The 288,358-nt window shown below is 45.6% G+C and overlaps 3 protein-coding genes across 5 annotated transcripts; all 3 read left to right on the forward strand.

The window, feature by feature from the left end:
- Positions 1 to 52,550: 52,550 nt before the first annotated feature.
- On the forward strand, positions 52,551 to 210,044 carry LOC139060989 (laminin subunit alpha-1-like). Of its 2 annotated transcripts, none has more exons than XM_070540359.1 (63): positions 52,551 to 52,894; positions 107,837 to 107,963; positions 109,706 to 109,865; positions 110,759 to 111,001; positions 111,298 to 111,357; positions 112,590 to 112,712; positions 113,698 to 113,790; positions 115,433 to 115,547; positions 116,734 to 116,852; positions 119,484 to 119,645; positions 121,316 to 121,471; positions 122,415 to 122,585; positions 123,185 to 123,337; positions 124,523 to 124,624; positions 126,144 to 126,358; positions 127,185 to 127,296; positions 127,840 to 127,953; positions 129,648 to 129,874; positions 130,517 to 130,725; positions 132,918 to 133,024; positions 133,530 to 133,713; positions 134,370 to 134,476; positions 135,807 to 135,990; positions 139,986 to 140,125; positions 141,206 to 141,433; positions 142,233 to 142,373; positions 143,082 to 143,255; positions 144,604 to 144,783; positions 149,818 to 149,942; positions 150,381 to 150,501; positions 151,900 to 152,040; positions 152,805 to 152,917; positions 153,409 to 153,492; positions 160,923 to 161,116; positions 163,628 to 163,770; positions 163,877 to 163,984; positions 164,397 to 164,508; positions 165,588 to 165,738; positions 166,466 to 166,664; positions 167,757 to 167,873; positions 168,706 to 168,866; positions 170,488 to 170,626; positions 172,582 to 172,690; positions 173,533 to 173,823; positions 175,615 to 175,769; positions 177,438 to 177,596; positions 178,162 to 178,316; positions 179,806 to 179,962; positions 180,571 to 180,692; positions 182,066 to 182,228; positions 183,424 to 183,571; positions 186,253 to 186,376; positions 188,712 to 188,832; positions 189,894 to 190,058; positions 190,530 to 190,669; positions 192,115 to 192,303; positions 194,104 to 194,334; positions 196,379 to 196,565; positions 197,410 to 197,556; positions 201,750 to 201,900; positions 204,431 to 204,529; positions 205,116 to 205,385; positions 207,905 to 210,044. In XM_070540359.1, exons 1-63 carry the CDS (start codon positions 52,762 to 52,764, stop codon positions 208,045 to 208,047), a joined length of 9,573 nt encoding a protein of 3,190 aa, XP_070396460.1. In that variant the 5' UTR covers positions 52,551 to 52,761; the 3' UTR covers positions 208,048 to 210,044. The 2 variants fall into 2 exon arrangements, with proteins under 2 accessions (XP_070396460.1, XP_070396459.1); XM_070540358.1 differs by lacking the exon at positions 52,551 to 52,894 and adding an exon at positions 73,509 to 73,988.
- An 8,866-nt stretch (positions 210,045 to 218,910) lies between these two features.
- LOC139047006 (uncharacterized) lies at positions 218,911 to 227,797 on the forward strand. The gene is made up of 3 exons (XM_070520939.1): positions 218,911 to 219,054; positions 221,048 to 221,341; positions 227,582 to 227,797. The coding sequence occupies exons 2-3, from the start codon at positions 221,117 to 221,119 to the stop codon at positions 227,795 to 227,797; spliced, it is 441 nt and encodes a 146-aa protein (XP_070377040.1). The 5' UTR covers positions 218,911 to 219,054; positions 221,048 to 221,116.
- Positions 227,798 to 239,642: 11,845 nt separating this feature from the next.
- LOC139060990 (laminin subunit alpha-1-like) lies at positions 239,643 to 263,508 on the forward strand. 2 transcript variants are annotated; one of them, XM_070540360.1, is made up of 11 exons: positions 239,643 to 239,776; positions 240,857 to 240,997; positions 242,074 to 242,220; positions 245,592 to 245,780; positions 249,372 to 249,602; positions 251,643 to 251,829; positions 252,671 to 252,817; positions 255,216 to 255,366; positions 257,899 to 257,997; positions 258,584 to 258,853; positions 261,373 to 263,508. In XM_070540360.1, exons 5-11 carry the CDS (start codon positions 249,445 to 249,447, stop codon positions 261,513 to 261,515), a joined length of 1,155 nt encoding a protein of 384 aa, XP_070396461.1. In that variant the 5' UTR covers positions 239,643 to 239,776; positions 240,857 to 240,997; positions 242,074 to 242,220; positions 245,592 to 245,780; positions 249,372 to 249,444; the 3' UTR covers positions 261,516 to 263,508. The 2 variants fall into 2 exon arrangements, with proteins under 2 accessions (XP_070396461.1, XP_070396462.1); XM_070540361.1 differs by having other exon boundaries at positions 239,649 to 239,776; positions 240,894 to 240,997.
- Positions 263,509 to 288,358: the final 24,850 nt, after the last annotated feature.

Here is a 288,358-nt window from a genome sequence, read left to right on the forward strand (position 1 = left end):
CATTCATTTAATGGCCAATTTTTACCAGGCCACGCCTGGCTCCGCCATGCGGGTGTTCGAGGCATTACTGTGGTCACGGCCCTCCGCGACGCCGCTGATGCATCCAACCGGAAACCCCCATCAATGTAAAGAAGAAAAACAAAACTCCTTTGGTGTCCGGCTAAACACTGCGTTGAAACGTGACCATAAGTAAAAGAAGAAAAAAACGAGATATAAATTATAAGTGAGAGCAAACGGACGAAGTCCCCCCTAATATTTAAACGCTCTCTACACTGTAGCAGTTAGTGCTAACGAAAAGTTCGAAAACTCTTTGGGCGTCCACAGTTATACGAAGAAAAAAAAACGAAAGGGAAAGAACTTCAAGAAAACATCGAGAGATAAAAAGAAAACGCTTCCAGAAAGCCCGATAATTAATCTCAAACTGCCCATTGATCAACGACGCGTATCAAGAGTACCGGCGAAGAACCATCACCATCGCGTCTTCTCACGCTTCCTTCAACCGCTCAAGTAAGAAAAAAAAAATAGCAGCAAATAAAACGAAGATAAAGAGGGTCTCGTATCATTAAAGATTGCCCCGTGAGACACCCCGCGCGTACGCGCACGCATATTATGGTATATATAGACCTGCGCGGCAAACTTCCGCTCTGCACTCCCCAAGCTGCTGATGGCGCTGAAATGGCGGGGGCCGGAGACGGAGGTAGTAGCCCCGGAGGAGGTAGTGGGATGCCAGGGAAGGGCGCCCGTGTACAGGGAGGGCGCTAATAAGCGACGACCCAGCGTCGTGTCGCAGCGCCAGGCAGCGCTACGGCGAACGTCTCCCCCTCCGCCATCTGCATCCCAAACTGCATGCCACTCACTCTCTCCCCCGCCGCTAGAGGCGCTGCCTGCCGCTTCGCGCGCACCCGCACGCTGCCGGCTTAAAGTGGCGGCGCGGCGCTCGCGCGTTTTTCTATGCGACCGGCGGCCGCGGCGACAGATAATCGCTCACGCCGAGGCGCAGCCTGGCAGCGAACGGCAGCAGTTAAAGCAGGGGGTCCGGCGAGAGGCTGTTTGGTGCGTCGCTAAATGGATGCACTGTGGCGTAAGCTGCGAAGCGCGCACGCGTGCAGTAGCGTCGCTCTCGGGTAGAAAATGTGGAGAGAACGAAGAAGGCCGGGTGTCGCGGCGAAGGAGCACTGACGCGACGTTTCGGACTCTCTTTTGCCTCTTCCGTGGGGCTTGGCGTTCGCCGTCGTTTCATCGCCGGATATATTTGTAGATATGTATGGGAAAAATTTGGCCACTGGACATGTACTGGCTGCTACGTTGCCGAGTGGACCATGTTGGGTCACTTGCTGCTACGTGCCCGAATGGACAACTCGCTGCTGAGTGTCCTATAGTACCCAACTTGGGTCACCAGACCTCAGCATGCTTGCAGCGGACATGTTTTGAAGTGTCGCTAGCTTAATTACGCAATTGTTGAACTTGCGCTGAAGTTAGTGATCAAAAAGTGTCTTGCTGAATGAAAACGGCTTAACACGTTGATCAGTATATTAAGAGACAGTTCCCGATGTCCATCGGCGAGGCTGCGTCGCAGTTCTGTTTGTTGTGCACAGTGGATGTGCCACTAGCTAGAGGTGCGGAGCCTTAAGTGTATTTAGATATGTGTCGTGAATCTCTACGCATGCGCCTTTCACCAACGTTTCTTCCGTCGACGAAATGTCCCACATCACCTTCGTCCACGGGACGCAGTCAGCGAACAGCTACAGGCGACAAGGCTGTGCTTGTGTCACGTGCTACTGCTGCTTCCTCGTCAACTCAAACAGGCCTCGTGTCATTTAGATTCCAACATTGTGCTGCGAACTCTGATTTTTACCGCGATAGCGTAAAGGGCGCCATGTCTCAGAAAATCCGGTGTCGGCCCCGGCCGCGAAGTACGCAGCAGAAAAATTATCCGGAACCACGCATCCCGATCCACGCTGACCCTCCGCGTGGCGCACAGGCGTTACTGAACAAATTGAATTTCTCACATTAAAATGCGTCAGAAAATTCCTAAAGTGCAACTTACACACAACCTACGGACATGATAGCATTGGATTGTAATCTGAACACACGAGAAAACATAATTATGTTACGCGGAAACTCAAACACAAATTTTTCCAGCTGCCGTTAGAGCTCTGTTTCAGTAGAAGTGGGGCGCCCCGCTCGGTTCCTTGCATTGCCATCCAGATATGTCGTTCACCTCCGCGGCAGCGGTGGCGCCCGCCGTGGGGGTGAAGCAAAAAATGAACCAGATAGTTTGCCTTCACGTATATATTATTCGCCGCCAGCGTTTCTAAAAACCATTGCGGTTACACAGTGGTGAAACAGTCGTTTCGCGTTTCGGCACAGATCCTGGCGCAGGCAAAAAGCCGATTTGGGGCAGCAGCAAGCACTTTTGGCACAGGTTCCAAGGCACGTGTGCTTACCATGTACTAGCAAATTTTAATTGATAGTGTCTACATGTTGCGGAGGCCGGTTTGCGCGTATCTTGCAAGCGCGGCCAGGAAAGGACGCGATGTTCCTCTACACCGCGACGCACAGAGCGCACAGCCGGGTTCCTCAATATAAAACCCCTTAAACTTCGTAAAGTAGCGACACTCTCCTCCTCCACCTTCACTCCTCGTTCCTCCTCTCTTTCACGCTCCCTCCTCGACCGTGTCGCCGCCTACACTGCTCGAGCGTAGCAACGGCGCCGACATGCGTTCCTCACCAGTCCGTAAACGCTTCTCGAGCAAAAATGGCGCTGATGCACGGCGCGGGGGCCCACGTGATGCTATTAGGCCAATAGCGACGCGGCGACGGCCAGAGCGCGCGAGGAGGAGGCGGCATTCTTCAAATAGTGGCAGTACTTTACGAAGTTTAAGGGGTTCTACGTCAATACGGCGCAGAGAAGGCACCGCCGTCGGGTCGTCAACAGACGGGTGTTTATTAGCCCAGGATGCAACACAGCGCGACAGCCACGGCTTGTGGGCAGATGCTCACCGCGAGACCCATAGAGCACGCGCCCCTGCGCTGAAGGTGACATCCTGCATGCAATATACTCATGTCATGAAATGTACTTTAGGGACATTACTACATGTAGTCATTAGATGTACTACATGTACTACATGACTACTAATGTACTACATGTAGTACATTAGTAGTCAAATAGGGGCCGCGAGGGTTATGCATTCGAAAAAAAAAAGTTGCGTCAGCGCCACTGCGGGTGCGCGAGACGCAAATAAAGGTTTTGCTTTTGCACCAGGGACGTTATTCCTGCGAATTAGCGCAGTGACCCGAACTCAACGCAAATGTTTTGCGTCACCGAACGCGGCGGAACCTATCGAAGAGGCCGCGCTCGCAGTGTATACCACAATCGACCTCATTCGCTAATGCCATTTTTTAACTACGCACCGTGTGCGATTCTGATCGCAGCGACTCTTTCCCAAATTCCTGCTGTCACCCATAAACATAGAAGAAGCCTACCTTCAACCCTAGAATGTGACATCCTCCTTCGGCGAACTCTGCAGTATACGCTGCATACTTGTTTGCAAGCATCAGCCTGAATTTGTCTGCTTTTACCCTTACTGCCTCTAGGTTGAGCTGTTTCTTCTGGACCAATTTTACTCCTTCTCTCTTCAAATTGAGGTGAATGCTAGCCCTCACTAACCTATGATCACTGCACTTTACCCTACCTATCACTTCTACATCCTGCCCTGTTCTGGGATCGGCAGAAAGTATGAAATCAATTTCATTTCTTGTTTCACCACTAGGGCTTTTCCAGGTCCACTTTCTCTTGCTACGCTTCTTGAAAAATGTGTTCATTATTCTCAGCTTATTCCTTTCTGCGAGTTCTAGCAGCATCTCTCAATCCTCTAGCGTTCCTAGAATCGACGCCGTAGTTTCCAATTGCTTGTTCACCAGTCTGCTTTTTCCCCACTTTCGCATTGAAGTCGCCCATTACTACAGTATATTGAGTTTGCACTTTTCTCGTCGCTAATTCGACATCTTCTTAAAACTGAACTACTTTATCATCACCGTGACTGGATGTTGGAAAGTATAGGCTTGTACTACTTTAATCTATACCTCTTATTAAGTTTGATTACTGCTACTAGTACCCTCTTATGAATGCTATAGAATTCGTCGATGTTGCCCGCTATGTCCTTATGGATTAGGAATCCTGCCTCGTATTGCTTATCTGGGAGACCTCTATAGCACATGAGTCAGTACTGTATAAGTCAGCACTTCTTCTAATCACCAGTTCATCAGTTCTTTTAATCTAGCTAAGGCCAATGATATCCCAAACAATATGTGATAGTTCCTCAAAGAGTCCTGCTAAGCTAGCCTCACTCGACAGAGTTCGGCTGTTAAAGGTTGCCAGGGTCAGTTTTCATTGGCGGCCTGTGCGGGTCCAGAGAATCTTAGCACCCTCTGCTGCGTTACAAGATATGACTGCCGCCTTGGTCAGGTGCTCCGCAGCTGCTGGGGACTGAGGGCCATGGGTTAATTGTAGGAATAATGTGGGATGGGGTGGGATGTGGTGGCCGAATACTGCACCAGATAGGCGAATTCCTGTTCTGGTGAGGGAGTGTCTTTGTTGAAGCTTAGCGGGCCTTCCTAATTTTGATTGTGCCTGGACTAGTGCAGCCTCACTCACTCTCGGCATCTTTTGCCGGCGTCAGGCGTCACTCCAAGCCTGCAGATCTAGTGCACTGGAGGAGGTCGAAGTGAGGCACACCATCTTTAGATGTTAAAAAAAAAAGAATTGATTCGAACTTTCGACTATCGCAGGCGAGCATTCGACATAGCTCAGTCAGATAATCCCGCACCCTTCCAGGCTACCTTATCGCCGAAAAGTAGAGCCCAGAGGGCCTTACATGCCTAAGAGATCCGTCGATTTGTCCGCCCTCTGCAGTTGCGTAGGTTGCACGGTATAGTGTGAGTTCTCGAGACAAGGTTGAGAGCATTCTGTCGCAGCGCCGAACGTGTCTGGTATTCCGGTAACCACAGGCGAGCTGGGCGTTTCGGCGGAACGGTGGAGGCGTAAACCCCAGCTGATGAAGGAACTTTCGCGTAGACGTACGTGAGCTGCCTGATCGGTCTCCACGGTCTAGCCACCCGCTGGCGCACAGCTTAACCAACCAAACGAAGAGCTAATATTGCTCTAACCATGTGTAAAACATTTTAAACATTTACAAAAACAACGTGTTAACGATTACACTCCTGCGAAAAAATTGCACCAGCAGAAAGAAGAATACATTTCGTTACTGCTATACTGTGTGCGGTTGAGCTCGGTGGCACCAGGTGGCTGCACCGTGCAGACCATTCACATTAGCGCTTCTGCGCATCCCGTGACACGACACAATCAAACGACCAGGCCCTGTCCCTTTGCGCTTGCGTTTACCCCAATACCGAACTCGCGAAACGCTATTGCGTTAGTAATCTTCCGGTGTAAAGTGACGGCCGCAAACGCGCAAATCCTGGCGGCGATCGAATAGCGGCAGTCCGATGCGCTACAGCCATGGAGTCCGCTCGTCTGCTGCCTTGCAGAGGGACGCGATGTCGCAGCTTCGCATATTTCCTGTCGCTACGTTTGCAGTCCACACACAACGCAACAAAGTCGAATCATAGTGCTCGCGAAAAGTCTGAGACCGACTCTGACCGCGGAGCTCTCGTCAAAATGGAGTACGTCGTAGCACAAGCAGACGACGCCTGCTGTCTGCCGGAAGTGCTTAAGTGTAGTGAGAAATTGTTCTTGTGCACTCTCTTTCTGTTACTTTCTATTTGTAGAAACAAATTACCTAACATTCCAGCTATTACGAACATCATTTGTTCACCATAAAGGTGCAAAAATTATCCATGGCGCGCCCTGGGCAGCCAATCGGATGGCTCACCCTACTGACGTCAATCGGGTCATTTACGTCATACTGGTAGGGGCGGCTTAAAATTCCGCCGAGCAGTGTGCTGCGATCGGCAGGGATGTAAAGTTTTTAAAACCTTATAATAAATTACACGCTTCACGCGGAGCACTTGCATGCGTCAATTAATGATCAGAAAGACCTACTCTGACGACTCAGTGCTTTCGTACAAAATCGTCAAAATCGTTTCAGGGTCCCTTTAACAACAACGCACCGCAACATGTGTGGCAGATTTTTTTTACTGACCACCGTCCACGTGGCCTTTTCCTTTAATTATGCGTCGATCGAACCCTTCCGCTCATGCACTGGGGCGCCCTCTAGGAGCGTTCGCGATCGCCACTGGAATGCACTCTGTCATCCAACGCACGCGTAATCTCCACCACGCGCGGCTGGCTTTACGTGGCCGGAATGCCAGCGCGGCCCCGGTCTAAGCTGCATCTGGGATGCACGAAGATCCCAGCTCCAGATACGTACTCTTTTTTTTCTTTTCTTCACTGGCGGCGGTATAGCGTCGCCGTCTCCTCGCTCTGTGCTTACTCCCCGTCGACACACAACGTCACCGAGTGCGAGCGACCCGAGAAAGAGAAGCAGAAAATTTGGAAGATAAGGAGGAGCCACCAAAATACGCGAAGAGAAACAAAACAACCCCCCCGCTTACGAAGGGAGAAGTTATTCACCGACGGCCGCAGATATGGACCGAGACGGCAGTCAGCATTGGCTATGTGCCTGCGCTCTTGGGGACATTGCAAGGAGCCGGGAAATATGACGATGAAAATAACAAAACAGGAGAGAAAGAAAAAAATGGAAAACAGAAGAATTTTCGGAGGAAAAGGTCACGAGGAGAGAGGAGACACCTGCGGCTGTGCGATTATAGTTCTTCGCCTTCTCTTCACTAGAGGTCGCTAGCTCGGTTTGGCTTCTTTTACGAATGTGTGCGGCGGGAAAAAAATTTTGCGGTTCGATCATATATAGATATATATGCCTCCAGAATCGTACGTGTGTGATGCACGTGTGCGCCCGATGCGGACACATATGATGGCGGCGGGAGGAAGAAAGGGCTGATAAGGATGACTGCTGTGCGAGGTTTGCGAGAGTACGGCCGTATGAGCGTCCATTTTGATGCACAGCATAGTAAGCTGCAAGAGGTACACTTTGAGCCTGACTCGTGTTTTTGTATTCAAGTCTGTCTGTCTGTCTGTCTGTCTGTCTGTCTGTCTGTCTGTCTGTCTGTCTGTCTGTCTGTCTGTCTGTCTGTCTGTCTGTCTGTCTGTCTGTCTGTCTGTCTGTCTGTGTCTGTCTGTATGTCTGTCTGTCTGTCTCTGTCTGTCTATCTGTATGCCTGTCTGTCTGTCTCTGCCTGTCTGTGTCTGTCTATCTGTGTCTGTCTATCTGTATGTCTGTCTGTGTCTGTCTGTATGTGTCTGTCTGTATGTGTCTGTCTGTATGTCTGTCTGTATGTCCGTATGTCTGTCTGTCTGTCTGCCTGTCTGTCTCGTCTCAGTCTTGTCTGTGGTGCATATGCCACGCGGCACACTACAAAAGCAAATGCACATGCAACCTGTCATTGTCCGTCGTTTCTCCATCCGCAGTCGTTTACGTATCTGGCGCGGTCAGTATACAAATGCACGTGCAGCGCTTACGGCGAGTTAGCGAAACAAGGAACACGTGAGAGCACGTGACTGTTCATTGGCTCCAGCATAACTAACCAATGAGAAGACGAGCACGTCACATGAAGGAAAACATGCCGAAAGCTGTGTGGCGGAGGGTAGTTTTGATGGTAGGACGACTTATGTGGCATCTGGCGACGCAGAACTCGAGCTTGGTATTGATGTGCCTTCCAGTTTGGATAACTGCCACCACTGGCCTGCGGCAGGGCAGTCGTATTTTCAATGACGTTATGAGACGTCAGCATTTGTAGCTAAACAGCTGCGGTGCTGTCGGTAGTAATTTCTCCCGTGTCCATTTTTTCACTTCATTAAGAAATTAAACGCCAAATTACTACTAGTACTACTGCGCGTTGTCCACCGAGAGTGTGTTCGTAACGTTGTCTGGCCACACAAGAGAGCGGAGTTTTTTTTTTTTTTACATGCGACAGCAAGTTATGCGTGGTGTTTGAAATGGTTTGTGAAACTTATTGTCTGAAGCTTTTCGTGTGTCATGTGTGCCTCCGAGATCACTGACAAAGTGAGTTGTGGTAGCAAGCGACTGCACAAGTTCGTGTCATCTTGTCTAAAGTATCAACCAGAAAGTCAACGTGAAATGTTCTGTGAAGTTGTGCTTCGGAGTGAAAAGGGCTCGTCTACGAGAATATATAGTTTGACACAATTAGTAATCATTGTGACATGTGGCAATCGACATATCTTCTGCCAATTGAATGAAATGTTGGACCTCTGAGGGAATTATTTTCCAACGTAAGCTGATTTAGTATTGCTTTTTTAGCGTCGCGTTAACGACACCCACATGTCTGATCTCTGTAGCTCAGTAGCCGCGGAAAAGTCGAACATCCCGCCTCTCTATATTTTTGGAAACGCGCTACACAGCCCATCAACGACAACATTCAGTGAGCCGACGCGCTCTTATCTCGGTCGAATCTCGATCACGTGATCGAACACTCTTCTGGGCGTATAAGAGAAACGCAGAGGAGGAAAAATAGCGCACACAAAAACAAAGCTCAACCTCGGTGTGCAGCGCTCTGAGTAGCTCGCGCGTCAACCCACCAAACAGACATTAAACCCTTTTTTCTCTCTTTCTCTCTCTCTCTCTCTTTGAGGCATTAAGCACAGTGGTCACATAATTTACGACGATCTTTCACTCTTTCCCTCTTTTCTGTCTAGGACGCTTGCGTTTCTGCTGCAATGAATCGGGCAGACGTCCACAAATGCTGAGCTGCACTATTTTTTTTTTTTTTACCTCGGATCATTTGTATCGTTCGACTGCGTTCCGGCGCAGCGGCATTCGAGCACTAAACTTTACAACGAAAAAGAAAAAAAGAGCAAGGACGTTTTTTTTTCTTCTCTTCTTTTTTCAAATCTTTCTTTCTCGAAGAACGCCGTCTGTTTAAAAGGCGTAGAGTGGGCGACGGAGCTGAGCATTTATCCGAGATTTCGCCGAACGCTTTCCCGACCCCTACCACAGCCACACACACTTCTGCGGGAAGGAGGTTAAGAAAGAGAATGAGAGAGAGAGAGAGAGAGATGGAAGTCTCGTTTCATATTAAAGAGAGGCTTTAGCGCTCTTCATTAAGGTTGATCACCTGCATACGAACGAGGGGATATGAGAGACCACGAGAAAGCACGAAAGAGAGAGGGGGGGGGCAGAAGAGCGGCGCGGGTAAGAGGGGTGGGAGAGAGGGAGCACGTACCCATAGGCGGACGCTCAATAAGCCCGCAGGGGGCGGCTTCGTCGGTGAAATGATGCGTGTCGCGTTATATACTTTATATATCGTCCGCGTATATATTAAGCGAGGAAGCCGCCGGCCAGAATACGTCCGTCCGTTTGACCGTGTAAGCCTAACATGCTCCCGCTGTTGCTGCTGCCTCCGGTAGCGTCGGCGGACGGCAAAGCGCGTCGGTTTCAGATTGGCTCTTGCCTTCATCCGGGAGGCGCTCTCCCGATCGCTCCCTGCTATCTTCAACCGTGGCTCTCGAACGACCGAGCCTGGCCGTGCGATCGGAGTGTGCGCCGAGGGTGAGTGGGGGAGGAAGGGCCAATGAGAAGACGGCGAAGAAGGACCCCATGACTGCACCGCCGGATATATAGATACGGCGACGAGGAGGAAACGGTGGCCAGGAGGGAAAGAGTCTCTATGGCGCAGTTGCGTTTCATAGTGTGGGGTGTGGGGAAGGGGGAGGACGGACGCCAAGCGGCGATCGTTCTAGCCGATTTGAGGGTGGAGGGGATGCTAGGTGAGAGGGTTGGGAGAGAGAGACGGCTTGTTGGGGCGGCAATGACGGGAGCGAGGTTGGAAGGATGGAGGGAGTAACACGCGCGCAGGAAGAAGCAGAAGAAGGAGCGAAAGGAGAGGAGGTTCGATGTCGAAGTATCGCGGCGTTGGAAGACGGAGCAGTGGCTCACGCTATCGAGGCGCATCTGCATGGGGCTCACGTCTCTCGCGAAGAAGCGAAGGGAGGATCGTCGTCTCCGCGCTATGGTGGCGGCGGAGCTGAGAGTCGAAGCACTGCCTGCTTGCTCGGTTGCATGCATGCAGGAGATAGCCCCCGAGGAGCCCTTCGGCCAGACGAATATCTGCTAACTGCTACTATCCATCTATTGCTCTTCTGTTTTCTTTCTTCTGTTCTTCCGTTCATCTTGTCGAACGCCGCGGGGCTCGGCGTGCTCCTGTGTAGAGAGCTTCGTCTCTGTGCCTCATGCTGGCGGGGATCTCTCGTGCATGGCGCTGGTGGTGGAAAGTTGCCAGACGTCCGAGTGATGCCCCGCCTAGCGCGCGGCTCCCGTGTAATACTAGCTGGCAGCGTTGTGACAAGTCATGAGCGTCGTCATTATCATTGTCGTCAACACTACAATTATTATTAGCACACCCTCTGCATTTGTGTCCAGCTGCGAAATGAAGCCCTCTTTCCAGCGAGCCACGATCCTATACCCTGTGTACAAGCTTTCTCATTTCCATCGGTTCATCAAATCATATACCGCCGTCGGCTGCTTTTCGTTTCGCTGGCATGGCGAAGAAGCAGCGTGAAGACGGGAAAGTTGCTGCATACCGCATCGCGCCAAGACGGGACAACAGCTGTATGCGCCCCCGCATATAGCGAAGGTTGGAGAGTGGTTGCGTCTCGTATTGCGAAGACGGGAAAATAGCTGCGCACCGTGTTTCTCACGTCTTCGCGCTGTTTCTTCGTTGTAACTCAGCAACTGGCTCCCGTGTGCACACTGCCACGGTTCATTCCTTTCCGTAGTGCCAGTTCTGTTGCTCTGATAAGACCAGTTCTGTCAACCTCGGAAGTCCATACACGAACAACCAATGGGCTGATACTCTGCTGTACCATGCGCATCATTTTTTTTTTCTTTTTAGCAACATATGCCTTGCGGTGAATCCTCCTAATGCAACAAAAATCACCTTCTCAGTCCTCGTAACCTGCTCGGAAGTATACGAGGATGGCGGCGTTCTCTTGCATGCAACAGTCGAAACAGTTCACATTTGAAAAAGCGGAAAAACGTTAAGTTGCGTGCAGTATGCTAAATCTCAGCGGGCCTTCTTTTCACGGAGAAGCTCTCATTTCTGTCTTGGTCAGTTTTACCACGTGACCCCAATACTTCTTGCGCCTATTACGCTACCGGGCAAGCCGGGCTGCAGCTATTCGAATGTATTTGACACTCGGCCGTTTCAACGCGCCGTCAGAGGGGTGCCTGTTCTTTTTGGGGTTGGGGGGGGGGGGGGACTAAAGCGGTCGCGGTTCGGAGGCCTAATTTTGTGAAGCTTTTTGTGGCGTCCGTAGGTGTATAGATGCTGTGGCGTGTGGGTACTGTAATGTAGCATTCAGGCACATACATACCCAGGGGGGGGGGGGCGAAATTAAGCGGCATACTCACTCCTCCTCCACCCGACCACGCCACCACTCCTAAAGCGTCGCCAAGTCAATCTTGACACTCGACAGCTATTCGGCCGTCAACACTGGGGCGCTGTTACAGTATCATTATGGCCGAGGCGCAGAAGCGGTCGCTGATCTGGTCAAGGGAAAGGACACTGAACTGAGAGCGTGAAACAGATTGATATTCTCCCAGCTGAAGAATGGCGGAATGTTTTCGCCTTTCTCATTATTTCGACGCTTCTTTCGAAATCTGAAGATGCTGCCGCTAGAAAGGCTCCACTGATGTATTTTCAACGATCTACGTTTCATAATCATCCCCGAAAATTTCGAAATTTCAATAAAACCCTGCAATAGCCGTCGAACCCGTAAGCAATATGAATGCCACCCGTTATACCACGTCTGGTTCTTTCCCTATTCGTAGAGTACTTTTCGTGGAAAAGTGGAAAAGGGAAACAAGACTAGTAAGAAATTGAAAAAAATTAAGCGACCTACTATGGGAGAGAGCCGAGGCAAGAGCCAAACAGGAATGAAAAGCAAAAATTAACAAATTTAGCCGTTCGCGAAAATATTTATGGATGAAAATCTTTTTATTTAAAAAGGAAGCATAGAAAACGCCGCTGGAAGTGGAGAATGATTCCGTATGCTTCGAAGGTGTCTTCAAGAATACGGTGTGTTTATACATGGCTTCAATGCTGATCACATTAATGGCAAAAGTCATGAGGAAATGGGTTCGGCCGCAATGTTATACTTACGTTCGTTCATATAACTAAGAACAAGAGCCTAATAATGAGCAGTCATTTCTTCTCGCTGCGCATGTTATCATCTCTCTCTTCAACGCACAGTCGTAGTTCTACGGCGACATTTTACCTTCGATCATGTATAGAAGCCCGGCTGAGGAACTGTAAGAAAGACAGGAAAGAGACCGACGTACGAGAAAGACCGCAGTGCCACTTAGAAAAGGTTTCTTTGCCCGAGCCGTTTAACGAGAGTGCTTGATGCGGGTTTACAGGTGGTACTCGTTCACAAGAACCAATAGGCTATGTGGCATATCGCGTTGCATGCTTTTTCGTTATCCCGCGGAATGCAGTGCTTGCTCGTTTCATCAGGGGTGAATGCCTTTCATCTGGGGTGATGGCGACCAAGAAAAAAAAAAAACACAGTAACAGAATTCACCGTGAAACGAGCAGTGGCTCCACCTGACATTGCAAAGTGAAGCTCACGGCCCGAAGATGAGGGTGTGCGGAGAAAAGTTTCGCCTTCTTGGCGACAGAAGGCGCCACTTTTCCTTCTTACCGGAAAATGCCTTTTCGCTCCCTTCTTTTTTTTCTTTTGTCCGGAGTCGTTTATGTATACTTTATTATTTTCCTATCTTGATCTTATCTTTATCCTACCTTCGCTAGCTTCTTCATAATTGAGAGGAAACATAGATGTCCGTTGTCCGCTTCGCTTCCAATTTAGAGGCGAGTGTTGGAACGCACCCCTATTTCTCAAAGCACGCTAAGACAGCGGGCAGGCTGACCATGCTAGCCTGTCCTACATTCTTGACGTCTCGCGACTACACATGTAGCAAAGCAAAGACGCTTGAAAAAGAAATTACATTGGCCCCGGAAGGAGCGATGGAACGAAAAAAAAAGAATTACCAACCCTTCTCATGCCGGTGAAATGGGGGTAAGCGAAGCTTGTCCTGCGTGTACCTGACCTTCGTCACGGCTAAGTAACCCACAGGTAATGGTGCCGGGTCGCTTCGGCCATCTGGTCTCTCAGTTCGGGACATACTTCTCGTTGCTGTCGGATTACCTGTGCTCGGGCGGCTCCGGCTGGATCGGTGCGCCGACGGCGAGATCTTTCACGGGCGAGTTCTCGGCTCCGCTCGTCGAAGGCTGCCAGTTCCTTGGGGGAACGCACAACGAATGTCTATCCCATCCCGTTTCGAGCATGAACTGAACGGAAATGAAGCTGGCGCAGCGCGCACGAAAGCCCTTCCGGCCCTTTCATTCCCCGGCGGAAGCGAAACGGATCTGATTCGTAGCGCGCGCGGCGAGAGCGCGCGCCTATGCAGCTGGAATCCTTGCTAATGACTCACGCTGCGGCTCCGGCACTTTTGTCAACTCATCAAATCGATCTTTCCCGCAGCTGCTCTGCTCTGGGAACGACTGGGATTTTTTTGCGTGACCACGTCGCCACCGAAGCTTGTGAGCCAGCACAAGCTTCGCTTGTAAGTGTGGTTGGCGTAACGACAGGAAGAGAGCGGTGTGGATTATAGACAGTTCAAACGCGGTAGCTGATATTCCAGCTGGAGTTAACTCCATATCTCTATGTAGCAAACGCGAGAACGACACAAATGCGTGTAATCGTTTTCTCTCCTGTTACATAGATATGCAGAACCAACCGGCCAAATTTTCAATCATAACTCCATATCTCCTCCTGAAGCTAAAGGCAGCACGGATCCTGTTCCTCAAGCAAGGCACACCCTCCAAGCTCGGCACCCACGGTCAACTTTCCCACACTCCCTAACCGCATGCTTTCCTGGATCTCTAACCCGTGTATTCAGAAGAGCATCTTAACTTGAACTTCGTGCTTGATTTGACCTAATTGACACCTGCGTAGCAATAACGTGCCTAGGGCGCTCATTACATTTTTTTCCCTTAGACATGTTCACGACAGGCCTCGTTTAGATCGTGTCACTCGCGGGCTTCAATTTAAGATACATTTCTGAACACGGTGGTAAATATTGAAATCCATCTTGGAAGGCATGGATTCCATATAGTAGCTAGATGTTATGTACTTCTTCTGCGTTCACAAGTGCGTCAAGATGTCAAGGAATGGTTTTTTAGAGAACTCTTTCGTTTGGTTAACCACGTAAGACAGTTTGGATGCGGGTAGAAGGATAAAACCTCGACTACATGTCTTTTTTCACCCGCATGTCATAAATGATCACTGACAATGGCACAACCATCCGAAATGCATGGGAACGTGCTATGGTAGTGCCACTATATATCTGACTGCACTCCAACGCTGGCTCGCCGTGCAATGGACGGAGAATGCCAATATTGGCCATGGAAGAAAGAACCAATCTAGCCCTCACTCAACTTTGGTATATAGAACCAGCAGTGACCTACGTTGGTCCAGAAATGTCTGTCATTATTTGGCCAGTCCCGCGTCATGGATAACGCTTTCGAGAAGGCTTTTTAATTTAGCACCCATGCGTATACGGACGACCGCCACGCCACCATTGGGCCATGATTGTAGACCCAATACTGGTGTGCTCCTTGGGCGGGGGTTTTCTTATCGAGACACAATGGGTGCCGAAGGTAATACACGTATATATGCGTGTATGTGTATATAGCTGGCTACCGCGGTGGATTAGGACGGGGCGATGAGATTAGGAATTAAGGTTGCGTGCGACGTCTAGGAAGTTAGTATACGAGCTGACGCAAGATCCGCCGCGGTGCTCGCTATGACATTCCGCTGTTGAGCTCGATTACCTGCGGAGCTCGATTACCCGGGCTCGATTACCAGCTACGGCATCCGGATTCTTATGTGGGTGGAATGCAAAAAAAAAATTGCTCATCTAAACCGTGCTTTTGGCTGCGCGTGAAAGAAACCCAGACGGTGAAAAAAAATTAATTCGCCGAAAACCTCCAGTCTACTGTGTCCTTGATAATCTACTGTGCAATTTGGAGACGTTAAACCCCACATTAAAGTTAATTACGCTTAAAGAAGACGGCGGCGAACGGAGATCGCAGGCGAGAGGCCTTCGTCCTGCAGTGGACACGAACTGGCCGCCGCTGTTGCTGCCGATGATATAACAACGACGACGATTATGATAATGATTATGTTGACGATCATGATGGACAGCTCAGTGGGTGGGGGAGTGACTACTCGCACCCTCAACCCTCCTCGCGACGAACCCCTTCTGTCGAGAACTTCCGACGGCCCCTGCACTCCTCTCTCCCGTACAAATAGCGTGCAGCACCCTGTGTGTCAGCGTCGACGGCGACGTGCTCTGGCATCGAGAGAGAGAGAGAGAGAGAGAGAGAGGGAGGGAGGGAGAAAGCGGCGCCGTGCACGCATGCAGCGACTCATCGGGCGGGAAATAATCTTCAGTCTGGCTTCGAAAGAGGGGGAGGGAGAAGAGACACATCTTCGATCAGCGGGCCGGAGGCGAGTGCGTGACCTGGATGGTCCATGAGAAACCTTCCTCTTTGCGCCTCCCCGACTTTTTTTTCTCTCTCTTTTTTTTGCGGCCTCCCCCTCGACCGCCAGTCGACATCCTTCCTTTAACCTTGGACGCGCACGAGGCGCGAGCGCGTGCATGCGAGCCTGGAACGTGCGGCGAAAGCGGCGCCCGCATCGAAAATGGCGCGCACGGCTCCGAAGTTATCACGCGGCTTGCGTGTCACCGCGCACGTCTTTCTATCTTTTTTGTTTTCTTCTCTCAACTCCATGGCTCCCACCCCCGAACACCCTGCTGCTAATGGATGCAAGTGAAGGAAGGCGTGCGTATGCATACGCACGGGTCCAACATTTCAGCTGATTTGCCGAAAGATTAACCACGTTAACCAAGAACTTTCTTTTTCTTTTTCTCGTTTTTTTTTGTGCGCGTGGCGCGAAGGAAACGGGCACAAACGAGAAGAGGCAGGACAGCGAGTCTGTAATGTAATTTACACCCTAAAGAATTAATAAAGTGTAGGGGGAGGAAGAAACGAAGAGAGAAGGCAGGGAACATAACCAGAAATGCGTCTGGTTGGGTACCCTACTCTGGGGGACAGGGGAGAGAGGGAATAGAAAGATGAGATAGAGGGAGGGGAGGGGGAGGAAAGCTGCGGTGAACTCATGCACTCACACGGAGGGCCTGAGTGAGTCAAACGCGTTCGCATAGGCCAGTCCCGATCGCCCCCAGAAAGACAAAAGTGCGCTTACAGCTCTGTGGGCCGACGAGCGATGGGGACGGTCTTCAAGCAGCACCTGCACGGACCACGGCCGATCGTCCAGTCGTCGCAATGCGACAGATAATGTTCGTCTTTCGGACTGAAATAGATGACATTGGCACAATAAATGCTCGATGTACTCTTCGACGCCGCAGGTGTCGCATGCAGCACTGTCGGTCAGTCCAATCAAAGTAGTGTACGCCTTCGTGAAAGCCACTCCCAGCCACAGCCGGTACAGAAGCGATGTCTCGCGTCGGTGAAGCCCGGGTGGAGGTCGGAGTTGGAGCGATGGGTTCAGTTCGTGCAACCTGGTGCGCCCTATATTTGGGATGCTCCATAAAGAATAAAGGTGTAAACTAATTCATAACTCACACTCTTACACCCTCGCGCTTAAAAGGGTGCGAGGGTGTGAGTTATAGGCTAATTTACACCTTTATTCACTCTTAAGAGGGTAAATTATATTACAGTGAACGATGAGCTATACTTCAAGTAATTTAACTAACACCTAGAGAAAGTACGGATGCTTGGGGGAGGTAATTTGTAGCCAACCATTCCAGGCTTTGCTAAACATTGAACTGAATCTCGCTGAAGAATCCGGTGTTTTTACCCTCTGGCAACCCTTGTAACCCCATTTACACGCTCGCGCACTTTTTCAGTCTTGTTTTCCTTTTTCACTCTTGTGCGTAAAAACACTCACTTTGAGGTCAGCGCTCGTCCTGTCCTTTCTTACTTTTTTTTGTTGTTGTTGTTGCTCGTGCTGTGCGACTTAAGAGAACACTATAAAGAGCTTGGAGCTTGGAGCTGCGATTTAATCGCAAATTAACTTTCTGCAATGCCAGTAAAAAAAAAAAAAGCCATTGTTACCGTGTCAGGAGGCTTATTGGACAAGAAAAAGACGCAAAAGCAGAGGACGGCTGGCGACACCATCTTGAAAATTTTGCCTAAGCGCGATGTGACGTCATTGATCTTAAAAACGCCTGTAAATGGAAGCTCTATATCTTCATTTTGCACCCTAATAAGGAGCATATTATACTGCTAATGGACACCAATAGAGAGTTTCGAAATTTCCAGTTTTTTGAAATTTGAATACCTTATCAGCCTGAACCGGTTATCTGTTTCTCCTTAGTGTACATTTAGCTGCATTAAAAGTACCTTTGGTCGTAGCGCCAGTAAGGCAAACACAAATAACAGATGGCAGGAAACCATGGGCCCTACCTAAACTATCGTAACCGACAGTTTATTGCATTATTTAACAGCGCCATTACTCTAATCCATTGTGTTCTTTGCTACCATCCTATTTTGCGCTACCATTACTTCCCCAAGTACATTAACGAATTTTCACTAACCAGAATTTCTTTTTATATTCCTATATATATGCGTCGCACCTTATATAGAAACCCTTTCAGCAGCACAATTCTTCGCTTATAAATTTGCAAACCATTCTTTAAAAATTACATTTTAGTTCTTTTGGCAGAAAAAAGAAAAAAGCCATAACTATATTGGAGAATATGGAGCCGGAACTTCGCATTGTGGAATTTCGCTACGTCAGTGTGATGTCCTGAAATTCCACGTAATTTCTCGTGTTTCGGCCATTTCGTTCTGGCAGAAGTTGTAGAAACTTGCAAAATCGTGTATTGGATTCCTTTTGTGCACAATGGAGTCCTTCTTCACCCTTGCATAATTAACTATAGATCATATTGGATGCTGTACAAAATTCATGTCAGGGCGAGTTACAATAGGTGCTGTCCAAACTTACGCCACCCCTCCGCCCCCCCCCCCCCCCCTGCAGAGACAGTTGCTTCTGAGTAGCAGCAGCAGATCTCGAAGGCAATTCTTTTCAGACTGCATGCGCCGGAAATAATTCTGGAGCCGGAAACACATCATGGCCAACCATGTTTTAAATAGCACCTAGCAGGAACTTCTAACGAGCATTGACCTACATTTCCGACTATTCATTTGTTTGTTTTAGGTGTTTAATGAAGCGCCTTCACCTCAAAACCACAATGGAGATCCTCGGAATACAATGAAAGTTCGTTCGTGTTCAAGATGGCTTTTCGTACAGATCCTGCTGAAAGACCATCTTTGTGTCATTGATTTTAGGGGAAAACCTGATCGTCATGGAACGACTTATAGGAGATTATTGCATCGAGTCTCGTCCAAAATGGAATATTTTTAGCTAGAAACAATTAGCTCTTATTTTCTCATTATGTTACCTCCTGCATTAGCCAAACAAAAGCACTTATGCTATGAGCGGACCTTCCCATGGAGCGGCACTCCTTTAGAGGTGAAGTCGGGGCAAGCGCAGGCTTAACCTCTGCTCCTAAGAAGTTGCGAGTGCTGCCCCTCCAGAGTCTTGGGCAAATCCTCGTAGCGCCGTAAATAAGTTAACTTCAACAGCTTTCCTACGACCGCGTTTCGGTTTCGTTTTTCCAGTCTATGGGTCGTCACGTCGTGCCACAGAATGTGGTCGCGTTGGAGCAGAACATCGCGACGTAGCCTAGCAGCATAGCAGACGACCGTGCCAGCGAGAAAGAGTGCTGATCCCCGCATTCCAGAACGCTCCTCCACTCATCTAGCTCGACTCGTAGAAAGTAAGGCACCTTAAACTTCGTGAAGTAGCGCCACGCTTTGAAGAACGCCGCCTACTCCTCGACTGCTCTGGCCGAGGCCGCGTCTCTATTGGCCTAATAGCATCACGTGGGCCCTCGCGCCTTGCTTCAGCGCCATCTTTGCTCGAGAAGCGTCTACGTAGTGGCGAGGAGCGCATGTTGGCTCCGTTGCTACGCTCGAGCAGTGTAAGTGGCGCCACGGTCGAGGAGGGAGCGTGAAAGAGAGGAGAAACTAGGAGGAGTGAAGGCGGAGGAGGAGAGTGTCGCTACTTTACGAAGTTTAAGGGATTTTACTAGTGCTTTGGCTTTCACGGGAAGACTACAAATGAAGCTGTGCGGGGTGATATGGGCTGGACAAGCTCTGAAGTGAGAGAAGCTCAGAGTAAAATTTATTACGAACAGCGACTGGGGAATATAGGGCTGGGGGAGTCTTCGGGTATTTGTGCAGGAAAAAAACATTGATTCGCAGTGGAGGAAACAACTAGGAAGCTCACTAGCAGGTATGCGACCTGTATGGTGAGCAACATGGCAACAAAGAACGTCAAGCGGACAGTCAGAGAGGCTGAGACAATCTCATGGGTGGCGGCAAGGGGAAAGAAAGCTGCTGTGAGTAATTAAGAGGAAAAAACGAAATAAAAAAGAAATAGTTTATGATAACTCAAATGGAAGCTCATTACTTTTTGAAGCGAGATTAGGATGCCTTAGAACACTCACTTATAAAGCGAGATTTAAGAAGGGAGAAGAAGCATGTGCTTGCTGCGGTAAAGCTAAGGAAACGATAGAGCATGTTTTATTAGAATGTGAACATATCTGCCCAGTGGCCAACTTAGGCGTCCCTGGCCTGCCTGAACACCTTGGGTTCAGTGAGAGCAGGTGGAAAGTAAACATGTCTGCAGTAGAGATTAGTAAGCGGCGATTGGAATATTGATGGAAGAAAAGTAGGTAGACGACAAAGAACGGAGGCGTGAAAAAACAAAGTTCAGAATAGGGGTTCAGAAAGTTTATGTGAATTCATCGTGCATTTTTTTCCTTTCTTTCTTTTTAACATGGGTAGGACATTACGAAAGTTAATAACAAGAGTTTGGTGGGGCAACCCACCGCTCTGTTCCAAAGGGGACGCTCATAGCATCTGTCCATCCATCTACCCATCCAGCTTAGAGTGCCTCGATGTCCTCCTCGCCCGCCGCTCCGTACAGGGTAGAGACAACCGCGGCGTCTACTACGGCGTTTGGGCGCGCGAATGGCGGGCGTCGTAGTAGACGCCATAGAGTTTCCTACAAAATTACTAGAGGGAACTCTGGCGCTGCAGTCGTTGTCCCACCATGGGAATGATGGGAAGTACATGGATTTGTCTGATCTTCGTGCTTATGGATTCAGACGTTCTTGTGGCTTTGTATATTACGCTATATAAATCTCATTGTCGTATATTTCAGCGCAATCTATATTCTTCGAAGTGCAGAAGACGCTGGGAACGCGCACAATTGCTATTATTTGCAACGATTGAGCTTGTCTATGTGCCCAAATCGAAACGCGCCAAGCGTCTCAAAGCACTGGCATGCCCGCGATAAGTTCATAAGTGCGTTTCATTCGCTTGTCGATACATGCATCCGTGGCTTAATGGTTTCAATACCAGGCTTCTGTACTAGAGTCCCTGCGTTCGAATCCTGCCGTCGGGCAATATTAATGATGTTTATTTAATTATTTATTACGCAATAAACTGTTGAAAATGACGAGTTTACAAAGTCACAAAGCCGTTTGAAGCCAAAAGGATGAAGTTTAGGCAAATCCATGTACTTCCAATAATTCCCATGCTGCGACAACCACTCCCATTGTAGCTCACGTAGACACTAGCGCCAGAGTTCCCTCTAGTAATTTTGTAGGAAACTCTATGGTAGACGCCGTAGCGGCGCCGCTCATGTGTATCCGCCATTCGCGTGTCCAACTGGTAGTTGACGCCGCGGTTGTCTCCGCTCTGTACGGAGCAGCGGGCGAGAAGGACGTCGAGGCACTCTACTAGTGCTCAGCAGTGTAATGAGTCGCATGCACTTCCTGGGAATCGAAACCGAAACTCGTTGAAAGAAACGACACTATAGTGAATTATTAAGAGCGGTCTGACTTGCGTCGGGTAGCCTCCCATCCCTATAAGGAGGTGATTACTGCTGTTGGAGAGGCGTAATTTAGTGATAAAGCTTCAGCAAATATTTCTCTTGTCTTCACTGTAGAGCTTACCACGGCGTTAACACGAATGTCTGTACTCCTGTCTCGTCGGACACCCACTCCCCCCCACACACATTATATATATATATATATATATATATATATATATATATATATATATATATATATATATATATATATATATATATATATATGTATGTATGTATGTATGTATGTGTGTGTGTGTGTGTGTGTGTGTGTGTATAGTCCCGAATGTAGTTTTTGGGTGCAGAGAGAGGATTGCGCTCTCTTCGGTGGGCAAAGAACATCGCGTATCCAACGCGCTATAGACGCATTCGACAATCGCCCTTCACAGAAACCGCAATCCTTGAACGCCGCTCCCATTCGGCGTCAGCTCGAGACAGGGCTAGTGTTTATTTTACGAACGCATCGAGACTGCGTAGAAGAGTATAATGTCGTTGTCGGTTGCCTCATCACGTTTGCGCTGAGTGATTTTTTTGTCTTCAGAACATTGTTTTGTTCGGTCTTTGCCTTTTTCCACTCTTCCCCACCCCCTCCAGGACGTAGTATATAGCCAACCGAACAGCCATTCCGGTTAACCTTCCCTTGGATTAACCTATTAGTTTAGCCAGGTTTCTCGCGTATTTCTCTTTTCTCTCTCCCTCTCTCTTTGTTTTGTCTGTGTGTTTGCCCTCGAAGTACACACTCGGATGCTTTCAACAACCAATCGCCAGATCTCACCATCCTTCGCGTGCCTTCCAAGTGCTGTCGCCTTGAAAATTGAAATTCCAGCGGCGAGCTCCCTGGAGTTCGAAAAACTTCCGACGAGAGCTGTCGGGAAGAAGCCCAGGAAATGGCCTCCACAAATGGGCGCCAACAAAGCCGGACACGCCGCCGTGGAGTCTGACCGGACGTCCGACGGGGGGCGGCACCGTCGCCGACGTTATTAACCGGAAGTTGCGAAAGCTTCCGTGCGGGTGCCGCTTGACGCGTCTTTCCGCTGCGCAGACGGGAAATGCCTTCCGGTCGCTTTGAGCGTCCGCGATTGCGCAGGAATATAACATTCCCAGTAAAGGCGATTTGAATGGTTGCTTCGGGCAGGAAGCCCCTCGGGAACGCTCATAGATGCTCGGCAAATAATAAAATCGGCCGCCCCGAAAAGAGTTTGTAAAATGTCAATGGACGTTTTTTTGTGTGTGTGGGAAGTATAAAGATTTGCCTAGGCTATAGATTGTGAGCTTACAGCTGTAAAGCAGGGATTTGGGCTTGTTATAAGACATCGTGAGGCTTATGGCGCGTGAAAAGGACAAGGACGAAAGGGAGACGTGACACACACAGGCGCTCGATATAAAAATTGTTGCAAGAAAATAGCGCCTGTGTGTGTGTCACGTCTCCCTTTCGTCCTTGTCTTTTTCACGCGCCATAAGCCTCACGAGGGCTTACAGCATTATGTTTGTCGAACTATGTCTAATAGACGCTTTTCTGTGCAGTCTATATAGCCTACCAGTAGAGAACTCGCGCACATATGAGCTCACGCTATTGTCGACCTATGCCTGTAGACGTTTTCTTTCTGTACAGGTCGTGTGTATATATATATATATATATATATATATATATATATATATATATATATATATATATATATATATATATATATATATATATATATATATATATATATATATATATATATATATATATATATATATAATATTTCTACAGAGAGCTTGTAGACGTGCCACCTTAAATCGCGTTTCTCGTAAGTCTTGAGGTATCCTATGAAAAGCTTGTGAAAGGACTTATATGACCTTATGGGTTTGTCAACTTATGCTAATAAACATTTCTCTATCCAGTCTATAACCTGTCTATATAGACAGGTTTTAGACTTACGGCGTTAACTTTCTTTCTGGAAAAATGCATAAATACGTTCTTCTTCTTTTTCTTTTCTTGAAGTCTGAAGGTTGCTTATGCAGACAATTTGCGGGCTCATGACATTACGCTTTGCTATTACTTTTGTCTGTAGACGTTTCTCAGTCGTCTATGTAGACTATCTATATACACCTTGTAAACTAACAGCCTTCGACTTACAACCAGTTAGCAACGGTAGAATGGCATGACTGTGCACTTATTCGAGGACAGCGGTGAGACTCTGGTCATGACATCGAATTGCCTGCTGTTTGCCCTTCAACCTATTTTTTTTTTCTTCCTCTTCTGGAAATACTCTCCAAATGATCAGGGTCGCCCATGTGCACTATAAGCGATACCGATAATTGTGTTCTAGCACAGCTCCTAGACAGGCTTGTTGTATACCAATCATGCTTATTTCATGAGATGTCATTTCAAGAAGACGTGCGCATTTCGCACTATATCGGCACGCTCCGCATGCTCGTGACCTTTTCTTTTTTTTTCTTTTTTCACGTTCACCTCGCCTCGACTCCTTCCGCACTTGCAATCCTTCCGTATCACTGCGCATACAGAGCATCTCTTGACTCCTTTTCTCGAGAAGGTCACGTTCTCCACCTTGTCCCATACGTGAAATCGGCATTCCAGTTTTATCCTGCCCTTCCTTTCCTTCCTCCCTTCTCTCTCTTCCCTCTCTCTCTCCTCCAGTTCTGTCCTGCGTATATAGAATTACGAGGATATAGCGCGAGTCCGTGCTCCGTTGCCTGCTTTAGAAAAGTCCCGCATATCTCCCCCGGCTCGCTGTATTCGTTCACTCATCCTTCGGGGGATTTACCTGCCTCCTTCCGCGTGACATTATATAACGGCTCCGTTGGCGTCGTTCCATCGGAGCCATTGAAAACGGCATACGTATTTACGAGCGCGTTTTCGAGGAAGCGCACCGCTTGCGTCTCCCGGCGTGGAAGAGAGATAACGACAGATCGAGGGGGAAAAAAAGAAAGAAAGAAAGAAAGAAGAAAAGAAAGGAAGAAAGAAGGAAAGAGAGTGCGGCTAAAACGCGATTCAGTTATACATGCCCCCGGTTGGTGGCCTTTAGGGCAGAGATCACCCACCGCCTGCATATGCAGCATACATATGGGCTCCGTCAGCGCGGCATTGCGGGCTTTCACTGTATATCTTACAGCATCCGGCTGCGCAAGAGAAGCTACGAGTGTTGCTCTGTACGGTGTGGAGACGCGGTGGGGACTGTGTGCGCGTATCAGCGCGATCTCCCTGGCGGAAGTGATTATGGGCTTTGCAGCCCGGGGCAGTTCTGTAAAAATTCTCGCCAAGACGAATAACGGTCGTGCGAAGAAAGAAAGTGGTGCGCGTGCTGTATGGGATTGCCAATGATCGTCGTATATCGCGGCCGCCTTGGGGCCTGGACCCTATCTGTATGCCGGCTTATATGCAGCCACGAACGTATGCACGTCCTGTGCATGTACACCCCTGCGTATACTACATATGGGCTCGCAGAAGCTTTTCACAGGGTACGACCTTGCATAAGCTGTGCGCGTACCCTCTCTTGGAGGTGCGCCAGGGGGCGTTGTGTGCATGGTTTGCAACTGGAATTCGATATAGCCACTGCAGTGCGACCAGCCGCCAAACGCGAAAGTGACATATACGGACATATATATAGTTAGCGTGTGTATTAGGGCCGGCGATGATACTTCGTTTTGCGCAAGCTGATCCCGCTTACGTAGCCTCTGAGGCCAGACCCTGATTCGCGTCTCTTCTTGTCACATCGTTACGACTTGAGATTTCATTTAATGCGGTTACCATTCTTAGCCTACGTACTTCAGCCACTTTGTGTCTGCGTGTCTAGCCTCCTCCTTATGCTGTTCTTTAGTCTAAAGAAAAAGAAACATATTTTTTTTAAAATTCTGCGCTGCTGAGCGGAATGGAGCCCGCGTCATACGGGTTCCTGAAGCACATCAGCCCGGCGCTTTACAGTGCTGCGCGGGCTTTGTCACTAATGCGCGCGGCTAGCGGAGGAAAAGATTCTCAGTGTTAGCAGCATTAACCGGCGCCGGTACCGCCGTACGGTACGATCTCGGAGGCCACGCAAGAAGGAGGGAGGATCTCGTGCGCGCGCCGCTAGGTGACGCGGCGTGTCCAGAGGGAAGCGCGGGCGTGGAGCCCGGCTGCAGTATGGACGGCTCATACATGACGCGTTTCAGCAGTGGCGACGGCGTGTCGCTACCTTGCTTAAATCCTATAGTCGCACCAACGTCGACATACAGTCATCGTGAGATGGGTACTGTTTGGTCTTTTTTTCCTTCCCGTCGCTTCAACACTGTGGTATAAGACTCTGGCTTGTGTCTATAAAACAGTTCCTGAAACATTCGTCAATTTCAGTTTTTTGGACTTGTGGCAGTGTGACCCATGTTTGCGTAATGTTGAATTTAGTAAACATGGAGAACTCTAAATGTGCAGGCAAGAGTGTCTCAACACTGTGGCTCTCATTTACAAAAAGGGGGTAATGTAAAAACGCATTAATAATAAAATACGAGTAACTGGTAATCGTAATCATCTTCATTATTGACTTATTTTATGTTTACTGCAACACGAAGGCCCCTCCCAGCGATCTCAGTACAGTTATCCCTGGCCTCCGCTTGACGGATCGATGAGTGACGCCGAGTTGACACTGATCGCATTTATGAGTGCGGGTGTTTGCCTATACGCAGGGGCCAGTCAGACGAAATTTCGGGGCATCCTGCAAAGTTTCTCATTTTGATAACCTGAAACTTTCCACTGGCTCATGTACAGCTGCGTAGACTGATATACTGCAAGTTGCAGGCCAGCAGAGACTATGATCCTTTCTGCGGTCCGATACCAACGTAGACTGATATCTTTGAAGGTTCTGCAGACTGATACCCGCAAAGGCTGACGTGCTGTGAATTTCTGCAGACTGACATCGTGCAACTGTGAGGAGACAATCGAACTCGTGTTGTGCTTTTGTGATCGTGACATAACACAAACGTGACGTTCTTGGGAGTGTGTTACACCGGCTAAATGCCATTTCCAATGGCAAAGATTCTTGGACCATGGCCCCGCGCCTCGCAGGGTTACAAAGCGACGCGGGCATTGCTACAGTTCTTGAAATCGGCTGGCCTCAGTGACCGGTTGTATAGGCGAGATGGGCACAACCACGCATTCACACTGCTAATGCCTACCCCCCTCTCCTTCATTTCTTCCTCTTCATCCCTCAACACCCTTCCCTTGAGTAGGGTAGCAAACCGGGCGCGCGTCTATTTTTCCTCCTCTTCGCTTCATCATCTCCTCTTTTACTCATGCAGACTGATAGCCGCGTAGACTGGTTGATATTCTGTAACTTTATGCTCTCCGATGCATCAATAAGCACGTCTTGACTCGAGAAGTTGTTCTTGTGGGGAAAGGAGGAAAGGCTAGCGCTATTTTCTGCAACCCATGCGGGAGCACGGCTCAGCGCCAGCAGGGTGGAGGAGGTGGGGTTCAAAGAGAGTTGACTCGACATTCTTCTGAGTGGTCTCCCACCATGGTCTCCCTCTCCCCAATACAGTACTCACTGTCTCGTAGCATGTTCCACCATAACCTGGCTGATTATTATTATTATTATTATTATTATTATTATTATTATTATTATTATTATTATTATTATGACGACGACGACGATGATGATGATGATGATGGAGCTCCACCTAAAGTTGTCATGAAACCGAGGTTGACGTACACCATGGGCCCGACGAAAAAAATTAAAAACATTTAAACTCTATAGGATATCACCGTTATTTTTGTAAACAGAGCATTAGCTTGTCCGTCAACGTATGAGCGTTTGCTGAATACCGGGTCACAGTCGAGGTGTTACGGCAGCAACAACGCTGGTAGCGACACCTTGTGACACAAGTTTAACCAGCGAACGCACAATGCTAACATTGCAGCTACCGACCATATCCTACCTAACTGCTGGTGTAAAGCGTGTATATGTTGGCTAATCCTCAACTTGGAGTCTTTTTATGACTGTCCTTCGGTGAGAACACTCGGGCGACCCAGAATTTCAAACAAATAGTTGGGGAAAGTGTCGCAAGGTGTCGCCGCGAGTTTTTGTTATACTGCCGTCCAAGGCTCCGGTAATCCGTAAAAGCGTAAGAAGTTTACGGACAACCTAAAAATATCTCTAATAACAAAAAACAAAACGCAGGTTAATTACTAAATCGAAATTCGCGCCTCTGTATAAAAGTTACCATGCTTAGACTGCACGCAGAAGCCCGCTTTGAACTTGGCTCGATCACACAGGCAGTGTATCTACCACGGCATATAGATGACCAAGGGTGCGCCTACAAGAAAGTGGCATGAGCTTATGGAGAAAGAAAGTGGGGGGGGGGGGGGGAGGCAAGGCCCTGGTAGGCAAACAGATGCGGCGTTTGCGTTCCTCAACGAAACGCGGATGCATGAGTCATGCGACCGCAACGGGGAACAGACGTCCTTGACACTGATCTGCTGCCCGGATGCGTCAGTGCAGGCAGTGAGTGCACGCGTGGTGCAAAACCCGAAATTATTCAGCTCCACTAAGGCTTCTCGGAGCAGGCGCGCAAAAAAAAATTTCTCGCAGAGTATACAGCACCGATCGCCCAGCACGCGTGAAGCTATATCCTCCGAAAAGAAAGAAAAGACGGAATGAAAAGTGAAAGAAAAAGGATAAAAAATGGGAAAGAAAAGAGTAATGACGCGAGACGGATGAGAGACCGAAGGCTCTTGCTTGTGCAGCTTTTTTTTTTCTTCGGGGAGAACGGTGCGCAACTTCTGCTCTCGTGCCCGTAGACTTTTTCTTAGTCTGCACGTGCTTTCTTCCCCTCTCATTGGCCGCTTCTTTCTTTCTTCTCTTTCTTTCTGTCTTTCTTTCTCTCGTTAAAGTAAGTGCTACAGAGCGGGGCAAGGCGTCAGCCGCTGACTGCAAAAGGCACAGAAATGGCGTTGCGAAAGATCGCGACGCTTTCGGAACGCCTCTGTCCCTGCACTATGCCGATAAAACCTTGCAGCCATCGAGGGAGCTGTGCCTATGCACAAAATACACGGCGAGGGGCGCGGCCACGACTGTGCCCCGATGAGTGGCAAACTACATGGCGCTCATTTCCTGCGTATTTGCGGCGTGGCACGCCGCTTGGCGCGCTTCGACGCGTCTCGGCGCGCGTGGTATAATGTACCATGTGTTTCTACGATTATTAAAACAGGGGATTCGAGAAAGAGAGAGAAATATTTTCAGTTTACACACCAATTTGTATAACAACGGCGAACGTCGTTCGGATTGAAACAACAAAATAATTGATAACAATAACTGCACAATTATGACGTAAGCTTTTCAAATAAAATATGTTTGTATTCATGGTGTGATCGATGGAGAAAAAGAAAGCATTCAGCTTTCTGTGAAGCTAAGAATCCCTCTTGAAACTTTACCAACTTATCATGAATTACTGGTACCACTTGGTCAGCCATATTTTGCTTACACATGTAGCAATCGACTTTGTGATGTCGTGAATGCTGGGTGTGTCATTGAAGATAATTATCATATTGTGTTCACGCATGTGCAAGCGCCTCCAAAAGAAGTTTCAACTATATCCGGGTCATAGAACTGTTAAGACCCGTCTAGGTTTCTTTTTTTTCCTTTTTTTCCTGTTGGCTCCAACAAGTTCAACTCAGAGACCAATTGGGTCCAACTGTATTCAAAGACTAATTGGGCCAATTCTATCACCACCACCACCACCACCACCACCATCATCATCATCATCGTCGTCGTCATCATCATCATCCTATTTTATGTCCACTGCAGGACGAAGGCCTCTCCCTGCAATCTCCAATTACCCCTGTCGTGCGCCAACCGATTCCAACTAGCGCCTGTAAACTTCGTATTTTGATCACCCTAGTCTTCTGCCGTCCTCAACTGCGCTTCCCTTCTCTTGGCACCCATTCTGTAACTCTAATGGTCCACCGGTTATCTAACCTACGCATTACATGGCCTTCCCAGCTCCATCGTTTTTTTTTTTCGCTTAATGTCAGTTGTATACCTGTTGGATTTTCCCAATGAATGTCCTAACAGACAACTCAAAATATTCAATTCGTTCCAGTTGGAAATTTCCAACTGGTCGGAGCAACTTTTTTTTTTTTTTTTACTGGGATGGTAAACGTGGACGGCAGTTACATAGAGCTTCTCACTATACTCACTAGAGGGAAATCTGGCGCTGCTGCGCTGTGGTATGCCGGTATATTGTGACTTCGGATTGGCACCGTTCTCGCAGAGTCAGGCAAGTACCGTGCCGTCTGTCACAATAATTAATTTTCAACTAAAACAGCACGTAAAAAGCTGTGTTAGCTTTATTATTACACAAAACGTGTTTTGTTTAACTATGAGAACTTGTTATGGCATGTACAATTACATGGAACGTAAAAAGTATCAGCGGGCCGCTAAAGTTAGAGGAGAGACGACAAGACTGGGGCTCGCTTTGGAACAGTTTGTCGTCTGTTCTTGCTTTTCTTCGCTTGGTTATGCATTGCAGGTGAGTAAACTTCACTGGAAGATGTAATACGCGTGAATGGAAACATATTATGAAGGTTTTATTTTAAGAACGCGTTATTTGTGTAGCCATATCCAGGTTTTAGACGAAGCCTCTTACAACACCAGCCAACACTAGCCTCGCAGACACATACACCGTCATTTCCATGACGGCACGGCACCCCTTAGGAAACTCCCATAGACGGTGGCGCCAGATTTCCCTCTAGGTATTATTGTATGAAACTCTATGGGCAGTTACAACGCTGGGTGCGACATCTTGTGACTCTTTATACAACAACGCGTGAAACGTTCCTTTTTTAATGCTTTAGCATTAAGAGTGTCCAAGTTGGGGGAAAAAGGCGTGCGCTCGAAATGAGGTAATACTTGAGTAAAAGAAAAAGATAATTAGGGAAAAGAATGAAATCAAAGCAGGTAATAGAGGGTGCTGGGACCCGTAATCATGTAAGATCGAACATACCATATCAGTTTCACACAACAAAACAACGCTTTAAGCACCGCAAAGCTGCCACATACCTGGCATACCCGGCACTTTTGATACACTGCGAAGCGGGTTTTCAATTGCCGCGCCAACTCAGCAAGCCAAGCGCTAATTCATAAATTACTCTAGTAATGATCTTATCGCTAAAACAATGTCATTGTATATTTCTTTTTCTAGACATGTACTCTCCGTGGCCAGAAATTAGAGTGAAGAAGTTTTCTATAGTTCTTCCTTGACGTGTCTTTCGACATTGCAGGTTTAAGTATGCTTCAGAACCAAAGGCCGGCACACAAACACTCGAAGAAGCGCCTCCTTCGGACCGTTATGGGTCCCGCGGCTCGCTTAATTTATTGACGCACTCCAGCTATGGCCTCCACAGTACTGCACAGCATTAGCGAGATGGCGGACATGCACGCTACAGGCGGCGTATAATATACGGACCCGGGAGGTCTTTCCGTGGCTCGGGGCCTTGTGACGTCACTGATCGATGCGCGCATGGTCTGTGGATATAAAATATGAAACAGAAGTACAGAGGTGGGGGAAGGGTGGGGGAGGGCGGGGGAGGGCAAGGAAGCACGGAGAGGCCCGGGTAATCAGAAGCATCTCCTTATACATGAGACAGTTTTCGAAGGCGATGTCGTAACGCCCATCGCGCCTGCGCGTAGAGTCCCGTACGTCGTCGCGAAAGTTGCACGCCATACTGGCGTGCTGCGGCGGCGACGCAGCAGATATACATTTGACGGCTGGCTCGACGGGGACGTGACCTGCTTGTTCGATGTTAACAACGCCAGCTCCAGCGTCGAACGCTGAAAGATTGTGAGGGCGGGAAAAGAAAGAAAGAAAGAAAGAAAGAAAGAAAGAAAGAAAGAAAGAAAGAAAGAAAGAAAGAAAGAAAGAAAGAAAGAGATCCGGCGTCTTCGGGCGTCTGCACGCAGTCACGAAGGAGCAGACGAAACGAAGCAGACGACAAAAACAAAGAAAACAGATTGGCGGAGGTGATTGGTGTTGCAATCATGGTCATATGCGAGTACGGCAATCCACGGCTTTCCCGACGCAGCGCTTTAGCGTTACATCGTTACATCTGTGTACGAAATTGTGGTTGGTGGAATCGCGCTGTCTTAGAGTGAGCGTTGTGCACGCCTTCTTGTTTCTTTTTTTTCTTTTCGCTTTGATCCCCACGCTGTTTTTCGATTCTGCTCGCGTTCTTCGGCGATCGTCTGCAGCGGGGCGCTTCTGTATGGGGCTTCCTGGTGGTCAATTTCTAGGAAACGTAGGAATGGGAGGCCGAGATTGGGGGACGGGGAAAAAAGTTGTTCACTCTGCAGCTACGACTGCAGCTTGCAGTACATGACGCCGTAGGGTGTACACGCTGGAAAGGAATAGCTGTTGCAAGTTGAAATAGGTACTGATAAGCGAAATTAAAACGCAGGATCAAGGGGTCCAAGGTTAGTTCATGCGGTGCAAGGTTGTTGGATAGGTGCGTTCCGTATTATCCGCTTTTCTTTCTTGCTTCGAACATGTTTTTTTTATTACCTGACGGATAGCGCTGTTCCGCCTTTTTATGGAAATTGGTGGAAGAGTGGAGATGCAATAAAAGTTGCGATGTCAAGAAAGATAACTTAGAATATTCACTACTTATGCAACTATTGTATAATAAATTTCGGCGCATCTTCGAAATGTGAAACCAGCTGTAAGTTATGTATACTTTGCCAAAATTCCAAGCTTAAAGCGCTATTATCAAAATATCCGCCCCCAAAAATCTGGTAGAAGCTTGCACTGGCGATCTAGTTAAGATCGTCTGCCAGAGGAAGAATGTTTTGGCGACTTCGGGTGTATCTCGTAGCAAATGTTAAGGGCCAATATCTCGAAATCGGTGGCGTATTCTTGGGGTGCCTGATAAGCAGACAAGACCTCAGACCAGCTTACACTGATAAAGGATTCTTTCAAAACTCAATTTTCACTCATTTCGCGGTGATGTATGGCGATCATTAGAAAAGAAGCCAGTGGTCAAAGTCTCACTATCTTCAAGTTTCGCGCCGAAAGCAGCGCCGCGGTGCGAGTCAATGTGACGTCACCGATTTGAAGGTATCTTTTCACATTTTGTCGGTCCGGTTCATGTACGTAAAAGCTTTTGAAACTTGCTAGGTTCAGTCTTAAATATTACCGAGCTAATATTAGTAAATTACCCTGCTACAATTTAACCACTTTTAGGGGAGGCGTGTACAAGCCACGAAAGACGCCAGAGCGAAAGACTCGTGGTGATGCCACCGTAAATTTCCTCCATCAGGTCGCGGTGACGTCATAAAGTTTTACGACGTCAGCTTGAGCCTAGATAATTTTTGCTCGTTAAAGATAAATGTACGCTAAAGACAAAACACTGAGTCAGTTTACATAGACCAAGTATTCCTTTAAAGTACATCCTCCTTGATTCCGCGGTAAAAAAGCCGACTATTATAGAATAGAAAATCAAGGCCGCAACTTCCATGTTTTCCATTTAGCGACAAAAAAAAAAAAAACCAAAGCACCGGCTACGGCAGTGTGACGTCAAGAATTTCAATGTATCTTTTTCTAGTATTTTGGCCGTTGTGGCGCTGTAAGTATTTGGATAAACTTTAGAATACACGGTACAGTCTGTAACTTCAAGGTGACTCCGCGACCTTTGTTTCTGCGTCTTTTCCAGATATACATATCCTCTTTTCACGGTAAGGTTGGCTTTTCGTGCACAGTAAAAGCGTAATTTAGAAATAATATTGAATTTGCTATATTCTCTTTGTATCCCTTTAAGCCCAACGGGCACCAAACTGTGGCTATCATGGATTAAAAAAAAACTACGCACTTAATCCGCAAGTGACATCGTGGTGCTAACGGATTCAAGATCATCTTTACAACGATTGCACCGTGGCCTACCTCGCAAACAAGTTTACAAGGCAATCTCTGGCACTGATCAAAGTTCTAATGAGCGAGGGGTTTAACGTAAAATTTCAGTGGGTCCCATCCCACGTAGGAATTGAAGGAAATGAAAAAAGCTGACGCACTCTTGCACGCCATGGCACTGACATGTGTCCCAAAAGTAAGAGTGCCAAAGATTTTTCAGAACCTCAAGAACGCAATCCGCATTCACTTTAGGGTGATCCACCAGACTCCGCATCCTGCCTGTGTGACCTATATGGACTTTCTCGGGACGAAGCAACACTGTTGTACCGAATTCGAACCGATCCCGCGTAGAACCCGGTTTGATTATCGAAGACTGGACGGTGTGCTTCCCCGTTCTGTGCCTTCTGTGGTGATATCGCCGGCATCGCACATTTCGCTGGGATGTGGCCGCTGTTCGACACAGAAAGGAAAGTGATGGTCAGGTCAGGTCAGGTCAGTTTATTTCCTTAAAGGCCCCTTTATTAGGGGTGTTACATAAGGGGTAGGGTACATTTTGTAACAAGAATTCAACATGATAACAAACGAAACATTTGAAAAGTGGTAGATACTTTGTATAAACAAGTGCATACTCGTGTCAAATTGTCAATTAGAATAAAGAAGCAACAGCTAATTTGGCCGAAGAGAAGAAACAGTGGCAATGGACAAATCATTTCAGTAACTAGTGTAACATTTGAAAAAAAGGTAGATACATTGCATACAATCAAAAACGTACGGTAGATGATGAATTTGTACAAAAAGGTAAAAAGGTAACAGCCTACATAGGAATGCTCTTTTACACAGGACTTTTGAAGACGTCGTTTTCCTCGAAGGGCCATGACGCAATCGGGAAGAAGGCGCCACGACTGCCGAAATGCCTTCATGCGGGACACGGGGCTATTCGACACTTGGGGAGGTATTCTGTAACAGTCCACCTAGTGGACATGTCCATTTCGTCTGCTGCTCAACTGCTGATTGGCTGGGCTGGGCTGTGCGTGCGCAGCAGCGAGGCGTCACAGCCAATCAACGCCTCAGCAGCAGACGAAATGGACATGTCCACTAGGTGGACTCCTACAGAGTACCTCCCCAGGTAACGCACACAGTGACACTCATAGGAGGCTCAGGCGGAACAATTGCCGTCTATACATGCCAGGTGAACCCTACCTGCTGCAACACCACCACCACCACCACCACCACCACCACCAATCGTCTATCGACCCCAGCCTTCTCAGCGGGGTTCATTCTGACTTGAGAGCTTCCATAAACCTTCCTTCACACCACGGAAAGCAGTGACAGTGTTAACGCTCGCCGTCTGCTCACTTTCATACATAAGAACGACGAGCAGAATCGGACTGCAAGTGGTTCACGAGTCCTCGCATGCGATGCGTTTATCGCCACTCTTAGTCCCGTTGGCGGGGTGGTCCAACATGGCGGAAGCCACATTCTTCGGCGTCGCAACCGTTGTCTGCGTTCCAACAGCGTACGCGGTCACGAGCTTTGTGTGAATCACGGAAGCGTGTGCCACTCGGTACAGTCAAAGCACTCTGGCGCGGTGGCTAGCGCACTGTCATAGTTCGTCGGGTCAACGGATGCATGGATCTATGGCCCTACGCTACAGACTTCGAACATAGTCAGTGCGCATGCGCACGAGACCTCGCGTTCCATAATTAACAGGTTCCATGCGGAAGTGACCACAGACAAAAGAACAAGAGGTTTCTCCCTTGAAATAGCAATAGCAGACGACGCCCGAGCGCAATCAGCGAGTGCATCTGCCGAAACCTCTGCAACTATATCATGGGCTCCGAGATCACCCCAGCGCGCGGGTGTGATCTCGGAGGCCATGTATACATACATATATATATATATATATATATATATATATATATATATATATATATATATATATATATATATATATATATATATATATATATTGTAGCGTTCCTAACTAGAACGGCAACAGAAATGACATCATCTAAGTGAGACGGGTGTCGTCCGCCATTTTATTCCAACTTCTTCCTTCTCACTTCTCCCCTAGCACCTTCCTTCGTCTTCTTTCATGCGTCCAGCGCAGACCGCTTCACTCTTCCGGATTTCTTTTAATTACACCTCCTGGGGTAATACTTGAATACGTTTCCAATAGCGGCGCACTCCGTTTGGCCCGAGGCTCCGGCGTACCAGACATTCTTCAATATTCCATGCTGGCATGCAGTCTTTATAACTTGAAATGGTCCGCAATATTTTGAATTTGAGGGCACAGCTCCTTTCCTTACAAGGACATAGTCTCCAGGCTGTATGTCCGGTATCTCGCTACTGTGCTTTTTATCAAAGTTTCGCTTCATGCGGCGCTTGTAGATCTCCTGTTCTTTGACAGTTTTCCTTACTTCCGCAAGTTCGAGGTTCTCTAGGAGACCTAGCTCACGATCTGCAGGAAGTATGGGCGCTGTACCTGAAGTTACAAAATGAGGGCTGCAGCCTAAACTCGTGGTGTATGATCTGTTGTGATGCTTCACAGCGGCCTCGAGACAGCACTTCCAGCCACCGGCAAAGTCTGGATACATCTTCAGATACTGTTTGATGTCTCGTATGGCACGTTCCGCTAGGCCGTTTGCTGCCGGGTGGTATGGAGAAGAATACTTTATCATGATGCCGTGCTCCTGGGCCCACTTTGATAATTTGGCACTCCGAAAAGCCGGCCCGTTGTCGCAGACGAGCGTCTTTGTGTGTTTAAAACACTCAGCTTTGAGGAGGTCTATTACGCTGTTTGCGTCTTCTTTGCCAGCTTTAGCCGCAATCGTCCGTGTGCACTCATCTATGGAGAGCAAGAAAGCTTGCGTTCGCTTGACTCCTTCCCCCTTCTTTTTGAGCTCCGCGAAGTCCAAATGAATTACTTCGAACGGGATGCTTGAATATTCAGGGTTTGTCATAACGTCTGTCGATTGCTTGAATTTAACTTTGTTCACCTGGCAGAGGTGGCATGTGCGGATGTAATGGCTGATGTCGTTTTTCATGCCCGGCCATTTGAATCTCATGAGCAATTTCCTATAAGTGCGCCAGAAGCCATCATGTCCACCCGATTCAGGGGTGTCGTGGTATAGATGAAGAATCCTTGGAATCATAGTTGGTGGTACGTGATACCTTCCATTGATAAACTGGAGCTCTTCTGTACCTTCCCATAGCTTAATATGATTGATTGTATCTGGATTATTGCTTGATTCCTGTACAAGTAATCTTGATAGTGCGTCAGCGTCAGTGAGGAGTGGGCCAGGACGGTGCGAAATTACGAAATCAAATTGTTGCAGATAGTTCACCCATCTAGCAATGCGGCCTCTTGGCTGGGCCATGCTCAGAAGTTGAGTCAATGCTTGATGGTCCGTGAAAAGTATGAATTTGGCACCTTCCAGGTAAGTACGAAAGTACTGCACAGCTTTTAAGACGGCCAGAGCTTCCTTTTCTGTGGTACAGTAATTGATTTCGGCGGGTTTCAGGGTATAGCTGTAGTACCCCACGACGTAGTGTTTGGTTTGATCAGCTTGTTTGGATGGCTTCTGGTATAGAACTGCACCGGTAGCATAATGTGATGCGTCCGTGTTCAGCACGAAAGGCAAGGAAAAATCCGGTATTCGCAAGATGGGGTCCGACGATATTAGTTTTACGAGCTCACGATAGACAGCTTCGCACTTCTCGTCCCAATGAAAAGGCACGTCTTTCCGAGTTAAACGTGTGAGGCACCTTGTTCTCAGTGCGTAGTCTTTGATAAACGCCCGGAAGTGTCCTGCAAGGCCAAGAAAAACGCGCAGGGAGTGCACATCATAAGGCTTTACCAGCTTGGAGATTCTCTCTACCGATTCTTGCTTGGTGCTTTTAGTCTGTCCATCAAACACCCTGCCAAGAAATACTACGGTATCTTGAAAGAACGCACTTTTCTTGAAGTTGACTTTGAGTTGGGCAAGACTGAGGGCATGAAGAACTTTTGAAAGGTGATTACGGTGTTCATCCTTTGTCTTTGAGTAGATGATGATGTCGTCGATGTACACATTGCAAAATGTGCCCAGGTAAGGTTTCAGAATGTCCGTCATAATCTTCTGAAACCACGCAGGGGAGTTTTTCCAACCAAATGGTAGGCGGTTGTACTCAAACAAGTCAAATGGGGTTATGAACGCGGTGTACTTCTTCGTTTCTTCACTTAGTGGAATCTGCCAAAAGCCCTTGCAGAGATCTATTCGTGAAAACCAATGGCAACCACCGGTTTCGTCAATGATGTCGTCGATTCTCGGCATTGGATAAGGTATCAATTCAGTTTGACGATTGAGAGCCCGGTAGTCTGTGCAGAGGCGGAATGTCCCGTCTTCTTTAGGTGCAATAGTGATAGGAGAAGCAAATGGGGATACAGAAGGCCGGATGATACCTGCGTCTAACATTTCTTGCAACTCCTTTTTCAGCCACACCTTTTTATCTCTGGACATATTATAGGGGGTTCTACGAACCACTGTTTTATCTGCGAGCTCGAAAGGAACGACATGGGATTTCATTGCTGGAGGGTAGCTTCCTATGCATATAAGCTCTGGGTACTTAGTCTTGATGTCTTCGTGGTGAAAAATTAGCCTTGATACACTAGGTTCTTCACCAGGGTCTTCTGTTCTTATCGTGTCTTCGGCCATTACCTTGTCATCCCAATAGAGGTTCATCTTAAGTTTTTTCATGTCTGGACGGGACAAAAGAAAATCGTAGGTGACATTGGGAATGGCCAATACGTCACTGGTAATAGCATTTCCTTGAAATTCAATAGCCAGGGTTACCTATTCGCTATGCATGGTCACTGACCCATCGTAGGCTTGGACACGCAATGTTCTACCAGCGTGCAGACGACTGGCATCCACTCGAGTCTTGTTGATAATAGATACCGAAGCTCCACTGTCAACGAGAGCCTTCACTTCAATGCCATCTACCTTAATGGGGGCGTACAATAAGCTTGACGACACCAAATATACTGTCTCACTGAAGCTCTTTTTCTGGGGCTTGTGATGCACGGTAGACAGATTATGTGGAAGTAGGTTGCCGTGAACTGCGGTAATTGGTTCTTCACCATCCTCACAGTCATGATTTACGCTTCCCAGAGATTTGTTTATGAAGCTGTGTTCACATTCAGTTGACGGCAACGACTCTAGATTGGAATCAAGTTGCTCTGTTCTACCATCTGGCTGTCTTCTCGATGTAATTCTTGGCACTGAGGTCTGTAGAAAGTTCAGAAGGTCATCAAACGTTCTTGGACCTTTGAGCTGGACATGACAACGGATCTCGATACACAACCCTTGCGTTATCAAAGCTACAACAGCAGAAGACGACAGCTTCGGTTCTGCAGAATACAACAGGCGACGCTTCTCAAGACAGTACTCAAGCAGAGAGCCACCTGTATAACTGAACCGCAGTGCCGCATCCCATCTTTCTACTGCGTTGCCTTCGAAAGCCCCTAAAAAGTTGCTTTTCCACAGTTCCCAACATGTTGTTCCATAATCCATGAGTTGCACGTCATACCATTTTCTGGCTATACCGCCCAAATAGCGGCGCATATGCAAAATCTTTGTGTCGTCGGAGTGCCACAGATTCTTGTCACAGGCGTACCCGAAAAAACACAGCCAGTAGTGTGCATTTTGCGATTTTCCTTCAAAAACATCTGGTTCAACAATACTTCGTGCTGACTGCTCTCGACTAAGCGCTTGGACGAAAGTTCTCATTATTTCGATCTGTTGTATAATGTTCCTTTGCAGTTCCATAACACTCAAGTCTAGGCTCACCTTCCCGGCAGGCGTTTCCTCTTTGAGGGTGCCACGTCGTATGGGTTCCAGAACGAGTTCGCTCAGTGTCTGCAGTTGTAGATTCACTGTCACCGATCCTGTTTGCACGAGGGCTTGGCGGCTGATTGCAGCTTGTTGCAGTACCACGTTGATCAGCGCGGTAGAACTAACTTCAAGAGGAAGGTCCGTCGCTGGCTCACCGTGCACTTGGTATCGGGTGAACACAACAGACTCTGATGACGCCTGGTCGACGAAAAACGTCACCCGCATCGCTGGTCTTCGAAAACTGTCGGCTGCGCCAAAATGTAGCGTTCCTAACTAGAACGGCAACAGAAATGACATCATCTAAGTGAGACGGGTGTCGTCCGCCATTTTATTCCAACTTCTTCCTTCTCACTTCTCCCCTAGCACCTTCCTTCGTCTTCTTTCATGCGTCCAGCGCAGACCGCTTCATATATATATATATATATATATATATATATATATATATATATATATATATATATATATATACGAGAGCGCGCTAGCCGCTCGGCAGAGGGCTGTGCCTGCATCGAGGGGCATGCGCTCACGTGTTCACTATCACAAAGCCTGCGACCCACGTGGACCAGAAGTGTCCGCGTCGAAGGTCGAGCGGGCCAAGTTTTCCGCTTGGATGGGTTCGCCGTGCAGTGGCACTATTCCCGAACTCGAGGTATTGTATACCCATCACTTTCGCAAGATTTCGCGTTACTAGGCACCGGTATAGTCATAAAGGTGTCAGCTGGCGGCAGCCTTCCTGTCAGTGGGCGAGCGACGAACGATGTCGGCCGCAGACGCCCACGCGTCCGGTGCTGAGCCACGCAAAATCTCTCCAAAGTGATCGCATATCCTCGACAGTGGCAACGCGTCGGCTCACGCTTTGGCTCGAGATCTCGCGCGCCGAGCCTCGTCCGCGGATGCGGACGGCGTGAACGAGGAGGAGAGACACGAGGAACCCTGCGAGACTTATTATGAAATAGCCCATCGGTATCGCTTGAGGCGTCGCGCGCTCCCACCACCGGCCAAGCATGCAACTCGACAAAACGCAAGCGGTCGCGTTTCGGCGACTTCAGACAAACACATACCCACACCCAAAATACATTAACAAGATCACAGGGGGCAAGGAAAGCGACCAATGTAGGCTCTGTTCAGAAACAGGAACACTCACACACATAATGTGGGAATGCACCTCGCTCCCGTTCTCTCATCCCCCCCGTCAGCAGCGAGACTGACTGGACAGCCTGGCTCAGTTCCGGGGACGTCGACCGACAGCTTGAACTGGTGGACTGGGCGGAAAAGGCCAAGCAGGCCCAGGGCCTTACTTGAGCCCAAACCCTCAGCCACGTCCCCGTTTACCCTTCCCCCTTTCAATAAAGTTTATCACCACCACCGAAAGTGATCGCACTTGAATACTGCCTCAGGGAGCAATGGTTGTTCTTGCAACCGTCCCAGTCGTATCTACAGGGCCGGCAGGGGACGTTAAGGCATATGCAGGGCCACATGGCCGTCGCCAAGGCACGAGTCCGCAGGCGCATGCGCAGTCTGTGCGAATGAAATTAAGGCGTTAAACGAGAGGTGCATAGGCCGCCAGTCTATATAGGCCGGTGTGGTTCGTTGATTGCGGAAGGCATAGCTGGGTGTGCCGTTCATTGACCCTGGGGCAGCTCTTACGGCTTCTCACACGGGCGCAAAGTCACAGACACAAGAAACACATTTTCCGTTAAAGCGAAGCTTTCTTTATGATCCCTTCCCGACTTCCTGTGGCTGCTGCTGCCGCTGTCTTGTCGGATAGCCGTCTATAATACCTGTGCAGTCCTCCTTAACACGTAGGATGTCATCATATATACTGACACCCGAAAGCAGATCATGAGCGTAGGCTCTCTTCAAGTGGGTCCTCATCGCCCACCGAAGTGTTATGAAGGTTGGAAAGCAATTTTCTTGTTCGGATACCTCGATTAGATGCCGAGAGCAACATCTTCGTATACTAAGTTGACAAAAAAAGAAGCCATCGCGTCACGTTCGCTATATAGCAAGTCAACTATTATTTGCCTAAACACACATGAATGAAGATGGTAAGTCTTCTGGGGTTGGCGCATTGATGCTGCGTCGTGTATTTTCATGTCATCTCGCAGAATTCGAAATGCATGTCATCGCTGCTTTGTGATGGGCGATCAGCGATGACGCGACAGTCTGGGTCAAATTGGCCTAATTTCCCCCTATAAGTGTGACGGCAAGCACGCGATTTATAACTACTTCCATGCAGTTTCACAAGCTTGCGACTTCTTATACGGGATCAATGCCCTGTGCATTCGATTCCTGGTAAAATTTGTGTATAGGAATAAGTTCAACGTATCATATAATGTACACTCGGTCTCTTGAGGTTTTACCACACTCTTCCTTCCTTTCCCACTCAAGTTCACTAGAATTTATTGTGTTTATTAACCGTCTATTTTTGTACTTCTGTATACAGTAGTTGGTGATTATGTTGCTGCTCCTTTTAATCGCCTTAACTAATTTGTACATTTACTAGGTACAGCAGGTCCCAATGTACCTCGATCCGTCTGTATACAACTATGTGTAGTAAACAGTAATTGGAAAATAATAAACTTGGTTCTGACATGCTCACTTCAATTATCAATTTAATTGAACCTGTCTCGTGCTAACCGATTCAAACTTGCGCCTGCAAATTTAGTAATTTCATCACCCCAGCCGTCCTCGACTGCGCTTCCCTTCCCTTGGCACCCATTCTGCAACTCTATTGGCCCACCGGCTACCTGCCCTACGCATTACATGGCCTTCCCAGCTCGATTTTTTTTTTCTCTTAATGTCAACTAGAATATCGGCCATTGCCGTTAGCTCTCTCATATGCACCGCTCTCTTCTTGTCTCTTGTGTCGCTTGACATACTTATTTCCGTCGCTCTTTGCGCGGTCTTCAACTTTTCAAATATATAGAGGCTTAACTTCACCAGCGAGCAATATTCTATTGGTCCGCCCTCTAATCAACAAAACAGCAATTTTCTGTTACATCAGTCGTCAAGTGTTGCTTAGCCTCTTCCCAGGTTTCCTTGGATTCTCTAGGGGCAACACTATAAGAGCTAAATACAAACAATTTCCAAATTTGTAGTGCCTGCGCCTTTTTGTTTGTACAGAACGTTCTGCGGCACATGCGAGTATTTAAAACGATAGCGTGGATACCCTTTTCGTCTAAAGAATTGTTGTATTGGCTTGGAGAACCAATTGCGCCCATGGGGCAACGAGCTTAAACGTGCTGTACGATCAGCCTGTAGTTCGGCGCCTCTGAAAACTCTCTCTCTCTCGTAGCCGTCGTTCCTGGGCTACAGCCTCAACAGATGGTCTTCTGTTTATATGACGGAACAAAACGTGAGGTGTACGTCACGCATAGTTCAAACGTACAGCCTCCATACACACACGGCCCGACAGGGTTCCTCCCTGCGCGTGCTGCCAGCGCGCGAGGAGAGTCGCAATCATGCCGTGCCATTTAGTAGAGCTTCGACGCCCAGATGGCGCCACTTGATGGCTCGGCGATGCGTTCCGGCGGCTCCTGCGGTTCGGCTTTTCCGTCGCGCAGCCGAGTCGTGTGGCGAATCAGTTGGCCGCGGGACTGGCTCGTCGTGCGGGGGAGCCGAACGTTGTGCGCTCTTCGAAGGTGTTTTACTTACGTTTTCGCATTTATTTCACCCCTATCAATAGGGTGCGCGGCTGCTGTAGTCCGGAATCGAGCCCGCGTATATATGTACATCCTCCATAAAGTCCCGGACTTCTATTCAATTTTATTGAAATTTAAATTCAACTGTAGCGTTTTACGTGAACCGCGATTTGATAATAGACAGTTTTAGTTACACGTACGTAGAGGCCTCACGTACGCAAACGTGAAAAGCCTACGTACCTTACGTGCACGCCATCTGAAACTCTTTTAGCTACACGTACGCGACGCACGCCAAAAGGGACCCCGTGACTCCATCTATCGGGAAAAGTGAACACGGCGGTAGCCAATTCAATCCTGCCGCCATGTTTCGATGCGAGCCGTCTGCGCACGCGCGGCCCGCTATCGCTTGTTCGTGATCTTGCGGAACTCCCGCGCAAAGCTGTCTACGTGCGCAAGAAACGCACGCAAAGAAATGAATCTCACGTACGTCCGTGAGACCAGCGCGCGGCCGCTACGTTTTACGCATGCGCACTGCTGACACGTAGAAGCTCTACGTACGCAAAGCCTCTACGTACGTGTAACTAAAACTGTCTAATGAGGGACGCCGTAGTGAGGGACTCTGGATTAATTTCTACCACCTGGGGTTCTTTAACGTGTGCCCAATGCAAGGTACACGGGCGTTTTTGCGTTTCACTTCCATTGAAATGCGACCGCCGCGGCCCGGACGTTGGACTCGCTTGGTCGCCTGCGCGTATTTGAAGGGGCGAAAGGCATCATCGTTTCCCAGAAGACGTCCCCAAACGCGACAAATGGCCGTCGGAAGACTTGTTTGCCTGCACATGTTTCAGGGCGAAAGGTTTCCTCGTTTCCCTCAGACCGTCCCCATCCGCGACCAGTCATCCTTGAGGTGGTCCTCGGGTTGTCGGGCACACTCCCGGTTACTCGACGCCAATACTACCTCTAGAAAACGTCTATGGAGGGTGGATGTAGAGCCATTCTATTGACAGGCTGCACTAGAAGTTCTGAAAACGTTCTATAAATATTCTTCTATGGAATGGTTTATTGTCATCATATCTACAACCTCTATAGACCGCTTGTAAATGGTGAACGGAGAGTCAGTCTATATAGACAAGTCGCATTAGTAGTGTTAAAAACTTTCTACAGACTCTATTTTATTGAATTTAGTACATGTGACATCAATACACCCTCTGTAGAACACTTATAGAGGGCGAATGGGGAGCCATTCTACAGAAAGGTCGTGTTAGAAGTTTTGAAGACATTCTATAAAAATTACTTTTTGGAATTCAGTACATATGACGTAGTACACCCTCTATCGCACATCTATTGTGCGTGAAATGACTTGTTTCTATGGGCAGATTTCTTTAGACTTCTTATAGAGATTCTATGCAGACGACTCTATAGATCGCGAGTTCCTATAGAGTCCCCTTTGAATCCATATATTGGCGGCGAGGAGTTACGGAGTCGCCCTCTATCGGAAGCGCCTCGATGCCGTAGTATGAGGGATCACGTGACGCGCTCCTCATAGGTTTTGCTGTCAGCGCTCACTGAAAACACCACGCGCGAGCTCTCCCGGACATTTCTGTAAGTACTTTCGAAACGAGAGAAGTTTCTTACTGTCTAAATAATAATCTTGGGCAAGCTGAAAGCACACAATCGTTTACAGCCGCTATCTCTTTACCGAATACGTACAGTGAACGCCACTGCGCGCGGTCGCCGCGATGAAGTCTCCCGAACCGGCTTCTTGCGTGAAAGGTAGGCAAACGCCGAGAGCAAACTATGTGAAATATGTTCTTATAGTGTTTGTATAACTAAATGGAGCGTAATAGAATGAAGCCTCAATGCAGCGATCGCGCAGATTCGCAGCGACCGATTGCGCGTCTGCATGCTTGTCCGCGCACTGTTTCGCTTTCTCCGCGCGCGCGTTTTCGCACCGTGCCATGAGCTTTAGGCCGCAGAATATGAGCATTTGACAGTATACAGGCAACCATTGTTGCGTGGGCGCTATCAGAGTTGTTCAAAAATAATTTCATTGTAGAGACTTCGACGCCTACGGGGACTGTGATGTGCCGTCGCGACGATGCAATCTTTTTTTTCTTCTAAATTCTTTGACCTTTCAATACTATTTTTCGAGTTGCATCGCACTGTATGTTTATCGGCGTTCTCAGCGTGCAATTTCCCGCTGCTCCTTTTTTGTAATCCAGTGCATTAATTCATAACACAAACATGACTATATGCTATGCATTCTTTAAATGTGCTTCTCACCGCTGCCTTTCCACTCCACTGAACTTGGCAGTCTCTATAGTATCGACAAGTTCATAGACCAAACCGTCATGACATTAGTCGGGCAGCGGACTCAGGCGAGCGTCTCAGTGCGCGTTTTGAGAACATCGCAGACCGGGCGCCGTAGCAGAAATCTTCCTCGCGTCTGTGCTTGCTGCATACCCGAGTTGTAGCCGATGACTGCCGGTTTTATGTTTCGCGAGCCAAGCTTCACACAGCTTCTTGTCCTGCGGCTACGTGTGAATAAGGCCGACACCGGACTCCGTCACGTGCGTCCGGCCCTGCGGCACCGAGCAGTAGCCTACCATGTTGCGCGCCTTCAAAGGCAGCCACTACCTATTGTAGTGCTTTCAAGCGTTGTAAAGGAGACACTCGAAGCGGGAAAATTTCGCCACTAAATGAAAACCGCAGCGTACGAGGGAATTTAAACTCGTTTTCAGCTCGCTTCGGCGCGCCCGAAGCAGCCGACGCGGCCGCTATGTCCACGTGATCCCTCCTAGCACGTCACGCCGACGGTGGCGCCAGCTTTTCCAGTGGTGGAGCTCGAGGCCAATATATAGGAACTCATTAGGAGTTCTAAAGAAACCATAAATACATTTTCATAAGGGTCGTTCGCTACAGCCTTGGCGCCTGTCTGCGGCTTAAGCGGCGAGCCGCTTCTACGCAAGGTGAGGTGTTTCGGTGCATTACCCGACTTACATAACACAGACTCGATCACATACTAACCTCGGTGGGCGCGTTTGTGATGCCTACCATGTGCGCCTATTCCAATACTCCCGGAGCAGATGCAACCCAAGGCGAGCCGAATAGAATGTATCGCTTGCCTCTCACGGGACTAGGACCTATTTTTCATCTATATTTTTTTATGCCAGGCCTTCAAGATTGTCACGTGGCGGTCTTTCCCATTGATTGTATTTTCCTCCATGGTCCCAGCCTTCATCTCGCAGTCTTGCGATCGAAGGAAAGAAAAAAAATGGCAGTGGTTTAGTTCGGCTATGCCAGGATATACGTAGTGAAAGCTAAGGCATAGCATGGTTAGCCTTGGCTAATCTCGATTGCAAGTCCAGGTTAGTCGGGTTGTCTAGCTATGCTGCGGCGTTTCGCCAGTCGTTCGGCGCGCTGTTCGTCTGTTTCCTGGGCGATTCGTTTCCTCTTCATCCCGTTCCGATGTCTATTCCAGGCCTCCTCCTGCTTATCAGAATTGTCGCAGTCCATGCTACCGCCTCAACTGTGGTTGCGGCGCACGCGAGCTCTCCTTTTAAATCCTCCGACATGTTATCAGGCATGCGACGCAGCTGGCGAAGCGAGCGGAGGCGAGCGCAACGACGAGGAATGCGGTGTGACGTCATACCAAACGGCGGCGGTGGAATGGCACGGCGCTGCGCTGCGGCGGAACACCTGTGGCTCGGTTAAATGGTAGTAAAGGAGGCATTTCTCGGTGCTACTAGTGGCGCATGCGCAGTAGTGACTAGGGAACGAGAGAGAGAGAAATATCCGTGGCGACGCGCGCGTCGCGACGTAATGTGCCTCCTCGGAGCACCGCCACGGCGAAATCGCAAGTTCGCGGCCGGTAAAGCTTTCGCTGTAAAAGAAACCACGAGGAAGCACGACGTCAGGCAGCTAGCCTTGGCGAACTAGCCACTCCATTTATCGCGATAGCAATTATATGGACAATCCAGGCGCATTTCTGCCGCTGCCGTCGCCGTGAACTCCCGTGTAAAGTCCAAGGGCGATAAAATCGTCGCCGCGCGCCGTATGCTGTATGTGCGAGTGAAAGCGTAGTGCGAAGGTGACACGTTGATCGCGGCTCCATCTCCCGCACGCACGAGAGGAAAGCGGGGAGGAAGCGCGCCGTTTTCCGTCGCGCTCGAGGATCAGGAGGGAGGGGAGGGAGGGCGGACGCGTACTACTTAAAGCCCCTTAAACTTCGTAAAGTAGCGACACTCTCGTCCTCCACCTTCACTCCTCCTCGTTTCTTCTCTCTTTCACGCTCCGTCCTCGATCGTGGCGCCGCCTACACTACTCGAACCTAGCAACGGCGCCAACATGCGCTCCTCGCCACTCCGTAGACGCTTCTCGAGCAATAATGGCGCTGATGCACCGCGCGAGGGCCCACGTGATGCTATTAGGCCAATAGCGACGCGGCGTCGGCCTCGGCCAGAGCGCGCGAGGAGGAGGCGGCATTCTTCAAAGCGTGGCACTACTTTACGAAGTTTAAGGGGCTTTAGTACTACTCAGGGCGGCCCGGGCGGCCGCGCCCGCCCGCCCGGGCCGCTGTATCTTAAAGCCATCTGCGGCGGGGACAGAGTCCGCAGCGCGCTGTATTTTCGCGGCTTAGTTTGCGCAGATGTGAGACGCAGCACGAAGGTCAATTCGCTCGCTGCGGCTGCCGCGCTTCCTCACTCCAGCGTTTTGACAGCGAGCTTCCGCCGTCATCGAGTGAGCTGTGTTCATGTTTGCTTGTGCGCGCGCGACACCATATACTTGTTAATTTAGTTAGCATGCCTATGTTTAGAAGTTTATAGGGCCGATAAAACTACTACCCTTACTTCGCATAGCTGTCCACTAATACGCTATCGCAATGCCTTCCGGGCGAACCCGCGAATATTTTTATTTGAGTGGTGGCTTTTGGGAAGTAGGCCCTCCAAGGTCACGCGATATTCTTTTTTTATGGGGTTTTACGTGCCAAAACCACTTCCTGATTATGAGGCACGCCGTAGTGGAGGACTCCGGAAATTTCGACCACCCGGGGTTCTTTAACGCGCTGCTAAATCTAAGCACACGGGTGTTTTCGCAATTCGCCCCCATCGAAATGCGGTCACCGTGGCCGGGATTCGATCCCGCGACCTCGTGCTCAGCAGCCCAACACCATAGTCACTGAGCAACCACGGCGGGTGTCGCGCGATCTTTCACTGTCTTGTTTGGTTCGTGGTAGCGTTTAGTAACGCCCTCGTCGCGATCGACCCTTCCCGCCTGCTCTCCTCTTCACTGTCTCATATACAATCAGCGCACTCAGCGCCTAAAAATAACCGCTTGCATATATCGCGTGGCGAGGGCTTATTTACCATGCGTCTTTCCTTTATATTTTTTGTGACTACGCTTCAGTATTGCCATGTGACGCTCGGTACTATTGTTTTACTTTCCTCCGCGGTCTTAGGCGCGGAGAAAGGAAAAATATACAGGAGGGAGCATTACGTCACGCAGCCAGCCTTGGCAAGCGAACGCTCCGTGAAGCCACAGTGGTGGCCAAACTAGTGACCTCTTGCGTCGAGATCACAGAACAAGAATCGAGATTTGCTGAGACGATTGATTCCCAGTAGCTACGCCAGTAGCTTTTATTCGGGGGGCGCTTGTTCGGCTGCCCTGCCGCGGCTCTGCCTGAAAAGCTGGAACATTAAAACCAACCGCGCACTTTGACGCGCGATCACGTGTTTGGGCCACCACTGGCCCAGCAGATTTCGGCTTCAGTCGCGTCGCGGTATATGCTCCCTCCTCTTGTTTCTTTCCTCTATATGGTCCTAGGCAAGACTGATGGATGGGTGGATGGATATTACGAGCACGCTGACACCACCAAGCTCAGGTCATTTATAAATACACCGTAACGAAGAAAAAATTTTATCGGCAGCCAGTGCACCGAATTTGATTAGGTTGGTTGCATTTAAAAGAAAAAGTTAAAATCCAGCGACCTCGTGAAGCAGATTTCTTTATTTTATTGAGACTGTTCATTTTCTAAAAAAAAAAATTGTTGAACTTTTTTTCTATAGACCGCAACATTTGCAACTCTGAGCAATGAAAAACAAAATCTCATATTCTGTAAACTGCACCCATTAATATATCTAAAGCGGACAAAGTTGATTTATGAACACCGCTCCCAGGTGAAAATTTCCAACGGGGAATGGAACTGGTCCCAGCTCGACTGGTTTATGGAACAATTCCCAGTCGGTCGCCGTTGCAACTGGTTCCACTTGGTTCCCATTGCGTCTGGTCTCAGTCGGTCCCCTCTAGGCCAGGTTCCAGTTCGTTCCTATTGCAACTGCCATCCATTGTGCAATAGGAACAGTGAGCCATGACCAGCAGGAACCACAGGTACATGTTTGCATACGAATGGGATTCAAGCTGGCTACGGCGTGTTCTTTACCGTCACTAAACGTGGCAATATTGGGGGCTCGGAAAGGAGCACCAAACTCGCAAGCATTGTGTGTGTGCAAACATAGTGCAATACATCACTCGAGCCATTAGATAGCTTTAGTTGAGGGAGATGCAAGCGTTTGGGGCGCCCTAGCATTTGGGGTCACGGTAATGCGCATGCGCAGTACCGTGGCCCCGAGCGCTTGTGGGCCCCAACGCTCACGTCACCCTGAAACTCTCTAATGACGCTGTGCTGCAATATACATCAGCCGGAAGTTGTGATGTCTTCCGAAGATGTAAACGTCCAACACTAATAGTGCATAAATAAAGTTACGCAGGCAATGACACCACAGGTTCCTCTTGAAAAGTCATTGCGACCGCGCACTCCTCGCTTGACTGGCTAGCTGTCAATATTAGAGAGTTTTAGTTTAGGGGATGCAATCGGGCTTGCGTATGCAAGCAGCTGCGTCCGCTAATCTAAAGCTCTCTAAGTCTGCGCATGCGCAGTACCATGGCCCCTAGTTCTTGCGTACGCAAGCAGCTTGCGTCCCTTAGTCTAAATCTCTCTACTATCATGGCTGCCGAATTAGCGCGCCATCACCTTTCCACGGTTTCGTTTCCGTCAGTGGCGTAGCCAGGTCGTCTGGCACCCGGGGCCCTTAGGTCTTATGTCACCCCCCCCCCCCCCCCCCGGTTGTTGTCGAGAAAGGCGAAGATATCGACAATTTCCTGGTGTCTGCAGACGTATATATGACACCCCACCTTACCACTGGCTTCACTCCACTTCACTTTATTACCTTAAAGGCCCCCAGTATTGGGGGTATTGCATAAGGGGTGGGTAGCTAATAAAATGAATTAAATACACAAGGGAAATATCTTTAGGTACAAGTTTGCTCACTGGTAAATATGTTGATTAAACTGTTCAAAAACGTGGATGGGCAGGTGATTGCGGCGATGTCGAGTAGAAGGCCGTTCCAGTCCGAGGCTGAACGTGGGAAGAATGATGTGGCAAAAGTGGCAGTGTGCGCACGTGGACGGGCGACTTGAAAGGGATGACCAATGCGGAGTGAAATGTGTGCAGGCCCCGTGCGTGGGCCCCGTGCAGGCCCCGTGCGTGAAATGCGTGGGCCCCGTGCAGCCGGGGCCCACGCCCCCCCCCCCCCCTCCCCCCCCTTGCTACTCAACTGGTCTCCGTGATGCAGTTTCTCGTTGTCAATAGAGATTACGCCGTTTGTGTGAGGGTAAAAATTATAGTTTATATTTATTGGGCGTAATTTTAATTTATTGCAATATTATTACTGTTTGAGCGCATCGTGACAAGATACGCAACTAAAGTCTTTTTCAATATGGTGGCCATACACTCTATACTCTATAGTCGTACACTCTATAGCATAGCGCCTAGAATAACGCAGCTCCAAGCGTCGCAAAGCATTTTCTTTGTCGTGGGGAAGTAATCGCTGTGCTGCAAACACAAGCTGCTTCCGCCGCATGCCATTCGGCTCACTAGCGTTTAATTGGACAATGGGGTGCACGGAACCAAGTTGGTGTAACGTTACAGTAACGCCGCGGTGTCTTTCAGCCGCGCAGCGTAAATTCACGAGACAAAGCAATGCCTAATTGGACGACGAAAAGATAGGGACCAACTTTCACAAATTTAGCGTTCTGACGAAACTAAAGCATGCGCACGTGCTACCGCAATGTGCCGCACATTTGCGCAGCAGAATGCTGCACGATTAAATTATTCATAAAAATAAATATTGTGTCGGATAAAACCCACTTGTCGAAATGTTGCACTCGTCGTACCATTGTATCGCTTAATGTTAAACGGTTGTACGAGTGCTAGTCAAGGTCTCACTTGGATTTCAGAGAGAGAGAGAGAGAGAAAACATTTATTCGAACCACCGAGGTGGTTGCTCTTGGGGTCGAGTGGGTGGTGTCCTCATTCCAAGACTCCACTGGTCATGGCTGCTCGACGTACTTGCTGGACGAGAGCTTCTTGTCCCGCCAGGGTATCGCCGGTCAGCTTCACTTGGATTTCAACTGGTCAGAGTTCCAGATGAAACCCAAATGGAACCACTTGCTTCCAGTACAACTGGTAGTGATTCCAGTTGAATCTCAATTGAAACCAGTTGCTGTCCAGTTGGCTTGGAACTGGAAACAATTACGTCCCAGTTGGTTTCTAATTGGGACCAGTTGGCCTGCAACTGCGACCAGTGGGTCCCGGTCAATGTCAGTTGGGACCAGTTGGATTTTAGTTGAACATTTTCACTTGGGTAGCTAATATACCACTGATTTGTGAGCGCGATTTTATTGCAAAACCTTTGTAACAATTAGCCAGTTCATGTAAGCTCTTTCTTAATTCACATGTCAAATTTGTCTGCTTTAGTTGCTCCTACGGGATGCAATTTGCAGAAAGGCGGTGTCTGTTTCTTGATGCAGGGTTGGATTTGTAAACTTCAGGCTTGTATTTTTTTCGAACTTCCCGGCTTTCGTCAATTTTTGTAAAATCGTTGAGCCTCTATATTGAAATTCTGCTCGCTCAAATGGAATGAATTTCATTCAAATCGGACCGGCGGTTGTGTCACAAAAGCATTTCTGTGTTTTGCATGTGTTCGAATAGGCAGCATCGGAGTTCAGTCCCGAGACAGAGATTTCCTCTTAATGTACCATAGTCTTTGTCGACAACTCGTCGACCCTGATAGAAATTTATTCCCCGAAACACTCGTGGTCTTTTCGCTGTGCAGCTGCAGACCAGTTAAGAGCATGCCCTCCGGCTGTATTCTGCACAAGTGGCGAAAGATGGCGCGACGTGTCCAGCAGGGGGCTCAAAGCGGGCATGCGGGGTCACAGCTGGATGCCCCCTACTCTGCTCTTGTTCATTCCTTGGCCCCTCCAACCAGCTTGAACACCGGCGCCCCGGGGGCAAGCTGGGCATGCGCGCCGGCCGACTCTTCTTTAGTTTGCCGAGAGAAGCGGGGGCGTTGGGGCGAAGTGGCGTGGGGAAATGCGCGAAGGCAGAACAAATGTACAACGGACAAAAAAGCCGCAAAGAAGAAGAAGGACCGTCCGGAAAGAAAAGCTGCGTCCATCGGCGTTTGTCCAATACGTTGTTGGCCGGCGGCGTGGTGGCCTCCCGGCGACCTGTCGTCGGTGCCTGGACGACGTTTGCTTCTTCAACTGCGACGTTAAAACAACAAAATACGGACGCGTTGCCTTTCGCCAGTGGCGTGTGCTTAACGATATGCTCGGCACGGTTGTAAGACGCCTGCACAAGGCCTGCCGGTAACCGAACCGAGCGCCTTTTCGCTTCGTTCTCGAGAGACGGCCTGTGCTCTCTCTCCTCCGACCCGCCTACGCACGTTTCTGCGGAGGGGCCGGTCTTTTGGGCGTCTCTGCGCGCCCAGCTCCGAGGGTCCGGCCGCGCGTGTACCTACCTGCCGACACGGGAGTGCAGTTGTAGTAGCTGTACGGCCCGCCGGCGAGTCGAAAAAAAGCTGTCGCACCCACGCGATTTCGGAGGGCGCCTCGCGTGCCCACACAAGCCGTGGGGGTCCGGCGTTCGCGGTGCCAGCTGCGGGAGAATTCCGTCGGCCCGACAACGAAGCAGCCGCGGAGCTGAGCTGTGCTGCGCGGCAACGGCTCCTGTGGGCCGTGAACAACTGTTGCTGCGGGAAAACCGACGGAAGGAAAGCAACAGTTCGGACGGAGAGCCTACCCCCACGAAGACCGAGAGCTTGTGTGTGTGTATGTGTCCGTGATTCCGAAACCAGGAGTTGTGACTGTTCCGACGATGGGCGCCTTTCGGGGTGCCGGGACGTTGCCGGCCCGTGCTTTATCTTCGGCTTTCGTGACCGTCCTGCTTCTAGCGGCGACGCTGTGGACGGGAGCTGAGTGCAGGGGAGACATGAGACCAAAGTCGAGAAGTAAGTGAACTCACTCATTTCGTGCATGCGATGACGTTCGCGTCATAGGTTAGCGTTGGTCTGGTGTACGCCTACCGACGCAGCAAGTGGGTGTGTCCGACGAAAAGACTCCTATACACTGCTTACATTCAGTTTTTCCGGATACATGTGTCAACGTGGCCACCGTTGTATAATGGCAGCATCGGTGGGTCCGTACGTCCTCGTCAAGGCAGAACGCCCAGAGAACTTGGCTGTTACGAATAGAACTGGTGCGGTCGGGCAGCAACGTCGGAATACCGCGGTTCCATTAAAAGCAAGAAATGACTGCATCACTATGTCCCTTCAATCAGTCATGTCAATCGACACCCACGGATCGAATACTTCGGCATCGTTGACTATAGATCATCATGCGTTACGTATACTATCGCAGTCAAAACATGCGTTTCTCACCAAGAAACATTCGAAGGTATGTGAACCAGTGGCGTAGCAACAGGGGGGGCCGGGGGGCCGTGGGCCCCGGGTGCAAGGGGCCAGTCGGGGGGGGGGGGGAGGGGGTGTCATATACGTCTGAAGACATCCGGAAATTGTTGATATCCTCGCCTTCCTCGACTACAGCCGGGGGAGGGGGGGGGGGGGTGACAGAATATCTGTGGGACCCGGGTGCCAGACGACCTAGCTACGCCACTGATGTGAACTGTCAAAAATGAAAGCGCTGCACCTTATTCTGATCGCGCAAGGCTATCCATAAAGCATCGCGTGCATGATTCCATTCGCAAAGCCTTGGCCGCCTGCGGATGCACGACCTTGACTGCGTACCAGGACTATTAACCCGTGCGAGCCCGCGGTGCACATTCGTGCGTTCTCGATGGTCACGTGACGTCTCGGACGGGTCAATTCTATGTTGATTTTATGAATCACGGACGCTGACCCATCGTCGCGGAAATAATTGGCATTCGCATATCGTCGACGCCGTGCGTGTCGCGCCTAATCTGTAATCTGGCGGTGTATAATCGCAGCTGTGTGACCCTTGTGAAGTAATTAGACAGGGCCTGGGGTCCGTGTGCAAAGGCTCATTGTTTCCTCCTAATCGTTTGCTGTACCGTTCGCAACGCATACACACCAATTGGCCTTCCGTGTTCCGTCATTAGTGCAGTCGCTTCGTGTGCGATTACTGGCTGCCATCATGCGATCGCTCCGATCTATAGGAGGCAATATTGCTCTCCGTGGGTCTGCACTTGCGGTATCCCTATGTGTGATAGTGTGTGCATGCATTCTGCACGGATTGCTTATGCATGAAGGACGCGTCCGTATGCTGTTGTCAACAGTCTTTCGGCTGCATGTTGCATGCGAGCGCTCACCAGACGCCCTTATTATCCTCGTTACGTTTATTCTTGGTCATGCAGCTTCGACTTCATTCGACGTTATTAGACGTGGGCCTTGGTGCCATACATCTGCCGTACAATGGATGTGGAAGCAAGAGAATCAAAAGACATCGGTGGTATAGAGCGCGAGTTGATTTGCTCCACAGCTAAAGTTCTTGGGCGTGTAGCGAAGTTTAGGTGCGCGCCTGTTTTCAAGGTGTTTCTCTGTAAAATTACACCACGGCCGTATGCCCTCTAAGAACAATGGAGGGATGGTAACTCTTTTATGCGGGAGTGACGAGCTTGTCCAATCAAGAGTTGCCGCGCTTCCCGACAGAGTGCGCTAATTACTCTGCTCGTGTCCAATCGCGTGAATGGGTTTCGAACTTGAAAACAGCGCAGAAGGACATGGAGAAGTCAGCAGACGGCACAAACGGATGACGCAAGCTCTGCGCTTGTCACAGTTCTCGTATCGTCTGCTTCTGTTGTCACAGCATTTGTTTTTTTGTTTTCTGCTTGCATCGTCTGCTCATTCGTCCGTATCTTTTACGCTGTCCTAGAATATGAAACTCCGTCAAGGCGCTCGATAACTCGCAAATGGGGCATATCGATAGTTTGACATGGGACAAGCAATTTATTCCTTACAAAAAGGAATTTTCAGTGCTTTCGTTATTTTTTTTTTCTGACACCAATCAATAAGGTGACTCCTGAAAAAGCAGCCGCGCATCTGCTGGGAAGACACACAAACCAGAGTCTATAGAACCACAACGAAGACACAGATTGGCCCTAGAGCACCGCGTTCCTTCGACCTCTGCCGCTGAAGTCACCTTGAGGACCGTATGCCCGAACAACCCCGAACGAAGCATCCCGCAAGTCGTTAAACAGACTCGTAAAACCCGCTTCAATTTAGGGCGCTTGGAAATACAGCCTAGCTCCGCGGCGTACGGGTAGCTCACACTAACAAGCTTCCGAAAGCAGTTAGGAGCTGCAAAGAAGCCGATGGCTTGCAGAGATCCCTGTCGGAAGTATAGACGGCCGACTGCCTTCAGGCTGCCCTGCGCGCCGTTTCACAAACACCGTGCAGTGAAGGGAGAGCTATGCGGGCCGCATTAACTGATGAAAACGGACTACGTGTCCGAAAGGCTTTCTTTCAAGCATGTATACAAACATTTGCGTCGCTAATCCAACCGTTAAGTTCCCCCATTCAGCAACCGTCCTGCGGTTAGCGCTAGGCTTTTCCCTTGCTCATAGCTCCTAATTGCATGAAGTGACCCTCTCTGTACTGCACCGAATTACTCGCTTGAGATCTGTTTTTTTGCCTTCTTCTGGTTTGTACCCGGTGACCGCGCAGCCCCTCTATTCTTCCTTCCTTTCTTTTTTTGCGAGGTGTCTTTTCGTCAGGGCGAGTAAATCAGTTTTTTTTCAGGAAAACCCCTTGTACGCATGGCCATTCATGGCTCGAGAGGGCGCTACGGGAGCAGACGGTGTCGGCGGCGGCTCCTTTTTTCTTTTTTGCCGAAAGACCCACCCACCCACCCACCCCGCATGTTCGCACGTCAACACCGCTGTTAGCGGATGCGCGATGGTGTTTCTTGGTTTTTGTTGCAGTCTCTTCGAACTCGCGGTGAGGAGTGTCTTTTCTCGTTTGGCGTGTACGAAACGCTCGGCGTGTGTATGAATGGCTCTCACGAATAAGCCAACGTCAAAGACACCAACCTATGGATCTCCCGGCGTCTTCCTTGAGAATACGTGAGGAACTCGGCTTACAAATCACGGCTCGAATCAGCGTTGCAGACAGAGCACGCCAAGACAACGCAAATACCACAGACACATTATGTCTTCTTTCCTACGTGTGTTGAATATCGGCGTTTAGTGGCCGGTCAAACTTTAATTTGCAGCAATCGGTTCATACTGGTAAAGATCTTACTTTCCGGAGTTAGGGCGTGGTCTCTTTCAAAACTCAATTTTAGTTCATCGAAAAAAAAAGGTTGATAATTATTAAACGCCCAGACTTCCTTTTTTTTTTTTTGCCTGCTGAAACCCGAGCACAGCAGCGTTAGTTAAACATTGTAGTGATGTCAAAGCATTTTCTCGCGCTTTGGCCGCGCTTGGGTGCAGAAAAACTCGGAAACTTGCTAAGTTGAACGTTATATTTATTTAGAATGCAGTGTTCTTAACTGACGACGTTTACTGGACCCCAATACGCGCGTTGTCAAAAATTCATGACGTCACCAGGAACTGGTGCGGGAGCTTTAAGCTGGTGTCGCCACCTGTCACGAACCGTTTCGAAGGGATCGTCATCATCGGAATCATTTCTGGTGGCCCGTAGGGTCTTCTGCTGCTGCGAGCACGAGGTCGCCGGTTCGAATCCCGCCTGCGGCGGGCGCATTTCGATGTCAGCGCGATACAAGAACGCTTGTGCATTAACATTGGTAAGCACACGATAAGTAACGGTGCGCGTTATAAAGAACCCCTGATGGTTAAGGTCAACCCAGAGCCCTTCACTATATACGGCGTCTGTAACAGCTTCGCGGTATTGCTTTTCGACGTTATAAAGCTCATCGCTCAAATCAACTCGGCCGTGGCGTGACCACGGCCAGGTGCCCTTCCGAATCCGGTAAGACGGCATTATTATAATTTTGCAAAGCCCATCTTAACTAGTTTACATTGAGCGGAGTCGTAGGGGAGCAGTGGCTTTGTAGTTCTGAATATATTGTTGCAAATCAATGGTCATGTCTTTCCTGTCTTCTAGCACAAGCCTCATGACCCACTACAAACGGGCCCAACTGGGCTAGTGCAGAGTAAGGTATAACCCCGCGTCGACGCTTGGCCAGCGTCACGACGCGTTAAACCGTCGTTTGCCGGCACTTTATTGAAGTTATCCCTATCCTATCCTTCACTGTCCTTGTCTGGTTGCCTATTTTTAGCTATTAGCCATATATCACCCCTATGCCCTAACAGCCACATTACTTATACACATCAGTATTGCTGTAAACGTCTCCATGCGGATACGTTCAGTGGCGTTGCAGGTCACGTGATAACCGCCAAGCGCAGTGTAACCGTGTATGCTTTCGGCTGCGAACCGTACACGTATAACGGCACGCACAAGGCAGGCAGTGTACGCAGAGAGTATACAGGTCGCGGTGTGTGTGGGGCTGCAGAGGTGTGCCGGGTCCCGTTCGCCCACGCATGCGCGTGCTTCGTGTAGGACGCTGCGGCGCGTCGTGGTGCCCCAATATGGGACACGCCGCCCGTCGCGCCTACGCGAAGAGCACTCATCGCGATCGGGAGTGGCTTTGCGCGGAGAGCTCTGCACAGATGTGTCGTTCGTTCTTTTTTTTTTCTATCTTAAACCTTCAAGGGAAGCAACAATAAGTCGTCTAACACTGGCAAATGATTATGACATGAAAATGAGCTTATAAATAATAGTCAAAGAAAGTTAACGCCGAAACTCCCTTATTTGGATTTTAGTGCTAGACCCCGCCACCATTGCGACAGTGTTCACCTCACAAATTTCCAAGCGTTTTTTCTCGCATTTGGACCGTTCCGGTGGATCGCAATCGTTTCGAGACTTGCCAGCCTGAAGAGGTCATTTACGTGGTCGTCCACCTATTCTCGGTTTATTATTGTATAACCGAAAGTAGATGGGTCAATATGATACCAAAAAAATAATTAAAAAAAAATCAGGGCTCTCAGCACACATTGGAACCCGAAATTTTAATTTGAAATCTCTGCCTCTAAGCCCCTCGTACCGACGACAGCATGGACGGCAGCGACCGCCATTTTGGCGCGTTTTGTGTGACGTCATGAAGTGCGGGGGGGGGGGGGGCACTGCTTTGTCGTCTGCTTCGAAATGTATACCGAAGAGAGAGAGAGAGAGGGCTCTTTATTAGAAAAACAGAGAATTTTGCCGGCGCGCATACCGAAGACAGAAGTGCGCGCTGTGCCGAGCTCTAGCTTCTCTAGCTGTTCGCTCCGCGCGATGTGGCGCTCGAAGGCACAACTAGGGCGTCGTTGTTGTTAGAGCTTACTATTGAAGTATACATAGTATGCACGTGACGTCACATCCGCTGCTGTCGTCTGCTTCCGCCATCTTGGGGTACCTTATCAATAGGCGCGCGCATACGCCTATAGGTTCCCCAAGATGGCGCTGCTGTAAACCGGAAGTCGCGGAGTATCATTGAATGACGTACGTGTACACTATGTATGCCTCTTGTGCACTCTGTATTCGTTTCACTGCACCCGCTATTCCTTCGCTCGCGCGAGAAAATTATTTTGATCGCTCCACAGAACCTTCCGCGCGGAGGGTATAAGTACGTGCCGAGAAAATCGCTCGCTTTCTCTTATCACCCGATCGAGGTAATCGGAAAGTTTAAACGCACTTGGTGTTATATTTTCCGAGCAGATACGTCGGCACATGCATGCACATGTTACTAGAAAGCAAGCTTCTTCATTAAGGGTTGTTATAAAGCAATCCCGACACAAGTCTTTTTGACTTTTTCACGGTACGCTCACCCTGTGGCGTAATTGGCATAATTGTTTAATAAAGTTAAATAGCGGGTGCCAAGAAATTACATTAGTTGATTAGCGAACTTGCCCGTGAGTCTACACCTATAACAAGAGCCTGCCTGATTTGTTCGTAGCTTGGCAGCTGCTAGCAGGATTTTTCTCGTGTTTTACTCCCAGTTGAAAGCAAAACTAGGGATTTGTATAAGCGCGTTTCTTTCTAACGCATACCGTTTTCTTTTTACGGGGAAATCCATGTTCCTAAATTAAATTACACTTACTCGGCATCAAAATAGAATTTGTATCATGTCCAGGTATTCCTCGGGACCCTCGGTGGCAAATTATACTAAGACGTGTCTTTAGCCGGCTTGGCAAACGTTTGTGATTCGCGCTTATCTAAAGCCTTAAAAATTGAAGCGAAGTACGGTACCCATAGAGTAATAGCAGCACTTACACGTCAGGGTGAATATATCATCACTTATGCCACAAGGCGTTGCACAAACCATGGAATATACGCCACCATGTAGAACCAACTGTGGTTAGCGATGTATGTAGCGAATTCCCCTGAATCCTCAAACTACACGATCGCGGCTTGGATTTTATTTACATGTCTGAGAAGAATACCTTGAACTGTTTCTGTAAATTGTTGTGCTATAGCTAGATGTCCTGGCAATTGTCTGCACATGACCTTACTTATTTACTTCACTTTGCTTATTTAGTTACTTTCACTCACTCACTCACTCACTCACTCACTCACTCACTCACTCACTCACTCACTCACTCACTCACTCACTCACTCACTCACTCACTCACTCACTCACTCACTCAGAATACCCACACTGTCAAAATACATTACTGAGGGGAGTGCTTACGCGATCTATAGTTGTATTATCTATCTACATTATCTACAATATATTATATCTACAAAGTGTATTACAAGCGCGAAACAAAGTATCGCTACATTTTGAATAATATGTATTTTAGAAAAGAACACGAACCTAAAGATGAAGACATATACAAGCTTTTATACAAACTTACAAAAGAAAGTTTTTTTTACCGCGCAACGTTAGCGAAGTATTTCAAGTTAGTTCCACGGAATGTCGTAGTCATGCGGGAAGGCGATTCAACTCGTTGGATGTAGGTGAAAGGCTTGGATATTAAAAAAAAGAAAAAGAAGACGTCCACCTGCGACGCCAACTTCGTGAACACGATCGGTTCTAATTATCTTGTTGCTTGAGTCGAGGCAACATGCATCTGTGTACCGTAAGCAGTGCACAGATGGATCTGTGTACACAGCATGATTTCTGCTGCCTACCAAGAGCTGCCCTACAAGCCCAATCTATATGAGGCCTCGGCCGTTTTGAAACATGTGCACAAAATGTGCTAAGTAGGCCATTATTATCAAGCCTTTGTGTTACGTAGACACCACCAGCATAAATTAAAAAGCGAACAATTCCGAAATTGCTCCAACGCTTTCCGCTTCCAGGTTAACATGCATTTGTAACACTGACCTGATTCAGACTCCAAAACGTACACCTGGGACTACTTCGTGAGTTGGCACAGGCCGTGTAATTAAGCGTCCAGATAAGTTACTTCTGTTCGCGTTTCAGTTTTTGCTGGTTGTATCAGCACTGCCTCTGCTGCCTACCAGACGATGCCCTTACAAGTCCTATGAGGCTTCGGCGGGCCTAAAATAATGTGTAAAAGTTCTGGATTAACTTTGATCTCAAGTCTTTGTGGCATGTGCAAAGTGTCGGATGAATAAGTTGATCGTGCAAATGATTTGATTTGATCTGATATATTGATTTCCATTTACACACACACATGTACAGAGGAGTGGTAAATGGAGGTGGATGAGGGAAGAAAGACGCACAGACGCGGCTTGAGATAACCTCAGCCCCTTAGGTACAATATGGCCGCATGGGGTAACACATCAAGCGCCATATAAATTACATTTATATAGTGGCCATCAAACATTGCAGTTATACGATATATGAAAAAACAGTGAAAAATCGTGGTGATGACCATCCTGCCCCGGCGATTCCGCTCCCTCTGCATTCCTGTGCCCACTGGTGCCGTTTCCCCGACTGCCTCCGAACAACGGGACGTCGCTCTTTGTGCTCGCCTGACGCAGTTCCGAGAAAAACCGCCGCTCCGCACTCCTTCCACTCTCGTTATGTTCCCCCGCCCTCCTTCTACTACTTTTCTGCACGCCCGCCAGGGGTCGCGGCCTTTCGGGCCGGAGGCGACGAACCGCGAGACGCCGCGAAAGGGTCATCAGCTCGCAGAACGAGAGAAAGGGCGAAAGGGTCTGATGGACCCCACGGAACATGGAGGAAAAGAAAAGTTTTCCTTCCTCTGTGACATGGAAGAAGGAAACAAGCTTGGAGGGAGCGTTATGTAATGCACGAACTCTCCGTGAAACCATTCCTTTCGCCTGCTCCCTCGCAGGGTAGGCCCAGCACGTGACCGCTGAGACTCTGCGTACGGGCCGAGGATGTCTTTGGTTCCCGGTATTTTTTAATCAACGCATACTTGTCCGGCTGCCCTGAATTACAGGGGGCCAAATAGAGCAACTGTACCTGAATTACAGTGCACTGTACCTGACTCTAGAGAGCAGAGTCACTGAAGCTTACCGCGCGCTTTGACGTGACGATTACGTGTAGGGCCGACTCGCTTGGCTTCAATCGGGCGGCGCAGAGCTCCCTCCCTCCTAATTCTGTCCTTGCTCCATGCCGTCAACCGGCCTGCCACAAACCTCCCGCCTCGTCGTAATTGTGTGCAGTATCAAGTGTGGCGATATTCTCACCATGAGCCGCTTAGTGTGAGTGAACTGTACTTGTGGGCGACACATCAATGACCAGCCCGTGACCGATATCAGCGTTAGTGTGTGTGCGTATATTTCTTCGCTCTCGTCCGCTTTCGCGCTTCCTCTGCTACACGAACGCGTTCACAAATCGGTCGCCCAATTTTTCCCTGCACGTGCTACTGCGAGCGAGGACCCGTGTGCTGCGTCGTTGTTTCACGAGTGTAACGTTAAGTAAGGGCATTACATTAGACTGCATGCATCAAGTCGAGCCAAGAGAGGGGAGTGCGGGCGATCGCGCAAGCAAGATTGATGATAAATGTGATTTTTTCCCCCAATGGAGCGGTCAAGCAAGCCTAGGCAGAGAAATAGGTTGGTGAGACGCAAGATTAGGTTTTGTAAGCGTGCGTATAAGCTTATTCAAAGGACCCGCCGTTAAGTGTCGCCCTAGCGTTGAACGAGAGGCCTTCCATGTCTCTCCGCTTGAAAGCATAGCCTCCAATGTTGTCGACGTGCCACCACGAATCTCTGAGGTCAAATGCGAGAACTCGTGTAGTGAGACGTGCTTTCGACAGTCGGCGCGCGCGCAGCGCGAGGCTTCCAAGGAACCTGTACTGCATTTTCTCGTTTATATCTAGCACAGACGCGGGCACGCAGACTTGTGCTAGTTAATAGATTGCCACCAAACGAACACTTTTTGAGTCCTGACCTCCCTCCATGTCATTATTGCTACGCATAATCTAAAATAATCTGCAGTTTTGGTAATCACTAAGGTTTGGCGAATATTCGAAGTTTCGAATAAGTTGATATTACGCTTCATGCGATGGAAGTTTATATTTGCCCCTTGAGGTAAGCGAATGTTGACTTTTTTTTAATATTAATCGAACACGAAAACAAGTATCGAATATCGAATGAAATATCAAGTCGTCAAACGCAGACACATGCATTTAGAGCAATGATACTTCGATATAATTAGGTACCACGGTTGTACATTGCTGTTGTGTTAAAAAGACGTCAGCTAACTAGCAGGGATAAATTATCGCTTTTATAGACAGGATCACTGCCTGTCATTAAAAAAAGAACTGCACGAATAGCATCTCAACGTATTTAGAATATAGTGCCTAGAATATTACAGGCACTATATGTATTTAGAGCGTGATTGCAAATGAGATGTTCAAGAATGAATGGCTGTTGTTTCACTATGTTTGCAAAAGCGTTAAATAAATTATTGCCGAGAAAAGATCAGGAGCTGTCAGAAAAAAAAAAAGAAAGAAGCTGTCGAAGGAATTTGTGTGCCGTAAACACGTGTCACTTTGCTTCGCAGATAGTTGGCAGTTCCAAACTTCAAGGGTAAGTTTTTGCGCAACTTTGGTTAGCTTCTGGTATTTGAAAATACAGAATACTATAGTTACTTCTCGAATGCGAATAGTTCATGTGTAACGGATTCAATTCATATTCGAAACTTCGAATAGAATTGACCACCCTTACTAATTACTATTTATTCGCACATTGTGTCTCTTCGTTCAAACGCGGATTACATACGCCTGTCCAGTACAGGGTGGCAAACCGGACGTGCATCTGATTAACCTCCCCTGCCTTTCCTCTCTTCTGTTTCTTTCTTTCTTTCTTACTTTCTTTCTTTCTGTCTTTCTCAGGCAGTACAACTGAAGTGGCGAAACTGCTTTATCTGACGCAAACAATTTTAAGTTGTTACACACTGTCTAGAAAATAATGACGAACACGTGTGCACAAAGTGCTGCTCCAACACGGCATGTGCTCGCAGGAATGCGCGAGCCTACACATTCTTGCTTTAACTAGCCGCGGTAGCTTAATTTGTGGCTAGGGATTTGGTAATGAGAGCTCGAGACCACGGATTGGATCCAGGCCGCGGCGGTCGCAGGCGAAATGCCAATACGTTCGTGTACTTACTTACATAGGCAGGTTAAAGATCCCCTGGTGGTCAAAATCCATCTGGAGACTTGGAGGTTTGCTACCCTACACGGGGGGTGAGGGGAAATAGAGAGAAGAAAAGTGGAAGGAAGTGATGACTGTGTGCAGTGAAGCATCGTGACACCAAAGCCGAGTTCCATGGGTGGCGATCTGCGTTGATCACATCTGGGACGACCAAAGGGCCAGTGGTCGTTGCGCGAATAGGAGGCTGCGGGTGAGCTGTGGGGCTTGCTCGAGGAGTCGTGTCGTAAGGTAGCGTCGAAGGGCAGGCGCTAGATATGCCTTTTGCTGCCACGCGGTCCTCTTCGACATCGCCGCGTCGTCGAGCTCCTGTCGTCACACACACGTATATGCTCTGGGACTCGCGCCCACAGCTGTTCAATTTGCGCAAACACGCTGGTTCACATGGCAGCGTTTTGCAGAACCTCAAAAGGAATGCTGGATAGCCAGGTGTACTACCTGTGCTTCGCATGACATCGGTGCCGACAGTGAGTGGGATCTGCACAATTTTACTCTTGCTTTTTGTTTTGTTTTGTTGCGTTCTGAAAAGCAGTTACTTTCTGCATGCGAGCCACTGCTCGCACTCTAATCGCCAAAAATTTGCACGGAGTTTGCTCCTATATGCATATACTTTGTTTTGAACTAGCCTTTCTATGCGGTCTAGAATTCTGTTGCAGTGGGTCTACTGTATGGTTAACCGCGATTAAGAGCCTCTCTTGTAACAAGCGTATGCGGAGGACTTAAGGTGACAGAAACGCGGAGAGCGTTTCAGAGTATGTGGGTACTCCGAGAGCATCCGAGAACACGCGTGAGGTGAATAACATAGTTAAGCACGTGAAAAATGCTTATGCGTTTAGGGGCGAAAATTAGGTTGAACCTAGACTTTGCTTGTTTGTTTACGATTTCTAAAAATAAACTTCGGTGCCGGTTTAGGAATGTATAGTCACCGTGTCTAAATGTGTTGATATACTCGCATCTGAGACGGCTAGATTAGCGAAAAGTTATTGAGGAACCTTGCGCAACTTCTACCGTTGATACGCATGAGTACTGCATTGGACAACGTATGTTATCGGCTCCGAAATCACTAGGGCAGTAGTGCAGCTGTAGAGGAGGACGTCGGGATGAAAAACTTGGGAGGTTTATTTACATTATTTACGGTGAGCGTCAATTAAAAAGTCATTACGGGCCGGCAGCAACTCGGACGCTGCGGCCCGCGGCAAGAAGCTCGAAAGAAGAATCAAGGAATGCTCTAGGAATGCTCTCTCCTGCTCCCGGTCTGCGTGTTTCAAGCCCTTCGGTGTCTCGAAGGCACGTCACGTTCGGCCAATAGGCGAGCCCGCTCAGATGACGCCGTTTTCGGCCAATCGGCGGGCCCGCTCAAGTGTCGTCATTTTCGGCCAATGGTAGGCGCCCATGCGATGGTGTCATACCCGGCGAAGAGAGTCGCTTACTTCTCCCTGCGGTCTTGCGTTGCGGACTTGCAATGCGCCGTCACAATAGCCAGGTGGGGGCGACGCCGCCAGGTTTTCACGGCGCATTACAGCCGTCTTGCTTCGGGACCCACTTTACCCGCAACAGAGCCAGGCTCTCGCTTCACTTTCGGGAAGAGTCAAGCAGTGAATAGCTCCACCTGCGGCACACGAAGTTGGGGTCGCCAGCTTGTTTGCACGTGCCGCGCCTCAGGAATGTGGTAGCCGTGCTTCTGCGCTCCTTAATTAGCTGTGGTGCGATTCAATGTGGTCTGGTGAACTCGAAGTAGGCTCAGGAAACGGTCCCGTATCTAACAGTAGTGGCAGGACCTCGTATATGTTATCGTCCTGGTGGAATTGTTCCGTGATTGTGACTCAGTGCTCGTATCGTCTCTTGTCGTAATAAACTTTTTCTAAACACGCCGATTGCTAGAACATGGCTGCTCTGGAACGCTAGCACTGTGGTGGAAATAAACCTTTTCTGATCGTAGCTTCAACGACGCCGTCGTACTCTGAAGCTTTCTACGTCCTGGCGGTACTGTTACGTCATCGTGACTTGCAATGTTCGTGTCGTCGTCTGTTCGAATAAGCTTCGTAGTCGAGGCCGCACGCCGCGAGGAGGCGTGAGCGTCGCGGCGGCAGGGCTCTCTCCGATTGGCCCATTTCGAAGCAACCGCAGGCTGCCGCCATTACTCTGCGCGTATACTCTGTGAAGGCGGCACTGCGGTCCAGGGCACGGAGCGTGCATCTGCCCCTGGGCCGAACGGAATTTCTTCGTGTTTATAAGTTTCTATCTGATCTTTTGATCAGATGTGTGTCTGTCTATATATATATATATATATATATATATATATATATATATATATATATATATATATATATATATATAGAATATATCAGATAGATATAGAATATGGAAGATATCTATCTAGCATTTTCTGTCTGACCTCTTGACTTGGGCACTTTCACGCTTCGTCGTTTATTTATTAGGTTCTTTTGTAACTTCGGGGAACGTTTGTTGCCTCGGTGCCGCACCTCCCACTTCGGTTGCCGCTTCTGAAATCAGTGTGGTGTAGGGCATACCTACGGACTTACCGTCGTTCCCATGGGGGCCTAACCGCCATGCTTGCGACTCTCGGTCGAAACCAGCACCTGGTTTCCCTGTGTACAAATTTTTGTACGAAGCTCCGTGAGGTATACAGCATCCGCAGCAAGAAATGTCTGCACTCCATGCCTTAGGCTCAACGAGCAATTATCTCAGGCCGTTGAGGTGAGAGGTAAGACGGCATGACCTGGTTAATCGCTGTTATATGTTATATATACCTGTCCGTGTATATATACGCCCTTTCGTGACTAGATTCCCAGCGGAAATGGTGACTTGCGGAGTGCCTTATTCATTGCCACCGTGCACCGTCATTAGCAACGTCCGTGTAACTCCGTCGCACTGCGGTTGGCGTTAACCTTGGTGATGTGAATAACCGAGGTTAAACGCCAGCTGTACCGAAATTTCACATTATGTAAATTTGTTGCAAATTAGTAGCATATCGTATTTCCCAGGTAACGTCAGTCAAGCTGTTCTAAGACAAAAAAAGGGGAAAAATGGCTGTGGCTTAGCTAAGGTTAAGCCCAGGATGCGAAGCATACTAGCCTTTATTTTAACGCGACAGCGTTAAGGAGCTCGTGTCGCAGAAAAGCCGGTGTCGTCGGCTCAGGCGTGCGGCGCTTGCTCAGGCGCACATTTCGTTGTCGCGCCGAACGCTGCGTTGCTCGACGCTCACCGCGTCCGATGCGGGGGGCGACGGCGCGAGTTGGAGCCCCGTTTCTCCTCTGTCGTGACGTCATGGTGTCACGTGGTATTGAAGGCGACACCGCCGCGCCTGAGGAGCTGGGTTGAGCTCTCGAGCGACGGCGTGAGTTGGAGCCCCGTTTCTCCTCTGTCGTGACGTCACGGTGTCACGTGGTATTGAAGGCGACACCGCCGCGCCTGAGGAGCTGGGTTGAGCTCTCGAGCGACGGCGCGAGTTGGAGCCCCGTTTCTCCTCTGTCGTGACGTCACGGTGTCACGTGGTATTGAAGGCGACACCGCCGCGCCTGAGGAGCTGGGTTGAGCTCTAGTAATATGCTTCGCATAAAACACGCTGCAAGATACGGCTATAAGGCATGCGGTGCTAAGTCGTCATACCTGCGACAAACGCCGTAGGTTTATAATTGTACTTTTGTTGTTTTCTTCATGTTTATTGCGGAAGCATTATGTGCCCCATTACACGCGAAAATCCGTCGTCATCGGCATGATAGAAAAATAGCACCGAAAATGGCCGACGGCGCAAAGAGTAAGAACACGTCAAAAAAGCTCGTGTTCACGTCACATTTCTCGAGGAGGTTCCTGTAAACAAAGTAAATCCGCCTTTTGCGATAAAGCCCCTCAATTTTTCAACAGTAGCGCCATTCTTAGATCTTTCCGCCACCCCGCTCACCCTGGCGCTTCCTCCTCCACGCCTCCTAAAGCCCCTTAAACTTCGTAAAGTAGTGTCACGCTTTGAAGAATGCCGCCTCCTCCTCGCGCGCTCTGGCTGAGGCCGACGCCGCGTACCTATTGGCCTAAAAGCATCACGTGGGCCCTCGCGCCGTGCATCAGCGCCATTTTTGCTCGAGAAGAGTCTGCGGAGTGGCGAGGAGCGCATGTTGGCCCCGTTGCTACGCTCGAGCAGTGTAGGCGGCGCCACGGTCGAGGAAGGAGTGTGAGAGAGAGGAGAAACGAGCAGGAGTAAAGGCGGAGGAGGAGAGTGTCACTACTTTACGAAGTTTAAGGGGTTTTATTTTGCGACGCATTGTGGTGCCATCGTGCGGCGGCCACGAGAAGCGATTTGGCAGGCGCCGCTGCGCGCCGCGACAGCCTCCCCACGCGAGACTCGCGACCAAGCAAGCAGCGTGTGAGACAAGACCGAAATAAAAGTGTACGCGCAGTCATATTTTGCCATGGTCAGCTAGCGATCGAACCCGCTGGTGAATGTTTTGTACACGGAGGTTTCTTCAGCGTGACGAACGGCAAAGCAAGGAGCCCCATCCGAGCACAGTTTCAAGGGCGTTTTGATGGCGAGCGGGCTCATCGCGCCATCTCGCGGAGGCCGCGGAATCTACGGAGCGCATGTGTTTCAATTCCGAAACTTTATGGGTATGAAGTTCTCATAAACTTTTGAGGTGAAAGGTGCATTGACATTTCCAAAGTCGTGCCTTAGATTTTCAATTCCGGAACTTTGCGTCTTTAATGTTGTCATAACCATTTGACGCCAAATGCGCACTGATTTTCTAAAGTCGTACATTGGACCGTACAACGAGACAAGCCAAATCAACACACCATCAGACAAGCTGAAAAAGCACGCAGCGAGATCCGATGAGCCGAAGCGTTGTGGTGGTTCCTTTGTGCCGTCATGTCGCAGAAAAGAATATCAACATTCTTTTTCACCTGCGCCAAAGCATTCACGTCCAGACACTAAAACCACCAAAGGTAACGACGTTCTTATTTATTTTTATACTTTGACATTTATACGCGAGGACACATTGAGCCTCTTCAATTTCTTTTTCTCGCTACCCGTGGGCTGCCGGAACCAGCCAGAGAGCGTGCGTTTTTCTTGTGTTGCTCCGACCACCGCGCGGCGCACTTCGATGCGCATTCATTTTTCTCTGGCCGAGTGGATTTTCGTCTGTCAGAGTTGTTGTGTAATCGCTAGCGCCCAGTGGAGTAGCAACAGGGGGGGCCGGGGGGCCGTGGGCCCCGGGTGCAAGGGGCCAGTGAGGGAGGGGGGGGGGGGTGTCGTTTACGTCTGAAGACACCCCTCTTTCCGCCGGCTACACCCAGCGGGGGGGGGGGGGGGTGACAGAAGACCTAAGGGCCCCGGGTGCCACGTGACCTAGCTACGCCACTGCAGTAGCACCCCCTACGTTTCCCTCTGCTAGTTACGCAATAAACGCTACTCCCAACTGGCGATAGGCCAGTGCTGATGCAACCCGCTCACCACGGCGTCCGTTGTCCTTCCTCTTATCAGTTGTAATCCACAGTAATCAAGATGTGACAGATATAACAAGAGTTTTGGACGCTTTCTGGCTAGCAGACGAGAAATAGAAACAATGCATTGTCGCTCGCCGCCTTCACTGCGGGGACTTGACGGATTGCAACGCGTCCGCTCGAGCGCAACCTCTCCGAAAAATGTTGTCCCGCCGGTGTAAAATACCGAGGAGTATGGTTCTCTGTGCACCAAGCGCTTACCGTTTTCTTCGATATTCCTTCGGTAGCCACATTAGGTGCCCAAAGTAGGCATTCCGTTGTGGCCAACATGCTTTCCTTGCGTTTTTTTTCCATTTCCGTACTTCCGCCTCACAAAAGAAAAAAGAAAAGCCATTCTTGCGGCGCAGCAAATTGTCGCACGGTGGAAGTTCGTTTTTGTTACTTCTCTTGCGGAAAGTATTGGGCCACGGGACGCTTCAGCCGCCGGATACTTTTATTATATTATTGCGATAGAAGTTATGTGGACACCCCAGGCGCATTCTTGCCGTCGCCGTTACCCTCATGTTCCGTATAAAAGCTAAGGGCGATAACATCGTCACCGCGTGCCGCATGCTGTATATGCGAGTGAAAGCATAGGAGAGATGGCATGGATGACGATGGTGGTTCAGTCTTGTGTGTGCAAGCGAGAAAAGCGAGGAGAAAGCGCGCCTCCTTCTGTCGCACGCGATACTTCAGGGGGGTGGAGGGAGGGGGAGCTGTAATTTGTGGTTGCGCAACGTGTCTATTTGCCTTGTTTGACGCATTATATACCATGACTTTTTCTTACATAAGTAGATTTATTAAAGACTTATACGCATATTTAGATATACTGTTGCGAAGTTTTGTTTATACTTGCAGGTGAACTTTGTTTCCGGTGACGCTTTCTTGCCCTTTATGAAGCTGTATCTTCGCATTAGTATATTCCATTCTATCTTCGCATTTATAATGTACGAGGGCGAGTCAAATGAAAATGAGCCAGAATGGTTCGGTTCATTATCTGCGAGGCATGCGCGTAGCGAAGAGGCATCTTTCATGTACAAAAGTGACACGCAGGTGTGAAGATAAATGTTCTTTAATCCTCTCAATACAGTGGGTCGAACATGGTTGAGCGTGGTGTCGTGAGGCTTTTCACAACTGAAGATGTTTTCCAAACAGAAATTAGCAGCCGTATGGCTGCCGTGTACGTTGAACATTGCATTTCATTGGCCACCGTGAAACATTGGAGGAAACGGTTGGTTCAAAAAAGGACGTGAATGCTGCAAAGACGATCCAAGACCGGGCCGAAGCCACCGTGCAATCACCCCCCAACACAAATGCAAAGGGTAATTAGACAAGAACGGAGGATAAGCATCGATGGATTGGCAGGGCGTGTGAACAGCAGTCGCGGTTCGGGTCACACCATAATTCATAAATATCTCCGTTACCGGCTCATGTGTGCGCAATGGATGTCCAAGATTTTAAACCACCGCCATCATCTAATCCAGTATCACACTGAGGTTGTCGACTTTTTTTTCTGCAATTGTGACCGGGGACGAATCATGGTGCCGCTACTACGAGCCTAAAACACGACGGCAAAGCATACAGTGTAAACATCTGAATTCACCACCCGCAAAGTCCGTCATTTCCACCGAAAAGGTGTTGTTTACTTTTCTTTTTTGGTTGTCGGTGGCCAGGATTGATCGAATTTGCTAAACCCGAAGAAACTATCAATCGTTTCTGATATTGTAAAACGTCGGATTGGCTGCGTGTCCCAATCAAAAACAAACGACGTGGAAAATTGAGTTCAAGTGGGAAACGCTGCAACATCCGCCATACAGCCCAGACCGGTCACCTTCGGACTTCCACATTTTGGAGCATTAAAAAAAAAAAAAAACTGCTCGACGGAACCAGATTCGTGCCGAACGATGACGTGAAAGAGTCAGTTACAGACTTTTTGAAGCAGCAACCCAAGGAGTTCTATCAGACGGGAATCACGTGACTCGTTAGTCAGTGGGACAAATGTCTAAATGCTCATGTATACTACTTTTAAATAAAGTACGCCGTTAGTCATATATTCGCATTGGCTCACTTTCATTTCACTCGCCCTCGCATATATTGCAAAACCCCTGCTTTTTATACGTGCTCTCTGTTGCGGCTATAATTTTCGTGCAATTGCTCACGATACACGACCGATGACAGCTGCTCATGCGCAATGCATTGTAACAAAGGATAGCGTCATTGAGACTTTTCCCTGGTCGTGGCATATGTGCAAAAATATAAACAAGGTTCTTGAATGATAGAGAGAGAGAAATGCAAGTGAGGTAATAAAAGGCAGGGATGTTAACAAAGTTCTTTTAAAATATTTGTCCTCAACTTGCTCATTTCATGACATTTATATTTTTCATATCAGCGGCATGCATTGCTTTGCTGGTTTATAACTGATATAGTTCTAAAGTTCGTGTGATATTTTCTTTACTTATTAAATAGACAGAAAACATGGAAGCTTTGATATCAGTTATTTCGGGCACAATTTGTGAGGCATGTTAGTATATTCTTCTATAAAAAAATACATATTTTACCTGTCTTGACAGTGCGTAGCCTTCAAGAATTATTTTGCAGCATCTTTGGAATGGCAATGCACTTATTATTAATGTATTTGATCCCTCGGCAAATTCTGTAAGGAGGAGGCCGAGCTGCAACGTGAGCCTCCGCCCCCCCCCCCCCCCCGAACGAAATTTCTGGCTGCGCCACTGCTATCTATCTATCTATCTATCTATCTATCTATCTATCTATCTATCTATCTATCTATCTATCTATCTATCTATCTATCTATCTATCTATCTATCTATCTATCTATCTATCTATCTATCTATCTATCTATCTATCTATCTATCTATCTATCTATCTATCTAAATTACGCCTGAAACCGTGGCGCTGTATAAACAAGATCGAGCTTGTATCATCGGCCAGCGCCATTTTCTTTCTCGCTTCCATTCGCTCTCGTCGGACGCGACACCTGAGAGCTGAACTAAAACCGCCGTCGATGGATGTCCACGCGGAAGCACGTATTTCTCTCTCTGGATGGATTATATTCTCAGCAGGTGCAGTCAATACAGCTAGTATACGCTTGCCGCGGTGACTCAAAGGCACGGTTTTGGCGTTCTGACATTGAGGCATGTATGTTGATGGCTTTGATAACAGTTCGTTAGAGCGAGGGAGGTGGAAGGCAAAAGCTTCCCTTAGTTCAGAATTTGGTGCTGGTCAAAATACGATCTCGGATCGTCTTTTGGCCAGCACCAAAGTTTGGCCTAGCACCAAAGTTTGGCCTAGTTGGTGTTTACTGCATACCATATCATAGCCGTATGCAAAATACAATGTAGGAGTTGTGTACGAAATCCCCCTGGCGTGTGGCAAGTCCTACATAGGGCAGACAGGACGGTGCCTGAATGATAGAGCCAGAGAATATGAAGAAAAGTTAACGAAATATGAATTGGCGCACTTGCGTGTGCACTGCAATGCCTGTCACTGTGCACCTCTCTTTAAGGAGATAAAGATTCTGGGGAGAAGCCAGGACCATACTGTACGCGAACTGATGGAGGCTTGTCACATAAAAAAGAAAGGCCAAGACTGTGTTAGTGACACTTCCATTAGGTTGTTTCAATCGGAAATAGATTTGCTTGGTAATTGGTTGCCCCGCTAGGCTGATGAGTGTTCTTGGTTGCTGCGTTCTGCGCATGTTCTATTTGTCTATATATGCCCACGGGCTGCCGTGAACAAACCAGTTGAAAGTTACTGCCCGTGTTGTTTTTGTGTTCTCTTCCGCTGTCCCCGTCTTTATTTGCGGTCAGTATGATATCCCTGTACCTCTTCCGTGAGTGTAAAGCAAAGTCTCTCTATTAGCTCATTTATCAGCAGCCCGAGAGGGGGCTAAATTTAGTCTTTATTTAATGCTCCACAAATGACCCCAGGTGACGAAAATTAATCCGGAGCCCTCCACTATGGACGGTTTATCATTTCGCCCCCACCGATGTACAGCCATGGTCGCTCGGGGGTGTCGAAACCGCCTGGAGGCATCACAGAACGCCGCACGGCCACTGAGTCACAGCTGCCGGTCAAGGTGCAACTTCGCATTGCCCGTTACGTCGGCGCCCCTTCCGTGCCAGCCGTCCTTTTTTCTGTCGATAACCTCGGAGAGAGTGTTTTATGGCACGCGACTTCGAGGAGGAAGGGGGGGGGGGCTCCTCACAATCTCCCCTCCCCCCCCTTCTAATCCGAGTCATCTTCGAACAATAAAACGCACATCCGGCGCCCGCGAGCGCTCTCCTCCCTGCGTACGTAACCAAGTGAACGAGTGTCTGCTTATCGTCCTTATCAGCGCGGTCGAGGAGGAAAAAAAAAAAAAAGAGAAGCACACGCCCACGCAACCTAGGGACTCTTCTAGGGAACGGCGCCGGGTGCGAACGAGGAGTTTGGGTGGGCGGTGAGGAGGAAAAAGGGGGGAGAGAGCACCGCGGACCGCGAGAGAACTCGGAGGCTCGGTTTCGTTGCGTAAAACGCACCCCACCGTCGACGAGTGTTTGGCGGCGGCGGCGGGAGAGCCGGAACATCTCGACAGCGTCTGACAGCGTTCTGAGCGGGCTGCGACGGTGGTCGACGTCGTTTGTGCGGTGGCCGTCGGCTTGGCTTGACTCGCGCGCGGTGTGGGGGCTTCCGTCACGGCGTTGAGGAGGGCGCGCGTCCAGCGCCCCCAGCCATGTGCTTGAGGCCCCGGTCGGGGCCATGGACGCGACTGCGGCGCTCCGGTCTGCACGCCGCGGACGCTTCGACGTCGTCGGCGCCCTCGGCGGTGGCGTCTTCGCCGCGCCGACGTCGTCGCGGGGTCTGTGGTGGTGTCGTGGATGGTTGCGGTGGTGGACGCTGCTGGCGCTGCTCGTCGTAGCGGCGAGTCCCTGCGCAGAGAACGACGCCTGTCCGTGGAACAGCGATTGTCCCGACTACGCCGGTGAGCTCTGCACACCCCTTTGTCGAGATAAGGACCGCGGGTGCCCCCCCACCGTTAGATATATATAGCATATAGCCCCGGCCGTTGGGCACGCCGGGTGGTTTCGTCACTTTTGATTGCGCGGCCTCGTGAGCGCCGAGAAACACCTGGAACGGCCTGGCCGTCTGCGCCAGCAGCAGACGGCGGGAGATGGCGCGAGATCGCGTTTCAATGACTGCTTTCGGATTCGTCTTACCAGTCGGCTATAGTCGGCTCCGTGCAATCTTAGGGCCTTCATGGTCAGGGCTTGCGCACTGTATACGTCATTGCAGCGCGTCTTGAAAATTATGTTACTCGTCCCAGCTGCAGGTCCAAATTGTGAGTTGCAGACATTTCCTTTATCGTGGAATAAATCGAATGGAATCGGAGCGTCCGCGTAGGTGCACGTTCCTGCATCGACCGGCAGGCGAATATGTATTTTCTGTGCCCGTCGCGGGGGCATCAGGCTACAAATAGGTAGAAATCTAACTATTTTACACCACACCATCACCACCAGCTTCATCGCTAAGCGATGGTGCATAATACACCTGTGCTACCTTTAGCTTACGCCTCTCTTGAACTTTATTACAATCGCTGATGTCGTCTCGTTATACCGGCGTAGAACGTAGTATGACCGCTATGTCCCTGTGTGTTGCGCATCCTATACCAACTTTACTATATACCTTGTGAGGGGGACTCGCTACAGAGCGAAAATAGTTTTAAATTGGTTGAAGCACTCCTGCCTCGGGGCGGTCCACACGATACTCGGAACGACATACTGCATATTTCCAAAAGGGCGCTGGACATTCACAGGGAAATGGCCTGAATCCTTCTGAATTTATTAAATGATGTGTGCTTATTTTGTTGTAGGTAACCCTTGGCATATTCGTTTCAGGGCTCTCCATGCTTCGGGGGTAGAGGGGGGGGGGGGGTAGGCTCGCAGCATCGTGTCCGCGATGACTGGCAGGCTGCGGCGTTCACATGAATGCGACAAGGGGGCGTGTCGCGTCCCGTGTTTAGCGAATCGCGTTCGTGTAAACGGCGGAAATGCACCGGGACATGCATGAGAAGGCGAACCGCAGTGATGCGACAGGAGAGGTTATATAGTTCGAGACGGGGTAAAAGTCGCACCACGTTGCGTGCATGTAAACGCTGTCGTGTCGCATTGAGAGAGAGAGAGAGAGAGATGGCTGCCGTCGGGCGCCCTTTTCCACACACTGGCGAAACGCGAATCGCCGCAAAGAGGCCCCAGCTTGTTTCGGGACGAAGAGGCACGCGCCGCACGTGAACGCTGTCGCATCGTAATGACCGTGATGGGCTATAGTGAATGCGATCCGCTACTGTCGCATTCATGTGAACGCGGCTCTCGTTCTGTATCGTGTTCGTCGTCACGTTCGAAGACGACACTTCTGTGGCAGAGGACGTGACCGCTACTCGTTCCTGCGTATGCGGTAGTGAAAAAGCAACTACAGACACCACGCTGTGAGACTATTGCCTGTCCGTAAACGCGTATTACCATTTTCGGGACTGACGTAGGCGTGGGCAGCCGCGTTGGTGGTGCCACCTTGTGGCGCGCTATTTAACCAGAGAAGACACACAGCTATTATTGCGGTGACCAACCATATTCTGTTGTAGTAGAGTCATGCAAAGCGACCGCAGTGACGTATTCGTTTACGCGCAGTCCTTTCCTATTATCCTTCAACGTGAACTCCCACGCAACAGGAAATCGTTACTGACCCGTTGTGGTTGGAAAAAGAGTCTCAAGATGTCGCTACCAGCGTCGTTATACTGCCGTCTGCGTCTCAGGTATAGCCCAATATTCCGTAAAGGGTAACATGTGTAAGGACTGTGTAATGCGAAAATATTTCTGTGGAAAGCCGTTGCGGCAGATCACCGTATAGTCGTGCTCATGTCTGGATTCCCACAGAGATCGTATCTTCCGAAGAATCGTATCTTACCGAGAGACCGTGTTTAGACGGAAATATCCTGCGGTGATGCTGCACTGCACTGCTTGCAGCAAGGTCATATGATCACATGGTTTCCGCAAAGTCCGTGTGCACGATCATGAAGTTTCCGCTTGAAAAAAAATATACGGAATCTCCATGACTGCGTGTATAGCAGTACAGCTTTCGGACGCGTCATATATCCCATAAGGTACTCGTGCATTTCGAAAAGCGGCTTTTTGAAAGCATTTAGTGAAAACGTTTCAAAACAGCCTTCTTAAAATATTGACGAAAGATGGCTCGCCGGCTTCAGAAGTTACACAGTGTACGCAACTGCTGATTCAGTCCCCTGCTTCCTCCTTTTCCCCCAATGCTTTACGCGTACCCTCGAAGAACTTATGATTATTTTTTTTTGAACTTCCTTTCTCGCGTCGGTGTTTTTCTTTCCCGCACCAGACGGCTTGAGCTGCAAAAATAACGCTTGAAAAGTGGCGTTTACGCAAGCGCCAGCACAGCTTGCACAAACGTTAGGTGGGACGGAGTGTTGCTGCTGTCGCAGCACAACGTTTTTAGCGATGCGGATAAAGCTGGGTCGTAAAAGTAACAGAGGAAAAGGAATTGAGTATGACATAGGAAATGAGTCTAAGAAACCGATCAGCTGTTTACTCATATAACCTGAGTACTTCATTACACACACTGTATAGTCGTTCCTATTTCCATTACACGCACTAGTACTGTATGGTGCACTTATTGCGTCGATTCCAACCACCCAATTCATGGCCCATATGTCCGTGGTGGGTATGCGCGCCATGTTTAAGGCTCACAACAAAGGGGACAAGAAACCTTGCAAAACGTAATAATGTGTCTTACTGAACGTTGGATTCATATATTTGTGAGTCATTACCACATACGTTACCACATAGGCCCCTCGGTTCGCCTTCTTCTCGTTAACTGTTCTGAGTCACAAGATACAACGCAAACGAATCCAGGCTACTTATGACGAGCGAACAGACGACATGCGTGTGTGGACTTATAAAAAAATATCGCACCGAATATATTTCTTTCTTTGTTTGCCACGGTAGCACAACTCAGGAAGGACCTTTTCTCGCTTGCCCCAGTGTTGGATCTGTGACCGGTCAAACTACAGGTATACACGAGGAACAGCTTCGCAAGTGCCACTCTGAATATTGTTAGAGTCCACCATGTTGGCGTTCTGCGCACCAATCAGAGACGGCGTAGCCGCCCTGTGAGCCAATCAGAGACGACAAGTTGCCGAATTCGACAACGCGGCGGAATTCGACGATGTCCATGGCTCCGGAATATAGGTAACTTCCGGGGGAGCGTACTCGAACGCTAACTATGAAGAACGATAGTGTACTGTTCTTGGCACAAGTACCCTTTACAGTACCAGGTACAACGTGCCTCTCCGTGCGCGCATTGCAGCTTGCAGAGTACCGAAACGCTGGAGACGTGGACGGAAGATGACGATGTCGGTTATTTCTAATGACGTTCCCTTTGAAACAGGGTATCAAAAGATTCAAGAGTGTAGAGACAGATGTGGTACAGTGATCGGCGTTTTTGTCGGAGCATCACTAAAAGCTTAAAAAAAAATTTTATGGTTACGGCTGCGTTGATTGAAATATTGGCAGTTGCGAGATCACATTACTTGTCGGCATAGTTGAATGAAACACCTAGCATTGTTGACTGCCTGTTTCAACTGAAAAAAAAAAAACATTAAACACCGCCTTGAAAAGCCCACTCGCGTGTCCTTTATAATGTTCCCCAGCTTTTGCGAAGCGTCGCTTGAGTGACAAACTGGGGGAGGCAGTTCCCGGGCGTGGAGATGACAGGCTTTGTATTCATACACTTTGTGGTCGTGTGATGTAGCTCCTAGCTAACATTCCGGGTTTCTTTTTTTGTTCGTAAGAAGTGACTGTATAGACGTCAACTGACAGGACGTACTTAGTCGAGGGGGGTTGACATGATTCTCTGGCGAAGCTTTTTTGTGTGTCCGTCGGATCTCCGTTATTCCCGTCGCGAACGATTACCGCGATGCCCCAACCGGCCGGTAGGGGGGGGGGGGGGGGGCGCAGGGATAATGTGCGTCTCCTAAAGCGTCTCCCAAAGCCTGGGCGCGATGAACCGGCGATAGTTGAGAGGTTCGGAGGCTGCAGCGTCAACCGTGCCGTGATGCCGAGTGCCGGCAGCTTTCAAAGAGGTTCTTTGTATTTCGCGAGAATGCCCCCCTTTCTGTTCGTCGTCGTCGTCGTCGGGTGGTGTGTGGAAGATGACGATGACGGACACTCGAGGCGAGCACGCATGGAAGAGGAAAGCAGGAGGGGAGGGGCGGTAGGGGGCGTGGCATGTATAGCCACAATGTTGCCCGACCAGCGCGTGCCTCGTTCTGCGCTCCATCGCGCATTCTTGCCGTCACAAAAGGAGGCGTCATGTGGTCGACGAGGTAGAACGGGGTTCCGAATCCACGCATCCACTCTTTGACGGGCGGCCTATCTCGCCGTTATCGTGGGCCGATCCCGGTGATTGCCCGCAGTCTAAAATTATGTGCCACAGGGGGCGACTGGATGTGTTCCACTGGGTTTTAGTTAGCTTTCAATCTTATCTCTTGACTATATGAACGTTCTGTATCTTACCTATTAAAAACACTACAGCCTATAGTCTTTACATAAACGTTCGCTATTCAACTGTCAAATTATCCGTACAACCGTTCTCTACGAATCGTAATTCTTCAAATTTACGTAGACTCCCACTGCACATTTTGAGTCTGCCAGATTTCTTGTCGTCGTCGTTGAAACGAAACTTGCGGCGTCGACGTGAACCACTTTTTCTCTCACGATCCCGCAGTCCCGCAGAGCTTCCGCCGCGGCAGCTTCCCCGTACGTCACACCGGAAAACCGCGGTTACGTCACCACATTGCGATGCATACCAGTCGGTATATGCGCCTCTTGGCTCGTTGCGATCGACCGGGCTGACCGAGGGGTGTCGTGTTGCGATAGCGTCAGCGTTCCCACCGGCCAGCCTGCAGCTCGCCGAGTGCTTGCCTAGACGTGTTACATCACAGCGTTCAAAAAAAAAAAAAAAAGAATAGAGAACACTGAGGAACAACCGGGCGGGAGTCAAAGTGCAACTCTGTTTCTCTTTCCTGTCTCCCACATCCTGCGTCCGTCGTGGAAAAAAAAAAGAAAGAAGCAAGAAAAGGAGCGGTATGTAGCGAGTCTGCAACGTTGAGTCGACGCTCAGACGCTTATCTGGGCGATACGTCCCCAGCGGCTGTTCCCGCGGCGTGAACGTATACGCTACGGCTGTACGACACAAAGCCACGGGTCGCGCGTATCCGGTTGTGTTGCGGGCGTAGAGTACTCTCGCTCAAACCGATCGGCGTTTTTCCGAACCTTCCATTGGCGTCAGCCAGCCAGGCCAGCGAGCGATTCAGCGTTCTGCGTTATTGAAGAAGCAAACTCTGTTAAAGATACAAAACGTTGTATATAGGTAACCGGACCAGCTACGTATACGCTCCCTTCATTGGAAGTATAGTGAACGGGATACAAAGGCTCCTTCTATGTAACTAGCGATGAAGTTCCAATTGCTTTGCAAGACACTTGCCGGGGAAAAGCGGCGGGAGAAGATGGAAGAACAGCCAAATTAGTCAACGATGGAGGAAATACGCTTGAAAAGCTTGCGGTCCTTTATACTCAATTGCCTCACGACTTCAAGTGTACCAGAGAACTGAAATGATGCCGGCATTATATTAATCCATAAGAATAATTGAATAATTATAGGCCCATCAGCTTGCTTTCCGTATTGTATAAAATATACACCAAGATAATTTCCAATAGAATCAAGGCAACACTTTACTTTAATAACTCAAGGAAACAGACTGGCTTCAGGAAGGGATATTGTGCAATGGAACACATCCATGTCATCAATCACGTAATTGAGAAATCTGCGGAGCACAATAACCTCTCTGTACGGCTTTCAGAGATTATGAAAATACTTTTGATTCAATAAAGATACTAGCAGCCATGGAGCCCAGTGGCGTAGCCAGAAATTTTGTTCGGGGGGGGCTACGCCACTGGCCCCATATATATATATATATATATATATATATATATATATATATATATATATATATATATATATATATATATATATATATATATATATATATATATGGGACCAGTGGCGTAGCCAGAAATTTTGTTCGAGGAAGCTTCAGCTCGGGTCCTCCTATTTAAATACATGTAGAAAGGGAATTCGTTATACCCTGCAACCACTTCACCAAATTTGAGGAGGTTTGTTCCATTTAAAAGAAAAAGTTGAATTCGAGTGACTACTGGTTTCGAATTTTTCATTTAGATGGTCAATTATTTATTAAAGATTGGCCAAATCGAAAATTTCCAGAAAACGATACTATCAAGTTTAAAACTCCGTGACTCAACAATGAAAAACGATATCACAATTCTTTGAATTGCATCTAATAGTACATCTACAGCGGACAAAATGGATATGTTACACATGAATCTAAAAAAAATGTAGTATTGTGGAAATACGGCTTGTGCAGAACCCTTGTACACAACACAACCAATTCACGTAAGATACAAATTGACATAGCAAACTTGTACGCTTTGACTGTTATAATAGATGCCGTTTACACAACCACAATGTCTGTTCTTCATGCATAGCTATTAGTTTGTAAACGTCGTGCTACTATTTTTTCAAACTTTCGAATTTTTCAAAATATTTTAAACAAAATTCACGCCCTAAATCGAAGTTGTGTTTCCAACAGAACTAGGATTTAACTTTCTCTCTCAAATGCAACGAATTTCAATAATAGCGATTAGCAGGATTATCTAAGAAAAGCGTTTCTGCGTTTTACAAGTATTTGAATAGGCCGCGTTGGATTGGGCCCGAGCTAAAGCTTCCTCTTAAACAATTTGTCAAGGGAACAAATCCATGAATAATAACTGCATTGTCATTGCCAAAGACGCTGCAAACGAATTCTTGAACGCTACGCACAGTCAAAACAATAAAATATGTATTTTTTCATAAAAGAATGTACTCGTATGTGCCAAAAATTTTGCCCAAAATAACTGATATCAATGCTTCCATATTTTTGTCTATTTAAGTAAAGAAAATATCACACGAACTTTAGAACTATATCAGTTCGAAACCAGGAAAGCAGTGCATGCCACTGATATGAAAAATTAAAAGGCAATGAACTGAACAAGTTGAGGACAAATATGTTAATGAAACTTCGACATTCAAGAACCATGCTTACATTCTTGTATATATGCAATGGCCAGTGAAAAATCTCAATGACGCTGTAATTTGTTTTAATGTATTACGCAGAAGCAGCTGTCACTGGTCGTGTATCGTGAGTAATTGCACCGAAATCATAGTCGCAACAGAGGGCATGCATAAAAAGCAGGAATTCTGCAAGATATACGAGGGCAAGTCAAATGAACGTGATCCAACAACGGGGTACTTTATTTAAAAGTAGTCTTCATGAGAATTTAGACATTTGTCCCACTGACTAACGAGCCGCGTGATTCCCATCTTATAAAACTCCTTGGGTTGGTGTTTCAAAAAGTCTGTATCTGGTTCCCTTGAGCTGTTTTTTCGGTTGCCCCAAAATGTAGAAGTCGCAAGGTGACAGGTCTGAGCTGTATGGCGGATGCTGCAGCGTTTCCCACTTGAACTTTGCCAGTTTTGTATTGACCACATAAGCGACGTGGGGACAGGCATTGTTGTGGAACAAGATGACCCCATTCGTCAATTTTCCACGTTGTTCGTTCTTGATTGCGACACACTGCCGTTCTGGCGTTTCACAATATCGGAAACAATTGATAGCCTCTCAGGATGTAGCAAATTCTATCAGTAATGGACCCTGCTGACCGAAAGAAAAGTACACCTTTCCAGCGGAAATGATGGCCTTTGCGTTCTCTGGGCGTGGTAAATTCGAATGTTTCCACTGTAAGCATTGCCGTCGTGTTTCAGGCTCGTAGTAGTGGCACCAAGGTTCGTCCCCGATCACAATAGCAAACAAGAAGTCGTCATCCTCATTGTGATACCCGATCAGATGAGTCAAGGCAGCGCGAAACTTCTCCGTCTTCTCGCGATGGATCAAAATCTTGGGGATCCATTGCGCACCAAAGAGCCGATAACCGAGAAGCTCATGAATTATGGCGTGAACCGAACCATGACTGATGTTCAGACGGTCTGCCAGTTCATCGATGCTTATCGTCCGTTCTTGTTTCATCAGCTCATGAACCTTTGAAATTGTGTGGGGGCTGAATGCACGACGGTTTTGGCCCGGTCTTGGAATGTGTTTACAACGTCCTTTAAGCCGTTTGCTCCAACGTTTCACAGTGGTCAATGAAATGCAGTGTTCAACGTAAACGGCAGCCATACGGCGATTAATTTCTGTTTTGGAAACACCTTTAGCTGTCAAAAACTTCGCGACACCGAGCTGTTCAACTTTTGAAGTGTCCATTATGTGACGCAACCATATTCAACCCAGTTTATGAGAGCATTAAAGAACATTTATCTTCACACCTGCGTGTCACTTTTCTAAATGAGACATGTCGTTCTCCTACGCGCATGCCTCGCAGATAATGAACCGAACCGTTATTGCGCGGTTAGGGTAGGCGCACTTTCATTTGACTCGCCCTCATACATTAGAAATGCAAAGATACAATGGGATATACAAATGCGAAAATTGAAGAGTACAAAATTTAATACAAAATTGAATTGAATTGAATTGAATTGAATACAAAAAAAAATGAAGAGGCTCAATGTGTCCTCGGCGAGAAAAAGTCAAAGTAGAAAAAATAAGTAAGAACGTAGTTACTTTGGCTGGCTTTAGTGTCTTGACATGGATGTTCTGGCGTAGGTTAAAAAAGTGTTGATATTTTTTTATGTGACATGACGGCACAAATGAACCACCCCAACACATCATCTCATTGGACCTCGCTGCGTGCTTTGTCAACTCGTCTGCTAGTGTGTTGATTTGGCTTGTCTCGTTGTATGTTCCGATGTAAGACTTTAGAAAAGTCAATGGACCTTTGGCGTCAGATGTTTATAACAACATTAAACCCACAAAGTTCCGCAATTGAAAATTTAAAGCACAACTTCGGAAATGTCAATGCACGTTTCACATCAAGAGCTTATGAGATTTATACCCATAAAGTTTCGCAATTGATATCCATTTGCTCCATAGATTCCGTGGCCTCAGTGAGATGCCGCGGCGAGCCCGCCCACCATCAAAGCGCCCTTGAAACTTTGTACTCGGATGAAACTGCTTCGCGTTATGTGACTGCCGGTGTATGGGCCTTTCCACGAAATCCAGCCCGAGTTCGCAATCTTCGCGGTTAAATGTCTTTTCAAGCGTCAAAAAGACACTCTAGGCAAAATTCAGAGTGATTTCCAGCGCCGGGGGTCGCTTCGATCGGCGGTGCATGGACAGCACGAAAAAATTTCGGGGGGGGGCTGAAGCCCCATAAGCCCCCCCCCCTGGCTACGCCCCTGATGGAGCCGGCATTGCGTAATCAAGGAGTACAGGTGGCATACGTGAATATCTTGGGAAATATCTACAAAGATTCCACAGTTACCTTGACTCTCCGCAAGAAAAGTAGAAAATTACCTATCAAGAAAGGGGTCAGGCAAGGAGACACAATCTCAGCAATGCTATTCACTGCGTGCTTAGATGTATTCAAGCTAGTAGACTTGGAAGGCTTAAGAGGGAGGATGAACGGTGAATATCTCAGTAAACTTCGCTATGCAGATGACGCTGTCCTGTTCAGCAACACTGTAGATGAATTGTAAGAAATGATTGGAGATCTTCTCCGAGGAAGGGCGAGAGTATAGGGCTGAAGATTAATATGCAGAATACAAAAGTAATGTTCAATAGCCTGGCAAGAAAACAAGAATTCATGGTTGCCAGTCAGCCTGTAGGGTCTGTAGAGCAATACGTCTATCTAGGTCAATTACTCACAGGAGGTCCTGGCCATGAGAAGGAATTTACAGAAGAATAAAAAATGAATTGGAGTGCATACGGCAGGCATTACCAAATCCAGACTGGGAGCTTACCGCTGTCGCTGAAAAGAAGAGTGTACAATTATTGCATTCTACTGGCGGTAACACATGGGGCAGAAACTTGGAGGTTAACAAAGAAGCTCGAGAACAAGTTAAGGGCAGCACAAATAGCGACTAAACGAAAAAATGTCAGGCGTAATATTAAGAGACGGGTAGCGAGGGGTGTGGATCAAAGATCAAACGGGGATAGCCGATATTCTAGTTGACATTAAGAGAGAGAGAGAGAGAGAGAGAAAGCAAATGGAGCTGGGTAGACCATATAATGCGTAGGGTAGACGACCGGTGGACCATCAGAGTTGCAGAATGGTTGCAAGGGAATTGAAGCGCAGTCGAGGACGGCAGAAAATTAGGTGGGGTGGAGGGGTGGTAAAATGAGGAAACTGCAGGCGCTAGTTGGAATCAGCTAGCGCAAGACAGCGGTGATTGGGGATCGCTGGGACAGGCCTTCGTCCTACAGTGGACACAAATATAGGCTGATGCTGATGTTCCTTTTTAATTGTTGGCTTTTCTTGTGTGTGTGTACTTTTCATTGCCTCCAATGTGGCGCCGCTGCCCCTCGTAGGCATGAGCCATGATTTGAGGCGACAGCAGGAGCAGCTCCTCCTCCTCCTCATCATCATCATCATCATCACACCACCACCACCGCCATCATAGTACTACTACATTACTACTAGGGCCCCGTTGCAGTCTTTGACTTTGGGACCCTCGTCTGTATATTGTATCTTTCCAATGCATTGTATTTAAAAAATAATAAACTGAAACAATTAACAAAGCGTTTATCATGCTGATGTTTGCTTTTCTTACTATCTCTATTGTAATTCTTAATTCCTTCCAACCTAAACCATTCACTGAACCTTACATTTATTTCTTTTGGATCTAATCATCTATTAATCTGTTCCGACTTCTCAATTAAACAATCGTTGTTTGTTCCCAGTTTCATCTTTTCCAGCCCTTCATTCGTGCCCGAAATTATTATCCGGGCGTACAACCTCCCCGATTCTTTAGCTACCTTTCATTGTCGGTATACGTGTCATATTTTAAAGGCTCATTAATGATCGTCGTCGTCAACATAAAGCGCCACTCCTTCGTTCGCAAAAAAAAAATAAAAAAAAGCATGCCATCGCAATTACATTTCCACAGAAAGTTTGTTGGCAATATCGCCAAGCGCCATACGGAGTTGCAACAATGCCTGCGGTAAAGGGTGGTGGTGCCCTCTTTTACTGCACAAAAAAAAAAGAAAAAAAGAATTGCACCGCTGCTCTACTGTTGCACAACTCTCGCTGCGCGTATTCTCTTAAAAAAAATCGCGCAAGGATTTCGCACTTGCCCTTAGGTTATTGCTATAGCCCTGCCCCAGTGTAGGGTAGCAAACCGGACGTGCGTCTGGTTAACCTCCCTGCCTTTCCTCTTTTCTATTTCTCTCACTCTCTCTCTCTCTCTCTTAGGTTATTGATCCTCTGCGAGCACGTACCAAAGCACAGGCCACGCGGTGAAACTTCATTGAAAGCAGTTGCCAAAGTCGGTGGAAAGACGTTACTTTTATGATGACGCACGTGCCTAAGGAATTCCTGATAAATATATTCGTGTTCATTCGTGGGAAGGCCGGACCGAGTGTGTTGTGCACATTCGAGACTCTCAATCCAGTGCTTCCCTTGCAGCATGTTCGAGATCCTGCCCCATGGATACCGCTTTGTGGGTGCTTGTTCACGTGCTTGAGGCGTTCAGCCACTCGGGAGAGAGACGTAGGAGAGGGGGTGGACGACAGTGCCAACTTTGGCAGGCTTGACTATATTTAGCTGAAACACCTTATATATATATATATATATATATATATATATATATATATATATATATATATATATATATATATATATATATATATATATATATATATAATTCACTTGCCGTCGAATTCGATCTTTATAAAGTCGAGATGGTGTCACTATTGTTGGAGCTCGAGGTGGCGTTAGGGCAAGGAATCCACCAAGTGCATCGACGAACACGTCCAGTAGTATGAATGAAGGAAAAAGGGTTTATTTTGACATCAGTTAAACGGCTCCAGTTACGGAAGCGCGCTCCATGCAGGGGCGAGTTAAGCGTCCGAGTTCACATCAGGACACGCCGCGCCTCTCCACGAAAAAAGTATCTGCTTTTAATACCGTCGTCTTCCCTAAGGCGACTCGACTAGGGAATCTGATGACTGCATCGCAGCCAATCACAATCCTCGGATAGGTTGCGATGCCGCGCCCATGCCATCGCATCGTTCCGCAGCATCCCCACCTCCGATGGTATGGAATGTGTGACAGGATAGCAACCTGGGAATCCAAGATCGGCTCCAGTCTTCGGTAGCATTTGATTTTGGCCCCTTTTCATCATTAGGTCAGTCTGTCAGGTAGTGGTGGGGGTGGGTGCGTTTTGCGGACCCGTCAGCAGTCGGTCTCAACTCTGCGTTGACTTCTTGGTAGGCGCTGATGGATGGGTGGGGGTTGCCTCGGGGCAACCGTCTGATTAACGCCTTTGGCCGTGTTGAGACGTAACAATGTACTTGTCAACCGCCGTGGTGGCTATAGTGGCAGTGGCTATAGTGGCATCGTCACTATCACAGACCATGATGTGTTCAAGTCTGCTATCTGTGACCATGTGCTGCCTCATTAGACATTTTTTTTCTTTTTCTATTGCCACTCCTCCCTGTAATGCATGTATGGCCTTGAGAGTAAATAAATGAAATCAAATTAAATTGGCGTTGCGCTGCTAAGCGCGAGGTTGTGGGATTGAATCCCGGCCGCGGCGGCCGCATTTCGATGGACGCGAAATGCAAGAATGCCCGTGTACCATGAGGAGTCTACTGTTAAAAGTGTTTTTTTTTTTCCGAGCGTGAAAGAAGCCCGCGAATAGACGCAAAATTGCCGTGCGTGTATTCGTGGGCTTTCACGCTCGGAAAAAAACGCTTCTACGTAGCACGTATTGAGGAACAGAAAGCTGTACCGGGAGTTTTTCACGTTGCTCTGCGATTTTATCATTGACACTTTTAATCTAATTATAATGTTTGAGAAGTTCATTAATTATTTAAGACATGTAATTATGCGGAGTGAAAGAAAAATAATCTGAGTATCTCCAAGCGACGGCAAACATTACCTTGGGTCTGTCCAACTACGTGGCCCTTGGATATGTTTAAATCTTGATATGTTAAATCTGGATATGTGTATGATATAGTTGGGACACCCCGTATTCTGCTTTGAAGTGAATTACTTCTTCAGGTCATGTATTAACCGGTTTACATTCGCATATGCGACTAATTCGCTTGAAAATGGACTTATGAGCTCTTGTTTATTTATTTCCCTTCTTTTTTTTGTAAAAGCATGCAGATTTAATTGGAACCGACTTCTGTATGCGTTCACTACAGTTACATATATTCATGTGAGGTTAAGATATATGGATATCAGGATCGTCCCGAAGCGAATTATATTTTCGTCCGAGGAAGCAAACAAAACCTTTCTCTCTTACCACTATTCATGTTATATTTATTCCCGAAACGCACTGCATGGTCGTGGACTTCAGAAAAAAGCCTCTTCCTCGATCGCCATGCGTTTAGAGGAGAGCATTCCAAGTATACCGTCCTGTGACTTCGCTCTTTCTCTCTCCCAGCTCCGCTATATACTTTCTTTTTTAATCTTCAAGCTTGTTCGTGCCGGCTTCTAATACCTGGCTATATATCTACCTCTGTCGCCCTCATTTCATCTCGCGTTATCTGCTATACCTCATTCAGTTCCGCTTCAACTTTCCTTTCCCAGAGCTTATACCTGAGCAGAGCCAACATCGTGCTATCGGCTAAGGTCGACCGCCGCCGAAAGCGAAGGGTGTGGGAGATAACGAGATAAAAAAGAAGAAAAAAAAGGAAAAAAGAAAGAGGAACTCGTGTACACATACGTGTGAGGTGCCGCGACAGTTGTGATAAGTGTGTCACAGTGTAAACACACCCACTTTATCCCGGCGCGCTCGCTTACAAGATATATCTGCAATTGTGTTATCACATCCTCTTCCCCTCGCGCTTCACCTCGAGTCCTTCCCACAAGAGCTTACTTACCCAAAAGAACTCGTCCAGGTATACCACAGGAAGTTCTAGAGAAACGTTGTATGAGACGTAACAATATAGAGACGTGTCGCGGTTGCGGGCTCTAAGAACGTTGCTTCGAAACGGTACAGCGCTACAAATGACACATCAGAGTACATAGAGATGAGCAGACGGCAGTTCTGCAGGCGACAAGTAAATGTGCAGAGGAACAGACGATACTTCTACAGACGACGCATAAGGAGTATACTGTGTATGAGACGTAGCAATTTATATAACATGGCGTGGAAATGATTGTGGCCGGACATTATGGAACACGTGGAGTCGTCCGTATAAACGTTGTTCCGTGTCGTGCGCAGTCGGTCGCAAGTTGGAGTATGACGAAGCAGTGCATCGCGCAACCTCTACAAGCGTACAAGCGCACAGTCACACACACATACACACGTATGTGTATACAGGCACTCAAGTGCAAATCAACATGCACACACAAACATTCTCACGAACAATCGTGTATATACGCACTCGCACAGACGGACGGAAATGCCCACAACATGCACCCTCGTAGGAACACACGTACCAACACTCGCAAGCGCATGATCATACAAACAATAATAATAGTAATAAAAGATAGACACCCGGATGGGCCTGCTCTCGAGACAGCGATGGGACGTGGATGCCGCCTGGCGGCCAAGTCTCTTGCAAAATATCATATGACATTGAAACAAGGTCTTTGTGCGTTATGTTTTTGCCATATTATTGCTCTTAACATAGGTCCATGAAACTCTACTCTTGCCAAGTGCCCTTTTGTATTCTTATGTATATGCCTGTACTACTATGTCTACAGACCCTTCTAACCCACTCCTGTAAAAATCCCTGATGGGATTGACAGTATCACAAAATAAAATAAAAATAAATAAATAAATCACCACGGCGCGCGACCCCCCCCCCCCCCCCCCAAGATACCAAAGCGCGCACATGGACTAGAACCGCTATCTTCAGAAGCGATTGCACAACGCGAAAAAACAGACGCGCTGTGTTCACACGCAGCGCAACACATGCTCCCATATCGCGGCACATCACTCCCGCAGTTCGCTTTCCAGACGCCAGAGGCCGCGCCCTTCGGCTATGCGTTACTATACGCAATAGAGCTCTCCGCCCGCGCACCTGATGTAGGGGGAGTCGACTTTAATGGCTTCGGCGCGCGACCACCAACGTCCGCTGGCGAATGAGTGACGCATGCCAGACACCCATCCCGTCAACCCGGAGAGAGCTTGTCTTTTCTATAGTTGACTTCCTGCAGCCTGTGTCGCGGTTACGGGCTCTACGAACGTTGCTTCGAAACGGAACAGCGCTGCAGACGACACATCAGAGTACATAGAGATGAGCAGATGGCAGTTTTGTAGGCCATAAATAAATGTACAGAGTAACAGACGATACTTCTACAGACGACGCGTAAGGAGTGTACGGTGGAGAGGAGCAGACGACGCTTCCTTGTCGCCCGCGACGCCAAAGGGCGTATGACACTTGTCCTGTGTCTTGGCGCTTCCTGGTGCGGCTCTGGCTGGCTTCCTTGTGTCTCGATTCGTTTGACGTTTCCGCAGAAAAAGACGTTGCGAAGCGGGAAGCTATTGCAGTCTTGTAGGAGGGGCACCCTCTCGTTCTTTATCGCTCACGAGGTGCAGCGCTCACTTGGAGCTCTTGTTCGCGGTGACATATTGTTCATATAACCGTCACAGCAGACGCGCCGTGTGTTACTCTGTCGCCGCTTCTTTTGTCGTTGCCGCAAAAAAAAAAAACAGTATTTGACGAGAGAGAGAGAAGTGGTTCTTGTGGGGAGAGGAGGAAAGACTAGCACTATCTTCGACGAGCTACACTTTGGTTGCGTTACAGCTGGTTTCAATTAGACTGCAATGTCCTGGTTCCTTAAAGACTGACGATGTGGTAATCCAAAAGTGTAATTTACCAATCGACTTCACCGTTAAATTTCTATGCAATGTTCTAACATGAGCAAAACTGCAATAGTAAGTTAGTCTTATGATGTACAGTCACACCTCGTTATAACGAAACGGAGTATAACCGAATAATGGATATAACAAAGTAAGTGAAGTTTCCCTCGAAATCGTCGAATATATTCATATTGCAGTACATGCAATAATATATAACGAAGTAATGGATAAAACGAACTAGTTGTCTCCCCCTTCAACTTCGTTATAACGAGGTTTTACTAACACTACGACACCGCCGCTCTTGCCGTGAGAGGAGGCTCGGTGTAAAGCCAGAAAAGACGCGGAAACGAAGGACTCGTCGCGACGACGCCTTGAAGTTACCGCACAAGCACGCCGTGACGTCATCGTTTATTGACAACATACATAATGGCTTGGTTAATTGTTTTATCAGCAAAGTGGCTATCTAAAGGAACAACGGAATCAACTTAATAAGTTCCGATAACGTTTCCTGCGGCAGAACGTCCCAGGTACGAAGAAAACAAGAACCGCTTACGCACTTTTAAAAGATCTTCAAAGTTCGTGACGTCACACTGACGTTCAGAGTCTAAAGTTTCGGCGCGAAATTCAGAGATAGTTTCAGTGTCATTCAGCAGTAATCAGTCGCTTTCTTTTTGTGAGGTGAATTAAAATACCTGCTTGAAAGATCACTCTACCCGCGCAAGTTGGTTCAATGTTGCTCTGTCCCTGTTATCCGCTGCGGTGGCTGCGCAGTTACTGTGGCGCCCTCTGGTTGCCGGCCCCGGCGGCAGCAATTCTCAACAACGCTCATGCGATTTAGCTGCACTTTATATAAAGAAGTGTATAGGACTGGGTTTGTTGGTGAAACATGCTTTAGAGTTTAGACAACAGCGCTAGGACAGCAGAGGGGATAGAAGAGGGAACAGAGCGCTAACAGAACATAGCGCTGTGTTCTGTCCTCTGCTGTACTTGCGCTGTTGTTCAAACGTTAAAGCACGTTAAATAAGTTGCCGCAGAAACTCTCGCACACGCATTTCGCGCGAATAACAAGATGCTAATTAGCAAGTGCGGAGGTTGGGAAACGGTTACAAAACGTGTTTATTTGGTGCGAAAGTTGCTTTCTATGAATGCGGACGTGGCGTCATCAACATTATCGTGACGTCACGGCGCAGAACGATATTTCTTGACGCCGCGTAACGATAAGGCTATAGGCATGATGACCTTGCCCACACAAAAGAAAGAGTACCTAAACAAGAGTGCTGTGGCTGTGGTTCTGGGCTGCTGAGCACGAGGTCGCGGGATCGAATCCCGGCCACGGCGGCCGCATTTAGATGGGGGCGAAATGCGAAAACACCTGTGCACTTAGATTTAGGTGCACGTTAAAGAAGCCCAGGTGGTCGAAATTTTTGGAGTCCTCCACTACGGCGTGCCTCATAATCAGAAAGTGGTTTTGGCACGTAAAACCCCATATTTTTTTTTTTTAACAAGAGTGCTGGCCGCGTTTCTGTTGGCAGCACCCGCGTGTGACGGCCGTAGCAATTGGAGCGTCCCGGTGTATCATGACGTCACGACACCTCCTGGGTTCCGAAACCAGAACTATGGTCCGTAGAAACATAGTAAGTTATTCAGGATGCCCTGACGCTTGCTAGTATGTCTTCTGGGGTTCAGATGACTTGGACCTTGACTAAAAAAAAAAAAAAAAAAGAGAGGTCTTATTAAATGTTGTGTCACAGTGCTGCTCTAGAGAACCCCAGGTAGTCAAAATTAATTCAGGCGCCCTCCACTACAACGTACATCATGGCCAAATCGATCGATCAATCAATCAATCAATCAATCAATCAATCAATCAATCAATCAATCAATCAATCAATCAATCAATCAATCAAATTTTCACAGCATCTAATAACGAAACGTTATTCACGCTCCCGACGAGAACGTTAAAACTGCACTTAAATTCCGCGGGCTTTACGTGCGAAAGCTACAACCTTATTTTGAGGCGCGCCGTACAGTAGGGGACACCACCTGGTGTTCCTTAACGTGCACCGAAATTTAAGCACACGATCGTTTTTCTCCCTCTTTTTTTTTTCTTTTGCATTTCACCCCCGCATCGAAATGCGGCCGCCTTGACCGGCATCGAACCCACGACCTCAAGCTCATCATCATCATCAGCCTGGTTACGCCCACTGCAGGGCAAAGGCCTCTCCCATATTTCTCCAACAACCCCGGTCATCTACTAATTGTGGCCACGCCGTGCCTGCAAACTTCTTAATCTCATCCGCCCACCTAACTTTCTGCCGCACTGCTACGCTTCCCTTCCCTTGGAATCCAGTCCGTAACCCTTAATGACCATCGGTTATCTTCCCTCCTCAAGCTCGACAGCGCGGAACTCCATTTATAGCCGCTGGGCTGCCGATGCGGGCAACGCGAGCTTCACGTATGCACTGTATTCAGTGACGTGACAACGTGCGCAATCCGCGCATAAAACCAATTCGATGAAAGAATCCACAGGCACTGTATTTTCTTGCGACCTTGGCACCCGTACGTGTATCGGGTTTTGCACGCGCCAGCGTAAGCTGCAACGAGTCAGTACCTGGATGCGGCGTGCCTCGTATGCGCGGAAAATTCTGCGTTTTCGTGACTTTTTTGCTTCAACCGCGAGGTTCCCTCAGATACGGTTAGAAGATTGAAGTACGAGCATAGAGATTGTATTGCGAAGCGTGACTACGGCCTGCTTTCTAGGAGCATCGTCTCCGACACGGTATATATATATATATATATATATATATTCTAATATTCGATTACGTTCGGAAATCTTGGCAGCTACTGCACCGCTGGCTTCTCCACGTTCCAGTGATAAAACACTCCGCAAATAAGCAGACAATATGCAAAGAGAGAAAAGACAGCAACAAAACGGCTCCTTCTGCAGTTTCTGCTATTGAACATAGCCAAGCAAGTCGGTCTGATAACACAAGAGAAATAATAGGTAAACGCACAAGACGATTTTGAATGCTAACACCATGTACGCAATTTCACTTTCATTAAGCCAGGTTAAGGCTTTTCTAGCAGATCGCAGTAATGAGGCGTTACTCCATCCGTGGCCCAATCAACTCAAAAGGACGATCATTAAAGCGATTCGTTGCCGACCTCAAATCGCATCGTCTGTTAACTTTTATTTCTCTTCGCTACGCGGCACTTAAGAAATTCGGAGGGAAACGAAAGAAAGGTGGAAGGGAGGGGGGGAGGGGAGGCGCCATCTATGACAGTATGCCTCCGGAAGCAAATTTATACGCAGTGTGAACATCGCTGTTTTTAGTATGCAGATAAAGGAACGAGAACGCAGTACTGACAATGACCTTCCGTAGTGTTGGAACACGAAGATGGTAGATGGAACGGAACGAAACGAAAAAAAGAAAACAAAGGCGGGGCCCGTGACCTATGCGTCACGTGATCCTCGAGGTCCAGTATGGGAGAACGCAGGGAAGGAATTTTGCTTGCGGAGGCTAGACGGCGAACGTGGAGAGAGTGTGTCACTTGGCAGTGGAGCTGGCCTCCTGAAATCATAGGTTCGCGGCACTGAAGTATCCCTATCTCGTCTATTAATTAGCCGATTTGAAAACAGTTTTGCGGCAGAACGCTCCCTAGGGGACACGTACCAACTTCCAACGCGTAACCAAAATTTGCCGTGGGCCCTGGTGAGGGGCCCTTTAAAGGGGGGCAACTTCATTGCGTCGCGAACGTCATAAGACTGATTTTAATTTCATTAAAGCGAATTCGACAAGTGAAGCCAACTTCAGACTGGGCATAGCGAAAATAGATCCGTCGACTCATCCATTTCTTCTTTTCTTTTTTCGCTTTGGTCACGCAGCGCGGAGGCAACTCGTCGAAGACAAAACAAGCACTCTCCTAGCACCTTTCTTCTCGAAAGAACAAAAAAAAAGGAGAAGGAGCTGAACAACGCCTTTGCCCCCCCCCCCCCCCCCCCCCCGTGTGTGTTTACAACAGTGCAAAACATCGCACTCGCTCGCTCGCGCCTAGGGGTTCAAGGACCGCTTGTGGCCGCTGCTTCTGGCATGAACCGCGCTGCCCCGTGGCGTCCGCACCACGTCTGCCGGGGCGACGACGCACCCTTCCTTGACTACGGCACGTTCCCTCGCTGCCGTATACGTCAGCGGATTCCGCCACCCTTTCTTTTTTTTTTTCCTCTTGTTCTCTCCCTGCCACTCCTATTGTGTGCAGCTCGCGGGGAGGCTGTAGCAGCAGCTTTTCGTTTAACTTCTGGTTTGACTTCCTCGTCTTTTGAGTGGGACTTACCCAGTCTCGAGCGAAATACGTTAAAACGGACATTTGGGCGAGTTGGTCAGCTATTTTATTAAACAGAACAGCGCGTATTTTGACAGCGAAATAACAGTCGTCCGCAACTGTGCATCGTCGGAGCGATTGTCTTTGATCGGTTGGTTGACTGTTGACTGATGTATTGATTCATTCACGGGGTTTAAATTCCCCAAATTTAGAACAGCTCTGGGTATTTCGAGACACCGTATAAGGGGGAGGGGGGGGGGGGGTTCTACGGATTAATTTGGAGTCCCTGGGGTTCTTTATCGCGTGCACCTAAATCTAAGTGCACGAGCGTTTTTTGCATTTCGCCCCCTATGAAAATGCGGCCGCCTTGGCGGGGAATCGAACCCTGCGACCTCGAGATGAGCAGCAGGACGCATATATAGCCACTGAACTCAGCTGCTGGTCAATCGATTAATGCAAGGCATGCCGATATATGGTCTGCATCCCTGTTTCGTAAGACGTATACTAAGTACCAAACTTTGGTCCATACACAAACGTCCCAGTGACACTAAACACACTTGAAAATAACGCCGTTGCATTCGTGCTTTTTCTTTCACCGTGTCTTGAAATATGACGAGGTACATAAGGGTGCCTCAATTAACATTAGCCAAGCTCTACAACGAAAAAAAAAAAGTTAAGTAACACGTTGCAAGATACGATTTTAAGACCTATGTTATGTTTCGTCGCCAGACCTCTATAACGACCAAACACCGTAGGTCTTATAATTGTGGCTTGAACCGTGTTTTAGTAATCTTTTTTTTTTTTGCGTTGAAAAGCTTGGCTAACGTTATCTGGGACGTAGTGTTTATAAATGATGTCGACTGTACTGTCTGCAAATTGATATTTATTCTATTGCTACATAATAATTGCAATTGTGTGATTGGTGAATATGTTTAATGTTGTATTGTAATTTGCTTTTTTTTTTTGCCTTTGTCACGGTGTATCGGTTTCTATCAACGTATGCACTTGGTACAGCTGCTGTCATACAATGGTCTACATGGGTCCGCTGTGAAGCCGCTTTCACGGCTTGACGGCGCAGCGGACCGTAAATAAAACGTTGACTCTGATTAACTCATTTGGTTTACGTCTTAAAGCGAAACCCTATGAGAGCTCGCCGTATCCTCGACGACACCTGAAGTAATTTTGACTGGGGCCCGCCGGGATTCCCAAACCTCGCTGTACGACCGTCCCACTCGCATTGTCTGTCACCTTCACAATAAACCAGCCGCGCGGTTGGAAATGGAATCCGCGACCTCGTATTTATAGCAGCGTATGACGCCATTTAATTGCTCAGAATTGTAGGCCATTATGCATTGCAGCTTTAGAGAACCGACAACCTGGCATACACGTTTGGTACGCTGCGTGCATTCGCACAGCCGGATTCGATTCATTATGCGCAGTCTATCGCCAAATCTATACAGAGTGCTATACCGGAACCAGGTTTCCCGCATGCATACAGCGCCGCCACTTTCGAATCGGAACTTAGCAGCGGAGCCATATCCCCGTGAGACATGGTTCCGCTGCCAAGAAGTTATGCTAAAGCTCTTAGAGCGTTCTAGCGTAAAAAAAAAAAAAATAACACACACACGTTTCAGTGTGGCAAAGCTCTCTGTCAGCAAACTAGCAAGACCAACCCAATGTATCGAGGTTGACGCACATGTCTATAGAACGCGCTTCTGAGAGCCAAACGCAGCTGCCAAAGCTTGAGGCGACCACCAGGTCGAGAGAAATCAATGCGCACTGTAAACGTAGTCACGTAAGCTCACATCAAGCCGATCTTGCGCCACACCTTGTCTTTAGATGTCGCCAGCGCAGTCCTGAGCACGTAGTTTCCGCGTTCTAGAAAAGTGTGTTGACCTCTCTATGCCGCCCTCCTGTCAGAAGATTTTAGCACAGTTATTGTGTCTTCCGTTGAACGTTCTGGCAGAGGGAGCATGTTGCCGTCGATAAAACTGTAGGAGCGTTTTAGAACGCAGCTCCCGTTCCTGAGGCGAGCGTCTGTGTCGTACCTCGTAGCCGAGCGAACGAGCACAGCGAAAGGTGGGAGCGAACGCGGAAGCGCAGCGGGCGATGAAAGACGGCGAGAGCGAAGGTAGCGCGAGGAGGAAAGCGTAGGAGGAGGGTGCTGCGGAACCATGAGGTGGAAAGCGGAGGAGGAGGGTATGGCGAAAGTGGCGCAAGCGTGAAACGACCGTAGTGGCGCGCAAGACGGCACCATAGGGTAACGATGGCAACGAGATGGCACCAGAGTAGTTTGCGTCGTAGAGTTACTGCACATGCTGTCAAATGTACCTTTAACCCGCCGTGGTTGCTCAGTGGCTATGGTGTTGGGCTGCTGAGCACGAGGTCGCGGGATCGAATCCCGGCCATGGCGGCCGCATTTCGATGGGGGCGAAATGCGAAAACACCCGTGTGCTTAGATTTAGGTGCACGTTAAAGAACCCCAGGTGGTCAAAATTTCCGGAGTCCTCCACTACGGCGTGCCTCATAATCAGAAAGTGGTTTTGGCACGTAAAACCCCAAATATTATTATTAAGGTACCTTTAGCATATTCAGTAACTCTAGCGCGTCGTTAGTTACGGAGCCTCTACGCGCTCGCTCGCTTCCGCTCCGTTCGCGGGGGCGCGCTCATCGAGGCGTTGTTAGATATGGAGCTGGTTCCTGCGATTACTTCGAGTTCCCCAGACCACATCGGATTGCAGCACAGCTAATTGAGGAATGCAAAAGCAGGAAAGCGCATTCCAGAGAAGCGGCCGAGCAAACAAGTTTGAGGCAACAAGTTTACGTGCCAACAAGTTTGTGCGCCGCCGGGGTTAGCAGGTGGGCATCCGACAATGAAGCAGGTGCACGAGCGCCCCCCCCCCGCTCCTTCTCCAGCCTACAAGTGGATTGCCAGTATGCGTGGCAAGACCGCAGAGAGCCCCGACAGGTGTGCCACGCGACACGGGCGCCTACCATTGGTTGCAAGTGGCGTCATCGGAGTGGACTCTCCCATTGGTCAAACATGACGTGACTTGCAGTGCTCGAAGGGCTTATAAGAAGCCTTCCAGAGAGACCTGAGGATTCTGGGACATGCCCTGATTCCCTGATTCACCTCTCTCGAACTTCTTGCCGCGGGCCGCAGCGTCCGAGTTGCTGCTGGCCCGTAATGTCTGTACAACTGTTAATTGACGCTCACCTCTCTATGTACAAAATGTAGAATAAATCTCCCAGTTTTTGGGTTTCCATCCCGACGTCCAGTACTCCGACCCCTACATCTGGTTGGCAGCGGTAGGATCGCCTCCGAATGCATCAGCTGGTGGCAGCGCTACAGATCAACCTTCGTCAAGAGAGATCCTAAGGAACCGGGAAGAGCGAAGAAGAGAGAGCCTTCGTCGAAAGAGGTCCGAAGAAACTGGGAGTAGCGAAGAAGGAGCGAGCCTTCGACCCAGGGAGTCCGGAGGAACCGGAGGAGCAGCGGACAAATGAACCGGATGGCAGGGTGCTGCAACCGTAAGTGAGCGCGTGGTTTTTTTCCTTATGATTCGCCAGACTCAAAGGTTGTGTGTTCAATTTTGATAGTTCTGGGAATCGGGAGTTTGTTGCATTGTGTGTTTGCACAAATTAATTAAGGAAAACAGTTTTAACCACCTGTCGGGGCAGCTGCCATGGATCTTAGAAGGTTGACGAGGTTAGACTTGTTGTTGGTGTGCGACGATTTGGGAGTTGAGGCGGACGAACGGATGAAAACGCCAGTTATCATAAAGGCGATTGAAGATAGTGGCAATGATGATAAAAGCATTGAGCTTGCTTGGGAAGTGATACAGGAGCCACGGGAGCGTGTGCGTCGTGTACGTTTGCGAGAGCGTCGTGAGCTTAGGAGTGAGCGTCAGCGTGAAGAACGCGAGAATGAACGGAAGCATGAGCTTCAAGAACTTACTCTTAGGTGTGAGCGTCACGGACGTGAGAATGAACGCGAACTTGAGCGTGAACAAAAGTATGAGAGAGAGAAGGCAGCACTGATCAAAGAGATACAGTATTGTGATCAGTTATTGGCACAGAGAGAACGGCTGTCTGAGAATTCTGTAGGTAGTACAGAGCGAAAGAATGAGGAAGCATCAAGCAGATTTTCGCCAGAAGCCGACGAAAAGAGTAGTGCCTGTGAGATTGGCTGCCGATTCATAAGTAAAGGGAGAAGGCTAGCTGCTAACGATGCCTTAGTGGCAATAGAGGCCGTTAAAGGCCAGAGTGAGAGCGACGAGGTGCTGTGCCAACAGATGACTGTGGAGACAGCTAGGCCAGCTGCGAACAAATTGGCACAGTTACCACGTGTGTGCGTCGCTAGTAAGGTTAGCGAGGTTGCTAGCGAGGAAAAGGGTACTGCTGACCAGACAGAAGGGAGCACCCATGTAGAGCCAGATGTGCATGCAGAAATGAAGTGCGAGCTGGACGATGCAGTTGAGAATAGTTCTCGGGGTGGCGAGCTCCGTAGCTCACGAGAAAACAACTGCATTGTTCAGGGATCGGTGCGGCTCTCCGCCAGTCTAGGTAGCCTAGAGAGGGATGATTCACTTATTAATCATTCGGACTGTGCGCGTGAGACAGCGATCGATACCGACGGGCTGTGTGCCGATTCACAGCGTGAGCTGGGCAATGTAGTAGAGGGCAGTTCGCAAGAGTGCGAGTTGTCTTACTCGAGTAAAGCCTGCTGCATTGTGCCAGAGTCGGTTGAGCTGTCCGCCAGTCGAGGCAAAGAGAGTGTAGATTTAAATGTAAATCACTCAGACTGTGCGGGTAAGAGACCGATCCGGGCCGACGAAATGTGTACCGGCCAGCACGAGGCACGAGGCGACATGAAAGCGAGTGCAAAGAGAAAGCGCCGTAAAAAGAGGCGCGGTAAAGACCGAAAGTCGGTAACTTATGTTGCGCCGCCAAAGATGGCGAGAAACCCAAATGGGCAGGGCGCGAGGAAAAAGATGCGGTCGTCTCGGACGATGTTGACGCATCGAAAACGTTCAAGCCACCGGTCAAAGGGGGACCGCGAAGAATGTTCTGCGCGGACGCGGACAAAGGGCACGGGGCAGTTAAGCTCCTCGTCGTTCCGTAGTTCTTTTTATAGCTCAGCGTGCAGTTCGAAGAAACGCAAGGTGGCAGGACGAGACCAGGTGGGGATTAGCGACGCGGTCAATCGGGTTTGTGTTGAAAGCGGGGCGCGAGGACGCAAATTGGCAGGAGACCGTAACGTCTTGGGGGAGCTGATAATGAATCAGCCCTTTTGTTGTCTCTCGGCAGCCAGAGTAGCTTTCAGACCACGTCCACCCCGCGTTCGACTCAAAGTATGAGTCAGACGTAAGCGTTTGGAGAGGGAGGCCCAGAGCCCTTCCGTAGAAATGAAGTGTGTTGTTTTTATTTTTGAGCACCTGAAAGTTTTTCGCGATTGGAGACTAGGATTTCTTTCAATGTGTAAGGTATGAGCTTTGTTTATGTTTCGGTTTGAGAAAGCTCCGAGATTTGAAAGATGCGTTTTAAGTAAACATGTAGTCTCGCGAGATGCTCATTAATAAGTAGATAGGCTATTTTTTTTGTGTGTATGTGTGTGAGTAACCTGAGGGTCAAGGTTATTGTTAAGAGGCCTATCGTAACGCGCGTGTGTGTTATTTAACCTTCTTTCTTTTTTAAGTGTTCTTGAATTTTGTAAGGTTAAGCGCGTAGTTTTCAGTGAGTGCAGGATTTGCACTGAGAAGCGTTTTCAGTTCCATTAGCGCGTGTCCTGTATGGACGGAAGGAAGCAGACTTTATGACTGGGTTGCTAGTGTGTGTGGAGGGCAGCCGTATTCTGACTTCTCTGTTAAGTACGCGTGGAACGAATTATTAAAAGACGCATTATTTTAAGAGTTCTGCGGAGTGTGTAAGTCCCGCAAGTTTAATTGTTCGTTTATGTCACGTGTCCTGTAGGACCTTCAGGGAAAAAACGTGAGTAAGCGTAAATGAAAAGTTTGCCTACAACGCAAGTACGCGTTTTGTTTAGTGACCACAAGGCTAGTGCGCTTGTGATTACGTACTTGCGAGGTTGACCAGATTGTTCAGTGGCACCCTTACGTGTGATAAGTACGCCACTGCGATAGATTGGAAACATGCTGTTCGTGTAGTTAGGCCACTTATGTTATGTTCGGCTGTTTTCATTTGTTGTTTGCATCATCAACGACCCTTTTGTTTTGCAACAACAATAGTACTCTGGTCTTGTCGGCAATCGAGGAGAAATGGATAGCTGTTTGGAAGGGTGGTTGGAACTGTTTTGTCGAAATTGGGGAAATAAAAGATCAGGGTTGATTTTGACTCAGTAATAGTCTGGCGAGTCAGGGGTGAAGAGCCTGCGCTTACGCGTGGTGCAGCGCTGTGCTGTTTTGTTTGTTTGACGTTTGTTCTCCAGGGCCCAGGATCCCGAGGGTTGTCAAACGAGGCTCGACCCCAGTACCCTGCAGCTCCTTTCAGCGTTCCTCATGGCCAGCGAATTGAGTTCACCGGCCATTCAGAACAACCGGGGCGAGGACGAGCTGTTAGATATGGAGCTGGTTCCTGCGATTACTTCGAGTTCCCCAGACCACATCGGATTGCAGCACAGCTAATTGAGGAATGCAAAAGCAGGAAAGCGCATTCCAGAGAAGCGGCCGAGCAAACAAGTTTGAGGCAACAAGTTTACGTGCCAACAAGTTTGTGCGCCGCCGGGGTTAGCAGGTGGGCATCCGACAATGAAGCAGGTGCACGAGCGCCCCCCCCCGCTCCTTCTCCAGCCTACAAGTGGATTGCCAGTCTGCGTGGCAAGACCGCAGAGAGCCCCGACAGGTGTGCCACGCGACACGGGCGCCTACCATTGGTTGCAAGTGGCGTCATCGGAGTGGACTCTCCCATTGGTCAAACATGACGTGACTTGCAGTGCTCGAAGGGCTTATAAGAAGCCTTCCAGAGAGACCTGAGGATTCTGGGACATGCCCTGATTCCCTGATTCACCTCTCTCGAACTTCTTGCCGCGGGCCGCAGCGTCCGAGTTGCTGCCGGCCCGTAATGAGTGTACGTCTGATACTTGACGCTCACCTCCCTGTATAGAATGTGAGAATAAATCCTCCCAAGTTTGGGGTTTCCATCCCGAAGTCCCGTCCTCCAACCCCTACAGCGTCCTCTGTTCACGAAAGCGCTGCCTGAGTGGAGGTCTGTCTGCGGTGGCTGCTGTGAATCGCGCCCACGGGTCACCCATGCGCTGCCTCTCGTGATCTCCCGATTAGCGAGGCAGTCGCGCCGCACTTCGCCCCTTTTGGAACGTGCCGCACAAGACACATTGTCCGCGACAGCCAAATATATTGCGAAATGAAAACACCTATAGAGCTGCGCTCAAATTTCGCATTATGGAATATCGTAATCGACGGTGATCTTTCTTTTTTTTTGCACCGAGTTACAGCTATTCTCTTAGAACGTTCTATTAGAGGAACTGTCTCGCTGGTATTCAGAGCTCCCCGTTAAGATGTTTTATACCATACGTTGTCGTATGCTAGAGATTTCTGCAAAAACGCTTTAGCACAGAAACAATATGTATGCTGAAGCTCTGCCAAGGTGTTTCAGCAATGTTACCACTCTTTCAATAAAACGTTCTAGCAGAGGAACCATATTCCTTGTATACTAAAACTATATATTGTTTGCCATTGAGTTATCGCTCTGTAGTAACCATTATGGACCCTGCCAGGCGCCATTTAAGTGTGCGCGGCGCGCATTCATTAGCCAACACACCAGCAGCTTGTATACTTGGGGAAGGCTAGGTGGCGATATTTCGATAAAAGCTACATTTGATACGAATCCCGTTCAGATGCGTCGGGGAAACCGTTCGTGGTCGCACGGCAACTTTCCGGCGCGGATCATACTTGTGGGTCTCGCATGACGCTGTTCTGGAACACCGTACTAACCTGTTGCCAGCGGTTACAGCATGAGCTAGGCTAGAGCTATTACAGTATTGCCAAATGTAGTCCGTAAGATCCCTGTTGATCTTGGCCTGGCTGTTCGAAGGGTGCACGCAAGATGAAATAGTTCGTATCATTTTGGTAGTAATTAATGCATGGGAAGTTAAATGGACACGGAAATCCAGTAACGGCAACCTCTATATCGTGAACTTCGAGAAGACAGGCCGCGGTTTAGCTTTAACATCTTTCGACATATTATAAGAGACTTGCGCTGTAGTGAATTGAAGTTTTGGTTCAGTGACATACTATTTGTGGTGCCATTATATAGTTCTGAGTGGGATTGCAGTGTCGTGCATATGCAGCTGCAAGGTGCATATTGTCACGTGGTGGTGACGTGAAGAACACAGTAGCAATACTGTGATAGACAAAACTAACTTTTATTGGGCGAACCTGTGCCCACAAAACAGGCTACACTTATAGCACAACGATAGCGGCGAACACGGTCGGCGATCGTCGAAAAATCTGATCAGCGGTTCAAGCGCGTCGGCTTTTATACACAATCGTCGAATGTTCCAGACTAATCGTTGGGACCCGCGTGCCTTCCATAAAGTTCTACATCTTTCGCGTCAGGCGAATAAATCAGATAACACAAGGTTCGGCAACAACAGACTGCGGATAGAAGCATCGATAACTTTCCAGAAACTTCGGATACATGCAAGCGCGTCCCGCGCTGTGCGATAAGATTTGTTAGGCGGTGAAACCTGGTCGCCCGATAAATATAAATACACGTGTCAATATGTTGGATGCTTCTTTAAGACTGTTTTGCTCGGTGGGCCATTGATTCCAGTTTAATAATAAAGAGAATTACTGTCTGGCGTTCGCGCTAAATATCTGCTGACTGGTACATTTGACATTTCCAGAAGATAATAACAAAGAGGGATGAAATATTCACTTTTTGTCGCTACCCTGCCATGAGCTTTACGGGAAGTTAGCTATGGATTCTTTATTATTCTATATTGTCTTTTCGCAATAGTGATTTTGAGAAGTCAATTTGCACTGTCGGCAAGAAGTTTTGACTCATATTGAAAAGTGGCACGTACGTACGACACTGCAAACCAAGAGTCCAATGACTCGCATGGATTAGTTATTTTATTTGCAAGAGTCCTGCACCACGCACTAAGGGTAACTTGACGCACGCTGCTGGAAAGTCATCGGACTCGTCAACAATAGTTACCTGAATCCTTCAACAGTGGTCATGTGACCCTTATCTTGAGTCGTCTGATTCGTCTAGAGTAGTTAACGGGCTCCCCCAGCAGTAATCCCGCAACCCTCTTGAGGGGGACCAGGAGACTACCAGAACAGTCTGTGCACGACTGTTGTGTGAGGAATTAGATATCGAGCACAGATAGACCCGGAACTCTCTGCCGAAAGAGGGTTCGGGTGTCGCCCCCAAAGTGTGTCGTATACGTGACGAATCCAGACTCTTCGAAAAGAGTAAGGGATACTCTTTCTTTCCTTAGTGTGCGGGCGAGGAATTGTTTTGAAGATGAAAATTAAAAAGAGAAAGGAAAATTAATTCCGGAGACCGAAAACAAAACAAAACAGGAGAAACAACAGATGATGTTGCACCTTCAGTAATTCACCATGACTGTTTGGTCTGCGGTGCATGCCAGGGGAGCACATACCGTTATTTGCTTCGAAAAGACAATGCATTTCCCTTAATCGATCTGCATTGCGGGCACTTTTGGTGTACTCGATGCGATGCACGCTCCATGGAAGTGAACCTGTAGCACACGCAAGTGACGTGGTTCACTCACGTCGTTATCGCTTCGATCACATGTTATCCTTCTCCGCTCCTGCATTTCACGTTGCACGCTGCCGCCCTCCCTTTATTGCGCAAGCGTCGGTGGGCGAAGTTTGAATCTGTCTGCGCGCGCGGATGTTTATCCATGTTTACGTACCGCGCGTCCATCCGCCGACGGCGCCGCCTGGCGGCAGGCGGGTTGATCGACCAGCAAACCAACGTTTCATAAACGTTGCAGCAAACTGCGCTCAACGCTCGCGCGTGCGCAGTCAAAGCAGCATATTCATACGAGCCCCGGCGCAAACAACGCATCGCGCAATTCGGCGACACCGGAGACCACTTTTTTCTTTTTCGCCTGCCTCACTGCCTCGCTGAAGTTCTCGTCGCGCTGTTTGTTTTCACTGCACAGCGCGCGCCGGCATCACGGCAGCTCGTAAAAATGTTCCCGTGCTCGCTACGGAAGACGTTGCAAAAGAGGGAGGGAGAGAGAGAGAGAGAAAGAAAGAGTTGCGAGCTTGACTAGGGTTGGGCGTGTGGCATGTAATATGAACGATGTGAACGTAAACATGGGAGCTCGACGCTTTGGTGCTTTGTCTGCGGCCGGCGCCTCGGGGGCCGTCTGCCTGGTAGTGCGGGATTTGTATATAATGTTGCGTACGCATCGCGGTTATGTGGACATGTATGCCTTCTCGCGATGTCGAGATGGGCATGACATTGCTGCCAAGCGGGTGATACAGCTGCTTATTACGCATGTCAAAGTGTTTATCACTGTCGTTGTTACATTACTTATCTTCTAATTATATTATCATATTTAGTCTTGTTTAAGTTTCCTAGTAATTGTACGTGGTGGAAGTTTGCCTTACATTCCTCACATGTGGCACTATTCCCAGCGAACCTCGTCGTGCACCTCGTCCCTTGGAAACCGTTGCGAATTATTGTTATATCAGTAAGCATGTCAGCATAGTATGGCACTTGGCAACTAGTTGAAATGCAAGGAATCAAGTCATATTGTGAGCTTGTTTGAAAAGCTTTACTTTTGTGCCCTGATGGTACACAAAACGACGCGATGTGTCACCGTGAATCTTTCAAGCTAGGTATTACTGTCACATGCTGATTGCCTGCTGTGTCGACGGCGAGCCCTATATCCTTCACGTGCCACATGTGGCGCCAGGAGCTCTTATCCCTTATGTATTGCTTCGCATTGAGACCTTTGGGGCACTGTAAATAAATAAATTGGCCAAATCGCTTTAGTGCTGTCAACCCTAGGGAATCTTCCTTATATCTAGGGATTTTAGACCTTGCTGAGGAAAATTTTTCCCAAATTTAGGGGAAATTTATGCTATGGCATAGAAGAAATAAAAACTTGGAGACCTGAGAAGCCACTGCTGCAATGCTGCAATAACTGATACGCGGAACTGCTGATGTGACGGCATGTTTAGATTTCAGTCAGCCCGAATTGTGACTTGTGGTCATACTGTGTTGCAGTGAATGCCGCTCCTCAAATAAATGACAAGGTGTGGATGACTTCCACAAATATTTATCTGTCACCGGCGACACAAATGTATGCTGCTATGCCAAACAAAGCAGTACCTGCAAATCTCTGCATAAGTGGACACATCTAATTACCTAGCGCTGAGCATGATCGACTAGGCGGTCAGGGTGCTGCGTAGCCAACTATGCACTCGCATTTACCGCCCGTAGGATGAGAAACAGACTCGCATTGTAGAGTCCTAGTAATCCTGTGTGTGAATGAGAAAAAAAATGGACGCATATCTGCGTGCCTTGTAAGCATGCAAAGCATTTACAGAGTCAGAGTCAAATTTACAGAGTCATGCCAAGCATGCAAGAAAAATGTATTGCTCATACTTCATATTGGTGTCATGAAGGACACACTGTTATGACTTCGCTACATATTCCATAATCCAGTATAGTCTGGTACCAGCTTTCCTTACAATTCAAATAAGGTTCTGTGTTAATCTGGGCATTTCGCTGTTGTTCAAATTTGTTTTGCATGAGGAGCGAGTATAAACATGCTCACCTGCTGTTCTGTGAATGTATTTTCAAGCAGGAGGCTGTGCACGCTGTTAGCACGAACTGTAGTTAGGATGGATTGCACTGCAACGTCATTTAAGCTTGAGTGCAGCAACTTTATTATTTAAATGTATTAAACGAACTTGGAAATAAATTGAAATATACATTTTCAATCTATTTGCATGCCAAAAAGTATATCTTTACAAAGCCCATACTGACAAATTGAGCAAGTGTACCTTACAAAAATCTAGGGAAAGCTAGGAAATTTCTTTATCCAATTTAGGAGAAAGCTGGGTTTGGAAGCTGGCAACCCAGAATCACTGTGACGTTGCTCTCAGAGGTAGTTCACAAAGCAGAGATCAGGGGTGAATTCATGTTGATCTGAAATGAAGCTGGGACTCGCATATGACAAAAAAAAAAAAAAAATACAAACATTTACCCGTGGGAGGGGAATGGTTTGGTGCAGCTGCAGAATCTTAAGGGATGTAGTGTTATGGTGCGGAGAAAGATAGTTGCACTTAATTAATGTTTCGCAAGTGTCATCATTACTGGGATTACACTGATTACTGTTGGACATTGACTTTACGATTTAAAGATGTATGTGGTATGTTGAAATGTTTTCATAGTTCCTTCCTAGTGAACGTACTGTAAATAAAATTTTGGTTATTGCCAAGCGTGTTAAAGTCTACAGTTTTGGGACGTTCTTGAAACACAATAAAGACCTATATTAAGATTGCATCCAGATGTTTCTTTGAAGTTGTCTCTGTTAAGGCCAATAGAAGGTTGAACATTTAATTACATTGTTCTTTTGTTCATTGCTTTCAAATTTGGGTTTCATTCAGAGTTGTCACAGCCCAATTAACTTCAGCTTACCTTTGTAATGTGTGAAATTTAGCTCACTTTTTGCTCCTAAAGAGAAGCAAATTGTCATAGAAAGACTTCTTTATCTTGCTAATTTAGTCGTTCATGGTATATATAAATTTACATTTATTCTGGAGAAATCATATATCTATGAAAAGGCACTGCATGTGTAAGCTTAATAGTAAACAGCTCCCTGCTCAGTGGCATTTACTAGCTGTCATTTTTTTGGTACATTATTAATATCAATATTATTATCGCTATTTACTTGCAGGAGTGATGTGTCTTGCACATTTTGCACCTGAAGATGTAACTGTAGGTATTGTTTTTTGCTGTGTTATATGTGCATTTCAATGGGCACTCTTACACTGATTGCAAAATATCAGTGCACCATTATATGTCCAGGGACCTCACGAAGTTGAAATGAGTCCAAAGCCCTAGGTGTACCTTCAGGACTTTAAAACCAAGCCACCACAATTATCATCACCATTTATTAAGCTCATTTGTGCTATCACCGTTATGATCTCCATTGTGTCCTGAAGCTCTGGAAGAAGGTTATGCAGTCAGCACATTGTGCAGGAGACTCATTCATGTAGAAGACAGTAGACATTGACAAATTATGTATCTTATGACAACTTATGTTTTACACATGGTTGAATTTAAAAGTGAAGGAAAACTAGTGAAGGGATTACAATTATTCTTCATGCACTTGCGACATGTGTTTGTGATGTGCTGTCTGTAGCATTTGATGAAATGTTTTTTTTTTCTTTTTCTTCTCTTGTGCAGATTATGCAAAAGGCCTATTCCCATCTGTATTTAACTTGGCCAGCAATGCGGAAATCACAGTAAATGCGACGTGTGGTGAAACGGGACCTGACAACTACTGCAAGCTCGTTGAGCACACATACAATAGGTATATTACCTTGGTCTCATTCGCTCAAATCCTCTTATATGTAATCTATTTAGCTGAATTCTAAATGATTTTCCTATGGCAAGTACCTTGACTGCTACTTACTTGAAATAGCTGTTTGGCTATACTGCAGTCAGAATGACATATTTATTTACTTATTTATTTATTCATTTATTTCACCTACACTCAGTCGCTGTAGCATTATAGAGGGTAGTGAGAATACAGAATAAAAATGTGACAAGTTTACAACGAAGGCAGTTACAATACAGTTAAGCTTGGATATAACAGTGAGATTTGTGTGTATATATATATATATATATATATATATATATATATATATATATATGCGAAGTCCATATTACGCCTCAAATCGATAAGGTGCTTGCTGTGGGATCGTTGTAAATAAGTGATTAATGGAGGTAGGTACAGATCAGAAGTCTGAAGGTGACTGCATATCCTCAGCCAAACTACAGTACATGTTTTTTCATGGACAGATCTGTGTGTGTGTGTTTACATTCTATATCATACCAATGAACAGCTGTATGTGTAAATATTTTCTAAACATTGTTCTTGTTTATATTGCTCTATGTAAAAATATTAAATATTCCGACTTGTATGTATCCAGAAAATAGCTCACTTTTGTTGAAGAAAATTAAGCCATATTTCAACTTTCCAATCATCAATCTTCAATATGGGTATGAGTTCTTATGAAGCACACTTTGCTAGGAGTTAAAAACATTATGATTGAAGCAAGGTTCTTTTTCTTTCTTTATTAATTTATTTAAGACAACTTGCAAATTGCCTCAGGAGACATGGCTAAAAGCATATGAATGCCTGGCGAGGCTGCGCCGCCCTACAAATTTAGTTACCATAATACTTAGTTTCTTGTTCCAGAAAAAAAAAGCTTAACAAATGTTTTACAACCTTGCTCTTGCTTAAGTTTTGGTGTCATATTTCCAACTTGGTGAAGTTATGCAATGGGTAGCAATGGCCCCGTTAAGGGGCCAATTTTTGATCAGAAAATGTAGTTTAACCATATTTTATTGTGCCTTCACAATAATTAAAAGCATACTGCAGCAGAATGAATTAAGCATTTTCAATACTTCAGCAAGTTTTGTAAAGTTCACAAAATGTGGACTCGGTGCATGAACTTCTCTATAGGAGCATCAGGGATGAGAATCTCAACTATTGCATGTCTGGCAAACTTTGAAAGCACACATCGAGCCACTTGAACAATATGCCTGATGTAAAATATTGTTTAAAGAAAGCAATGAAAGAAGTGGAACCAGCTAGATGATGACACACTGACATCGAGGGCAAACATCCAGCCACCCATCTGCCTTCCAACTTGTTTTTCTAAAACAGTTAACACGTGTTATTTAATCTTACAGCCCAGGTCCAATCAGATGTGCTTCAGGGTGTATACGACAAATTTTAAATATTGCTGTGTCCACCACTGCTTTTGCTTTTGATGCACTATCTGGGCTGCACATAATGACTCAAGGGAATATTGTAAGTGGTGCATGTTTGAACATGCTTAGGTGCTTCACCAGTGGTAAGAGGCCTCGACAAATGCTCTGCATTTGAATGAATTAATCCATGCTCACCGTCAGATGTGACTTCACCTGCTGTTCTGTCTCCTAATATTCAATTCACTTTATTGCACGTTCAATCAACATGACGGTGTGTTGACTTAAGGCCAGTATCTTCCTCCAGTCAACGAAGAAACCTGTTTGTTGCTTCAGAGAACCGCAGTGCGGAGAGTGCGACGCCACGAGCCGCTATGCCGACAGGAGGCACCCGATCCAGTACGCCATTGACGGCAGCAACCGCTGGTGGCAGAGCCCTTCCCTGCAGCATGGGCGCAAGTACCAGTGGGTCACCATCACCCTCGACCTCAAGCAGGTTTGTCTGTGTCCCCATTTTCGAAACAACGGACGCCCTGATTTCCCAGTGATCGGGTTCTCTACGTGAAGTTTTGTGCTTGAGAGCTATGCCTGAGGGTTAAACGTCAGGTGCCGCTGAAAATGTGTGCCCGATACAGAAGACACTATGCTCAAGGTGTAATGGGGAGCCATAAAGGCAGCTGTGTAAAAGTTAGTAAGGAAAAAGCTCATTTTTATTTTCTCTCAAGCAGCTCTTGGTGTAAAGCAAGCTTTGGAGAATGGAACTTGTTGCTGTAATAAATGCTGCTTAATTCAAGCCATATACTTAGCACTCCCGTGGTTCTTTAGTAATACGTATCTTAATTGTGCAAGAAAGATGATGAACACTGCAAAAGATCATAGACATGATTTTCATGTACCTGAACTCTAATAGTTACAGGTAGCACCACCATGTGTTTGCAGTAACTCATGCTTCACTTAATTAATGGCTCCAGATTTGTTGTGGGATATGTTGATGATGCTTGGGAAGCTCATGCTTACGTGGACTTTCTGAGATGCTTAAGTGTTTTCTCACCTCAATTTTAATTCGTATTTTTCGTAGGCATTTATATCATTTATGCAGCAGAACATGCAATTGTCTTCTGTAGCTGCTGTGAGGACAGTGCATTTGAGCACTGACATAATGGTGCTTCAGTTTCCTCCTTCAGTTCACTGTCATTTTCATTACTTATAATACCGGGGTTTATAAAACCTGTCCTTACTTAGCAGTGTGGGTTTATAAAACCTGTCCTAACTTAGCAGTGTAGCTGCTTCAGCAGCTACAGAGAATTTGTTAACTTCACCATGCAGCTGTTCAAAGTTGCCTGCATGATATAAATCCAGCTGCGAAATAATTTTAACTTGGATTTGCAGGTGTTCCAAGTGGCCTATGTGATTGTCAAGGCTGCCATCTCACCAAGGCCTGGAAACTGGATTCTGGAGCGATCCATTGATGGAGTGTTTTACCGACCTTGGCAGTACTACGCCGTATCGGATGGCGAATGCTGGGAGGCCTATGGCATAGCACCCACTCCTGGGCAGCCTGTTTACAAGGCTGACGATGAAGTGATATGCACTTCGTTCTACTCACGCATTACTCCATTTGAAGATGGGGAGGTAAAAAAATGTTTGCCCTCAGATCTTTGCATGCTTGAATTCCATGCTTTCAGAATCTACTGCAAAAGTGAAGAGGCCACTGGTCTCGCTGTTGGCCCGTGACAGCTTCTGTATGTTAGAGCTGTGGTGGCCTTCAGAACTTGCCACAACAATTACAAAACTATGAAACCTAGTGCATTAAAAAGTGCGACGAATTAAATGTACCCTTGACTGACATATTTGGTTCCTGTTCTGCCGCCTTAGTTCAGCATCTAAGTGCAAGCTTGATGTATGACTTTTTCTTTTTTGTTTTTCAGATTCACACATCCCTTGTTAGTGGAAGGCCAGGCGCTGAGGAGTTCAGTGAAAAATTGATGGTATGTTGACATTGTTTCGCTGCTCATGGACATCTTTAGACTTGGATTGTTTTAAATGCTTTTGATTGCAGCCTGTTCTCAGAATAAATAATGCAGTTTAAGAAGTGCTAGTGATGTCACAAGTGGTGGTGAAGTTTGCTTGCTCATTACCATATATTTTTGATAGTCTATTGAGATGTTGTTCAGACGTACCGACACATGTCGTCTAAATGCTGAGTAAACTATGGTAATACTGATGGCTTGGCAGCAGTGATAATTGAATCACTTGCCAGTAAATTAGGAAATTTATTTTACATGACTTGAGATAAACCGTGCCATGCTTGTGTGTTATGTACTTACCCATACCATGTTATTCAACCTCAGTGGTTTGTTCTAGTCATATTGCTGTACTATATTCTCTCTGTTCTTTGTCATTGTTTTACTTTGGTCATTGTGAAATGTCATCTGGTTCTTTCTTTCCTCTTTTCTTCCTATCTTCCATTTATGTGTCTGTATCCTTCCTTCCTGAAGAGTAGGTAGGCACACTCTGCCTTTTGTATAATAATAATAATAATTATTATTATTATTTATACCGCAAGAACTTGCAAAGATTTCAAATGTATCATTGTTTAATGAGTAGTACCTGTTTATTTGCATGACTGATTGAGTCTGATATGTTCAGTCTCATTACGCAAAGAGGTTGGCTACCACAACATGCCTGCAAGAAAATATAGGAGCCATCTGTCTTTTACTTTGATATCAGTCTAAAATTAAAAAAAATGAAGTAGCAAGTCTTGCTGTATTCGAATTCAACCCCCAGGCTCCCCAAGCTGAGACACTACTATTTGACACTGACGGTAGTAACAGCACATCTCACAGACTGCGGTAGTTTGGCTATACAGTGTGAGCTAAAGAAAATTATGTAAAGATAAAGGAAAAGGAGAATAAAATAAAAGTAAGAGGAAGCATGTATGGAATAAAAATAATTATAATTAAGGTTGTAAGCTATCTTTTAGTATGGTCTCAAATTCAAGAATTTGAAACAAGAATGGGTAACTTGTAGAGTTAAGTGTACAGAACTTGTCAAGAACAACTTCATTACACTATACATGAGGAAGAGCTCATGAAATTGAATCTAAACCATACGTTATGCTTGATTAATCACAGCACTTAAGAGCAAGCTATCTTGGAGACTCCATTTTCTACCTTTCTTGCACTTTTTGAAAACATGCCGTAATTTTTGGCCCATGCAGGACTTCACCAAAGCCCGATACGTTCGACTCCGACTCCAGCGTATCCGCACCCTGAATGCTGACCTCATGAGCTTCCAGGCTAATGGCGATTCGGATAAGCTGGACAAATCTGTGGCCAGGCGGGTAAGAAAACTGCTTAAATTTACACTAATGTTGCAGTGGATGCATGTCGTTTTAGCTGGCTTAGTCTGTCTAAATATGTCAATGGCAAAGTGTGGAAATGAATGGTTCAATCAGTATTGTAACCGATGTAATTACCACTGTTCTAAACTGCGTAAAACCAACCACAGTAAAGTTACTGATGATGGTTGGGAAAGGGTTTTTGCATTATTTTATTCCTTGGTCTAGCTTCCTTTTAACAAAAGTGCATCTGACACCAAAACAGCTTCATTATATCTTATATTCATTATGAGCATAAAGTCATTACATGCTGGTGGCAGTGAGAAACATTTTAGATTTACTTTGTAGAATTTGGTGATTCGTTATATCTGTGTTCGTTATAACAAGGTTCTATGTACTGTTACTATTGATTATGGAGTGCATTTTTACATCTTGGATAAAAAGCTCTAAGACTCGTTAAAATTCTCTGCAAATTGGGCACATCTGCGGTCCACTGGCCGTACGTTGATTTATTTTGTTCATTTAGCTAACCATTCACGTTCATTTCCAATGTATTAGCAGCTTCATTTTGTAACAGTCAGCTGTGCCTGTGCTGTTGAAGCATTAGGTGTGTCACTTGTATCATGTTTGAGAATCAAAGAGCCTTATACAGACTATTGACAGTTAAGTCGAATATCATGGTCAGTGGTCAACTGCCTCATAAGGTGTCTTTATGAAAAGTAAACACTGGCAAAGCTTTTTTCTTTATATATGTATTTTAAAATGCTTTTTTGAATTGCACACTTATGGTGCTGACTTCCAAAGTGATATTTTAAGAAGTTTTTGTAATTGTGACTTCCCTTTTCTCCATTGAGAACATTTTTTTTGTCGCCTTAGAAGGCATTTGTCAAAGTGTGTTTAATGTGTGATTTGTTGTTTTACCAGAAATATGCTTATCATTTTGTAATAGCACAGCCCTCCCCCCCCTTTTTTTTTCTTGTCTTTTTAGTACTTCTATTCCATTAAGGACATATCGATCGGAGGACAGTGCGTCTGCTCAGGACATGCCCAGGAATGTCCTTCCAAGGGATCAGGTGGAGAGGTAAGGTTTAGAATTAACCATGCCCTCGGGCCCTGAAGGTATTGAAATAAATAAATAAATAAATAAATAAATAAATAAATAAATAAATAAATAAATAAATAAATAAACAAACAAACAAACAAACAAACAAACAAACAAACAAACAAACTAACTAACTAACTAACTAACTAACTAACTAACATAAGCAGCATTCTTTCAGAAGGCAATCTCTGACTAGTTGCAGAAATTTCATTACACTAGAATGAAGAAGCGCGTGTACTTGAAATTGTGGAAACCACGAAGGCATGTAAGCTACAAGAGAGTGCAAGGGACAACCAGGGCTTGCTTTCTTGCGATGTGTCTCTCTCTGTGGATTGCACAATGCTGAGATATTGACTTTGGCTTCTGTTGTCGAATACACACGTCAGAATTCAGGTGAAGTTGAGAATCCATTCATTGACAAACCAGGTGTTTGCAGCCATAGCTACTACTTTGTTGCTGCTGAAAGACTGTGACTACGATCAGTCCTTTGGTGTATGCGTGATGGTGCGTTATTGAGGCTGAAGTTGGGAATGACTCATTAAGGTGAAGCTTAATTAGCTTGGAGGCCACTCCAGTTTTGCAATTCAAATGCATTAGCAATGAAAAAATGCTCTTATTGGAAAAGTGCTGAGCCAATTTGAGGGATGTCTGTTGTACTTAAGAAGGAAGGTTCAATTCTGCCAACTGTTTGAAGCATAATTTTTTTAGGCCCTCAATTTTCTTTTCAGATATGTATTGCCTTAAATTTGTAAATTTCAGAGAATTCAACTACCAAGTTTACAAATGCATTACCCTGCACTAAAAATAGATATAGTGATTACATCGACTGGATCTATTAGAGCATTTAAAGTGGATGAATACATGTGATACATTAGTTTACTGCTTACGAAAGGTTGCATTGTTCACTTGATTTAAGCGAAATTCCTATCTGCAAATTCCTGCTATACTTTAAAGCTTCCTATGATATACAAATCATTTTTTCTTTGGACTTCCTAACTTGCACAGTTAACAGTATTGTGACGGTATCTGTTCTATTCGCAGTGTTTCAGCATAGTAAACTTGACGTTGGAAGCCAAGTTAAATGCATAATGATATGAAACACTCACAAAGATAAACATGGAGGCACACAAAATGATGTGTGTCTCCGCGTTACTGCTCCTTTTCCTTCGTGCGTACTTCATATCAGCTATGCAGCGCAGTTTGGTTTCATGTTCAAGAACCAACTAGTCTGCATGCAATAATTTATTGCATTTACTAAGCTTGATGTGTTACTTAAAAGGCATCTCCGAGTTTTGGCAGTTTCTGAATGAGTGAGTGGTAGTGAGAGAGTGAAACAACCTTATTCGGTTCACAATAGACGCGAGTAAACTCAATGTCTCCTGGCTAGGCCCACTCAGGGACCATAAAAAAAATGAAGGATCAAGTAAACAGTCTCTGTCCTTTAAGTGCAACAAACCATATCGAAATAGTTCAGTAGATACTATGCAAAACAATTTCTCCCCATTTTTAGTTATTTTATAAGTACCGTCGACGTGAAGCTCCCTCTTAAGCCAAGTTAATGATGTGCCGAATGAGCGTGCAACACAAACTGTACTGTGCTTTTGATCCCTTGCTGACGCAGCTGCAATGTCGCTGTGAACACAACACCTGTGGCCCTAGCTGCGAGCGCTGCTGCCCATTGTTCAACCAGCAGCCATGGAGGATGGGCACAGCCGGCGATGCAGCAGAGTGCGAAGGTGCAGCACCGGATTTTATTTCGTCTTTTTTTGAGTCGCCGCAAACAAGTCGATGGAAAAACAGTTTGTTGTTGGCTGTGCTGGTGGGCCGCACAAGATTAGAGAAGCTTGCAGTTTTCCATGCAGAAAACGGCACCTACAGGTATCTCCCCGACAAGCTTTAGAAGATATCTAAAGCAAATACAAAATGGTATTCGCTCACACCTCATCACAGTGAACTCGCATCCAGCCTGTAGATACCTTTGTTATGTTAATTATAAGCATAAATACATTAGTATCTCAGTAAACAGAAGCTCAAGAGACCGGATAAGCATGTTCCAATTAACAGAAGTTCTATTTGCTGAGAAATGTGTACAGAGGCTCGGCACTATATGTCATGCACTGTCTTGGCACTGTTAGATATGTTAAACATAGGAGGAGAATGTAGCAGCTAATTTGTCCTGTGGCTTGGGCGCGGTCGATGGCTATTGGACTGACTATATATTTTCTGGTTTTGGTTTCGAGAAAGCATTGGTGGTGTTTCAAAACTAAAGCATAGCTCTCGCTTCTCCAGTCGGTTGCTGAATAACATGCAGTTGTGCAGGCGGAGTCCAAATTATTGAACTGCGATCTGTAAGGCATTCGAAATTTCTGTTTTCCTTATTTTGGTCCCCTCTGGTATGAGTGACAGTGTTGCGAAGCTGTCCAAGTCTGTAGGTGCTATGTATTAAAAACCTATCAAATTTTTTCCTGTTTTGATCTTTGACACTGCTTCTTAAGGATGGTTTTTTTGGATCGAAGAAAGGTGTTGCAAAAATATATTTCAAATTCTGCATCTTTTTGAAAGAATCTCTGTATTCATTACATAGTGATATCAGTGAGAAACATTTAAGATTCACTTTGGTATATCATATGATTTGTCATATTTGTGCTTATTATGTACAGGTTTGACTGTAATAAATATATTGTATCGAAAATGACTTTTTCTGCTTCCTGTGATATGAAGGTAACATGAGCTTCCGGCTGGCACTTGGTTTTAACATGTGATAGTGCTTTGGTTTTTTCTCTGTGCTGCGTTGAAGCAAATTGTTGTTTTATGAAGGGAGACGTTTGAAAAGTTACTGCGAAATATTTTCTTTATGTTGGTACACTGAGAAGGATAGGTTTGAAGCGTAATGCTGCAAATTTTGTTTGTTTTGTTTTCCAGAATGCCAGTGCTTTGGCCATGCCACATCTTGTGCGTATGACGCTGAAGTGGCAAAGAGCGGCACCAGCTTAAACAAGTTTGGAGAGTACCATGGTGGCGGAGTCTGCCAGAACTGTTCGGTGGGCTCTAGCTTCCTTTTCTTACAAATCTTGTCATAATTTGCATCAGCCTGAACTTAACACCACATTTGACATACACCAAGGTCAATGGGACCTTGCCCCTGATTGTAGAACACCTGTTCACTTTGCTGACACAAGAACTTTCACGATGTCACGTATGAATAGATACAAATGAATGTTTTATTGGACTTAAGAGAAGTAACGTTAGATAGCTAGGTAGCTAGAAAAACCAGGTTCAAAAGACTTAAATTGCCAGGTAAGCCTTGCATTTTTAGTATATATGCCTTTTTATATGTAGTATATGCCTCTTTAGTAAGCCTTGCCTCTTTAGTATACACATTGTGTTAAAAACATGGTTTGTTATATAGCATGACATAGAGATTCAACTGCGTGACTTACTGCTTCTTCTTTTAATAGTATGATGGAATAGAAAAGTGTGCATTGACATTATTAGATGCTTTTTTGAGTAACCTGTACAGCATCCAGAGCAGCCATGCTACCTTCATTCGAAGTAGTAATAACAGGATATAAAGGCTCCTCCTATAAATAACGATAAAGTTAAAAGGGCCTTGCAAGACAAGACCCAGGAATAAGCATCAAGAGAAGATGGAATAACAGTCGATTTAATCAAAGATGGAGGAGATATCATGCTTGAAAACCTTGCGGCCCTTTATATGCAATGTCTCACAAATTCATGTGTTCCAGAGAACTGGAAGAATTCCACCATCATAATGAATTGAAAAAAATTATAGGCCCATTAGCTTACTTTCAGTATTTTATAAAATGTTCACCAAAATAATTTTCTATATAACAAGGGCAACAGTTGACTTCAGTCAACCAAGAAATAGAACAGGCTAGCTTCAGGAAGGGATACGCCACAATGGGTCACTTCCATCATCGTCAATAAGGTAATCGAGAAATCTGCATAGTACATTCAACCTCTCTATATGGCTTTCATGGATTATGAAAAGGCATTTGATTCAGTAGAAATACCAGCAGTCATAGAGCCATTACATTACCAAGAAGTACAGGAGGCGTATCTGAATATCTTGGGAAATATCTACAAAGATTCCACAGCTACTTTGGTTCTCCATAAGAAAACTAGAAAGATACCTATAAAGAAAGGGGTCAGGGGCAAGGAGACACAGTCTCTCCAATGCTATGCTTGGAAGTAGTATTCAAGCTATTAAACTGGGAAGTCTTAGGAGTGAGGATCAACGGTGAATATCCCAGCAACTTTGGTTTGCAGATGACATTGTCCTATTCAGCAACACTGTGGACGAACTACAAAAAAATGATTGAGGGCCTTAACAGAGAAAGTGCAAGAGTAGGGTTGAAGGTGGATATGCACAATAGAATGATAATGATCAATAGCCTGGCAAATGAAAAAGAGTGCAGGATCGCCAGTCAGCCTCTAGAGTCTGTGAAGAAGTATGTTTATCTAGGTCAATTACTCACAGGGGACCCTGATCAAGAGAAGAAAATTCACAAAGGAATAAAAATGTGTTGGAGTGCATACGGCAGGCATTGCTAGATCCATAACATTAAGTTAAGGTAACGTTAAGAGACAGGAAGAGAGCGGTGTAGATCAGAGAATAAATGGGTAGTGTTGATATTCTAATTAATATTAAGAGGAAAAAATGGAGCTGGGCAGGATGTGTAATGCATAGAACGAATGACCATAGGACCATTAGAGTTACAGAATGGGTGCCAAGAGAAGTGAAATGGAGGTGAGGATGGCAGGAAACTAGGTGGGGTGTTGCAATTAGGGAACTTCCAGGCGCAAGTTGGAATCAGTTGGCACAGGACAGGAGTAATTGGAGATCGCAGGGAGAGGCCTTCGTCCTGCAGTGGACATAAAGATAGGCTGCTGATGATGATGTTTTAGTGAGTTTATCACAAGAAGCTCCGTGGTCTACTCTACGTACATTTCTTTCTTTTTTTTGCATCCACAGTTTTGATATCATCACTCTCAAGGGCAATTTGTTCTTGTTTATGCAGATATGAGCTGTTACCAGTACTCAATACAGTGAAATAAAGCCAAGTCGTGTTTTTATGCAGTTTACCTGCCTCAAGGTGATTCACAAAAAAGTGTAAAGTGTCGTTAAGCTGTTATGATTGATGACAGGCCGACATATTCATTGTAAACATTCACTTTATTGCCTCACTTTGCGACTCTTTCCCCATGCTGTCCACATGCTGTTCATCTGCGCACACCACACTACACACACTTCACGCCATGAACTGTACATCTTCCTTCCCCTCTCGCGCCACCTGGTCCTCTCTCTGGCAACTACAATCAACCGTGCTTGCAGCCTCTGAGAACCTTAGCCTAGGGCTAAGGGTCCACTCGGCTTGTGCAAATTTTAGATTGCAAAAGAAGGAAATAAAGTCAGTCAATCAAATAAATTAAACCGTGCCTTGCCTCGCCTCACTTGGAGCTCTCGGTCCACTTATGCTGCCACTCTCTCCTCGCAAAGCGCAGAATTCGATTAGAAGTTGTTTCACTTCTAGACTTCTAGCAGCAGATATTGATGCTTTGTAACAGACTGAGACATAGCATAAGACAAAAATTTTTGTTGGGGGGAGGTCTCAACTGCGCTGTTTCTTTCTTGTTTTTTTTCTTGCCAGCACAACACTGCCGGTATTAACTGTGAGCATTGTGAAGATGGTTACTTCCGCCCTCGGGGTGTTCCGAGGGATCACCGCAACCCCTGCCGCAAGTGCTCCTGCTCCGGACCTGGCACCACGGGAAGCTGTATAGGGGACGACTCCCATGTTCAAGAGGGTCTGGTACGTTTGTGTCAGCATGATGGCTCATTGTAGTACTATCAGACGCTGTATATTTTTGTTGTTTATATACAATTAAAGTGCCTCCTTTAGGTACATATGTTGGGAGTGCATGGTGCAGGCACTACCAAATTCATGTCCGGGAGCTTACCATTAACCTTGAAGAAAGGAGTGCACAATCATTACATTCTACTAATAATTGCAGCCATCACAATCATTGCATTGTACAGGGCAGAAACTTGGAGGGTGTAAGAAGCTTGAGTAGAAGCCGTGGGCCACGCAAAGGGCAATGGACAAAGAATTATAGGCATAAAATTAAGAACAACAGAATGAGAGCAAAGGGAAGGGAAGCGCGCAGTTGAAGTGGGTTTAAGCTAGGTTAGATGGTGTGAGGAAGTTTGATCATTTTGCAGGCGTAGAATAGAGTCAGCTGATAAAAGATGGGAGTAATTGGAGATCGCTGGGAGAACACTTCGTCCTGCAGTGAACGTCTGATGACGTTGATGACGTAGTCTGATGAAAGTGATGTTGATGAAAGGGTCCCCAAAGAGGCTTGTTTATGGTTGAGTTTCCCATTCATGATCTTTCCTGATTACAGTGACAACCCTGTTTGTCTGTCACCCATTGACATTGGTAGGGTGTTTATGTTGTCTGCCAAGGCACTTCGCATTGGTCGCAAGAAATATTACCAAAGCTGGGGCTGAAGTTGTTGGCTCTCAGGAGTGTTGACTTGTTGCATAGCAGAAACAAAAAAAAAATAACATTTGTGACCTGAAGGCCTAATTCCCTATCATATTTCTGCAAGGTCTTACACAGACAGGGAGTGACACATGATTGTGAGGAGGAATGCAGAGACGATCATACCCTGGGGAAGGACAGATGAATATTTTATTGCTTTGTTTGAGCACTGCTTGTCTCTTGACTGCCCATGCTCTGAACCTGCTTATAGACCTGTGTGGGTGTGGCAACCAATATTATCTTGACTGTGCATGCAAGAATGTGTTCCAGTACTCACTGTAGACGGTTAAATAGATGGCTAACCAGGCAGCAGCCATATTAAGTCTTGTTCTGATTCTGACAAAGTAGGCAAAAAATGAAAAAACAACTTCACGAAGACAACATTGAAATCATAAACGATGCTAGATGCGAGCTACTCTGCTGTCTAAACAAGACAGCGGTTGAGCAGAAGGCTTCAAACCTCTAGGGAAGATTGTCAGTTCATTAGTAAATGTAACTTTATCTCGAGTGCTTTGTGTAAGTTGATTGTGTTTTTTTTTGCTTCGTATATGCAAAGTGTTCAAATAAAGTGATTATGTGCACTTTTCTTTAGCTTTTTCTTGTCTACACTAGGTGGCAGCACGTTGCAAAGATGTCTTCCAGACGGTTCCAGAAGCGTTCCATTACATTAGCTTGAAGCTGTCTTCTTAGCTCTCAACGTACTGCCTCCAATGCTGGCCAGAATTAGAACTCATTCTAAAACAGCCAACATGGTCAAAAGTGGGCAAACTAAGGGAGCATGCCTGGGAGGGTCTGTTTCTAGCCTGGCTGAACCTTAACATGATTCCAGGCTGAGGCTTTTACTTTTGCCCACTGTAGATCACTTCAAGTCTTTATTCTTCTATGGACTGTTTTTCTTGTCTGGATACCTAAGCAACGTGTCACATTTTTTTCAGTCTCCTGGAGACTGTATCTGCCGTGAGGGTTTCATGGGGCCAAAGTGTGACCAGTGCAAGCGCGGCTATCGGAACTACCCACGCTGTGAGCCGTGCCCATGCCACCACGCAGGGACCGTGAACCCAGACCAGTGTGATGGCCCTTGCCACTGCAAGGTATGTGCGGGGGCTCGGTCCTTACAAAGCAGACTTCCTTCATGATTTATTGTCCTTGAGTGATCTTTTCCTAAAGGGAAGCAGCCTGGCACAAGACTAATTTGGAGATGCTGCACCAGAAGGCATGTTGGAGTGTTCATACACATATACTTGTGCTTCTGTTTCCAAAAACAAAAAAATGCTTTTGTGTCTACCACTTCCTTGTTTCACTCAAATTATGCTACAAGATTGCATGTTTTTTGTCCGCATCGCTCTTAAACACATGGAATTATTTGCCTGGTTTGTGCAGATGTTTAGTTGCTGACAGGCCATAAAAATACTTGACATCTCTGCATCCGTACATTTTGCTGCATTTTTACCCTGCCTTGTCATCTCTATCATCGTATACTTTGAGCATATGATCATCAATATGAGCTCGCTTCTCTGACACTGAGGTGTACATATGACTGTGGCTTATATTTTTTTAGTGAACCGACCAGCCAAGCAAAAGAAGCCAAGCATTCTGAGCAGTGTAAACCAAAAAGTGTGATCTTGCAGCGCAATTAGAGCAAGAACAAAAGCAGCATTAAGTGCCGAATCGGCTTTTACACTTGTTCAAACAAAACATGAGTAACTCTGTGTGCCTATGAGAACTCCACGTTTTGGCATAGTCCTTTAGCTGTGTGCATCACTATAAAGATGTTCATATTCACCTGACAGCATTGAAGAGTGTTCTTCTTACCCAGATGGCTATCACCGTCTGGATACATTTTGTTTAATAATACATGCACAGTCTTAAACTGATTCTCATGCATACCGAGCAAAATGGCTTTCTTTCACTCAGGTTAATGACTGCATAAAAAGCACTCAACTGATATGCATGTGTAATGTGACATTTGACTCTGATATGATCGCATCGGATGCAGCTACTTCATGGTACCACGTTAATCTGGTCATCTTGCAGAAACATGTCGAGGGAGATCGTTGTGACCAGTGTGAACATGGCTACTATGACCTGTCCGAGACCAATCCAGAGGGATGCTCGTCCTGTTTCTGTTTTGGAGTGACAAGTGTTTGCCGATCAAGCAACTGGGGAATCGAAACTGTAGTAACTAGTTTTGAGGAGCCATCGCATGTAAGCATACAGCCTTTTGGTTTTGTGCTAGTGATGTGAAACGAAAGAAAAATGACTTTGTAGTGCTTCCTATATTTTTAATACTTTCATCGTTTCCTTGTGTGTTGCTGTGTATTTTTCTTGAGGCAGACTCAAGAGTCCTTTTCTTGCTACTCACCTTGTCCCATTGTCTGCTACTTGCGACTGCTAGTCAACTGTCCTGAGCATTCTGATTTTCTAAGTCGCTTGTCTGAAGCCTTTTATGTGTCATATGTTAACCACACTAAAAAAATTTTGGTAATGAAGAAAAGGTCAAGAAAACATGCAAAGTAAATTGTTGAAATGTTGGAGGCAACAGTAGTCATTTGCTGAGTGCTTGCTAGGCGGTGCTACAACACTCCAACACATGCTGTATCTATGCCTTGCTAGTGTAATTTATCTATGTGCACCTGAAGCGGTAACTGATTGAGGGCAACATACAGATCAGCGGCATCGTGTGCAAGAAAGATGTGAGCTTGCTATCGCAAGTCATTTATTTCAGTTGCAGTTTTATTTTTATTGCTAGTGGCTCTTGTGCTAAGCTGCATAGCTCGCATAATTTTTGTTCATTAATCGCACAGGTTAAGCAGCCTGACACCTGGACAATAACCGACCTGCATGGCCGCCGAGAAGTTCGACCGACTCCCGAGAATGGACGCCTCACCATTGCGAACGATGACGTCACTATGAACATGTACTACTGGCAGGCACCTGAGAAATACCTCGGTAACAAGGTTTGTGAAGCTATTGCTTTAAAACTTTTGTTCTTTTTTTTTTAACACTGCAAAAAAGTTAAGTAAACATTACCTAGACTTCTTGTGCAATGATGCATTCTATGTTACACTTGCCAGATGACCATGGCAAGGTATGAGGCTAAAATAATTACTAAAACTACAATGCAAAATATGCAGTCATTCTTTTTTTTTTTACCTGGAAGTGCAGTTTCTATGAACACTCAGTATAACATGTATGTTGTTACCCACATGTGCTAGTTACTAAAAAAAAGAGCATGTTTTTTTTTTTTTAATAGCTAGCATACACATCTATCTGAGACGATGATACTATAGTGCACTTTACAACATTCATCAATACCTAGTTGCCTTTCATCAATTGGCCACCATGGTTTGGCGTGCCTCGACATTTACTTAACTCTGTTTAAAGGGCTCTAAATGCATTCAAACTCTTTAAAAGTGCTTCCCTTAATTAATTTTTTTTGTCCCACTAGGATAGAATGTACAGAAGTTGACTGTGGAAAATCAGTTCTGTTGAGATCCGCAAGGTAGAGGAACTCTTGTGAAAGGAAAAATTGTGGTACCCACCCAACAGTAGCAAGGAGCTACAAAGAAAAATTGTACGGTTTTCTCACAAAGAAACCTTTAAAGTTAAAGTTAAAGATACTGGTCTTTTACTGAAAAGTGCATGTTGGATGACAATTTTACCTTTCGGATGACAATTTTACCTTTCGTGAAACTTCTCCACCTTGCAGATTTCCCCAGAGCCGACTTGCCATATTCAGTGTATGTGTGCTTCGAGTTCTTCATCAATTCTGCCTTGCTGTGTTACTTGTTAGCCTTCTGGTTAGCTCAGATGGAAAAGTGACCATCTGAAAAAGGCGTTAGTCCAGTTAGTTCCTGGAACAATCAACAAATCTTTTTTCCTACTGTAAAGCATTATTAAAAAAAAAACCATATGGACGTTTCTTGTAGCTTCATGTTGCTCTTGGGTGGATGGTCACTTTTATCTTTCGAGAAGTTGGCTGTGTGCAGAAAAGTTAGAGCGCGTGCCAAGAATTCAGTTAAGGCTGTTAAGGCATAGGTGTTCCCAAAAAAAAAGAGTGACATTTTCTGGAAAATGTAAAGATTCCAAGTCAAGTTAGTCAAAATTTTACGGACAACCATTCTGTTTTGTATTGTTGACAGCTCTACTCATACGGAGGAAATCTCAAGTTCATGCTCAGCTATGTGGTGCTTCGTGGGGACACTTCGGGATCCTACGTGGAAGGCTCCGATGTCATAATTGAAGTGAGTATGATGGGAAGAGTATGTTACTGTATCTCCGCTGGACCCATGGAAGCCATCACAAAGAAAGAAAACAAAAAAAAAGAACTGTGTTGGCTATATCCTTGTTACTTGGCTATAAGCATCCGCTGCTTAGCATGTTAAGCTACAAATACTACGGCGTTCGTGTTGTCCACTTCTCTACTCTTGTGTCCTGTCTGCACGCCTCACCTCTTTTTTGCATTACAAATACTATGACAAGTTTAGTAAGCTTATCAAGCAAGCACGACTAGCAATTTAACGTATAATGTGATGCATCAAGTTATTTTAACTGCAGTCTTGAAGCGGGTTACTTGCTGTGACAGTTAACAGAAATGAAGATTATATCATATCTAACACAAATAACTTTTGAAAAGCTGTAATTTTGATGATCACGTATGCAATGCACAACTGTAAAGAGAGCAATGTAGATAGTGTGACAAATTTTATGACGAGGTTCTTAATTTTCCTATCCTGTTCACAATTTGAGACGAAATGATCTACAAAAAATGGAACTCTTGTGTCACATTATGCAACCTGTCCTTCCATTTTGCAAAACTTGGTGATCGTGAACTATTCCAAAACTTAATGAGTCAATACATGCACGGAACTTGTGAATAAAAATATATAGATCCTCGTGCTTCACTTGACTGCAATGCAATAGTACTATGAAATCCTATTTGATGATGATTATCTGTTGACATCTGCATGACTTCTCTTCTACCTCATGGTCATTAGTCAAGTTGTCATAACATTATGATCTATAATGTCCACATCACGTGTGGCCAACTGAAACCCAATAGCACAAAACACTACAAAAATGGCTCTTAAAAATGATACACCTAATATACAACCACTGCTGTATAAAATGTCAAACCAGCTCATGAACATGTAAGTTAAAGTTGCCGATTGAGGTATTTCTGGGAGTCATATACAAGAATCTGTTCGGTGGTTGCCATCAACATTATATTGGTGTAACAGGAAAGTTCTCAAGATGACTCAAGGACCACAAACGTGACAATAGAAATAATGGTCGTACGACAAATGCTATTGCTGAGCATGCCCAGAAGAAAGCCTACAAGATTGGCTGGAACAACAGCATTATGGTAGTACAGAAAAAGGATGTATCATCTTAACAGCTGCTGGAATCACCAATTATTCGGTCAACACCAGCTAAGATGAACCAAACAGCAGAAAATATGTCATCCATTTACCCACGTGCACTCACTATGTCACGTGTTGTCTACTCAAGTGACATTCACTGAATAGGACGCGCTAACAAGAAACCCGTATGCGGTTTCGAAACGTTGATCCTTCTTTGCAGACTTAATCAGTGACCATGATTCACTTCATAAAATATCGGAGTAGATCAAGGATCTGGGCTAGTTGAGGATCATTCACTCCCAAATCATTCACAGATATACATACATATAACAGGATGAGACAGTGCAATACTTACTGCACAACCCACAATATGTAACAGTGTGCATTCTCATGCTTGCAGGGCGACGGGAAGCGGCTTGGCTACAACTGGAGCCTGCGACCAAGCCCGGACAATGTGACCATTGCCATTCCGCTTCGTGAGCATGGATGGCACTTGCTGGACGAAAATGGCCGCCCTCTGAGGCCGGTGTCGCGTGAGGAGTTTACGCTCGTGATGAATGACGTGGAAAGGCTGCTCCTGAGGGCCAAATACCACTCTGACCAGATTGAAGGAGCGTGAGTGTTTTCCTCCATTTTTATGTACGTGTCTGTGTTTGTCTTCTTTAGAAGCTGGGTGGTTGAGTGGGGTAGCATGCCGCAATTTTTAGCCATGAAGCTACGCCAGCTGATTCGGTTTTGCCACTTTCATTTTGTTAACCCTTTAACTCCCAAAATCTTTCTAGAAAAGCTGCAAATATATTTCCCGACTTTTTCTCTTACTTGCCCAATGGTTTGCATGTAACATGCTCATTGAAAAAAATATTAAATATATGCTCAATTTCTTGTAGTCAGTGGAGACATTTTATAAGAAACTGCATTTCGAGAATGACAGTTTTTCTTGCTATACACGAAAGTCCTGAGTAATAATTCTCTTGAAGAATGACAGCAAAACAATTATGAACTACAAAATAACATGCACTAATGCCCAAAATTGGCAGTAAGCGGTGAGATAGGGGCGTGTTACTCATTCATAGCGATTGAAGCAATCGAACCTGTAGCTGGATTGAGTAGGGCTCATTCTTCATGATGTTAGTATAAATTCGTAAGGTGAGCGCAGCTCAGGTTTGGGAATTTAAGGGGTTAAAAATATGAACAATACACAGTATGCTTTCATCGCCATCATGAACACAAGTGTCCACCTGACGTCTATGCACTGTGCCGAGATGTATAGCATGTTCGTCACACACTGCGCATCTGAATGTCTCTTCCTTTAAGAACTGAAACAGTCAGCATTGATCGCTTCATTTTTACTTTTTGATGCATGCAATGTATTCACACTGTGCCCTGTGGCATTACCATGGCGATGACCTCAGCTGTTGATGCTTATTTTCAATGCACGCAGCATGCATCATGTGGAGCTTCCTGTGGCATCCAAGACGTCAGGAACTCTGACTAAGATGACGTCTGTTGAGATGTGCCAGTGCCCAGTTGGGTATGCGGGCCTCTCCTGTGAGGTAAATATTCTGTGTCTGCGAATAATTTTTGCATGGCAAGAGGGAAGAAGTGTTAACACCTTGGAAATAGCAGGAAAGAGAGAAGTTTTTCATTTGTTTATTGCTTCTCCTGACTTATTTATGTGTGCTATTTATGTGTGATTGAAGACCACATAGTCTCAAATCTATTGTATCCATGATAGATAAGGCATGAGGGGCTTAACACAGCACTCCTATTATGCATTGACTTTCACATTCTTGTTTTTGTGCACCCGAATTCAGTAGAATGTAACACATTATTTTTGGGTGGTGAAAGATTTTGGCAAACTAGACACTGCATGCAAGGAGAGAGCTTAAGGACTCCGAATAAACATCTGCAGCTGGAAATTTCACTATTTGCAACTGCTATCAATTGAGATCCTGTTCTTAGCTGAAAACTAACCGGTTCAGACAGATTTCAGTTAATGCTGCTAAATTTGCAGAATGAAAAACAAATGCAGAGGGGTGTAAAAATAGCCTAATGAGATCACATGTGAATTGACTTGTTTCTTGTGTTGGTTCCAGCTCTGTGCCCCTGGCTACCGTCGAGTCAACAACACCGTGCTAGGCGGGCGCTGTGAAAAATGTGACTGCAACAACCACGCCGACTCGTGTGATCCGTACACTGGCAAATGTGATGTGAGCCACTCGCAGTTTCTTTATCTCTTCTCGCTGTTGCATTCTGTTGTAACAGAATGCAACGTGTTGATGACATTGCACAACAAGCAATATGCAAGTTGATGGAGGGGAACAGATTTTGTGGACCTACCTAAGACCAAGGCCTGGCCTTGATTAGCAGTATGAATAAACAATGTGACAGTATAAGTAAGATGTAGGATGCAAAACGTAACAATGCATAACACTTACTTTGCTGACCATGCCATTGGAATTGTAGAATGTGCATGAGAATGGTTGATAGTTGTATGACACATTGTGTATTACTGCTCGTGATGCTGTGATCGGTAATCACATACTTTGGTTTGGTTTCATGTAGCAGCATGTTTGTGTTTAGAGGCTTGTATTCAGCTCAACACTGCACACAACATACTCGTAGATTCAACACGCATGCTCGATTTTCACTTAGACTCCCCGCTACGAAGCTATAGTTTGCTTTCTATCGGTGTTTTTGAAGACAGGAATGAACTAGAGAAGAGAACCAGGTTTTGGCAGGGCAGTACTTGTGTCATACAATTAAGACACAAGAAAGAAAAATTTATCACAAGTTGCATAAGTGGCCAGCAAAATATAATGTGAAAGGAGCACCTTACAAAACCAAGTGGTAAATTACATTCCATCTTGCATCTCAATTTTCCTTGTATGGAATACACCCACTTCCTCCAACAAATAAAATCTTTGTGTATCATCTTGTTTTTCTTTGCTTTATTCTTTGCATATCACTACAAAACCTGCAACACCTTTGTATCCCCTCCTGCCTTATGTAATGCCCATGGGCCCTTAATTAAGGTAAATTAATTAATAAGGAACTGAAACTGAAGGAACTGAACTAAAACTGTTAATAAGGAAAATTAAGTCTGAAAAAAATATTTTTTTTTCTCTTTAACTTTATTGCTTCAGCGATTAAAATTATGCTTTGCTCAGCAAGCTCATGCACAGGAGTCATGCGGCTGAAAATAAGGCTGCCTGCTGTGAACAAGGGGAATGGGTATATTGCAAAGCTGTGCTTGCTTACTTCATTTGTACATCACAGTTTGTCTGTTAAAAGATTGTTTATTCATGCAAAGGCCATTCTAATTTAATCAAAAAAAGAGCAGTAATTTTCTAACTGCAGTGAAGTTTTTGCTGCACGACACTGCACAGGTTTTTTTCTGCAAAAAGAGTTTTGCTGGTGCTATGCAGGGAACATCCCCCCATGCTCCCCCCAAAAACTGGCATCCAAGTTTAACTGCAGATAGCCAGCAACTACGTATTTTTGGGAATTCGTTAGGCGACATGACAGAGCTCTTTCTTAGCCATTGTAGTAAGTGGCTATGACATTCTGCTTTCAAGTGCGAGGTTGTGGGTTCAATTCCCAGTAGCGTAAGCTGCATTTTGATGAGGGTATAACGCAAGCATATTTGTAGGCAAAATTAATGTAGGGACTTCAACTACGGTGTTTCTGACAGCCTGAGTGTTGCTTTTAGGACATTAAACCCAATGATTGAATGAATGAATGAATGAATGAATGAATGAATGAATGAATGAATGAATGAATGAATGAATGAATGAATGATGTAGTTTTTTTTCTTCCATCTTTAGTTTTTATAGTTATATCCAGGTGTGAATGATAATGAGAAGCTGCTCACTTCTGGTGCAACCTTATTCTGTTATTGCAGGAATGTCTGCACAACACAATGGGCCCGAACTGCAATGAGTGCTTGCCGGGCTTCTATGGCAATGCTCTCCTGGGTTTTCCCGACGACTGCAAGCCGTGCAGCTGTCCTCCGGGGGCCAGTCTGGATGACTTGCCCTCTGAGTGTCGAACAGTCGTGACTCCGGCCGGGGAGAGTGACTACATTTGCCTGGAATGCCCGCCAAACCACGCTGGCAACAAATGCGAAAGGTTTGGCTTGCTTTCCACCATTCAGCGCAGTATATCTGACTGATTGGCTTTGGCACAAAAACTGAAAGCCCAACACAGACTCGTAACATTTGCTTCAATGACCGCTGCACTTGTTGTTAGCGTGACGTTAAAATGGCGAGAAAAACCTGCAGTAAACTGTCAGATACTGTGCGCCAGTAGACCATGAGATTTACTCTTTGTCTTCTGCTTCTATGCCGTGTGAATCTTCTATGCTGTGTGAAGCATTAACAAATCCTTCCACGAATTCCTCTTGGCTTACTCAAAAATCAGCATAAGAGTATTGGCAGAGCAGTTAATTTTCTTACTGAAGTATAGCTTTTTGCTGCTGTCATGGAAGGGTCAGAAGATGTGTTTTAACACTGCTGCAAGCTTTACCATATTCATAGCACTTCTGAACAGCTGTTCATGAACATTCAGTCTTCATGAACAGTGGTGCAGTCTTTGACCAGAACTTGCCCTTGTGCTATTAGAACCCATTAATCATTACAGTGGCATCCGGAAAGCTCCTATTGAAAATGTCTCTAACTGAAAAGGAAAGTCGTTCGAAAGGCTAGATCATATAAATTGTTATAAATATAAAGTACATTCAATGCAATGTTAGAGTTCTGGTGCCGTGTACAGGTGTGCGGATGGCTTTTATGGAAATCCTGCTATTCCCGGGGAGCCATGTCGCCCGTGTCGGTGCGGTCCCAATGCCGACACATCGGTTCCTGGCTACTGTGACCACCGTACTGGCCGCTGCTTGCGTTGCCATGGAAACACAGGCGGCTGGAACTGTCTTGAATGCCTGGATGGCTATTTCGGAAACCCAGCCACTGGAGACTGCCGACGTGAGTGCTCTTCACTCTTTAGATGAGTACTTTAATTAAAAAAAGCCCCATTAGCTGAGAACTGCGTTGAGAGAGAGTTTACAACATCAAAAAGTTTGTCTGTGTCATGATTGCAGAGTTGCCATTCCGAAATAGGATTGATTCGAGAATCATTCAGGTCTTTAGGAGCCCAGAATGGAAAGGAAGTGGGAGTGCTGCATCAATGGTATAGGAATTAAATTGTGCTTATTTTATGTGAAATTGAATAGGAAAAGCATTGTATTATATCCACGATTGTTCTCTTGCATTTACCATGAAAGCATGATGAAAAGACACGGGCATTCATACATGTTGGGGCATCAGACATGTTGAGGCACCCGAGCCATGCTGTCTAGAACAGAAAAATGCCGTTTGTCAAAGCTGTTGCCTTGTGCCACCTTGCTGGAATTGAAAGGAATGGAATTATGATAATATACTTCGTTCTATGAAATGAAGTGGGAATGGAATCAACAGCCCCACTCCACACACATGCTCTGCATTAGTGACCTGGCAAAAAGCATTTTCTTTATTTACAGTGCAGTTTATTTAAACAGTACTTCAAGCGTCCAGGGATATAGGTTCCCATTATCAGGGTATTCATTTACTGAGGCTGAGCTTAAGAGTACTCAAGATGCTTTTTTTTAAAGGGGCAGATACTTCATTGCCAACAGTACATAATAGGTGTTGCAGATCTGATTACAAAGCTGCTTCGTACAATGTTTCTTCTTGCATGCTGCTGCTGACTAGAGCTAGCTACACAATATATAATCACAAAAAGAAAGAAACAAAAAAAGTTGTTTATTATAAGAATTGCCATCTTAGTGAAGCAACCACTCTCAAAGTCATCAATAACTTTGTAATTCATCTCCAGCATGAGTGCATTGTGAGCACGTTTCTCTGCTGCCATTGGAAATGCTAAGCAAATTGACAGCTCACCGGCATTGCTAACACAAAGAAACCACAGCCAGCCAGTACTACAGTAGAGTCATGCTAGCAGTAGCACCAAAAAAAGCCACTCTGATGAGAACATGCAAAAGTGGCCAGAAAACCAGAGAAGGAAAGGCACAAATGGGGTCAGGTATCGTGATGCTGCTGTGACTGGCTACTCAGTTTCGTTTCTGTAATATTTTGAGTTTCGTTCATCTGTAGTTCAAAGAGAAATGTGGTTCTGTGTAACACATTCTTTTTTCTTAGACGGCCCTAATGCAAAAGCAACCAACTGTAACGCTGTTGTTCCATTTGAGCAGCAAAGCCATTTCAGCAGTTTCCGTTTACCGAGATTCTACAGCATTTATTTACTTCAATTCCTTCCAGGCCCAAAAGCATTACATAAAAGAGTGGTTTATAGCAACTAATAGAAAACATCTGCAGTGATAATGAAGTGCATGGCTGCCTTGAAGCTTGCATTGTCCAGAATGGTGACGATGGAAGCAGTAAGGTGGTTCCAATCCAGACTTGTTCTTGAAATAAAGGAAGCCAAGTACAACTTTGTTTGACAAGATGGCTCACCAACCCTTAGTCCGTGATCAAAATGGGATGACACACATTGCGCTGCAATGTAAATTAATGATGAACAGGCTTCTGTGCGAAGTACTGTCGATGACCTATTTTAGCAAGGGCTGAGCTTTTGCATATATGTTCTCTATATTTGTGTGCCTCTTAGCCATCTTTAAAAATTCAGTGTCTGTATATTATTCTGAAAATGTGCAATTTGAGTGACATCACGAAAAATTTAGCTTGCAAAAACCAAGTTAATCAACAGCAAGCATTCTTCGAGTCTTAAAAATAATTCTTGCACTTAATTGAAAAGAATGTCAAGTCCTTTTTTTCTTACTGGTGAGCCTTCCTCGTGCTACATTTTAGGTAGACATGGTAGAAAAGCAGGGAAGGTAACGAGCCACGTTTGATATGTATACAATCAAACTTCGTTATACTGAAGTCACATTCAACACAAAAATGCTTTCATTATATAGGATATTTGTCACAAGCCATGGCAAATATATATTCGTTACACACTTGTATCAGTGAGCAACATATTTATCTCATTATGTCTGACCATTTGCTGTATCCATGCTTGTTTTGCTGAGGTTTGACTCTAGTAATTATTCCATGGCCTGCTTCACTTGTCGTAACTTATAGTTACAGCTAACTTCAACACTTCTCCATCATTCCAGCATGTGATTGCAGCCTGACAGGATCTGTAAGCCAGGTGTGCAATAAGACAACCGGCCAGTGTCCTTGCAAGGCCAGCTTCTCGGGGCGCACGTGTGACAGGTGTCAGGTGAGAAAATTTTTAAAAAAAATCGGGTTTTATTTTAGTAACAGCCACATAGCCAACAGACGGTGAAGTCAGCGAAAGCATAGGGGAAATTAACTGTGGCATTTGACTGAAAGGTAGAATGAACAATGAAAAGGTAAATAAAGGAAGAAGAAAAGATAACTTGTCACCAGTAGGAACCTCCATGATGCCTGCAATGCTTTATCAATTGAGCTATGGTGGCAATTGCCTCCCACTAATTTTCTTAAACATTCGTATATGTGCAGCAAACTTAGCCCTGGGAGTGTTGGCCATTTCCACTCACGGAAATGGTGGCAGATGAACATCCTTTCAACCACCGGCAACTTTAGAGCTGACAACTGGATAATAAACCCAAAATTTCGCTGCTCTGGTCGCTGGTTACTAGTTATCTTTTTATCGTTACCGCTGTGCCTTATACATCAACGTTGAAAACTGCTTCAAGCCTACGTCCTTTACCTCAGGCACACTTTCTTCTCTTTATTCGCAGGACGGCTTCGGAGGTGTGGAGCGGGGCTGCACTCCATGCCGTTGCAACCTCCAGGGCTCCATCTCCGAGCGCTGCGACCCCATCACGGGCAACTGCATTTGTCGGCCTGGAGTGTTCGGCACCCACTGCGACTCCTGCCTCGAAGGACATTACGGTTTCTCTCTTCACCAGGATGGCTGCAAATGTGAGCTTTTGGAAGATCACTGATTTGTCGATCCTGCACTTATAACCTAGAGAGAGAGGAAAGCAAGGAAAGGCCGGAAGGTTAGCTAGACCTTGTCCAGTTTGCTACCCTACACGCGGATCACTTTACGTTCCCCTCCCCTATTTCCCCAGCGTAGGGTAGCAAACCGGATCTTCCCATCTGGTTAACCTCCCTGCCTTTCCCCTTTCCTCTATCTCTCTCTACACGCGGAAAGGGAGATGGGTGAGTTGAAGAAAGAGAGAGAGAGAAGATGAGTTTATATTAGTCAAACACACTCTGCAAGGTGCAGCACATCTACGCTCGGGCAATCAACCTTCATGCTGCAGATGAGGCTGTGCGCTGGTGAGCTGTGAGGCAAAGCGCCTAAAACATATGCAAGCCGATTGTCTAGTCTACTTGAGGCACACTGTAGAGTCTGGCATGGATAAGTGTTGAGTATTGATTGCCCTAGCTGCTTAAGTCGGTTGTCAGATGATTGTGCGGCACATTGAGAAGTTGATTTTCATCGTCAATAAGAGCACAGAGTTGACATTTTTTTACAACAGAATGAATGATCTTGGATTTTCTACCCTGTATGACAAGCTGAAACAAAAGCAAGAATCATGACGAGCTTACATGTCTTGTGTCTGTTACAGGGTGTGGCTGTGACCCTCATGGTTCCCTGAGCCCCGAATGTGATGAAAATACCGGACAGTGTCCCTGCAAACCCAATGTTGTCGGCCGTACTTGTGATCACTGCAAGGTATGCACGTCTGTTCTTGGTGGTTTTGTCGCTTTTTTATTCCACTTGTTTGAACAACCAGAATGCAGTGCTACTCACAGCATATGCAGGGCTAGATCTGTTTGGAATGCCATTGCATTTATTTCAGTCTTGTTGCAGTTTCATTGAAGACTGCAACATTTGTGGAGTAATGCAATGATTGAAAGCATTGTGCAGTGGCTTAAAGAAGTTGGGCATTGGTTTAAAGTTTGTTCCACTGCGAATATTTGGAGTTTACTTAACCATTGTATCTAGACTGGTTGGTGTTGATAGGAAATGCATTCTACATGCATGCAAATGGAGTGCAAAATCGCTAGTTCTATGCCCCATGAGCACATCCTATGGTTGCTTTTGCTTTCTGTTGATCAGGAGAGTGCGCTGTCCACCAGCTATATATTGAACATTCAACATTGTTAGAAAAAAATGCAAGCTTTTGCTTTACCCAGCACCATAGCACAGTGGCTATGGCATTGCACTGTATGAGCTGGAGGTTGTGGGTTCGGAACCGGTCATGGTGGCCGCATTTTCGATGGGGGCGGAAAGCTTGTGTACCGTTGCATTGGGTGCATGTAAAAGAACCTAGGGTGGTCAAAATTAATCTCGAGCCCCCCACTATGGTGCACCTCATAATCAGGTCGTGGATATGACACGTAAAACCCCATAATTTTAATTTATTTGGGCATTTTTTTTAAGTAGGTGAGGACAGAATCTGTAAATGCTAGAACCTTACTCATGTTGCCCATATGTCCGTTAGCATCCTGAATAATTAATTCCTACTGCATTTTAATGCATAATGTATTATTGCTATAGATGTTGTTCTTGTCCTTCTAGAAGAATGTAAAATTTTGAGCATTTTTTGTTTGTGCTATAAGCACAGACAGTGTGATAATAAAACAAACAGTGTAAATGGTGTGACAATCGATTGCTGAGTGTATGCAAAGTGTCCCGTGGTGGATAATGTGTAAAAGAAGAGGAGAGGGAGGCGCTGCAAGGCAGTTTGGCCTCCCTAGTGAAAATCCCTATGCATGCTTACGGTTACAAAATAAGTACCAAGGGAAGGGAAGCACAGTTGAGGACGGCAGAGATTTAGGCGGTGTAATGAAATGATGAAATTCATAGTCATAAGTTGGGGTCTGCTGGCACAATACAAAGGTAACTGCCAGTTGTAGATCACTGGGAGAGGTGTTAGCTTTTTCAGTGGACATAAAAATAGGCTGGTTATGGTAATGGTGATGATGACAAAACTGTCTTTCTCTGAGCTCGCACTCTAACATGCAGAATGCATTGCCTCTGCGGCTCTTTGTGTCTGCAGCCTGGATACTGGAACTTGGCGTCGCCTGGCGGGTGCGAGCCCTGTCACTGCAATACGACCGGCTCTGTGAGCATGCAGTGTGATGACAGGACGGGCCAGTGTCCATGCAAACCTGGTGTTGGAGGAATAGCCTGTGACGTCTGCTTGCCGGGATACTTCCGATTCTCTCACCATGGCTGCAGAGGTTAGCCTGCTCTCTCCAGAATTATTTTTCGGTTGTGCAGTAACTGACACGTGTAATTAGAAGGAAGCCTTTAGCTCTCGGGGCCAACTGCTATTTCCCTATTCAAGTACGTGTGAAACGGAGAAATTATCTCATTACACGACTGCTCAACCGATTTGAATGAAATTCTGTTGCATTTAAGAGAGTAAGCAGAACTCTGCTGAATTCAGTAAGCATAATTCTGATTTAGGATCTCTATTTTTTTTACAGAAATTGCCATAACTCTGTATAGTTACAAAAAATTGCAGTACGAAGTTTATGAATCCACAACTTTGTATCAAAAGCACATATCGCAGTTCTGTAAACTGCATCTATTAGAGCACCTGGAGTGGACTAATTTGATGTAAGAGTCTACAGCCTCCATGGAGCTGTTGCAGCGTTTACGAGGGTTCTGCAAAAGTCTTACTCTCAAATTGATGGCGTACTTCAAAGCAGTGTATAGCAGAAAAATGCTGAACTAGGCTGGTTGGTGCATGTTTAGAAGGGAATCAAACGGCGCAAAAGACGGAACATAGTGAAGGTGACGGACTCAGAGCTGTGTCCTGTCAACTTTGCTGCATCCTATATATTGTGCTCCTCATTTTCCATTTTAAACAAGCAGTGTACAATGCACCGATTTTGCCTGCTTTAGGTATCCTAACAGGTGCATCTTATAAATTATGACATCATTGTTTATTGAAGAGTTGCAGAGTTGTAAACAGGATATTCAAGTTTTATTAAATTTTTGTATTTTCGACAATTTTTGCAAAAAAACAAAAGCAATAACAGCATAAATGAAAAATCAGGGACTCTTGCAGTAGTTAGATTATAACTTTGTTCTTTGAAATGCAACAAGTGTTATGAAATTCAGTGCAGTGGATGTTGAGCAAAACGATTTCTCCATTCCCATGTATTTGGATAGGAGCTCCTGAGATAAGCTTCCTAAAAAATAAGCCTCACCCCCCTCCAAAAAATCTACTGAAGGTGACCATTTATTCACACCTGCAGTGGTTTTTGACTCGACGATGATGACAACCTCATTGCGAGGTTTCTTTGAATCTGAACTGGACCTACTTTTGTTCTATAGCTCATACCTTTGTTTTCTTGTCCCCCTAATGCCTTGGAGTTGATTGTTTATGGTACAATGCACAAGTGGACACAATTAGAGCTGAAAGAACCTTTAACAGTTATTTTAAATACACACATAGCCCATTCCTTCTATTGTGTTCTTCGTGGAGCCTTCACATCATTTACTAATTTCTATGTTCTTCCTTGCTTCTTTGTAACTATGATCAGAATGTCTGGCGACATTACCTAGACGCTAACTTGCATACTAACTGGATACCTATTGGCTGTGCTGCTTGAAAAAAAAATGTACTGAAAAAAGGTAGGAAAAGTACTGTTATTAGTGGCCACACGAAAATAAGGTGTGCCTTGAGTGTAAATAATCCCACCGTCGTACCAGCTCAAGTTGCCTGGCGGCACTAACATCAAGTTGTGCTACAGTGGCCAAACAAGGGAATCTTCACAGGGTGTCTACCAACCGGGAAAACCGGGAAAACCGGGAATTCTCAGGGAATTTGAACAGTCTGGAAAAACTCAGGGAAAACTCAGGGAATTTGTGCTTCCATCAGGGAAAATTAGCTGTAACTTTATTGAAAGGGAACGAAAGTCGTGTTAATGCTGGCTCCAGTAACAGAGGAATCGCAACGAATCGTCATTGACGCCGTGTCATCAGCACGATGTATTGCCAGAGTAGTTAACGACCGATTTTCTAGACGCCCGATTTTTCGGACATGCCCGATAATTTGCACGGTTTTGCGGCACCACACGTACTACATATAGTCAATGTATATTGCCCTGACTGCAGGTCTGAAATGGCATTAATCAAAGCCGCCACCGCCGCTATTTTGATTATCTCGCCACCTCGAACCGGCACTCTCGCAGGCAGATCCGCTGGCAGCCGTAACCACCACCGCGGCAACGTTAGGCCTAGCTGCTTCTATGTTTGCTATTAAGCTTCTTGCCGTGCGGTGCCGTGTTTTTCATTGAAAGAATTCGCCGCTATCACCAATGGCACCGACTCCGCCTTTGTAATCCTCGCGATTGGCTTTGAAACTCGCAGAGCACAGCGCGTTGCGTAATGCCAGTCTCCGAAAGTTAGCTTCGCCTCAGTGCACTAGTGTTAGGCGGTGAAGCATAACAAGCGTGGGAAGGGGGGAAGGGGGCAATTGTCACGGGACATAGTATGTATTCCTTAATTACACATGCGTGCACCGCGTCTCCTGTCACAGTACAAGCCCTGATATGCCTAATAAGCGTACTGGCAGGCCTTCAGAGCTTTTTCAGACTTTCCTGTGGTAATTTTAGCCCTTAAAGGCAGTTAAAGACATGCATTAATTTTTTTCAGACTGCCCGTTTTTTTTTCGTTTCTTTTTTTTTGCGGCCCCTCGGAAATCCGAAAAATCAAATGTTGACTGTACAACTGACCAAGAGGATGCTTCAGATGATCCATGTGGTGAAAGCGTGGTAGAAGGAGGATGAGAACAGAAAGGACCGACGCACTGAGGAATTAACGGGAAAGGAATTGCCGGCGCCTTTTTAAAGGAGCTTGAGCTAAAAAAACAAAGTGTTGGCTGACGCTGAGACACAGGTGTCCCTCATCTAAACCAAAATAAATTGTTTAAGCAGTGAAATCCAACACTGAGATGTTGTGTACGGGCTGAGAGTATGTCAGGACAGTTGAGGTTGACTTCCCAGCTGCTGAGAGAGAACCTTAGTTGTGACAAAGTTCAGGACCTCATACTGATGAGCTTGCTATCAGTTGATGGAAATAGCTGACATTAAAAAAATATTTACTTATGTATGCATCTCCTTTTCATTCGTATTTGAAAATGTTCGACTCAATTTGGAATGGGCTTTACCATTTCTTTCTCTGTGCATTGTACTAACACCTTCCTTCTGTTTTCTTTTTAAATAAAATAGATATTACTCCCTACTATTCAAACTGAATTAAGTCTTTTTTGTTTGTTTCAGCATGCTTACTAGAGAGTGACAGCATCGGGCAACGTGGTGTCAGCCTGTCTTGACATAAAACAAAGTTCTGGCTCATTCAGGGAATTTCGCAAAGGTGCTCAGGGAAAACCTGGAAAACTCAGGGAATTTGGAAATGTCAACTTGGTAGACACCCTGTCTTCAGCTTGGAGCCCAAGTTTAAACAAGAAGTCTTTGTTTTTTTCTGTACCCCAGGTAGAGGTTACTAAACACGCATACCTCAGTGACTGGATAGGGGTGCGCCCCAGAATGTATTCATTCCAGAAATAAATTAGGGTTTCTTTGGGTCATGGCAACAATGAGGTGAGATTGATTCACGCTGGTGGCCAATGCTTGCTTGACCACATCCCTGACAAGTAGTTACAATATACGCCACTTTGCCCTTGCCAGTATTTTGGCTCTAGGCTAAGGATTCTCTTGTTTGGCAACTGTTGACGCAGCTCAAGTCTTCTTGCGAACCCTTTTGTCTTGTTTAATTAACTTGTGACACAGGCTTTGTGTCCTAGTATTTGGTCATAGTGTTCAACGCATTCGTGGTTCAATGAACGCTTTCGATAAATCATTTCTGCCGACTGCCGTATCAGATTGGAATGCACTTCCTGACGGTATCGTCAGTGAAACAAATTCTGTAGAATTTGAACTGTTATTATTACACCAGTGTTGTCCACAGGCTGAGTAGTAGGCCCTTTTATCAGCTTTTTCATTTTCATGTGTTTACTGCGTTTACCAGTTCTTGCAATCTGTATTAATTTGTTTTATCTTTGTCACCTGTGGTTACCGTTTATTACCCCCCTCCCCCTCCACCCCACTTATGTAATGACCCATCAAGGGCCCTTAAGGGCAAATAAATAAACAAATAAATTATGATGATGATGATGCTGATGAAAAACAAACTTTTCTTTCTATCCATATTGCTTATGTAGCTTGCGAGCCATGCGAGGCTCCCGGTCACGTTTGCGACGAGGAGACGGGTCGGTGCATCTGTCCCAAGAATACCGGGGGTCCTCGATGCAACCGCTGCAACACTGGAGCCTGGGGTTACCATCCAGTCGATGGCTGCAAGGTACCGGTATTTTGGGCACATTGGTGTAAATTCAGTTTCAGCTTCAGCTCATTGTGCATAATTGGGTTACGAAATGGAGATTCTTAAATTATGGGCTTTTAGGTGCCGAAACCACTTTCTTATTATGAGGCAGGCCATAGTGGCGGACTCTGGAAATCGCAGTAGCAGGGCCATCACTAAGTTGTGCTCCGCATACAGAGCACCATTCTATTCAGCAACACAGACTGTGTGGAAGGGTTCAGACTGCGCTGTAGCCGAAACCATTGTAAACCTCCTCTTACCACCCTCCCCCCAACCTCAACTGCCCTTTGTAGGCGGTACAGCATCCAATATTTACAATGAAGTGGCCTGTATATAACGAAGGAGTTCGGGAGTCCCAATCACGTCTTTATATAATGGCATTTCACTGTATCAGCATCTCTCGGGAACTGTTTTAGAGGGTGGGGTCGCAGAGGGCGGCTGCAATATGGTTTTGTGGTTGGAGCTTGTGCTGAACTCTTACGTTGTCACTGGGTGTAGCTGGAAAAACCAAACACACACACTGCAGCTAAAATTTAACTACAAAAACAGTGTGTTTTTAGAGCCATTAGTCAACAGAACGAATGGTTTTGATCTCTAAACAGTGATTGTCACTAGGGCAGCCAGTGGAATGATTACATTGAATGAGAAAAGGAACGAAGGTTTGGTTTAAATCTGCTGACAAAGTCCTACAATTTCTTAAGATTAGATGGTAATGAATTCTATAGTAATGTGGCTGTAAATTGGGCGTAGATTTGCCTTAATTACTTTTAAAACTTTTTATTTTTGTGGATTTCAATGTTATTAGTTAACCTACCGAATCGCTACAAGGGCCTATCAGACAGTTAATAATAAAGGTAGAGACATCTTGCCAATATAGCAACCCCTCCACAATTAAGTTATAAGTTCTTTCTTGTAGAATGCTGCAAATAAGAACAAACCAAAGTACTTACACAGCTGAATATTAAAGGAAATTCAGTTTCTTAACAAGAATAAACAAAATGGCTGTCTTGTTTTACGAGTGTCTTCCTTTAAAGACATGCACGCATGCATAATTCACAGCTGTGTAACTGCAACAAGCTGGGCTCCCTGAGTCCCAACTGTGATGAGAACACCGGCCAGTGCCAGTGCCTGGAAGGATTCGAAGGCCAGCACTGCGACCACTGTCGACCGGGCTACTACAACTTCCCCAACTGCCAGCGCTGCGACTGTCATCCTGCCGGCACGGACCCCAGTGCCTGCCAGTCGGGAATCTGCCAGTGTGACGAGAGAGGCCAATGTCCGTGCAAGGTATAGAAACGGCCCCGTATTGTGCGATTAGCCTGTCATTCTGAGTTAATCATCGTAACCTTCACCATCATCACTGTTAGCCTGTTTTAAAATTAATTTTTATTGCGTCTGTAGCCAGTGTTATGCCTGTAGGTGAGAGCACACTGTTGAGCACTGGGCCATTCTTTCAAGTATGAATTGGACTCGCTTAACATAGAAGCGAATTCATCAACTGAGGCAAGTCTGCCAACAGCTCTACAATACCTCGAACTGTTAATCTAACCAGGAGGACTTTCCATTCGTGTTATTTATAAGGTTAGGGGGACACAGGTTGTTTACATAAATCAATTTGTAATGTTGCAGTGGCTACAGACACATTAAACGAAATAATCAAACAAATAAATAATGCATACACACAAATGAATGAATGAATGAAAAAAATCCAGTAAAGAATAAAGGCCTCCCAGTGATCTTTTGTAGTACCCCTGTTTTGCAAGTACCTAACCTACCCTCTGCACGCCAATGTTCTACTATCATCTCTTCATCTTTGACACTTTCAAACGTGCTTCCATTTCCTTGGTGCCATTCTGTTACTCTTACATACCTTTGGTTCATTCCACAGTGGCCTGAGATACTCGGCTCTTTCCTCTGAATTTCAACTAGTATAATCTCTTTAGTCCTCAGTGTCAAACTATCAATTTAACCGCACTACATTTATTTTAACTTGACAACCGTTCTTCACCCATTCCTGCAACGTTACAACAAAATTACCTAAGCCATTACTATGACACCTACTGATGCTGCCCCTGGATGCTTGCAGGTGAATGTAGAAGGACGCCGCTGTGACCGATGTCGAGACAGGACCTTCTCGTTGCTGGAGAGCAACCCTCGGGGATGCACGGAGTGCTTCCTGTTTGGACGGGCTGAGCAGTGCACGCAAGCCAACCGCGTCTGGGGACTGGTAAGGGTCACATCGTAAAACATGCTCACATATTGCCGTGCTTACTTATTGCCTGTTTACCTTTTATCATTTGTTTTTACAGAAGCTTGTCCGAGTCCAAGTGTGGGCTAGCCAATTTTTAGTTTTCTAGCGATAGACAACATGTTTAATTGTTGTACCCAACAGTTTGGTAGAATGCCTTCTGGCCAGGTGAAGCAGACGCGGCAGTCGTAAATCTTGCTGCCGACCACTGCCGATGACCACGACTGGGGCTGGTCAGTTATACATTGTAGTTGTTTAAATGCACTGTTTTGGAAAACAAAACCCAGAACAAAATGGTCTTGAAACAATGTTTGTGCCGATGACTATCATATATGCACGCAAAACAGCCTGCTGCTGCAAGTGTGAGCAAACCGTGAAAAGCTAACAGAACATATCAGCAAGAGAATTGTCACAAAATATGGCCTACGGTTTTCCTAACGGGACGAAACAATCTTAGCCTTTCCTCTTGCTGGAACGTCTGCGACTTTGACTACTCCTTGGTGTATTCGTTCTGCACTAACTCATGTCTTCTTTTTTTTTTTTTGGTACAAGTATCCATGATAATGATAATGACGCTTTCAGTGCAACAACTTTCACTTTTAGAGCAATAATAAAATTGTGCTTGTACTGTTGTGTAAGGTTCTTGTCTTTTGTCGCCACAGTTTCCTTACGTCAAGACAATTTCAGGTTGGCGCACCGCCAAGGGACATAACTGCCACCCCCGGTGAGCCAGAATTGGATCGAGTGCACCGTTACAAGGTTATCCCTGGCACCCACCCCGGTTCAACTCTCTTGCGCTTGCCATACGTCCTAGACCAACCACTCTACTGGTCCCTGCCTGAACAGTTTCTTGGGGACAAGGTGAATCAAAACTTTTAAATACTTGAATACATGTTGAGTAAGATGAGGAGAGACGTCCCAATTTGAGTGGGACACATTCCGCTTTTACCGCCATGGTCCCACTGTTCCACAGCTTATGTGTGGGACGATGTCTTGTCCTGGTTTAGTCTCTCCAGAACCCAAATTGTCCCGAAATATTTGCCTTATGGTGCTGAGTTGGCTGTTCGCTTTCTCATGTCTTGTGGTGCCACTTTCAAAAGAACTCCAGAGGCAGGCAGCTCAGGAAAACACTGCCGGAAATGGTGCCATCTTATAACGGTTTTAGAAGCGAACCATTCGCTTACCCTCGTGTGATTGGTCAGAATTTCGCTTCTGCTAACAAAAGCACGGTTCTGATCAATAACTCCAGAGCAAGTGACCGGTTCTTTCCCAAACTGTTTTAAGACTGCATTCCTTCTAGAATATGTGCAACTCCTTAGTGCTCATATGTTCTCTTCATCCAGCTTCAGTGAACTCTGAATGCATTGACTAATGAGGTGTAGCCAAGTCAAAGGGCATTGACCATGCCTTCTTGTGTGTCACCCATGTTCTGTTGAAAGCACGCGGAATAATGCCAAAACGCAAGTGCAGATTTACTGAAGAGTGGAGAAAAGAGCTTCACTTCACATAAACAAAACTTAGAATAAATGAACTTCAATTCTACGTATCTCTGTACCTCCCACCCCTGTCCTGCTCCATGGTGCCCAAGGAATATGGTCACATTATTCTTGGGTTCTTTGTCTTGCGAATGTGTGTCTGAATAATCATATCAGCCACTTGTCCTTCATGGTAAAGGTAACGAAATCTTCCAGGTATAGTGGCTTCATCAATTCATTGGCTTCATTGTTGGTTAGGTGTTTTCTTGCTAGTGGAAACCGCAAAGATTCGGTCTGATAATTCAGTTTTATTTTAAATTTAATAAATTAACCACTGCATATATCGTGATAATATTGGGATATTATGCTCATTTTGAGGTATAATTTAAGACTGTAGCATTATTTTGTTGGATTTGTAAGCAAGAAATTCATTTTTTAGGTGCTCTGTAACATTGAAAATGACCTTGCGTGACCTTGCCGAGAGCTTCCTGTATGATACTTTGCATTGGAAAGTAGTTGCAAAGAATCAGTGCTGGTCCTGTTATTATCTGTGTCCTCATCTCTAGCTTGTTCTGTTAGTCTGTTAATATAAGTTTTGCAAACTAGCACAAACCTTACTTGCTTTTTGTGTCTGGCTGGGTTTTAGTTAAGCCTTTTGTGCAACCGTGTTCTGAACTGCCGCGTCACAGTGACACTTTGCATGAGTGACGTTGCATTTTTGTCTTTTTTACTAGGTGGTTGCCTACAACGGGAAGCTGGCGTTCACAGTCAAGAGCGATGCCCAAGACGTCTTTCCCGACGCCATGCTGCGCCAGTACCCCCTGGTGTTCCTCCAGGGAAACCACCGCATACTTTTGGGTTTCCACCCTCATGAGCTGTCGCCAACTGGCACTTACTACGTCCCCATTCACGAGGTGCGATATGTACTTGCCGCTGTGACTCATTCGCTTTTTTCATTCATGTTGTGATATGGTCAGCCCCACTAGGGCTAATGCAAAGGTTCTGGCTATGGCACTCTTCTGCTGAACACCAAGGTTGCAGGTTCAATTCCCTCTTGCAGTGGCCGCATTTCAATACGAGGCACAACGCAAAAATGTTTGTGTACTTAGATTTAAGTGAACATTAAGGAAAGTCAGGGGATCGGAATTGATCGGACTGCGGTGCATCCATCATAGCCCGTGTTGCTTTGGGATGTAAAACTCCATAACTTGGTTTGATTTGATTTAAGGTGTGACACAGGCTAGATTCTGTGACACAAGCTAGATTCTGTGACACAAGCTAGATTCTGTGACGCAAGAGAGGCCAATGCCAAAAATTCTGAGGTCCAAAAAAAATTGTAAAACAGTTTCCTGGAATGTACGCAAAGAGTGAAGAAATGTTAATCGTTGCAAAATTAATGTGCTTTTGCTCTCTCCTATGATACTACTTACAATTTTTTTGTCAGCTTCCATGGCGTTTCAAATGTGCGTTCAACTGCTTTTCAATTATCTTTTTTCTGTGAGAAACCATGCATGGTGTATCCCTTTGTGCCTTACCAATATGCCTATGTCTGTCATAGCACATCTGTTAATATTGGCTATTAGAATCAATCAATCAATCAACCAATCAATCAATCAATCAATCAATCAATCAATCAATCAATCAATCAATCAATCTCTTGTAGCTGGCACATTCATAATGCAATGTTTATACTAAGATTTCCAGGTCAACTCAGCAGGAACGTGACTGAATGTAGCCTCAAAGCAGGTTCCAAGCTGACTTAGCAATACGCTGTGACCTTTCTTGGTCAAACAGTTTTATCAGTCGGTTAGCTGGTCAGTTAGCTAGCTGACGTACGACCTTCACAACCTACACTTAATTGCTTGTTAACGGCAACATTAAGTACTTGTAAATGATTCTTAAAAAACAAATTATCAATTCAAACCTGACTCTATCTAGTCACATTCTTGAATCTAGGCCAACTTCAGACTCTGGATATATGAACAGCACAGAATCACTTTTCTTTCTGGGCAGGTAGTCCAATGTGTATTACCTGCAATTGCAAGTTGTGATGCTAGAGTATTGAATATCTGGTGAAAAGAATTACTGCTCTAGGCATGAATATAAAAACAGCATTTTTTATTTATGCATTCTTTCTTGTTAATATTGTTCACGTGACTTTTAGCACTTGTTAAAATTTTGCCAACCAGTAGACTTATTCATGCTTGGCTATGTAGCCGTGTTAGGCTTTTATTTTTATGCAAAATATACAGGGTGATTAAAACCAAGATGGGCTGAGTACCCGCTGGGAAAGGAAACACGCTCAAGGACAGGTAAGGATTATGTGGTAGGATGAAGTTCGGGAATTGGTAGGCATAGGATAGGGCCAGAAGATGCAAGACTGGTAATTGGAGATTGGTGGCAGAGGCCATAGTCTTGCAGCAGACATAAATTCGACTCATGATGATAATGATGAGTACTATGAATTCGGATGGTCAGACGTAAAGTGCAGCTATGCGAGTAGGACAGGAGCTGACACACACAGAATCTAATTCACCATCATCATCAGCCTGGTTACGCCCACTGCAGGGCAAAGGCCTCTCCCATATTTCTCCAACAACCCCGGTCATGTACTAATTGTGGCCATGCCGTCCCTGCAAATTTCTTAATCTCATCCGCCCACCTAACTTTCTGCCGTCCCCTGCTACGCTTCCCTTCCCTTGGAATCCAGTCCGTAACCCTTAATGACCATCGGTTATCTTCCCTCCTCATTACATGTCCTGCCCATGCCCATTTCTTTTTCTTCATTTCAACTAAGATGTCATTAACTCGCGTTTGTTCCCTCACCCAATCTGCTCTTTTCTTATCCCTTAACGTTACACCTATCATTCTTCTTTCCATAGCTCGTTGCGTCGTCCTCAATTTGAGTAGAACCCTTTTCGTAAGCCTCCAGGTTTCTGCCCCGTAGGTGAGTACTGGTAAGACACAGCTATTATACACTTTTCTTTTGAGGGATAATGGCAACCTGCTGTTCATGATCTGAGAATGCCTGCCAAACGCACCCCAGCCCATTCTTATTCTTCTGATTATTTCTGTCTCATGATCCGGATCCGCAGTCACTACCTGCCCTAAGTAGATGTATTCCCTTACGACTTCCAGTGCCTCGCTGCCTATTGTAAACTGCTGTTCTCTTCCGAGACTGTTAAACATTACTTTAGTTTTCTGCAGATTAATTTTTAGACCCACTCTTCTGCTTTGCCTCTCCAGGTCAGTGAGCATGCATTGCAGTTGGTCCCCTGAGTTACTAAGCAAGGCAATATCATCAGCGAATCGCAAGTTACTAAGGTATTCTCCATTAACTTTTATCCCCATTTCTTCCCAATCCAGGTCTCTGAATACCTCCTGTAAACACGCTGTGAATAGCATTGGAGAGATCGTATCTCCCTGCCTGACGCCTTTCTTTATTGGGATTTTGTTGCTTTCTTTATGGAGGACTACGGTGGCTCTGGAGCCGCTATAGATATTTTCCAGTATTTTTACATATGGCTCGTCTACACCCTGATTCCGTAATGCCTCCATGACTGCTGAGGTTTCGACAGAATCAAATGCTTTCTCGTAATCAATGAAGGCTATATATAAGGGTTGGTTGTATTCCGCACATTTCTCTATCACCTGATTGATAGTGTGAATATGATCTATTGTTGAGTAGCCTTTACGGAATCCTGCCTGGTCCTTTGCTTGACAGAAGTCTAAGGTGTTCCTGATTCTATTTGCGATTACCTTAGTAAATAGTTTGTAGGCAACGGACAGTAAGCTGATCGGTCTATAATTTTTCAAGTCTTTGGCGTCCCCTTTCTTATGGATTAGGATTATGTTAGCGTTTTTCCAAGATTCCGGTACGCTCGACGTTATGAGGCATTGCGTATACAGGGTGGCCAGTTTCTCTAGAACAATCTGCCCACCATCCTTCAGTAAATCTGCTGTTATCTGATCCTCCCCAGCTGCCTTCCCCCTTTGCATATCTCCCAAGGCTTTCTTTACTTCTTCCGGCGTTACCTGTGGGATTTCGAATTCCTCTAGACTATTTTCTCTTTCATTATTGTCGTGGGTGGCACTGGTACTGTATAAATCTCTATAGAACTCCTCAGCCACTTGTACTATCTCATCCATATTAGTAATGATATTGCCGGCTTTGTCTCTTAACGCATACATCTGATTCTTGCCAATTCCTAGTTTCTTCTTCACTGTTTTTAGGCTTCCTCCGTTCCTGAGAGCATGTTCAATTCTATCCATATTATACTTCCTTATTTAAGTCAGCTGTCTTACGCTTGTTGATTAACTTCGAAAGTTCTGCCAGTTCTATTCTAGCTGTAGGGTTAGAGGCTTTCATACATTGGCGTTTCTTGATGAGATCTTTGGTCTCCTGCGATAGTTTACTGGTATCCTGCCTAACGGAGTTACCACCGACTTCCATTGCACACTCCTTAATGATGTCCACAAGATTGTCGTTCATTGCTTCCACACTAAGGTCCTCTTCCTGAGCTAAAGCCGAATACCTGTTCTGAAGCTTGATCTGGAATTCCTCTGTTTTCCCTCTTACCGCTAACTCATTGATCGGCTTCTTATGTACCAGTTTCTTCCGTTCCCTTCTCAGGTCTAGGCTAATTCGAGTTCTTACCATCCTGTGGTCACTGCAGCGCACCTTGCCGAGCACGTCCACATCTTGTATGATGCCAGGGTTAGCGCAGAGTATGAGGTCTATTTCATTTCTAGTCTCGCCGTTCGGGCCCCTCCACGTCCACTTTCGGCTATCCCGCTTGCGGAAGAAGGTATTCATTATCCTCATATTATTCTGTTCCGCAAACTCTACTAATAACTCCCCCCTGTTATTCCTAGTGCCTATGCCATATTCCCACACTGCCTTGTCTCCAGCCTGCTTTTTGCCTACCTTGGCATTAAAGTCACCCATTAGTATGGTGTATTTAGGTTTCACTCTACCCATCGCCGATTCCACGTCTTCATAGAAGCTTTCGACTTCCTGGTCATCATGACTGGATGTAGGGGCGTAGACCTGTACAATCTTCATTTTGTACCTCTTATTAAGTTTCACAACAAGACCTGCCACCCTCTCGTTAATGCTATAGAATTCCTGTATGTTACCAGCTATATTCTTATTAATCAGGAATCCGACGCCTAGTTCCCTTCTCTCTGCTAAGCCCCTGTAGCACAGGACGTGCCCGCTTTTTAGTACTGTATATGCTTCTTTTGGCCTCCTAACTTCACTGAGCCCTATTATATCCCATTTACTGCCCTCTAATTCCTCCAATAGCACTGCTAGACTCGCCTCACTAGATAACGTTCCAGCGTTAAACGTTGCCAGGTTCATATTCCAATGGCGGCCTGTCCGGAGCCAGTGATTCTTAGCACCCTCTGCAGCGTCGCAGGTCTGACCGCCGCCGTGGTCAGTTGCTTCGCAGCTGCTGGGGACTGAGGGCCGGGGTTTGATTGTTGTGTTCATATAGGAGGTTGTGGCCAAGTACTGCACCAGGGTGGCCAATCCTGCTCCGGTGAGGGAGTGCGTTACCGGTTCTGGTCACCGGGATCAGGCCACACTCCAGGCCTGTTTATGCAATTTTATCAACACGCGGATTTTTTTTTTTTAATCCGATGGAAAATTGCCGGCACCGGGATTCGAACCATGGACCTCTTGCACGCGAGGCGGGTGTTCTACCTCTACGCCACCACTGCGGTCTCTAATTATGCATCACCAGCTAATATGCTAACTTTCCACTCTCCTGGAACACATTTGAGGCTTCCCTGAACTGAGTGGAATGTTTACGGCCACCATAACTATGGCATAATGTGCGCTGCTCCTTGTGCATTAAAAGCAATGCAACACTTGATTGAATAAGAGAATTAATTTCCAATTTGCATGAAATTAGAAGAATGGTACCTTTCGTGCTTTCTAGGATGCCTGGTATCAGGTGGACAACCCCCAGGTTCCTGTGACTCGCGCGATGCTGATGGTTGCCCTCCAAAACGTCCAGAGAATTCTCATAAGAGCCAATGATGGGCCAGATGTCAAGTTTGCCAGGTATGTTTTAAAAACCTATTAGTGAAATTTCGTACCGAGAATACACGATAATGTGAAAAGAGTCTTTCTGTGCAATACCTCTATGACCAAATAGTAGTCAAACTGTAATACACTTCAACTGGTTACTGAGCAAGACAAGGTTGGGCAATTTTGTGCAAGGACGACATGGAAAATTTGCACAAGCAAATGCCTCATCTTGCAGAAAATTGTGTTGTATACATACATATTTGGCGACTGTTGTTGCACTAGTACTAAAGCTATCGCGAGGAGCTCGTAGTAAAAATTTTTTTATTGTTTGTACTTACTCAAGCTATCAATAAATGCGAGAAGGTTAACTGATCTGCTCGTGTAAATTTATTTTACGGCTCATTAATGTGGCCAAATACTTTGTCGCATTTAACATTCACGTCTGCTTGTCCCCATCTTTTGCATTCTAAGCTTGAAGGACGTCTCACTGGAGATTGCTCAGCCGCTGGACCATGGTGAAGTGACTCCTTACCTGGCATACGGTGTTGAGCAGGGAAGGTGTCCTGTACAGTACACGGGAAGCTCCTGCCAGGTAAAGCATTTCACTTATTTTCAAGCAATTGTTACATTAGACATGACGCAAGAAAAGAGCCCTACTAATGTAGCCATACCCGCATGCTCTATTATCACACTAGAATTACATGTCCTGTGCCGTAAAGAAGCATTAAATGATTGCATAAGTTATGAAAGATGAAAGTGAACAAGTTTTGTGGTCAAGAATGTGATGAATGGTGCTGTGAGTAGGCCAACAATTGCTTGGGCTCATGCAGTCTGCATGCTTTCATCAAAAACTATGGTCATGATATTGCCATAAATCCATCGTCACAGTTCATTTTGTAGAGCACCGCATACATCATTTGAAGGCCACGGTTCTCCCTCTGGCAGCATAGTGTTGTCATTCCTGCCATCTTTATTTTCCCCCTTCTTTAGTTAACAATATGGGATTTATTGCAAATGTGACCATATTCTGATTAATTACTGTTTAAAAATCGGCATAAAAACAACTTTTCTTCCCCTAAGCTCTCCTTGGCTTTATTGCCTGTTAGTGTTATATTTTTATTATTAAAAATTAAATCCATCAGTTCCCATTGTTCTTATAAACTATAGCATTCACAACTCGAGAGCAAATTTAACACATCTGTGTTCCTCTGTTTGCTAATGCTCATGCAATTTTGGTGCAACTTATTTGTGCTCAGTCATGGAGCCTTGGAGCTGCAGAACATCAATCACTGTGCATCTGACGTAATAGTTCTGCGGAAACCTGCAAGGTGGAGAGAAGTAATTAATAAAGGGAAAATGAGACATCCACCCATACGTAGCTAAGTGCTACGAAGCAGTTAGCTACATTTGGGTGGATGTCTCATTTTAGCGTTATTAACTGTGCGTCTGTTCACTGTGCATCTTAATGAACAGATGCACAGTGATTCCATGCTACACTTTCGAGCGACCAGATGTGGAACATTTCCTAGTCTACTTTTTTCTAGTTTACATTTCAACTTATATATGTTGATGGTGGACAAGGAATATTAAATGCGATGCCACTTGTGTTAGCAACGTGCAGCTTTCTCCGCTGCTGTAAAATGATTCTACTGTCCATTACTGTAATTGCTATTATTACATAGCTGCTATTGAAATTACAACTGTGTCCCACATGTTGAATTATGTTAGCATTGAAGGAGGTTCTGTAACTTGCTTTGTTCCTTTTTAGGGGTCAGTTGTTGGTTCCTTTAAATGCTCATATAAAAACATAAATAACACGAAGACATTTGGTGTGTAAAAGGCACAATACCTTTACTGTGTCTGAGGGGCACCTAGCAACATGGAGATAATGGTGCATGAAAAAGTCAAGGCAGTGCCGGCATAGCCATTTCTTTCCATACGCAATTCCACATGAAAAAAATGTAAACGAAAATGTGCTTTCTTTTGCCAGGATCCTGCTGAAGGTTACTACCGCAAGTTCAAGCCTAACTACCTCAACAGCAGAGACATTCTCGACTTGGTCGGCTGGGCTGAACCTTGCGACTGCAACAACCGCACTCGCACATGTCATAAGGAAACTGGAGTTTGCATAGTAAGTTGAGTACTGTAGTGTGCATATCAGTATCAGTTGTCTACAGTGCTCCAGCAGAAGAATGCAGGGCCTTCAGGTTCCTCCTCCTTAACTGTTTATTGCAACTTCCATCCAAGTTTTTTTGAAGATTGTGTGATTCGGAGTAATACATTTGAGTTAGCAAAATGATTTAGTATTAATTAACTTATTTATTTATTTATTTATTTACTTATTTAGGACATACTTGCACTTCCATTGGTGGTAGGCACTGCGTCTAAGTATAGTGGTCATATGGCATGATATGCAGTTCAATGTGTTCACTACCTCTTCTGTGAAAAATCATGAATAGGTGATGGAAGGTATTTAACATTGAGGTATCGAGCAGCTTTGTGAGTAAAATGCAAAGAGAAACTGCGTACATAAAATAAGGATGAGCTTGTGACGTGGCAGCGAGGGAAGAAGCATGAATCCTTTGTTTTAGCAATAACTAATTTTTTGCATACAGCTAACAATGGCGTGCCCAAGTCTTGCGCCTGTTTTGCGAGTGAAACATTCTTTTTGTCTAGTTATATTTTTCTTATTTAGAAAGAAAAGACCTGCTGGGACACAACTGTCCCAGCAGGTCTTGCATGTTCCTTGCATAGTATGAAGTTTTATAGTTGTTCTCAGGAATGTTGTTTTGATCCAGCCTGTTGCTTAGCTTTGTAAACTAATGCGCCCATTACTAGTAGCTCAGTCATGTCGCATGTCAGTACGTACCATGAGAAAATTGCAATCTTCTCCAGAACTGTGGTGGCAACACCGTTGGCGACCACTGCGAACGCTGTGCCGAGGGATTCTTCGGGACACCCTCGCGGGGACCATGCCTGCCTTGTGCCTGTCCACTTCCCACAAACAGGTATGTACTTCAATTCTCAATGTAGTCTGTAATCTCATGTAGTTTCTGTAGTCTTTGACATGAAAATACCTTTATTATACAATATAACCTTGATATAACCAACTCACACTCGAAGCGAAAAGCTTCATTACATCATGAACTTCATTCGGGTGCCATGGAGGAGACAAATGTCCCACTTTTTTTTTACCTGTCTTGCCTATGCAAACACCTGTCAAGTTTTTACAACAAGTTAAAATGTTCTTATGTTACAGGTTGTAGAATTTGACAATAGTTGCTTTTTGTGCTTGTGAAAACTTAGTTGTATCAAAACTGTGGTGCGAAACTACTTTGTTAAACGAAGGGAAAACAATACGTGAATTTCAATAAAAGCAAGAAATGGAAATGAAAAAAGTGTTTTTTTCTAACTTTTTAGGTGTAACATTGTATTTGAAAGTATTTGATGCTTTGTTATTTACTGGAGCTCATCTTCATTTGTTTTTCGTTGCATTCAGCTTCAGCAGCACTTGCCAGACGCACGGTCCGGACTACATCTGTACGGACTGCCAGGAGGGCTACACTGGAAGGCGTTGTGAGAGGTGACCTGTCATTTTGATTACTGTTATTAGTGCATGCTTTCTGCTGCAACAGAAGGCTTTTCTCTTTCTCTGCTTTTTGCCAGTAGTTGCACGCGACGTGTTATTCACAGGGCTAAAGCTCTTGTATGCACTGTACATTTAGTCTTTGAAAAATCGGTGCATGCAACTACAATAAACAGTTTTCTTTCCATGTGTCTTAGCGACGTCATGTGAACAACTTACCCCTGTAATCTGCACACACCGAAGGGCTGGGTCATGAGAGCAACACAAAAAGTAAAGAATCAGTCATTTGAAAGGTATCGACAGTAGAACAATGTAGTTTTCACAGAAAATGCACCAAAGGATGCAAGATATATTAAGGGGCGCATGGATATTTGAAACTTCCAAATGAAGAATAAAATAATTACCATCTTTAAGTACAAATATATTTTAGAAGTTAACGTTGCTGATTGCACATGATCAAGCATAATAGAGGAGCGAAAATGCAATAAATTCCATTCCGGTGGCTATAGCAGACATAAAAAGAAGAAAAGAAAAGGAAATAAAAGAAATACCACAGCTGCTGTCGCCTTGAAAGGTCTGAGCGAGAAAACGCTCCCGGCGTTCCATCTCCCTGCATCCAGCGTCATGTAGGAAAGCTCATTAATTACATTTCGCTAAGCGAATCGATGTGGAAGCAACAGCTTTGAAGGCTTCTCGTCAAGCTATAATTGCCTGCGTGCATTTGTGTCATTCAGTGTCACCTTGGCAGCTAATTCGCATTCGCTTGCTCGTGCATACAGGCAATGCGTCATGCAGGCTGCACTGGTGCATCTGTACGTATGTACGTCAAAGAAGTCATGTTCTCTTTGGAATTGTTTTCACTCCGGCAGCCATCGGCTTTGAGGAAGAAGAGCCTGTGTCATGTCTGGCATCCAAGAACTGGGCGGCGTAGACGTAGCGTCGAAAGAACGTTTATTCCTGCTACTTGGCAGGCAGCCAACAGGTTACATACTGCGCGCGGTGGGCCCGTGCGAGCGGTCTTTTAAAGCCAGCACGGGCTACCCGATAAGAGATAGCCGGGCAGAGAGCATGCGCAGACAGCACGCGATAACACGCGTGCTTGGTTTCGTGCGCACACAACATCTCCTTCCTCCTAATGAGCACAAAGTCCTTTTGCCACATTATACAATGCAACTAATGCTATGGCTGATATCTGTCAGGAGGTTGCCGGTCCCTCTGTGGATAGCGTCGCTCCCCTGGAGGGTCGGTCGTTGTCGCAGGGGCCGCAGCTGGAAATGGCTCGTTGGCGCTCTCAGGATCCCTGAAATCTGGAATAAAATCTTCCGTGATGCTCTGCTTTGAGCTGTCGATGCTGAGCAGTAGCTGGTCTTGATGACGACGCCAAATGAGCACCCCATGATTCGTTCTAACGCGAACCTTGTATGAAACGGGGCCAGACTGCTGAATGATAGTGCCAGGGACCCATTTCTCAGGACCTCTGTAATTCCTCACGAGGACCTCATCATTGATGTTGAAAAGTCGCTCACGTGCCTTGCGTCGCACCATATCGGAGAGCTGTTGCTGAGCCACTCTTCCCCCGACAGAAGGCTTGACTGCGTCGAGTCTCGTGCGCAGTCGTCTACCTATGAAAAGGTTTGCTGGAGTTTCTCTTGTAGTCGCATGCGGCGTGTTGCGGTACGTCACCAGGAACGTCTGTAAGGTTGCCTGCAAGGAGTCTTGGGGTCGTCCTTTCCGCAACGCAGATTTCATTGTCTGTACAAATCTCTCCGCAAGGCCATTCGTGCTTGGATGGTACGCTGCACTCACGATATGACGACCACCGAAGCCTTTGACGAAGCTCTTGAATTCTTCGGAAACGAACTGTGGTCCGTTGTCGGTCACGATGGTCTCGGGTACGCCAAAACGCGAGAACAGGTCTTGGAGACACTGAATTGTGTGGTACGCCGTAGTCCTCTGCATGACATAAACTTCCGGCCATTTTGAGTGTGCGTCCACAGCAACAAGGAACATTTTGTCTTTCATGGGTCCAGCAAAATCCAAGTGAACTCTTTGCCACGGCGAAGTCGGCCATGACCATGGATGAAGCGGAGCCGGTGCTGGTTCGTTCCGTTGCTGTTGACACTCTTCACATTTCTTCACGTGTTGCTCTAGGTCCGCGTCGATACCAGGCCACCAGACGTAGCTCCTCGCGAGTTCTTTGCATCTTACGATACCGGGATGACCCTGATGAAGTTCCTCAAGCAAGAAGGCTCGGTGTTTTGAAGGCACAACTACTCTCATGCTGTACATTAAACACCCTTGATGAACTGTGAGCTCCAAACGCTTGTCGAAGAAATGTTTCAACTCCTTCTCAGCGACATGCGACGGCCAGCCAGCACTTGTGAAGTTCAGTACCTTGCTTAGTAATGGATCACGCCTCGTTTCACGAGCGATGTCTTGGCCTGTGACAGGCAGCGTTTCCAAACGAAGCGAATAAAAAATTTCGCTTTCTTCTTCTGATTGCTTTTCGCTGCTGTCGAGCGGCAAGCGCGATAAACAGTCTGCTTCCGCATTATCGGAAGATTTCTTGAATTCAAGAGCATAGTTGTAGGCTGACAGCGTCAGCGCCCAACGCTGCATGCGGGCAGCTGCCATCGCGGGAATGCCTGTTTTCGGGCCGAGAATTGTTTGCAGTGGTTTATGGTCAGTCACAAGCGTGAAGAACCTACCGTAGACGTAGAAGTGAAACTTCTTTACGCCGAATACGAGGGCAAGGGCTTCTTTCTCGATCTGACTGTAGTTCTTTTCGGCACTTGACAAGGTGCGGGATGCGTAGGCAACCGGTCGAACTGATCCATTTATCATTTTCTGCGAAAGAACTGCGCCTATACCGTACTGAGATGCGTCGCAGGCAAGTTGAAGCGGTCGCTTCGGATCATAATGGGCAAGAACTGGAGGGGAAGCCATAGCTGCTTTTATCTCCGTGAAAGCAAGCTGGCATGACACATCCCACGTCCACTCCGTTGTTTGCTTTAGCAGCCTGTACAACGGCTGTGCCAAAGTCGAGAGACGCTGAACAAACTTGCCGTAATAATTGACCATCCCAAGGAATGACTGCAGTTGCTGCTTGTCTTTTGGAGCAGGCGCATTTAGTAGTGCCAGTACCTTTTCAGGCGATGCGCAAACACCCTCGGCGTTGATGACGTGGCCCAGATAACGGAGCTCTCGTTGAAAGAACGAGCACTTATCGCGCCGGATGCGCACACCGCGTTCCTGCAATCTTGACAAGACGGCTTCCAAGTTACGGAAGTGCTCTCGCTTGGTCTTGCCTGTGACCAGGATGTCGTCAAGGTAGCAACTGACTCCTTCCAACCCTTTCAGCATGTTGTCCATAATTCTTTGAAATATGCTTGGGGCGGACGAAATGCCGAAAGCCAGACGGTTCATAGTATACAAGCCCTTATGCGTGTTTATCGTCAGTAGTTTCCGGGAGCCTTCCGCCATAACTACCTGCTGGTAGGCCCTACTCAGGTCAATCTTCAAAAATTCCTCCCCTCCTGCAAGCGCTGCGAGAAGGTAATCTATCCGAGGTAGCGGGTAGCGGTCTACTTCTAGACAGGGATTGACGGTGGTTTTATAATCGCCACACAGTCGGAGGCTTCCATCCCTCTTCACTACCGGTACCAAGGGCGTTGCGTATTCGCTTGTAGCAACAGGCGTTATGATGCCAAGCTTCTCCATTTTCACAAGTTCCGCTTCTACTGCACGTTGCAGAGCAAAGGGAACGCTTCTTGCCTTTACAAACTTCGGCTGTGACCCTTCGCGAAGGACAAGCTCGGCCTGCTCTTCCGTGATGGTACCTAGCTCATCCTTGAAAAGTTCGGAATGGCTTTCTAGCATGGCTTCCAGCTTTTCTTGCCAGTGCTTTGATATTTCTCGAGAGAGACCAAGGTGATTAAAAAAAACTAGGTTCTTCCAATCCAAACGAATATCTTGCAACCATTCTCTGCCGAGGAGTGCCGGTCCTGTAGAGTCCACGACGTACAGGGGAAGCTCCACGCACTGGTCGTTGTGGCGCACGACGACTTTCGCCAGACCCTTCGGTTTTACTATGGCCCCAGTATACGTGCGCAGCTTTAACGATGCTGGCTGAAGTCGCTTACGTGGAAACAACCTCTGGAATTCGCGCCATGATATGACGGATACGGCTGCGCCGGTGTCAAGCTCCATCGTCAGTAGGACACCGTCAACGTTCACGGGTACAGTAAATGGGTCTGCGTTGAATGATTTAAGTGAGACAGACGACTCGTTTCGGACGGACGTGAGCATCTTCACACGTTTCCGGAGCTTTGCCTCCCTAGCTTTCTTTCCTTTCCTGCAGGCGCATTGAATATGCCCTTTTCGGTTACAATTGTAACATGTATCGCCGATATGAGGGCATGCTTCGCTAGAGTGATTGGGTGACCCGCAACGGAAGCAGCTTGCCGACATCACAGACTGCTTTTCGCCTCGAACCTTATTCACTTCGTACGCCGGGGATGCGCTGTTATGCGTGAACGCCGCGCTAATCGTTGCAGTTTCCATGGCAAGAGCTCTATCTACGGCCTTTTGGAAGGTTAGCTTTTTGTCTTCCGTGAACAACACACGCTGAATGTCCTCGCGGAGCAGGCCACAAACGAAACAGTCCCGGAGCGCTTCATCCAAGAAACTTCCAAATTCGCAACTCTGCACCAGCCTTCGAAGTTCCGCGACAAATTCGGTAATGGACTCACCGCTTCGCTGTGACCGCTTGTAAAATTTAGCACGCTCTGCGATGACAGACGACTGCGGTGCCAGGTGATCGCTCAGGAGTTTCAGGAGACTGTCAAACTCTCGTGACGACGGTGCGTCCGGTGCCGTCAGCGACTTGAGCAGCGCGTAGGTCTTCGCGCCGATGAGACTCAGGAACGCAGGAACCTTCTTTGCTACTGGAACATCGTTGACCAAAAGATAGGCTTTCAACCTTTCCTCGTACGAGCGCCAGTCACTCGTGGTCTCGTCGAAAGGTTCAATGTGGCCGATGTGACTCATGACTCACTTGGAAGTTTCGGCTGCCGTGATGCCAGTTTCAGGAATTTCACCGCAGGGAAATCTTCGTGGCGGGAAGCTTTTACACAGAGGCCAGGTTCTTCACACTGCGAATTCCGTACGGCGGTCATCCCATCCTCGTCGCCAATATGTCATGTCTGGCATCCAAGAACTGGGCGGCGTAGACGTAGCGTCGAAAGAACGTTTATTCCTGCTACTTGGCAGGCAGCCAACAGGTTACATACTGCGCGCGGTGGGCCCGTGCGAGCGGTCTTTTAAAGCCAGCACGGGCTACCCGATAAGAGATAGCCGGGCAGAGAGCATGCGCAGACAGCACGCGATAACACGCGTGCTTGGTTTCGTGCGCACACAACAGCCTGCAGTAGAGGAAAAGGGTTAGAGTAAAAAAAATATATGCAGATTTAATGCACATGTTGTAATCTATATGAAATGAAGCTTTCATGAAGCATGCAGTTAGTGAAACGCTATAAATTTGTACATTTCATTGTTGCATCTTTGGCATAAAGGAAGCCGTCATACGCATATGTTGTCATGCACGTACTATGCAGTGTGACGTATTATACAGGCTTGTATTTTTCATTTATTTTTATTTGTTACAAATGTACCGTCCACTCCTTGGACAATCCCCCGTTGTATGTGCCATAGTTTGGAAATTATAATCATCATGTACACAGTGATCCAGGTGGGAGCACGACCTGTACCCTCCACTTATTGACCTCCACTTATTATTGGCTGCTTTGCTGCAGAGGCTGAGGTTAGAACTCCACTGTAGGATGCTATTTTAATGCTTTGGCATTCTTACCATACTTCACTCCCTTTCTGGGGGCTATGTATCTATCTATGTACATATCTACGTAAGTCAGTATCTAATCATTTTCCCACCTAACTGGTGTCTCTGGGTAGAGCGTGGTTGAATTGGTAGCACATCAGGCTGCTGTGCTGAGGGAACAGGGTTCAAAACTAAATGTCGGACCAACTTGGGTACTGACTATGTGACAGTGTTTGCATTCATGCCACTCTTCAATGAACCATTTTCACGCTGACATGGGTCATTGTATAGATGCGAGACTGGGGAAGTACCTCTATTCAAAGAAACTCTTTGATGCCATCTTGGGTCACCGGCATGTGCCAGTATGTGCATGTGTGCCACTCTCCATTGAATGTGTTTAACACGAACTTGGGTAACTAGGTGTGTGCCCCTGGGAATGCGACACTCTACAGTGATGAAAAGGTCTCTTAAATTTCTCCGATGCTGAGCGGAATCAAACCCAAGTCACAAGGGTTCCTTAAGGACAGCAACCCGATGTTTTAGACAAATGCACTAAGCGTGTGCCATGTTCCTCTGAACCTCTTTCATGCCAATGCTTTGACGAGCTGTGCCGTGAATGTGCTACTGAGTGTGCGGCAAGTGAGGGAACCCAGCGTTCGCAAGCACCGGTGTGCCATGCTTCTCGTCTTGATAGCCATGCATGTACTTCTTGGCGGTGCCACTAGATAGCATAGTGTGTCCAGAAAGAAGTGTGAGAGAGAAGCCCTGTTGTCACTAGATGCATTTTTCGGCTTTAGCCCGCACTGGTGCACCATGAATTTTGGAGGTCATGCACAGGCCTTGCGGCAGCGGCGCTAGATGGTGCTGAACGTTCTTAGGGAAGCGCGAAAGCGGAGTCCAGCTGCAGTACAGGCCTCATACATGACTCCTTTTGATGATGGCAATACGTTGTGTTGCTATATTGATGCAATGCCAAACGCATTACCACCGACTGACATTGCAAGATGGGTTCTACCAGACTTTTTAATGAGTGACTTGATCGCTTTAAATGAGTGAGATCGCGTTAAAACGTGTCAAGTTGTGTAATGGAGCGCTGCATATATGTCACGCAGGGAGCCAGCCTTTTCCAGCTATAACGCTATTATTTGCAGACACCAATGAGTAAATTACATATTGAGTATTGTCTGTGAGTAAACTACTTATTTGTTATTAATGCTCCAGTTGTGCTTTTGGTAAACAACGCTTCTTAATGAGCCATGTAACTGCAGACATAAGCTAACATGTTGTATATATATACTGGCATGCGAAGATAATCTTATATTAATGGCAAAAATGGTTGTTCATAGTTTTGAAAGCTATTCAAAAGGTATTTAAAATTCAAATTGCTTTGCTCTGCTTCTGGCACTATTAGTTTCATATTTGATTTGGTCTCTTTTAAGATCAATATTTGCTCACCCCTAAATTTATTAAATATCGAAAATGACACATTTTGTCGTATTAATGCTATACCTTCTTTTGTAGTGAAAACATCTAGCTCAACAGTCACATTGCGTGGAGCCAACTTTTAACTGGAACTTTCTATGCTATGCAGGTGTGCAGATGGCTTCTTTGGGAACCCGTTGGTGGATGGAGGTCGGTGTGAGAGGTGTGAATGCAATCATTATGGGTCACAAGGTCATCGCTGTGACCACCTGACCGGCGCGTGCCACTGCTTGCCCGGGATCACCGGTCGTGACTGCTCCATCTGTCCGGCACGGCACATCCTCACCGAGTATGGGTGCAAATGTGAGTCCAGTTTGGCAAAGTCAAATCTGTGCAGCAGGCTTACTTGAACTGTATTTATCTTCCTAAAAAAATTGCAGAAACAAATGCAGCCGAACTTAGAGGCAAACACATACTAATCTTTATCCAAGCCATGTAAGAAAAGAAGGAAAAAGAAAGGCCTCTCTGGCAAATCGGTTCTGCAGAAGTCCACCAGGTGGAGGAAGCTTTACGATACGGAAAGTTCTCACGTACTTAAGAGTAGTGAAAAGCTACAAAGAAAACCCATACTGGTTTCACCGAAAGAAAGCTTATCAGTTGAAGAAAATGTGTCCTGTCCTGGAGATTGCATCTGGAACCAGCAGCTTCCCGGTGCAGTCACTCTGCCATATCAGTTAACCAGGACGCTTACAGTTTGCAGAGTATGGTCGTTCATCGACAGCTTTAACCTTTACACAGTCAACTTCCATTAATTTGACCCTGATGGGACTGATGAAACTGGTCAAATTATCTGGCAAGTAAAATTAAACCAGTGGCAGAAAAGTATGCTGAAACTTACCGCTGATTTATTTGGCAGTACAATCAAATTCTGTTGATTTGACCCTGATGGGACCGACAAAACTGGTCGAATTATCCAACGGGTTGAACTAAATAAAAGGCAGAAAAAAAAAGCCGAAACCCACCGCTGATTCATTTGGCAGTACTTGCCTGATTCTACCCCCCCCCCCCCCTCTCCCCAAATCAAACGCTCGCCCTAACATAGAAAAAACTAACATGGAAATGGCTATAGAGCTCCTAAATGAAGTAGAAATTAAATATGCATTAGATTTTTTAGCAAAAAAAAATGTAGCATGCCTCCGATATTTTGCTAATATGAACAAGATCAAACAAACTTTATCTTCACAGAATAAAGATTTATTTACACCTTATGTTCATCATTATGACTCCCAAAGAGCACTTTTTTGCTGTCTATGAACCACAACATGTCCTCTTCATATGTGTGTTTAATATTCTAATATTGCGTGTTTGATATTCTGCATTTCTGAAATGACCCCGCAACAATTGCATACGGGATGGGGCCCTCGCCTAGACTAATGACTTCGCTAGTTCATCCTGCGATGCATGCAAGTCGCCGAAACGCCAAAAACATGGACACAACTCATTGCTGCTAGCTTGTCGTGTAAAATAACCTATCTTTAAATGAGTCTCCATTATCAAGAAATGAAAGCGTTACGTCGTTGTCGTTACGCTATGCGAGCGTGGTATACTAGTCACCATTTTGTGATGGCAATGGCGATGACGCTGGCTCTGATGATAGGCTCATAGAGAAACAAATGGTAGGCGGTTGCAAATGCCGCATTGCAGTTTTCGTTTGTATCTGAATGCGCCGTGCAAGTAATTTTCAGACAATTTTTATTGGGGGAATAAAGAAAGTGCACTTTTGATCGAGTAAACACTTTAATTTAATTATTCATTACGAGCTATAGTTTTCATTTGAATATCTTATTTTGGCAGTCTGAAAGTGGGTGTCTTTAGCAGGGGATGGTGTGTGTGTGTGATGTATTCACTGTCCGCTAAGTTTCACCAAGACAGACACTACCGCTAAATGGGTCACCGTTAGGGTCAGGTGCATGCATGCTGACCAGTCAAGTTCGAATTATCTGGCGGACACCAATTTTGAGGATCAAAATGACAAGAAAGTTTGGGCCCATAGAAATGCATGGGCACCAGCTGGAAACTTAGGTTGAGATTCCATTAATCAGAAAATCGAATTAACCAGAGTTGAATTAACGGAAGTCTACTGTACCACTCTCAGGTAGATGACAGTTTCCTCTTTCAAGAAACATCTTTGTGTCTGGTTGGGTTCTGTCCCAAAACACACTTAAGACGCATAAAAAACAGCTAAAGCCCATTACGACAAACTGTGTTTTTGAGGCATAAATCCAAGGCAAATGAATATTATATACGTTTCTGACTGGGTGCCCTGTCCTGATTTTTTCTGTGCTAGGCTGTAGAGAATAAGGGAAACTGAGTGGCTTGATTTTTGTTAGTGAAAACTACCTGTTCCTTACTTGTGCTTGTTTTGTGCAGTTTCTGTCGGAAATGCAACTGTGTTTTCACTACCGCATTGTGCTCCATTCATGCTGCAAAATATGAAGCGGTGGAGGGAAGATACCTTCAGTTGTTGGCTGCAAAAATTGTGACTGTCAAGTCCTAGGTATTGTGAATTAGTATTTGAACTAGAGGGATTGCATTAACTAGGTTGATTCAACATTTTTCTTTTAATTGAAGCTTGGTTTGACTACTTTTAAGAAAAGAGTGCTTTTGTCTTTTGTGAACAAGGTCCTGTTTCACTCAGGCACTTTCTTATGTAAAACACAATTTGCTGGAGTGCAAATCATACTTGATTGATGCTGCGTGGTGAGAATTCAAATCGGGTCTGACGATTGTTGCACGACTGATGTATGGCACATGAATGATCGGTCATAGACAAGGTTTAGTTTTGAAAGTCTCTAAATGACGTTGGTGTTGCAGCCTGTGATGACGACTGCACGGGAAGGCTGCTTGATGAAGTGGAACACATGTTGGCCCTGCTCAATCGGTTAAACGCCACCGACATCATCTCCGCTCCCTGGATTCACTTGCTGGCTATTCAGGAGACCTCTCGTGCGATGAGGGTGAGTGAGCAAACAGCATCGTAGTGCAGTTTATCAGTACAGTGACATACTGCGTATTTGGAACCTCAATTATTCTCGCTGTCTGTAACGTTGCTCTGCCTTCCAGACCGACCTTGACAACTACCTCCACCTAGTTGACAGCGGCAACCAGGTCCTGTCCAACTTTTCATTCCACTTCAACTTGGAGACACAAGCGCAGATCCTGTTTGAAAGGGTATGAATGAGTTGTTGTAATAGTGGACTGTTTCCTGCTGAGTCCTGCTGTTTATAGCTTTTTTTTTTGTTGAAGGACAGCAGCTTGTTAACTTTAGGTCAGCTTCCTCAGTGTTGTGATCATGCTAGTTGTACTACAATACTATCTTGAGTTTTTGAGAAGTCTTTATCACCTTTAACTGCCAAGTTTTAACTGGACTAAACAGTTGCTATCACTTGGCTACAGTATGACCTCTAGTGTAGTGATTTAAGTTCCAAGGTTCTTGTGTTGTATTGCAGTAGCCAGTACAAAAGATTCTACCATTTTTGAACTTGTGAAGCAGAACTTTGTACAACAGAAAAACAAGCACTGAATTCGACATCAGTTGTGGAGCTATATTTTCATAGACACCTCTTAATTTCATACACTGCAGTCCAAAGACATGGTCCGTACTCTACCCGGAGTTGCGCATGATGTCGACCACCTGCTGCTGAGAGCCAGGGATCTGCTGGAGCTTGTGAACAAGTACTGGAAGGAAATCATTGGTACGTACCACATTGAGTTAAACTTGCACGTGCTCCTGCTGAGTCATCTTAGCTTGAGGTGTTCGCTGTGTCTAGTTATTGTAAAATGCCACATATAGTGTGAGGTGTTACTGCGAATTTCAGTGATTCATATTTGTTTCCAAGATTATTTGTAAGGGCCAGATTAGAGTGCATGGATTAGAGATGGGTGTAGCTGATTGTCTAGTTGAGAGTGAAAGGAAGAAATAAAGTCGGGTAGGTCATGTAATTGGTGCCCAGGGAAAGAGAATGCAGCTAAGGACAGCAGAGATATGATATGATATCATATGATATATGATATATGATATATGATATATGATATATGATATATGATAGATATGATAGATATGACAGCAGAGGACAGCAGAGAGTGCAGTGGTATGAAATTAGAAAATTTGTCGGCGTGGCATGGAGTCAGGCGGCACATGAAAGGAGCAGTTGAAGATTACTGGGATTACTGAAGATTACCTTTGTCCTGCAACGCGCATAACAGATGATGATGATAATAGCACTGTTGGTACCAGTAACTTCTAAATTACTGTATTTGCATGATTCTATGCACCCCCAATTGTAATGCGCGGTTATTTTACTGCTTAAAAATTAAAAAAATTAACTTGGTGTCGATTCTGCCATGCACATCAAGTAACAAAATCCAAGTAAAAATGTACCGTGTTGAAACAACTTTATAAAACATATACAAAGGCACACAAACGTGCACACAGCTGAATCTTAGCGGCTAGTCGCTATCGGAGTGCAACAGCACCTCCTTTTCGCTGTTTACCGGCCACAGAGAGTCGTCTTCAGTTCCATCTAATGCATTAGAAGTGCCACATGTACAGCATACTGGAACATGGCAACCACAAAGCAAGACATAAGAAACCTTGCACTGGGGTTTTTGTTTTTTTAAGTAAGAATCTGTTTTGTTTTTGAGTTTTTGTATAATTAGTTCCGATTGCAACGGACATGCAAATTTGAAAGCGCTTTTTATTCACAAAAGGTGCGCGTTAGAATCGTGCACATATGGTAGATAAAACTTAGATTGAAAACAAAACTCTTTCTAGATGCTGTGGACCATCTGAAGCATCACGTCTTTGGGCATGGTGGGACAGCCACTGGCATCGAGCGCCTCGTCGAAGAAGCAAGACGAATCCTGCTGGAGTTGCAGAAGCGTAATTTCGAACGTCCCTTGGATGAATCAAACAGGGAGCACAGGTAGGAATGTTTTACATGTCTAACAAATGCTTATCCTGGTATTGTCGATTGCATTTATGGTGCCTTTCTGAGTTGTAGTCCTTAGCAGAAGTATTCTTTTTTAAAGTAGAAAGCATATATATAGGAACTCTGAAGGAGTGAAACTTTAGGCATGCCTGTGCTGCATTCGTGCAGACAAATACACAATAGTACAGGGACAGTAAAAGGATAAACAGGCAGGAAGTGCGCTGATACCTTCAAAAAGCGTTTATTGAACACGTTTGTATATTGAAGGAATATCATCGCTTGCACAAGGGTGTTGCAGGCACTTGAGGTTAACATTGATCTAAACGTACCTAACATACAAGAAAAGCAAGGTTAATTAGGCAAAACGTAAGAAATGCAAAGAAAAACCAAACACAACATTTCGAATTCAGCGGATACTACTACCTTCTTCGGTCAGCTAAACATTCTCAACCATGCATTTGGCACTTGGTGCATGGTGGAGATAAGTTAAATTCTTTGGAAAGTTTATTAGATGGTGCGATAGCTTAGCACTTCATCCATGCATATTCTTATATCCTTTCTCAATCCCTTTGTGTTGTTCACTGGTCTGCAAGAATACGTAAACTGCGGGTAGAGCTACCCAGGTCATTTATAACAAGGCAGTAAAGACAGTTTCATTGAGCTGCTTGCATGCAGACATTATTGCAAGTTTTCTGTCTCTCTCTCTCCTGATGACTTGCAGGAAGGCCCACCAGCTCCTCGAGAGAGTGAAGAACCTGGTGCTCAACCTGCAAGAAGTGGGCGACATGGCTGAACGACTCGACCGCATTGAGCAGCTCCTCAGCGAAATGGTGCGCCGAATCCAGAACGAGGTGCAGAATCCGACAGCCAGAGCCTTGGACCTTCTGGAAAGGGAGCTACAGACCCTTCAGTCGATTCAGGTGGGTCGAACAAATACTTTTTTTTTTATGCCTGAGGGCAGTGCAAGGATTTTGTAGTACTGCTAGCGGTCATGAAACTTGTGGCAATTCTGCTTGCCAGGTACGCGCACTTGGTAAACTCACGGTAGCAAGAAAAAGATTATGTAGCCAGTAGAAACTTAGATTGGAAATCGAGTAGCAATAAATTGGTAGCACGAATGCCATGGCGCAGTTATATTGTGCAAGCATTGAGGAACATGATGATATCTGCTCGCACATGTCTCCTATGGAACCAGATATTGTGTGGCTAGCTGTGAAGGCAAAGTCACTTGTGCTTGGCAAATGCCATCCAGGTTATCTGTTTCAGTTTTTTGGAAACTCATGCGCGTTGCAATAATGTTTGTGATTTATTAACCAGAAATGGGGGAAGTCGCATTGTTCTTGTCACCAATGATCAACCTTTTCTTCTCATGAAGTCTTGTGGAACGTGGGGCAGTATAACAGATGATATGCCAAAGGCAATGCTTGGCACGCTATCCACGGCGCTGTTACGATGTACATCTACAGTGCCGCTGCCAATACTTACGACTGGCATAGCACAGGGTTCAACTCACACGCTTGCATGCTTCATGCCCTCACTAAGCTTGGTCATCTCCAAAACATGCAGTTCTTTGTTATTGCCAACAACGGTCTGCTGAAAAGCTTTTCTCTGTACAAAAATGCAGCACAAGTGTGGAAAAATTTAAACTAACAGGCCATTACAGGTAACAGCAGGCTGGCCTTTACGTTTTTGTGATAGGATGTACAAATTCCCTGGTCCTTTCATTTTGCAGGTGTGTCTTCAAAATGTTGCTGAAATTGTGGCACAGCACCTACATCTCTAATGATGGCCGTATATCAAAGTTATACTTGCACGTTTGTACTAAGTAGGCCTTTAAACAGCTTTCGATATTGTTTTGTAAGCTGTTCAGTAGCATACAGAACTTCTTGCATTATTGCATATTATACTTTGATGCCCTTTGGTGAGACCTTCAGTTTGCTTCCTTTGGTTAGGAATGTCTCAAGCTATTACCGATGGTCTGTATTAATTCTTTCTTTTTTTTCTTTCTTCAGAATTTCATTGGTGGAAGTCAAGACGGAGCTGGCAGAGCAAATGCCTCATTGGTGGAGGCCAAAGAATGGCTGAGGAAAGCTCGAGATGCAATTATTGATGCTGCCTTCAAGTTTGATGTGAGTTTTGTAACTTTTACTGCATTTCCGGGCATGAAAGACTTGGCACATAGCATCTGAACTTGCAAGAGGCAGCGCAGAGACCAAGTGGTGTAACACTGTAACTAATTTCTTCATTATGATTGAACGTAATGCCCAGAATTGTGTACTTCCATTTAGTTAAAAGGTTAAACTCGCTGTTGACTTGCTGTACTCTAGGATATTTCATGTTTGTGTGGAACAAACAGCATTTAAATTGGTATTGTTGCTTGCCTCCTTGTGAAATGATATTTTCCTGTCACAAATTGCTTAGTGTAACTACTTAGATTGTCATCTCAGGGTTTGTGCTGTAAAGTGCACAAAGTACTTAACCCAGTACATGTGAAGTGTCAATTTGTTATAGCAATTAGATGTTTCAAGTAGCACAAATAATAATTTAGACATGTTAGCACACACTCATGGCACTCAATAATACATATAATAATAAACAGTAAATGCAAGGAAGCATACTTTGCATGTATGAAGGAAAACTGAAATGGTGTCAGCCCACATCAACATTATTTGCCCTTATTTTACCATATTAATCTCGTGCCCAATTTTGCCAGCAAGCTTTTCCGAATAAAGAATTTGAAATTGTGTGTCACATTAGATGACTGAAATGCCAGGTGCAGGTTATTTTTGCATACAGCTCATGCTAAAATTGTTGATACTGAACTATCTGGTAGTTAAAAACAATGTCATTATAACTTGTATCATTGTAAACTCATTACTCTATGCGTTTAATTTAATGGCAGTTGCCTCTACAATCACAAAATGTTGTGTGACTTATGTTCGTTGGCTTTTGTACACCCAGGAGCTACCTCGACTGCTTATGGAAATTTCTAATGCAACTGATGCGCTCGAGGAACGTCGGGGCATTCTAGATCGTCTGAACCCTGAATACAGAGAGAAGTACGTCCTGAGATGTGAACACCACGCCGACGATATGGGAAACCATGTTGGTGCTCTTGCAGAGTAAGTGACACCTTCTCAGCTTCACTTCCAACAAATATCTCATTATCTCATTATAGAACATAGTGGTATCCAATACAATACTATCCAATACTAAAACTGCAAGAACAGAAAACGAAATGTAGTTGACTCACAGTTATTCGAACTCATCTAATTAAAAAATTTAATTAATTCAAACGAATCTCAAGGTGTTGGTCAGCACATTTTGTTTTCGATGCATCCGGAAGGCCCTTAGTTCAAGCAAGGTTCTTGGTTAACTTGGTAAGTTCAGACTTTTTTAGCTTCCCATAGCAGAGCAATGCAGACAAAAATGGTGGAAGAGAGGACATTCAATAAGACGGGAGGGATCAAAAGATGCCGATGTTTAATATTCAGGCTGATGTGTATGTTGACAGGCACAACTACAAGAAGGTGCCAGGAACCCGGACATGAAAATGTGACTCTGATATTGCAAATGCTCATTCAAGGGGCTTCTGTCTGGTCTATTATTTGTGAAGTATCCGTTAACTGTACATTTGGATTTGATCTCGTTTGCGCAGGAGGAGATGTAGGACTGTTTTGTGAATACGTGTATTCATGTAACAACTCGTATATCTTTCGTGGGCCATGCTATGTTGAACCATGGACAATTTAAACCAACTAACGAACATCCATTGTTCCTGTGGGCTTGAATGAATGTGATTCAACTGTGGTACAAGCAGGTGGATAAGTAAAAAATGTGATGGAAATTCATGCCGACAGTAGACAAAGCAGGCTGCCTTATGATCATGTACCTCTCTTGTACAGTATGATCTGGCAACTGGAACTTTGAGGTAACAAGCGTACTGTACAAATTGTTGAAAATGCCACATGCTAGGAATTACAGGTCAAAAGTGCCCTGTTGTCTTGGCACATTTGTTGAAGAATTGTCAAAGAAGAGGAAGTGAAATTTGGTGGAGAGAAGAAAAGGAGGATGCACTGTTCTGGTGACCTCACCCCATCTTGTGCTTGCTGCTATATCTCTTACAAGTAAATGCCTCTCACCAGCGTAACTATATCTCTCGACTGGATTCCGCTTCATCTTTTTCTTCTTCTTTTTAGACAATTCTTAAGCAAACGTGCCAATAAAATAATAATTGCCGAATATGGTGGCACCCAAGGGCCGAACTTGAGATTGTCTTCAATATCATCCGATGTAGGTAGCGCACGGTAAACAACAACAGAAAAAACAGTGTCACATGTAGCGCTACATGTAACATTGCTACATGTAACACAGAAATGAAGGTGGACGGGAGGACAGCCGCATTGGTAGCTGAATTGGTTGAGCATTGCACGGATGATGCTGAAAGGTGTGCGTTCGTCTCCCACCAACGCAGAATTGTCTTTTCGTCCATGTTAATTTCCCTTTTCCTTACGATTTCCGTGCGTCAATTCTAAATGCATTCGATTTCTCCTGTGTTTTCCTTGGCTTTGTGTGGTAGTGACGAACAGAATTCGTGCCCCCTGGTTCCCCTTCTTGTTTGTTACATGCACCGTCATCTCTCTTTACTTATTGTGTGCCAGCTATGCTGAATCATGCATTTATCGACTCGCCCAAACTGCTATGCTTGGGGCTTGTAGCGTCATTCTGTTCTCTCAACAACAGCCAGTTCAGGACTACGCAAGAGGTCTCCGAGTACCCCCTGCGGGCTGCCCGTGTCTACCAGACCATTGTCGACGCTCTCCGCGATGCCGAGGATGCTGCCCGCAAGGCAGCTGATGCAGCGGACAGAGCTTTTGATGAGGTACTGCCTACGTTACTCTCAGCTTATCGCATAGATTATTAATAAAGAGATGCTAAATACAGTTGAACCTCATCATAACAAAGTCCTATCTCACAGGAAAATACCTTTCATATTGCTGATATTCTTTATAAGCGTATATTCACTACACACTAATATTGGCAAAAAAATTTTTTTACTTCGTTATATCAGTGTTCATTATATCTAGGTTTCACTGTACAAATAATAGGTCAAGCTTAAGTGTCAGATCAGTGTTCCTAGAAGGCTTCCCAAACGTCACTTTTTATTGAGTACAGAGCCTTCAGAAGCGCAGAAGTGACACTAAGAGAAGAGAGGTTAAGAGAAGGTCTGTGGCTCCATGATGAAAATACAGTGCCTACTCCTTCTATGTAATATGCCCACTAGTATTCAGTAAATTGTAGTTGGCTACTCATAACAGAAAGAGCAATTCACCAAAGAGCATGTTAAGGAAGTCAGCTTTCAAATTTTTAGGCACTAGAAAATGCTATTTCAGATGCCTATAACAGGTAGTAAAGCTGTCATTTAAGGAATACAGTATAGGCACCAAATACTTTCTGTACTTTAGGCATGTATAGGTTGAAATAGTAATTTATCTGAGGATAAATTTAGATGTTCTAAGGAACACAGCTCATTAAACCCCTGTTTTGGTAAATTTATCTTATTTTCTCGATAAAACAGAATGAGGCAAGTCGCCTAGGTTTCAAGATTTATCTGAAATCCAGTGTGACGATGCCGTGGGAAGACAAACAAGCACAATTTCGGAATTTCCTGGTTTTATGTTGTGCCTTTTTTCACTGAACATTAGTTTGTATGCTGAAAGGAACATTCATGATCTACCGAAGTTGGGAGCACATACTTGTACTTTGGAAAGTTCGATGATCGGGTGCTCTCTGGTATTGCAGAATACTCGCTGGTCAGAACCTTTGACAGTTGCAAGTACCAAGGACCCAGCATATTTTGTTCAAGACTGATTGAAGTTTTGAAGTACCTTCGTCAGCAATAGGTCCATTGGGGATTGCGGATAACCTTTCCTGAACGTTCAGAATGAGCCCCACATTCCGGGTCAAAGTTGTGCTCAAGCATTCAACTTTCTCAATATCGCTTAAGAAGGTTAATTGAGTGCGTGAGGTTGCTAAGTCACCTTCAAGTGTATTGTCATCAACAGAATCTTGAGCAGTTTTCACAGCGATGCTCTAGACTGCTGCAAAGCGGTCTGTTAATAAGTCTTTACACTGGTATAGTGTTTGTGGTAATGATCAGCTGCCTTCAGCAAAGTTTCCCAGCGGGTTATAACATTTTAAGCAAAATGAGGCTAGACAAAGCAAGGAAAAGGGCAATTTTAGGCCCTGAAAATCAAATACAATGCACCAATTTTAAGTGGGGATTTACAGGCATGATGAAGGTGTCGTTCAAATATTTCTATACCAATTTTTTGTGCTTACATGTTAAATAGTCACTATCAGGTGGGCATAAAGAAAACATAATCATTCTTACCGAAAGTTTCAGTCTCTAGTCATGACTTCAAATGAAGTGGCACCATATGACATCCAGGAATGCTCCAGGCTTCTCCCAAAGGGAAACTGTTACCTTAACATCCAACTTGCTGATGCATGTGTCCTGCTTGGCATATCAAAGCCAAGTAAAGTGGGTGCGAAGGTTTTGTGGGGATAACTCATATATCAGTCACGTCTGTTCAAGTTGAGCATACAGCATAGGGGAACTGACTAGGAATTAGGTTCCCTCTTTCTATTTTTTATTCATCTACGTTATTTTTGTGCAGAGGACGTTAGTGCCATTGCATTTCATGCAGTTCAAAAAAAAAGAAGCTCTACAAACTTAGAAGAACTTAATTTTTTGTAACGAAAGAACAGCCTTCTGTGCTTTTCTTCTAAATGTTTTGCTAGATGCTAACAAGGGTACTATTCTGTCATGTGCAGGCATATCCGCGCACTGGCGACAGCCTAATGCACCAAGCTGAGAGTGCAAGGGAGCGAAGCGAAGACCTGCTGAGACAGGCGAAGCAGCTCAGGGACGAAGACATACCAGGTAGGCCGAGAACTGGTAGAGTTTGCAAGGGTAGTGGTTTGAGTGAGTTGGTGATGTTTTCTTGAAATTATTTCAAATCAGAGTGAGTGGTGGGAAAATGGGGGAAGAACAAGAGGGAAACTGAAACACAGGAAGTGCTAAACTTAAACAATAGTGCAAGGGTCTCTAAGTGCAAAAAGAAAGGGCCCGTCGGACTAGAAATAAAGTTAACGAGTGTGGTGGTTTGGGCAAGCTGGTACCCTTGTGCTATTGTTTCAGTTTAGACCTCTACTGCTCTTGTTTATGCTGGCTTTCCTTATTTTTTCCTTCACTCATTCTGAGTTCCACTGAGGTCGAGGAAATGACACTGGTGCAGGTTTGCTAGGTTTAAATGTCCACTTGCAATAGCTGTGACACCTAAACTTGAGAGGGCTTTTGTTGCTGTGACTGCAACTGCAAAATTAAGTGATAAGTTGTGTTGATTGGCTTGACATTTGCTTTTTGGCAAACCTCATTGCTTAGGTATTCATTGTTTTAACACTTGTTATTTCTTGCTCTTACATTTTCTTTCTTATTTGTTCTTTTGGCTCATTGTGTAATGAATCGCAAACATTTTTTGTTGTTGATTCACATACTTCCTGTCCTTATGCGGCCACTGTTTGAATGAGAGAGCTGAAAAGAAAGCTGATGTACATTAGATTAGATTAAGAGAATGGAATTAGCAAATTTGCAAGCATAGGACAGTTCTGGCTTATGTATGATAGTGGGTAATTGGAGATTTCAGGGTGAGACTGTTGTCTTCCAAGCAACTTGAATGATGATGGCAACACATGTCTGGTATCCATTCTTTGTTGTTTTGCTAGAGCTGCAGTACACAATGCGTGTGACGAAGAACAGGCTCAAGGGTCTTGGTGAAGACATTGAAGACGGAGACCAAGCAATAGTGGCCATCAACCGAGAGCTGGACCGTCTTCCCACTGATATAGCTGGTCCACTGGAGGACGCGCTCAGGGAAGCCGATCGTGCAGACGGGAAGCAGAAGGCGGCGAACGACCGCGTGGACAGAATCATAGGGCTCCTTGCGGGCACGACAGCCAAAGTGGCTACTTTACAGACAGGATCGGCTGCAGGACTCGACAACTTGACGCGCCTCAGTGAGTGAGCAGTGCGCGTGTGTTTGATTGTGTAGGCAAGTAGGTTAGTCTTGCCAATTAGCGCTTGCACTAGCTTTGAATGCCAGTATGTCAAGAACGATGTTGTAGTCGAGAGCTCAACAGAATACTGTCTGGTCGGGTAATGTCATTTTAGGGAAGAAGCAGGTCACTGACCATAGTCTAAACAAAATGAAGTTTTGACATTTTGTTCCCGATTTTTATTGTGAACAAAGGATCCATACGAATCTCGAAACATCGTTTTATTTTGAATATCATCCGAATATCATCAGTGACCTGCCTCTTTCCTAACGAGGGCTGAATGTGTTGTGCTGTGCAGTGTGCTGAATATGAAGACACAGGTCGCAAGTTGCAGGCTTAACTCGTAGAGTGACGTGATTCTCACTGTTGTTAGTACCACCCACCACAATAGCTTAGTGGCTATGCCATTGCCTGTAAGCATGAGATCACGGGTTCAATCCCACGCTGCAGTAGCCGCATTTAGAGAAGGGGCAAAAAAAAAGAAAAGAAGGCTAGTGTTTAGATGCATGTTAAGGAAACCAAGGAAGTTGAAATTGATTTGGAGTGCTCCACTGTAGCATCTTTCATAGTTCATGTGTTGCTTTGCGATGTTAAATACCATTCAATTCTGAGTGCTTTGTCAAGACTAATTTGTTGAGGTTTCAAACTCGACACAGGCTGAATTGCGGTGTTCGGTGAGAGAGAGAGGGAGCGACTAAGTACAGACGTCCTTGTGCTCTAAATATTACTAAACGACAAGGATGAGGCAAATGGAACTGTGGGTTCACTGTGTACTGCATAGAATTAATTTGGCTCATCCATGTGTTTGATTCACTTCCGCAGTGTGAATACCTGTGTAGGTACTTTTTAAGGAATGAATAGAATGAAAGCTAAAGAGGGTCGCATTGGCTCCACATACACAGACATGTATGTGCTTGACAAACCCCAGGCAAGGGCTTCGATACTTCTCATCTGGGGCCACCTGTTTGTGCTCTACTTCAGCAACATAGAAACATTATTTTTGCTGCAGTTGAGAAGGCTAAGTAAAATTGTTTCGGAATGAAGTTGCCCAAGCAAAAACAGGATAATGTAGTCTCACTCAATTCCCATCGGACATGTTTTGCATGGTGTTTCCACTCAAAGTTGGCGCTTTCCACTGCATAAAGTGCTCCGAGCTGCTCCGAGCATTCCCTCTAAAGGGCTTGCACCACGCTTCGTGACGGTACTGGGAGAAATGTGAGCTTTCACGAGAGCATTTACAGGGCGGTTCTGTGTTATCCTGTTTCTCCTTTAAAAGTACAGTTCTTAGTGTGCATGGTTCTCGGGTGGGCCTTTCTTTCGAGGAACCCATATGGGTTTCCTTTGTAGCGATTGCTACGAATGGGTGGATGTCTCATTTTCCCTTTATTCATTACTTCTCTCCACCATGCAGGTTTCCGCAGAACTACTACGTCAGTAGTAGTAGTAGTAGTAGTAGTAGTAGTAGTAGTAGTAGTAGTAGTAGTAGTGGAAGTAGTAGTATAGCAGTACCTTATTCTATATAGGAGAAAAGGGGGAGGGGAACGGAGAGGAAGTGGTGTAGGGATTATAGTTGTCTTACTTTCCGGTGAACACCTGAACTATCCAAGATTGTGGGAAAGATAAAGGGCTATAAAATAGGAGTTATGATAGGAAAGACGTCACGAAGAAATTGGGTGCAAATAAGTGAAATGCATGTCTCAAATGTATGCAAGATAACTGAATGTCGTGACATTGGCTTTCATTGTTCTGTAGTTGACGAAGCCCAGCGGGGCATCAAGCAAGCCGACCACCTAGCTGGCCGCTCTGAGCAGTCCGCTGCACGAGCTCGCCAGGCACACAACATGCTGCAGCTCAACCTGAAAGAACTTCGGGACAAGATCCTCCTGGCTAGACAGCGAGCTTCGAGTGTGAGTTCCATAGTGGCACTTAGCTTGACATACAAAGGGCCCAAATTCATGTCCCGACACAGTGTAAGCTGTCGGTTGTGTCGGCCCCGTAGCTAGCTGGCCATGCTCGAACTAGCCTCGTGGACCATGCATGCATGTGTCTGAAAACAGCAACACCCTTTCTACTTGTGACTGCCTGGCTTTGGCAGCATCTGGTTTTTGTTATTTAAGCATATGATGTAGTCACATATGCTTAGACGATAACACATGTGATTCAGGATTGAAACTGAAACTTTCTTTTAGAAGCAGAAACTAATTACAGGCCACAAGAATGAAACCAAAACTAATTATGCAACAAAATATTACAGATATTTAGATTAGGGGGACGCAAGCGTTGGGGCCCCCTAGCGCTTGCATCCCCCCATTTCTAAAACTCTCCATTATCAATATTTGCTGCTATCATCATACAGTATGAGCAGTAACCAGACAGATGCCTGAAAACATTTGTTTGCTAGGCTAAGCTGCAAGGCCTTACAAGTTTTTGGACGACATGCAAGACCCACAAATGGGATCCTCTAAACCCATCATCTGACCTAGCAAATAGGGATGTATGTATACAAAGTGGTGGAGGGCACATTGGGCATGACCCCCCCCCCTCGCACTTTCCCCGAAAGTTTTCTGCACCAGGGATACCTGGTGTAAAACGACATATGGCAGCACCCACTTGCCCGGTCCCCCTGCCCCGGTCAAGTGTGCGCTCTCTCCCAAGAAATTCCTGGCTATGCCAGTGCATCTAAGATAGCAGACCTCAGGCAGAATAGTAATTAAGGTGTCAACATGCAGACTGGCGGCATCATTCCTGCCTCCATTCATCTCTCAACTGCCCGAGCTTTCAAAAAGCATGTTTCAGCTTTAAGAGTGCTACTAATTGGAATGCAGTGATCTTTGTTATGGCATGATAGATATGTGGGAGAGCTTGCTTATGGTATTTAGCGTACCATCCATACTTCACTTGATTTTCTGTGCCAAAAGAAGAAAGAAAGAAAAGCATGCTTGTTAGTCATTCAGATTCCGCTTCCTGTTATGACCACTTGATTATGTGTCTAGTGAAGTTGCTGATATTTGTTATTATAGTGCTGTTTCTACCAGGTATGTTAAGCTATCATGTTCACATTTGCTCGATTACTTTTCATTAAGTTTAGGGAGGTGGACACATAGAATGATGAGCTGATTTGCATTTGCAAGTAAGTTAGTCTATTGCAACAGCTTATGAACAAAGGAAGCAGTACAAACACGAAAGTATCTTGAAAAATTGATACAAATTGCAGTTGGTGGGTCATGTCAATGCAAACGAATAAGTTTGTATGCATATACGAAAACAGGAGACATTCATTTCACTTCATCGCATCAAGGTTTTTAACGCATTATGCCTTAGAATATGAGTCGATGAACAGAAAGCAGTTTGTTGAATTAACGAATACTTTTGCACAATGCTTTTGGACAATGCTTTTGCAATGCTTTTGTGGTTGCCGAGTCTAGAAATTTTGCAATCAAAATGCAAGATGGTATGTAAATTTAGATGTAATTTTCACAATACAAGGTTATATCTTGAACGTACTCAAGTGAAAGGGGGATATGCTTCAAGAAAAGTAATAACTACAGTGTCATTAATTCTGTCCTTGATTGCAGATACGAGTGTCACTTAGCGCTGACTCGAATGACCAGTGCTCACGATCGTTCAAACCCGAGATTGAGTCAACCATGACCAACAGCATCATACTGAACTATGCCATCAAGGAAGATAACCAAAACAGCATGCTGTTCTTTTTGGCTAACTCCAAAGGAAAGGTGAGGACTTTGCCTTAGTATGAATACATCAGTGCCATTTATGTGAATAAGTCAGGCATGTTAGTTCAATGGAAATCTAGACTTATGTGGTTAATTATCTGTGTCCGTGTGTTAAAACATGCTGAGAACTTCTGTGCCAGCTGTTTCAGCGTTGTGTTTAGACTTTGGTGCACTTTAGCACAGGCCGTTGTGATGTGAGTTATAGATATTAGTTAGCTTTTCAGGCTGAATAGAATTTAGTTTTTTGGTGCATCAGTCATAATAGCGTAACATACACTTCTTCCTTAGTTCCAGTGTACATATACCATTGTGATCCACAGATACCTGGTAGTTTGATCAACTTGACGCATTTGTGTTTTTTGTCTTTCTGCACAGATGCAAACAGTATATTTACAACTGACTATAAACTAGGTGGTTTAGCTAGTGGGAAAAATGGTTTTGGCAAACTGGACATTGTCATGAGGATGTCTTTTTAGATGCTACACATTCCTGTATTTTGCGTCGTGACGCTAAGGGTGCATCTTTAACTGTGTCACCATTGACTCTCCCATGAATATGTATTCAGGAGGACTTTATGGCCATTGAAATGGTTAACCGAAAGATCAAGTTCTCGTGGAATGCTGGCGGAGGCACCCACAGCATCACGCACAGCATGCACATAGACACCAATGATCCACAGCTTGGACGAGATTCGAACTGGTACAAGGTGGAGGTCTTCAGGCAAGTGGCTGCCTTGTGCTAATGAGCGCTTAAAAGAATGTTTTGTGAATGCCGATAGAAAATATTCACTACCGTATTTACTCGCATAATGATCGCACTCGCGTAATGATCGATTTGATTTTTTTTCTTTCCCGTGTAATGATTGCACCCCGAACTTCTCACAGCAATATGTCGTGTGCGAAGTCCAGCTAATGATGATTGCACTTACCATCTGTCGAATGCTACGCGAACGACTCTTGAGGACGTACCAAGCAGTCTGCATGCACCCAACATTCTTAAGCGGATGCCCCATTTCATTCCTTTCATCACTTTCCGCACTTCCATGAAAAAAAGAAGCTAGAACCAAACTTGCCTCGGTTTTATTATTTGTAGGCTTCACAATGGCTTTGGTCAACAACAACAATATAAAGGGTGCCTTTCGATTCTTCTCGTCTGCACTCGTGGGCATGCAACTAATCGCCTGCGGCAATGATAGTGGCCACATTTGCACTGATACGTTAGAAGTGTACCCTATTTATACACCAATGCTTGTGACGCAGCTAAGATATTCGCTCACCCTTAGCGGAAACATGCCGTATTAGGATAGCAGTGAAGACAAATGCCACAGTTTCCGCAGCATGCCCGCCATGTGTTTCTGTCATTGGCAGCTAAGTGTGCCCATCTCTGTTTCTTTCCCCTCAAAGAGGACATGGCTACGTTATTGTTGCAAACTTGCCGATATTAATGGTATTATTCATTACTGATACAGAAGAAACTGTTTCAATGCGCATAATTTACTCACGAGAAGAAAAATAATTGTGTTCGGCACGTTCGGCTTGCCTTGTCGGCCGCCATTTCTGTTTTGGTGTCCCTCTCTGACAGCGGCAGCCGCCTGCTTGTCATCTCGCAGCAAATGTGGGATGAAAAAAGAAAATGTTTCTTTTTGTGGGAAATGTAACCCGCGTAATGAATGCACCCCTGAATTTGCGTCAGACTTTTTGACAAAAAAGTGCGATCATTATGGCAAACCTCACACACTGATCTTTTGGTTCGAGAGGTCGCAGAAATGTAGCCCTGCCGTTTATGTAAAGTGTTGAATGTGCCATATTTTTGTGCATTCTACGATTGGTGGGTGGGAATGTAAGCATTGAGCACCATGACGATGTTGCATTCCATTGATGGCATTCTTAGTGCAATTTAGAAATGTAGTCAATGTCACATAGTTTTGACAGCAGTTCTAAAAATACAATTTCGCATCGTATTAAATTGATTTCATTTCCCTTCTTCGAATTTAAGGGTTTTCCAGGTTTTCAATGAGGTGCACGAATCCTGTATAAGGATCCAGTATATATATAATATACATGATTTCAGTATGGTGCAGATATTTTGTAAAACAGTATCACAGCTATATGCCGTGCTGTTTAAGCTGTTTTGCAGTTTTTATGTAATTTATTTTAAGGAATTCAGAAGAACTGCATCACAAATTGATAATAAGTGCCTCCGTGAACAGAGTTGGCAATGTGGCGACCTTGAGTGTCAAGCGCAAGCCCGATGGCGCCCGCGATGATCCTGAAGAGATCACGGGGGCTGCGCCAGCTGGATTTGGCAAGATGGATTTGGACTCCAGCTCCCACTTTTACGTTGGTGCAGTGCCTGACAATATTTCGGTGAGTAATTGCTACAAGTTTTCTTTTGTAATTTCTTCCTAGTTGGATTTAACATGAAGAATAGAATCGGGGCCCACTTACATTTAATGTGTTCGGGTGCTGCAGAGAACTGGCCTGGTATAATGTAGTGATTTTCTTGCTATCATACACTGCTCACGATAAGTCTGATAAGTGCGCCACAAGCGATACTACTATGATAATGCCGGCAGTCAGGTGACATTGCAGTAGCTTAGCTGGAACTTATTTCAGGGGCCATTTTCAGCTGTACTCATGGCCTGTAATTCTTTTGTGGGGATAGCTGTTACTGCTACCTTTGGTATGGCCATGATATGACTTTTTCATTTCTACATAGCATTATGTATGGTTTTTTTTTTAGCATTTTTGGCCATTTAAGTAATTTTTTGAGATCTCACTCTTTCCTTTTCTCCTTCTCTGACCACTCAGGCTTGATGGAATACTTTACTATTCTTGTTCTTTGTATTGTTTCTCCTTGAAAAACTAGTATGGCAGACTGTAACCTAATATTTCTTTTATGGAAAGATTAGTAAAAATTGTTGTTCTTCTTCAGTGTTTGAAAAAAATAGCTGTCATGTTATTTCTGCTCCCAGGCTGCACAAGAGCTTACTGCAACAACATTTGTGGGTTGTCTGCACGAGGTCATTCTGGATGGCAAGCAAGTTGGTCTCTGGAACTTCCTCACAAATGAGGGCTGTGATGGTTGCAAATCAGGGTAATGTTTATTTTTTTATACATTAAAATTTCTGCAGCATGATGTAGAAAAAGAAATGCTTAGGTAGGGCAGTTGAAACTATGTTCTTACTCTTGCTTATTACTTGCCCACCTGTCTCAAATAATTTTAATCAAAGAGGAACCGAAATAATACTGATGAGTTAACATGCATGTCTAATTGTCACTGTGCATTTAATATCATATATGTTCATTGGCATTGAAATAAATTGTTGCGAACCAGATTTTAGATGTGTTTTGTCATATGCAACAATCCGTTACATTAGTTGTTTTTTATCAAGATGTGGGCACCGTATGTTAAAAAGGGGAGAAGCACTTTTGTTTTCTTGCTTGACAATTTTGTAGCTGTTAGTAAATCTAAACTTGGTAAGTTTCTTGTCTGCAGAGTACTCATTAGCATTCACTCAGCTAACTGTCGGTATTACAATACTCTAGAAGGATCGACATTTGAGTGAGTTGGTACTGGTTGAACATCTTGAAGGCGCAGCGCAAAAAGATGATGACAGAAGGCAGGAACACACAGCACTCTGCTGAAATTTGTATGCTGTATTTAAATTTGTATTTACAATACTCTGCTGAAAAATTGTATGTGACCCGCTGTGGTTGCTTAGTGGCTATGGCGTTGGGTTGCTAAACACGAGGTCATGGGATCGAATTCCAGCAATGGTGGCCGCATTTCCGTGGGGGCAAAATGTGAAAGCACCCGTGTACTTAAATTTAGGTGCACGTTAAAGAACCTCAGGTGGTCCAAGTTTCCGGAGTCCCCCACTAAGGCATGCCTCATAATCAGATCATGGTTTTGGCACGTAAAACACCATAACTTAATTAATTTTAAAAAATTGTATGTGCACCTAGGCAGCTTGTATAACACAAATGAAGTATAAGAAATAATTGTTAGTTAGATGTGCTGTTTATTTTTCCTTCGCAACATATTGTCATGTAGCTGTGACCATGTGAGGACAGGCACGCAGAGGTGGGATAAACTATGAACAGTTTATTTTGTAAAGTTGTGCTCTCTGCACTAAGATAGAGCTCAGTGGTGGTGGTAGCAACAAGTGTGGTTGTCAGTCATCAAATCAAATGACGGTTGCTTGCATCTGGCCAGTTTCGTACATGCACTGTCGAATCTTCCAGATGCGATTGCAGTAACAAAGTAATTTCTAGAATGCGGCACAGTCGTTTATTCTTTCTGGAAAGTACTGCTACGTTCGAGAATTATGTGTTATCTGATATTGGGGAGCACATTCTCACCTGTGGCAGGAACGTGATAACAATCAGCGTAGCCAGGGCTTCTGAGATCCTTGTGGCAATGTGGCAATATGCTATCAGCAAACACTTCATGCAAACAAATTTCAGGCCTACAGAAGATGTGGACCCAAGTGCATTCCACTTCAAAGGCGACGGCTACTCCATCCTGCCTCAGATACGCCGCTACCAGAGCGGCAGTTACTACATCTCTCTGCTCATCAAGACGTTTGATGAAGATGCGCTGCTGTTCATCTGTCCAAACCCTGATACAGTGAGTGTTTGTTGATTGTGTTTTGAAGGAGTTTGAAGAAACCAAACATAAATATACTGGAAGACGGTATGCTGGGGTGTCTTTGTTTAGACCATACAAAAATTTTTTTTAATTGCCTGTGGCAGATAGCATGATTCTAGTCTTTGGACTGGATTACCGAAAGAGACAAGCATTACTTGCATGAGAAGTCAAAGTGCATATGCAAGTAATTTTGAAAATTTCACTAATGAACTTTTTTAATTGGTCAATTTAAGGCACAGTATTTTCCGCATGTAACTGTCTCTGATAAGTGATAGCTAGGCCACCGTATTATTTGTTCTTGCAAACATGGTTTGGAGGGCTGCATTATGATAGCACATGAGTGCAGTCACGGGTTCGTTTTTATATATTGCAGGCTTTCTTTAAATGCTGTAAAAAAGCACCATGCAGAAGGTACGTTGCCACAAAAACTGAATCGGTAATTTGTGAATCCCCTCTACAACGTAACGAAATGTGTTTGGTTTGAAAGTGAACCTTCACATGTTTTCTCATAATTAATCTTAGTTAATTAACTATTTAAGCAGTAGCATGATGAGTGCCACGTGGCGGCATACAATATCTCATTGGTTTCACCCTGCTGCAGTTTACCACTTTATTTTTATCATTGAATCAAATTATGTGAAACACCCAATATATACGTATAAGGTGAACATAGCTTCACGTCGTCTTACTATTTTAAGAGTGCTTTTGCAGACTCGAAAGGTCCCCTGAATGCCACTGAGTTTAGCGAGTGGCAACACTCTATTGTATGGCTCGTTGAGATGGCAAAGAGACCGAAGTTGAAGAAAGAGGACCCGGCAAAACTTTTTTTCTGTCACGGCAAGTCATGTACGAGAATGGCATTAAGCTCATCAATCTTGTTGCCACTTATACATGCCATTCCCAGACCACTGGTTGCTTCTACTTGTCAGTCCGCTCATACCATGCCCTGTGACATCCTTGTCATTAGGTGCCATGATTTCTGTTCTTTGCTATGAACCTGCTAGTGCCAAGAACTTTTACTAAGTTTCATTTCTTCTACTCTGGGCTATCTGCTGTTTCATTAATATCCTCAACACCCAACGTGAGAGCCACTGGGTTGGAGTATTAGGGGAGACTGTAATGTAACCTCGAGAAAACTTGAAGTATCAAATTGTTTGCCAAAACCTTTGTGCAGGGCGAATTCGTGTCACTGGGGCTCCGGGGTGGCCACGTGGTGTTCCAGTTCAAGGTGGGCAGCAGTGCGCCCTTGGAGTTGCGCACCAAGCGAAGGTACAACACTGGAAACTGGACCCGTCTGGTTGCTGAGCGCGAGAAGCTGCAAGGTTGGTGATTCCTTGGTTTTACACATAGGGTTTCATGCAATCACTAAAGAGAAGTGTGGTGCTAGTATCTAGGGGAGCTGCAGGCAGGGCAGTTGAGCCAGAATGGGAATAGGGAGTAGTACATGGATTTGCCTAGCCTTCGCCCGTCTGGCTTCAAATGGCTTTGTGACTTTGCAAAGTGATCATTGTTAAGAAAGTACTGCGTTATAAGTAACCAAATAAACATTATTAAAGCTGCCTGATGGCAGGATTCGAACGCAGGACCTCTAGCACAGAAGCTCGATACTGAAATCATTACGCCACGAACGCGTGGACGAATGGAACCACTGCAATTTGCAGCGATTATGCGTGCTTGCAGAGTATTATTGCCTCCTGCAATAAAAAAAGTATAAAGTGCTTCGAAATTTAGTTAAATTTAGGCCTAGGTAAAGTCTAATAAACAAAGCCACAAGAACGCCTAAAGCCCCAGGCACGAAGATCAGACAATGTACTATGCTTTACGATCGCAGCGCCGGATTTCCCTTTAGTAATTGTAGGAAACGCTATGGTTTTACAGCAATAGCTGTTGTGTTTGCGGGGAGGCACATCTTCTGCAGGTGTTGGCTAACAGGTTATCCTTTTGTTTATTGGTATGTAATTAATGACAGTGTTGGCACCAGCTACTCTCCTTCACAGGGAAAGCAAAACTAAAAGTGCAAAAGAACTTGTAAAGTTTAAACGACGAGTGATAGGCACAAAAGAGAGTAAAAGGACACTAAGAAACACATACAGTTCCGTATGCAAGTGATATTGCACGAAAGAGTCTGAAAGCACGCACATAAGTTGAGAGTTTTGCAGATGAGACGGCTGATGTATCTGCACATGTCTGCATAACAGGATGCATACCAACATATAAAAAAATCAGGCATGAGCTACACACATATAACCCGTGGTACCACCAAAAAATTTTTTTTGAGCCTGAATCGTGAGATAAGCAATATTCACCATGTGCACTTCGACATGCTTCGAGTTTGACCTACACGAGACGGCAGGCGTCGCCCTTACAGTGAAAATAAGAGAGAAACACATGAGCTGGTGCAACTATCCTTACTCTAACCATCTCTTCCTTACTATACATACTCACTGTTTGCAAGCTTACCCTTGGTGCAGTGGTATCATGAGCGGGAAGTCTGCTATCTTGTGTATGGCGACGTAATAATGTGGAAAAGCCTACTTTCAGTATTCTGCATTATCCCCTATTAGGAGGTGCAATCGTGACAATTCTGCTAGTGAACCTCCTCTTTGCCACTGACACCAAGGTCTCACACCATCACTAAGGAAATCTAGCATAGGAGGCCCGAATGGTTCGTGCAGGTCTATCCCTTCATACCAGGAAGGGCCTGCTTTTAGTGATGGCACTTTTGAAATTGAAGGGTCACCCACCATTAGGTGCAAGTTGGCATCATCATGCTGCCTGGCGGAGGTGTGACATTGTTGTCATGTGATGCGCTTCCTTTGCAGACAGAAGTGCAAGTGCATTGACGTCTGAATGCCATGTAATGCAAGAGTACTTTTTTGATGCATGACCTTTGCCAACTCAACATAAAGGCTATGGAATATAAAGGCAACCCCGAAATTTATGCAATATGTGCTCTGTTGGCTAACTTCCCTACACACCTGCAAATACAGGCAGGCACCAAAATTAAGCCACAATGGCAACAGGGTGCTATTTATGAGGGCCTGACTTTTTTGTCATGCTGTGCCGCTTATGATTTGTACTGGTGAGAAAGTTGGCACAAAATGATCGATGTGGTGCTTGAACAGCTTCCATGCAGCCACGAAAGGGGATAAAAAAACTGGCACGTCCCCATACAACAGTAGGACAAAGCTGCAAATTAAACCCACATGAGTTTTTTAGAAAGAAAGCTTCGGAGTTGAAACTGAATATGACAAATCAGGTTTCCACAGGAGTGATATGACATGTAGTAATGGTACTTCCATAATATATTCAAAGATATCCAAAGATATTTCATAAGATATTCAAATTTGGTGTTAAAATTTGTCCAGATACAATATCCTTGGGATGTCCTTAACCTCCTTACTGCTGCTCTCCGTTCATACTCATTTTGTGTTTTCAGCGCACTCCCTGCATCACTAGAAGCAGCTCATGCAAAACAGAACATTTGCGTATCTGTTAGATGAGATATCATCTAAACACAAGAAACACTTGTTAAATTTCTGACTACAAGTGGAGCAAACCTCTCAGTGCTCTGTCACTCTGTCTCGACAGAGCAGCCATGGCGAATCAGTGGGGCAGGTCTGTCTACACTTTGACAGAGATTTATAAATTGTTAATGAATGATTTATTGGGAGGAACTGACGATGAAAAAGAAACTTCTATGTAGCTATAAATGTTGACTGAACCAACACATAAAGAAAAACCTTTCCAGTCAAAGGGTTAATAGGATATCTGAAATTGGGCATCAGAGGGATGTTCCATTTGTCTTTTGTAGCGATGCATAGACAGTGTGGCATAATTTGGGTATCCAACAGATTGAGTGTTTCTAAATGTGTTTGGATGTTCCTTGAATGCAAAAAAAATGACAAGTTGAAAATGTCATGCAAGTACTCCTTTGAGAAAACTTTACCTGTGCTGTAAATGATGGATGTGTCTTAAGTAAGATGGTTATACCGTCGTGTAGGTGTCCTCTCCGTGGAAGACGAACTCCTCCAGGGAGAGCTGCCACGACGCAGTGGAAGTGAACTTCAACTCAAACGCAGCAAGGTCTACTTTGGTGCTGTCCCACCAGACTTTGACGCATCCAAGTATGTTTGCGTGTTCTTGCTTGCTCATGTATTTACTTAAAGCTCTAGTTTTCTCTTTGAGTTATGGCTACTGAGTTAGAGTCTAGAGTGGTGCAAACGGCTGCACATAACATTTTTTTCTTGGGTGCAATGAGGTTCAGAACATCTTTGCAACACTATAAGCCTTCTCAAGAACTCATTCAAGCGGAACTAGACATTGGGGAGATTTAGTATGTCCGGTATTCGGGTAAACGCAAGCGGACTGGGTGTTTTGCCAGATGAGCGGGGGTGCAAAAATGAATGGCCTGCTTAATAGTGCTGGGTGAACCTGGTTGTGAACACAGAGCTAATATTGCAGTAATCAAGTGAATTCTACTTCGCTTCTGGTGTAAATTGTTGGCAGCGGTGTAATCATGTTGCTGCTAGAAATTTATACCAGGAGCAAAGTAAAATATCCTTGGTTACTACAATATTGGCTGTTTGTCTGGTTGAGGTCTGCACCACCAGGTGGCTGCGTCTAGCAGGCCATTGTCCATTCTAAAGCCTCTTGATAATATTAAACTAGTGACACTATCCTCCCCATGGCACTTTCCTCCTCGATTCTCCTCGCACGCCAACTGCGTGCCCTGCGCATGGCACACTTGTTCTCTTTGGCTCTCACAGATGGGCTGCAGCATTTGATGGAGGCACGTGATTTTGGGCCACTTTGGTGCAGAAAATTTTGTAAAATAGTGTTAACAGCATCAAGAATGCTGAAGGTAGCATTTATGAGGAGGTTGGTTTCTTCTTGAAGCTGCACGAATGGGGCATACTGATGTAAAAGGAGCTTTGAGGCGATTTCTTTACTGCGGACATTTTTTCTGATACTTGATGAGATGCTTTACTTTGTGTGTCTGATCTAGTATATTGCTTGTGGCACATCACTCTGTTTTTGGCTTTTCTTTTTCTTGCCTGTGCATGCGCGTGTAGTGTTGAAAGTATTATATTCAATGTGCCTTATTATAATGAATTAGTCGCCAGTGCCCTGTTCGTCCATGTGCTTGTCTTCTCAGTGTGAAAGTAGCATTTGTGGTGTGATCGCTAAATTGAATAGGATGGTTGTGCAATTCAGGTGCGAGCAAGCGTGCATGATCATGTGAACACCCCCTGCTTGCCTGTATCCACGAGAAAACCAAACAATAACGGTCATGTACTCATGCTCGCGTGACAGTCCAGTTCAAATGAAATTCAAGAACTGAAAAAATGCAATGAGGACTAGCTAGCATTCGTCACCCGCAATACCGGTGGTGTAGTTGCCATTAATTTTTTTTTTCAGGGCCTGCATTCATTGTATCTAAGCGACTGGCATGCACATCGAAATAAGCTAGAAAGGAAGCTCCTCTACAAGCTGCTATTTCGATTTTTAGTAAAACAGGCAACGTATCTTAGCAATCACGAAAAATACAATCGAGAGGCTGTGTCTTTGCACATAATTGTTCACAGTGAAAAGCTAACAGTTTACGACATGTGAGGCGATGGAGTACTAGCAGAATGTTTAGCATACTGAGGACACTCCCATTTTTATGCAACGTACAAATTGCCGCAGCAAAAACGCTGGTGAGCCGGCCAGAAGAATTAAACAAAATGAAGCATTAGGGGATGCTTTGATACAAGCAATAAGAAAGGCACCTTACCCCACGAAGAACACTGTTCTTTGTTGGAACAAAGTTCTTTCGGCCAAAGTTGTGCAGCCACTGCTTCTTGTGCAAGCTGTCACGCTTACCTTGTGGTATCATAAAAACTGCACAACCATTTTCAGGCTTTTTGCTGCAGTTATATCCGCTACAGCATGGCATAGCTCCAGCACAGTACCACAGGAACCATTCGCAGAACTATTACATCAAACCTTGCCATGTTCAAACTGTAATGAATGTATAGGCTTACATTGAGTATTGAATATAACAAAGGTATGTTTCTGCCACAGCAAGCTTGCAAAAACTGTGTTACTACTTCGCCCAAGTTCACAACCTGTTAAACTGTATCGTCCTTTTGCATACGAATTTGTTATAACAAGGGTTGATTATATGAATACATATTCTAACAGAAAGAGAAGCAAGCTAGCAATTGTCTCCTGAAAGGGTCACCACACCCATAGACTTTAAAAATAAAGAAAAATTAGGTATATTTGATTTCTAAACCAAACAAGGCCACTGCAAAAGCTGTGGCTGTCGGGTGCCATAGGAATGTGCCTTGCATCCATCAATCCAGGTGGTGCAGAAGCTCGACACAGTGCTGCCACAAACAACAGCTTCTGAACTTTCAGCGAGACTACTCTGTACTCACTGTGTGACAACGTGCCATTTGACTCTACACACAGGTTCAGCACTGTGGGTTTCCAGAGCTTCATAGGCTGCATGAAGAACCTCCAGGTTGAGACGACACCGTTGGATTTGCTGAAATATGAAGCATACGGTGTGGATCCTGGTTGCAGTGAAAAGGTACGGCTCTCTTTCCCTGCTTACTGGCTCTCTTCGTAAGTTAAATCAATCAATCAATCAATCAATCAATCAATCAATCAATCAATCAATCAATCAATCAATCAATCAATCAATCAATCAATCAATCAATCAACTTTGTTTGAAAGCAAAGATTTTTTTGTAAACATATGATTTCGTGTCAAATGTGGTTTCGTTGTAACAATGCATTGTTTCACATACTAAACAGTTTTTGTGTGCAGTTTTTTTTTATAAGTACGCAAATATGTGAAACTTTCAAATAACAAATAGAATATTGTTGAAGTTGATTCAGTCTTTGAATCGTGTAGTCACCATTTGTAAATGTGAATACTTTTCTAATATTTTTCTGGCATTTTAAATTATCAACTGAGGGCAATGAAACATAAAATTCGTGCAGTAGTGGGATAAATGTCATTCCATTGGCCGTATAGACATTAAACATGAGAAGTTACATAGTGGAGCATGCAAGACATCACTCGAGGAGCCAGACATTAAACTGGATAAATCTCTGTCATTTTCACTCACGAAAGAGTCTAGAGTGTGCAAACGGTTGCCTTATTTATCCCTATTGCTTGATTTATTCTTTTACTAAACAACGCTTTGTAATACCAGTGCCTCACGACCACTTTCAATCGCAATCATGCCTGATCCGGATTGAAATTTTTGACTGTGATTGGCTCCCTCGTGCAGCTTGTGCAATTAAACCAATCCCGACTGAGAAATTCGATGCGGATTGGGCTTGATCACGACTGCAAGTGGGCCGTGTGGCACCTGTATAATGTGCAATGTAATGATGGAGGCTTGCTGTTGTTGTGAATATACTATGATGCAAACATCGTTTTATGTTAAAGAATGAAAATGGCTCCTCATTGTTCGAATACTATTTGAAATGTGTGTAACATCCTTTTCGATTTGATTTGCTTCTGGCACCATTTGAATCATATTTGATTCAGTCTCAAAAAATTATTAGTCGTAAACCCCTACAACTCTTGTTACAATTGACTTTTCTGACAGTACTTTCCTTGTTACTTGTCGCCAAACAGAAGGTGAAGTTGGTGAGCTTCAAAGGAACGGGCTACCTGGAGCTGAAAGGGAAGACGCTGGCTGCCGAGGGAAACTTCGGATTCACCTTCCAGTCGATGCAGACAGACGGCCTCATCATGATCTCAACATTCTCGGGAGTTCGGGGGGCTGACAGCAAGAGAGATGTAAGCTGAGCTTCATGCTATCTTGTACGTTAATCAGGCTATTTATTATTGTGGCCTAGTGGCCATGGCAGTTTTCTGCTGAGAACAAGGTCGAGAGTTCGACTGCCAGCCTTAGCAGCCACGTTCTTGGGAGCTTGAAGTGCACATGTATGCTCGTGCACTTAGTTTTAGACATGCATCTCTTAAAGCCCACATGTTGTTTTAGTGTGTGAAGGTTGCTTGATCAACTAACCAATAATAATATGTAATAATAATGATAGCGACTTTTAAAAATAGCATCCCCACATATCTTTACCTACCCAAAAGTTCAAACTCCTTTGTGTACCTGGTCAATAGCATTACCGTAGCTTTGGGTCCCTATTTCTGAAACTCAATAATAATAATAATAATTCATCGGGGATAGCATGGGGCCTGGTAATATGGTGTAACACCAGTGGCAGTAACAAAAGCAAACCCGATTGCCGTTCGCAGCACTACTATTCGGTGGCCCTGAAGGATGGTCACATCGAGCTACGCTTGAATGGCGGTGCCGGGGAAGTGGCCTCGCGTTCGGAACAGCGCTACAATGACAACAAATTCCACACCATCACTGTCATAAAGAGGCATCGAAAGTAAGTTGGTGTCACTGCAGTCATTCTTTATTATAACCTACCAAGGCAAACACAGACTGTTCACTTGAAGGAGTGCTTGCATGAAATTTTTCTGTACTAAGCCTCAATTCCTCAAGAGCAACACAAATAATTAATTACCCTACCTGTTATGCCATCCATTCAAAACGCATGCTAAGTGCAGTGAGAATTCAGACGTGAAAAAAGGAAAATACTCATGTCGTTGGAAGTGAACGCAGTGGTCACGTGGTACCACAAACAACTCAAGAGTGTGCCAGTCAGCTCGGTGCGATGGCTGAAGGCCATGCAGTGACTGTTACCAAGAGCTGCCAAATCAGCCCTTCCATCGGAAATAGAGGGGAACCCACTGTCCCCTCTTCTCCTGTAGAGTGCTTAATGGACTTGGCTTTCAGCAACACTTTCGTAAAGTGCGTGTGTTGATAAGTCACATCTGGTACCACGAGACTGCCACAATATGTTTTGAATTTCGGGGACAGCCAAAATCATGCTGCACTTGTTGCACGTTTTGAACTGGTTGCAATAAAGGCAATGTAATTAATTATTTCTTGTGCTTGCAAGAAATTGAGACTCCTTAGCGTAATTGCTGTTTTGATGGCCATTAAATAAAGCTATCTAAATGAAACGAAAATTTTCTGTCACTACTCCTTTAAAGTAAACACAGCTGTTGTACTCGTGTAAAGTGTTTTTATTCTCATTTTTGCATACTGAGCCTTGCTCAACAGTTTACTGAGCTTAGATGCTCATTACTGTCTGACGATTTTCGATTTTTTTTTTTTTGGTTTCCATTTGAAATGGAAATGTTAGTGTTTGCTTGCATGGGAAGAGCATTCGATAGTACCTTGTGTAGAGCTTGGTGTTTCAAACTCGGGATCCCTACATACTGACACATCTTGCCCTCTGACAAGTAGTACATGATATCGAAATATAGGTGTGATTGAAGATTCCTGTCTTGACTTAAGAGCTTAAAATCGATATGTAGCAAAAGTGTGATGACTGGCTAGGAGAGATTGAGGGACAGTGCATCTGGGCTGGCTTTATTGCATGCACCAGGTATGGGTTAAGGACACAGCAGTAGATTGATGCTCTTAGATAACTCAAAAGGTTTGCATGAGCCCACAATTTTCGATGATCCCTGATTTAGACGAGTATGTATGGTGTTTGTCGTTGTTTTTGGATGTAGGATCAATTCAGTTAAAATGCCAACAGTGGCAGCTGCATTACGGCGTGAACTGAATGGAAAGACCCCAGTGTACTAAGTCTTCAGCACCTCATTAATCAATTACAGATGGGCAAAATTAATCTGAAGCGTTTGACTGTAATGTCTCTATAGAGCACTTGTTGGTTTTGGACACGAGTTTCATCTCAATTACCTTGGCTGTCCTTCAGAGCTGCTAGGCCTAAGAAACCAATGCTCGATGTCTGTGCAGGATTCAGGTCAATGTTGACGACGCTGAAATAGACAGCCTGCGATTGCCCAAGGGCACAGGCGACATTGAAGGCCCTGGCCTGGGAGGCCTCTTCTTTGGCGGCGTCCGAGGTGGCACCGCCATAGGTGACCAGGCGGCGACCCGAGACCACTTTGTGGGTACCATCAAGGATGCGGTCTTCAATGATGTGTGAGTATAAGGAGTTTTTGAGACAGAAAGAAGCACTCTTTCTATGTACTCTTATTCTTTCTGTCCACCTCTTGTGCCATAATTCTTGAATGTGCCTTGAAACACCTTCTAAAATGTTCTCAAATAAATTTTTTAACGGGACCTAATGTTCATGGAGATATATTGAGTGCAATATTTATTTTCCCTTTTTCCCCTCAACTCTTTGATTCCTGTCAGCTGGGGTGACGCTGGTAGTTGCTCTTTGCATATAACTTCTTACATTCATTTCTTCGTTTCACAGTGCACTTATGACAGCCCTTTCAGGTTTGCGTCTGACAAAGCCACCTGAGAGCAATGAAGGAGCATTGACAGAATAGCTGTGACATATTAACTGCTGTTTCCCTCTTACCTAGAAAATTTGGGAGCTCGTGCAGGCTTAAGTGCAGTGGCTAGTATCTGTGGGCCGTTGCACTTCACGGAACATCATCACTACTAAATTTGCTTTAGACGTAAAAAAAAAGCAGGAGTTTGAAAATTACAGGATAGAGTAAGCAATCTATTATGCAAGGCTGTAGGTTCCCAGCTGCATGAAATGAAATAATGTTTAGCTTGCACGCACACAGTGGCATTATTCCCCTGATTAGGAACATTTGCCTACCATGTTCATCATAAAATGTTGCGGTGCCCTTTTAGAGATTTCTGTGTAATCAGCTAGCTCGATCTCAAGTTATGTTAAAAAGGAATGGTTTTGCGTACAAGTTAGGGATAGGTTGTCACACAAAAGAAGTTCAGGGACTATAAAAGATCAACCATAAGGAACAAGTTTCCATGGCTTTCATGCTTTGGTATCCTCTTCAGGCATTGGCACTGCTGCCCGGTTTGGGCAGACTTCAACATCGAACGCACGTTGCTACCAGTGCTATATTGTGCTTGATGATGCCGGCTGCCTGACATCAGCCTGACCAGCAGAAACAATAAATGGAAAAGAAATTTATTTTGGTTGAGGTGTTAATCACCATTTTCTCACTACTATTGTTTCAGCTTTTCTTTCTGACAGTATTGTTCATGAGTTCATGAGTAATGTTTGAGTGAGCTAAAGCATGAGTCTGGCATCTTATGGTTGACGAACGAAAGAGCAGAATATGCACTCTATGAGACACACAGTATTCACATGTGGCTCTTAAGGTTTTGTTGTCTTGTTTATATATGAGCTCATGCACTCTTTCTGCAGGACTCTTTCAGAGCTTGACTCTGCACTTGGTAAAGCCTCTCTTTCCTTATTAGGTGTACTTCCAAGTCAAAATGCATGCAGGTTTGCAAATGTGATAACTTTCTGGAGAAGGAGTGAACACTGGCTCTTGCTTACTAGTATAAAGCTGAACATTACACACAGTATTTGGATTAGGTTAGTGCATGTTCTCCTGTTCACTTGTACGTAGTGAAATCGCTCTTGTTTATGTTGGTGTTTATTTTGTTTGCATGTTAATATGCAAACTGGACTATCCATTCTGTCAAAAAATGACTACCCCTATGCAGGCTTCTTGGTACACACATACACATGGACTGTATTCACATATACCACAACCATGGATATAAATGTGGGGCAGCAGTTACCTACCGAGTTCTGAAAAATGAATATGAGTCGTTACAGCTGTATGATTTGACTTGATGTAGCACACAGCAGCCATAGCCAGAGACCTTCGAAATCTGTCGGGACACTTATAACTACTACACTTTAACAAGTGCCAGTAAGCTGTTCATTCCACACATTGTCTCTTTGTGCCTCCCTCTAACCTGATTGCACCAATACTTCTCGCGTAGCCTCCTGGGCTTCAACTTCCCGGTGTCGCACGAAGGAGCCGGCATCGGACGGCTGCTGAAGCGCCCGCGTCCCATGCCACCCGAGCATGATCGAATGGCCGTCCTCACAGAGCAAGAACTCGACCAGTGCTCAGACCAGCCGCCGCCCGACTTGCACGAGAAGGCCGTCAAGTTTGGGGACACTCTCAACAGCCATGTGAAGTTGTTCGATGCCATCGACTTCAAAAACAAGTGAGAACCTGTGGTCTTGCTGTGAGCGGTACTTGCGAATTGAAAGTGTCTGCTAATTGTTTCATGCGTCTGTTTGCTCCACTGCTCGTCCACCGCAAAGGCGATCGTCTGGGCTCTGCAGAACGACGCATACTGTAGCGTCATTCTTCGATTTGTGATTATTCTGCCATTACTTTAGGTGCACTCCACGTGCACTCTCAGTGCGCAGAGTTTGAGCTCGGGAGCAGTGCAAGTGTTGGAAAACGTGATCCCCATGTGCGGATCTTGGGGGACATGCCCGACATGATCCAGGGCTTGCTGGAGCACTGATGTCTTGAAAACACATTCATATTACCTGCCAAGTAGTGAGGTGCTTTCAGGTTAAGTGGTGAAGAGCCTGATAATTGTCTAAACGGGCTAGTTCAAGCAAGAGTGGACTAGGGTGTTCGAGCACACCTGCTGTACAAAGAATGCTACCCAGTGCAGGTTTGGGGCTCCTTTCTAGTTCAGCGAAAAGTCAGGCGTTTTGGATTGCTATCAGCAGCGATTGAGTTCACTAATCAGAGTCTCTGGAATTTGTTATCTTTCTTTTTAAATCATTGTTGCAGCTTACCACTTAAAATGGAGCACAGCAACACAGTCGACTTGGTCTGGCACCATAATGTAGCCTAGTGTAGTGAGGTGTACTGATCGTATCTCAGGAATGTTATAGTATAGCTAGGTTGTGGGCCTGAGTGATGTGGAGCGAAAAAAAAAATAATAAGAGCTGGAAGAATTTCTTTACAATTTGAGGTTTTTACCATTACCACTTGCCATGCTAGTACTTCTGCAAACCACCTCTGTCAATATTTCACTGCCATTGCTACATGCCAACCTTACACCCTCATGTTCTCATGAAAATTTCAGTCCATTACAGTGCATGGTAAAAAGAAAAAAGAAAGGAAATGTGGGCAGCTCTTGACACTTTAACGCTAACTTCTCCAAGCATGTGAGAGATGAGAAGTGCTATGTTCTGTTGATAAAATATTAGTGTGCATGGGCAGTTCATAAGGAGGCACAGTGTCAAAATAAGAACTATGTTTAGGTTTAGTGACAAAGCATCTTATCATCTTAGATAAAGAACGACACAGCTGAGAGTTTAATGCATAGATGTAGAGTTTCTGTACACGGCTAGCGATGGTTATCTTTGTGAAAAAGGTTGAGAAGCTTTTTGTCATTTATCATTTCCTTATTCTTTTCTTTCATATTTGTTCGTGAGAGTCTTCCTGTGACTATGTTCAATTGGTGCATTACTTTTGTGGAGGTGCTGCTGTGCCAGGGACAAAGTGGATGCCGTAAGCAAACACCTTGACAGTGCATACGTGGCGAGCAATAATTTAGTTTTTGCGTAGCGCTCCACGAGCCACGTCGTTTTTTCCACATTGCAATGTGACCTGGAATAGAACACCATGACATTCCTCGTGCAAATTCCTGCGCTGACCCAGGCAAGCGTCTGTGTGTGCTTTCTGCTACTCGCGGAACATCACAGCCCCGATACTGTAGCAGAAATCTTCTGTGCAGAAGTGCTTGCTGCACACCCGAGTTGTAGTCAATGGCTGCCTGCCGGTTTTAGGTTTCGCGACCCAAGCTTCATGCAGCTTCTTGTCCTGTGGCTACGTGTGAAGGCTGGCAGCGAGCTGCATTGCGCACACCCAGCACAGCGGCACCAAGCAGTAGCCTACCACGTTGGATGCCTTCGAAGGCAGTCACTACCTTTCATAGTGCTTTCAAGCATTGTCAAGCAGACACCCGAAGCGGGAAAACATCTCCTCTTGATCAGAACCGCAGCGCAAGTGGGACTTCAAACTTTCGTTTTCAGCTTGCTTTTATATTTCCGAAGCAGCCAACGTAGTCGCTGTGTCCACATGATCCCTCATACCACATTGCACCGACGGAGGTGCCAGCCTTTCGAGTGGTGGAGGTTGCCCCTAATACTGTATCTGTTACTTTGTTGTTTTGAGAGATGGTTAACTTTCAGTGTGCAATTTCCTTTTTCAAAAAACTGTGCTTCACTGTCATGGTGCAGCTTTAACGTGACCCTGGAGCTGCGGACGTACTACCCCAACGGAGTGCTGCTGCTGGCCCAAGCCGGTTCCCTGAATCGGCACTTTGCTCTTGTCTTGTCTGGAGGCCGAGTCTTGCTTGAAATCACAGAGAAGACACCAAAGAAGCTCCACAGCCATGGTGGCCTTAATGATGGCGACTGGCATCACGTGAGTCTGGCACGAAATCGTTAATCTTGCAACTTGACAGATTCAGCACAAATTGTGGAAGCAAGACTTTTATGAAAAAGTCGTCAAAATCGCATAGTAAAACGATGTAGGAAGAGTTGCCTTGTTACTACTGCAAGTAGAGATAATTCCGACGCACGTCATGGCATGGTGACCAAACAAACGAATACGAAATAGTATTCAAGATGAGAATATCTGGTTTCACAAGGTGTGCAGTGGTATAGCGGAATTACATGTGTGTTTTAATTATCTAAATATTGGTCCAGTAGTTGAATGCAGCTCCTTGCTCACATTAATGAGGCATCAGTTCAGGTTGCGATTTTTAATTTCGGATGCTCCTACCAATACAGAGAAATCTGAGATACGGGCATGCATCTCTTATTTGTGTACGGTTTTGTCCTGAATGTGTGTAAGTAGAGACTTGAGGTTTAGCATGGATGACCAGTTAGTCATCACGTGGCTGATTTCTTCCCTCCAGAAAGAATATATATAACATCGGCCAATGTTTGTGCATGTTTTCGGTATCTCATTCACAGCCTAGAATGACACAACCAGGTCACTTCGTGTCAAAGGCTGATCGAGTCAAGGATGCGTGATAATATTTGCACTGTCATGCCAGTTTTCTTAAGAGTTTGGTGCTCAATAGATCATTGTTGTGAGACCTTCAGTAATCATGATTGAAACATATTTCATTACTAATTACATGATGAAATGAAACACTTGTCAAAGAGCCGTGTAAAATGAAACTAATAATAACGAATAGCTGCTTTGTTTCTTGTTTTTTGGTCCCTAAATCTGTAAACTCGTGTGCCCGTTGCTCTCGCAGGTTGGCCTTTCAAAGCAAGGCTCCCGACTGACTCTGTCCGTGGACGACAAGGCGGCATTGATGTTGCAGGTGCACAAGCGAATGCATTTCCGCAGCCCGCTATATGTTGGCGGCATTGCGTCAAGCCTCTCCGTCCCTGAGGATCTCGTGAGTGTGGCGAACGCCTTACTCAAGTTCTGACAGACACTGTCATTATTCAGAACACTGCTACATTTCTTTTCATCGCATGCACTGTACAGTGAAACCTTGTTAAACCGTAGTTGGCCGGAGCTCAGAAGAAGTACGTAGTAAACGATAGCACTGCTTAACCGAAATAGCATGAGATCGCCCACTTACCTGTCAGAAACGGAGGAGAGAGTGTGATGAAAGGGGAAAAAACATGCAGCATTTATTTACTTCGCGCAACAAAAGTGTTATTTTTGTTTGATGCCACGGCGGCCTAGCACCGACGACAGCGGCCTCAAACTTACCGAACCCGCCGTGGTTGCTCAGTGGCTATGGTGTTAGGCTGCTGTGCACGAGGTTGCGGGATTGAATCCCGGCCACGGCGGCCGCATTTCGATGGGGGTGAAATGCGAAAACACCTGTGTACTTAGATTTAGGTGCACGTTAAAGAACCTCAGGAGGTCAAAATTTCCGGAGTCCTCCACTACGGCGTGCCTCATAATCAGAAAGTGGTTTTGGCACGTAAAACCCCATAATTTAATTTTTTTTTCAAACTTACCAAAGCTGTGAGCCAGCATTTCAACCAGCCCCCTCTTTTTGGCAAACACTCGCATTGCAGATTCCTTGTTAATGTTGCATATTCTCTGTGCGCAGACGCGCTAACGTTGCAGAAGTCGCAGGGCGCCTTTTCATTGCGGGGTGCTGTTCTTGTCGCGATGATTGCATTCATGAGGCTCACTTAACGCACAGCTTCTGCCACTGTCAGGCCTGAATCGCCCGCGCTGTCGCTTTCTGTGTCATCCTTATCACTGTCGCTAGGTGACACTTTGGCAAAACAGAGGCAACGATGGCAAAAAGTCTAACCTCGCGGCCAACATCTCTTCGCGCTTGCAGCAGTGCTGCTGAGCAGCTTCTTCACATTCCAAATGACACACACCGTTGTCAACAGTAGACCCATGTCGCGTGCCAGCGCCGACTTCTTCACGTCATGTTCGACAGCACAAACAATGTCAAATTTTTCTTCTATGCTGAGAACCCGGCGTCTTTTTTATCCGAGCTGCGGTATGACACGAGTCCTTGTTTGCATGACTCCACAACGCTCTCTGGGACGGCGCCTAAATGATGTTGATGTTGATGTGGCTTCATGCGCAAATGCACACAGGGCGCTTGGAGGCTGTTGCTCAGATCTCTGAGGCTTGTTGCTCTGCCGGGCCGCCCGATGGAGACGAAGCATCGCTGTGTTTGTGCGACAAAAAGTGTAAACACTACGTGTTAACCAATACGTACGCAATAAGCTGGTACGGTTTATGCGGATACAAAACACACTATGTTCAATGGCCACTGAGTCGGGGATTTGCCTTTACTACTTTTAAAACGAAACTACTGTTTAAGCGGGTACGGTTTAACGAGGTTTTACTGTACTTACTCACTTCTAACACCTCCTCGATTATAACGCACACCTCGACATTTATGCTATATACTCGCAGAAATACAAAATGCACTACTCTTGACTACCCCTTCCCCAGATATTCGTAGTAAGACAGAGAAATTGCAGCTTGCCTTGATGTGGAAAAGGAAAACTTTGTGTGTTCAAAAGACAGTGGACCAGGTGCCACTTGTTGGATACCAGCTGTAGGTTGTGTTGAACGATGACATACATATGGCAGTTGCAAGAGCACCAGCGCACTCTGTTTTAGAGGTAATCTGCGGCATGTGCAAAGAGTGGGCATGCCGAGATGGCGTGTCATCGTGTGCCCTGTATTTCCATGTGTTTATGACTGGAGGTTGCGCCATTTTGAGTTCCAGAGATGTGTTGAAGCGAGAGGCCTTTTCATAATATAGCATCGTCCTACAGCGGGTGACATTGTCAGTCGCGGGGGCAGAGTGGAGGGGAAAGTGTGGCTAGCTTTGCTCTGAGCCGCTTATGTGGAGATGTTGACGTGGCATGAAAACATATCTTTCGTGGACGACTCTCAGATTCGACAAAATAAATTTTCTTTTTCTCATTCAAGTTTTCTTTTTCCGGCTACCAAATAGGAAAGTTTTGTGGCCCCCTTCGGTGTAAGAAAAATCTATCGGTGACTGTACTTATTTGCATAAAAGGCATTATTTCAATATAACAAAATGTCGATATAACAAATCAAATTGTCTATTTCACTGACTTTGTTTTATAGAGGTTTAACTCTATTAAAATTGTCTATAAACACACTTAGTTAGATTTAGGTTCTACATACATGTTGCTTTATGGATAAGAAGCCATAAAAAGTTAGATACTTCAATACATCGTGAATTATGTTATATTTAAGTTTGTTGTATTGTGGTATAACAGAATATACCAAAATATACCCCCCCCCCCCCACACTTTGTATGGGCGGCTGTCTGGTCGAGTAAACTGGGCTGATCCCAGTGACAGTATAATCAAATGTGATGACTTGGTTCTCTGATCATGTTACTAGTGCGAGATATGTGTCCTGTCAAGGGCCTTTTATGTGCTTTGTAACATAGGCTGTTACTGGAGGCATTGCGAAGTCACAGTACTCGAACACCCAATAGTGTTAGCCAGCATAGAGCTAACCAGTAGGTGTCCCTTCTGGTTAGCTTAGTTATCACTTGACTTTGACGATCATCGTTTGGTAGTTTTGGACCAACTTGTTCTTTAGTTGGAGAGGTTATTAACTTCATAATTAATAAGCACAGCATTGTCTCTGTGAATAGTGGTGGCCACCTCATTCGCAAGTTGCGGCAATTATTCATTCCTGCAACTTTGTTTCTGCATTCACTGTAGACACTTGAATTTGATGGCGAGTCTAGGTGTTCATTCATGGAGGAGGACGCAATGTTAGCTTGGAGGAAATAGTGCAACAAAACTGTGGAATGTGGAGGAAAAGCTTGAGTGTGATAGGAAGTACGCATCATGGAAATTCGGAACCAGTTGAAGTCATTCACATTGTATGTGCAAAGCCTCTGTTGGCAGCATGTATTCTAAAACACAGCTCTGATAAAAAAAAATTTGATTTGCACTAAGTATGTGACTAATCGTACTGCAGTCCTGCCCATGGTTTTGGTCATGGAGTGTAAACAGAGTCATGAATATGTTTGGAGAACGAGAGCTAAAGTGGGACTGATCGTAATTTTGATTTCAAAAATTGTCGCTAGACATTGGATAGCTTACAGGCTCACATTGCTTGTAACTGTTACTTCATTACTCTGAAGTTTGCACTGAAGACTGTCCTGTGCGTGTAGCTTACACACCTGGAAGCTCTCGCGAATTTTTCGTGATGTTCAAGAAATTGGGCTCCTTCTACGATTTCACGAATACTGCACCACGTCTTACGGAAAATAATTTATGTTCACAAAAATATGTCGAAACATGGAGCGGCACGAAATTGTGTAAAATGCATGCAAGAAACAAATTATGACATCACCTTCTTTCACACTTGTGACACCACAAGGTGCCTTATAAGCCACAGGGTACTTGGTACGAGCTAGTTTATTGAGTAATGTTCCTTAAGCAGGTGAGACCGGCAACAGTAAAATTGCTGAAAAAGTAACTGATCTGAAAACAATGTGCTACTTGTTAACATCCGATGTGGTAAGTTTGCTGTTGTTGGTGTGTTGGTTCCTAAAGGTAAATTATTGTTAATAAAGGATGTGTTTAGCCCACAAAAGGTACTACGGCCAGGACAAACTAAAAAAAATATGTGGGGTATTGTTCACCTGTATTGTCGAGTTTACGGGATTTTTACAAACTTAAGGTTCTCAGGTTGGCAGGTATGAAATTATGTGATGCTACTCAACGAAGCACAAATTCATTCAGCGAGTGGGAACACAGACAGTATTATAAAATGCCAGCAAATTTATCAAACAGGCTAAATTTAGTGGGTAGTTTTCATTAGCACTAAGTCGAACCCCGTAACGAAGTCGCCCAAGGCATGAAAATATGTTCGTTATATTGGATATTCGTTGTAAGCATTTAATATACTACATGCTGATATGGGTGAGAAAGGCTATATTTTACTTTATTATATCTGATAATTCGTTACATCCATGTTCATTGTACCAACATTGTGCAAATGGCATTAATCTTCGAACCATTAGGCAGTTCAGTTAATTAAAAAAAAAATTTTGTGGGTGTGTGATGTGGGTATAAGCTGAGTACTACTGTGTGCTTGCAGGTAAAAGAGAGCTTCAAGGGTTGCATCCGGAACTTCAATGTCAACGACAGATATGTGGACTTGGCCAGCGGAGAGTCGAATGGTGTTGGACAGTGCTTTGCCAACATAGAGCCTGGAGCATTCTTCCAGGGAGATGCCTATGCTGTTTATGGTATGTCAAGAAATACTTTGTCAAAAAGGCAATCTTCATAGGGTACTTAATTATGCGATCTTTTTGGTTCTTATTGGCCGTGTAATTATGGCGCTGAGCGCCTCTACCGGAATCCAGTTTGGGACCTCTGCCACCCACCCCGGTAGCCGTTGCAGAACAAAAGGGAGAGGCGTAGAGATGACAGATTAGGCGAACACCGTCACAAAGATGACGAGGTGCACCCTGATCCCCACAAAAATTACAAGGGTCTGCAATGAATATACAGAGACTAATTGCTTTGCTTCAGTTGGAGAACTATGAGTGCTTGAAAAATTAGAAAAATAAAGCGCAATAAATAGCCTTGCGAGAACGTTTGCAGCCACAAGTCCAAAGGTTGGACAAATCGATGTACTAACCATAACTCCCATGGTAGTGGAGCAATCACAATGCCCGAGTTCCCTCCAATAATTCTTGCACGAAACCTTGTGGCTGTCATAAAAAGTTGCAAGCTCAGTGTTGTGTACCTTTATTGTCCTTCCCGTTAGGTCAGTTTTCCATTCCCAGTTGCACGTATACCAGGCAATGGCGTTGCCCTTATTTTTGCTACCAGAGACCACTATGAGGAGCAAGACACTTGTCGTGTAAGTTAGTGAGGTCAGAGTAGGGTCTTGTACTCATGGCCTTTTTCAGATACACTGAGATCAGTACTCCAACATCAAAATGGGGGAGGGGGCGGTGGTTCTTTACTGGTTTCACAGAATGCCCTGCAGATTCTGCATTTGAGCACCTCCCATTTTAGAGATTTGCGTGACGCACTATTCACATTACGGGTGCTTTTCGTTTGAGCTTCCTCTCCTTGGTCCGTACATGACATTTGTAAAGTCTTGTCACTTGGCAGCTAGTGTACGCTATTGCGCTAATGTGTACAAGCCAGATGGAGTCAGTTGCTATAAATTTATACATACTGTGTGTCCACCAGAGCTCTAATTATTATGCTGGTGCACTGGTGCTTGATATAAAGCATACTAAATGAAGGTCAGTTGCACTAAATTTGTACACAATACAGTGACACCTTGTTAAATCGTAGTTGGCTGGAGCTCAGAAAAAGCACGTAGTAAACGATAGTATGGCTTAACTGAAATAGCACGAGATTGTCCACTTACCTGTTAAAAACGGAACTCAGAGAGAGTGTGATGAAAAGGGAAAAAACGTGCAGTATTTATTTACTTCGCGCGACAAAAGCATTACTTTCGTTTGGTGCCGCGGCGGCCTAGCAGCGACGACGGCGGCCTCAAACTTACTGAAGCTGCGAGCCAGGTTTTCGCCAGCCCCCTCTTCTCGGCAAACACCCGCATGGCAGATTCCTCATTGACGTTGCATGTTCTCCATGCGTGCTGGTGGTAGCACTGCAGAAGTCCCGGGGGCGCCTTTTTCATTGCAGGGTGCTGTTCTCATCACGATGATTGCATTCATGAGGCTGACGTAACGCACAGCTTCTGCCACTGTTGGGCCTGAATCGCCCATGCTGTCGCTTTCCTTGTCGTCCTCATCACTGTCGCTAGTCGACACTTCGGCAACAACATAGGCAACGATGGGGAAAAGTCGAGCCTTGTAGATGACATCTCTTTGCAGTCGCAGCAGCGCTGCCGAGGAACTTCTTTGCATTACAAATGCTACACATTGTATTCAGCAGTAGATCTCTGTCGCATGCCAGCACCGACTTCTTCGTGTCAAGTTCGACAGCATGAACGATGTCTAATTTTTCTTCTATGCTGAGCACCTGATGTCTCTTTTTATCCGAGCTATGGTATGACACGAGTCCTTGTTTGCACGACACCATAATGATCTCTAGCATGGCGCTGAAATGATGTTGATGTGGCTTCACGCGCAAACGCACAGGGTGCTTGGAGGCCGTTATGATTTCTGAGGCATGTTCTGCCGGGGCCGGGCCACCCGATGGAGACGACGCACTGCCGTGTTTGCGTGGCAAAAAGTGGAAACACTACGTGTTAACCGATACGTACGCAATAAACTGGTACGGTTTATGCGGATACCAAACATTATGTTCAATCGCCACTGATTCGGGGATTTGACTTTACTACTTTTAAAACGAAACTACTGTTTAAGTGGAGATGGTTTAATGAGGTTTTACTGTATTTGTTTACTGGTACTGTCATTATTGAAGTCTTCCAGGATTCTATGCTTCTCTTTAGCAAAAACAAACAAGACGTAAAAAAGTTCACGGGAAGATCGAGGCTTCAAGTTACTCACTTTTCTTTATAGTATACCATTATATATGCTTTACTGGAAAAGGGCTGATGTGACAGGGAAAACAGATGTGGCTTTACAAGTGGTGCTCAAGAGTAAAACAAATTAGAGTTCCTTAAGAATGAGCTTTGTTCTCTCATACTTTGTCCAGTTTGTGCTGATTTAGTGAACTTCACTTAAGATGCACTTCTCATGAGATGAAATATTTACATTCCCCTCTTGTTTGTATCAAAGAGAGTTTTGGTAATGTTGCACTGAGGTCTGTGCTTGTTCTCTGGTGCAGACGAGCAGTTCAATGTGGACAATAAGCTGGAACTACAGCTAGAATTCCGAACATGGAGACTGAATGGTGTCCTGATGAGCTTGGCCGAAAATCCAGATGGTGAGTGAAGTCATAAGACCTGCCATATAGATCTGTATTTTGAAACTGAAGGTGGGGATGCACATGTTAATATGGTCCCCGTGCACAATGCTCTCCTTGAACATGCAACATCAGGCTGAAGGCGCTTAGAAAAGCCATGTCTGATGTCCTAGACAAGCACAGCTCTTAGATGATGGACAACAACGTTAACTATCCAGTTGGAGTTTACTGTGGTGAATTTCAGTTGTGGAAGATTATGACTCTAAAGTTCTTGTCTTCTTTGCATAAACCAGTTTTGTCATGTATAAAGTGCTTTCTTGTACTTTGCTTTCTATGTCTTTGACGTACGTGCCTCAATCATCTGCTCATTTAACATCTACAAACCTACAGAATCTCCAACCAATAGCAGATACCATAGCATGAATAGCAACCAATAGCATGAATTGTGCAGTTTATTATATCTTTGCAAAGATGTTCTTGCAGTACTGTCTGCAACATCATGCACTGCTGCATAGTTTTCATCTACTTCTTCATATCATTTTTTCTTGTGGCACATTCTTTGAAGGAAAAGAAAAGCAGCACTTGATCACACTACACTAATCTGCAGGGGCACCTTCGCTGGCCATGGAGCTTCACGAAGGTGAAGTGATTGTGTCCGTGGACTTGGGCCAGAATGGCACGGGCCCCTTCCGTGCCCGTAAGATGTTTGGCTCGCGCTTTGCCATGTGTGACGGACAGTGGCACCTGCTGCGTGCGCATTTTTCGCGCAATGAGATCTCACTGCGCATCGACCGGCATCAAGTTGCGTACGGTCTGGCGCCGTCCACTCCCTCGGAACCGCACACCGAGAGTCCTTTGTACATTGGTGGCCTGCCAGGTAAGCTAAACCGGACCCGAGCGTTTTTTGATTGCACCAGTTTTGAAACTGCGCTTCAAAGAGTTGTCTCTCGGGGCCCCAATCTGTGGGGTTTAGTGGGTTGATGTGCTATCTACAAAAGAAACCAACTTGAAACTTCCATTTAGTGCGTCGTTGCCATAATTGCTTATCGTCTACTAAAAGGGAGGGGCTCAATAGGGCAGGCTCAATTGAATGAAATATGAAAAGAAAGGCTGCGGTCGAGACGCTTCGTTATATAGTTTTGCTTACTATGCATTTCTAAAACACTATTCTTTCTTTTAGCGGCAATCAATGGCTCAAGTTTGTGCGCACAGTAGTTTCTAGTTTTTCCTTTGTTGTGCTTTAGAGTGACTGATTAACAACAGACTCCCATGTTACTGGCCTACCGGCATGTCCCGATTATGAAACATGGGGCCTGTTGTGAGCTTTAGGACCCATATGGTCCAAGAAATCTGAGAACAGATGAGGTACCTGCCGGCACTTTAAAACTAGCTTCACTCATGATTTTTGAAGTTGTGCAGCTGCACACAAAACCCATAGCAGTTAGCTCAAATATTCAATATATACAATGGGCTTCTATTAGTATGACTCTGGATAATTTTGCTTTTTCGTTAATTCGATCTTAACCAAAAGTCTCAGCTGGCACCCGTACATTTCTGTCAGACCAAATTTTCGTTATTTCGATCCCAAAATGAGCCTTTGCTGGATAACTTGAACCTGGGGTGTCATCACGCATGTGCCCGACTCCAGTGATGACTCCAAGAGCGGCAGGGTCGGGTCTTGGTGGAGCTTTGGGTACAGTGAATGTGATGAACACACATTGTCTCCCATCAAAAATGACTATTTTTCGGCCTACCCCAAGAAAATTTTAACCTGAAAGCGGTCACTCCCAATGAATCATTGCAGTATTTACCCGATTCTAATGCACACTTAATTTTTTTACTAAGAAAATTTGTCTGGAAATTGCTTGGGTGGGGCACTCTGATGCAAAACCAAAACCACACTTGCGGTGTTCGCAATGGCCTACGGTCAGAGCCAGCCTTAACGAACGTCATCACCATTATCACTGCAAGATGGTGACCATGGAGTTCATGCATAGCACAACTACAATGCGCCGTTTTGAGTCTGAATACAAACACGCATTCAAACAATAAGTTGTCACATTTTAAGCTAGCAGGAACAAGTCTGTCACATGTTCTTGATGTTCTGGAGAATCCCAATCATCACAGGGTGAACTAGCAAAGTGGTTAGTCTAAGCATCATCCCGTTTGTGATTGTTGCGAAGTCATTTGAAAAATGCAGAATATTAAACACACTGTGAACCTTACAAAAGGTATGTTGAGGTTGTTTATAGACAGTAATAAAGGGGAAGAAAGGGTCATGAAGGTAAAGCTCACTACTTTCATCTTTTCTCTTTTTGCCAGCATTGGAGGAATGATATGGTTTTCTTGCTGAAAATTAGGTGCATGTTCGATTTCTACTGTGTCTAGAACCTCTAGTATCACTTTTAGGTTAGTTGTCTACTTCTAACCCATAAAAAATGGGTGCACGTTTGATTTGGGAATGCGTAAGAATCGGAGGAACATTGCCAAATCAATCAGGCAGTGTGTTTTGTTGTTGTTTTGTACCTCTCGTTTAATTCGACCTCCTGGATAATTCAACCATTTTCCTCGGTTCCATCAGGGTTGAATTAGCAGAAGTCGACTGCATTGAGCATTCTGAAAATAGTGTGTGTTATTTATTTCGATTTTCACGGCTCTTTTTACTCCTCTGTATTTCTTTTTTTTTCAGTTTCTCAAGTGTTTAGTATTCTGAATGAGGTTTACAGATTTGCTCATTAACTCAAAACCACTGTTGCATCCTTGAATTTTTTAACGACAGATGGTTAGCCTGGGAGGGCTTTCTGTCCTGAATGACATGTTGTGCATGCCATGAATGGTTGTGTCATGCAGCATGAAGTTTTCCGGGGAGATGTGGTGAAGAGAGCTCACATTACAAGGCTACAGATATGCTTTCTTTAATCTTTCCTTGCTTTCTTCTTTACTTTCCATGTACTACATGAAAGAAGGCTAAGGAAATATTCAGAGAGGTAGCTTGAACGGCCTTTAGCTCATGTTAACATTTTAATGTGACAGTGAGTCTTGGGCCTTTAAAGCTTTACAGTGCAGCAGTTTGCATTTTCTTCACAGTATGAAAGAAATGATCTGCAAGTTGTTACACATTATACATACCAGTCAAAAAGTAGTAGAATCCTTGCTATCTGGACAGGAAATCCAAGCAAGTGCAGAAATGTGACACACTTCTATTCTAACCCTCTACTTTATAAAGATTGTAGAAAAATGTGGTCATCATCCTGACACGTGAACTCGTCCCAACTAGTATTAGGTATTGTCAGTACCACATGACAATACCTAATACTAGTGGGGACAAGAGTGCATGCTTTATCTGTACCACTTTTAAAGTATAATTTTTCTTTCCCATTTTTTTTTCTTCTTCAGAGCACAGCAGCAATGGCGCTCTGTTTGGCCGAGACAACTTTGTTGGCTGTCTCCGTAACCTAGCCATCAATGACAAGCGCATCGACTGGATTGACATGGCTTCCCTGCACAACGTGCTCCCCAACTCATGCCCTGCCAACTGAGAGCACAATTTGCGTGTCTGGCATTTGCTGCCACTATTTATTCCAAAATGCATCAGCCGCATTAACTCAATCCATGGTTTGGGTGTGCTTGGTTCGCCTGTGCAATCTTATGAATAACTTTTCTTAATGTACAAGTTCAAATCTTCAATTACAATTATGCCGACTCCTTAGGTCTTCGAGCATATAGGCCCTGCTCTATCAATTTCACACATTGATAACAGGTGACAGCTCTATATCGCATTGAAAGAAAAGTGGAACAAAGTTATAGTAAAATCAGGTTGTTTCTTGCTTCGTGTTGCTGCATCATATTTTCGTTCGCCAACATGGTATTTCCTATTAGTATGACTCACATATATGAAATTCGTAGTAGGAAGTCTGTGGCTTCATGCCATTGAAGTTATAGCAATAATATATAGAATTCTTGTTTTCTGTTGGCGTAGAGAGCAGAGGAATAACATGGCAAGCAGTTTGGTGAAAATGAAAAATTAAGCAAGAATGCATGTCGATTATGTTCACTGAAGATGCCTCAGCATCAATACTATGTATTTCTTTGGTGATTCGTAAATGCTGCTTCATAATAGTGTCGATTTTACCAAGTTTCAAAACTAAAAAAAAAAGAAAAAAACATCGGGAGAGAGACTTTCTGGCCGGTATTACATTGTCACTCATGCAAGAGATTTGTAGACTCAATATTTTGGCAGCCCATTGCATTAACTGTGCTTTATGATTATGTATTTTTACCAAGATTCAAAATAAAAAAAAATTTGTTTGCATTTCTAAACAAGAAAGAAAGAAACAGGGAGCATGTTAAAACAATTAACAGTGTTAGCCAGAGCTTACGAGGCACATGTAACACTGCATTCCCGAAAAGCAACGTGTTCTGCACGAGTAAAAACCTGCAACCACTAAGTATAAATTTGCAGAAGTTTCAATTTGTACAAATGTAAAATGTACAGAAAAATTTTATAAATCCAGCTGTGCCTTGGAAGGGGTGTTATATTGTCTGGAACTACGCCAGAAAGCTAGGAAATGCTTAGGCTAAAAAGGATTTCCGCCTGACATAGCATGTAAATATGTTGTTGGTTATTGGAGTGCCTTATAAGTGAAGCTTACTTTCCTGAAAGCTGAGTTTAGCTTAAAAACACTAACTAGTTTAATACTATATCGCTATAAGTGAAGCAAATCTCCAGTTCTAATTCCATCTCAAGTTGACACTGCCTTTTGTGGTTAACTGACGAGGAACTGCATACTATTCGTCTGACACAGCTATCGAGTATACATACTGAGATATCTACAAGACTGCCTTATTATGATTATATTTAGATATGGTCTACCATTGTAGTCATTAAGAAGGGGTGTTTTATTACGTACTAGCTTTGTATGCACTACTTATGTATAATATTTATTTTTGTCATGACCTAGAGGTTTCAAATAATGCCATGAGAGGAGTGCCATCATTTTCTACATCGTTTTGCATCGCTGTTTGATATCAGAATGAATACAGAAGCCACTGCCACTGGTTTGAAATAAGAAAGTGCTTGTAATTGCATTTGTGGAGGACATGAATTTCTGCTCATGTGTTCACATCTGTGTCATATTAAATGCAACGTCATTAGAATGGTTTGAATGAAAAGTTCTGCACATTACCTCTGGTTTATCTGTAAGTTAAATTTATATCTTGAATCGAAAGGCAGTTTGATGTTGATAGCGTAAAAATTGTTTCCAATTAGATGCCATAATTGGTTTTTGTAAACATTCGAACTGAAAACATTTATGTGCATTCTTATAACTGTGCATATTTTCTGTATTACATATACGGAGTGGCCATGAAATAGGGACAGAGCCCCACCCTTTCTGTGTGAATAAGATGGAAAGCATACACAGTTATAGCTATGGATATGAAACTTTTTCAGTGGAATGATGCTGATTTTTCTCTTGATTTATGAATGCGTTTACAGTCAGGCTTTTGCAGAAAGAATAAATTTGTTCAAAATTCACCTGGTTTGGGTTCCCTTGCAATCATCCGTATTGTATATTGCCTGCTGTTGTGTGCATGATGTTTGTACATACATGTACCAGGCACGATCTTAGCAGGTCTGTTGCTGTTTTTAATTTCCCAAGTAGTAATCAAAACAGTTTTTATTTTATGCATGCTTTAATCATACAGTGTAAGCTACGAGTAGTAGTTACATATGTAGCAGCAGGAGCTGTTGCTCAAGAGCACTGTTGCGAAAAGTTGTTTATATGTCTTGTAGAGTGCTGGGCATGTACGCATAAGGACTCCAAAAATGTAGTAATTGTCGCTTTAGTATTGGGCCTTGCAAGACAGGGACACAAAAAGTCTTAGTTGCACTAAAGCCATATTCTGTTGTGCTGTAAAGAAATTTGGTGAAATGAGTATTGTACGTTCCCTCTAAGATGAGTTTGAGAGTCTGAATTTTCAGGCTAGCAAGTGCTTGAAATGTGTTTAGAAAACACAGTGAGCAACGAGGTTTTGTACCTTGATTCTAGATGTGGCTATGTACTGAACTTGAAAGAACATAATGCAAGAATTTGTGTTCGTCAATTCCCAGTGTAAAGTAGGACTTTACTCTAGGTCCTTGGTCCCAAGATGGGCTACAGTAACAATAGTCACCGGACTGAACAACACAGCACTGGACTCAAGACCGTAACTTGAGTATGCTGCTGTTTTAATGACCAGCATTCTAGCGGTCTAATCATTATCACTGTCCTCCACTGCTCTTCTGCAGCATTCTTTCCCTAACCCAGCTCAGAGTAGCACTTTAGGGTGCATACGCCCAGGCTGTTCTATCTGCCTTTCTGCAGATAAAATCTTTGCATCTTTTTCCGTTTTCATTATCGAGCTATACATATAAGGTGTGAACTGCAGTCTAATCCTTCAAGTGAAAACATCAAGAGGTGAAATGTTACCAAAGGTGGCAGCTTGGCGGCATTGTGTCAGCACAGCAGGGTCAGTGAAGGCCCAACAGTACATCACACACTGGTTACACATTATAAGAGGGAGCGGACGAAATGGATGGAATGTACAGCTCGCAGACATATATGTGCATGATCTTTCTGTTGCTGTTGGGCCACAGCAGTGGTTGTTGCAACCAATGGAAACTCGCGTAATGCAAGTAAAAAAAGAAAGATGTAGTTGATCCCTATTTCAAAGGAGCCGGTAGAACACCAACGTGAAACGTGTCATCACAGAAACTGTTGCATGTTTGCTTCGAGAACTCGCGGTTTGCTGCAGCGAAAGACGCACGATTTGCGGGTTGGCGGCCGTGTTGCAGGCTTGATCGGCGCGCGACGTCCTGCTGCCGAGTCGCTTCGGTGAAGGTTATACAAGCATATTTTGGATCCGTCTCCGTAGTGTCCTTGGCAGCCAGCCGAGTTGCGACGCGCCCATATTTAGGAATGCTAGTGACAGAGTTCACGGCGTGCGCCGCGAACACGTGGAGGCGTTCTACTTCGCGCTGGCGTCTCTCTTGCCAGACCAAAGCGAAATTCGTCCGACGACGTCGTTGTCTTTCTGCGTCACTTAGTGCAGCAGTTTTCTTAGTTGGTGCCATCGCAAGCAAAGCTGTATGGCGACTTGTAAGCACTGCTGTTGCACGTTGAAGCTGCACTCCATAGAAGACGAGGCTTCACGAGCTAATCGAACGTGAAAGACAAACCTTGTGCGGAAATTGTGCCGTCACCTCGGCAGAAGACCTACACCACCTACACTAAGCTACACCGCGATGAAACCTCCTTTGCGCTGAGACTACCGAAGCGCTCGCAGTCTGTGCTCGATAGCGTCATGATGCAGCGCTTCTCTTCGCCGTTCCTATGGTGGCGCAATCCCTGTAAAGAGAGAGCATAATTTACGCGATAGCGCCGACACCACATCCATTACAGGAATTTGATGGTGAACCCCGGCATAAAATACTTTCGAGTTAAGAGTTCTTATTCACACATGTATACGTATAGCTACATTCCTACAAAAACAACATGCGGTGTTCGTTACTGCGTTTATTTATTTGTTCGTTTAAAAAGAAGTGTGTTGAAATACAACAGGAACGGTTTTCATACATAGCGGCTCACTTACCAAGAAGTTGACGTGTTTAAGCGACGTAGCAGCTTTCAAATAGACTTCTTTTATTGGTGCTACGACAACGGCACTTGCACCTTCACTGGTGATTGCTTGTGCATTGCACTTTTGATGCCACAAAAGATAGGCGTCCGCGCATGCAGGCGTAGCTCACTTTGAGGCATTCATTAAAACTGTTATTCCATGAATTAGAACTGTAACGGGGATAAGCATGATTCAGCAACGCCTTCGTTTTTAGAGGCCGTTGTGCCTGTAGTTCGTAGTGGCCCTTACTCGGAGAAGGTCGGCTTTGTAGCATTCAAAGTAGCTTCGTGGAGAACTTTGATCAACTTTGTCACTCAGTTCGTACGATGAAAGAATAGCTTTCCTTTTACGAAACTGTCATTTCCGCAGTTACAAGTGTCACGGGGGGAAGCATGCTTCAGCAATGCCCTCCTTTTTTACACGCTATTTTGCCTGCAGTTCAGAGCGGCCAAGACGTAATGAAGTTCGGTTTTGTAGCATTCGCAGTAGGCTTGAGGAGAAGTTCGCTTCCCCCCCCCCCCCTAGTTCGCAGGTAACCCACTACGTACGACAAGAGAATGGCATCTACGTTCATCAGTTGGGCGCTGGTCTGGCACCCAGTCTGAGAGAAACTGACGTGCTCTCGCGTTAGAGCTCTCTGACCGAGTTTCGCTCGCGTTCGTCGCCGAAACTTGACCTAGCTCCGCGAGACTCACGTACTCTCGCGCGAGAGCCTTGTGACGTATGAAGATTGCGGGCGCAGGGCCGTAGTTTCTGTGCCAGACGGCCAGATGAGGCTTCGTCGAGGGAGACACCGGGCAGACAGAAAGAGAACACCACCTTTGCTGAGTCGTGAATATGTGCTTGAATAGAGTGCATGCAGGAAGCGTGTAACACCAAACCACGCTCGTCCGCTTCGCAGGAAGCACACGGGCGTTTTACACAAGTGGGGATAAAACGTGTATTTCGGTAGTTTTCGTTGTCGGGTCGCTGCAAAAACGAAGTTGCCCAAACGCACTTGTGAGGTACATAAAAGTGATATGCGCTTATAACTCTTGTACGAAACAACTTCCCCCGTCTTTTCTGTCCCACTCGGACCGCGCAGACGCACGCCAACGCTTGCTGCAGTTCATAAAACATAACGGTGAGACAAAATCAGAGATATGCCAGGAGATTCTGGCAACCAGTCTCAAACTTTTGTGTTTCTGTAGCTTGGTTAGGGTGGCTCACGGAGGAAGGAAACTAAGGGGAGGCCCTGACGTCTCTCTTTGTGAAGCAAAAGTGAAGCCGGAAATTGGCGTTGCTCATGGCGATGCTCCGCCTTTTGTGTCACCCTCCTCTCTTGTTTACATCTTTCGCGAAACCACGCCGCGCTGCGCGTGGTTTCGCGCGCGAAGCGCTTGCGCTCGCGCATCATCCGGCAGAGCACGGTGCAGGTAACACAGCGCAACAAGACACGGTGACTAACGCAAAACCGCCCAAACAGCGCCTTTGCCACGGCACGAAACCTACCAGAGCAACACGTGTGAGCGCTCAAAAAATCAGAGCAACGCCGCCATTGTGGCCCAAAAAGCGTGGCCATGGAGCAAAAAAAAATAAAAAAAGCACCAAAAAAATGAGAACCTATACGTCATTTCCGCCACACTTTTCTCCTAGCGCGCGGAGGGGGTACTGGGCGCCGTTGAGGGCGCCGTAGTTTCTCGCGGCATCTGCATACCTCCGGGTGGGAAAATGATTTGGTAGCGCTTAGTTATAGCGTTTGAATGCGTCAGAATCTGACCGGACTTCTTTCTCTACATTGTAGATGCAGAGACAATTTAATGTTTCGCTGCTCTCATTCCACATGGAAACAGCGAGCATGGACTACGCAGCCGACACAGCAACGGTTTTTGCGACCACCTCTTGTCGAGATTAGCGCGCTTATTCCTTGCCGAAGGCATAGTTCATAGGAGTCGCCGCGCAAGGCCAACGCATTGGAATAACCTTGAATGTGTCGCCCGCACATAAGTCACATATCTGGGATTGTAACATTGCTTTAAATGGAGGAAGTTCATGCAATATATCAGCATTTTGGTGAAGAAATTCTAGAAAGTACAAAGCGCTTGCGATTTAATACATATTTATTGGAAATAACACAGTTATTGCATAACATCACATTTTTACAAAACACAGGGCTTAACCTTCTTGGCTTTGTTGTGGATGACATGTCACTGATTTAAGCCTTTGAGGAGAAAGTGAATACGTGTTATACAATATAAAACCTAGACACCGATCCTGTTAGATCAGCGGAATGCTTCCTGCAGCCAATCTGTGGCACATTGGCTGCTAGAAGCAAGAAACTTTTGCGTGCACTCGCGTAGGGCTAAAGGCACGAGTGAAGTTCTGTCCTCGTCGAGTGTCTGAATGAGGTTGTATAGACAGACTGAGGGATACATAAGCCCCCCCCCCCCCCCCCATGTCCCCATGCACCCCCAGGCTGAAATGCATAAGCTTGCATGCTTCATTATAATGATGAACTGCGCAGGAGTGGTGTGATCATTGGCTCCGCTGGACTGTCTCACAATACCAAATGAACGCTCCAAGCAGTCCTGACTGAGGCGGGAAGTCATCAAGAACCTGAACCCAACCTTCTCAGTTAGATACGTCAAGAGGTCTTTAGTGGAATGTATGGTCACACGCAGACCTTCTGATGTGCCCTTGCTTAAGAATCCGTTCCCTTTTGCATGGGCCTACCACTGATCCAGAAATGCTAGCATGCTGTTAGGTGCAGTTTCTTGAGCACTGGCACGTCTGAAACACGAAAAGCATTTACCACCGGCACACGAAAATAAGCACAGTTGCTGTGGGCATACCTCAAAGCTTCAGCTGGAAACCGTGATGTCATGGCTTCAATTGCTTGAGCCATCACGTCAATGAACACCCTTGTTGGCTCCAGATTTGAGTACTGTTGCTCAATTTTTTCTTTGTGTAAGTCCATGGCGTGCACAACTGCACTGTTGAAAATATTGAAGGCCAGATTTACCAGCACCTTTTCAAATCCACTAGAATATATGTGTGAATATGTCAACTTCAAGGGTGCAACTTTCAATGTCAAGGCACTGCTGTCGACCTTCCATGTCGTTGTAACATGTTCACAGGGTGTCAAGGGATAGCGACAGCAGCTCACACCACCTACTTTGAAGAAAAACTTAGGAAACGTGCGAAAAACACAGCTGCACTACACCGACCACGAGAGTTACTTTGCACTGCACCGTGTCTACTGACAAGCTCACGGCGCCCCCGACGGAAGCGCCAAATTTTCCCCCAGTGGGAGGAACGCGCAGCGGGGCCTCCCTAGGCAATGGCGGCGGCGCCGCGGTCTTCACTATAGTGTACTAGAATAATGTAGTCTTCACACCTCCCAATTCTAGCCACCCTAGCTTGGTGAAAGCACGCGTTTATCATTTGCATTGTGATTGAAAATATCTGTGTCTGACAGGAAGAGCAAACCGTGAATGAACAACGAAAATTTTGAGCGGAGCGAAAATTTTGAGCGGAACGAGCGTACTTCATTCGCGGTTGTCGCTGTTTCGTGTGTGTTTAGAAAAGGTATATTTCAACAGCAGACGATACGAACACTCAGCCAAAATCACGGCACAATTTCACCAAGACGATAACATATAGAAAACACAAAGCATTGTTTTCAGAGTAGTGTCGGAGACCTTACTCACTAACATGGATATAACCACGTAAACTTGCGACTATCCACCGCTGTCATTGGAGGCGAGGTCTCGTATCTTACGCTTCTATGTTGCCACGTACCATCCTTCTCGTATCACACGCTGGCACGTTCCTCCTCGCATCAGCCGCATACGGCGTGCGGGGCAAGGTAAATATGCCTGGTAGCGAAGCTTCCATAGGAGCCCATACGTTCAAAACATGGCGCTCCATCGCCGGTTCATGGGGCTTAGCGCCATCTGTATGTGGTGGGAGCACTTCCGGCGGGGAAAAAAAATAATGTGACGCCATGTCCGTTAAAAGCAGAAGTGACGTCATTTTGTTCTCGAAGGCGCGAAATTTGTTTTGTTGTTCTTCCTTTGGAGCTATATATTCAAATGCCCCGCCATTCGACTTGATGGGCGTTTCGAGCTTTCAGCGTGGAAAGCGATGCAGGAAAAGGCCAGCCGTACGGTTGTCGAAATGGCATCCCTGCACAGAACATATCTTAGGAGGCCGACGAAAGCTTTAGGTGTAGAGTGCTGATCCTATTGTCGGATGCCAAGCCCGTCGGCAAGCGCAGTCGCACGAAAACAACTGCACAATTATCTGGCGGTCGTAACTCACTACTTTTGACTGAACAGATTAAGAAGCAATGAAGCTACCTGCGTCACCAAATTCATACAAACTTCAACAAGCAAGAAAGCACAAATTTTGAGGGGGGCGTATTTCAACAGGTGATATGAGTGCGCCTTTCTGCCCATTTCAAGACGTGCATTGCACCAGGCCCCGTACACTCTCAAGTTCCACAAATGGCCACAGAGGGCGAAAAATCAATCGAGGCGCGTTTCAGCGTAAGCGCGCAAGTGGAGCTACTGTAATTTGGTCGAATACTTTAATTTGTGCTTTCTCTGCTAGGGGCGCTAAACATGCTGAATTTTTTACTTTACACAAACCATTGACATAAACAATCGAGGCATCTAAGGATGTTTTGTTACCTCAGGCAAATAGGCAGTTGATTTTTCAAAATTTGATTGTTCAAGCTGTTTTTCAGTCATAGCGTCAAGGTTTTTGTACTTGATTAACCACCGACAGCCTATTGGTATCGATGTGCTTCCTGGCCGTTGGCGTTCGAATACTGCGGCGGTAAAACCGGTAAAACATTTTCGAAAGCATGCTGGTTTCGTCTGCGAGTCATTACATTGACTTGCTGTAAAGAGGTCTACTCTTGGCAAAAAATAGTGCCTCATTTTGTTTAGGCGTTGATTATCAGAATGAATGCGGCGGAGGTTGAGGGAGTACGCTTGAAGGTACGTTTTTATGCCGTTGATCTCCATAACACCGTGAGTACGCAAACCGATGTCACATAACACCCGATGCATCATTATTGTGTGTTCTCCGTCATCGCTTGTTTGCTGTACGCCTACTAATTCTTCATTTCTTCAAGTGTTGTACCCTCCTTTTGTTCTTGTTCTCTTGTGCTTCACTTACAGTATGTCGTTTCGTCAGCTGTAATGCGCATTTGCAAAACCAATACGTTTGATAAGACGCAGTGGTTATCATAATTTCACTACACATGTATTAAGTTGATACATATGGTTCAGATACAGATGCCTGTATGCGGACTTGCACGACGTTGATGCGGAGATTAGGATAATTATGACGCCCGTAAGGAAGAGGCAGCTGACGGCCGTAAGCTGTTGCGTTCTTTCGGCCAAACTACCCGGCCTGGTAGTGCTGTAAAGATGCTGTATAAAAGTGACACGCGGTGACAGGGAAATTATTATACTTAGCAGCCGACCGTACGTTTTGTAGCTTCGGTCTTCTTTCTTGTGCGTTTGTGCTACCATTATTAATGAGCCATTTCTTGATTATGTTCTTAACTATGTAACCGCGTTTGTGTGGATGCGTAGACGTGTGCTTTCTGTTTGTACTTGTAAAATGCAAATAAAATATTTTCAGGCTTACTCAATCTTTGGTGTCATGTGCGTTTATTCCAGTCGGGGCCATCGTGCCACCTGGAAACCGCATTCTGTCAGTAGCCCTACACGAAATGCAACAGCTGGAGCGCGGCGGCACAACTCGGGGTAACGGCGGAGTAATAAACGAAAAACCGCTCGGGATGCCCTTAAAAGTCAGTTCAGAATGTGCCTTAACTCGATATGACTCAGCGCTACATGTATTCTGCTGCGCCTCGATCGCGCTCCCGCCAGTTTGGTTGCTGTGTGGCAAACGTAGCGCCTACATATACACATAGGCGCTACGTTTGCCACACAGCAACCAAACTGGCGGGAGCACGATCGAGGCGCAGCAGCCAGAAACCCAGTAAAGCCACAGAACACCCATTGGAACACCTGGTAAAGCGTGTGCAAAACCCCGTTTCCGTTTCCTGTTGTACAGCGCCACCAGTGGTCGCATACTTTAGTTCACGACGCCACCGCTACGCTTATTTCTGTAGCACTGTGGAAGGTACAGTTTCCCTTCTCTAAGTTTGTATAGGTGTTCTGTGCATTGCACTGCGAGTGATAGTGGCGTCAACGCCTCCTGTAGCGATGGGCGCTGACAAGGAATGCATTTATTAATAATAATAAAATTACACGTATTTTCCTAACTCATCACGAATATATAAAATTGACTAGGAATTTTATTTTCGTTGAATGAATTTAACTGTGTCTCGTTTGAATTAAGAAACGCGTTTTTCTTTCCCAATGTTTGTTCCCTTTAAACATAGTCGCGCTTCAATCTCTGCTCCCATAACCCCCCATGCTGATGTCGGTGACAATCTGTACTGAACCGCTTTTTCGCCCGAAACTTCGCGACCTATTTGAATCGACCTTATGCGGGGCGCGACAGGGTCTTATCGCACTTGGATTCTGTGCGGAAGTGACGCCGACAACGACGGTGAGAAATAATTTTTAAGATACATTATAATCGCAATAAGATATAAAGTTACTTCAATAGTTATGTAGCAGACTTTTTTTGAGTATGCTTTGATACAACCCGTAGCGTTTTATCCGAGTTCGTTTATTGCACGACCCTTACCTGTTATCAGAAGGTTATCCGTTTGCTTGCCAAGATTCCCGCGTTATTCTACTGCCCGCACTCGTCCATTTAGCACTCGATCTCTGAGTTGCCACAAGCCGCACACGTACCTTACTTCAGTCAGCCTTGAAGAATCGGTGTTTGTTGCACAGGTGACGGCAAATCATTGTGTAAGTTGTTTTTTCGTTTCCTTGTCATTTCGAAGTGCAACGGAAGAGGCTGTGACTTTCCTTGCCGGAGTTCAATTGTTATGTCAACCACAGCGACCGGGTTAGGGTTAAGCTCTGGCGATAAGAATTCTTTGTTGTTAATAATTATAATCACACATCCTGAGCATCATGGGAATAACTTTTTCTAGGTAGCGGGTCATCGAGTTTCGTTTGGTGTATTGGAAAGTATTACGGGGGGTGGGGGGGTTTAGATGGGACTTAGATCCTCTCTCGTTAGGACCCGCCATGATGGCATAGTGGCTTTGGTGTAGCGCTGGTAAGCCAGAGGTTGCTGGATCAAATCCCGGCCGCGGCGGCCGCATTTCGAAGGGGGCCGAAATGGAAACACCCGTGCGCCGTGCAATGGTTGCACGTTAAAGAAATCCAGGTGGTCAAAATTAAGCAGGCTAACCCATGACGGCGTGCCTCATAATCCCAGTCATGGTTTTGGCACGTAAAACCACAGAAATGAGATTTATTTTATGCGAAGCATATTGCAATCACTCAGTTCAGCCCTTGGGCGCGGCCGCGCAGCCACCATTGAGGGTATGAGCCATTGTTCATTGCTGCGCGTCTCATATGTGGGTCTATTCTCTTTTAAGCTTGCTATTGGTATTAAGTTGCTTATATTTTGTTGTTTCTTCGTGTATATATATCCAAGCAACAGCAGTTCACCAGGCTAAACAGTGGTTCAACAACTAAAATAAAGGCTAGTATGCTTCGCATCCTGGGCTTAACCTTTGCTAAGCCATATCAATTTCTTTCTTTCGTTTTGACCAAGGCTGATCCTATTGAACAGCTTGAAACGCGACTAAAGTCGGCAAAAAGAAAAAAAAAGTTTGTGTGTGTGTGTGTGTGTGAGGGGGCGGAGGCCAGACAAGCGCCGACTCCCGACTAGTTTTTATTTTTAAAAAGTGCGCACATATATACATGAGCAGCTGCGCGATTTCATAATGACCCAGCTATGTTGAGGCTAGTGAGACGTCACAAGCTCAAAATACAAAAGGCATGAAGTTTTTCACTGGGCGCACTGGGCGCGCATCTGAAGAGGGGTAGCTTAGACATACGACAAAGGTATGGGAGAGTTTTACCAACAGCTCTTGCATTTTCTATCGCTAGGGCTTATGTGATAATTATAAAAAAGAACTGGAGCTATACGTGTCGTTGCACTCCCGGACTGACCCACCCGGGCGAAATCGGTAGTTGCCTTTGCCTGTTTCTCTCTCCCTCTAGCCTTCTTCTTTCTCTCACTTTTCATCTTTCCTGTCTTCTCCTAGCTTCTCTTTACTTCCAATTTTTCCAGGCAGCAAGGGTTAACCTTGTGTGAATAGCCAACCTAGGTTATTTCATATTTGGTTATAGTGGTAACGTACAGCTGGCGTTAGCAGGCCCTGTTTTTCAAGCCCTGCAGCGTCCCCTTGTAGGACTCCACGGTGGGTGGCTGGCGTTGCTGCCGAAATTTCACATATATTTATGGCTAGCTCCATTCCTCCACTCCCTGATCGCCCTCAGAAAAGAGGGCGCACCGATGAAGTTTTTCAGTTTTTCGTACGCCAAGTCCACAACTTCCCACGTTTCCATGTAGTTCACTCGGAAAAACCCGGCAAGTCAGTGCGCACTATTTCACCGTTCCTTGTATCAAAGACTTTGACTGATGTTTTTGGAGCCGGTTATAAAGCGACCAGGATGGCAAGCGGTGATCTTCTCCTGGAGCTCCGCGATAAGATGCAATACGAGAAACTGCTTATGCTTGCGTCATTTGGGGATAACCAACTAACAGTAACCCCGCACCGTACTATGAACACCACCCGCGGCGTTGTGTCGGACGATGACTTGCTGGAGCTCAATGAGGCTGAACTCTTGGAGGGCTTCAGTGAACAAAATGTACGCCAGTGGGCACGGCGCGGGCATCGTGAACATGCGTCTGAAACACCCGTTTCTGTTTCTTGTGCAGGCCGTTCTTTTCGTCAAAGGCGCCTCGACGTCAACTGAACCACGTGTCAATAATTCCTTGGTGGGAGTGATGGAGCAGCAGATACACTGGCTCAACGTTTCCTTGACCATATCAACTCCGGTAAAGGTCATGCGCGACGGTGCTACTGACGTCGACAGATTTTCAGCGCCACCATCGGCAACGTTGCCTTGCGACAATGCTATAGAAGAAGAAACATCACGGATATTCGCCAGTGGACACGGCATGGGCATCGTGAACATGCGTCTAAAACACCCGTTTCAGTTTCTTGTGCAGGTGAGAAACGATCGCCCCGTTCGCTGTTTGCCGCCCCATACCACCACTGTATCGGGGTGCTTCCATGCCTAGAAGCCTTGTTAATGCCTTTGTGTGAATTACTGCTGTTGATATGCGGCGATGTTGAACGGAATCCGGGTCCCATGAATGATCAACTTACGGAGATGCACAAATTAATGAAGGACATAACGTTCAATTCGCATTGAAGCTGCACAGACGACGATGTCAAGCGACATCTTAGAGCTTAAGAGTCAGCAACAATCACTTACTAAAGATATTTCTACCATAGTTACGCGCCTAGAATATGTCGAAAAGCGGACATCTATTTTGGATGATGTACAGTGCGAATTAACAACAACGCGTAAGCTAACTGAGCAGGTGGAAAGCGAGGCAATTAGGCTACGCGTGCGTCTTGATGAAGCAGAAGATCGCTCTCGGAGGGACAATTTAGTATTTTTTGATATCCTTGATAACGCTTCTAAAACGGCGCAGCAGACAGAAGAAAATGTTTTAAGTTTAATTCGCCAATCACCCGAAACAACCTTATCTGCCGATAACATTGCGCGCGCGCATAGGATCGGGCGATTTTCTACCAACAAAGTTCGACCTATTATAGTAAAGTTTTCCACCTACAAAACAAAAGAAACGATTTTTTCGGAGCGTCACAAGCTCAAAGGAAGCAGAGTGGTCATGCGGGAAGATTTTTCAGCCAACACTCGTCGTAGTAGAGAGAAACTAATTATGCCAAAGAACTGAACTGCCCTTTCAAACTGCGCTATAACAAATTAATTGCTAATGACACATGCTATGGCTATAATTGCAGTACTGACGCAGTACCGTAAAAACCCGCGTATAGTACGAGGTTTTTTTCCTGTTATTATTATTAGCGTCCCAAATTTCCGAATTTCAAAGTTCGGCTCAAAGTTTTGGTTTCGTTATTGCTCTGTGGCTACGGCTTGGCTTTGTTATTGCTGCCTGGCTACAGCTTGCCTTCGCTATTGCAGCGTGGCTACGGCATCGTTTCTTTCTTTGTTGAGTTCGGACCTTGGCAGTTCACGTGTTAACCGCGCATCGCGAAGTTCATTGTTTTTAGTGAAGGAGCAAGATGTCGGGGGCACGGAAGCAGTACTCGGCAGCTTTCAAGCGAAATGTGATTTTAGCGGTAGAGGAAATCGGCAACAGTGCGGCCGGGAGGCAGCTTGGCGTCACCGAGGGAAGCATCCGCGGATGGCGACGGCAAAAAGAAGCACTTTTTGAGTGCAGCGGAACGCGAAGAAGCTTTCGCGGCCCGAAGAATGGGACATTCCCGGAAGTTGAACTCAAACTGACGGAATTCGTCCGAGAACAGCGAGCCGCGCATCTTGCTGTGAGCGTGGAGCTCATGCAGGCAAAAGCTAGGGAGCTTGCGAGAGAAAAAGGCCTAACGAGCTCCACCTTCAAAGCAAGCGAGCATTGGATTTATCGGTATATGTGCCGTGCAAGATTTTCATTGCGCCGGAGAACTTCAATTTCGCAAAAGCTGCCGGGATCGTTTGAAGAGTTACTGGTGGCTTTCCAGCGCCACGTTATTTCGTTGCGCAAGTTGAACTTTCAGCTAGGGCAAATCGGCAATGCTGACCAAACACCAGTTTATCTGGACATGCCATCGCCCCTCACCGTGCACGAAAAGGGCTCGAAACAAGTTTGTGTCCGGTCCACTGGGAACGAGAAGACGCGTGTTACCGTCATGTTGTCATGCACGGCAGACGGCCGCAAGCTCCCGCCCTATGTCGTCTTCAAGAGCTGGTGGGATGAAGAGGTTAAGAAGGCCATAAAAAACGTCAGGAAGCCTCCAGGGAACACAGGTATTCCAAAAGTAAGGGAGAACCTGAAGCAGAAGTAGAGGAAATGGGTAAACTACATAAAATGCAAAAGGGAAGCATCTTATTTGATCAACGAGAAAATCAAGACAAAAGGGTCCCAATGGCTGTCAAAAATAAGCAATAAAAAAGATAAACAGGCAGCTAGGAAATTCTGGCAACATCTGAACTCCTTGGGTAATAGGACAAGCCTAGAGCAGAGGTATATAGTAACAGCTCAAGGTACTCGGTTAGAAGGAGAGGGGGCAATGGAGCATATAGGAACCATGATGAGGGAAAAATTTACAAAACAGACAAATGGTACATGCAGTGCGTCGGAGAGGGATAGCCCGGTCAACCCACTGCTTTCGCTTGGACAAAAAGAGTGGGAAAGGGCGGAGAAGAGGGTACCAAGTAGCACATCGGCAGGCCCTAAAGAAATTGGGCCCGAAATCTAAGAAAGCATTGAGGGAGGTGGTGAGCAAAATGCTAGTGGATGGTAAAGCACCTGACGAATGGAGGCTAAGTAGGATGAGAATGATATATAAGGGAAAGGGGGACAAAGCTGACATAAATAACTACCGGCCTATAACAGTGACGTCAGTGGTTTACAGGGTGGTTATGCAGATTATAAAGGACAGACTGCAGGCATGGGTAGAGAACGAGGGGGTACTTGGGGAGCTACAAAATGGGTTCCGGAAGCATAGGAGGCTAGAGGACAATCTGTTCTCGCTAACACAGTGCATTGAAATAGCTGAAAAGGAACACAGACCCCTATGGCTGGCTTTTTTGGACATCAAGGGAGCCTATGACAGTGTACTTCAAGAGGGCTTGTGGGGCATTCTGGAAACTTTAGGAGTGCAAGATGGAGTAACCAATTTCTTAAAAGATATCTATAAAGGTAACCGGGTGATTATACAATGGGAAAAGCAGGTTTCGGAGCCTGTAATGATTCGGCGGGGGCTTAGGCAGGGGTGCCCATTGTCGCCTCTGCTGTTTATGCTGTACCTACAAGGTCTAGAGGCCAAAATACAGCAAAGCGGACTCGGCTTCAACCTATCATTTCTCAAGCAAGGAAAATTGATTGAACAGTGATTACCAGGACTGATGTACGCGGATGATATTGTATTAATGGCTGACAATGCAGAAGATCTGCAGGAATTAATGGACATATGTGGTACAGAAGGAGACAGATTAGGCTTGAAGTTTAGCAAAGAAAAATCAGCAGTCATGATTTTTAATGATAACAGTTGCGGCGAGCATAAGATACAGGAGGCCACGCTGGAGATAGTCGATAAATACAAGTACCTTGGGGTGTGGATAAATAATGGCATTGAGTATCTGACAGAGTACGAAAAATATCTAACGACTAAAGGTAACAGAAGTGCAGCGATTATGAAGAGTAGGGCACTGTGGAACTACAATAGGTACGAGGTAGTACGAGGGATATGGAAGGGGGTAATGGTACCAGGCCTGACTTTTGCCAATGCGGTTCTATGTATTAGAACAGAGACCCGGCAACAGTTGGAAATTAGGCAATGTGGGGTGGGTAGGCTCGCTCTGGGAGCACATGGCAAGACACCAAATCTTGGAGTGCAGGGGGATCTGGGATGGTCTTCTTTCGAGGGCAGAGAGGCTAGTAGCAAGATAGCCTTTGAGGAGCGATTGAGAAAAATGGGGGAAATTCGGTGGGCTAGGAAGGTTTTCAGTTACTTATACACGAGGAATGTTGACACGAGGTGGAGGAAGCGAACTAGAAAATTGACAAGCAAATACTTGGGCAGTAGCGGGGGAACAAGTAAGGAATCATCTGTCAAGAAAAAGGTTAAGGAGGCAGAGAGGGGTATGTGGAGTACAGAGATGCAAACCAAATCAGCATTGGAGACATACAGGACGTTTAAGCAAGAAATAGCCAAAGAAAATATTTACGATAACTCTAAGGGAAGCTTATTGTTGTTCGAAGCCAGGACAGGTGTACTGAGGACTAAAACGTACCGAGCCAGATACCAGGAGATAGATTTGGTATGCGAGGCGTGTAGAGAGGAGGAGGAAACGGCGGAACACCTGATACTTGCTTGTAAACAACTTCACCCTGCAGTTGAATCTAACGGGGAACTATTCAAAGCCTTGGGTTTTAAAGACAGTGAAAGTAGAATAGACTTTGAACAGGTAGAAATAACTAAACGGAGGCTAACTGATTGGTGGACAATATCAATGCAAAAGTAAAGGAGTAAATACATAGGTATGCATGCATATAGAACGATTAAAGGCTAGGTGGCGCGCGTCGCCGCCGCCCGATTCAAAGGGTTGAGCCACAATCATCCATCCATCCATCCAAGCGCAAGACAATGCCGAAAGGTGAGCTGCCCGAAAAATGTTGTCGTTAAATGCCATGAGAAAGGGTGGGTGAATAAGAGTCTTGTGCTCGACTGGACAAAGTCTGTTTGGTGTAGGCGGCCCGGTGCACTGCTGTCGTTCCCGTCCATCCTCGTGCTGGACGCGTTTCGTGGCCATTTGGCCGACTCGGTGAAGAAGCTGTTGCGTGATTGTAATACTGAACTCGTCGTTATCCCGGGTGGGATGACGTCTCAGCTGCAGCCTCTAGATGTTTGCGTCAACAAGCCTTTCAAGGACGCGGTGAAGCGGTGCTACGCAGAGTGGATGCGGTCAGGTGAACCTGCAGTGACGCCGACTGGGCGGCTGAAGCGGGCATCGCCAGCCACGCTGTGCAAGTGGATCGTGGACGCATGGGCGAGCATCCCAGAAGACCTTGTGCGTCGCGCTTTCAAGAAGTGCGGGATCTCGAACGCGCTCGATGGCACCGAGGACGAGTACCTCTGGGAGGATATGTCAGACAAGGAATTGTCCCATGAAAGCGCAGCGGAGGACGACAGTGAATGAAGTGCTGAGTCCGATTTAAATAAATGTTTTCCCCGAGTTTCTCTCACTCGTATTACGCGCGGGTAAAACTTTTTTTTTTTCCATATCTCGTCCCAGAAATTTCACCTCGTATTATATTCGGGTTCGTATTATACGCGGGTTTTTACGCTATATAAAATAAGACCATCCAGACGCGAAACCAATGCCGCCAACTTCTCCCCGCGGCACCTTCCTTCTGGTCGCGCACTGGCTTCTTCGGGAAGCTAGGAGAAAGCCAGGGGTGGCGGCGCGTCCGCTAACAATAGCCACCTGATTGTGCTCTCTACTAACGTTCGCAGCTTTTTGTCGAAGAAAGATGAAATGTGTGCATTGATCAACGATTCTAACGCTGATATTGTCGCGTTAACCGAAACTTGGCTTTCTGATAAAATACCAAACGAAGAGCTGTTTTGCTGCGAAAGGAAATACAAAATATTTCGATGTGATAGGTCTAATCGACGTGGCGGTGGCGTTCTTGCTGTAAACATGGAAGTTGAAAGCTACGCTGTTTGTATAAAGACTAGTTTGGAGGCAACATGGTGTTGCCTCAACCTGGCTTTTAAAAAAAGTCATTGGTGTATGCTACCGACCTCCTTCTGGGTGTTCCAATTTTCATGACGACCTTCATGATTGCCTGAATCACATAAGCATTTTGTTTCCCGGAGCGCCAGTCATTCTACTAGGTGATTTCAATTTCCTTAACATTATGTGGTCAAATTCGTACTCATAATCATCGCCTAATTCAGCTGAAGCAGACCATTTCCTTCACATCTGCTCTGATTTCGGTTTGACACAACTGGTTCAATTTCCTACACGCGTTACAAATAATACATCTTCAATTCTTGACCTTGTTTTGACATCAACGCCGGAAATTGTATCGTGTGTCTAACACGCCTGGTATTGGCGATCATGTAATTATACAGGCAAAGATATCACTGCCTTTCTCACACGTGCGAAAGCATCTCAAAACAATACGCGATTACAAAAGAAGCGGATTTCGATGCAATTAACAATGAATTATGCTCCTTTTTAGATGAGTTTTTGTCCGATTACCTTGCAAAGCGACTGGGACTTACTTAAAACGAAAATTTCAGAACTAACCTTTAAATACGTTCCTACCAAGAAAGTTTTTTCAAATACGAGAGCCCCGTAGTACAACAGATACATAAACAGTCTTTCTAATCGTAAGAAAAGGCTCTACCGCGCTGCTATCAAAACTTGGTCGGATAAACGTTGGTCAGCCTATAGATCTGCCACCACAACTTATCTGAAATGAAACAATCTAAATTCTTGTTTTTTAATCGCACCCTTCCAGAGATGCTAAAAAATAACTCGACAATTTTGGAGTGTCATACGGGGCAATGAGCGCAGTGCAATAGCTTTGCTAACAACGGAAGGACATCCAGTGCCTGACTTTTGAAATTTATTGTCAGGGGAAGTTTGCATAACTGTGAAATTGCCTTTTTTGCTGGACGACGACAAGGACCAGGACATGGACGTCGACGTCGAAGACATGGGCGTCGACGTCGAAGACATGGACGTCGACGTCGAAGACATGGGGGGCGACGTCAAAGACATGGGGGGCGACGTCAAAGACATGGGGGGCGACGTCAAAGACATGGGGGGCGACGTCAAAGACATGGGGGGCGACGTCGAAAGCATGGGGGGCGACGTCGAAGACATGGGCGTCGACGTCTAAGACATGGACGTCGACGTCGACATGAATGCCGAGACATCCATGTCGTCGATACAATAACGGCGACAACACGATGACACAATGATGACAATAACGACGACATGACGGTATGGACGCCAAATAACGATGACAAGATCAAAATCCTCGGAATGATCATTGAGGCCAACGGAGCTAACGGTGAAACCGTGAGGAATATTGAAGGCAATGTCATCAGCGCCACGAGACTCATAAAGAGAATAACCAATAGACACGTGGGCATGAAGGAAGACAACGTCATTCGACTGATCCACTCATTCGTTGTCAGCCACATCGCCTATGTAGCCGCCTACCACAACTCGTACGTCGCGGAAAAGAACAAGATTAACACGCTCATAAGGAAAACGTACAAGATAGCCCTGGGCCTACCGGAATTGACGAACACCGAACTCCTGACTCAGCTGGGCATATACAACACCATAGAAGAAATAGCCGAAGCACAACGCATCTCGCAGCTCGAACGCCTGTCGACCACCACGACGGGAAGACACATTATGAACACGCTCAGCATAACGTACCACAACCAGCACGGCTAGAAAATGCAAATCCCCAACAAAATCGGAGAGACCATTACGGTGGCAACCATCCCAAGAAATGTGCACCCCGATTACAACCGAGGTAGACGAAAGACAAGAGCCGAGGCTCTGCTCCGTTCATTCGGCGGGGACAGAAACGCGCGCTTTGTCGACGCAGCCGAATATGCGAACGACCAAACATACGCCGCCGTAGTCATAGACGCAGAATCAAAAATCAGAACCACATGTAGTGTATACATCAAACACTCAGAAATAGTGGAGGAAGTAGCGATTGCGCTAGCCCTCACAGAACAGGAATGCGAAGTCGTACTAAGTGACTCGCAAACGGCAGTAAAGAATTATGCCAAAGGTCGAATTTCCAAGGAAGCCATGTCCATTCTGGCCAAAGCGGGCAGATCCAAACCGCGAGCTCGAGGATCATATGGTTCCCCGCGCACGTCACCACGGAAGGCGACGCGCTCCCGAACAAACGAGACGGCGCGAGACATGACCCGCCGCGCCGAACAGGGAAACGCCTCTCGCACGATAGCGAACGCTTCTCGAGCAGAACGGGACAGGCTCACAAGATACAACGACATCACCAGTGCATATTTGAACGCCAGAAGGATATACCCCCCGCCGAGTCCCAAATTGAACAGGAGGCAGGCCGTCGCCTGGCGACAACTCCAGACAAACACGCTCCCTAATCCATTCCGTCTCAAACGCATCTTCCCATATAAGCATCAGGGCGACACGTGCAAATTGTGCCAGGAAGGACCAGCAACACTCAAACACATGCTGTGGGAGTGCAATGTAGTTATAGGAGGGATGGCAGTTACTCCGGAGACCCTGTCGTCGAGGTGGGCCGCCGTTCTGCGCAGCTCAGACCTCGGAATCCAGACGTGGGCAGTCCAGCAAGCCCGTGAGGCGGCGTTGAGACAGGGCCTTGACGTTCCTCCATGGGAGACCTGAGCCCGGGTCGCGTTAAACCTTGCCGGACGTACAAGAAAGTCGCATCCATCCATCCATTAATCCTCATTATGCTACAATAAAAATTATCAAACCTTAATAGTTTACGTGGGTGTCTGAATTTGATAAATGCCGATCGCTACCACTGTCATTGGAGCCACAACTTCATCTCCTACGCTACTATAGTCGGATACAACTTTAGAAAAAAGGGGGCGTTTACTCCTCCGAGGCGGATCCACCAATGGGCGCGCACTCTGGACCAACGTCATGCGCCGGACGGCCAGTGACTTCGCCGCTTCGGTCATCTGGGCGGGGCCTCCCCTTTTTTCTAAAGTTGTATCCGACTATATGTTATCTAAACCAACGACTATCCTCGGACTACTTTCCTGAAGGATATTTTTGAATGCAGCTTTCTCAATGCGCAGCAACATCGCGAATAAAGAGTAAAGCTCAAAGGATTTGATACAAGGAGCAATTATTTTGTATAAGTATGCCCAGAATGCTTAGCAATAAATATGCGAAGCTCCTGATCATTACTGCATGTGTGGGAGGACGGCGTCTCATTTCATTGACAAAGCGCGGACATTCGGCCTTCCCGTTTCGCATACGGGAGCCGAAGCATCTCTTGGACGCGGCCATTCCTTGACAATCAGCACGATATCTGTGAGGCGGCTCTTCTGCAGGAGCTCCGGCTCCGCAAATTTATGCAAATTCCTCTCGCCAAATTCTTGCCCACTGAGGCAGCATAGGAGCCATGTTAGGCTTAACTTCCGGCGTATTTAGCGCCGTGTCGCGTTCCGCTGCATCTCTACTCAGCAAACTTGATTTTTAGAAAAAATTATCGAAAATTTCTGCTGGCCCGAGATTCATCACAGGAGTGATGGATCGAAAAACATTCTGATGCGCCTTGACTAACTGAATTTTACCAGTTAGTATGTTCCTGACCAATAAGTTTGGCCACATGTTGGTTCGGCCTGTCCGGGGCCAGTGCCAAGAATCACTGGCTCCGGACAGGCCGCCAATGGAATATGAACCTGGCAACGTTTAACGCTGGAACGTTATCTAGTGAGGCGAGTCTAGCAGTGCTATTGGAGGAATTAGAGGGCACTAAATGGGATATAATAGGGCTCAGTGAAGTTAGGAGGCCAAAAGAAGCATATACAGTGCTAAAAAGCGGGCACGTCCTGTGCTACCGGGGCCTAGCGGAGAGAAGAGAACTAGGAGTCGGATTCCTGATTAATAAGAATATAGCTGGTAACATACTGGAATTCTATAGCATTAACGAGAGGGTGGCAGGTCTTGTTGTGAAATTTAATAAGAGGTACAAAATGAAGATTGTACATGTCTACGCCCCTACATCCAGTCATGATGACCAGGAAGTCGAAAGCTTCTATGAAGACGTGGAATCGGCGATGGGTAGAGTGAAAACTAAATATACTATACTAATGGGCGACTTTAATGCCAAGGTAGGCAAGAAGCAGGCTGGAGACAAGGCAGTGGGGGAATATGGCATAGGCGCTAGGAATAGCAGGGGAGAGTTATTAGTAGAGTTTGCGGAACAGAATAATATGAGGATAATGAATACCTTCTTCCGCAAGCGGGATAGCCGAAAGTGGACGTGGAGGAGCCCGAACGGCGAGACTAGAAATGAAATAGACTTCATACTCTGCGCTAATCCTGGCATCATACAAGATGTGGATGTGCTCGGCAAAGTGCGCTGCAGTGACCACAGGATGGTAAGAACTCGAATTAGCCTAGACCTGAGGAGGGAACGGAAGAAACTAGTACATAAGAAGCCGATTAATGAGTTAGTGGTAAGAGGGAAAATAGAAGAATTCCAGATCAAGCTACAGAACAGGTATTCAGCCTTAACTCAGGAAGAGGACCTTAGTGTTGAAACAATGAACAACAATCTTGTGGGCATCATTAAGGAGTGTGCAATGGAAGTCGGTGGTAACTCCATTAGGCAGGATACCAGCAAACTATCGCAGGAGACGAAAGATCTGATCAAGAAACGCCAATGTATGCAAGCCTCTAACCCTACAGCTAGAATAGAACTGGCAGAACTTTCGAAGTTAATCAACAAGCGTAAGAGAGCTGACATCAGGAAGTATAATATGGATAGAATTGAACATGCTCTCAGGAACGGAGGAAGCCTAAAAACAGTGAAGAAGAAACTAGGAATTGGCAAGAATCAGATGTATGCGTTAAGAGACAAAGCCGGCAATATCATAACTAATATGGATGAGATAGTTCAAGTGGCTGAGGAGTTCTATAGAGATTTATACAGTACCAGTGGCACCCACGACGATAATGGAAGGGAAAATAGTCTAGAGGAATTCGAAATCCCAACGGTAACGCCGGAAGAAGTAAAGAAAGCCTTGGGAGATATGCAAAGGGGGAAGGCAGCTGGGGAGGATCAGGTAACAGCAGATTTGTTGAAGGATGGTGGACAGATTGTTCTAGAGAAACTGGCCACCCTGTATACGCAATGCCTCATAACCTCGAGCGTACCGGAGTCTTGGAAGAACGCTAACATAATCCTAATTCATAAGAAAGGAGACGCCAAAGACTTGAAAAATTATAGACCGATCAGCTTACTGTCCGTTGCCTACAAACTATTTACTAAGGTAATCGCAAATAGAATCAGGAACACCTTAGACTTCTGTCAAGCAAAGGACCAGGCAGGATTCCGTAAAGGCTACTCAACAATAGATCATATTCACACTATCAATCTGCAGGTGATAGAGAAATGTGCGGAATATAACCAACCCTTATATATAGCTTTCATTGATTACGAGAAAGCGTTTGATTCTGTCGAAACCTCAGCAGTCATGGAGGCATTACGGAATCAGGGTGTAGACGAGCCGTATGTAAAAATACTGAAAGATATCTATAGCGGCTCCACAGCCACCGTAGTCCTCCATAAAACAAGCAACAAAATCCCAATAAAGAAAGGCGTCGGGCAGGGAGATACGATCTCCCCAATGCTATTCACAGCATGCTTACAGGAGGTATTCAGAGACCTGGATTGGGAAGAATTGGGGATAAAAGTTAATGGAGAGTACCTTAGTAACTTGCGATTCGCTGATGATATTGCCTTGCTTAGTAACTCAGGGGACCAATTGCAATGCATGCTCACTGACCTGGAGAGGCAAAGCAGAAGAGTGGGTCTAAAAATTAATCTGCAGAAAACTAAAGTAATGTTTAACAGTCTCGTAGAACAGCAATTTACAATAGGCAGCGAGGCACTGGAAGTCGTAAGGGAATACATCTACTTGGGGCAGGTAGTGACGGCCAATCCGGATCATGAGACGGAAATAATCAGGAGAATAAGAATGGGCTGGGGTGCGTTTGGCAGGCATTCTCATATCATGAACAGCAGGTTGCCATTATCCCTCAAGAGAAAAGTATATAATAGCTGTGTCTTACCAGTACTCACCTACGGGGCAGAAACCTGGAGGCTTACGAAAAGAGTTCTACTCAAATTGAGGACGACGCAACGAGCTATGGAAAGAAGAATGATAGGTGTAACGTTAAGGGATAAGAAAAGAGCAGATTGGGTCAGGGAACACACGCGAGTTAATGACATCTTAGTTGAAATCAAGAAAAAGAAATGGGCAGGACATGTAATGAGGAGGGAAGATAACCGATGGTCATTAAGGGTTACGGACTGGATCCCAAGGGAAGGGAAGCGTAGCAGGGGGCGGCAGAAAGTTAGGTGGGCGGATGAGATTAAGAAGTTTGCAGGGACGGCGTGGCCACAATTAGTACATGACCGGGGTTGTTGGAGAAATATGGGAGAGGACTTTGCCCTGCAGTGGGCGTAACCAGGCTGATGATGATGATGATGACATGTTGGTTTGCTGAACTGAAGGTGGTCATTGCTAGAGGCATACACACCCTGTAGTAGTCGTGAGGCTGTAATCGGTTTCAGTGTATGTGTATATTTGTATCTACTCACTCTGGTTTCTCCAGGCGCCAGAAAAGGGACGGTAGAGGACGGTGAACGCGCGAGTAAGGAAGTGCATGTTCACAGCCGTTGTCACGTGTCATATCAGTAACGTTGCGGTCACGTCGTCTTGCTGGTCATGTTTCCGTCGTCGTCGCGCCGACATTTATTTCAGTCGTCGCTCTTTCATGCCGTCTACTATGACATGTCGACATCCACATAGACTACTTGAAAATGCTTACTCGAAAATCATCTTGTGGTTTCTTCATTAATGTTTTATTTCTGTAGTTTGAGAGAACGCGTCTCAACGCAATGTCCGATTGCTTTTTAATGTGCTTTTTAACAAGCTCTGCCAACTGAGAGAAATATTTGGGTGTCCGGCTTTAGCTGCCGCTATTTATTCCAAAATGCGTCAGCTGCATTAACTCTAGTATTACATCTTCACTCATGCAAGAAATTTCTAGCCTAAATGTATTGGCAGCACATTGCAATAATGGTGCTTTATGATTATGTATATTTGCTTACATTCAAAATCTAAAAAAAATATTGCTTGCATTTGTAAAAAAAAAGAAATAAAGAAACAGGGGATGTGTTAAAACAATGCACAGTTTTACCCAGAGCTTAAAGGGCACGTGTCACACCGCATTCCCGAAACGCAACGTGTTCTGCATGAGTAAAAAGCTGCAACCACTTATAAATTTGCAGAAATTTCACTTTGTACAAATGTAAAATGTACAGAAAAATTTTATAAATCCAGCTGTGCCTTGGAAGGTGTGTTATATTGTCTGGAACTGTGCCATAATACTTGAAAATTCTTAGCCTAAAAAGAATTTCAGCCTGACATAGCATGTAAATATGCTGTTGCTTATTGCAGTACCTCATAAGTGAAGCTTACTTTCTTGTAAGCTGCGTTTAGTTTAAATACACTAATTAGTTTAATATTATATCACTATAAGAGAAGCAAATCTCTAATTCTAATTCCATTTCAAGTTGACACTGCCTTTTGTGGTGAACTGACGAGGAAGTACATACTGTCCATCTTGCACAGATATAGAGTATACATAGTGAGATATCTACAAGACTGCCTTATTATGATATTATTTATATGTGGTCTAACATTGTGGTCATGAAGAAGGGGTGTTTTATTATGTACTACCTTTGTATGCACTAGTTATGATTAATATTTATTTGTTTCATGTGGCTTCCTGCTGCCGAGTCGTTTCGGTGAAGGTACGAGCATATTTTGGATCCGGCTCCGAAGTGTCCTGTGCAGCCAGTTGAGTTGTGACGCGACCAGCTTTAGGAATGCTGGTGGGAGAGTTCCCGGCGTGTGCCGGCAACGCGCGGAGGCGTTCTGCTTCACGCTGGCGTCTCTCTCGCCAGACCAACGCGAGACGCAGGAAGCACACGGACATTTTTCACAGGTGGGTAAAGAACGTGTATTTCGGTAGTTTTTGTTGTAGTCGCTGCAAAAATTAAGTTGCCCATACGTAGTTGCGATTGAAATTATCTGTGTGTCAGAGGAAGAACACACCGTGAATCAATGACGAAAAATTTAGACCGGAGCCAGCGTATTTCATTCACGATTGTCTGCGAGTTGTGTGTGTTTCGGAAAAGTTTATTTCAACAAGAGGCGATACGAACACCGAGTCAAAATCGTGGCACGATTCAACCAGGACAATACCATATTTGTTTTGCAAAGTAGTGTCCAAGTCCTCACTCACTAACATACATATATCCACAACCGTGCGACACAGTACCACTGTCATTGCAGCCGAGGTCCTATATCATATGCTTGTATCTTGTATAAAGCAAACGCCATTCTGGGACTACCTTCCCGAAGGATATTTTTAATGTGGCTTTCAGAGTGCGTCACAGCCTCGCAAACTAAGATGCACAACTGCAAAGATTTGGTAGAAAGAGTAAGTCTTCTAAATAAATTGAACGCTTTGCAATAAACAATACGTGAAAGTAATAATCATTACCAAATTCCTATGACACCAGCACCCAATGTCATGTTTCACAAAATGTTTTTTCAACCTTCCCCGCCTATACTACGCGGGGCGGGAGAAGTACGTGACGCTAAGACGTCCGGGCCTGGTTCGGCTACGGAAGCCGATGCATCCCTTGGGTGTGGCCGTTCCTTGACATCAGCACGAAATCCGTGTGGCGGCTCTTCTACACCAGCTCCGGCTCCGCAAAGTTGCGACAACTTCTCAGGCCGAGGCAGTACAGCAGCGACGTTAGGCTTAACTTCCGGCGTATTTTGCGTCGTGTCGCGTTCCGCTGAGCCTTTACGCAACATACGGGCTCTGAGAGAAACTTATCACAAAGCTATGCCGACCCGAGGTTCATTGTATAGGAGCGATGGGCAGGAAACACACGCGACCGTTCCCAAGAGGATCCTTGATTAACTAAACTTTACCAGAGATATGTTCCTGATAATACCTTTCGGCCACATGTTACTCAGCTGAATTGAAGGTAGTCAGTGCTACAGGCGTATTCACTTTGTAGTAGTCGTCAGGTTACCATAGGTTTGTTTCAGTGCATCATTATATTTGTGCCAATCCTCCCGAGTGCCTACAGGCACCAGAAAGGGACGATAGAGGAAGATCAAGGCGCGAGTAAGGAAGTGCAAGTTTGCAGCCCTTGTCACGTGTCATCATGTTAAAGAGTACTAGAACTTCTATATAGTCTAGCTTTCTATAAAGTCCTAGAAAACTATAGCCCCATAAATGTTATAAAATTAAATTAAGGGGTGTTACGTGCCAAAGCCATTATCTGATGCAGAGGTACATACGCTGTAGTGGGGATATCGGTATTAATTTTGACCGCCTGGGGTTCCTTAACGTGCCCCTAAATCTGTGTGCACGGGTGTTTTCGCATTTCGCTCCCATCTATATGCAGCCGCCGCGACTGGCATTCGATCCCGAGACATCGTGCTCAGCGTGCCGCGCAACTCCCAAAGCCTCTACTCAACCACGGCGGGCCGTGTATGTTCTGGTACGTTATAGTCACGTTTTCTTCGTTGCATCATCATCATCACAATTTGCATGTCCGGCCTTTGCTGCGGCTATTTATACCAAGATGCGTCAGCCGCAATAACTCTAATAATTCGTCTTCGCTCATGCAAAAAATTTGTAGCCTCAATATTTGGGCAGCACGTTACATTAATGGTGCTTTATGATATTGTATTTTTACCAAAATTCAAAATCTAAACAAATATTTTTTGCATTTGTAAAACAAAAAAAAAGAAAGAAAGAAACAAGGGAAGTGTTAAAACAACGCACAGTTTTACCCAGAGCATAAGAGGCACGTGTCACACCGCATTCCCGAAAAGCAACGCGTTCTGCACGAGTAAAAACCTGCAACCACTAAATATAAATTGGCAGAAATTTCGATTTGTACTAAGGTGAAATGTATAGCAAAATTTCATAAATCCAGCTGTGTGTTGGAAAAGGTGTTATCCTGTCTGGAACTGTGCCATGATGCTTGAAGATGCTAAGGCTAAAAAGAATTTCAGCCTGACATAGCATGTAAATGTATTGTTGGTTATTGCAGTACCTTATAAGTGAAGCTTACTTTGGTGAAATCTGCGTTTAGATTAAAAACACCGACTAGTTTAGTAATACATCACTATAAGTGCATGAAGCAAATCTCCAATTTTATAACCATCTCAAGTTGACACTGCCTTTTGTGGTGAACTGACGAGGAACTACATGCTATCCATCTGACACAGCTATAGAGTATACATAGTCAGATATCTGCAAGACTGCGCTATTGTGATTATATCTAGGTATGGTCTACCATTGTAGTCATGAATAAGGGGTGTTTTCTTATGTACTAGCTTTGTATGTGCTACTTATGATTAATATTTATTTGTCATGTGGCGTCCTGGTGCCGAGTAGCTTCGGTGAAGGTACAAGCATATTTTGGCCCGGCTCCGTAATGTCCTCGGCAACCAGTTGTGTTGCGACGCGCCCATCTTTAGGAATGCTAGTGGCAGAGTTCACGGCGTTCTGCTCGGCGAACAGTGCGGCCAATAAAGGCACGCTGAGTTCAGTTTGGTGACACGGCTGCCCTGGAATTTGTCACTGATTTCTGCACTTGGACATCGCTTTTTGTTTTGTTTTTATACATTATTTAGGCATTTCGCATATTCAAGAATTTTCGAGCGCAGCCTTCTGCATTGGATTTATCAAAGCGGTGCACTTGTTTACGTCGACCTCTACAGCCGCAGATCGTTGTTATCGTCAAATATTGTGGAAAAGGTGCATCGCTGATATGAAATAGTGTCAAAGCGTAGCAAAACATGCATATCTGAGCATATGTGCTGTGTCGTTACACCCTGAGACAAGTCAGTATGAGTGGCCGAACCTATTAATCGTGGCTACTTACCACCCACACCGAGATGTGCCAAATATTGTTCTCAAAGCCACTAATTCACTTTGTTTACAGGAACCTCCTTGAGAAATATTACGTCAATCTTAGCATGTCGTGATGCGTTTTTACTCTTTGTGGCATCGGCCACTTTTCGTCACGGCGCAGTTTCGCCAAGGTCATCACCAACATAGACATCTAAGGCTTTTCCCTTCATAACGTATGTTATACATTAGCGGCCAGAAACTGGAGTGGCGCCCTCTCGCTAGCGACGTCACGGTTAGAAGGGCGCTTTCTGTGGCTCTCTCAGCTGCCGCGCGTCCTCGATGACTTCGTGCTTGCTGGGAACTTAATATACGCGAGTCATGTTTCCTGAAGGAGGAGGTTTCGGCTGCTTTCTGATGTCTGGCCTCAAGTTTAGCTAGATTTCTCTTGAAATGCAATGACTCGCGAAACTTTAAAGCTTAGTTATAAGTAGCTGTAATTAAAGGGGTCTACACTTGCGGAGAACTTTCTGTGGCAATGAAGGTAAAGCTACGGGGGCGGAGCTTCTGCACATGTGTTACCAGGCCAAGTACTCTGCTAGCGTTTGACAGAGCTTTTGGTTGCTTGGAACAGAGGCTGAATCGATGCAGCTTCGACTTGCGTGGGGTTCGCGTTTGCCCGGACGCGGAAGAGAAAAGGCACAAAATAAGTAAATATTTACATTCAGGGGTGTGTTTTGTCCTTTTTAAGTGCTGCTAATAAAGTGTTTGTTTTCTCTGCCCGAGCGTAACGTAACGCGGTTGAAAACACAGAATTCTTTTCAAGAGCGCTCTCTCTTGGGCGCCCTTGGTTTCCGTATAGCTTTCCCTTCATTGCCACAGAAAGTTGTCCGCGACTATACATGCTTTTGGAATGCTGAATTGCGTTGTGAATGCCGATGAATTTCACTGAAAAAAAAATTTCCGTTAACACTGCGCATAAAGAAGGTAGTATACTTTTATGAAAGCTATTATCAAAGTGTGAAGATTCAATTTATTACTTGGTTATGGCAGATACTGCAGTTTACACGCAACAGCATCCTTCCCACTTAGGGGTAATATTGTAAGTATGCATATGAAACGGATACTGCCTACAAACACTACATTGACCTTCGATTGGACGGATGAGTTGCTGTAGTTAAGCGTAGATATTATAACAATGTGTAAAAGAAGGAGTTAGGCAAGCTTTTCGAAAATAAAAGCTTGCTTCAACTTTTTGCATTCCCCTTATGGTACAGCTGCTCCGAAATATAGCGTCATGTATAGCATGTACTTCACCAACACAGGGATATAAATTGACCGAAAATAAATGTGCCGCGATCAAGAGGAAGCGTTAGCTAGAACTCGAGTCAGATTTTCTTTCAGATACATGTAAAATTGAAATTCACGAAATGCATGTACTTATTTCGTGAGAGAACCGTCGTAGTTAGGGAAACTTGGTGCCTTTTATTGAGAAAGTTATACTCTAGCCAATCTTTGAAATGGAGTTTGGATTCAGAGCCGGAACTTTCTTAGAAGAATATTCGAAACTGGCAAGGAAAACAGCTAATGTATATAAGCACGATTTTTACAGATCTATAAGTCTTCGCCAAACCCAGATATCACAGTTCTGTGAATTGCTCCTGTTAGATGATCTGATGCGGATATACTCTATACGTGAGTTTGCAGCATACGCGGAAATGTTAGTGTTTTATGAGGTTCTTGCGAGAGTCCTACTCACAAATTAGCGGTATATTTTAGAACAGTGTAAAATACATCACCTTAGCACACTTGGAATTTATTATCAGGGGAAGTTTGCATAACTGTGACATTGCTTCTTTTTTGCTGAACGACGACGACAAGGACGACGACATGGACGTCGACGACGTGGACGACAAGGACGACGACATGGACGTCGACGACGTGGACGACACTAACGACGACATGGACTCGTAATTGAATTGTCCATGTCATCGTTATTGTCGTCCAGTCGACGACAATGACGACGACATGGACGACAATAACGATGCAGCCGCCGCGACTGGCATTCGATCCCGAGACATCGTGCTCAGCGTGCCGCGCAACTCCCAAAGCCTCTACTCAACCACGGCGGGCCGTGTATGTTCTGGTACGTTATAGTCACGTTTTCTTCGTTGCTGCACCGCCATTATCTCATTCGTCTCATTGCCATGCCGTCTACCGTAACATGTCGACGATAATTTGTTCTGTCATGGCGAAACACCGTTAGTGATGTCAGCATGCATGCTTCGCAAGTGTCGCTAGTGCGTCCATTTCATTTCGGTGATCCGCGTAAAGTATTTGAAAACGCTTACTTGAATATCATCTGATGGTTTCTACTTTATTGTTTTCTTGTTTTTTTTTGTAGTTTTAGAGAGCTTGCTGCAATGCAATGAACTATTCCTTTTTAACGTACTGGACGTAGTATCGCATACGTTCGATAATGACATGTTCGTACCGCTGTAGCGTCATTATGCAGTCGTGGGAAAGCACTCGTCATGCGATAACGTCGAAAGCCTGTTTTGCGCGTAAGTGAAAGGGCGAGCATTGATTTGCGTGTAGAAGCTGATGTGAAAAAGAAAGCGTAACCTCACGGTGGCGCCGACAACGACGTTGAGAATTCGATTTTGAATGTCCATATATGACTGCAAGCTCAATAAAATGTAAAGCAAACAAATACCGCTGCAGTATCATGTACGCTACTCACTGTTTCACCCGCCGTGGTTGCTCAGTGGCTATGCTGTCAGGCTGCTGAGGACGAGGTCGCGGGATCAAATCCTGGCCATGGCGGCCGAATTTCGATGAAGGCGAAATGCGAAAACAGCCGTGTACTTAGATTTAGGTGCACGTTAAAGATCCCCAGGGGGTCGAAATTTCCGGAGTCCTCCACTATTGCGTGCCTCATAATTAGAAAGTGATTTTGGCACGTAAAACCCCCTAATTTTTTACTCATTGTTTCTATTTTTTTTCCTTTCGCAACAGCTACAGTCATGGAGGACTATTTTAATAGTTAGGTAGTTGACTTATTTTGAGTCTACTTTGATACAAGCCGTAGCGTTTTATCTGAATTTGTTTATTGAATGACCATTTTCTGTTATCAGAGGATAATCTTTTTGCTTGTCAAGATACGTGCGTTATCCTGCTGCCCACACTCGTAATTTTTGCACCCGGCACGGGCACTCGATCCCAGAGTTGCCACAAGCCATGACGCACCGTACTTCTGTCAGCCTTGAAGAATCGGTGTAGTGGATCCAAAGACTACACCCGGAAATTCAAGCGGTTTCCATCCTCGTTTCGCATGTTTGCTGCACAGGAGACGGCAAAGCATTATGTAAGTTGTTTTTTCGTCTTCCTTGTCATCTCGAAGTCCAACGGAAGAGGCTGTGACTTTCCTTGCCGTAGTTCAGTTGTTATGTCAACCACGGCCACTGGGAAAGGGGTAGCTCTGCCGATAATAGTAACTCGTTTTGCTTATAACTATAATTGCAGGTCCTCAGCATCATGGAAATAGCTTTTTTTAGGTAGCGGGTCATCGAGTATCCTTTGGTATATTGCAAATTGTTACGGGGGGGGGGGGGGAGGGGAGGTAGATAAGACAACGGCAAAGGTCAGGCAGGACGACGATAAATATGACAACTGATTCAGTGAACTCCGGCGTTGAAACATTAGATCCTCTCTCATTATGACCCGCCGTGATGGCGTGGTTGCTTTGGTGTAGCGCAGCTAAGCCCGAAGTTGCGGGAACGAATCCCGGCCGTGGCGGCCGCATTTCGAAGGGGGCCGAAATGGCAGAAACGCCCGTGTACCGTGTAAAGAGTGCACGTTAGGGATATCCGGGTGGTCAAAATTAAGCACGAATCCCGCACTATGGTGTGCTTCATAATCGCAGTCGTGGGTTTGGCACTTAAAACCACAGAAATTAATTTTTTCCCCTTTCGTTTCGACCAGGGCTGATTTTGTTGAGCTGCGCAAAACGAGACAAAGGTCGGCAAAACTAAAGAAAAGTTTGTGTGTGTGTGTGGGGTGGGGAGGCAAGACAAGCACCTACTCCTGATTATATTTTATTTTTCAGAAGTACAGACATATATACCTGAGTGCATGTGCGATTTCATAATGACATAGCTTAGTTGACTTTAGGGATACATCACAACCACAAAATACAAAAACGTGAATTTTTTTTTTGCTGGGCGCGCATAACTTCACGTGCATCTGAAGAACGATAGCTTAGACATATATAATTATATTTCATATTACAGACAGACATATTATATATAGACATGCTATGATTAGCGAGTGGTGTATCACAATAAATAACAGTCTTTCTCGCCGTGCAACTCGAAGTGTGGCAATAGACTTCTGGTGCTTAGGGCACACCAGTGGCAGTAACGAAAGCAAACCCGATTGCAGTTTGCAGCACTACTATTCAGTGGCTCTGAAGGATGGTCACATTGAGCTACGCTTGAACGGCGGTGCTGGGGAAGCGGCCTCACGTTCGGAACAGCGCTACAATGACAACAAATTCCACACCATCACTGTCATCAAGAGGCATCGAAAGTAAGTTGGTGTCACTGCAGTCATTCTTTATTATAACCTACCAAGGCAAACACAGACTGTTTACTTAAAGGAGTGCTTGCATGAAATTTTTCTGTTGCGTTTTCTTTGTAGATTCATTTTGGGTAGCTGTCAACACCATAATTATGCTACAAAGCCTCAATTCCTCAAGAGCAACACAAATAATTAGTTACCCTACCTGTTATGCCACCCATTCAAAATGCATGCTAAGTGCAGTGAGAATTCAGACGTGAAGAAGGAAAATACTCATGTCATTGGAAGTGAACGTAGGGGTCACGTGGTATCACGAACAACTCAAGAGTGGGCCAGTCAGCTCGATGCGGTGGTTGAAGGGATTGTAGGGACTGTTACCAAGAGCTGCCAAATCAGCCCTTCCATTGGAAATCGAGGGGAACCCACTGTCCCCTCTTGTCTTGTGGAGTGCTCAATGTACTTGGCTTTCATCAGCACTTCTGTAGTGTGTACGTGTGTGTATTTGTGCATAAGTCGTATCTGGTACCGCGAGGCTGCCGCAATTGGTTTTGAATTTCGGTGATGGGATGGGTATTCTTTTTCTCACACCCGAAACCACGTTGCACTTGTTGCACATATTGAACTGGTTGCATTAAAGGTTATGGAAGTAATTATTTTTTGTGTTTGCAGGAAATTGAGACCCCATAGCGTAATTACTGCTTTGACGGCCATTAAAGGAGTACTGACACAAAAATTTGAAGTCGAGATAACTTGTGAGATCGATTTAGTGGGTCACACACACATCGTGTGTAAAATATCAGCGGCGAATATCGCTTAGAACATATTTAAAATCAATTTTAAAGTACGTGCGCGCAGCCAATCGTAAAACAGAGCACCTCGCGACATTGACATCACCCGGGTCTGTAAATAGCCAAGAAAACGCTACGTCATGTGGCTACGTCACGAATTTCCGTTGGCTACCATGCGGCTTATTCGGGACACACGGTGCGTGCATACGAAAGATTGAGCGGCGCGTAAGCTCCGCCCAGATCCAGCCCTCCAGCTTGACTTCAGAGCCACGTCGAGAAACGCAATATAAACAACTCTCCACAACACTGCGTCGCTTTACGTGAACCCTGCCAATAACGTTATGCCCCTGCGAGTGACAGAACACTTCACGACGGCGCGTCGTCCACTGACGACTCCGCTAACAGCCAGGGATAGGGCCGGTAGGCCTAGCTAGGCAGATGCCGCGGCCGACGGCGCTTACGATCCAACCCGAGCTCGTCGAAGAGCGCTTATGTTTGCCAAAACAATTAAAACTGTACACTCAGGTCGCCCGTAATTAAATACAATTGGATTACTCGACGCAGTCGTTGCGAAGGGCAAACGTGCAAGCAAAGCGAGCAGCCTCGCTCAGACGGTCGGTGTGTGCTGTCTGCCCGCGAAATGCCCTCGCGTCGCGTCTCCTGATCTCGCCAGTAGCTTAGTCCTAGTGTACTAGGCGTTGCTTTGAATAACAGGCACACGTCGAGATAATTTTACTGAACTGGTAACTATTTCGTGTCGGAAACAAACTGCAGCAGGCAAGGAAAAAAAAAAACACTGCTAGAAACCGGCCAGCCAGCGCCGCCTCCGTGGAGGGAACGTCACATGCCAGCCGCGCTGTCACTGGCTGCGGCCAGACGACGGTGCGGTTGTCGGACGCGTCGGACGATGAAAATCTGCCCGGTTTGTCGCACGCCGGACGTCCGATCCGACGCTTCGGCACGGCAAAACACCTCGATTCCGGCTGCCGTTCCGGCGCGCCGGACGCCGGATCGGACACCAAATCGGACCGTGTGTCTCCCGCTTCATCGTATGCCGCATGCCGTAGCATGCGGCGCCGCACGTCGGATCGGACGCCGAATCGTAGCGTGGGTCTCCTGCAGTGCTCGCCGTTGCCGGCCGCAATATCCGAGTCGCTGCTCTCCAGTGGGTCAAATTGAAAGTGATTGGCCACGTCTAATACGGCGGCGACTCCCACATGCAGGAAATCGTCGCCGCTGGACGACGAAAACGAGGACGATGATGGCGATGACATGGCAAATCACGTGCAGGCGTAGCAGACGACTAGCAACACGAAGCTCGCGTGCCGGCGCGCCGCACGCTGGCTGCGCGGCAGAGCATACGTCATGGCTTTCTGCGAACACGTGACCAGTTTGTTTACACACCCCGTGAACCGCTTCGTTGCTCTCTGAAACCGAAACTGGGACTGGTCGCTACAAAAAAGACTGCAGATAATTACCTGTCGCGCTCTGAAGTAAATGAGGTCTCGTGCCGTGATTACTGGGTCATTAACTACTTATTAAAGCAAAAAAAAAACATGTGGATTTTTTTTGTGTCAGTACTCCTTTAAAGCAATAAAAATGATACGAGAATTTTCTGTCACTACTCCTTTAAAGTAAAGTAGACACAGCTGTTGTACTCGTGTAAGCTGTCTTTATTCTTATTTTTGCATAGTAAACCTTGCTCAACAGTTTACTGAGCTTGGATGCTGATTACCGTCTTATGATTTCATTTTTTTTTTCAATTTCTATCTCAAATGGAAATGTTTGTTTGCTTGCATGGGAAGACCATTTGAGTGTACTTTCACACCTTTTCCTACCACCAGGGAGAAATTATTCGGGTCATCACGAGAAAGCAAAATGAGTGTTTAGTGCATAAATATGCCTCTGTAATTTCATTTTCTCTCACTCTACGTCTTTTGACTTGCAACTTATCACGTCTTTTTACTCCTTTCAAAACGGTTTGCATCACAGAGGTGAAGCTTTGTGTAGAGCTCGGTGTTTCAAATGCGGGACCCCTACACGCTGACACATCTTGCCCTCTGACAAGTAATACATGATATCGAAATATAGGTGTAATTGAAGATTCCTGTCTTGACTTAAGAGCTTAAAACCGTTATGTAGCGAAAGTGTAACGACTGGCTAGGAGAGATTGAGGGGTAAGGCATCTGGGCGGGCTTTATTGCATGTACCAGGTAAGGGTTAAGGACACAGCAGTGCATTGGTGCTCCTAAACGACGCAAAAAAGTTTGCACGGGCCCACAGTTTTCGATGATCCCTGATTTAGATGAGTATGTATTGTGTTTGTCGTTGTTTTTGGATGTAGGATCAATCGAGTTAAATTGCCAGCTGTGGCAGCTGCATTATGGCATGAATTGAATAGAAAAACACCAGTGTACTGAGTCTTCAGCACCTCATTAATCAATTACAGATGGCCAAAATTAATCTGAAGCTTTTGACTGTAACGTCTCTTATAGAGCAGTTGTTGGTTTTGGACACGAGTTTCATCTCAATTACTTTGGCTCTCTTTCGGAGCTGCTAGGCACAAGAAACCAATGCTCAATGTCTGTGCAGGATTCAAGTCAATGTTGACGACGCTGAAATAGACAGCCTGCGGCTGCCGAAGGGCACAGTCGACATTGAAGGTCCTGGCCTGGGAGGCCTCTTCTTTGGGGGCGTCTGAGGTGGCACCGCCATAGGTGACCAGGCGCCGACCCGGGACCACTTTGTGGGTACCATCAAGGATGCGGTCTTCAATGACGTGTGAGTATAAGGAGTTTTTGAGACAGAAAGAAGTGCTCTTTCGATGTACCCTTATTCCTTCTGTCTACCTCTTGTGCCATAATTCTTGAATGGGCCCTGAAACACCTTTTATTTTTATTTTATTTTATTTCAACTGACTGAACAACTTGCTTGAATGAGTGTTATGCCTTTTAAGGAAAATGTTCTCAAATAAATTTTTTAGCAGGACCTAATGTTCATGGAGATATATTGAGTGCAATGTTTATCTTTCCCTGTTTCCCCTCAACTCTTCGGTTCCTTTCAGCTGGGGTGACACTGGTAGTAGCTCTTTGCATATAACTTCTCACATTCATTTCTTCGTTTCACAGTGCACTTATGACAACCCTTTCAGTTTTGCCTCTGACAAAGCCACCTGAGTGCAACGAAGAAGCATTGACTGGATGGCTGTGACACATTAACAACTGCTGTTTCTCTTTTACCTAGAAAATCGGAGCTCTTGCAGGCTTTTGTGCAGTGGCTAGTATCTGTGGGCCATTGCACTTCATGGAACATCATCACTACTACAGTGGAATCTCGATGATACGAATCTCACGGGGTCACGAAAAATATTCGTATCAGCCGAAATTCGTATCATCGAAACAATTAAAACTAGCTAAATTAAAGAGTCAGTGGTGAACTCACTCAGACACACGTGCGTAAAAAGGATTTATTTCTTGTAGAAAATTCTCTAATGTCCTCTGGCTCTTATTATTTGTCAGGTAATTAGCAGGCTTTGTTCAAATCCATAAAAACGCGCGCACGTGTCGTCGCTGATTTCGTTCGCGCACGCCTCAGAACTTAGCGCGCATGCAGCGTTTCAGCCGCCGGTGGTGGGTCCTTCGCCGTCGCCCACGTCTAACACAAAGAACGCGGCCCGAAGCACAGCAGCCACTTCGTCCAATGGCACGCGGAAAATGAAGAAAAGCGCAAAAGCGACACAAGTGCCACCGCTTCAAATTCTTCGCGCCCAGTCGCGGCCTCCGCGCTGTCCGGCGCCGCATCCGCGCCTGCGCACCAAAAGAGAGAGGGACAAATCGCGTAACTGCGCGCTGTCCTCTTTCACTGCCATCGGTGGGGCTCATGCTCGCGGTCGCGTCCATCCGTGTGCTGGAATCACGGAGGAAGGAAACTAAGGAGAGACCCTACCCCCTCCGCGCGCTAGGAGAAAAGTGTGGCGGAAATGACGTATAGGTTCTCATTTTTTTGCTGCTTTTTTATTTTTTTTTTGCTGCTTGGCGACGCCTTTTGGGACACAATGGCGGCGTTGTTCTGATTTTTTGAGCGCTCACACGTGTTGCTCTGGTAGGTTTCGTGCCGTGGCAAAGGCGCTGTGTGGGCGGGTTTGCGTTAGTCACCGTGTCTTGTTGCGCTGTGTTACCTGCACCCTGCTCTGCCGGATGTTGCGCGAGCGCGCGCGCTCCGAGCGCGAAACCACGCGCAGCGCGGCGTGGTTTCGCGAAAGATGTAAACAAGAGAGGAGGGTGGCACAAAAGGTGGAGCATCGCCATGAGCAACGCCAACTTCCGGCTTCACTTTTGCTTCACAAAGAGTGACGTCAGGGCCTCTCCTTAGTTTCCTTCCTCCGTGGCTGGAATCGTGCCAACTGTGCTCTCTCCTCCGCGCAGCGGCGCAACCTCCTCCCCTCCTTAGCAACCGGCGCGCCGGTCAGGGGCGCAGCTGCGCATAGCAACCGTGACGTCACACAGTAGCGGTAGAACGGGCGCGCGTGCGTCGGCGGTCGCACCGCCGCTCCTTCGCCAGCCGTTTCGTTGCAGTCGAGTGAGAGGCCCGTGTTGCGCGCCATGCGGTTCGGGGAAGCGCCAGCGGATGCCGGATTCCCCCAACACCAAACGCCAGAAGAACAAGGAGCGAATGCGCATGCCACGAATGAACATGTCACCAGATGCGAAAGCAAGGGAGGCAGAAAAGAAACGCCAACAGCGACTGATTAGATCGCCGGGTACCAAAGGCAGGGAAGCAGAACGAAAGCGGCAGCAGCGACAGGCGATATCGCCGAACACCAAAGCGAATGAATTGGAGCGCAGACGGCAGCAGCGTCTGGCTTTCGCCAAGCACACTTTCAAATTTCCAATGTCTTCGGTAATTTTCGTATCAACCGTAGCGGGTCGAAAATTGATTCGTAACAACCATTCTCTAACACGTTGCGAAGTAATGGGGCTCGGCCGGGACCACAGAAAAATTCGTATCATCCAGAAATTCGTATCAGCCGTGATCGTATCATCGAGATTCTACTGTAAATTTGCTTTAGACGAAAAAAAAAGCAGGAGTTTGAAAATTACAGGATAGAGCAAGCAATCTATTATGCAGGGCTGTAGGTTCCCAGCTGCATGAAATGAAATAATGTTTAGCTTGCACGCACACAGTGGTATTGTCCCCTGATTAGGAACATTTGCCTACCATGTTCATCATAAAATGTTGCGGTGCCCTTTTAGAGATTTCTGTGTAATCAGCTAGCTTGATCTCAAGTTATGTTAAAAAGGAATGGTTTTGTGTGCAAGTTTGGATAGGTTGTCACACAAAAGATGTTGGTGGACTATAAAAGATCAACCACAAGGAACAAGTTCCCGTGGCTTTCATGCTTTGGTAGCCTCTTCAGGCATTGGCCCTGCGGTCTGGTTTGGACAAAACGTCGAACGAATGTTGCTGCCAGTGCTATATTGTTCTTGATGATGCCGGCTGCCTGACACTGGCGGGTCCAGCAGGAAAAATAAATGGAAAAGACATTTATTTTGGTTGAGGTGTTAATCTCCATTTTCTCACTGATATTGCTTCAGCTTTTCTTTCCGACAGTATTGTTCTTGAGTTCATAAGTAATGTAATAAGCTAAAGCATGAGTCTGGCATCTCAAGGTTGACGAATGAAAGAGCAGAATTTGCATTCTGTGAGACATACAGCATTCACACGTGGCTCTTAAGGTTTCGTTGTTTTGTTCATGTATGAGCTCATGCACTCTTTCTGCAGGACTGTTTCAGAGCTTGACTCTGCACTTGTGAAAGCCTTTCTTTTCTTATTAGATATACTTCCAAGTCAAAATGCACGCAGGTTTGCAAATGGGATAACTTTCTGGAGAAGGAGTGAACGCTGGCACTTGCTTACTAGTATAAAGCTGAACATTACACACAGTATTTGGATTAGGTTAGTGCATGTTCTCCTGTTCACTTGTACGTAGTGAAATCACTCTTGTTTATGTTGGTGTTTATTTTGTTTGCATGTTAATATACAAACTGGACTATCCATCCCTGTCTAAAAACGACTACCCCTATGCAGGCTTCTTGGTACACACATACACATGGACTGTATTCACATATACCACAACCATGGATATAAATGTGGGGCAGCAGTTACGTACCAAGTTCTGAAAAATGAATATGAGTCGTTACAGCTGTATGATTTGACTTGATGTAGCACACAGCAGCCATAGCCAGAGACCTTCGAAATCTGTCAGGACACTTATAACTACTGCACTTTAACAAGTGCCAGTAAGCTGTTCATTCCACACATTGTCTCTTTGTGCCTCCCTCTAACCTGATTGCACCAATAATTCTTGCGTAGCCTCCTGGGCTTCAACTTCCCGGTGTCGCACGAAGGAGCCGGCATCGGACGGCTGCTGAAGCGCCCGCGTCCCATGCCACCCGAGCATGACCGAATGGCCGTCCTCACCGAGCAAGAACTCGACCAGTGCTCAGACCAGCCACCGCCCGACTTGCACGAGAAGGCCGTCAAGTTTGGGGACACTCTCAACAGCCATGTGAAGTTGTTCAATGCCATCGACTTCAAAAACAAGTGAGAACCTGTGGTCTTGCTATGAGCGGTACTCGCGAATTGAAAGTGTCTGCTAATTGTTTCATGCGTCTGTTTGCTCCACCGCTCGTCCACCGCGAAGGCGATCGTCTGGGCTCTGCAGAACGACGCATACTGCAGCATCATTGTTCGATCTGTGATTATTCTGCCATTAATTTAGGGGCATTCCATGTGCATTCTAAGCTTGTAGAGTTTGAGCTCAGGAGCAGTGCAAGTGTTGGAAAACATGATCCCCATGTGCAGATCTTGGGGGACATGCCCGACATGATCCAGTGCTTGCTGGGGTACTGATGTCTTGGAGACCCATTCATATTACCTGCCAAGTAGTGAGGTGCTTTCAGGTTAAGTGGTGAAGAGCCTGACAATTGTCTAAAAGGGCTAGTTCAAGCAAGAATGGACTAGGGTGTTCGAGCACACCTGCTGTACCAAGAACTCTACCCAGTGCAGGTTTGGGGCTCCTTTCTAGTTCAGCGAAAAGTAAGGTGTTTCGGATTGCTATCAGCAGTGATTGAGTTCAGTAATCAGGGTCTTTGGAATTTGTTATCTTTCTTTCTTAATCATTGTTGCAGCTTACCACTTGGAATGGAGCACAGCAACACAGTCGACTTGGTCTGGCATCATAATGTAGCCTAGTGTAGTGAAGTGTACTGGTCATATCTCAGGGATGTTATTGTATAGCTAGGTGGTAGGTCTGAGTGATGCGGAGCGAAAAAACAAAAAACAAAAAAATGGGAAGAATTTTACAATTTGAGGTTTTTACCATGATGCAAACCACTTGCCATGCTAGTACTTCTGCAAACCACCTCTGTCAAAATTTCACTGCCATTGCTACATGCCAACCTTACACCCTCATGTTCTCATGAACGTTTCAGTCAGTTACAGTGCATGGTAAAAAGAAAAAAGAAAGGAAGTGTGGCAGCTCTTGACACTTTAACGCTAACTTCTCCAAGCATGTGAGAGATAAGAAGTGCTATCTTCTGGTGATAAAAGATTAGTGTGAATGTGCAGTTCATAAGGAGCCACAGTGTCAAAATAAGAATTATGTTTAGGCTTAGTAACAAAGCATTCTATTATCTTAGATAAAGACACAGCTGAGAGACTAATGCATACATGTAGAATTTCTGCACACGGCTAGCAATGCTTATCTTTGTGAAAAATGTTGAGAAGCTTTTGTCATTTATAATTTTCCTTATTCTTTTCTTTCTTATTTGTTTGTGACATTCTTCCTGTTACTATGCTCAATTTGTGCATTACTTTTGTGGAGGCGCTGCTGTGCCAGTGACAAAGTGGATGGCGTGAGCAAACACCTCGATGGTGCATACGTGGCGAGCAATAAATCAGTTCTTGCCTAGCGCTCCACGAGCCACATTGTTTTCTCCACATTGGTGACCTGGAATAGAACACCATGACATTCCTCGTGCAAATTCCTGCGCTGACCCAGGCGAGCGTCTGTGTGTGCTTTCTGCTACTCACGGAGCATCACAGCCTCGATGCTGTAGCAGAAATCTTCTGTGCAGAAGTGCTTGCTGCACACCCGAGTTGTAGTCGATGGCTGCCCGCCGGTTTTAGGTTTTGCCACCCAAGCTTCATGCAGCTTCTTGTCCTGTGGCTACGTGTGAAGGCTGGCAGCGAGCTGCATTGCGCACACCCGGCACTGCGGCACCAAGCAGTAGCCTACCACGTTGGATGCCTTCGAAGGCAGTCACTACCTTTCATAGTGCTTTCAAGCGTTGTCAAGCAGACACGCGAAGCGGTAAAAAAATCCCCCTTGATCAGAACCGCAGCGCAAGTGGGACTTTAAACTTTCGTTTTCAGCTTGCTTTTATATTTCTGAAGCAGCCAACGTAATCGCTGTGTCCACATGATCCCTCATACCACATTGCACCGACGGAGGTGCCAGCCTTTCGAGTGGTGGAGTTTGCCCCTAATACTGTATCTCTTACTTTGTTGTTTTGAGAGATGGTTAACATTCAGTGTGCAATTTCCTTTTTCGAAAAACTGTGCTTCACTGTCATGGTGCAGCTTTAATGTGACCCTGGAGCTGCGGACGTACTACCCCAACGGAGTGCTGCTGCTGGCCCAAGCCGGTTCCCTGAATCGGCACTTTGCTCTTGTCCTGTCTGGAGGCCGAGTTTTGCTTGAAATCACAGAGAAGACGCCAAAGAAGCTCCACAGCCATGGTGGCCTTAATGACGGCGACTGGCATCACGTGAGTCTGGCACGAAATCGTTAATCTTGTAACTTGACAGATTCAGCACAAATTGTGGAAGCAAGACTTTTATGAAAAAGTCGTCAAAATCGCATAGTAAAACAATGTAGGAAGAGTTGCCTTGTTATCTGCAAGTAGAGATAATTCTGATGCACGCCATGGCACGGTGACCAAGCAACCGGATACGAAATAGTATTCAAGATGAGAATATCTGGTTTCACAAGGTGCGCAGTGGTATAGCAAAATACATGTGTGTTTTAATTATCTAAATATTGGTCCAGTAGTTGAATGCAGCTCCTTGCTCACATTAATGAGGCATCAGTTCAGGTTGCGATTTTTAATTTCGGATGCTCCTATCAATACAGAGAAATCTGAGATACGGGCATGCATCTCTTATTTGTGTACGGTTTTGTCCTGAATATGTGTAAGTAGAGACTTGAGGTTTAGCATGAATGACCAGTTAGTCATCACGTGGCTGATTTCTTCCCTGCAGAAAGAATATATATAACATCGGCCAATGTTTGTGCATGTTTTCGGTATCTCATTCACAGCCTAGAATGACACAACCAGGTCACTTCGTGTCAAAGGCTGATCGAGTCAAGGATGCGTGATTATATTTGCACTGTCATGCCAGTTTTCTTAAGAGTTTGGTGCTCAATAGATCATTGTTGTGAGACCTTCAGTAATCATGATTCAAACATATTTCATTACTAATTACATGATGAAATGAAACACTTGTCAAAGAGCCGTGTAAAATGAAACTAATAATAACGAATAGATGCTTTGTTTCTTGTTTTTTGGTCCCTAAATCTGTAAACTCGTGTGCCCGTTGCTCTCGCAGGTTGGCCTTTCAAAGCAAGGCTCCCGACTGACTCTGTCCGTGGACGACAAGGCGGCATTGATGTTGCAGGTGCACAAGCGAATGCATTTCCGCAGCCCGCTATTCGTTGGCGGCATTGCGTCAAGCCTCCCCGTCCCTGAGGATCTCGTGAGTGCGGCGAATGCCTTGCTCAAGTTCTTACAGACACTGTCATTATTCAGAACACTGCTACATTTCTTTTCATAGCGTGCACTGTACAGTGAAACCTTGTTAAACCGTAGTTGGCCGGAGCTCAGAAGAAGTACGTAGTAAGTGATAGCACTGCTTAACTGAAATAGCATGAGATCGCCCACTTACCTGTTAAAAACGGGATTCAGAGAGAGTGTGATGAAAGGGAAAAAACGTGCAGTATTTATTTACTTCGCGCAACAAAAGTGTTATTTTCGTTTGATGCCACGGCGGCCTAGCACCGACGACAGCGGCCTGAAACTTACCGAACCCGCCGTGGTTGCTCAGTGGCTATGGTGTTAGGCTGCTGTGCACGAGGCCGCGGGATCGAATCTTGGCCACGGCGGCCGCATTTCGATGGGGGCGAAATGCGAAAACACCTGTTTACTTAGATTTAGGGGCACACTAAAGAACACCAGGAGGTCAAAATTTCCGGAGTCCTCCACTACGGCGTGCCTCATAATCAGAAAGTGGTTTTAACACGTAAAACCCCATAATTTAATTTTTTTTTCATACTTACCAAAGCTATGAGCCAGCATTTCAACCAGCCCCCTCTTCTCGGCAAACACTCGCATTGCAGATTGATGATGACTTGGTTCTCAGATTGATGATGACTTGGTTCTCTGATTGTGCTACTAGTGCAAGATATGTGTCCTGTCAAGGGCTTTTTATGTGGTTTGTAACATAGGCTGTTACTGGAGGCATAGCGAAGTCGCAGTACTCGAACACCCAATAGTGTTAGCCAGCATAGAGCTGACCAGTAGGTGTCCCTTCTAGTTAGCTTAGTTATCACTTGACTTTGACGATCATCGTTTGGTAGTTTTGGACCAACTTGTTCTTTAGTTGGAGAGGTTATTAACTTCATAAATAATAAGCACAGCATTGTCTCTGTGAATAGTGGTGGCCACCTCATTCGCAAGTTGCGGCAATTATTCATTCCTGCAACTTTGTTTCTGCATTCACTGTAGACACTTGAATTTGATGGCGAGTCTAGGTGTTCATTCATGGAGGAGGACGCAATGTTAGCTTGGAGGAAATAGTGCAACAAAACTGTGGAATGTGGAGGAAAAGCTTGAGTGTCATAGGAAGTACGCATCATGGAAATTCAGAACCAGTTGAAGTCATTCACATTCTATGTGCAAAGCCTCTGTTGGCAGCATGTATTATACAACACAGCTCTGATAAAAAAAAATTTGATTTGCACTAAGTATGGGACTAATTGTACTGTCATGGAGTGTAAACAGAGTCATGAATATGTTTGGAGAACGAGAGCTAAAGTGGGACTGATCGTAATTTTGATTTCAAAAATTGTCACTAGACATTGGATAGCTTACAGGCTCACATTGCTTGTAACTGTTACTTCATTACTCTGAAGTTTGCACTGAAGACTGGCCTGTGCGTGTAGCTTACACACCTGGAAGCTCTTGCGAATTTTTCGTGATGTTCAAGAAATTGGGCTCCTTCTACGATTTCACGAATACTGCACCACGTCTTATGGAAAATAATTTATGTTCACAAAAATATGTCGAAACATGGAGCGGCACGAAATTGCGTAAAATGCATGCAAGAAACAAATTATGACATCACCTTCTTTCACACTTGTGACACCACAAGGTGCCTTATAAGCCACAGGGTACTTGGTACGAGCTAGTTTATTGAGTAATGTTCCTTAAGCAGGTGAGACCGGCAACAGTAAAATTGCTGAAAAAGTAACTGATCTGAAAACAATGTGCTACTTGTTAACATCCGATGTGGTAAGTTTGCTGTTGTTGGTGTGTTGGTTCCTAAAGGTAAATTATTGTTAATAAAGTATGTGTTTAGCCCACAAAAGGTACTACGGCCAGCACAAACTAAAAAAAAAATATGTGGGCTATTGTTCACCTGTATTGTCGAGTTTACGGGATTTTTACAAACTTAAGGTTCTCAGGTTGGCAGGTATGAAATTATGTGATGCTACTCAACGAACCACAAATTCATTCAGCGAGTGGGAACACAGACAGTATTATAAAATGCCAGCAAATTTATCAAACAGGCTAAATTTAGTGGGTAGTTTTCATTAGCACTAAGTCGAACCCCATAACGAAGTAGCCCGAGGCATGAAAATATGTTCGTTATATTGGATGTTCGTTGTAAGCATTTAATATACTACATGCTGATATGGGTGAGAAAGGCTATATTTTACTTTATTATATCTGATAATTCGTTACATCCATGTTCATTGTGCCAACATTGTGCAAATGGCATTAATCTTTGAACCATAAGGCAGTTCAGTTAATTAAAAAAAATTTTTGTGGGTGTGTGATGTGGGTATAAGCTGAGTACTACTGTGTGCTTGCAGGTAAAAGAGAGCTTCAAGGGTTGCATCCGGAACTTCAATGTCAACGACAGATATGTGGACTTGGCCAGCGGAGAGTCGAATGGCGTTGGACAGTGCTTTGCCAACATAGAGCCTGGAGCATTCTTCCAGGGAGATGCCTATGCTGTTTATGGTATGTCAAGAAATACTTTGTCAAAAAGGCAATCTTCATAGAGGACTTAATTATGCGATCTTTTTGGTTCTTATTAGCAGTGTAATTATGGTGCTGAGCGCCTCTACCGGAATACAGTTTGGGACCTTTCCCACCCCCCCGGGTAGCCGTTGCAGAACAAAAGGGAGAGGCGTAGAGATGACAGACTAGGCGAACACCATCACAAAGATGACGAGGGGCACCCTGAGCCCCACAAAAATTACAAGGGTCTGCAATGAATATGCTGAGACTAATTGCTTTGCTTCAGTTGGAGAACTATGAGTGCTTGAAAAATTAGAAAAATAAAGCGTAATAAATAGCCTTGCGAGAACGTTTGCAGACACAAGTCCAAAGGTTGGACAAATCGATGTACTAACCATAACTCCCATGGTAGTGGAGCAATCACAATGCCCGAGTTCCCTCTAATAATTCTTGCACGAAACTTTGTGGCCGTCACAAAAAGTTGCAAGCTCAGTGTAGTTTACCTTTATTGTCCTTCCCGTTAGGTCAGTTTTCCATTCCCAGTTGCACATATACTAGGCAATGGCATTGCCCTTATTTTTGCTACCAGAGATCACTATGAGGAGCAAGACACTTGTCGTGTAAGTTAGTGAGGTCAGAGTAGGGTCTTGTACTCATGGCCTTTTTCAGATACCCTGAGATCAGTACTCCAACATCAAAATGGGGGAGGGGGCGGGGGTTCTTTACTGGTTTCACAGAATTCCCTGGAGATTCTGCATTTGAGCACCTCCCATTTTAGAGATTTGCGTGACGCACTATTCACATTACGGGTGCTTTTCGTTTGAGCTGCCTCTCCTTGGTCCGTACATGACATTTGTAAAGTCTTGTCACTTGTCAGCTAGTGTACGCTATTGCGCTAATGTGTACAAGCCAGATGGAGTCAGTTGCTATAAATTTATACATACTGTGTGTCCACTAGAGCTCTCATTATTATGCTGGTGCACTGGTGCTTGATATAAAGCATACTAAATGAAGGTCAGTTCCACTAAATTTGTACACAATACAGTGACGCCTTGTTAAATCGTAGTTGGCTGGAGCTCAGAAAAAGCACGTAGTAAACGACAGTACGGCTTAACCGAAATAGCACAAGATCGTCCACTTACCTGTTAAAAACGTAACTCGGAGAGAGTGTGATGAAAAGGGAAAAAACGTGCAGTATTTATTTACTTTGCGCGACAAAAGCATTACTTTCGTTTGGTGCCGCGGCGGTCTAGCAGCGATGACAGCAGCCTCAAACTTACTGAAGCTGCGAGCCAGCTTCTCAGCTGGTCTCCTCTTCTTGGCAAACACTCGCATGGCAGATTCCTCATTGGAGTTGCATGTTCTCCATGCACCCTGGTGGTAGTGCTGCAGAACTCGTGGGGCATCTTTTTCATTGCAGGGTGCTGTTCTCGTCACGACGATTGCATTCATAAGGCTGATGTAACGCGCAGCTTCTGTCACTGTTGGGCCTGAATCGCCCATGCTGTCGCTTTCCGTGTCGTCCTCATCACTTTCGCTAGTCAACACTTCGGCAACAACATAGGCAATGATGGGGAAAAGTCGAGCCTTTTAGATGATATCTCTTAGCAGTCGCACCAGCGCTGCCGAGCAACTTCTTTGCATTCCAAATGCTACACATTGTAGTCAACAGTAGATCCCTGTCGCGTGCCAGCGCCGACTTCTTCGTGTCAAGTTCGATAACCTGAACGACGTATAATTTTTCTTCTATGCTGAGCACCTGATGTCTTTTTTATCCGAGCTATGGTATGACACGAGTCCTTGTTTGCACAACGCCACAATGCTCTCTAGCACGGCACTGAAATGATGTTGATGTGGCTTCATGTGCAAACGCACAGGGTGCTTGGAGGCCGTTATGATTTCTGAGGCATGTTCTGCCGGGGCCGGGCCACCTGATGGAGACGACGCACTGCCGTGTTTGCGTGGCAAAAAGTGGAAACACTACGTGTTAACCGATACGTATGCAATGAACTGGTACGGTTTATGCGGATACCAAACATTATGTTCAATCGCCACTGATTCGGGGATTTGACTTTACTACTTTTAAAACGAAACTACTGTTTAAGTGGAGATGGTTTAACGACGTTTTACTACTGTATTTGTTTACTGGTACTGTCATTATTGAAGTCTTCCAAGATTCTATGCTTCTCTTTAGCAAAAACAAACAAGACGGAAAAAAGTTCACGGGAAGATCAAGGCTTGAAGTTACTCACTTTTCTTTATAGTATACCATTATATATGCTTAACTTGAAAAGGACTGATGTGACCGGGAAAACAGATGTGGCTTTACAAGTGGTGCTCAAGAGTAAAATAAATTAGAGTTCCTTAAGAATGAGCTTTGTTCTCTCATACTTTGTCCAGTTTGTGTTGATTCAGTGAACTTCACTTAAGATGCACTTCTGATGAGATGAAATATTTACATTCCCCTCTTGTTTGTATCAAAGAGAGTTTTGATAATGTTGCACTGAGGTCTGTGCTTGTTCTCTGTTGCAGACGAGCAGTTCAATGTGGACAATAAGCTGGAACTACAGCTAGAATTCCGAACATGGAGACTGAATGGTGTCCTGATGAGCTTGGCCGAAAATCCAGATGGTGAGTGAAGTCATAAGACCTGCCATATGGATCTGTCTTTTGAAACTGAAGGTGGGGATGCACATGTTAATATGGTCCCCATGCACAATGCTCTCCTTGAACATGCAACATCAGGCTGAAGGCGCTTAGAAAAGCCATGTCTGATGTACTAGACAAGCACAGCTCTTAGATGATGGACAACAATGTTAACTATCCAGTTGGAGTTTACAGTGGTGAATTTCAGTTGTGGAAGATTATGACTCTAAAGTTCTTGTCTTCTTTGCATAAATCAGTTTTGTCATGTATGAAGTGCTTTCTTGTACTTTGCTTTCTATGTCTTTGACATACGTGCCTCAATCATCTGCTCATTTAACATCTACAAACCTACAGAATCTCCAACCAATAGCAGATACCATAGCATGAATAGCAACCAATAGCATGAATTGTGCAGTTTATTATAACTTTGCAAAGATGTTCTTGCAGTACTGTCTGCACCATCATGCACTGCTGCATAGTTTTCATCTACTTCTTCATATCATTTTTTCTTGTGGCACATTCTTTGAAGGAAAAGAAAAGCAGCACTTGATCACACTACACTAATCTGCAGGGGCACCTTCGCTGGCCATGGAGCTTCACGAAGGTGTAGTGATTGTGTCCGTGGACTTGGGCCAGAATGGCACGGGCCCCTTCCGTGCCCGTAAGATGTTTGGCTCGCGCTTTGCCATGTGTGACGGACAGTGGCACCTGCTGCGTGCGCATTTTTCGCGCAATGAGATCTCACTGCGCATCGACCGGCATCAAGTTGCGTACGGTCTGGCGCCGTCCACTCCCTCGGAACCGCACACCGAGAGTCCTTTGTACATTGGTGGCCTGCCAGGTAAGCTAAACCGGACCCGAGCGTGTTTTGATTGCACCAGTTTCGAAACTGCGCTTCAAAGAGTTGTCTCTCGGGGCTCCGATCTGTGGGGTTTAGTGGGTTGATGTGCTATCTTCAAAAGAAACTTGAAACTTCCATTTAGTGTGTCGTTGCCATAATTGCTTATCGTCTACAAAAAGGGAGGGGCTCAATAGGGCAGGCTCAATTGAATGAAATATGAAAAGAAAGGCTGCGGTCGAGACGCTTCGTTATATAGTTTTGCTTACTATGCATTTCTAAAACACTATTCTTTCTTTTAGCGGCAATCAATGGCTCAAGTTTGTGCGCACAGTAGTTTCTAGTTTTTCCTTTGTTGTGCTTTAGAGTGACTGATTAACAACAGACTCATATGTTACTGGCCTACCGGCATGCCCGATGATGAAACATGGTGCCTGTTGTGAGCTTCACGACTGATATGATCCAAGAAATCTGAGAACAGATGAGGTACCTGCCGGCACTTTAAAACTAGCTTCACTCATGATTTTCGAGGTTATGCAGCTGCACACAAAACCCATAGCAGTAAGCTCAAATATTCAAAATATACAATGGGCTTCTATTAATATAACTCTGGATAATTTTGCTTTTTTGTTAATTCGATGTTAGCTGAAAGTCTCAGCTGGCACCCGTACATTTCTGTCAGATCAAATTTTCGTTATTTCGAACCCGAAATGAGCCTTTGCTGGATAACTTGAGCCTGGGTCGTCATCACGCATGTGCCCGACTCCAGTGATGACTCCAAGAGCGGCAGGGTCGGGTCTTGGTGGAGCTTTGGGTACAGTGAATGTGACGAACACACATTGTCTCCCATCAAAAATGACTATTTTTCGGCCTACCCCAGGAAAATTTTAACCTGAAAGCAGTCACTCACAATGAATCATTGCAGTGTTTACCCGATTCTAATGCACACTTAATTTTTTTACTAAGAAAATTTGTCTGGAAATTGCTTGGGTGGGGCACTCTGATGCAAAACCAAAATCAGACTTGCGGTGTTCGCAATAGCCTACGGTCAGAGCCAGCCTTAACGAACGTCATCGCCATTATCACTGCAAGATGCTGACCATGGAGTCCATGCATAGCACAACAACATTGCGCCGTTTTCAGTTTGAATACAAACACGCATTCAAACAATAAGTTGTCACATTTTAAGCTAGCAGCAACAAGTCTGTCACATGTTCTTGGCGTTCTGGAGAATCCCAATCATCACAGGGTGAACTAGCAAAGTGGTTAGTCTAAGCATCATCCCGTTTGTGATTGTTGCGAAGTCATTTGAAAAATGCAGAATATTAAACACACTGTGAACCTTACAAAAGGTATGTTGAGGTTGTTTATAGACAGTAATAAAGGGGAAGAAAGGGTCATGAAGGTAAAGCTCACTACTTTCATCTTTTCTCTTTTTGCCGGCATTGGAGGAATGATATGGTTTTCTTGCTGAAAATTAGGTGCACGTTCGATTTCTATTGTGTCTAGAACCTCTAGTATCACTTTTAGGTTAGTTGTCTACTTCTAACCCATAAAAAATGGGTGCACGTTTGATTTGGGAATGCGTAAGAATCGGAGGAACATTGCCAAATCAATCAGGCAGTGTGTTTTGTTGTTGTTTTGTACCTTTCGTTTAATTCGACCTCCTGGAAAATTCAACCATTTTCCTCGGTTCCATCAGGGTTGAATTAGCGGAAGTCAACTGCATTGAGCATTCTGAAAATAGTGTGTGTTATTTAATTCGATTTTCACGGCTCTTTTTACTCCTCCGTATTTCTTTATTTTTTTTCAGTTTCTCAAGTGTTTAATATTCTGAATGAGGTTTACAGATTTTCTCATTAACTCAAAACCACTGTTGCATCCTCGAATTTTTTAACGACAGATGGTTAGCCTGGGAGGGCTTTGTGTCCTAAATGACATGTTGTGCATGCCATGAATGGTTGTGTCATGCAGCATGACGTTTTCCGGGGAGATGTTGTGGGGAAAAGAGCTCACATTACAAGGCTACAGATATGCTTTCTTTAATCTTTCCTTGCTTTCTTTTTAATTTTCCATGTACTACGTGAAAGGAGGCTAAGGAAGTGTCCAGAGAGGTGGCTTGAAGGGCCTTTAGCTCATGTTAACATTTTAACGTGACAGTGAGTCTTGGGTCCTTGAGGCTGTACAGTGCAGCAGTTCGCAATCTCTTCCTAGCGTGCAAAAGATGATCTGCAAGTTGTTACACATTATAGATACCAATAAAAAAGTAGTAGAATACTTACTAACCAGAGAGGAAATCCAAGTAAGTGCAAAAGTGTGATGCGTTTCTATTCGAACCCTCTACTTTATAAAGATCGTAGAAAAATGTTGTCATGATCCTGACACGTGAACTTGTCCCAACTAGTATTAGGTATTGTCAGTACCACATGACAATACCTAATACTAGTGGGGGCAAGAGTACATGCTTTATCTATTCCAATTTTAAAGCATAACTTTTCTTTTCCTTTTTTCTTCTTCTTCAGAGCACAGCAGCAATGGCGCTCTGTTTGGCCGAGACAACTTTGTTGGCTGTCTCCGTAACCTAGCCATCAATGACAAGCGCATCGACTGGATCGACATGGCTTCCCTGCACAACGTGCTCCCCAACTCATGCCCTGCCAACTGAGAGCACAATTTGCGTGTCTGGCCTTTGCTGCCACTATTTATTCCAAAATGCATCAGCCGCATTAACTCAATCCATGGTTTGGGTGTGCTTGGTTCGCCTGTGCAATCTTATGGATAACTTTTCTCAATGTACAAGTTCAAATCTTCAATTACAATTATGCCGACTCCTTAGGTCTTCGAGCATATAGGCCCTGCTCTATCAATTTCACACGTTGATAACAGGTGACAGCTCTGTATCGCATTGGAAGAAAAGTGGAACAAAGTTATAGTAAAATTAGGTTGTTTCTTGCTTCGTGTTGCTGCATCATCTTTTCGTTCGCCAACATGGTATTTCCTATTAGTATGACTCATATATGAAATTCATAGGAGGAAGTCTGTGGCTTCATGCCATTGAAGTACTAGCAATAATATATAGAATTTTTGTTTTCTGTTGGCATAGAGAGCAGAGGAATAACATGGCAAGCAGTTAGGTGAAAATGAAAAATTAAGCAAGAATGCATGTCAGTTATGTTCACTGAAGATGCCTCAGCATCAATACTATGTATTTCTTTGGTGATTCGTAAATGCTGCTTCATAATAGTGTCGATTTTACCAAGTTTCAAAACTCAAAAAAAAAGAGAAAAAAACACCGGGAGAGACTTTCTGGCCGGTATTACATCTTCCCTGATGCAAGAGGCTTGTAGCCTCAATAGTTTGGCAGCACATCGCAATAATGGTGCTTTATGATTATGTATTTTTACCAAGATTCAAAATCTAAAGATATTGTTTGCATTTGTAAAAAAGACAGAAACAGGGAAAGTGGTAAAGCAATTCACAGTGTTAGCCAGAGCTCATTATGCACACGTAACACTGCATTCCCGAAAAACAGTGTGTTCTGCATGAGTCAAAACCTGCAACCACAAACTATAAATTTGCAGAAGTTTCAATTTGTACAAACGTAAAACGTACAGAAATATTTTATAAATCCAGCTGAGCCTTGGAAGGGGTGTTATATTGTTTGGAACTGTGCCATAATGCTTGTAAATGCTTAGGCTAAAAAGAATTTCAGAATGACATAGAATGTAAATACGCTGTTGATTATTGCAGTACCTTATAAGTGAAGCTTACTTTCGTGAAAGCTGCGTTTAGCTTAAAAAGCACTAACAAGTTTAATATTATATCACTATAAGTGAAGCAAATCTCCAGTTCTAATTCCATCTCAAGTTGACACTGCCTTTTGTGGTTAACTGACGAGGAACTGCATACTATTCATCTGACACAGCTATTGAGTATACATACTGAGATATCTACAAGACTGCCTTATTATGATTATATTTAGATATGGTCTACCATTGTAGTCATTAAGAAGGGGTGTTTTATTATGTACTAGCTTTGTATGCGCTACTTATGATTAATATTTATTTTTGTCATGACCTAGAGGTTTCAAATAATGCCATGAGAGAAGTGCCATCATTTTCTACATTGTTTTGCATCACTGTTTGATATCAGAATGAATACGAAAGCCACTGCCACTAGTTTGAAAAAATAAAGTGTTTGTAATTGCATTTGGGGAGGACATGAATTTCTGCTCATGTGTTCACATCTGTGTCATATTAAATGCAACGTCATTAGAATGGGTTGAATGAAAAGTTCAGCACATTACCTCTGGTTTATTTGTAAGTCAAATTGTTTTGTTGAATTTAAAGGCAGTTTGATGTTGATGGCCTAAATATTGTTTCCAATTAGATGCCATAATTGGTTTCTGTAAGCATCCATCCAAACTGAAAACATATATGTGCATTCTTATAACTGTGCATATTTTCTGTATTACATATACGGAGTGGCCATGAAATCAGGACAGTCCCAGCCCTTCTGTGTGAATAAAACGGAAAGTATACGAAGTTATAGTGATGGATATGAAACTTTTTCAGTGGAATGATGCTGATTTTTCTCTTGATTCATGAATGCGTTTACAGTCAGGCTTTTGCAGAGAAAATAAATTGGTTCAAAATTCACCTGGTTTGGGTCCTGTTCCAATCATCCGTATTGTATATTGCCTGCTCTTGTGTGCATGATTTTTGTACATACATGTACCAGGCGCGATCTTAGCAGGTCTGTTGCAGTTTTTACTTTCCCAAGCAGTAATCAATATAGTCTTTATTTTTTGGATGCCTTAATCATACAGTGTAAGGTATGAGTAGCAGTTATGTATGTAGCACCAGGAGCTGTTGCCCAAGCTCACTGTTGCAAAAAGTTGTTTATGTGTCTTGCAGAGTGCTGGGCATGTATGCATTAAGATCCCCAAAAATGTAGTAATTGTCACTTGAGTTGGGCCTTGCAAGACGGTGACACAAGAAATCTCTAAATTGCACTAAAGCCACATTCTGTTGTGCTGTAAAGAAATTTGGTGAAATGAGTATTGTACGTTCCCTCTAAGATGAGGAGGAGACTGAATTTTTCAGGCTAGCAGGTGCTCGAAATGTGTTTAGAAAACACAGTAAAGATAGAGGTTTTGTTGCTTGATTCTAGATCTTTCTAAGTACTGAATTTGAAAGAGGATAAGGCAAGAATTTGTATTATTCATCGATTTCCAGTGTAAAGTAGGACATTGCTCTAGGTCCCCGCTCCGAAGATGGGCTACAGTAACGATAGTCACAGGACTGCAACACACGGCACTGGACTCAAGACCATAACTTGAGTACCCTCCTATGTTAATGACCAGGATTCTAGCAGTCTTATCGTTATCCTTATCCTCCACTGCTCTTCTGCTGCATTCTTTCTCTTCCCCAGTTCAGTGTAGCACGTTAGAGTGCATACGCTCAGGTTGATCTCTCTGCCTTTCTGCAAGTAAAATCTTTGCACCTCTTTTCTGTTTTCATTACCAAGCTATAAGTATAAGGTGTGAACTGCAGTGTAATCCTTCAAGTGAACATATCGAGAGGTGAAATCTTACCAAAGTGGCAGCTTGGCGCCATGGTGTCAGCACAGCAGGGTCGGTGAAGCCCCCACAGTGTACATCGCACACTTGTCACACGCGATAAGAGGGAGCGGACAAAATGGATGGAATGTACAGCTCGTAGATCACGCATATGGGCATGACCTTTCTGTAGCTGTTGGGCCACAGCAGTGGTTGCTGCAACCAATGGAAACTCGCGTAATGCAAGTAAAAGAAAAAGAAATATATAGTTGATCCCTATTTCTTAGGAACCGGTAAAACATGAATGTGAAACTTGTCTTCACAGAAACTGTTGTATGTTTGCTTGGTGAACTCGTGGTCCGCTGCTGCGAAAGGCGCACTTTTAGCGGCGTTCTACTGCCGAGTCCCTTCGGCGAAGGTACGAGCATATTTTGGATCTGGCTCCGTAGTTTCCTGGGCAGCCAGTTGAGTTGCAACGCGCCCAGATTTAGAAATGCCAGTGGCAGAGTTCACGGCGGGCGGTGCGAACGCGCGAAGGCGTTCTGCTTCTCGCTGGCGTCTCTCTCGCCAGACCAAAGCAAGATTCGTCCGACGACGTCCTTGTCTTTCTGCACCGATTTGCGCAGCATTTTATGCGAAGCATATTACTAGAGCTCAACCCAGCTCCTCAGGCGCGGCGGTTTCGCCTTCAATACCACGTGACACCGTGACGTCACGACAGAGGAGAAACGGGGCTCCAACTCGCGCCGTCGCTCGCGGCGTCGCCTTCATGGCTGACCACGTGAGACCGTGACGTCATGACAGAGGAGAAACGGGGCTCCAACTCGCGCCGTCGCTCGCGGCGTTGCGGCGGTATATAAGCAGCTGCGCTTGCCTCTGCTAGACACTCACGAGGTGAGATGCCTCCTGGAGACAGAGCTGCTCGTTGGAATGAGAAGCGAAGGTTGCGGCGTGCTACAGAAACTGTTTCTAGGTGGCTTTGCTACGGCGCAGCGACTACGCGCCCCGCATCGGACGCGGTCCGCGTCGAGCAACGCAGCGTTCGGCGCGACAACGAAATGTGCGCCTGAGCCGACGCCGACGACACCGGCTTTTCTGCGACACGAGCTCCTTAACGCTGTCGCGTTAAAATAAAGGCTAGTATGCTTCGCATCCTGGGCTTAACCTTAGCTAAGCCACAGCCATTTTTTTTCGTCGGGGCCATCACATGCAAAGCAATATGGCGACGTGTAAGCATTGTTGTTGCACATCGAAGCTGCACTCAGTAGGCGACGAGGCGTCACAAGCAAATGGGACGCGAAAGGCAAACCACGTGCGGAAACCGCGTCGTCACAACGGAAGGCCTACGCCGTCTACACCAGGCTACACTAGGCTACACCGCATCGAAGCCTCCGCAGCGCTGAGACTACCGAAGCGCTCACGGTCGGCGCTCGTTAGCGTCATGATGCAGCGCTTCGCTTCACCGTTCCTAGATGGCGGCAACATTCCTGTGAAGGGAGAGCATAATTTACACGTTCGGAGGCGCCGACGTCACATCCGTTACAGGAATTTGATGGTGAATCTCGGCATAAAGTAGTGTCGGGTTAAAAGTTTTTATTCACACATACATACGTATAGCTATATTCGTGCAAAAATGGTATATGGTGTTTAGTACTGCGTTCATTTTTTCGTTCGTTTAAAAAAGGGGCGTGTCGAAATACAACACGAGCGGTTTTTATACAAATCGGCTCACTTAAAGTCGACGTGCCTAATCGATGTAGCCGCTTTCAAAGCGACTTCTTTTATCGGTGCTACGACAAAGGCGCTCGCTCTACAAGTTCCCATACCTTTAATAGTGATCACTTGTGTATTGCACTTCTGATGCCACAAAGGAGGGCGTCCGCGCATGCAGGCGTAGCTTACTTAGAAGCATTCGTTGAAACTGTAATGCCCCGAATTACGAGTGTAACGGGGAGAAGCATGATTCAGCGACGCCCTCCTTTTTAGGGTCCGTTGTGCCTGTAATTCATAACGGCCCTGACGTAGTGAAGTTCGGCTTCATAGCATTCAAAGTTTGTTCGCGGAGAAGTTCGATCTACAGGTTGCTAAGTTCGTACGATGAAAGAATAGCTTTCCTTTTACGAAACCGTCATTTCCGCTGTTACAAGCGTCACGGGGGGAAGCATACTTCAGCAACGCCCTCCTCGTTTTACAAGGCGATATGTACCAGCAGCTCTTAGCGGCCCAGACTTAATGAAGTTCGGCTTTGTAGCACTCGCAGCACGCTTGAGGAGAAGTTCGCTTCCCCCCCAGTTCGCAGGTCACTCACTTCGTACGACGAGAGAATAGCATCTCTGTTACTATCGTTCAGCAGTTGGGCGCTGGCCTGTCATCCAGTCTGAGAGGAAGTGACGTACTCTCGTGCGAGAGCCTTGTGACGTGTGAAGACTGTGGGCGCAGGGCCGTGGTTTCTGTGCCAGGCGGCCAGCCGAGGCTCCCTTGAGGCGAACACTGGGCAGACGGAAAGAGAACGCCACCTTGACTGAGTCGTCACCATACACGAGACTTGGGTGCATGCGGGAAGCGTGTAACAACAAACCACGCTCGTTAGCTTCGCAGGAAGCACACGGACGCTTTACACAGGTGGGTACAGAGCGTGAATTTCGGTTGTTTTCGTTGTTGTCGCTGCAAATACGAAGTTGCCCAGACGCACTTGCGAAGTACATAAAAGTGATACGGTTACGACTCGCGTACGAAACAACTTCCGCCGTCTTTTCTGTCCCAGTTGGACAGCGCAGACGCACGCCAATGCTTGCTACAGGTCAGAAAACACAAGGGTCAGACAAAAGCACTGATATACCAGGAGATGCTGGCAACCACTCTCAAACTTTTGTGTGTCAGTAGCTTGGTTGAGGCACAGTTATCAGTTGCATTGTGATTGAGGTTATCTGTGTCAGAGGAAGAACAAACCGTGAATGAACGACGAAAAATTTAGAGCGGAGCGAGAGTATTTCACTCACGGTTGTCTCCGAATCGTGTGTTTAGGAATAGTTTATTTCAACAAGAGACGATACGAACACTGAGTCAAAATCGCGGCACAATTCAACCAGGACGATAACATATACAAAGTATGAAGCATTGTTTCTCAAAGTAGTGTCCGAGTCCTCAGTCACTGACATACGTTTCACCGCATTGCCCTGCTCCTCTGTGGTTGTCGGAGCCGACGTCTCATATCTTATGCATGTATCTTGTATAAAGCAAAGACCATTGTTGCACTACCTTTACACAGAATATTTTTAAACGTAGCTTTCACAGTGCGTAACAGCCTCGCGATTTAAGCCGTACAGCTGTAAGGATTTTGTATACGGAGTAAGTCTTTTAAATAAATTGAACGATTTGCAAAAAACAATATGCGAAGTTGATGATGATTACTACTTTCGTGTGATATCAGCGCCCCAAGTCACGCTTCGCAATGTGTGGTGTTCGACATTCCGGCCCTTTACTACGCGACGACGCCGAACAAGCACGTGACGCTGAGACAGCCGTACCCAGTTCGGCTACGGAAGCCGAAGTATCCCTTCGGCGCGGCGGTTCCTTTACATCAGCAGGAAATCCGTGCGTAGGCTCTTCAAGAGGAGCTCCGGCTCCGCAAAATTGCGCAAATTTCTCGGGCCAGGTTCGCGCCCGCCGAGGCAGTACAGCAGCCACGTTAGGCTTAACTTTCGTCGTATTTATCGTCGTGGGGCCTTCCGCTGCGCCTTTACTCCACAAACCGGGTCTGAGAGAAAATTATCACAAAGTTACGGCGACTCGAGATTCATCATAAGAGAGGTGGAGAGGAAACACGCGACCGTTCCCAAGATGTTCCTTGAATAACTTAACTTTACCAGTGATATGTTCCTGATAATAACTTTCGGCCATATGACACTCTGCTGAATTGAAGGTAGTCAGTGCTACATGCTTATTAACTTTGTAGCAGTCATGAGGTTACCATAGGTTTCAGTGTATCATTATATTTGTGCCAACCCTCCCGAGCGCTTACAAGCACCAGAAAAGGGACGATATATAGAGGGTCACGATCAAGGTGCGAGAAAGGAAGTGCAAGTTTGCGGCCGTTGTCAGGTGTCGTCATGCCGTCTAGGTGGTCATGTTAAAGTGTACTAGAACATCTATATAGTCTAGCATTTTATAGAATACTAGAACGCTATAGTCATATGTCTATTCGAAAATTAAATTACGGGGTTTTATTTGCCAAAACAACGATCTGATTATTAGGTACGCCGTAGTGGGGGACTCCCGATTAATTTTGACCACCTGGGGCTCTTTAACGTGCACCTAAATCTTTGCACATGGGTGTCTTTGCATTTCGCTCCTATCGGAATGCGGCCGCCGCGACCGGGATTCGATCCCGTGACATCGTGCTTAGCGTGCAGCGCAGCCCCCAATGCCACAAGCAACCACGGCGGGTCACGTATGTTTCGGTACGCTATAGTGACGTTTCCGTCATCGTCGCGCTGCCATCATCTCATTCGTCTCATTACCGTAACATGTAGACGATAATGTCTGCTGTCGTGAACAAACACGGTTAGCGTGCACGTAAGCATGCATGCTTCGCAAGTGTTGCTAGTGTGTCCATTTCATTTCTCTGACCCGCGTAAAGTATTTGAAAACGCTCACTAACCCACCGCGCGGGAGCAGGATCGAGCTCAGGCTCCGGGGTCCTCGAGTTTCGGGACATTCTCACTACTTTCAGCGAAATTACTACGCACTATCACCTGGGCAGGAGGACTTATCCTCCCCCTCACAGCAAACTGGCTAGACCTCTGGCGTCCACTTTACGCATGCTTCAGACTAAGTGCTATCCAAACCTGGCCCTTGTCCACACGGTCACTCCAGAGGCTTTTAGCTCTACTTGCCCCGACTGTGGGGCTGTTAGCAATCTCGCACACATGCTCTGGCGATGCCCCTCGTTACAGGGACCCAATCGCATCACAGAAGAGGAATGGAGCTCTGCCATCCAGAGCTCAGACCTTTCACATCAAACCTGGGCTGTCCAGAGAGCCCACGATGCGGCGGTTAGGCGCGGCCTACCCGTCCCCACGTGGGAGCGGCCCGCAGCTCTGCCCTAGGGCAAAGCTTCTCAGGACCTTGTAATTAAAGTTCTTTGTCTGTCTGTCTGTCTGTCACTTGAAAATCATCGGATGGTTTCTACTTTATTGTTTTGTTTTATTTTTGAAGTTTTTGAGAGCGTGTTTCAACGCAATGAACTATATTGCTTTTTAACGTACTGGACGTAGGATCACATACGTTCGATGATTACATGTTCGTGCCGCTATAGCGTCAATGTGCACTCGTGGGACAGCACTCGTAGTTCGATAACATCAAACGCCTGTTTCACGCGTAAGTGAATGCGCGAGCATTGATATACGTGTAGAAGCCAGTGTGAAAAAAAAAAAAGAAATGCCTAAACTCACGGTGGACGCCGACGACGACGGTGAGAATTCAATTTTTAATTTCCACATATAATTGCAATCGCAATAAAACGTAAAGCAAACAAATCCCGCGGCAGTATTATGTACACTACTAATTGTGTCTATTCTTTCTTTTTTTCGCAACAGCTACAGTCTGGCAGAACTACTTCAATAGTTATGTAGTAGACTTTTTTTTAGTCTACTTTGATACAAGCCGTACCGTTTTATCTGAATTTGTCTATTGCTTGACCCCTTTTCTTTTATCAGAGGTTAATCCATTTGCTTGCCAAGATTCGTGCGTTATCCTACGGGCCGCGCTCGTAATTTTTGCACACGGCACGGGCACTCAATCCCTGAGTTGCCACAAGCCATGACGCACCGTACTTCAGTCAGCCTTGAAGAATCGGCGTAGTGGATCCAACGACTGCGCCCAGAAATTCAAGCAGTTTTGTTCCTCGTTTCCAATGTTTGCTCTACAGGCGACGGCAAATCATTATGTAAGTTGTTTTTTTCGTTTCCTTGTCATCTCGAAGTGCAGCGGAAGAGGCTGTGACTTGCCTTGCCGGAGTTCAATTGTTATGTCAACCACGGCGACTGGGTTAGGGGTAGTTCTGCCGATAATAACCGTTTCTTGTTAATATAATTCCAGATCCTGGGCATCATGGGAATATGTTTTTTTAGGTACTGGGTCACCGAGTATCGTTTGGTGTGTTGCAAAGTGTTAAGAGGAGTGGGGGGGGGGAGGAGGTAGATGGGACAACGGCAGAGGGGCGGCAGGACGAAGATCAAATGACAACTGATTTATTGAACTCCGGCGTTGAAACCTTAGATCCTCTCCGGTTACGACCAGTCGTGGTGGCGTAGTGACTTTGGCGTAGCGCTACTAAGCCCGAGGTTGCGGGATCGAATCTCGACCCCCCCGGCAGCCGCATTTCGAAGGGGGCCGAAATGTCAGGGACACCCGCGTACCGTGGAACGGTTGCACGTGAACGAAATCCGGGTGGTCAAAATTAAGCAGGAATATCCCACTACGGCGTCCCTCACTATCAAAATCGTGCTTTTGCCAAGTAAAACCACAGAAATTAATTTTAATTTTTTTTCTTTCGGTTCGACCAGGGCCGATCCTGTTGAAGAGCGCGAAACGAGACAATTAAAGGTCGGTAAAAAGAAAAAAAAGAGGTTTGTGTGTGCATTTGTGTGAGGGGGCGGGGGAGTAAGGACAAGCGCTGACTCCCGACTAGTTTTCATTTTTCAAAAGTACACACATACATACTTCAGCACATGCGCGATTCTATAATGACCCAGCTATGTTGAGGCTGGTGACATATACATTACAAACGCAAAATGCAATAACGTGATTTTTTTTTTTGAACTGGGTGCGCATGATTTCCCGCGCATCTGAAAAACGATAGCTTAGACAAACGCCAAAGGTATGGGATGGGTACTAGCAGCTCTTCCATTTTCTATCACTGGGGTTTCTGCACTCTTAGGCAAAGTTACACCCTTTGGCTTGCCCCTTCTGCCACACAACAATAATCGTTATCTGCCTTGATGCGTTTCCTTTCTTTAACGCTGCGAGCCCGGTACTTTCCAGTAACGAACGGCACGCGCGTTATCAGCATAGAACAGTTTACACCCTTTGGAGTGCCCCTTCTGATAACGCGCGTGCCGTTCGTTACTGGAAAGTGCCGGGCTCGCAGCGTTAAAGAAAGGAAACGCATCAAGGCAGATAACGATTATTGTTGTGTGGCAGAAGGGGCAAGCCAAAGGGTGTAACTTTGCCTAAGAGTGTGTAGTAATATTGAAAAAAAATGTAAGAGCTGTATGTGTCGTTGCAATTTGAAGTCTACAAGCAATTTGCCAATTCCCCAACCGCTCAAGCACGTTCTCCCATAACTGCGCGACTGCCCTCGTGATATGAGTATGATAGGCGCGTATAGCGATTACAGAAAAGGAAGTGAAAAAAGAAAACCTAATCGAATGAAGCAGTTTTGCACTCTTTGGGTCGAACACCAGCGCCCTGGGCGTCACGTTAGAGTGGTTGTATAGTTGCGTTTGTACGTCAGCGATATATCCAGCGCGAGTCTATGCACAGGGCACAAGAAGAGAGAGAGAGAGATACGTGTATTATGAAAGAAAAACTGGGTGGTCCGCCTGAATCAGTTATGACCTGCTACTCAGCTTTGGGGAAGGGAAACAGGAGTGAAGAGAGAGAGAGAGAGGTGTTGATGATGAGGACGAAAATGTTGGCGAACGACAGCGAAGACACTTCAAACATCTCAAATCCAGACAACTCTCGTGCAAGAATTTGATGGGAGCCTTATAGACCATCAGATCGGTGACAGGGGCCGGTCCGAGGCCTCAATACAGAAGCTGACAAGGAAATTTATTCACCCGTAGGCACGTTTACAACTGTGGTATGAACGAAAAGTACAATATAAGGTACAGCACATGTAATACATCATACTTGATGTAAACAAAACAGATTAGCAAACGAAATAATAAATGGTGTCTGCTTGACACTGGCTTTGCCACACACAACAACAACAAAGCTCATTACAGCGCCCACGCAAAAGCAATATTGTCAGCCTCAAAATTATGAAAGGTACCCGAGGCACATACAGATACAGTGTGGACGAGTTCAACAGAATTGAGCATTATTCTGGCTGTAGAAAGACTTTGCCTCGGGAGACGGTTATGTACCGCGTAGACCAGAATATACAGAAGCGTTGCAGACAAATGGTGCACCAGTGATTGGCAGCCGTCGATCTTTACACATAAAGATTAATTGCACTTCCTGTATCTTGCGTGCGCATATCGCGCCCCTGCTTGAAATGTTATAGCCGCCTTCCTCTGAGTCGTGCACTTGCAGTTTTTTCCTCTTTCGTTTTTCTTGCTGCTTCGCGACTTTTCACTTCATAGTCTGCTTCCGAGTTGTCCTTTTCGTTGCTATCCTGGCCGCGTTTTATGCGCCTGCATTTTCAAACCACGAACTGAATAGGCTAGACCGATGTAATTGCTGCCGCCGAAGTGTGGCGCTCGTGTCGATGAGCTCCTCACGGATATTGAGGTTTTTTTTTAATCATTCAGGACGTATCTGGATGGTACTCCGTGTCTTGTCGGAAGCCTCTATACTTAGTAAAGCTTGCCGGGTTTGTGCTTCCGAAATTGCGCAGTCCATTATGAGGGACCCCATGTGGTGGGGACATCTTATGGAATAATTTTGACCTCCTGTGATTCTTTAACGGGTGATTAAATACGCATAATTTTTCTTTCTTTGCATTTCAGCCCCCACAGAATGCTGTCATAGTGGAAGGCAATGGAACCCGCGGCTTCTTCCTCAGCAGTATAAAACGCAATAGCCACTCCGGGCCCTCGCGTTGGACTTATCTGGGCTGCAGGTGGCGCTGATGAGCTTCCTTAGCATCGCGAAGAAAGCTTTTGCTTATAAAGGGGAAAAAAAAGATATGCGGGTTTTAATTGCGTTTAAAGACTCGTGCAGATGCGCAAGGCCCGGGCTGAGGCAGACCTGATTTGAACGCACGGGTATTGCGTCGCCTCGTCCACCACTTTTCGTTGCTAGATATACATATCGATTTTTTTCATGGTTATTCATTTTACCTGGACATGGCATCGCGGCGCGTTGTCAACTAGGTTGTACCGTGCTTATGTGCCAAGCAATTAAACTCAGTATGTCTCCCAATCTGGTGTGATAACCTTACCTTCATCTCCCGTTCATATTTCCGATCACAGACCAGTTCCACCTGAAGTTTTTTTTCCCTGCTTTCTCACCAGTAAAACCTTGGCGCCTCGACATCGGCGTTCTACATGACGCGCGCTCCTGCTCTTGTTTGTCGAGAGTCTTGCGCGCCTCTGTTTCTAGATCTGACTCAGAGTCATGGGACGCGCTCAAGGTGCAGTGGCGTCTGCATAGTTTAGTTGAAGGACGTTCACTGAGACAACGCACGTCAGAAGAACTGGACGGTACTGCTACGAAGCTCCGTATTGCCCTTCGGGTCAATTAACTGACTCAGCTGATGCGGTCAGGGCAGCGGCGTCAGCTACGGAGGCGCTTCCTATACGCCTCATCGCAGCGTCTGCTTCATCAGCTGCTGCTGGGCGATGAAGACGTAATCTGTGTGTACACTGTTAAGTTCTGCACTTCACAAGAAACTCGCTTTTTAGACAGCCGTATGGATCCGATTCTGCGGCCCCAAGAGCAATTCCTGTTAGGTCGCCTCCCGCGCGTTATCATTCGCTCTTAATTTTGTATCGCATTTTGAAAACATGCGTGTACAACTATGCGAATAGACCTGAGGTCGCTGAACGTCTTTGTGCACGACCGTCAGCTGACGAGGTGAAGGAAGCATTATCTTCCGCGAAGAGCGGCTCGGCCCCAGGGTCGGACGGGTTACCAGTTGAGTTTTATCTAACCTTCTCGGAAGATATTGATGCCACTTCCATGTCTTATCAGTCGCTGCTTTGGGAACTTTGCATTTCTGTCTAGGTTTCGTGACAGCCGTATTGTACTGCTACCTAAGCACGATTCATCATCAGTTCTTCCATTAGAATGGAGGCCAATCGCGCTTCTGAACGTTGACTGTGTAACTGCGCCCTTCCGCTGGTCTATGTGGTTATATGTTAGTGAGTGAGGACTCGGACACTAATTTGAAAACGTGGTGTGTGTGCAATGCTCCAGTTCTTGTGTATGGCTGTATCCTGGTGGAATTGTGCCGTATTCCGTTCGTATTGTCTCTAGTTGAAACTGACTTTCTCTGAATAGGCGGATATTTAAGTATTTGTTTCAGAGGTTTATTCTTACTTCAGCAATTTTATGAACGACGATATCTTTTTGGCGCGTTGTCTCCACTTTTCCCTATCGGGTATACAATTTTCTTACCTCTTTCGTGGGCCATTCCCGGAGATGGCGCAATCTAAATGTAAGTCCCGCCAGGGCTCCTTGGTATGTGTCACAAGGTATGTGGCACTGGGGTGATTGGGTATGTGCCCCTAGACCACTAGGTATGTGATGACCATGATGACGACGATGATAACTAATTGCAAAATGTCACAGGCCAGCACGGCATGCGCAGCACAGTCACAGCGTAAGCTGGAGGAACAGCTCAGTTGGCGCTACATTTTTGGCACCACGCTCTACAGCGTCTTCGCGGCGAAGTTTCTTGGCCTCGTTTTCACTGGAACAATTTGAACTGACCACACGGCGTCGATGTCGATCTGCAGCTTGTGCTGAGGCTTGTCCTGCTCTCCGCGCAGCGGTCTGCTGAGCCCAATGTTGCTTGTTCATAGCCGCATGCGTAGCTCTACGATTCGCTCCTTGAGCAGCGGTACGTATCTTTCGAGGAGGCGCCATAACGTGTGCGGAAGAGTGAACACAGGTATACAGACACCATGGGGCACATGACACATCCATTCACCTCTTGACGCGGTGTGTTGCTGTTGTTGTTGTTGATGATGATAATGATGGCTTGTTGGCATTTACGTCGAATCCGGTTGGTGACGAATTGTCGCCTGCTTGCTTGAGTTAACCAGGTCTAGCTACCTCCAGCATGAAAGTGCTATATGCAACTGCTACACGTCGGGGCACCTGGAGGAACATAACGGAACCGCAATGCAAAGTTTGTACGTATCGACGCTACGCGACGCGCATGTCAGATTGGTTGTCTCCTCGCGCGCTATAAGACGTGTTTAGAGGACATTTTTCCGCTGCATACAAGCAAGCGCAAGCGCGGCTCCAAGGCATCAGGCCCAGGATTTTTGCCTTTAGCTAGGAAAGCAATAGTTTCCTCAACTTCTGCGATACATACGTCGGCATGGTAGAAAATCAGCACTGAAACACGGACAGACGGAAGAAACACAGGACGAGTGCTGACTGCCAACGATTGCTTTACTGTGTGTACCTATATTTTAGCTTAAGCTCGTTGCTGTTAAGGATCTTTTTTCTTTTGAATGTTGCTGCGAGAAATCGTTCCTGCGTATTCTGTGGTGTCCGCGACATTGCAGTTTTTAAACGCTGCCCGTCGGCTTTGCTCTTCAACCCCAACGCGTCTTTGGCAGGCGTATCATGTTCTGGCAGCTGGGAAGGGGTCAGCTGGCTAAAAAGCATTGTCATACTAACTCATGGCGGCGAGACTGCCAAATTTGAGGCCCTCACATACTACACTATTCATACGCTTCCTTCGACCCCGCTCCCCCGAAACTTTGGGCTATAAAAATTGTAACAATACAAAGAATGGAATCACTTTAATTTGGCCCCACATCGTGGGACCCCACACTCACCTCGTCCACGTGAATTTCCGTCTCGTTCGTCCGGGTCACCGTAACAGAGGTTGAGTCCGAGCTCCTCGTTTCCATTCCTTATCAGCGTCACCTCGTGAAACAAATCAATCATAACCGCTGCATTAGAACAGAGCAACCATGCGCCTTCTCTGTGCTGCTTTATTCGCCAATCTGGTTAGGTACAGCCAAGATTGTTTTTTCAGTCGCTGCCTTTCCTTGACACTGACCTGAATTTACCGTATGGTGTCGCTAAGCCCTTGAGGTACTGATGTAATATAAATTGTTTGCTGTAATCACGAGAGAAAAAAAGAAAATAATAACAGGCACCTTTACGCCTCGGCGCGAAAGGGATCAGCCTTAAAATGTTGTGCAGTGCCGCCTTGTTCTTTTAGGTTGAGTATGTAGTACTTCAGTGTGAAAACGTGTAGCCGATACCAATGAAAGGTGCCGACGTAGCCTCATCATTATGCTACAATAAAGAACGACCTAAACCTCGAAAGGTGACATCGGTGTCTCTGCATTCGATGAACAGTGAGCAATATTGCCATCGGAGCCACAAGCTCGCATCTTACGTTAATATGCTATCTAAACCAATCACCATCCTCGTACTACTTTCCTGAAGGATATTTTTGAATGTAGCTTTCTCAACGCGCAGCAACCTCCCGAATTTAGAGTAAAGCTGAATGGATTTGACACATGGAGTAATTCTTTTATATAAATATGCCCTGAACTTAGCAATAAACAACATGCGAAGCTAATGATCATTACTGTTTTCGGGTGACGCTTGCGCCTCGTTTCATTAATGACACATCGCGCAATTCGACCTTTCCGGTTTGGCTATTGGAGCCGAAGCGTCCCTCGGACGCAGTCGTTCCATGACGTAGCACGAAATCTGTGAGGCGGCTCTTCTGCAGGAGCTCCGGCTCCGCAAGGTTGCGCAAGTACCTCGCGCCAGATTCTCGGCCGCCGAGGCAGCACAGCAGCCACGTTAGGCTTAGCTTCCGGTGTATTCAGCGTCGCGTCGCGTTCCGCTACGTCTTAACAAACGGGATTTGAGAGAAAATTATCACAAAGGTGCATGCTGACCCGAGATTCATCATAGGAGTGGTGGACAGGAAAAAAATTCGGGTGCACCTTGACTAACTAAACTTTACCAGTTTGTATGTTCCTGATCAATAACATTCGGCCACACGTTGCTTTGGTGAATGGAAGTTAGTCAAGGCTAGAGGCGTATTAAGGTTGTGGCAGTCATGAGGCTGCAGTCCGGTTCAGTGTATGTGTATGGTTGTGTCAACCAACCCGAGCGCCTCCAGGCACCAGAAAAGCACGATATGGGACGACGAAAGCGCGAGTAAGGAAGTGCAAGTTCGCAGCCGTAGTTACGTGTCATGTCCATCATGTTATTGTCGCGCTGTCTTGGTGGTCATGTTTCCGTCGCCTTATCGCTGACGTCATTTCAGTCGTCTCTTTTTTATGCCGTCTACTATGACGTGTCGACGATAATTTATGACGTCATGACCAAACGCCGTTATTGACTTCAGCGTGCGTGCGTCGGAAGTGTTGATAGTGAGTCCACTTGATTTCTGTCATCCGCATTGACTACTTGAAAACACTTACTCGAAAATGATCTTATGGTTTCTGCTATAATGTTTTATTTTTATCGTTTTAGAGAGCGCGTCTCAACGGAATGGCAGATTGCTTTTCAACATGCTTTTTAATGTGACCTGCAAACTGAGAGAGCGATTTGCGTGTCCGGCCTTTGCTGCCGCTACTTATTTCAAAATGCGTCAGCCGCAATAACTCTGGTAATACATTTTCGCTCATGCAAAAAATTTGTAGCCTCAATATTTTGGCAGCACGTTACAATAATAGTGCTTTATGGTTATATATTTTTACCAAAATTCAAAATCTAAGAAAAAATATATTTTTTGCATTTGTAAAAAAAAAGAAAGAAACAGGGGACGTGTTAAAACAATGCACAGTTTTACCCAGAGCTTAAGAGGCACGTGAAACACCGCATTCCCGAAAAGCAACGTGTTCTGCACGAGTGAAAACCTGCAACTACTAAATATAAAGTTGCAGAAATTTCAACTTGTACAAACGTAAAACGTACAGAAAGATTTTAGAAATCCTGCTGCGCCTTGGAAAAAGTGGCATATTGTCTGGAACTGTGCCATGATGCTTGCAGATGCTTAGGATAAAAAGAATTTCAGCGTTACAGAGCATGTAAATATGATGTTGGTGATTTCCGCTTCTTATAAGTGAAGCTTACTTTCGTGATAGCTGCGTTTAGCCTAAAAACACTAACTAGTTTAGTATATATCAGTATATGTGCATGAAACAAATCTCCAATTCTAGTTCCATCTCATGTTGACACTGCCTTTCGTGGTGAACTGACGAGGAACTCATGCTATTCATCTGACACAGATATCGAGTATACATAGTGAGATATCTACAAGACTGCCTTATTATGATTATATTTAGATATGGTGTACCATTGTAGTCGTGAAGAAGGAGTTTTACTTTGTACTAGCTTTGTATGTGGTAACTATCAAAAATATTTGTTTGTGTCCTGCGTCGTCCTGCCGCCGAGTAGCTTCCGTGGAGGAACGAGCATATTTTATTTCGGCTGCATAATGTTTTGGGCAGCCAGTGCAGTTGCGACGCGCCCAGCTTTAGGAGCGATAGTGGCAGAGTTCTCGGCGTGCGCCGCGAAGGCGCGAAGGATTTCTGCTTCAGGCTGTTCTGCTGGCGTCTCTCTCGCCAGACCAAAGCAAGGTTCGTCCGACGACGTCGTTGTCTTTCTGCGCCGCGTAGCGCAGCAGTTTTTAACGCGACAGCGTTAAGGAGCTCGTGTCGCAGGAAAGCCGGTGTCGTCGGCGTTGGTGTCGGCGGCGTTGGCCGTGAGCGATAAATCCCAGCAGGCACTTCATGAATAAAAAAACAACTTGCAAAGATGGGCGGGAAACGAACCAGGGTCTCCGGAGTGTGAGACGGAGACGTTACCACTGAGCCACGAGTTCGATGCTTCAAAGCGGTACAAAAGCGCCTCTAGTGAACGCGGTGTTGCCTTAGAAACGAACTGTTTCTGAGGCTCAGGTGCACATTTCGTTGTCGCGCCGAACGCTGCGTTGCTCGACGCTCACCGCGTCCGATGCGGGGCGCCTAGTCGCTGCGCCGTAGCCCATTGTCTTACACCCCTTAGCGGGTCGACGGGAATGCTGTCGCGTTCCACTCTTGAAGGCGAAGCTTAAGCGTCCTCCAATTTTTTTTTAGTCAGTGCCATCGCAAGCGAAGCAGTATGGCGGGCGACGTGTGAGCAGTGCTGTTGCAAGTTGAAGCGGCGCTCTGTAGGCCACGAGGCGTCACAAGCTAATCGGAAGCGAAAGACAAACCACCTGCGGAACCTGCGTCCTCACCTCAGCAGAAGGCCTACACCGCCTACACCAGGCTACACCGCGTGGAAGCCTCCGCTTCGCTGAGACTAGCGAAGCGCTCACGGTCGGCACTCGTTAGCGTCATGATGCAGCGCTTCGCTTCACTGTTCCTAGATGGCGGCGCCCTCCCTCTCAAGAGAGAATGCAATTTACACGTTCGCGCCGATGTCACATCCGTTACAGGAATTTGATGGTGAACCCCGGCCGAAAATACTTTCGGTGAAGAGTTTTTATTCACACGTATATACGTATAGTTATATTCGTACAAAAACGGCGTATGGTAGTCGCTATTGCGTTCATTTATTCGTCCGTTTAAAAGAGCTAGGCTTGTCGAATTACAACATGAACGGCTTTCATACATATCCGCTCACTTAGCAAGAGGTCGACGTGCTTAAGCGATGTAGCTGCTTTCAAAGAGACTTCTTTTATCGGTGCTGCGACAACGGTTCTCGCACTACAAGTTCCCATACCTTTACTGGTGATTGCTTGTGTATTGAACTTTTGATGCTACAAAAGAAAGGCGTCCGCGCATGCATGTGTATATCACTTGGAAGCATTCGTTGAAACTGTTATTGAAGCATGATTCAGCAACGCCCTTCCTTTTAGACGCCCACATCGTACGGCGGTAGAACGGCATCTCTTACTATCGTTCAGTGGATGGGCGCCGGCCTGGCATCCTGTCTGAGAGAAAGTGAGGTGATCTCGCGCTAGAGCTCTCTCACCGAGTTTCGCCCTGGCGTTCGTCGCCAAAACGTCTACTAGCTCCGTGAGACTCGCGCGCTCTCGCGTGAGAGCTTTGTGCCGTGTGATGATTGTGCGCGCAGGGCCGTGGTTTTTGTGCCAGCCGGCCAGCCGAGGCTCCCTTGAGGCGGACACCATGCAGACAGAAAGGGAAGACCACATTTACTGAGTCCTAACCATACGCGAGACTAGGGTGCATGCGGGAAGGGTTTAAAACCAAACCACGCTCGTTCGCTTCGCAGGAAGCACACGGACGTTTTACACAGGTGGGAATAGAACGTGAAGTTCGGTAGTCTTAAGGCGGAAGCCTTTAATGGCCTATTGTCAAGGTCATCTGCCGTCAGCAGAAACTGTGAAAGCTTTCCGGCCTCCTGGTTGGTCTCCTCTGTGTCGTGCCGTATCTATTGCTAGACACAGGTGTGCGTCGCCTGATTGGCTCGCGTGCGTGACGTCACTGTCGTCAAATGCGGGTGTCGGGGTGGTTCGGCGCCACACGGGATGACTCATCACATCGGAACGCGTGGCGGCCGTGCTTTCGACGGTGCACCCTGACGTCACTGTCGTCAGACGCTTGAGGTGGCCTCCCGATAGGCCTCTCTCTGGCCTGACGTCACTGTCACGTGGAACGCGTGGCGACTGTCTGCTTGGGTGTGGTGTGGCGGCAGCGGTGGCGGCAGTTTACTTTGCGGTATCGTGTGAGAAGGATGCTTCGTCTCGCCAAACCAGTGTTTCCCAATGCGCGACGTGGGGCAGCCGCCGGACGCAAGCGGCGCTTAAGAGAGGATGAGCATATACGTCGCATGCATGAGGACGCCGAGGCGCGTCCGAGACCACATAATCCAGATACGCGACGGGCCAACGCAAGAGAGGCAGTGCGTATGAAGCGACTCACTGCATCTCTGGGTACCAAGGCAAATGAAGCTCGGAAGCGCCGTGACCGCCATCTTGCCGCGTCAAGCCGAGCAAGTAAAGTCGATCGAGCGAAGTGGATGATGAGGATGGCCAACTGCACCCCGACATCGCCATGGTAGACGCGTCCCTTCCTGATCCACAAACGGCGCTGCAACAGTTCGGCGGTGCAAAAGTTCAGCGCTGCAAAGCAGCCATCATGGATGTGGACCCACTAAACACAAGGAGTTCACTGGCCTTGAGTTCAAGCCGACATCCTCCCAGATGACAGCTTTGAAATGATGGACTAAGAAGACATCGAAGCGATAGACATATAGGTGTAAACTACGTTGCAGGGCTTTATTAAACAAACAAACAAACAAACAAACAAACAAACAAACAAACAAACAAACAAACAAACAAACAAACAAACAAACAAACAAACAAACAAACAAACAAACAAAGAAACAAACAAACCAACATTCACATAACATTGTATGAGTTGTGTGCCTCCGTGGTGTTTCCTACGCCATAAATCGCCATTGGCAATAGTGTCAGGCTTCCGCTGTTTCACACTTTAGTCTCGACAAAGTGACTTCCGTTTTTCGTTGTTGTCGCTGCAAAAACGAAGTTTCCCAGACGCACTTGTGAAGTACCTAAAAGTGGAATGGTTATGACTCGTGTACGAAACAACTTCCCCCGTATTTTCTGTCCCATTTGGACAGCGCAGACGCACGCCAACGCTTGCTGCAGTTCATAAAACACAATGGTCAGACAAAAGTACAGATATTCCAGGAGATGCTGCCTACCACTCTCAAACTTGTGTGTTTCAGTCCCTTGGTGGAAGCACAGTGACCAGTGACATTGTGCTTGAAATTATCTGTATATCGCAGGAAGAACAAACTGCGAATGAACAACGAAACATTTAGAGCGGAGCGAGCGTATTTCATTCACGGTTGTCTCCGAATTGTGTGTGTTTAGAAAAAGTTTACTACAACAAGAAACCATACGCACACTGAGGCAAAATCGCGGCACAATTCCACCAGGACGATAGCATATACAAAGTACGAGGCATAAATTGTTGTTCAAAGTAGTGTCCGACTCCTCAAATAAACATATTAACCACGTAGCCTAGCGACCCATGTTCTGGATACGGCTGACGGAGCCGAGGCATAGAGAAAGGGATTGTGGCCGAGGTCTCATACGTTATGCTTACATCTTGTCAAAAGCAAACACTATTCTCGGACTACCTTCCTGAAGGATATTTTTCAATGTAGCTTTCACAATACGACAGAGCCTGAAGAATTAAGAGTACGTGCAGTAAGGATTAGGTACAGAGAGTAAGTCTTTTAAATAAATTGAACGCTTAGCAATAAACAGCATGTGACACTAATGATCATTACTACTTTCGTATTACAACATCGCCCCATGTCATGTTTCGCAAAGTATGGTACTCGACCTTCCGCGCCTTTCTACGCGGCGCCGGGCAAGTACGTGACGCTGAGACCCCGTGTACAGTTGGACTACGGAAGCCCAAGCATTCCTTGGGCGCCGCCGTTCCTTGACGTCAGAACGAAATCCGTGAGGCGGCTCTTCTTCAGGAGCTCCGGCTCGGCAAGGTAGCGAAAATTTCTCGGGCTAGGTTCGCGCCCACGGAGGCAGTGTAGCAGCCACGTTAGGCTTAACTTTACTCGACAAACGGGATTTGAGAGAAAGTTATGACGAAGTTATATGCTACCCGAGATTCATCGTAAGAGCGGTGGACAGGAAACACAGACGGCCGTTCGCCAGATGTTCCTTGATTAATTAAACTTTATCAGTGATATGTTTTTGGTAATAACTTTAGGCCACATGTTACTCTGGTGAAATGAAGGTAGTCAGTGCTAGAGGCTTATTCACCTTGTAGTAGTCACCAGGCTACCATAAGTCTCAGTGTAACATTATATTTGTGTGAAACTTCCCGAGTGCCTATACAGGCACCAGAAAAGGGATGATAGAGGACGATCAAGGCGCGAGTAAGGAAGTGCAAGTTTGCGGCCATTGTCACGTGCCATCATGCCGTCTTGGTGGTCACGTTAAAGGTTACTAGAACTTCTATAGAACACTAGAACACCATAGTCTATTCTAAAATTAAATCATGGGGTGGTGCGTGCGAAAACCACTATCGGATTGTGAGGTACGGTGTAGTGAGGGACCCCGGGTTCATTTTGACCACCTGGGGTTCTTTAACGTGCACCTAAATCTGGGTACACGGGTGTCTTCGCATTTCGCTCCCATCGAAATGCGGTCGCCGCGACCGGGATTCGATCACGTGACATCGTGCGTGTAGCGTGAAGGGCAACGACAAAGCCACTATAAGCAACCACGCCGGGCCAGGTATGTGCTGGTACGTTATCGTCACGTGTCCGTCGACGTCGCGCCCCCATAATATCACTCGTCTCATTGCCATGCCGTCTACCGTAACATGTCGACGATAATTTGTGCTTTCATGACCACCGTTAGTGACGTCGTTAGTGACGTCACCGTTAGTGACGTCAGCATGCAAGTTTCGCAAGTGTTGCTATTGTGTCCCTTGGATTTCTGTGATTCGCGTAAAGTATTTGAAAACACTTACATGAACATCATCTGATGGTTCCTACTTTATTGTTTTCGTGTTTGTTTGTTTTCGCTTTTAAGAGCGTTTTCGTTAAGAGTGTGCTTTTAACAGCGTGGAGGTTGAATCGCATACGTTTGATGATGACGAGTTTGCACCGCTGTAGCGTCAATGTACACTCGTGAGGTAGCCCTGGTAGTGTGATAACATCGAACGCCTGTTTCACGCGTAAGTGAAAGTGCGGGCATTGATATACGTGTAGAAGCCTATGTAAAAAAAAAGACCGAATGGCAGCAGCATGATTTGAAAATGCGGTACACGGGGTAATATTATAATGAAATAATCACGCCGAAGCGGTAGGAATACTAGCAGAAATAGAAAATAAATTACCGATTCTTTTTTGCACGAACTTGAGCCTAGATTTGAGAAGGACGTCTAAATTACAAAATAACGGTGAGTGCGGTCGGCGGGTGTTTAATCTTAACTGAAGTGGCTCTCAACCGGCCATTATCTATACATGACGTAGACATTTCCCGATAATCCGGTCACGTGTAGCACGCTCACTGTTCGGTGACGAGGAACAATCGAGTTCAAGACACGCAGAGATGGGGCGTTAGCTATACGGATTCGCGATCACTTGATGTAAACATAAATGCGGGCGCCGATGTGCGAAGGTAATGCGAGAAGTGATACGCTTCGTACCGAAATCATTATTAGATTGCGCATCAGCGGCTACGAGAGCGAACGAATTCACAGTTTCGCCCGAAAGGCGATTCATTCCTAGCGTGCTATCACAGCAGTGTATTTGAAAACTACACGAGTATTCTTAGTTTAATCGGCCGCACTTCCCGATAGGAGCGACACTTTAGGTCGAGTCAGATTCTTTTTCAAAGAAGTGTGAAATTGAAATTAACGGAATACATGAAAAAAATTTTGTGAGACAACCGTTGCAGTGATTTGAATGATGATTGTTGCGTTTAATAGAAAAAGATATATTCGAGCAAATATTTGAAATAGAGATTGAATTCAGAGTCGGAACCTTTTTTTTGATAAATAAATATTTTCGAAGCTGCCAAGGAAATGTTTTTTTTTTAATGATGGGCTTTTATTTACCGAAAGAGTTTAAACTTGCATTTTAGACGCTGTAATTAAAGGGGTCTACACTTGCGGACAACTTTCTGTGGTAATGAAGGTAAAGCTATGGGGCCGGAGCTTCTTCGCATGTGTTACCGCGCCAAGTAGTCCGCCAACGTTCGACAGTGCTTTTGGTTGCTCGGGACAGACGCTGAATCGATGGAGCTTCTACGTACGTCGGTTTCGCATTTGCCCAAACGCGGAAGAGAAAAGCCGCAAAATAAGTAAACCTTTACATTCAGTGTTGCGTTTTGTCTTTCTTAACTGCTGTTAATAAAGTGTTTGTCTACTCTGCCTGAGCGTAAGCTAACGCGGATGAAAACACGGAACTCTTTTCAAAAGCGCTCTCACTCTTGTGCGTGCTTTGCCTGCGTATAGCTTTCCCTTCATTGCCCTAGAAAGTTGCCCATGAGTGCACATGTTTTTGCAATGGAGAACTGCGCTGTGGATGTCGATAAATTTCGCTGAAAAGGAATTTCCGTTAACTCTGCGTGTAAAAACAAGTAGCATACTATTCTCAAAGCGTGATTATTCAATTTATGACATGGTTACGGCGGATACTGCCGATACTGCAAATACACGCAACAGCATACTTGCCATTTGGAGGAAACATTGTAATTATGCATATGAAATGGATACTGGCCGGAAACACTACATCGAGCTTCAATTAGACGGATGAGTTGCTGTAGTTGAACGCAGACATTATGATAATGTGTAAAAGGAGTTAGACAAGCTTTTCGAAAATAAAAGCTTGTTTCAGCTGTCTGCATGTCCTTTATGCAACAGCTGCTCCTAAATATAATGTCGTTCAGGGTTCGTAGTATGACGGCATGTTATGTATAGTATGTACATCACCAAAACAAGGATATAAATTGCCAAAAAATAAATGTTTTGCGATCAAGAGGAAGCATTAGCTAGAGGTCGAGTCAGATTTGCCTTCAAATACATGTAAATTTGAGGTTCACGAAATACATGCACTTATTTCGTGAGAGAACCGTAGTAGTTAATGGAACCCAATTGTTGCCTTTCATTGAGAAAGGTATACTCTAGCAAATCTTTGAAATAGAGTTTGGATTCAGAGCTGAAACATTTTTAAAAGAATTGTCGAGGCTTGCAAGGAAAACAAATAATATATATAATAAGCGCGACGCTTACAGGTCTATAAATCTGCACCAAAACTAGATATCGCCCTTCTGTGAACCGCTCCTCTTAGGGGATCTCATGCGGACAAACTATATACGTGAGTTTGCCGCTTACGCGGAAATGTCAGTGTTTTACGAGGTTTTCGCGAAAGTCCTGTCTCACAAATGGACGATCTATTTTAGAGCTGTGTACAGTACATCACCTTAGCACACTTGAGATATATTATTAGGTGAAGATTACATAACTGTGAAATTGTTTCTTTATTGCTGAACAACAACAACAATGACAACAACAACCACAACAACAACGACGACGACAATGACGACGACGACGACGACAAGAAGAAGAAGAACAACAACAAACAGTTTGACCTAGTTGCAATGCCTGTCACTGTGCACCTCTTTTTACGGAGATAAATATTCAAGGGAGAAGCCATGACCAGACTGGTACGCGAACTGATGGAGGCGTATCCCATAAAAAGGAAAGGCCAAGACTGTGTTAGTGACACTTCCGTTAGCTTGTTTCAATCGGATATGAGTGTCCTTGTTTGCTGTGTCCTGCGCATGTTCTATTTGTATATATATGCCCGCGGGTTGCCGTGAATAAAGCAGTTGAAAATTGACAGCCCGTGTTGTTTTTGTGTTGTCTTCTGCTGCCCCCATCTTTATTGGCGGTCAACATGATATGCAACAACGACGACGACGACGACGACGGTAATAATAATAATAATAATAATAATAATAATAATAATAATAATAATAATAATAATAATAATAATAATAATAATAATAATAATAATAATAATAATAATAATAATAATAATAATAATAATAATAATAATAATAATAATAATAATTTATTACCATAAGAGCTTCACCAACACGACTACATGATAGTAGGCCTGCCAAAGCCGCATTGGGCTTAAAGAACAAAGCCTACAGGCAGCGTTTACAAACTTCCATCTTGCGAACACCACAGAATATGGCGGAGCGTTTTTCGCAGGAGCATAACAAAAACAGCCTTAAGACCAATGAGGAGAGAAATAAAAGAAAAACAAACCACGCAACTTAGGTTGAAATATAGTGTGTGGCATACCACTGGCAGGCAGCTGTAAAGCAGGCAACTGGCTAATAAGCCCTCTGATGCTCATGAATGCGAGACTGGCAAATTTCAGGCCCTCGCTTACTACACCGTTCATGTGCTTTCTCCCTCCAGCGCCTTCCCTCAAACTTTGTGATATAGAAAAATAAATTATAAAAAATGGAATTACTTTAATTTGGCCACACATCGTGGGACCTCACACTCACCTCGCCCGCGTAGGTTTCCGTGTCGTTCATCCGGGTCACCTTAACAGGGGTTGAGTCTGAGTTTCTCGTTTCCATTCCTTATTAGCGTCACCTCGTCAAGCAAAACATTCAGAACCGCTGCATTAAATCCGAGCAACCATGCGCCTTCTCCGTGTTGCTTTGTTCGCCAATCTGACTAGGTACAGTCAACACTGTTTTTTCAGTCGCTGCCTTTCCTTGACCCTGACATCAATTTACCGTATGGTTTCGCTAAGCCCCTGATGTAGCTATGTAATAAAAATTGTTTGGTGTACTCACGAGAAGAAAACATAATATCAGGCACGCTTCCGTGTAGGCGCGGATAGGATCAGCCTTAAAATGTTGTGCAGTGCCGCCTTGTTCTTTCAGGTTGAGTATGTAGCAGTTCAATGTGAAAAAGTGTAGCCGACACCAATGAAAGGTGCCTCATTATGCTACAATAAAGAAAGACCTAAATCCTAATAGGTTACATCGGTGTCTCTGAATTCGACGAACTTGTGGTCTCGTGTACTGTCATTGGAGCCATAACATCATATCTTGCGCTAGTATGTTATCTAAGCCAATCACCATCCTCGTACTACTTTCCTGAAGGATATTTTTGAATATAGCGTTCTCAATGCGCAGCACCCTCGCCAGATAAGAGTAGTGCTCAAAGGATTTCATACAAGGAATAATTCTTTTATATAAATATGCCCTGAGCGCTTAGCAATAAACAACATGCGAAGCTACTGATCATCACTGCTTCCGTGGGAGGCCAGCGCGTCGTGTCATTATTGACCCAGCGTGGACATTGGACCTTCCCGGTTCGGGTACTCGATCCGAAGCACCCCTTGGACGCGGCCGTTCCTTGAAATCAGCACGAAATCTGCGAGACGGCTCTTCTACAGCAGCACCGGCCCGCAAAGTTATGCAAACTCCACTCACCAGATTCTTGCCTGCC

This window comes from Dermacentor albipictus, chromosome 6, assembly GCF_038994185.2.
Source record: "Dermacentor albipictus isolate Rhodes 1998 colony chromosome 6, USDA_Dalb.pri_finalv2, whole genome shotgun sequence".
NCBI classification, from domain to species: domain Eukaryota; kingdom Metazoa; phylum Arthropoda; class Arachnida; order Ixodida; family Ixodidae; genus Dermacentor; species Dermacentor albipictus.

What these genes read in the sequence shown, in the direction of transcription:
- LOC139060989 (XM_070540358.1), top strand. Translation starts at nt 73,766, where the DNA reads ATGGACGCGACTGCGGCGCTCCGGTCTGCACGCCGCGGACGCTTCGAC. An exon ending in ACTACGTCCCCATTCACGAG is followed by an intron (nt 144,784 to 149,817) that starts GTGCGATATGTA and finishes CGTGCTTTCTAG; the next exon opens with GATGCCTGGTATCAGGTGGA. An exon ending in CCAGATGTCAAGTTTGCCAG is followed by an intron (nt 149,943 to 150,380) that starts GTATGTTTTAAA and finishes TTGCATTCTAAG; the next exon opens with CTTGAAGGACGTCTCACTGG.
- LOC139047006 (XM_070520939.1), top strand. Translation starts at nt 221,117, where the DNA reads ATGGAGCAGCAGATACACTGGCTCAACGTTTCCTTGACCATATCAACT. An exon ending in CGTTTCAGTTTCTTGTGCAG is followed by an intron (nt 221,342 to 227,581) that starts GTGAGAAACGAT and finishes GACGACGACAAG; the next exon opens with GACCAGGACATGGACGTCGA.
- LOC139060990 (XM_070540360.1), top strand. Translation starts at nt 249,445, where the DNA reads ATGCCACCCGAGCATGACCGAATGGCCGTCCTCACCGAGCAAGAACTC. An exon ending in TCCCCGTCCCTGAGGATCTC is followed by an intron (nt 252,818 to 255,215) that starts GTGAGTGCGGCG and finishes GTGTGCTTGCAG; the next exon opens with GTAAAAGAGAGCTTCAAGGG. An exon ending in GTACATTGGTGGCCTGCCAG is followed by an intron (nt 258,854 to 261,372) that starts GTAAGCTAAACC and finishes CTTCTTCTTCAG; the next exon opens with AGCACAGCAGCAATGGCGCT.